Raw genomic sequence first — 255,039 nt, 5'->3', positions numbered from 1 at the left:
ATTAAGATACGGTTGGACACGGCAAACACGCGTGTCGGACGAGTGTCGATGAGTGTCGTGCTAAAATGTGTCTGACACGCGGACACGACAACTTAACGAAGTGTCTGTGCTTCATAGGGAAGTATAAGTTATTTGTATTTGTATTTTAGACAACTGAAAATTACATTGTGTATTTTAAAATTATCAATTAAATTAAATCCTTAGCTGAAATTTTTTCTCTTCCGAATTTACATTTTTGCTAAAATTAGTGCATAATATTAATATTAATATACCAACTCGGTAATAGTTTAACCCTAAACTATCATCGTGTCCTTAAATTAGTAAAGCATTAAAAATATTAATTGGATCACTATTGCAATACTCTGCCATCCAACTTATTTTCGTCCCCCGTACACATTAAGATGCTAGTTAGAGATTTACTAAAAATAGAGGTGTTTTTGGAGACGAAATAATGGACCAATAATAAACTGTGTATTCTTGAAATTAAAAATAATGTGGGTGTATTTATTTGTCTAAGTAGTCCACAAATCCTTTGTGAGCTGCGAAGAGTGGCAAAGGACCAGCTCCTTAGGCTGTGGACAGTAATGCCGACAGTAGAGTTGGAAATTTGAAAACCTTTATGAGAGTGTGGTGTTGATGTAGAGATATACCTTTGTGTTTGCTAAAATAGTGTTTGTATTTGTTGGATATACCTTGTTTTAATTTTTTGGTTTCATCACTTTGTTAGTTCTATAGTTCCACTAAATTTATAATTAAGTTTTTATATATTTTTTTAGTTAGGTTCATATTTTTAGTTAAGTATTTTTTATTATAAAAAATATTAGAGTTAACTGAATGTTTATTTGTAAATTAAAAGTATTAATAATTAAAAATCTAATTAGATATTTGATCATATATTTTTTGAAAAAAATATTTTATTAATTTTAATATTTTTAACATAAAAAAGACCTAAACTAAAAGCTGTTTAAGGATCAAATTAAAAAAAAAAAGTATAAGGACCTAATTAAAAATTTAATAAAATTATAAAAACTAACAAAATAAGTAAACCTATTTTTTTTTTTTTTGTTTGAACTATAATCCACATATTTGTGTTGACCTTCTTCCTTAAAAGAGAAAAAGAAAAAAACTAAAGAGCAACAAATATTGAACTGCTTTGGTTTCATGTATGGAAGTAAAGTTAATTTTAATCCACACTTTTTAAATTTAATCTACGTCAAAGACTTGTTTTAATAATTTGAAGCACCGGATTAACTTCGGCTAAAAATCAAATAATAGAATATAAAATGAGAAGACATTAAATTAATGAGTTTCTTAATTTAGGTTGCATTTGTTTATAAAATCGTATTTTTTAAATGAGACATAGATAGAGAGATATTATATTTTGTAATATTAAATTAGAGTATTTTAAAATACAGAAACATTAAACAGAAATACAATTTATATTTTTTTTATTATTGTCATCAATTTTTCATAATTATATATTTTATCATTTATTTTTCTTTTTGAATTTAGGCTGTATTTATTTATAAAATCATATTTTTCATACAAGACATAGATAGAGATATCATATCCTACGATACTAAATTAGTGTATTTTAAAACACAAAGACATTGAACGAAAACATAACTTATATTTTTTTGTTATCGTTATCAATTTTTCATAATTATATTTTTTTATTATTTTGTTTTTCTTTTTAAATTTTGAATGAAAAAAAAAGATAAAGTAAACTTTTTTTATTATTTATTCTATTTTATATTCAATTATTATTAAATAAAATACAAAAATGCTAATTTTTGTCTCTACTCTCTATTCTCTGTGCTCTTTACTTCTCTTTGTTTTCTTCAATATTCGACTAATTCATTATACTACTTATTACTAATTCTTTGATATTTACAAATTTGGCGTTTATTTTTATTCACTCCAAACACTTTTATGTATGCTTTTGTTTGTTTATTTAATATATATATATAAAGAATTAACTAGAGCTATGGAGCCGACAACATAGTCTTCTCGATGACTGGGAGAAGCACGGGATCGGCGAAAGCATGAGAATCATGACAATTTCTCTAAGCATACATCATCTAGAAAAACCAATCATAGAGTGAAGATCAAACTATGGGATTTAGATATTTTAAAGTTTAAATTTTACTTTAGAGAGTAAAGTGTGATCTCTCACTATTGATTTCATAAGTTAGACCAAAAATAAATATAAAAGAAAAATTATTTAAAGATAAAAGATCACACTTTACTCTCTAAAATGAAATTCAAACTTTAGAGGATTCAAATCCCAATATATGAGCACCTTGTTGAAACTGAATCCCTAAGACTTCATATCAACAACATAAAAAAGAGTGTATATGTTTACCTAAGTTAGACCTTTAAACTGCATACTTTCATTCTATTTACACAATAAACAAAGGCATTTAAACACCTAAATGCCATGCATGGCGATTCTTAAATAAAGGACAGCATGGTGCAAATCAATTGTGGAACAATGGAGCGTGCCCCTGCGGGCGCAAGTTAACCAAGATCGATATCAACCCGTTCCGGTTTTCCTCTTTCAGTTTCGTCGCCAACAAGCTCAGCTCCGAGCTGTCCTTTGTCTCCAGCCCCAAAAGCATACAGCTTTCCTGATTCTGTTAGCGCAAATGTATGAGCATTCCAGTATATGGAATTCGTCATGCTAATGTGTACCACCCGTTCGTTGACCTCTTTCAGGGAAGCCACAAGCTCTGGACTCGACACGTTCCCTTGCCTGTTGCCCTGCAAGCAAGAAACATGCCATGGTTGATTAGCTTCCTTAGAATTAATTAAGCCATTAGAAAGATTTAATAAATATTAATTGAATACACCACAAACATCTCATATATAGGCTTGTGCTACTTTTTCCTTGGCTCTGGCCTCTTTGAGGGAATTTGCAATAAAATTTTGTTCACTTTCATTGCAGACTTCATACATGAATCCAAGAATACTCAGATCATAGTGCTAGCAAGTCCTTTGTTCCTTAAGTAAGTCCCAATTATGGGAGAGCACTAACCAGTTCATGATGTCATCAAGGTACAAAAATATCACAGAAATCAAGAAGAGGTGGTGCAACACACACTTCGTTTGAAACAACCAAGCATACAACTTGCAAAATCAAGCAAGGGAAAAAGACTAGAAGCAAAGCAGACCTGATCATCATTTCCAGGGTTATGGCCGAGACTAGAAGATTCCCCACAACCAAATGAATAGACATCACCGTTATCACACACGACAAAGGTTGCGTAATCTCCTGTAGCAACATGGACTGCCTTGACATTGCTCAATGCTTCCACCACCTTAGGTGTTGATTCACATTCTTCGTTTCCATGACCTAAGCAACCATAACGGCCCCACCCCCATGTGCAAACTCGGCCATCCTGCCCCACCACAGCAGCATGCCAAGCACCAGCAGCAACCGCCACCGGCTGAAGGTGTAACTTCTGGAACTGTTCGATCAAACGAGGATACTTCTCATCAGTTCTTGAGCCATGTCCAAGCTTCCCACCCAAGCCACACCCAACAGAGTACACTGACCTGTCAAATTTTCAAAGAACGATTGCATAATCAATAAAAATCCAAATACTCATTACAATAAGAATGAAAATGACCTGCACATTCTAGTTTACTAAAGAGAAAAAAGGTTGAAAATGCTTGAACACCTGTCCAAGAACGAAGTAATTGACTTTTAATGCAAGTACATAGCCAGCTAGAATAACAGAATGTGAGATATAAGAGTTGCCAATCAACGAATAAGTCAGAATACTAATAAATTATCCTGAAAAAATGTGGAGGATTAAAGACTGCCTAATATGTATATTACTTAAAAGGGATACAGTCGGAGCTCACATTCCACTGGGCTGACATGCCAGACAAAGTAGGTAGCAGTATCCGGCAGCGATTTGGACAACTGGTATATGTTCAAGAGCGCCTAATAAAGGATGAGGTTCTACATCACTTGGATCAGTATGGTGACAGAGTTTGCCATCATTACCCCAAGAAAACGTATACACCCTGCCTTCTCTTGACAATACAGCTGTGAAGAAGTTTCCAATAGCAGCTTGAACAACAAATATACTTTTCAAAGACTCGACTAACTGTGGAGTTGTAACCATCTTAGATCCTTGAGTCCCAAACTCAGCTTCACCGAATGAATCTTTGCCAAATGCATAAACCTGGCCAGCATCACCGATCAACATTGTCCTCCCAGCCCCAGCCGCAGCTTGTATAATTCGAATGCCTTGCAGAGCTCTGCAATGTAATGGTGTTTCTATTAGTTCACTTTCCATATTTGATTACAACTACATGATAAGCAATAAGAACTGTGGAATCTTCAACTGTTCCAACCTGATCGGTTGAGGTTGCCACATGTCTTCAGTGGTGCCATTCCCAAGTTGTCCTGAACCATTGGACCCAAATGAATAAACAATCCCTTTTGAGTTCACAGCAACGCTGTGACCAGGACCTGCTATTGCCTGTGATTTCTCCCTCCTGCAACATGTTTCTCCAGCTATCAAAAACCTCAGCACCAATTTCCAAGAACCCCCACATCTCTGCTTCAAATACTGCCTCTGCTCTATTGACATTGGCTTAAAGATCACTCTCTTCTGGCACATGTCCAATGCAGCTAGCTCAGACAAGGACAATTCGAAATCCGGGGCAAAGTTTGCTGGCTTCCTGAAGAATGAGCATGTTGCCTGCAAAAAATCTGTTAGCATCAGTAGCATTCAAGCATAAACTTGAGAGCGGAAATGCAAAAAAGTACATTGCTTGCCTCCAATTTAGCAAGGTCCTGAGGATCCAAATTACATGTTGTGAGGACATGAAGGACAATTGAGGGATTAGCAGACAAGGGAAACTCTCCAGGACAGGAGCCCCCGAAGCAATGACGTTGCTGCCTTTGAAATATTGGTAATGGTGTGGCAACAACAATGGCAGTGATTTGCTGGTCATTGATGTTATGGTATTGGATAGTTGGGGTTCCACTTGTAGTAGCATCCATGGGCACTGCCAAACCTTATGCAGTGCCCGAACTTCGCGAAATAAAATGCCTAACACTTCTGGTAATTACAAAAAAAATGTTCAAATACATTACTTACATTACTACATTAAAATAATTACTATGTTTCTCTAATCAAAGCATCTGAAAGAGTGAAGAAATTATACATAATGTTGTAACTTGCAAATGCATGTACCTCAATGATACAATTGACTAGCAAATCTCAGGTCTCAAACCTATAAAGAAAAATAAATTGCTCATAAGAACTCAATATGTGACACACAGTTGAAAATAATATGGCTGAATTACATAATTAACTATGGCATTGCAAATCAAAAGCATCATAAGGCATGCATTTACACCTACAGAATGACGTGACCGATTACAGTCAAAAGGACAAAACACTGGCTTTCACAAATACCAAACCCAAAATTCAGGACCGATCGTTCTACAAAACGCTTGATTAAGGGTGATGATCCGGATGAAAAAGATTAAGGGTAAAATATAGGGTGAGGAGTCCAAAGGAGGAAACTTTGAGAAGTATACTGTTCCAAAATGATGGAAATGTTCTACAGCTCAGCCAAAACAAACACCAGAAAAGAAAAGAATTCTCTGATCAAAGCTGAAATCTCCGTTCATATGGACTCATCGTAGCTCAACAAAGCTCGATCATCCCAATCAAAAAGAATTAACGAAAAAAAAACACATATGTACAATCTTCCAACATGACTCAAAACCCAGAAGACCAGAAACCAAAAATCGCTCCTTTATTTCATTTTTTGACTTTCCAGATCAGGGAAACAATAGTCACCTCAAAAGAACAAGGACACTTGTTGAATACGCTACCATTAAAAAAATGGGGCAAAGCAGAAAACAAAGAATAGAAGGCAAGCAGAACAGAAACCATACGTTTAAAAACGAGTTTTTTTTTTTTTTTATGTGAATGGCATTTATGATCGTCATAGATCAAAGCAGAGAAACATGGAAAGATGATTACGTATGATGAAGAAGGATTTCTGGAAGTGAGTCCTCATCGGTGGAGAATTTGCATAAAAAGTTGCATAATTTAGATGAAACAAAGCAAAAGGGAAGTGGGAATTTAGATGAAATTGGAATAGAGGGGAAGAGAGAGAGAGAGAGGTGGAATTTTTGTTGTGTTTAGACTTTTAGTAGTTTAATGAGTCAGTGGATGGATCAATACTCAATAATTTTCTTTCATTCTCATCAAATAGAAGACGGTGGCCCTCTCTCCTTATCTGTGTATGTGTAGTATGTACTCTATATTTTAAAGAAAAATATTTTTCTGTATTTTTTTAATAGATTCTAGAATTTATCTGAAGATAAATTTCACATTTAAAAAATAAAAATAATATAGTGCGAATGATATAAATATAATACAATTTTTTTATTTATTAATCTAGGGTTTTGAATTTGAGTTTCACTTCTAATTTTAAAAAAAGTCTAAGAATTATAAGTGATAAAACAGACTGAACCAAATGGATTAAATCAGCAAAAACAAAAAAATGAGCTGGACGAAATTTTAAATTCACCAATCTTTAAAAATTTGTCAAAACTGCACCGTCAAAATTGTGTGCGAAGATAAAGAACAATCATTTTTTTGGTTATTTTAGTAATTTTAAACATAATATCAATACAAAATGTCAAAAATCACTACTAATAGAGTAGGATTTTGTACAAATAGAGTCTCTCTAATTCTGAACTTCCTCTTCCGGTCTTTTCTAACCCTGAACTCCTTCTTCACTCTCGTCTCTCAAGCTCTCTCGCATTCTCAGAGTACTAGTGGCAGCATCGGTGCTTCTCTCACACAGTCGCACCGGTGAAGGTGTCTCCCTCTCTCACAACTTTCCCTTTCATCCCCGACCCTCTCTGCAACTGCATCACGTCTCTGTATCCTTCACATCCGCGGTGGCGCGTTCGTCTCTCTTCTCTCATAGCTATATCTCTCGTCCCTGACTCTCTCTGCGACTGCATCACCTTTGTCTTCCTCATATTCGCGGTGACGCGCTCGTCCCTCCCCTTTCATAGCTCGTCTTTGGCTCTCTCAGCAACGGCAAATTCTTCCTCTAATAACTGGTAAGCTATTTATTTATTTTTTTTCTTTTATTTTTTGTTTGTGGAAGATATATTGATGCTTGAAGATTTTGTTTAATTATTGATTACTGATTCTGTTTGATTACTATATATATTTAGGTATTCATCTAATTGTAGATGAAGGTGAAGATGTGATTTATCAAAGTGTTAGAAGAGGTGGTATTTCAATTTTTGAAGTAAATTCAAATTTTATTGATTTTGAAGTTGACAATTGATTTATGTTTTGATTTATATGGATTATATTGTGTATTTAGTTTAAGTGTAGTTTGATTGTTTGATATAAATTTATGTGTGAATTATGTGTTTAAATTTTATTGTTGTTATGTTTGAGACTTATTAAATTATTATGGTTAATATTGCAATTTAAATGTGTTTGAGATCTAGAATGATATTATTTTAGTTTTTTTCTTTAAAAAAAGATTACCTCACCAACCTATCAGTATACTCTTTGACAGTACGAAGTAGCAAGTCAAACCAATACCAAAGGATAGATCAGTCCGTCCCATATTTGAGCGGACTTTGACGGAGCACGACTTTTTCGTCTCCAAATTCCAAAATCTTTCGATCTCCATCTTAATTTCCGTTATAAAGGATAACGGAGTTTCCTTTTCCTTTTTATATTTTTTCATAATTTTTAAGAAAAAAATTTTTTTTTATTTCTATATATTCTTATATAAATTTTTAATTTTTTTAAAAAATTAAAAAATATAAAACATAAAAATAATATATAAATATATATTATCTAAATTTTAAAATAACAAATTAATTAAAATTTTAATATTTAAGTCTAATTAAAAAAATAAAATAACAGAACATAATATAAAAAAATAAATCTTAACACAAAATATATATAATAAATAAAATTACTAAAATATTTATAAAAATATCTTAAATAATATTAAAAATAATTAATTAAATTCGTATTATTTGAAAATTATGGAAGACGGCCAGGTCTCTATAATTATCTCAAAAAATTTTGAACTTTTTTTTAAATATTGGGTCAAAGGTGGTGTTATCCACCAGAACGATCGAAGTAGAGTTTAACGGCACTATAGGAACTGTCAGATGCTACAAGAAAGACGTCGACGCTGTTTTATGAAAAACGTCACTGATGTGTTGATGAAAACGTCACTGATGTTTATTTGTTGTGCATGATCAACACGTGACAGATTCCTCTCTCATCCCACAGGTTGATAAAAACACCAACTTTCTTCTTTCTTCATTCTTTCTTCTTCAGTCCATAGTCTCCATTATTCATTCTATTTGAAGAAGTTAGAAGTTGCCATTTTCTTACCCCCACATTTTCACAACAAAGAAAATGACAGCCCCATATTTCCGCAACAAGCCGTCAAAGATAGAAAAAGGTTAGTATTTTAAATGTTTTATTAGTAGTTAGTTAAGGTTAATTCTATTGTTTTGAACTAAAAATAAAAAAAACAGTATATAATATTTTTAAAATAATTTTTTGATTACGTAGATAAATAAATAAATTATTAGTTGATTAGGAGTAGTTAAAAAATATATTTTCTTTGTTATAGTTATAGTAATAATATTAATTGTTAGTGTTGATAAATTATCGTTAGTGTGTATTATTCGTTAAATGTTAGTATATATTTTTTTAATTTTAATTTTGTTTAATTAATTTTTTTAAAAAAAATAGAATTTTTATTAATTTTAGTTTGATTTTATATAATTTATGTGAAAAACAGGCTGCTTTAGAATTTTAGTTTTGTTTTAATTTTTACTTTTTTGAAAAATAGACGTTTCTAGTAATTTAGTTATATTTTAAATAATTTATTAGAAAAAAATTAATGATTTTAGTTTTATTTAAAAGAATTGATTTCAAAACAAAATTATTTATTTAATTTGGATATAATTTTTTAGTGATTTAGGTGTTTAGGTTAAAATTTAACAAAAATATATAGCCTTGATTATTATTTAATGAGTATGGGTTATTTTTAAAATTTTTTTATATAAAATATTAGATGTTTCAGTTTTTATTAGTTTAAATTTTTAGTTAATTTATATGTGTAGTGCGTGAAGTTTTTAATAATAAAATTGAATTATTATATATATATATATATATATATATATATACCGTTACGTTTTTTATTTTAATTAATTATTGAAAAATAAAATAATTGTTATTAAATTTTAGTATGTTTAGTAATTTTAGGCATTTTTGCAATATATATTGAAAAATAATGGAAACATATTTAGATCACATAATTAGTAATTTTTAAAATTTGTGTTTAGTAAATAGGTTACGAGTTATATTATTATTGTTTTCAGTAAAAAAAAATATATATAAGTAATTTTTTTCTATACTATTTTAGCGTAGCGTTAAAGACAAAAATGAGAAAGCGTGACATCACATGTGTTGACGAGCATATATTAAAATATCTTTAACATCCTGTATATGTAAGTAATTTTTGTGTTTACTGTTATGCTTAATAATTAATAATTCAATTAGTAATAATAAATTATTTGGATTTTTAGTAATTATTAGTTATATTTGTTACTAAACCGAGTATTAATTTAGTAATATTGACTAGTTCTGGTTATTGACGATTAGTTGTTATTTTTGTTTTCAGGGTTCAAGAAATTTGCACACTAGACACTTACACCAAATAGAGCGTATTCTATCATGTATCTCAAATTGGAAGGATCATGTCTCACGGTCCAACTATAGACGCACTAGTTGAAAGGTGGCGACCTGAGACGCACACGTTTCATCTTCTACACAACGAGTGCACGATTATGTTGGAGGACGTCGCCATGATTTTTGGACTCCGAACTCACGGCTTGCTAGTTACTGGATCAACTGACCACAGCACAAGTGGGTTAGAGAACGAGTGCATGACCCAAGTTGGTATTGCTCCTGTCCCGAACAACCATAAAGGAAGCGGAGTCAAGCTAGCATGGTTTCGCACCCTAAAGCGGCACCAACATTTGACTAACGCAGTAAGTAGGAAAATTTATGTAAAATGTCACATAATGTGTCTATTTGGAACAACGTTATTTAGTGACAAGTCTGAAATCAGTGTGCACTGGAAGTATTTGCCGTTGCTTCGTGACTTTTCTAAGATTCACAAGTTTAGTTGGGGTTCAACTTGCCTTGCACACATGTATCGATCCTTATGTCAGGCATTTAGGTATGATTACAAGGACATTGATGGTCCTATGCCCTTGCTCCTTGTATGGTCATGGTTACGAATGCCGTCAATAGGACCACTGCCGATGAATAGTAGCTTTTCACTTGCTCGCAGGTAAAATTTAGCTAAAATGTGGATTTAGTGATTTTTACTGTAGTAACTAATATTACGAATCACTTATAATTTAATTTGATGACATTGTGGTTGATGGTTGAAATGATTTATGAATTGAGGGAACCTTCAGGGTGGTTAAGTCCACTTTTAGGAGAGGTTATGTCTAAATTTTTATAAAAATATGAGTTGTTGCAATATGCCAGCTGGAATGATTATCAATCAGCTATAGAGCAGTATAAAAATTGGACAACTGCTGACGTTAGGAGAATGTTGGACGATCTTTCTCCGGATAGGGTATGTGTTTCATAATTTAGATTTGATGTTATGCTATATTAAATTCATGATTGCTCATTTATAACTTTGAGATTTGATGTGTTTTTACAGTTTGTGTGGGATGCATACAGTCCCAACCGGATTGCGCCACATCTTATTCCATTTGAGATCAACAATGGTGCAGATCTCTGGAGTGCGACTGTGCCTTTAATATGCTTTGAGACTGTGAAGTGGCATCCCACTGATAGGGTCAGAAGACAATTTGACTTTCATCAAGACCCGCCAGTTGAACCTATGAAGCTCGGCGTGTCCCATAACATAGTGCTGACGGGACCCAAAAACAAGAACTGGGGCGTAGAACACGAAAAATGGATCTTACGGTGGTTAAATAGTGCTGCATCCGTATTGACCGGTGCACATGGCGACCATTATCAACCTTCTAAGCAGTACATGGACCATTATCACAACTTATTCCGTAATGTACGCATTTAGCATAAAATGTCGTCAGTTCAGATTCATACACCCTATAATCGACGCTCCTCTGAGTGGTATACTCTTTAACTTCTACAATCACAGCTTTTCTGGAGTTAAACTCCATTTCAACGACGAATTCACCGTCTACGACAATAGCAGAAACTGCACAAATAATAATAATAATAATAATTTCTATAACCTCCATTTCATAAAAAGACTAACAACAACAACAACAACAACAACAACAACAACAACAACAATAATAATAATAAAATAAATAAATAAAGTTACCCCCATTGACATATTCAGAAAATTCTAGAACATGCATGACATCAAGATTCAAAGTATGCATAAACGATGGCTCTCCCGATGAATGTTGATCCACTAGTGCATTAGCAACATCTGCTACATCTCCCTCAACTGATATATCATTTTCTTCCACATCTTCAGTTGGACCAACAACTTCATAATTACCTTCAAACTATTCATCACTTTCGGTATTATAACCCATCCAGTCTATATTGGGTTCTAGAAAATCAATATCTTCAATTTCTTCGAACTCAACATATAACTCGATAAGTGAGGCTCGTGCTCTAGTTTGATGGTAGGTCGAAAGCATTCCTTGTATACTAGCCTCATCAACCACGTGCATTATTTGAAATTGAACGAAACCACCAAATACTAACACAGGTTGCCTATATAAAATATTGGTCACTCTCTTTAGGCCTTGCTGACCTACACTTTGACAGAGTATACTCTTAAATCCTTCATATGTTATTGAAAGAGAAACAACAATAACACATGGATTCTCACACACAAAACTCACACTCTCATATGTATCATACAAAATCTGACCATTGAAATATATTCTTAGACTAACATAACTCTCCATTTTATACACTTATTACATTTACCCACAACTTATTTCACTCAACAAATGCAGAACAACTTCAACTGCTAAAGAATGAAGAACAACTTCAGCAACTAAAGAAGTAAGAACAACTTCAACTGCTAAAGAAGAAAGAGCTCTAAACTATCTGGAAATTTGAAGGTAAATAACTTTGTGTTGTTCACTTTCTATTCTACTCAACATGTTTCTCGCATAACACTAGCATACCTTATATAGTTAGTTTTATATCTTTTTATTCATATTTGTACTAAATGTCACCACCATTTTGATCATTCTCAACGGTAAAATTTGTTTCAGCATAAAACGGCACCGCTGTTTTCTATTTTTAAATTTAAAAAAATTTCCCTAGACAAAATGGCGGCGCCATTTTCAGCTTTGCTCATTTTTTAAATTATTTATTTCTAAAAAAATGGTGCTGCCGTTTTGATTTTATTCATTTAAAAAATTTAAATCACGTACAAAAATTTAAATCACGTATAAAATGTCTTTATTATTTTGTATCTTCTGACAAAAAATTTTGTTTCTCCCATAACAATGTTAAACTCACCTAAAAAAAATTAAAGAAAAACACATTTTCACAATATTTAAAAAACTCAGCCGAAAATTTCTCCTAAATCTTCATTCCCGTAAAAAACAATTTTCGTCTTCGAATTACTATTTAGAACAACACCCTTTTTTGGGTTTGGGAGAGTTTTGCAATTCCTACAAATATGTGGCTTTATAATTGTAGTGTTGCTGATGTTAAGCGTATGTAATACGTACGGGTTGTAACTTAGTAACTGACTCACCACACTTAGACACTAGTCTTTGGGAGGACATGCCTCCTACTTAGTGTTCTGTTCTCACTTCTCAACAAACTTTTGAGTCTTTCAGTTAACTTAAATCTCAGAATTTGTTTCCTTCTTATTTTCTATATCATATGATCATAAAATCAGACACCACCAAAATATATATATATATATATATATGATCATAAACTCTAAGTATAAAGTAAAAACCCTATAATTAATTAGTTTTAGGATAATTCACTCATATAATATCTTTATAATATATAATATTATTTAAATATAATTTTTAATAATATAATAATAATACACTAAAAAAGAATTATACTACAATAATAAATTAATAATACATACTTTTATTCTTTAATTCTTTTAATAGAAAAAATAAAAAAAATTTAATCTAAATTCATGTTCTTCATATACTTTACTCGAATTATATATCATACATGAATTTTTATTTATAGAAAAAATATAAATATATATTTAATTATTAAGAAAATATTATCGGGCCAAACTTTTACTACTTGCTTAGTCCAAGTTGGTAATAATTGATGATGTTTTTAGCAACCTTTAGAGAGTAACTTAGTAGATAATGCTCATCTAATTATGACTAGTCAAAGCTTCATAAAAAACTGAGTCGTCATTGTCTTGGATTAAACTTATCTAACATAAATAAACATAAGTGTTAGTTTGGGTTAATTTATTTGAGTAAAAATAAGTATTTTTCATTAAAACTAAAATATTTTTATTAAATTTTAAATACATTTAGATATATTTAAAAAAAAATCAACCATATGTCATTTTAAAGGAAAAAAACGAATAAAAGATGTTTTTAGCTATTTAAATATAAAATAATTTTGTTTATAAAAAAATATATTTAAAAAAAAATAAATAATTTTTTAAAAGTTAATCTAACCTGAACCTAAATATTATAAGGGATTGTTTAGGTAATCTTTTACGATTTTTTTCAAGTAATTTTTAAAAAAAATTAAAAATAAAAATAATTTTATGTTTAAATATCTTATTATTTAACAATTATATTTAGATAAAATAATATAAAAATATTTATTTATTTATTATATTAAAAAGATCTCTTTTTAAGTAAAAAATATATTTAAAAAATTTAAATTATAATTTTTAAAAAAGATATTTTTTATTTTTTAGTACTTTTACTTTTACTATTAAATATTTTCAAATACACTAAACAAAAAATATTTTTTATAAAAAAAAAATTAGAGTAAAATATATTTTTTGTTCTTGAATTTTATCAAAAATTTTAATTTTAAAATATTTCTAAGTTTTATTTTATTTTAATTTTGTCCCTAAAATTTTTTATTTGCATCAAATATATTGAGTTTGAAAAACTGAAATGATGATCAAACACTATTAAATTATAAATTAGGAAATTATTAAAATTATTATTAAGTACTTTATTTAATAATTTTCAATAGGTTGTTTGATGATTTTTGTTCAAGTGTGCAGACAAGCAATTTAATTTTATATTGGGCCAAAAGTTAAACAAACACAATTTGATCATAGAACAAATTCAAACTTTGGGCAAAATTAATCAAATCAGGTGGTTGAATGATAAAAAGGAAAGAAATCCAAAATAAGCCCAAATCCATCAAAGCCTATATGATGAATTAAAGAAAGAAACCAAAGCTTCCTAAAGTCCATAAGTCTCTCATTGGAAAGTCTTCATGATATGGTTATTGAACCAAATCTCAATTCAATTAAATTCATTCATTGTTAATCAAAAAGCCTAACACGTTACACGTGACTCCATGTATTGGTAACAAGAAGTGAAAATTAAACTTAATTTAATTCCTTGGCCACGGGAAGTGAGAATTCAATTCACTTTAATATAATTAAAAACTTTCACCAAAAACTTTTTTCTTTTTCTCTTCTCTCTCCTTCGGTCAAATCACATCATCTTCCAAAAATTAGATAAAGAAAATAGAATACACAGAAAGTGAGTTATGACTAAAGGCCACAAGCTCCATAGGAAAGTTATTCTCTCTTCTCTCTCCCCTCTCTCTTATTTTAGTTAAATCACTCTTTTATAGAAAAAGAAAAAATAGAAGTCACAGAAGGAAGAAGAGTTTTTTCACATAAAGAAAGATTTGGAAAAAGACTTTAAGATTTTGTTGTCATGAGAGGAAAGAAAGGTCTCGGTTCATAAAGCAAATTTATCTTGAAGGCATAGCAAAGATTTATTTCCATTTTTGTGAAGAAGATAGCGTCTGAGTCTCAAGCTTAAAGAAGCAAAAATGAAAAGTTTGAAGCTAGCATGGGTCAGACGCTCAATCGCTCATCAACGATCAGAATCAAGACTTTGAGCCAAAGTAGAGTTCAACGGCTCAGATTCAAGATACATGAAGAAAAAGGTTGAAAGAGAAGATTGAAGGTAGGGTTGCATGTTTGATTTAGTCACTGCTTCTACCCTTTCTCTCCTCTGTCACGCCGCTACTGCATGTGTATTGGGAGAAGAGAACCAATATGTGTTGAAGAAGTTTTCAATCTTGGAAACTTCCCCTTCTATAATAAGGGTGAACCGTCAAGGGTTGAAATCAAGGAGTAAGAGCATACATTTGGGTTTCCATAGGTAGTGTTTGTTTAGTGTTCCTATCCATCAAAGACATGGACACGGGAGTACATGTGTGTTGTTTGTTTTGTGAGACATAAAAAAGAGAGAGACACGATTACACACAAGAGTATATAAAATACGTGTATTTTGTGTCTCTCCCAAATCATAAGACACGAATTTTTATCCTGAGACACAAATTAAACTAAAATTTTGGACAAATTTATCCTTATAGTATTTTTTGAAAATTCCAAATTTATCCAAACCATTTGGCCCTTCTCTTCTCCTCCGTCAGTGCCTCTCTTCTTTCCAGATCTTCTTCCTTCTTTCTTTCTTTGTTTCTTTTTCTTTTTTTTTCTTCTTCTCTCTTTTAGAAGTCAGACCATTGTCTCGCCTCCGGCCTTCCTCAATCTCCTTGCCGCGATTGCTAGCCGTATCCCTCACTTGAAAATCTGCTGACTCAACCTCTCCTCTCACTATTGTGTTGTTTCTCTTCTGCCTCTTGTCCCTGCGCTTCTACTTCTCGCCATGCCTCCTTCCCTCCTTATCACGGGTCTCACCGCATTGCCCCTCCCTCACCGTTTCGAACTCGTCGTCAATGTGGGTGCTGCAAGTGCCCATTGTTCTATCTATTTCAACTTTACCTCAAGGATTTTTTCTTTTTTAGATAATAATATTTGAACACATATTTGGTTATTTAAGTTTAGTTTGACTGTTAAATTTTGATACTAAATTTGTTGCAATTTGATTAATGTTAATGTGAGTATCATTATACTATCATTGTTTTGTTTCTATCTTCTTGTGCTTTTTTATTTTTATTTTTAATTTTTTTTAGAATATATATTGTAAATCTTGTTTTGTTATGGGATTATGTAGATGAATGTTCTAATTTTGCAATTAATTTTATTATGTAGATGAATGTTCTGCATTTATTTTTTGCCGTCGATTGCCATTGCTCCTCCATCAAGAACCGCTGCTTCTGCTCCTCCTTCTCTCTCGAAGGGTTCGGGCGACAGGAGTCCAAATCCATCGTCATCCAGATTTGCCGACGGCTTCAAGCTTGGACGGCGCTTCTCTCCATATCCTCTCTCTATCAATGTCGTTCATTCTTTTCAGAAAGAATCTCTCTGATCTTTTCCTCTTTTATTATTCATTTATTAAAAAAAATTATCTGTGTATTTTATTTTAAAGATATGCAATAAATTAAAATTTTTGTTGATTTTATTAAATTTAATTTAGATTGGTACATTGTTGCTTTTGTATTTGGTTGAAGATTATAGTGGTATTGATGTTGATGATAATTCTGAAAGAAGGGATTGGACAAAAATAGTGATAGAGAAGAGTGATGGGGATAAAATTAACATTTTAGTAAAATTTTGAGTTGTATATCTTGTTGTGTCTAAGTTACCAAACACTCATGTGTATTTGTGTCTATGTCTTTATTATTTCAAGACATCAACCAAACGCAGCCATAGCTCTTTGAGCTATTTATTATTCTCATTTGTGACTTTCATTGAATATTTTTTTTTCTCAGTTAGTCTGTCTGTGTTTCATTGGTAAAAGACAAAATGTGAGATTTTGTAAGAAAACGCCAATGAGTAGAAAAAAGGCAGAGAGTTAAAGAAAAAATATAGTTAATTCAGAAATTCATTGTATGTATTTCTGTTTTGTTGTCATGATCCTGAGGGAATTTCCTTACAAGTTGGGTTAGTACTTTGCGATTGAAAGCTTGGTAGGAGTCCAAGTCAAGTTCAGATTTGGGGATAGAATCTGGATTTGTCCCAGATAGGATTGGGTAGATCTTAGAAAATAATTGGTGTTTGTAATCTGATTATTATAGTTAAATTCCATCACTGTTGTGATGGAGAATGGATGTAGGCTGCATTGCACTTAGCAGCTGAACCAGGATACATCTGGGTGTGATTCTCTCTTTCTCTTCTACTCATATTCTGTTTCTGTTGCGTTGGAGACAAAAATAAAAAATATCTCCTAACCCGTTACGAGATGAAAAGAAAATGTCTCTTGACTTGTTATGAGACAAAAGCAGAAATATCTCCTGAAGTTCCTTTGAAAAATAAGAGATTGAGATTCAGCGAGAAAGGGAGCTAAGATTCAATCCTCCTTCTCTTAGCCACTGATTACCATAAAAATATATCCCTGACAGCTAAATTTTTAGAAAGTTTAGGACTAATCCAGTAATAATACATGATAATTATATTTGGTTTACTTCTGTTAAAGATTGTTCTTGTGAAATGTTCCTAAATTTTTTTAAAAAATTAGCCGTCAAAGATATATTTGATGCAATTCGAAATTTTTTTGGACAAAATTAAAATAAAATAAAATTTAAGAGTATTTTAAAATTTTTAACAAATTTCAAAAACAAAAAATATTTTATCAAAAAAAATTTTCTAATAACTAATGAAAAATAATTTTTTTCTTACGATTTAATAGTATCCAACCAAATTTTAAATAGGTGAAATTATTGATATAAATACAACTTTTATAGATATTTATAGAAGAAAATGTTTAATATTGGATATGTTCCGGATTTTACTTAAAAAGAAAATGAGAAGTATGTTAGCATAGTATTACTTAAGGCTGGAACATAATGCTTTCGTTTTTATATTAAGTCCTCACTCTTAGATATCTTCTGAAATTTTATTATTTGCATCAGTTTTCGCCATTAAAATGAAAATTAAAGAGTGGGGCTGCAACTTTTGCTTTTCGAATTGTATTAAGTAGTTATGAGTACTATTTTTAGCAAGAGAAGGTTAAAAATCGTAGTGAAATGCAAAATGAATTGGAAAATAGGTGATAAAAATTTGCGGTGCATGCATGAATTCTTGAAGAGAGACATCCAAATAGAGTTAAGTAGGATTTTGGTTTTTAACATAGAGGCTGGAAATTTATTTTATCTTCAACCTTTTTTTCACTATTAAATGGTCCAAAAAATTTGACTTAATTTTAAAATCGTCATTCGGACCAAAATGTCCCTTCCCTTTCTTTTCCAAAATCAAGCACAAGTACAAACAGAAACAGAACCAAAAATAACAACAACAATAAATCAATAATATAATCAAGCAGAAGTAGGAGTAGGACAACAACAACAACAACAATAAATCAACAATGAAATCAAACAGAAATAGGAGCAGGAGTAGAACAACAACAACAACAATGAAATAATATAATCAATCAGAAGCAGAAACAAACAGAAACAACAACAATAAAAAATCAACAACATAATAGAAGCAAAAGCATAATGGAAGCAGAAGCAGAAGAAGAATGGAAGCAGAAGCAGAAGCCGGCGAGCCACCCGAAACCGGCATCACAGCCATCACAGCGCCGATTCGCCATCACAGTGTCGCAACCCTTTTCTTCTTCTCTCTTCGCGTTACCTTAGTGCCACCGTCACATCGCGACTTCTTCTCCTCCTTCGACTCACCACGGAAGCCTTCCCCTGTTCTTGCCTCGAACTAGAATCCACTGCCATTGAGCACTTCCGCCGAGCCTAGAGGAGCAGCGACGAGATCCAGCCACCGAACGACGACGAGCAACGGCAGCCCTATTCTTGTCTCGAACCAGAACCCACCGCTATCGAGCACCTCTACCGAGCCCAGAAGAGCAACGGCGAGATCTAGCTACCAAACGACGACGAGCAGCGATGGTGGATTGGAGCAGCGGCGGCGAATTAGAGCAGCGAGATCCTTCCCCATTTCTCCTCTTTTCAGTTTCCCCTTATTCAATGTTTTTGTTTATTTTTTTTTATAGTTAGGAATATTTTTGGAATAAAAATTAAAAATTTGAAAAAAATGATGATATTAAAACCAAGTTAAACATTCGAGATTATTTTGTAACAAAAAAAAAATCGAAAACGAAATAAAATTTTTAGCTTTTACAGTAGGGATCAGCATCATACTTAACCTATCCACATATTATTTATTGATTTTGATAAACATGTTCTCATGGCTGAAGATAATTCATCATCATATGTGTTGTCACTGAAAAAAAATTGCAATTGATAAAAAATTAAAAATTGTTAATAGAGTTTGAAAAATTTGAAAAATATCATATTTTTTAAAGATTAATTTGACTATTAATTTAAATATATTTTTTGGGTCATTAATCATGTAAATATTTTGATTTCTTAATCGATAAAGAATTAGTAATTTAAACTCCATTGAAGGGTTTGTCCATTGAAGGGTTTGTCGATAAATTATTTTATAAACTAAATTTGAATATGCAATAACAATAATCTAGATGGACTCAAAATTCAACTAAAATTATTATAAAAAGCCAGACAAAATAAACAATTTCAAAATAGCTCCCAACAAACCCAAAATTACAGGAGGCCCACAAGCTCTATCTATAACAGTCCAATTTCACAGATTTTTGCGACACGCCTATTAAGAATCACTGGTTTTTGTTTTGTTTTCTCATATTAATCCAAATAAATTTCACTGGTGTCTCTCCATGGTTATCTGGCATATACATTGAAGCTCCAAAAATAGAAAGGTAGTGCACATGAAAAAAAAAATAGTGCAAATTACAGAAATAAAAAAGGAAGATATAGAAGTACCAAAAAAAAAAAAAAAGAAGATATAGAACTAATTTGGACTAGTCGAGAGTTCGAATCCCGCAGCAACCCATATGGACAGATGAATAAATCTTTTTTAACGTGTCTTTTGGTGTTTAGCCGTGTTTCAAAAAATAAAAAATAAAATCCTTTTTAAAGTGTAAAACTTTTTCATGATGAAGAAAAAGTGAAAAGAGAATTGTTGGCTCTGACCAAAAAAAATAAAATAAAAGCCTTTGAAAGAACATAACTATAATTTATAGAAAGAAATTAAAGTTTAAGGGGGTGATTGCCCCTTGCCATGAATGAGGCTCCGCCCCCTTGCTTGACCTTAGTTATGTATGTCTTTTTTAACATAAGCTATTGTAAATAGGAGTGATAATATACACCTTACTTACAGGTATCTAATTCGATTTTATTTGATCTGGTAGAATTGCTAATTCGATCCGCAGCGAATAGGGTATGATGTGGGTAAAGTTTTTGTGCAGATTAGATATGGTGTGAATTGAGCTTCTATCTTACTCGACGAACGCGCATCTTATATATGTATATGTTATATACTTATATAAAATTATGTTTCAAGTGAATATTAAATCAAAGACTTTTTACTAAATGCAAAAGATCCTTAGTCACCGAAAAAAGATCATTTAATATTTTTACATAAAAATTAGTTCTATTTTAAATTATCATTAACTTTTATAATAATATTGCATCTTTTTTATAACTCGCAGATAGAATTAGATACCTACAAGTTAAAAACGGATAGAATTAGAGTTGAAATATTCTCAACCCGCAAATATATTAGAATTGAATTTATATAAAAATCTAAACCCACAGATAAGATTAGAGTTGACTCTAAATCCTACTATATTCTATCTATTGCCACCCCTACTTGTCAACATACATTTTTAACTATCCATTTAAAAGGTGTGACCTAGCTAAGTAAGAAATGTGACATAACAAGATCATGCGAAAGTTCAACACGAAAGCGAGACCATTTCCATCTTATTCTGCTTTTGGTAATAATAAAAATACAAAAATTTAGCTCCGGATGTGTGTATGAATTCATTATGAATTTGGCTTTCGCTTTGGCCTTTGGCTATGGTGACTGCGCTGCAACTCATTGGACATGTAACTATCACTGTTCTTGCCCGCTCAACTAAATTCTGTTAATTGGTAGATACAAGTGAGTCTAGCTAATAAACTCACGTGATCAGTCAGTCCTATCAAGAATAAGGCTTGTATACCTTAATTATGTTAACCTCTATATATGTATATATACTTATGGCATTATGATTTCTTTAATTTGAATGGACGAAGAAGAATGAGTGCATGCATGTATATTTTTGACTTGATCCTCACTTCTCCTAACTCCCTACAATCATGGCTTTGTCCAGCTTGCTTGTCACATAATTAATTTGCCGCCTCAGCACTGGACCCATTAATAATACTTTATTAAATTCCCTTTTCCTTTTCTATACTATCAGGTGTAAGCTAGGACACTTTGTCATTAACTCTAAAATCCATCCATGGTCCAGCATTCTCTTTTCGCTTCTTTCTTTTTTTCTTAAAAAAAAAAAGGTCAAAATAAGCTGGTTAGTTGATATTAACAAAACTTGCAAAAAGCAACAGTAAAAGCGAAGAAACAACGCCACCGTGATTCACTGCATGCGCACTACGCCTCACGCACGCATTTCTTCGTCATAATGAACGGCGGATTTATCATATTTATATTTTCACATCTAGAAACAGCCAGCCAATATGAGTGATAGAATACAAACACAATGTATTAATAGGATTAAAAGAGTAAATTAATTTTAAATTTAATTAATAATATTAAATTAGGATATAATATATTTTTATTTTATCAGTGATTGTTCATATTGTTTAAAATGATCATCTCCAAATTAATATTATGGATCGAATTTCACTCTTTTACTAATTAAAAGATAAATAAATAAATAGTCTTTTAAATCAAAGAAAAAATAATTTTGAAAAATATGTGGATAATTGAGAGAATAAAAAAGAATAGAATCTTAATAAAGAAACAATAATGCATGAGTCGTTTACAATATCCATAGTTAGTTCCGTTGGTTTGGCTTTATTTCTTGTTTCTTTCTTTGGTTCTTACCTATAACATCTCTCTCTGGTTTTCAAAATTCAGTGCCCCTCCAATCCCATGTCAAACACCAAAAATAGAAGAAACATAAAATACCAACCAAAGACATGAAAATCGCATCCGCCAATTCATTCATCCTCAGGTGCTTCCTCGTCTCCCTCTTCCTCTCCCTCCCCTTCCTCCTCCTCCTCCACCTCTTCTCCCAACCACAACCCCGCCACCCTCCTCCCTCCTCCACCTCCATCACCACCATCACCACCGCCGGCCTCAAAATCAGACCCGGTTACACCTCCTACGACGCCTACATACAACACCAGCTCAACAAGACCCTCAACCCTAAGCTCCGGAAAGTATGGACCACGCGCGATTGGAACCGCAAGATCCCCGTCTTCGCGCGCTTCTTCCAAGAACTGAAGGACAAACACCTTCTCCACAACGCCTCCAAGGCTCTCTGCATCGGCGCGCGCGTCGGCCAGGAGGTCGAGGCCTTGCGGCGCGTGGGAGTCACCGACTCCATCGGGATAGATCTTGTTCCCTTCCCTCCCCTCGTTGTAAAAGGCGATTTCCATAACCAACCCTTTGATAACGACACCTTCGATTTTGAATTCTCCAACGTCTTCGACCACGCTCTCTACCCTCACAAATTCGTTGCAGAGATTGAGCGCACGCTCAAGCCCAACGGTATCTGCGTCCTCCACGTGGCACTCTCTCGCCGCGCCGATAAGTATTCCGCCAACGACCTCTTCAGCGTGCAGCCTCTCGTGGAGTTGTTCAAGAACTCACGCCTCCTTCAAGTTCGCAACGTCGATGGCTTCGGCTTGGACACTGAGGTCGTCTTTCGCAAGAAAATCAAACAATAACAAATTCTCATCCATAACCAACACTTTGTAATACCTTCTTCGTCTCTATATCTTTCTTTTCCTTTTTTTTTTCTCATTTACACGTGAATTTTGTAATTTTTTTTGTTTAATAAGCTTAAAATTACTTTTGTTCTTTGGAGGAGAGTGTTAGTGGTGGCGGTGGTGGTGATGATGAAGAATGTGGAATTTGAGGCTAATGGCATGGGTTATTATTGCAACGTAGTAACTGTGCATTTGGTTAGGTGACGACATAGATTGATAGATAGATAAGATGGCACTTTGCTTAAACTACACATTTAGTTGCGCTCTGTGTACAACATTTTGAGCACTTTTGGGAATCTCATCTTTCCGTGTAGTATTATAATTGGATTGGATATTTCGATTCAATAACTTATAACTGTTTATACCCTTCAGTTGTTTTCAGTTTGTTTTTTTTTTTTTTTTTATTAAGTTGAGCACGTTAGAATTTATAAATTAAAGGACGACTAGTGGTGTCATTCAGTTTCATAGTACTATTGGATATAGTAGATTATTATCTTACACAAATATTAGTTGTATATTAAAATTAATTATTATATATATATAATTTTTAATTTTAATGCAATAATAGTGTAAAGTATTTTATATGGTCGTACAATTATATTCGTTCTTTTGGATGATCATTCACATAATTCATGTGAAAGATAGTTATTTTTATTGATGTAATATTAAATTTTATACTGACAGTATATTAAAATTAAATTTTTTATTTTTAATATATATTTTATATTAATAATTAATTTTAGTGATTAATTTTTATTTTTGTACTAATAAGCGTACAGCTAATATTATGATTAACTTAGGAAAAATATAAGTAACTAATAACATTTTTAAACAATATATGAATTAATAAAATTAAAAAAATAAATTTATTGAATAGTATTAAATTAAAATATAATATACTTCTATTCAATTAGTATTTATTTATATTGTTTAAAATAATTATTATTTACCTATAACACTCCCCTTAGCTTATTATTGCAGAGACCTAGGAGGAACAACACTTAAATTAAACTAGATTATATTGTTGAGTAAGATTGAGTCAGTCTTATATGGAATATCCCCTCCATCACCAGCAAGTCAACCAATGCAAGACATTCACGGTTCGTGATACACGTTCTCTTTTCATGTACGAGACAATGAGCCATGATGGTATAAATTCAGAAATGTTAGTTGCTTTTTTGTTTTTATTCTTTAGTCAGTTTTTTTAAAAATTTATTATTATTTAATTAATTTAAATATCTACTTTTATATATTAATTATTTAAAAAATTAAAAAAATTATTTATTTTTTATTTTCTTTCTCCTGTAAAAAACTGAATAAAAGATAATATTTAAAGAATGTTTAATTGCATCGAAATTTGATAATTTAAAATGAAGATAAATTGAACATCTAAAATATGAACAAAATATAATAATGATAAATATTTTTTAATTATAATACATTTATATATGACACAAATGGTAAAATTTTTCTTTTTTATATATAGTGTTTATTTTGTTGTAATGAAAATGTAAAATCGTCAAATTAAATTTAAAGATTTAAATAATTTTTACGTATTATGTTTAAAATTAGTTATATTTGTTAATGCAGTAATATTATATAAATATAATTGAAAGAAAATGTTAGGGAATATATATTTTTTATTAATATTAATCAATCTTATGGTTAACATTTCATTTATATTTATATACTGTTATATATTATTAGGATGTGGTTTAAACATTATTTCAACATTAGTATCTGAAAAATATTCTTTAGACATCAAGTTGTACTCTTCAGCTATCCATAGTTCCATACAGTTAATGAGAGAGAGGGGTATGCAAATATGCAACAAGAATAATTAGGATAATTCTGTCCATACTTTATGAGGCACAATTTGAATTTGCTGCTGAATGACATCGTTTAACTTCCCCTTTCTTTATTGTAAATTGAAATTACATCGACAATCTTCTGGTCTAATATAGGAGTTTCTATTTTTCTTTTCCCTGTCTTTTACTTACTAAACATGAAGAGGGAAAAAAAAAACAGCCTATAAGACGGTACAGGCTCACCTGCTTGATTACATCTGCAAGCTCTATATTCTCTGCACATTATTATACAGCTTCACTCTGTATTCTATGCACATTATTAATATTTATGTGAGTGTTACCTAGATTATTATTTTTTTTGTTATTTTGTTTTAAATTTAAAAAAAAATCTCATATCTTAAGCTGTTCAAGTTGTGATGTTAATGGTTTAATAAAATAGAAGGAATTGAGAGAGAAAAAAATAAGTTATTCTTATTATTGAAGAGAATGAGAAATTTTCTTAGAAAATATTTATTCAGTTATTACATCTTATATACTATGTTTTTTTTATGTACACTCATTAAAAAATAATTACAATGATAAATTTATTATTGATAAAAAAAATAATTTAAGTAACAGTGAGTATTGTCCTTCTTCTTAATCAGTATTGAGAGCTTCTAAGCTATTAATCTTACAGAGAATTTCACGTTATTCACATTCCCAAACAAAAATAAGACCCTCTCCAAATAGCAAACACTTCATACCTCAGGACACTAGCAGCAGAGGGTATAATTTGTCATTTGGTTTTTTTATTTTTGTCAAATGGGCTAGCTATTAGTTATGGGTTGTTCTTTCTTATCAACAATGCATAAATGTTGTAATTTGTCTAAATTCCAAGTCCCAACTAACCATGCATATGCATGTGATGATGAATGATTTATTTTATTTACAGGCATTTTGGATCAATTATTCCACCCAATTCGATATGCAATTTGTTTTTTTGTGTCATTGGCTGACCCACTTCATATCAGATGGGCCAAGAGTGGCAAAGCAGGGCGAGGCGTGTTCAAAAATGGATGTAAAATATATAGGTCTAAAATATCAGTTCGTTATGTTTTATGTTATAGTGTTTAACTTAAACTAATTCATTATTTAACCTTTTCTAAATAGTAAAACTAATTAAAATTAATTAAATAAAAAGATAAGTGAAATTTTAATTATTACTTAAATTCAAATAAAAATAATCAAATTATAATATAATTTTTTAAAATTCTCCACGTTAATAAAGCGTCAATCACAATATCCAGTATTCTTAATTAAATTGCTGTTAAAAAAGTATGAAAATAATATTTATAAATTATTTTTTAATTAACGAAAAATTTGGAATAAAAAATTTAAAACACAAATAAAAAAACAGAATTTCATGATTAAAAAAAAAAGAACTATATGTGTTTTAAAAGAAGTTAAGTCAAACAGACTAGAACATATATATAGTAGAGCAAAATAAAACAAAAATAGAAAAATAAAATAAACATAAAATTTGGAAAAAAAAAAATCAAGTTGATCTATCAGGTGAGTTTGCCATACCCTATCAAAACATCCGTTTTACTGCCGTAAACATTAAGACATTTGTCAATTGAGGAAAGCTTATTTATAATCCCCAAACAGTCAAAAACACTTTCACCCACACTTAATTTGAATAGGAGAAACTAATGGCTGATTAGGCCGCACATCGATCACATGTGAATCATTCTTTAATTTTTTGTTTTGGTTCATAATACTATGATCACTTTTAGTCAGTTGTGATGAGTATCTCTTTCATAGAGCCCCACACAAATAGGTATTATGCGCCATATAAGTAAGATGTAGAATACCCTTAACATTTGTCAAATAATTTTCCTAATATATAGGATTAGTATTGGATTCCTTTCCAGCGGCGCATTGCGATCGAAAAGCGCCAAGCATCGAGAAGTGGGTCCGGGGCTAAGCCTGCAAAGAACCACTGAATAGAGTGAGCCCAATACGGAGTGCACCTTGGCCCATGCCCAATTTTACGAACGGCCGCTTTTGCATAAGCCTCTGGTGTTGGAATGAAAAGTGAATCTTTCTCTATACATGCTATCTCTGATGCCATCTTCGTCGCTACATACAGTGGTACCTTCATTCATCAACACCATCATTTATTTAATTTCTATAAAGAAACCATTTCTTTAAGAAGAATACTCCATGCTTATTTAGATGTTATTAAATTTATAGAAAACATATTAATAAAAAATGATCTTTTTAATTTTTTAATATATTTAACAAATTTTTAATAATAAAAACAAAAATACTATAAAAATTATTGTTTTTAGAAATTATAATTTACATATTTTTTATATATTTTTTTAAAATAATACTTTTTATATAATAAATAAACAAAAATATTTTTATATTATTATATCAAACATAATTAATAGATAAAAAAATTATATGAGATATTTAAATATAAAATTATCTTTATTTTTTATAAAAATATTTTTAAAAAATTATTTTTTAAAAATTCACTCAAATAAATACTCTGCCTTTGCCAAAGCATTCTAGAAAATTTTTATCATGATATGGAAAAACTAAAACTAAGGAGAGAAAATAGTGGCTATTTTTCTTTTTGTGTTGGAATGTTATTGATGATTTTTATTAATATTATGATCTTTAGGTGTAATACAGTGATACAAAAGATATGCAGGATAAAAAGAAATTGTGAATCACGATTTTAAATAAACAAAAAAATAAAAAATAAAAAATTGTGAATCACGATTTTAAATAAAATAAAATAATAAAAAATATCGTGAGTATTATTTTAAATTTTTTAATTTAAAAATGATAATTTTTAAAATCGTGAATTACAATTTTTTTATTATAAAAATCGATACACACAATTTATATTATATATCACACTTGTAAAATATACTAATTTAAACTTATATTATTATTTAATATATTACACAATTTCATTTATTGTATGAAAAATAATTGGCTCAAAGAAAGAGGAGTAAAATATTATTTTTGTCTTCAATATTTTGGGTAAGTATTAAAATTGTTTCTAACATTTAAATCGTCATATTTAAGTCCCTAACGTTTTAAAAATTGATTCAATATTATCCTATAATTAGGAATCCGTTAACAGAATTGACTGTGGCACAAAATTGAGGCGATTTTAAAACATTAGGGACTTAAATATGACAAAAACGTTAGGACAAAAATAATACATAGAAATAAATTTTAATTTTATCGTTCAATAATATCAATTTTTTACGGTACATAATTATTCAATTATTTTTTAATCACATCTAAGTAAATTATAGTTAATCACATTACTTTTATTCTAAATAAATTTATTTTTTTATAATTTTACTCTTAAAAATTTTTACTCATTATAAAATGACTATAGAATAACTAGTACATAAATTTGTGGGGAAAAATGATATATATACAATAAAGTAATATAATTATAATCATTTTACAAACATTTTATGATGAGTAAAAATATTTAAGAGTAAAATTATAAAAAAATTAATTAGAATTAAAATAATGTAATTATGTATAATTTACATAGATGTGATTAAAAAAATAATTGAATAATTATGTACCGTAAAAGATTGATATTAGTGAAGGATAAAATTAAAATTTATTTCTATGTATTATTTTTATCTCTAACGTTTTCGTCTTATTTAAGTTTCTAATATTTTAAAATTATCTCAATTTTGTCCTATCATTAATTCCGTTAATAAATTCCTAACGACAAGATAATATTGAATCAATTTTAAAATATTAAAAATTTAAATAAGATAATTTAAATATTAAAAATAATTTTAAAATTTATCGTAAATGTTAGAGACAAAAACGATACTTTCTTAACTAAAAAAAATGAAGTGTGGCGCGGGTAGGTACCTGAGACTGGACGTGAATCCCATACTGTTTATACTCAACGTACAGAGATCTTGATAGCTGATCCACGTAACTGCATGTTTTGGTAGTCAATTTATATTTTTTTTTTGGTAGTGAAGTTATATATAATCATGAATTTGACGATTGATTTTTAACGTATATAATTCTTTTTAAAAAAATAGATATGAATGTTTTCCCTAATAATTATTTTAAAAGAAATCTACAAAAAATATTTAAAAAATAATATATATCTTTTTCTAAAAGATGCATGATGATCAAATTTATAAAAAATAGATATCGTAAAAAATATGTTCAAAAATCATAATGTATAACATTAATTAAAATGAATATAAACATACAGTAGTGGAACAAAAATTTCACTTAAAATAAGTCTGAAAGGTGAATTTAAAAATGAACTATCACCTTATAACATTTATCTTTTGGTGAATTTCCACATATATTGAGTAATTGTTTTATGATTTGACATTTTAATCAATATTTGAATTAAATTTGACTAATTTAAAATGACATACCTTATTACATATATATATATATATATATATATATATATATATTATTTTGTACATTTGTAGTATAATAAGACTACTTTATTATTCACGTCATTATCTTTTGCAGTTAACATTTATTTCTATTTCCTCGTGTCTGAATAAAAAGACTCTCATCCGTGCATATGCAATAAAAGTGATAGTTATGTCTAACTAAAATTTAAAAACTGAAGCAAATTGTTGCATAAACTAAAGTAGTTTAGCATATACTAATATATTAAATATTTGAGTAAGTGCATATAGAATTAATTTTTTATAATTAATTTTAATCAATTTTTTCTTTGTCTTTTTAAAATATTTTTCTTTAATAATAATTTTCTCCTTTATTTACACTATCAACATTTCACTTTAATTTCAACCATATATTTTCATTTAATTTTTCATCATAGTTGTCAGAATCGAACCGGTAATTGAATCGGTCAAATTATTGAGTCACTGGATTACTGATTCAACCGGTAGATCACTGGTTGAACCGATAGAACTGGTCGTACATAAATAAAAAATAAAAAATAGTACAAATTTAAATAAAGTGACAATTAAGTCCTTAAAATTTTCGACTTCAGGTTAACTAGCCCTTGAAAAAAAATAAATTACCAATTTGGTCATTCAAGATATAGTAAACAATGAACACGCTATATCCCTCCATTAATTTATTATGTGAAATTTAGTGGTGATGCTTATATAGTCGCTACTAATTAGTCCTAAGTCAAAATTTTCGAAGACCTACTAACTCAATACTCTAAAAAATTTAAAATAAATATCTTTACTAACATTTTAATATGTAAATATAAATATTAAAATATTTGATACTTATTTTAATAATTTTATAAATTCTAAAGAATTAAAAAAGATTGAGTATAAAACTAAAATTAAATTAAATAAATATAAAATAATTTAGTTGTGTATGTATATAATATTTAAAATAATTAGCATATAAATTTACAAATGAACACACTAGTTTGGTGGTGCTCTTTATTGGTGTCAAGCAAGGAGACATGGGTTCAATACTCCTTGGGAGGACCATAGGACCAGTCGGATCGATTTTATCCAATTTGTAACGAACCGTCCAATTTTAAGCAGTTTAAATTTTTTTTCGATCCAATTTTCAATTAAACCAGCCGGTCCGATTCTGTTCTTATAACACTGTTTTTCATGGTCTATTTTCAACAAAACCATAATTGACTTTAAATAGTTTTTTAAATTTTTTTAAATGTGATTTTAAATATTTTTTGATATGTAATTTTGTATGATTGTTTGAGTAATGATAATGTAAATTAGAAATAAAATTGTTTAAAAAAATTAATTAATATTAGTTGATAAATAGTTGATCTGCCAGCTTGATTCTAAATATTAATAGACAAATTAAAAACAAAAAAAATATAAAAATCAACTTTAAGCAGTTAATATTAATATTTTTTTATTATAAAATAATCTTTTTTAGAATTTGATATTACATGTATAAATATTTTTATAATCAAGTCCAATTCAATTAGAGCGATGCCAATAAAAAAGAACACAGGTATATGTCAAACATAGTACCAGTTCTCTTCTTTATTTTTTGTAATTTATAAATTTTGTACATAACACAAACTTATTAATATAATATACACATATTTGTATATAATATATAAAATATATAAATTTTTTACGCATAGCACACAAATTTTGTTATCAGTATATTTTGTTTATTAGGTGAGTTAATGTTATAAATATATACTTCTCTAAGAATTTGTATACTGTACATCAAAATTTATGTGTTATGTATCAAGATTTTTGTGTTATACACAAAAATCTACGTATTGTGTATATTTCATTGGTTAGATATTAATATTTTGAACATATAATTTTTCAAAAATTTGTGTGATGTACATCAATTTATGTATTTTGTATCAAAATTTTTATGCTCGAATTTTCTTAATATTTAATTTACAGGAGAAAAAGAAGAATAAGATGAAGAAGAAAAAGACAAAGAAGCACAAAAAAAAAAGAAGTTGACGATAATGATAACGAAGAAGGAGAAGAAGAAAAAGTGCTAACTTGGTTAAAAATTTAATTAATTCAAAAAATGCTTGGATGCCTAGTATTAGATAAAATATTTAATATTTAGAGTTTAAAATTTAAAATTTGAAATAAAAAAATTGGTTAACATTAGTTAAAAATAAAAGCTTTGAACTCTTAGAAATAAAAAAGTATTAGGAGTCAATATTTTTTATAGTTGTCAGATTTAAATTGGTCAAACTATTAATTTACTAATTTATTGGTTCACTCGATGAGTTACAAGTTGAACCGATAAAATCAGTCTCATATAAATAAAAAATAAAAAATAATCTTAAATCTAAAATTATATATATATATATATATATATATATATATATATATATATATATATATATATATCTTCATTAATATTTTAAAAATAATCAAATTTCACAAATTATAATCAACAAGTTATAATCTACTTATTATTAAATAAGTATATAAAATTCAAATATTTTTTTATAATAAAATTTTTTAATTTTATTTTTATATTAAAATAAATATTTTTTATTTTAATAACTAACTAATTAGCTTATATTTATTATATTGTTATAAATAAAATATTTGATATTTTTTATTTATACATATTTAATTATATTTATATTAATAATTATAAATAATAAAAAATATAAGTGAGTATAAAATTAAAATAATATATAAAAAATTATTGTATATTTTTATTATATAATTAATAATTAACATTTAAAATAATACGAAACAATATAATTTAGTGGCAAAAAGAGTATGTACGCACGAAGAAGAACGAGCGAGATTCTACTAATTTTCATCGTTTTAGACGATTTTCACAAGTTCTTACCAACTTTGATCGGTTCTGTTTATTAGGCGGTTTGAAAATTGAACTAAATCGGTTATAAATTTGGTTCACTAATTTTTTAGTCAAATTAATTAGTTTGATTCAATTCTGACAACTATAATATTTTTTATCAATCAACAATTAAATATTAAAAAAATATCCAAGACTAAAAATAATAAGAACATTGAAAATTCAAGTTAAAAAATATTTAAAATTTAAATGAAATTAAACTAATCTAGGTCATAAAATTTAGGATTTAGAGTTAAAAATTTAGAATGATTAATAGTTAGAAGGGTGGTCGATGATGGTGGCCGGTAGCAGTGGTGGTCGGTGGTTGCTGATGAGTGGATGGAATTATGATGTTAGAAGAAAAGGAGAAAAACTGAAAATAGAGGTTAATTTAAAAAAAATAAAATATATTTTTTATTTTTAAAATTTGATAAAAAATTTAAAATTATTTTTAAATTTTATTTTGTTTTAATTTTATTCAACAAGTTTTTGACTTGCATCAAATATATCTCTGATGACTTATTTTTTAAAATTTAAAATTAATTCAACAACAATTTCATAAAAATAATTCTCAACACAACCAAATCAAGCATAATTTTTATGCATTACTATTAGATTGGTTTTAAATTTTTTAAAATTTTAGCCATCGAAAAAATATTTGATTCAAATCAAAAAATTTTTGGATAAAATTAAAATAAAATAAAACTTATAAGTATTTTTAAAAATTTTACTAAATTTTAAAAATAAAAAATATATTTTACCCTTAAAAAAAATGTAATGTCTATTTTGTTTACTTTTTGTTTTATTTAGTTTGATTGGCCAGTCCCAATAGTTATACACTTATACTACAACGTTGATTCTCTAGAATTGTTTTCTTGAAATTTGAAGTTGAGTACCGTTATATAGTTAGTTTTTTTAATTAATATTACGCAATTTTTAAAATTATTTTTTATTTTAAATTATAAATTTTTTGTCTTAAAATATAAATATTAAATAATAATTTTTTTAAACTGGAAAAAAAATTATAATTAATAAAGTTAACTGAATAAAAATTGATTATTGTTTATTGCCATAAAGATAAAGAGAAGCTTACGCCTTTGAAGCAGCATAGATGGAATAGAGAGGATGCGAAGGAATGACGACGGAAGCACCAGATCCAATGTTAACAATTGCACCCCTTCTCCGCTCCATCATTCCGGGCACCACCGCTCTCGTCACCCTCGTGGTTCCTTCCACATTCACCTTTAAGATCTTCCTCCACACCTTCTCTTCCACTTGGTCAAAGAACATAGCCCCAGGGTACGTGATCCCCACGTTGTTGATCAGTATCCCGAGGTCCAATTCGCGTGTGGCCGCCGCTATTTGCCGGAGACCCTCCGCTATGTCGCCGGAGAAGTCCATCTGGATGGCCTTGACGAGGATGTGAGGGTGGTGTGCTTGGAGTTCAGTTGCGACGGTTTGGAGCCTCTTGGAGGATCTGCTGACGAGGATGATGTTGAGTCCTCGGTGTGCTAAGCGGTGAGCCATGGCTTTTCCGATTCCGTCGGTGGCTCCGGTGACCATGGCCCAGGAACCGTAGGTTCTGATTAGGTCTATTTCGGATCTGAGAAAGGTGGCGAAGATCCATTTGGAAAGGGAGATCAAGTGCTTCAGCGTCACCACCAAGCCGATTAGGAAGCACCAGCTTGAAATTATATTAACACCTGCAAACTCACTGCTGCATGCTATGTGTTCTTCCATTTCTCTCTCTCTCTTTTCACTACTACTTACTGTCCAATAACAATTTATTCATGGTAGGAACCATTCAAATAAAAATGTCTCAAACTTCCTGGAAATGAAACACGTGCAAAATCTCAACTAATTAAAGTAGTCAATTCATACTACTTATATTCTTTTGGTTTCTCACTCTCTTGTCAAATCAAACTTAAATGATTATGCGATATCTTGGTTAAATAGATTTTTTTAAGTTATGCCGACTAGATTAGTAGGATCGGAGACAATAAAAATAAGTTTAAATTAATTTAAAATTGTTTTATTTTATATTTATTAATTATTCTTAAAATAAATGTATTATATTAGATTTAAAAAAATAATTTTAGATATTATAGACATAAAATTATAAATATTAAATTAAATAAAATACTTTTAAATTGTTATTTCTCTAACATTATTAAGCAGAATAATTATGGCTGTCGCAAATTGTTTTTTGTTTTATATATTCATAGATTAGTGGAATATATGTTGCTTGCAAAGAGTAATGCTAGGCTTGTGAATTAGGTGTGCATTCATTAATATTTCTGACCTATCTATGTAACAATCACATATTTAAGCTGGCTAAGCTAGCGGGAGGTTCACAACTTTAAAGACTATCGTTTATTACTTCCCTTATATATTCAAGTGGGTACGCACTATGTTTATATAAGATTTTGTTAATTGATAATATTTAAAAAATAAAGCTAAAATTAATATTATATGAATAAATTAAAAAGTGTAGCTGAAATTATTAAGATAGATAAATAGTTATATATTTATTAATTAAGAAATATTATAATAAAATAATGGAAAAGTATATGTAAATAATAAAAATATCGGATGTTCATTTCACTAAGTGTGCGGATGGTTATTCTAATATTAAGATTTAGGTAAAAAATTTAAAGGTGTAATATATTTTTATTTAATTATTAGTTGTTTATGTTGTTCAAAAAAGTCATTGATTACTTAGTATAACCCTAAAATAATAAACCCTTATTTGACGAGCGACATGGTAGGGGAATGGTACCCATCAATTATCAAAGATAGGGATTGATCTAGATGGAATCAAATAGTTAGTATTATACGCACTACAAGAAAAATGTCCAATCAAGTATACTGGAAAAGTGTAGCCACAACTGAAAAAAATGATGTTTTAGGTTACGGCTAAGTTTTCTGGGCTACGACTACGCTTTTTGGGGTGATTCCTATTCGACTGTTGTCTATTTTCAAAGACTACGGTTTTCTACACCAAGGGCTACGCTTTTGGCATTTGAGAATAGAATGCGCTTTTCAAGTGATGCTATCCAAGACCAAAGGCTATGCTTTTCAGCTTCCATTTTTGCCAAAATAGGCGCTTTTCAACGCTAGTGCATTACCTGTAAAGCGTAGTCACATTATATACCATGGCTACTTTTTATAAGTATAGCCTTAGGTTCCTCATTTTTTTTATATACTATAACTACTGTATATAAGTGTAACCTTAGGTCTCGTTTTATATATATATATATATATATATATATATATATATATATAATTCTCTAATAATTATTAATACAACATAATAGTTAATAATATGATTACATGTATAATAATTTTGTATTTTTATTTAAATGAGTTGAATATTATAAAATAAAAATAAATACATAATTATACTAAATAATTTCTTTAAATAATAAAAATTATCTCTAACTAAAATATATTTATAATAATTATCCAAAAATACTAGAATGAAGTTAATTGTAAAAATTCATACATCTCACACTAAAGTAAGCATAGCCATATCAAAATAACCATAATATCACTTACAATTTACTACTAATACTCTACAAAAAAACATATCCTACATACATAAGTATCTTCTAATAAAAGTCATTAATCAACCATATATGTAAAAATTCTAAACAGTACTCTATCTTAACCAATATAAACCACAATAATAATCAGCTTAATTTTCATTGCTTAATTTTCATTGTTACCCTGCATAATTATATAGAAAACTAGCTAGAAAAATATTTATGATGACATTCGTAATTGTAAAAATTAAATGGAATTTTTGTTATATCTAGATTTTAGTATACAAAAGTTATAATTTTTTTTTGGATTTTACATGTATAAGCCTATTGCGCATTTCATCATCAAACAGCTCAAGTACAAAATCACCCAAAGGAGCACACAATCAATAAGCTCATAAATCAAACCAACAATATTGTTATAACAAACGCGTAGACTTCCTATCTTTATCTCGGCATGCATATTTCTTATCATAACAAAACAGATCAGCCAACATTCAAAAACAAAAAAATTCACACAATAAAATAAAACAAATAAAAAAGCTACTAGAAACAGTTAAATTTAGGGACAAATTTAAGTGATTAAAAAAATTTATACTCCTACTCTGGATGCCAGAAACAAAATATGATTAAAAGTTTGATTTTGTGAAATACTTATTAGGGAGACGAAGAACTTCGATCGACACAACTTAAAACAGAAGAGCAATAGCAATTGCCAATGCGCCAACATGTACTTGTAGTAAATTATTAAGTCATAAAAGAACCATACACATACAACATCAGTATTTCAGTGTAGCAAGAACATTTGAGAAACAAAAGGTAAGGATTTAAAGTTTCTGACTAGCATGCATGGTGAGATTAGAAAACAGTAATATTATTTTGTTCAAATCAAAAGCAACATTTGACAAGATTTTTCCACTTGAGCTTGCAATGAAGGGAACACATAGACATAGTAAATCAAGAAAGCATATACAAAAAAAAAATAACATGGTTACGGCAAAAGAGATGAATTCAAGGAATTATGTGTTATCTTATTTCATTCAAACCATGAAAATTTACAGGTGTTTATTTCTTCCATTTCCTTTAACACAATCCTATATGACCCTATAGCACTGTTTATGCACTAATTAACCAGACTTTTACACTTAAATTAGATATAGGGACAAATTCATATGTACCAAGTTCACAAAATCAGAAATACAACAACCAGAATTGGACAAACAAATTTCAGCCATAGCAATACAATTTTGGTGTTGATAAAGCCAACAACATATAAATTTTAGCCATAGCAATTAATGTAAATGCAAGCAAAAAACTATGGAACAAGGAACAGATAAGGACATACCACATCTAAGTTCAGAAAATGAGTTGATCCATGACCGTTATTTGCATCAATCGGAGACTGTTGGGTGTCTTGTAATAAAGCTTCTAGTTCTTCTGGCCTCATTCCAAGTTCCGATCGCTACAGTATTAACTTGACCATATTTTGCAACCCATGAATCTCTTCCTCTTGTTTTTGCTGTTTGGCCTATATGTCTCCAAGTTTATCCTTCAGACTAGACACTTCCTTTTTGTGTTGATTCTTTATTTCATTAATTTCAGCATATTTTTTTAAATCACTTTTTGTCATAGATCTTTCATACAACCTTACCCGACATGGTTGTTCTTTCCCGAATAAGACCTCAAATGCTTTCTCTTCTGTTTCACTAGTAGTTTGGCGGTGTTAGAAGTCTTACTGTATAGAAGAAACATTTAAAATTGAATTAGTTACCATATCCTAAATTTGAAATGTAATTATGAATGATTCAATGAACTCTTACAATAGCAGTCTGTGTTTCCTCATCAACTTCTTTCCTCTTCCGACTTGTTCGGGTAGCAATGAACATCTCAAACCTTTTTGGTTCCTCGTTTGTTTTCTTTGTCGCTCGCTGCAAAATAAGATCTTACTTCGGTTTTTTCCTTCAATTTATGCAAATATAAATCTGCTCTTTCATATTAAAGAATTTTACCGGAACCACTCGTACTCTTCCGAAATTGATTGGCCCTATGCGATGTGGAAACTTCTGTTTTTCCTTGTGTTGCTTGTTTCTTTGACTTATTGATTGGAAGTGAATAAAAAGTTAGCATACAATTACTAACATGTGCAGCATAATGAGTTAGACAAATCTACTAGCATGGCTCCATTATTAAGCTAAAAGCACTGAAAAATATGTCACATTCACTCGTTAAATAATCATGGGTTTTGGTCCAAATGCAGGTTCAAATCAAGTATCACAAATACAGGTTCATTGCGCCTGAAGTCAAGCCCAAAGGAAGATTGCTGTATGCAACTAAAGAGATTTTTATTTTCCAATATAATTATTTTGCTAGGTCTATTCAATATACTAGGTCTATTTTCATTCCAATTTTTATTTTTCAATATACTAGGTTTATTTAATATAATTATTTTGCTATTGCATTAAAGCACTATTTAAATTTTATTTGTACTATCACATGTTAGAAATAAAGCATACCCATAAAAATTCAACATATATAGTCTTTTACCTGAATTAGAGGATGACTCCAATAATAGATCAATTTTATGAATTGACTTTTTGGTACTTGTGGGGGTCGACTCTTCACCATATCTTCAATAGTATCATAGGGAACGAAGTGCTTCTGCTTAATCTTTCCTTTGAACCACTTCCAAGCATCTCGAATCGCTTGCATTACCCACTTTTATCCACTGTTTGGGAGGATAAACTTGGTCTGCATGATTATAAGTAATTGTTATATACTCTTGTGCTGAATAAAAAAATCGAAGTCAATAATTACCGAGTGTCTTATGTTAACATAGTTCCACATGACCTTCTGAGCTTTAGAAAAAACAGCATGTCAACTAGTGTACAAAAGACTAACGAATCTTTTATTTCTACCAATCGTGCCAACAAAACTAGTTAAATTAGAAACACTTTAGTCGGTTGGTCCTACGGGCTATCCAATATCAAAAGTGACTTCTTCTCGCTGTTCCTTAGTCCTTGCATAAATCAACTAGCAAGTTGTTTTTCCCACGAATTTTCTTCTTCTTTGGCTCTCCTAGTTTCATTCATTAGGAAAGAGATTAAGGACAAATTAGTGATGCCAATTGAAAAAAGAAGAATTACAATTTACAAGAGAAGATAGAAAAATAGTAAAACAGTACCTTCTTCATCATCAATGTCCTCCATCACATGTTGATAATAGTCTTCATCAAGTGCCATGCTTTCTTCCCCGTCCTCACTTAGTTCAGTGCTTGGTCCTTCAATTTCCATGTCTATCCCATTTTCCTTTAAGAATTCATCAATTGTTGTAGCCTTTACTCTTGGCATCCTCTTATCCTTTGTTGATATTCCTTGCTCTAACATTGCACTTTCATTTTATGGGGTAGTTTCAGGAGTAGGCAAAGTTGTGTCATCTTGCCTGTTTCAATCTCTTTATCTATTGAGTTGAATATTCTGCTGCTGCCCTTGATTGATTGTGAGTTGAGTAGAACTTGGACAACTCCGCTCTTGGCTTACACTTGTTGGCACGTTGCTATTCCTTTTATGAATTGCTTCGAGCTTCCTTGTAAGTTCATCTGCCTCCATGTTTGTAGGCTTAGACTTCTTCAAGCCTTGTGTTAATTTTCTACCCTACACTCCATTCTTAACTTTCTCAGCAGTAGGCACAGTTAATAGCTCATTTCTTTTTTTATTTTCTGGCTGTTGCGAAGGAATGTTTGACTGTACTTCCAAGGTGGTAGGCGTGAAATTAGTCCTTTTGTTAATAGAATCGAATGTGCTTTGCAAATGACTAAAATCCAGCTTCTTTGACATGGATTTCTTCTGCCCTTTGGTTGCACGCATCTCTATTTGACTTTCTAGTTCATCCACCCTTTGTTCAGATTTCTCCTTGTCATTAGCAGCTGTAGCTTTCATTTCATATTTCTTGCGTTCAATTACAATCCATTGTCTCTTAGCCTCAAATTGTCTAAGCAAATTCTTACTTGATGTAGCTTTAAGATTAATAAATTCCTTATTCCTACACAAATAAATTAGTTAAGTAGAGTCAATATACCCATAAAAATTAATATAAAAAAATGTAAGAGACTGACAAATTAACAACAAAATAAGTATTACTTACAAATAAAAAGGTAAAGAAGAAAACTTAAGTATACATATGTACATATTAAGCAATAAATTGCTTAGGATGGCCCATCAGAATCAGAATCTCCAATGAAGTCTGCCTAATATTCTTGGGCAGAAGTCACTTGGAAAACCGTTTCAATAACCGTGGGTCGTAAATTAGTCCTCTCCAGAATAAGTTCACCATCATCAGCTGGTATGGCAGGGCTCGTTATACGCTCGTATTGTTCACTATAGTGTGTTTGACGGGTCTCAAACTCAAATTCGTCACTTGTTTTAAATAAGTCTCTTGGGACAGTTTTCATAACATAATGTTTGTTATGTTCATATGGATCTTGCACATAAAAACATTGATGCTTGAGATGCTAGTATGAAAGGTTCATTTTGGAATCATTTCTTATGGAAGCATTTCTACTATCTCAAACATCCTGCCATAATAAGCTACAGTGTCTTGGATTGGACTTTTATCTTTAGCACTTGCAAAGCTTGAAGTTATAGCAGTTAATGTGACACCACTATTTTGTGTTTTTCTCATTGCCTCACGCTCCACAGTGTGAAACCTGTATCCATTAATTACATATCCAGAAAATCTTCTTGCAACAGAGCTTGGACCTCGAGATAATTCTTTTAGCCAAAAAGGCACATTTGAATCCCTTTCACGAGTTTCAAACCACTGCGCGAATGTTTTGTTGTGAACTTTTGCTTTTCTCTATTTTCGTTCCCCGCTGATTGTTAACCTCTTCCTCATGCTCTCTATAATTAATAATAGCTAGGTTTGATCTAAAAAATATGAGTGAACTTGATCGGAATAAAAATTAGTTTGATTAAGTTACCCAACATAATCTGCGACTTCTTCACAATTGTGTAATACATACACATGGGTTGAGCACTTGATATGTCATCTGGATTAATTGGTTCTCCATTTTCCACAACTAACGAACAACCTTTGTTAGAAAACAACTTTGATGGCACAATTTCGTCTTCGTTAGGATCATCATCATTCCGAGGCCGCTTGTTAAGTCTTGTTTGTACACCCCCATGCAAGTATCTTGAGCAGAAAGTTAAGCACTCTTCAGTCAGATATGCCTCTGCAATAGAACCTTCGGGGCAACTTTTGTTGCGAACATATGACTTTAATGTACACATATACCTTTTTAGAGGATACATCCAACGAAACTGCACTGGACCACCCAATCTCACCTCATTTGCTAAATGAATGGGAAGATGAACCATTATGTTTCCACAATCTCTAACTCCAGTAGATCTATCTCTTCCAGTGTGATGAACTTTTTGCATAAACGACAAAAAAAGAACTTAGTCGAATCAACGGAATGGCCACATGATCAGGGAGGATGCTTTTAATCAGTATTTGTAGTAAATAGTGAAGCATAAAGTGAGCATCATGGGTCTTATACCCATAAACTTTTCTTTCTCCTAGATGTACACAGCATGATATATTCGAAGTATTATCATCAGGTAGCTTTGTTGTCTTCAAAACACCACAAAAAATTGACTTCTCTGCAGCAGTCATAGAAAAGCGTGCCTTTGCCAACTTTGTTCTCTTGCCATTATTCACTTCCTTTGGTTGAATATTTTTCTAGAGACCCAAAACTTTTAAGTCATATCAAACATTCAAATGGTCCTTTGTCTTGCCTGGGATATCCAAGAGAGTTTCAATTACACTGTCAAGTATGTTCTTCTTTATGTTCATGACATCTAAGTTGTGACGCAGTGGGTTCTTGTGCCAGTAAGGCAATTCAAAGAAAATTGATCTTTTTTTCCAATTCCATGGGAAACTATTTGATGTACTTTGCTTCTTCCCAAAAACATTCTCAAAATTTTATAGCATCTCAAAGATTTCAGTTCCTTCTATAAAAAGTGGAGGGGGTCTTAATTCCTGCTTCCCATTAAAAGACCTTGTATTGGTTCTCCATGGATGATCCATGGGTAAAAGACACGATAGTCCATATAAACTATCTTCCGACTATATTTTAGTTGTAAGCTATAGGTATTTTTATTGCAACAAGGGCAAGCCAATTTTTTCTTTGTATTCCACCCAGACAACATAGCATAAGCAGGAAAATAATTGCTACCCGCATGTGAAAGGTCTCATTCTTTAACGCATCATAAGTTTCAACCCCTATTTCCCACAACAACTTCAAATCTTCTATCAATGGTTGTAGATACACATCAATGTCTTTATCAGATGATTGTGGCCCAGAAATAAGCAAAGAAAGCATACAATATTCGGGTTTCATGCACATCCACGGAGGCAAGTTGTATACCATCAACATCACGGGCCACGTGCTCCATGAAATGTTCATGCTACGAAATGGGTTGAACCCATCACTTGACAAGCCTAGTCTATCCATGAAATGCTATTGTGTGATTCTTTTGCAAATTCTTCATCCATTTCATCAAGGTTCTTCCATGCCAAGCCATCAGCATGATTCTTTAACGTCCCATCTTTTACGCACTCCTCATCATGCCACCTCAGACTAGCTGCCGTCTTTGAGCACATAAATAATTTCTGAAGTCTTGGAATTATAGGAAAGTATCTTAGAGTCTTTGCAAGAATAGGACGACCTTTTTTGCCAGGTTGGTTCTCGCTATTATCACTAGAATTTTCAGTATATCGAGAAGTTCCACACACATGACATTGTTTTTCATCCTTTAGTTCTTTTCTATATAGGAGGCAATCATTAGGACAAGCATACATTTTTTTTATAATCCAAACCTAAATCTCTTATCATAGCCTTCGTCTTATGAAAAGATGAAGGTATGTTAATGTCAGGCATTGCCTCTTTTAATAGCTCAAAAAGTGAAGTGAAGGAGGCATTGCACCAACTGTTCAAACACTTTAACAAGTACAGACGGATAGTAAAAGATAATGTAAAAAATTTCTTGCAACCCGGGTATAACTCTTGACTTGTCCCATCTATTAAATTGTAAAATTTTTTAGTCTCTTCATTTTGACCTACAATAACACCCTCAGCATGAGGTACATCTCCAAATACATCATTAAGCATTCCTTCGATGTCATCGCGTGCACCTTCTTCATCATCCGTGTCATCGTCAACCACCATCGGGATTGTCCATTTCCCATGATTAATCCATGTTCTATATCCCTTAACAAATCCGTCGGCTACTAAATGGTCAAATACCACATCTCTTATATACCAATTAATGTTACAACACCTCTTACAAGAACATTGAATTTGTCGTCTGTCCGGTTCTCCCTCAAAGTAAGTAAAGTCTAAAAAACTAATAACACCATTGATATACTCTTCACTATACCTCGGTAGATCCATCCAATCCTTTGGCATATCACAAAACTTAATCAGTAATTATTAAATTTTTTAGTAGAAACATTTACAAGGGGTCGCAAAGTGAATATAACAAGAATTGAGGAGGAAAGGTGTTATTCGCTATAAAGAGAATGGGCAATGAAAAGGACTTTCAAAGTCTTGTAATTAGGTTGAGAAATAGTTCCTAGTCTTAGAAGTAATTTTCTAGACATCCATTGAGGTAAAACAAATAAAGAGAAACATAGAATTTATAGTACAAATATAATAAGTTAAATTTCAATTTCAAAACTAACAAAACAAAAGAATTAAAGTGTGCAATGTACTTTGCCATGACACGATCAATGTTTTGACAAAATCTGCTTGAAAGACCTTAGCCAAAAACTTCTGCCTTTAATTTTGGTCAATGCAAACAAAAAATAAAGTCAACTTTCTAATAATATTTTTGCAACCATTTATAATAAACTCAAACACAAATTATAATAATATTTTTGCAATTCTGCCGTTGCTATATAAAATTTTAGGAGGAAATTTTTTAAAATAAAAGATATAAATATTTAATCAACAAATTTTATTATCAGATTTAAGTAAAAGCATTTTGCAAGTGAATAGTGAGTTAAAAATTAAAATTATTACTAGAAGCATGAAGAGCAATAGGTGGAATCGAAGAAGGCAAAAGCTTGTTCCTTGAATAGAAACAGTGATAGATCCAAAAAATTTTAGAAGTGGGGCAAAATAATATAATAAAATAATAAAAAATAGATATTAATATTAATATATTTAGATATTTAAATTTTAGAGTATATTAACTAATCAAATTTTTAATAAATAAATATAATTAATACATCTAAAAGTATAGAAATTTAATTTAAAAATATTTTTTATTTTAATATTTTGGTAATATTGCATGAGTAATATATTTATTATTAATACTTGCACTTAGTCAAGCATCTAATATCCGTCAAATTACATTTATATTGATTAGTTTTTATATGATACAAAAAAATTATAACTCAATAGTTAAAAAATCTATAAAGAATATTACTCGAATGAACTAATTTAGAATTTTGACTATTTTTTATTTTGGTGTCTGACTTTTTTTTTTAAATTATGCGAAAGAGACAACAAAATTATGAAAAGAAATAAAAATTCAAATTAAACAATCACAATTATCTTTATATGTAGGTATAGACAAAATAATATATTTTTTTCTATTAAACAAATAACAAATAATTTTTTGATATTTGCTACAAAGTTGATATTTTATAATATTATAATAATTTTTTTAACGAAAACAATATTATATGTATGTATAAACAAAATTAAATTAAACAAAACAATAAAAAGTAAACAAAAGTAGTTATATATTATAAAAAAATATTAAATACTAATAATCTCATTTATATTTAAAAAGTTAAACTTTAACTTTAGGCAATTAAATAATTAGATTTATTATTGTTATTATTAATATTTATTTTGAATTTATATAATACAATAATTTTTATTGTTGTATTAATATCTATTAATATAAATGTTTCTTACACATAATTTTTTTTGAAGTATGGGGACAAATAAATTATTATAATAAGGGTAATTTTTCACACACACACACACCACACACACTGTTATTAGTTTTTTAAAAGTTTAATGGGACAATTACTCCCACATCCCTACATATAAATTTGTCCCTGGATAGAAACAGGACAGATCAATTAAATAAATGCAGTATCTAAAATAAACAAATACAGGTCAATTATTTTACTTATTTATTTGTTGTTAACTTTAAAATCAAGGCTGCTAAATTTCCTTACCCATATTGTAGAACAATATATGTTGGTTTGAATGAGGTTGGAAACAAAGGCTATTTATACAAAATCATAAACTCACCCAGATTTATGAACTTGAAATCAATAGCAAGTTTAAAATTTAAGCATCTACACAACATAAACCACTCATTCACAAATGTGGTATAAGGATATTAGATAAACAAGTTAATGTTATGGAATATTGACTGTATAAGCATAAGGCCATGGCAAAAAAAGAACTAATAATTATGCAAGTGAGCAATTCTAAAAAAGGAACAAAACAATGCATTCAGCCATCATGATTAGATAAGAGTAAAGAAAAATAAGAGTCATAAGAGTAATGCATAATTTTCTGATAATCTGTTCTCATGAAGGCTCTTTAAAGGAAAATGATTTTGCACCCAGTTTATTTTCGGGTGGTGGGGGAGGTGAGATAAAAATCGAACACAATCCTCGGATTTCATGGCCAAAAGCAAATTCATATACAGGTTTTGTAGCAAGCTTTATGTACATTTTTTGTGCACCATTTACAACCAGCAGTAAAGATTATCAAACGATAATTCTAGATATAGATGGAAGATAGATTTAGAATTCAATTATGTAATCTACGAACCAAATAAATTGAAGTTTGCCAAAGATCCTCCAACAAAATTTATATAATTAAATTTTTTAAAAAATTCTATTTCACTCTATATTAGAATTTAGATTTGAAATAATAAAAGTAGCATGCATAGCAATCATCAATTAAAAATTTTTTAGCCAAGACTACAGAAATTTGTTGCTGAAACAGCTAAGCTAAGACAAAATTTTGCCCATCAATTGTATGTTAAATTAGTTCAAAATTCTGTTTCAATTCCATGCTAAAGTTTTGCAAAAAATATCCTAAAAAAGAACTAAAGTACTATCTCTAATTTCAGATAAAGTACTAGTAAGGAATGGAAGTATTAATCTTAACAAAATACATTAACTTTCTGGTTCAAATATACAACATATAATTTTAACCAAGCCTAACCATAACACTATCTCACATCTCCTACCCAACTTTTCAAGAAAACAAGACAAAACATAATGATTTCATTTGTTTTATGCCCAAAATTCAAAAACAAAATGTAAAATCAACAAACCCTAACAAAGCAAGATGCAAAAACATAAAGCAAAATGCAAAATAAAAAAGAAAACTCTAACATAGTAAGAAGAAAAAATTACAAAAGATTGTAGAACTCCAAAAATCAGAACAACAAACCCTAAAAAAAATCGAAAAATCAAAAAATTCATACACACCATTGTCTCGGTTCATCGTTACTAGCATCTTAGTTCTCTATCGCGGTGAATGGAGATGAATAAGTTACAAACGAAGAGTTGGGGAAGAGGCATACCAACAGTCTCGTCGCTGCTTGATACACAAAATCGCAAGAAAAGACAATAGACGAACGAACCTAGGGCTTGTGGTGAACGAACCTAGAAGAATGAGTTCTCCTACGCTGCAACACAAAATTACAAAATCAATTCATGAGTTCACAGATTATCGTACCAAACTCCCAAATTGAAACCCTAAAATCAGAACCCTACATTCTCAAATTTCAGAAACCAAATGAAGGTGGATGCATACCTTCTCGACGATGGTGAGCAAATCAAGAAAGGCTTTCAGTTGAGCGCAGCATCTTCCTGATGTAAGCGCACAGCGAAGAGAAGCGACGGTGCGGTAAAGATGAGTGACGACGTGGTGAGTGGTGAAGATGAGTGAGTGCAGAGTCTTCATGGAGGTGAGTAGTTACGCCGTGAGTGGTGTGGTGATGGCGGACCCTTTCTCTGATTTGGGGTGATGAGTGGCGCGAAGAAGAAGGGAAAAGCTAACAAGGGTGATGAGTGTTATGTTTCATTCGCGATTTGGCTAAGTATCTTCGCGATGGTGAGAGTTTTCGATCTTCTCTAAAAGGGTTTTCTTCGTGCTTTGGAGGGTTTTCTTCTCTGCAAAGGTGATGACGAGCTTTAGAGGGAATGGGTCAAAATTTCACTAAGTTAAGAGGGAAAAAATGTGAGCTGAGTGTGCATGCTTACGGGAAAAAGTTAAGAGGAAAAAAATTCACCAAATGTCAAGTTTTTTGTTCTAGATACATTAGGCATCACTTTTAAAACGCACTCAAAACTTAATAAATAGGCTACCCTCTAAAAGCGTCCTCATTGATTCGAAAAGTGAACCTATAGATATCAATTTATGACTATATTTTATAAATGATTTCTATAATATATAAGATTACACTTTTATGATATCACAATTGTGTATCTTTTTCTCTTATAAAAAATAATACAAAAAAAAGTATAATCTATTTATAAAATAAGCTATTTATATTTAAAAAAAGTGGCTAAATAAATATTTTTCTTATAGTGACATGTGTGCTGCGGCTATATCCTAACTAATAGGTTCGAACGAATAATGCATAAATCAAAAGGAGAAAAATATGTACATGTTTTCCGAAGACGTAAACGTCACCACTCACCGCACCTTCCAATTATTTCACCCAAAAGAATTGCAAACTTCATTTGTTTCCGTTCTCGTAAAAAATGGTCGATTGCTTAATCAATAATATGGTTCACTCTAATCAATAATACGCGTGTCTTTTTCAGTGTTTAATAGTTAAGCATATAAATTAAAACAAGGATTAAGAATATATATACATTTTTATTTTAATACACTAATAATATAAAATAATTTTATAGATATATTTAATAGTATAATACTACTCAACAAAAATAGTTATTTTAAATATTAATTATGTAAATAATTATTAACAAAAATATATAATTAAATAATTATATAAAATATTTTATAACAAAATCACACTAAAATTAAATATATATATATATATATATATATATATATATATATATATATGTGTGTGTGTGTGCGCGCGCGTGCGCATGCACTGTTATTAGAATCAGAATATATCCACTATTTATGATGTTCACAAGACACAAGAGCTTGACGGAAACGGATAGGACGAAAGATTGAAATTTAGAAACAATTTCGATAGTTAATTAATTAGAGTGCAACTAACTATAATCAATTAATAAAAAAATCTACTAATGGAAAACCAAAAATTGGACTTTTTTATATAAATTTAAATTATCATAAAAAATATTTAAAATTAAATAAAAAAATCAAAATCTAAAAAAAATCTAAAAGTAAATAAAAATAAAAATTAAAAATGATTATAAAATAAATATCCAAAACCTAATAAAAAGAAAACATACGAAACGTAACAAAAAAAATATTTAAAATCATTTAAAAAAATTAAAAACCTAACAAAACGACACATAAAAAACTAAAAAAAGTAACATCTAAAATTATTAAAAAAAATTCATTCAAAACCTAAAAAGAAAAATCTAATAACATACAAATATATCTGAAACTTAAGAAAAATAAATATTCAGAACTAGTTAAAAGAATCGCCAAAACCTATAGATAACGATGAACGCTGTATACGGAGGTTACTGAATTTGCGATGGGCATGCATACGGCAGAAAAAAATTGTGGTGTGGCCTTGTGTGCGTGCATCAGTGTTGCGTTCGCGAAGGGAGGACACTGCGTGCGTGTGGAGGCGCTGCATTCACGAAGGAGGTTTGCATGCGGCGGTAGTCGACGACATTAAGGGAAAGTGGAAGGTTGGTGTCGCTTGCAATTAGGGTTGGATGATAAGCGACCAGCACCGTCGAGAGATTTGGTAGAGGTGGTGGATGCAAGGGAGGTCACGGCGGAGAGAGTAATTAGAGTGGGAGGTCACAGTAGTAGTTAATTTTGGGTGGTTTGTATTTTTGAACTTAATTCTAGTTTTTAGAATTTTAAAATTATATTTTTTTAAAAGACTTTGTTAGGTAGATAATGACTTTTGTGAACAATGTGAACAATAGACTTTAAAATTGACCCAATAAAATAAAAATACACTACACCTCTAAATTACCCACCTAAATTTTATATCAGGATAATCATCCGCACAGCTAGTGAAATTATTCAAGTTGGCTGTAAATAACCAACTTAAATTGATCGAGTGGTCAACTCACTCGTATACTTAAGTAAGTGTAAAAAAAAAAAACAAGTTGGCTACTGTAAGTAAAGTTAGTTACTTGCTTACATTTTTTTATTTAAAAAAATGCAAAATTTAACAAAAAATATTCAAAATCTAATATAAACTCCATCCAAAACTATTTAAAAAAATCTAAAAAATTATTAAAAAACACATTCAAAATAATCATAAATACCTTAAAAACATGTTCAACATGAAGAAGATTCAGAGGCTGATAATTTTCTTCAGAAGAAGAATAATTCACAAACACAGCGTAAAACACTAAAATTAGAAAGGCAAACAGTGCAGAATTATTCGATTAGTGGCAGATAATTTTTTCTGCAAAATTGACGAATAATAGCGCACAAAACATTACAGATATGATGACGATAGAAAGCCACAGTGCTGAAAAATTGATGATTAAAAGAAGAATACAAAGCGAAGGAAGAAAGCTGCATAATGAGTAAATAAACATTAAATCAGTTTGTTAATTTAAAATAAGGATTAAATAAAAAGTTGATTGAGTTATTATATTAATGAGTTATAGCTTAAATAGTATAGTTTTTTCATACTCATCTAAGAATTCGCAAGTTTGAGTCTCTTTATCTTTAGTAAAAAAAAAAAACAGAATATGAAGTTGGTTATCAATATCTTTTTTGTTTTTTGGAAAAATAATACTATCTTGTATATATAAAGAATTTGAGAGACAATTAAAATAAATTTAAAGTTGTTTAAAATTTTTTATTTTATATTTTTTAATTATTATTAAAATAATTAAATACTTTTAAATATAAAAAATATATAATTATAAATATTATATACATAAAATTATAAATATTAAATTAAATAATTTCATTTTAGAATATTATTTTTTAGCATTAACTATATATATATATATATAGTCACCAGAAAAAAAACTATATATTCGAATAAAAAATGATACAAAATGTTGGTATCCATAACATGACTTGAGCCACACAGATCTATCACATGACCCTTGACGCTACTTTATTTGAGCTAGGCTAGCTAATAGGGACCAATAAGAAAGTATAGGGATTAATAGATTTTGTGATTTTTAGCTATTAATTAGTCATTAATAATATTTTTAATAGTATAAAATTGTATCTAATAATATAAAATTATTCAATATTCTTTTGTGATAGTTAAGTGTTCCAAAGACAAGCAGTGGCAGAAAGCCATTGGAGTCTTGCAGATTAATCACAAAACTGATTACTTTTAGTTAGCTATGTTATTTAGTTGGCATTTAGGAAAAGGGACAAAACATTTTATTTCTCTTACTAGACAATTAGATAGATGCCTTTCCTATCTTCACCTTTTCTATAGTCTTTATTTATTATGTAATTTCGGTCTGCTCACAGAGGGAAACTCAATTTTAATGATGATTTTGTTGTATTAGCCTGAATATAAATGTTTGTAGATTTGCTACACTTCTTTGGCAATTAAAGCAAGTGTTTCAGGTGAATTTTCTTTTCAAATTTTTACTTTCAGTTAAAAAAAATCACATAATTAATCTTAAACCTTCCAAGTGTTTACCTAGATGTATTTATCCTGTGTTTAAACTGTGCTAGTTTGGAAAACTATATGGTTCTTCTTTTGTCAGCTATATATATTTTGATTTCTTGACCAAACGTATTTGTATATATATATATATATGTATGCCTATCCCATGATAGTTACCTTGGGACATAATTTGCCAGTTTCTCGTGCATTAGGGATTGACTTCTCAATCAACCACCAGGCCAGGCCACCATTCTCTGTTTTTAATAGGTACATAATTAATATTAATTTGTCACATTATATTATTTATATATCGCAACGACAATGATAATGGAGATCTTGTTTTGCCAATGTCCATTCTTATTAGCTGTGTGAATGCACAATGGGGCTTGGTCTGACTTTTGTGATCGAGTCTCAGCCTTATCTGAGTGCTGTTTTGATGCCACTTGGGCCTAAAGTGATGTGCTCCAAGGCCTGCACTCACTACCCAACTCTCTTTGATCATTTCCAGAGGGAGCTTCGGGAGGTTCTCCAGGACCTTCAGAATAAGTCCTTGCTCCAAGACTGGTGCCAACCGCAGTCTTGGAAGCAACTTAAAACTCTCGCCAATTCAGGTAGTTTTTACATTGTAGAGATTAACCTGTATACAACTTTCATTTGGTAACTAACTTTGTCAATTTGATAATAAAATATGTGCCATTATGGTTAGAGTCATACCTTGCCTTGAGATAAGGCCTGGACAGTTTTTGTAAGAGTTTGGACTTATTGCAAAGGTTTGTTCTTGTAATGCCTGCAAAGAGATATTAGTTGGCTTGTAAAAGTTGTTAACTTGGTTATCAAATTTCTATATTTGTGTTTCACTTGCTATTTCATGCCATGAATAATTTTTGCCCTCTTTTGCTGCAAAGTATTGCAACAGAAATGCAGAGTGAGTCTAAATGGAAGCAGATGGGAGAATTAGCTATGTCTAATGGAAGGGTACTTTTCTATGTTATTTGAAACTTAAATTGTATTTCTCCAACACCTAAGCTGAATTTCATTTCTAACTATCCATGTCAAAATATTCTGAAGTGAGTGCCTTGTTGTCTTGCAGTTAGATATGGCTGAGGATTGTTTGAATCATGTGATGAATTTGAGCGAGTTATTACCGTTGTATGCTTCTTTAGGAGAAGCTGAAGAAGCTAAAGGAATATCAAAGTTTGTTTTTTTGGCTAGTTGTAAAAAAATTAGGTAGCTTTGTGGAGAAATTATTTTTTTACTATAACAGTGAAGATTGTGGGGGTTATAAACATCTGCTGTTTTTTTTAAAAAAAAATGCATGCTGAATTGCGACGGTTCCTGACCGCCACAATTTTTTTTTAAAACCTGTTTTTCAAATAGCGGCGGTTTAAAACTGCCGCAAATAACTCATTCCATTTAGCGGTGATTATACCATCGGTTGCTGAAAACACTACAAGAAAAAAGAGCTATTTTAACATCTTTTTTTTGACAATCATAATTAAATATAAAAATTAATATATATATTTAACAAATATTACAAATGTCAAATTATCATATTTGTTTTGATACATAATTTGACCGTGAAGAATTATTCTTTATTTTTGACGGTCTTTATTTTCAGCTTACCACTATTCCTCTTCTTCTCTTATCAACGACCCTGTTTCTCTTTTTTCCTTCCGTCAAATTTGGGATCACCTGCTCCTCTTCTTTCCTTGGCTCCGGCTCTCAGTTTTGGATTCCACTACTCATTTTTCATATTCAAAATCTCAGTTTACTCTTCAATTTCAAGATTCATCTCATTCTTCAGCTCCAAAATCAACTTAGTCTTGTTAGGTATTTCTTTTTCCTCTCTCAAAATATTTTATTCTTTCATAAATCTGATTTAATTTTTGTTTTGATGCTTCAGATTTCAAAATTTTTTTATTCAAGCTTCTTATACTATACGTATTAAGGTAAGTTCAGATTCTCAGATCTATTCCCTAATTTATATTTTCTGATTTGGCTTCTTATTGAGCTGTTCTATGATTTGTACTTTTTATTTGTTCCTCATAGCTGATTTGTGAAAATTGATCTGTAATTTTGGTAAAGTTTTTGCTCTTTCTCATTTAATTTTTCTATTTTTTTATTCATAATAAAAAAATGAGAGAAAGATAACTGTGACTTGGTGATGCAATGCTATTGTTTGTTCTGTTTCAGAGTTGTATTCATTTTATGCTTTATCTAATTTGACTTCTAATCTTTCATTTTTATTCTTTCTAATTTTTGCACACCATGTATTTGTTCTTTTTCCTAAACCACAGGTTCATATCAAATAGGAGTATCTAACTTTATTTTGAGAGTTTGGATTTCTATATATATATGTATAGAGTTTGAATTTCTATAATATATTAGTTTGTATTAGTGATATTGCTTATTTGCATAGTTGCTTAATGTAGGTCAAACAATTTTATCAATGGCTTCCAAATTGCTATTAAAGAAACAAAGTCAACCAACTGAGGCAAGTATTTTTTTATTATTGCTTATTTATGTGAATTGTAATTGTTAAGGTCATTTATTGTCTTCTAGAATGCATTTTTCTTGTTTATTATTGTTTGGTAATGCTGAATATTCTATAATTTGCTATGTTTTCTATGTATGACTCTGTATTAAGTGACATATTCATGCTTACTTTGGAGGAGTCAATGTTAATTCTCACTTCTCTCTTTGCCTGTCAAGTAATTTTTTACGGCTGAATCCACATCTAACTATAATTATTCTGAAGTATACACTTTCGTCGCTCTCAATATTTAGGATTAGAATATCTTTCATGACTTGTTTAAGTAGTGTTCTATAACAAATAGGCTTCTACTTGTGCTTCTGCTATGCATTCTCTCTTTTCTGCTCTGCCTCTTTGCCTCTGCTATTTTTGTGATAAAATTTGTGATCAAAAACAAAAAGGTAATCAAGATATATATAAACACACACATCACTGTATGTAATAACAAACTTAGAAGTACCTTGGTGTGCGTTTGGCAAATACGACGCACTGTTACATTACAAAGGCATATCATTTTGTCCATGGGATATATCACTTCCTCAGTAGTATAAGTGTTAGCATGCTCAATTGTTCCCTTTAGCTTTGTTAAAAATTTATCAAATTTCTAATTAAGGTCACAGTCACAAGTAGCTAAATTCAGATAAAATTTGATACATCAAATTAAAGTACACTTTTACCAAATAATAAAAAATAATTTCCATTCACGAATAGGAAAGAATAAAAATTCTGATCTTTGTAACTCTCCTTGATTAGGAAATATACCTCTTGCACTAAAGCTGGATTGGTTTCGTATAGCTGCAGCAGATCCTTCATATACACTCCTTTTTATTAACAAACACACGTTACTCTTTTCAGTAATAACTAGATCATACATTAGTTACCAAATTTTAATGCTAACAATTTCTTATGTACATTTGGGATATTAATTACTTGTCTATTTATTTATGGTCATATATTTTGGTCCTTTAGAAAAAATAAAAAACAAAAGAAATTAAAGACAGTGACTATAATGTTGTTTAATTAAGCCTTAGAAATTAACCGACTATATCCCCCTAAAACCAGCAAAAACCAAGGACTAAATTCATGTTACATCCGACCACTCACCATTTGATCATTTTTTTTTCTGAATTAAGAGTTGTGGCTTAATTTCATTGAAATGTTTAGAAACTCATTAGTAATTTTTAATTTTGCCAAATTTTTTTCACCATTAAGCCGTTCACTTGTATAATAGAATAGCTTTTATTTTAATATTATTTAATCCTTCATTTAATTTATAGGAGAGATCTTGATCTATTAATTTTTCTCACTGTCAAATCAATCTCTCTTTCTTTTCCTGTTAACTAGTAATATTCTATTAGCATTTTCTTTTAAAAAAAATTAGATGACTAATATATTCTCTTTTTCTCTGTTAACTAACCCTTTACTTTCTCTTTATCTATTTTCTTTTTTATATTTTTGTTCATTATATGTGCTCCTTAATTTTTTGTTTTGTATATAGTGAGCAGTGGTTGCGTTATATGTTTGCTATGGACTATGTGTCATGCATTCTTTGGATTTTATTATAGTTACATTTGTGTTTTAACTTTTTTTTTTCTATTGAGGCTTGTGATTTCTGGTGCTTATTTTTAATATTTTTTTTAGGTATGTTAAGCTTGTCATATATTCAATGGACAAGGATTGGATGCAAATTAAGAATAGAGCCCTTTTACAATATAGGAGAGGTGTCAAGGAGTTCTTAGATTTTGTCTCTAGTCATACAAAGGATGATAAGATATATTGTCCGTGTTTTAAATGCAATAATTGCCTTAGAAAATCTCGTGAGCAAGTAGAATTTGATCTTCTAAGTTATGGGATAGTGAGAAATTATACAATTTGGTACCACCATGGAGAATCGCTACAAGATGAGTCACCCCGTTCAAGTTCATTTGATAATGAGGATGATTATATGGATAAAGATGACATGGAAAACATGTTAAGGGATCATTTTGGAGTTTGGGATATAGAAGAGGATATTGAAGAACCTAATGAAGAGCATATAGAAGAGGATATAGGAGAACCTTATGAAGAGCATGTAGAAGAACCTAATGAAGATGCAGCAAAGTTTTACAAACTTTTGGATGATTCTGAGAAAGAACTATATCCAGGATGTACGTACTTTTCAAAGCTCTCGTTTTTTATGAGATTATTCCATATTAAATGTCTTGGTGGATGGAGTAATAAATCATTTTCTATGTTACTTGAGTTATTGAATGATTCTTTTCCAAAATGGGTACAACTACCGGCGTCTTACTATGAAGTTAGGAAGATTATTCGAGATCTTGGCTTGGATTATGAGAAAATAGATGCTTGTATTAATGATTGTATGCTATTCTGGAAAGATCATGATAAGAAAGAAACTTGTGATCATTGTGGTGCTTCAAGGTGGAAGTTTGAGGAGAAAGATGGAAAGAGAAAAAATTCCTATAAAAGTTCTCCGTTACTTTCGAATAACTCCAAGGCTTAAAAGATTATATATGTCAACGAAGACAGCATTTGATATGAGATGACATGATGCAAAGCGAATTGATGATGGGTATTTACGTCATCCAGCTGACTCAGAAGCATGGAAATCATTTGATGAGTTACATAAGTCTTTTTTGATGAACCTAAAAATGTAAGGCTTGGATTAGCAAGTGATGGGTTTAACCCCTTTGGAAATATGAGTACAAAATACAGTGTTTGGCCTGTGGTACTTATACCATATAACTTGCCACCTTGGAAATGCATGAAGGATCCTTATCTAATGTTATCATTGCTTATACCGGGTTCAAAATCTCCAGAAAAGGCAATAGATACATATCTAAGGCCTTTAATTGAAGAATTAAAAGAATTATGGAATGTAGGAGTTGATACCTTTGATGCATATGAAAAAAAAAAAATTTATGTATAATTCATATAGCACTATACAAAAAAGAACATTAATATGATATTATGATATTGAGTATTAATTTTGATACTTGGTGTTAATTGTTGTTGATATACTTATCAAATGCTAAATAAAGAATGCTATTTGCACTAGTTTTGAATCATGATCAATGATCAAAATTACAAAGTTTTTGTTTGATTTTATACAATGATTATGTATGATAAAGTGAAAGCATATTCATGTCACAGTGGTAGAATTTTATTTTATCTATTATTATAGTCATTTTTATTTAAAAAATAAATAATAGGTGAAACCTTAACTTTTATAATAATGAATGTCAAAAAAAAATATGATTGAGTTTTTTTTTTATGGTAAAAAATTGTCAAAAAATATCCATGATATAGTATATTTCACGGTTAATAATTGTAAAAAATTATTGTTGAGAATTTTTTATGGTCAATAAGTGTCAAAATAAATAGTATTTTTGACGGTTAATAAGTATCACAAAAAATATATTCTCAAATTTTTTAACATTATTTTTGACGGCCAATAATTATCAAAATAAGATTAAGCTTTTTTCACAATTACTTATATGTTAAAAATACTATTTTTGACACAACTTTTATTAACATATTTTCATAGTTAAAATAGTGTCAAAAATTATTTTTTTGACGAATTTTAATTCTTTTTTGACACATATAACCCTCAAAAATAATCTATATTATTGTAGTGAAATCGCTGCTAAAACAATTGCCCGTGCCACTATCCAGGGCGGTTTACTTAACCGGCAGTCTTTGATTTTGCGGCGGTTTAAAACCGCCGCTAATAATAAAAAAACCGCCGCAATGTCTGTACTCTCTTGTAGTGTACCACTAGTAAAAGAACCATAAAAATCATTTGACACACAAATTATATAGATTATTAAAACATTAAAGTGGACATGATGATGAAAATTTGTATATTTACATAATTTTCTTTTTAGGTTAATTGGTGCAATAGATATGTGGCTTTGCTTTGTTATTATGTTTACGTTGATTTTTTTTTTACATTTGTGAGATTATTACTTTATTCTTCTTTTATACCTTTGGGACAAATTAAAAATTTAAAACTAACTACTATATAAAAATAATGAATATTATTATTTAAAAAATATTTTATTAAATTAATGATCTAATAATATTGTAATAATTAGCTAGTTATGAGTAAAATCGGAATAAAAATTTAATAATAAGAAGAGAGAAGCAAACATTAATAAATTGGCTAAAATTTTGACAAATGTTAATTTTATAGAATTAAGAGAATATGTAAACTTATTATTTAGTCCTTCCAATCATTTCTTATTATTTTGACAAATTATTTTTTTTAATCCATCATATATAAAACAAACCTAAGAATAATTAAATTTAAGATTTGTTAGTTTGAGTTTAAAGTATATATCATCTAAACTAATCTCAACACATATTATTATTATTATTATTATTATTATTATTATTATTATTATTATTATTATTATTATTATTATATACACATCTAATAAATAGACGACGTACATTGTTCTAATAATAAGTTGAGCACAATAACATTTATGGTGCAGCTTCAATTCACTTCCACATTTGATCTCTCGTCAAGGCAAATTAAAGGCTCATCTATATATAGTAAAATCTAGAAATGTAACTTAATGAACAACAATAATATTTATGTTAATCTGACAGGAGGCAAGTGCAGTATCTAAAGTTTAAACACACACTAATTAGTGTTAAGAGGTTATCACACTTATCAGTCATGTTTTCTGTCCTCTGTTAGGAACTACTATACTTAAGTTCACTCTTTTATTTCATCAATTATATTCATCTCATTTAATGCATTATGGATGAGAAGTAAAGTGTAAGAAAATACAAATCCTTTATAAAAATGAACTACATATGTTGTGGGTTCTACTTTTTAAAAATATTTAAATAAATAAAGTATAATGATAGTAGCAGGAGAGAGTATAATTTGTCATTTGGTAGTTTTTTTATTTTTTCAAATCGACTAGCTATCCTATTAGTTATGGATTGGTCTTTTTTATTATCAACAATGCATAAATGTCAGTCCCAACTCCCAACTAATTAACTATGCCTGTGACGATGAATGATTTAATTTAGAGAAAATGATAAATTAATCTCCGTCTTCTTGATTTTTGTGAATATTTAAATTTTTTAAAAATTTAAAAATATATTTAAATTTTTTATTTTTTTTAAAATTTAAATACATTAATTTTTGTGTCTAATTTATTATGTTTTAAAAATTCTCTTATATAAATATTTTTATCGACCAAATCAGTATAATAGAAGTTACGTTTAATTTTTTCGTTGAATTTAACAAACTCAAATAAATAATAAAAATCAATGTGTCTAGATTTTAAAAGGATAAAAAATTTAAATATATTTTTAAATTTTTTAAAAATTTAAATGTCTATAAACTAAAATATCAAAAATTTATTTATCATTTTCTTTTTAATTTATTTACAGGTCATTTTCGATCAATTATTCCACCCAATCCAATATGCAATTGGCTGACCCACTTCATATAGAAGGGCCAATCAAATTTAAATCAGGGCGAGGCGTGTTTAAAAAATGGATGAGTCGGTAAAATAGGTCTAAAAAATATTAGTTCCTCATGTTTTATGTTAGTGTCCTAAACTTAAACTAATTCATTTAACCTTTTCTAAATAGTAAAACTAATTAAAATTAATTAGAAAAAGATAAGTGAAATTTTAATTATTATTGAAATTCAAATAAAAATAATCAGATTATAATATATTTTTTTTAAATTCTCCATATTAATAGGGCATCTATCACAATATCTATTCTTAAATTGATGTTAAGAAATATAAAAAATAATAGTTTTAACTTAATTTTTAAGATTTAATTATTTTTTAATTAAATCTATATACTACTTTTAATTTTATAATTAAATCATTTTTAGTATAAAAATAGAGACCTATTATATATACAAGTCTTTTTGCCATACAAGTTAGCCTAAACTCAACAAAAAACAACCCTCAGTTTAGATTGCATGTAAACACGCGCTTCCCAAACTCTTGAATAGTGCAAAAACCATCATGACAAACAGTTCTTCTCCTTTAATCAAAATCGTAACACTCAAAATTCAAATAATTAAGGATAAAAATTTCTAAAAAATCTCTCAAAATCGTCGCAAAAAAGTGAAGGAAGTTTCAAAGTTGAATTCAAAAATAATTATGAGAAAATGAAATAAGAAGATGAAGATGAAGAAGAAGCAGTAGAAGATGAGAAAAGATGAGAAGGAGAAAGAATAAGAGTTTTGAATTATGCAGAATTTATCAGTACAAAAACATCGAAAATTCTTAAACAATACACATAAATATATTCGTTTTACATCAAAATTTGCTGCAAATATACAAAAATATTTTCTTTAATTGTGTATTTTTTTCTTCTTCTTTTTTTTCTTATTTCTTTCTTTTTTTGTTGAATAAATGTAAGTTCATCCTCTTTCAAGTAATTTTGCAGCATTATGTGTTTGTTTTCTTCTTCTTTGTTTAATTTTTTGTTTTTATTTTTGTTTAGAGAGTAAAATAAGAAGAAACTTGAGAAGGTAAAACAAAAAGAAATGATAAATAAGAAAAGAAGAAGAAGAAGATGGTGACGATGATGAAAAAAAGAAGAAGAAACAACACAAGATGAGAAGGAGGAAGATGAATAGTTTTGAATTTTGCAAAACTTATCAGTACGAAAATATCGAAAATTCTTAAACAATACACATAAATATATCTTCGTTTTACACCGAAATTTACTGCAAATACACAAAAAATATTTCCTTTGATGCTGCATTTTTTTCTTTATTTCTTTATTTCTTTCTTTCTTTTAGTTGAATGAATATAAGTTTATTCTCTTCCAAGTAATTTTGCAATATTATGTGTTTCTTTTTTTTCTTTGTTTGTTTGTTTTTTTATTCTTGTTAAGAGAGTAAAACAAGAAAAAACTTGAGAAGGAAAAACAAGAAGAAAAAAATGAATAAGAAAAAGAAGAAGAAGAAGATGATGATGATTATGGGAAAAAAGAAGAAGAAGCAGCAGAAGATATATACGAGGAGGAGGAAGAGGAAGAGTTTTGAATTATGCATAATATATCAGTACAAAAACACCGAAAATTCTTAAACAATACACATAAATATCTTAGTTTTACACCTTAATTTGTTGCAAATACACAAAAATATTTGCTTTAATAATGCTGCATTTTCTTCTTCTTTTTTCTTCTTATTTCTTTCTTTCTTTTAGTTGAATGAATGTAGGTTTAAATATCCTCTTTCAAATAATTTTGTAGCATTATGTGTTTCTTTTTCTTCTTTGTTTGATTTTTTTGTTTTTATTTTTGTTAAGAGGGTAAAATAAGAAGAAACTTGAGAAGGTAAAACAAGAAGAAAATGATAAATAAGAAAAAAAGAAGATGATGATGATGCTGATGATGAAAAAGAAGAAGAAGAAGAAGCAGCAGAAGATGATGAGGAGGGAGAAGAAAAGTTTTGAATTATGCAAAACTTATTAGTACACATACACCAAAAATTCTTAAATAATACACAAAAATATTTTTGTTTACATCGAAATTTGCTACAAATACACAAAAATATGTTATTTAATGCAGAATTCCTACATTACATTCACTTCAAACTATCAACCATGAACAACAAATTTCACAAACAAAAATAGCATTATTCACCTACAGAATCATAAACTACTAACGAAAACATTAACTAGAATCGAACCACACCTCAGCCACTTGATTGGATTTAAAATAATAATCCACTTCGCTTTGATTTAATTGACAATCTGAATTTGAATAATTTATTATTTTCAACAATGAGATAACTGTTCAAAACTGATTTCAAAGTTTGATTTAAAAAACGTAGAGAACGAAAGAAATCGCAAAAAATGAATAAATATAGCGTAGAGAACGAATGAAGAAAAACACAGAGAATGCAGAAACAGAAGGGAACGTAGATCGAAAACGTTGAGAAAATTTAAAAACAGAAACAAAATCCTTTCAAAAAAGGCAATTATATATTTGTGCGTTAATTGAAAAGTTGGTTAGATAGTGGCGCGTGAAGTGAATTAGGTTAAAGAGACATGTATGGACTTGTATCGAAAAATGACTTGGTAGGTGAAAAATATTTGTAAAAAATATTTGAGTTAACTGGATATTTTTTTCATAAATTGAAGGTATTCGTAATTAAAAACCTAATTAGATCTTTAACTACATGTATTTTAGAAAAATATTCCATTAATTTTAATATTTTTTACATGAAAATGACTTAATTACAAAATTAAAAGTAATGTAGAAGTCTAATTGAAAATAAAAAATATAGAGACCTAATTAAAAATTTGGTAAAACTAAAAAAACCAACAAAATAATTAAACTATTTTTAATTTACAAAAAATTTGAAATAAAATATTTAAAACACAAAAATAAAAAACAGAATTTCGTGATTTAAAAAAATAACTATATTTGTTTTAAAAGACAAGTTAAGTCAAACAGACTAGAACATAGGAGAGCAAAATAAAACAAAAATAGAAAAATAAAATAAGTATAAAAATTGGAAAACAAATCAAGTTGATCTAACAGCTTAGTTTGCCATACCCTATCAAAACATCCATTTTACTGCCTAAGACATTTGTCGATTGAGGAATACTTATTTATGATCACTAAACAGTCAAACACACTTTCACCCACACTTAATTTGAATAGAAAAAACGGATGGCTGATTAGGCCTTACATCGATCACATGTGAATCATTCTTTTATTTTATTTGGTTCTATTTTGTCAATTTTTAGTAAATTAATGATGGTTTGATTCTAATGGTTTGAGAGTGAAATTTATTCTTCTTTTGTAGGTATCAATTTTTTATAAATACATCAAAATATCTTTAATTAAACGAATATCGAGATGAAAGACAAATTAAAATTGTAAAATAATTAAAGAAATAAAAAGTAAAGTTTTCAAAAAGAAAAATATACTAAAATAAAAAAAAAAGTTGCGTTGAAATTTAAAGAAAGCAGTAAGGTGTCTTCGACTGGATCAAATAGCTTTGACATGGAACTTAAAGGTGCTGAAATGTAAATTGGAAATGAAAATTAAAAAATGCTTGAAAAATAAAGTTTACAAAAAATGTAAATGGAGAATAAAGACTTGTGGATGGAAATCTATAGAAAATTGACTCGTAACAGACTAAAAAGTCCCTGAGATGTGTGTGTGCGTGAGTAATTTCTGAAATAAAGTTCCAACCATTATTCCTTAAGACTTTCTAATATTTATAGCATACTTATGTAACTGACAATTAATTACACAGTGCAGTTTTGTATGCGCACTCCCTAATAACCGTTCTCACTTTTTGGCTAATCAACATTTACTCATTAATTCTTCACGTGGTAAAAATCTCAACTTCTCAACTTATGTAACCGTTCGATTCACTTACCCCGAATGTCCATTCAATTTCTTTTTCGAATATTCAATCGACTAGGTCCACTCGATTTAACAATGTGTCCAAAATTAAACTTGTGCCGAACAACTTTCAACCTATACCTATACATACACTTTTAAACATTCCAATCTAATTCGATTCTAATCGAAATTTTTTTCGACCAACAGTTTCATAATACTACGATCACTTTTAGTCACTTGTGATGAGTCTCCCTTTCATAGAGCCCTATACAAATAGGTATTATGCGCCATATGAGTAAGATGTAGAATACACTTTGAAGTTCGTAATATTTATCAAATAATTTTCCTAATATATAGAATTAGCTGAGGTACGATTATTGGATTCCTTTCCAGCGGCGCATTGCGATCGAAAAGCGCCAAGCATCGAGAAGTGGGTCCGGGGCTAAGCCTGCAAAGAACCACTGAACAGAGTGAGCCCAATAAGGAGTGCACCTTGGCCCATGCCCAATTTTACGAACGGCCGCTTTTGCATAAGCCTCTGGTGTTGGAATGAAAAGTGAATCTTTCTCTATGCATGCTACCTTTGATACCATCTTCGTTGCTACATACAGTGGTACCTTCATTCATCACCATCATTTATTTAATTTCTATTAAGAAGAGTAACTTTTGTCAAAGCATTCTAGAAAATTGTTATCATCATGATATGGAAAAACCAAAAATAAGCAGAGAAAATAGTTTATCAAAGAAAGAACATGAAGTGTGATGTAGGTACCTGACACTGGACGTGAATCCCATATTGTTTGTACTCGACGTGCAGAGATCTTGATAGCTGATCCACGTAACTGCATGTTTAGGTCGTGATTTCATATCATAATAAATATTTCAAAAATAGCATTTATTTTAAAGATGCATGCATGGTGAGAAAAATTTTCAAAAAAAAAAAATCAAAATAAATATTTTCAAAAATCATAATTTATAACAATAAATTATAATTAAATTCACTGGCTTGTCATCCCAATATATATGTCCAAGTTCATTGTCACTTCTTTATGGTCAAGTTGTTAATTGATTTAGTACAGAGAGTTGTAATAAAATAATAATTATTTTTGTTGAAAATTAGGACCTAGTATTATGAAAATAGATCAAATAAAGAAAGATTATGATGAGAAATTAAGCATACGTAAATTTATGAGAAAAATATTTTTATTAATAATAAATAAAGAACAAAATTAAAATTAGAGATGAGAAATAATAATAGAGGATAAGTGTTGTGATATATTTACTAATATCACAAGAACATAAATAAATTTTTTTATTATAGATAAGAGTTAATTAAAATTTGTTGTCAGATATAATAGAATGCTAATTTTATGAATTCTCTCTTTGAATTTGATGAATATGCAAAATAAAGAATAATGACACACAAATTAGAGGAGAATAAAAAATAGAGATGATATCTCAAGTTTTAGAAAAAAAATTTTTTTGAGAGAAATAGATTGAAGTTTTTTTTTTATAATCTCAAATCATTTTAAAGGGAGAGTATATTGTCCAATGACTACAAGGAATAGTCTAGGGGTCAGTAAATTTATTAAATTTTGGCTAGTATGTAACCAGCAAAACAAAAATGAGTAATTCATACCATTAGACGAAATTTCATACAATTAAAAATATCATTGATGGTTACTTAATGGCTATAAATCACAAAAGTTACTGGTCCCTAGCACTCCTCTGAATACAATATCATATTAGCCAACTTCTTTTTATCCAAAAACTTGTTATTAAATAGAGTAGTTGAGAGAAGGTATTTTTTGGTGTTCCTATTATTTTAAGTCTTTTTAACTAAAAATGAGTACAAAAATAAAAGTTAATCTCCACAAGTTAAAATAACAATTCTACTCCAGGTGTTTAAAATAAAGAGGTGTCTAGACAAAAAGATGCATATGATATATAACATTAATGAAATGACATCTAGTTTAGTTCATTTCCAACTAAATGACACTCTCTACATTTTAAATTCAACTAGTCCGCTCTCACTAATTTAATTCCCAAAAAAAAATTCAGTTCCTTCAAATATTCTTTTTGAATTTTATCCTTTTAATTAGTTCAACACTATAAAAAAATTTACTCTTTTTTAGCTATATTTTAGGCCATCTTAACATTATTCATACATAATAAAATTATATTTTTAATATACAATCAATTAACGTAGAGTATAATAAAATAAAAATAATAAAAATGAATACTTTTTAGATTTAAAATTTAACATGTAAAGTTTAGTATTCATCCATACCATTTCTCAATAAAAGTTTCACTTAAAATAAGACTCAAATTAAAAGTGAGTTTGAAAATAAAATGTCACCTTATAACATTTATCTTTGGGTGAATTTCCATAGAGATAGAGTAATTGTTTTCTGACTTTACATGTTAAACAATATTTGAATTATTAAATTTTACCAGTTTAAAATATAAGACCATACCTATGTCGCAAATAATTTTTTATTAATAATTTATGTATTATTTTGTTTTGAAGTATAAAAAATTATTCGAAAAATATTAAAAGACTAACACCTTTAGTAAAAAAAATTAACTAAAAATTCGTTCATGTAAAATAATTATTATATAAAATTAAAAAGGTAAAACAATTATCGTATAAACTAAAATAGTTTAACATATATTAATATATTAAATATTAGATAATTATTGATATAAAAATATTTTTGTATTTAAATAATAATTAATTAAAAAATAAGTAGAGAGAAAAGCTTACGCCTTTGAAGCAGCATAGATGGAATAGAGAGGATGCGAAGGAATGACGACGGAAGCACCAGATCCAATGTTAACAATTGCACCCCTTCTCCGCTCCATCATTCCGGGCACCACCGCTCTCGTCACCCTCGTGGTTCCTTCCACATTCACCTTTAAGATCTTCCTCCACACCTTCTCTTCCACTTGGTCAAAGAACATAGCCCCAGGGTACGTGATCCCCACGTTGTTGATCAGTATCCCGAGGTCCAATTCGCGTGTGGCCGCCGCTATTTGCCGGAGACCCTCCGCTATGTCGCCGGAGAAGTCCATCTGGATGGCCTTGACGAGGATGTGAGGGTGGTGTGCTTGGAGTTCAGTTGCGACGGTTTGGAGCCTCTTGGAGGATCTGCTGACGAGGATGATGTTGAGTCCTCGGTGTGCTAAGCGGTGAGCCATGGCTTTTCCGATTCCGTCGGTGGCTCCGGTGACCATGGCCCAGGAACCGTAGGTTCTGATTAGGTCTATTTCGGATCTGAGAAAGGTGGCGAAGATCCATTTGGAAAGGGAGATTAAGTGCTTCAGCGTCACCAACAAGCCGATTAGGAAGCATGAGGTTGAAATTATATTAACACCTGCAAACTCACTGCTGCATGCTATGTGTTCTTCCATCTTTCTCTCTCTCTCTCTTCAGTCTTCACTACTACTTACTGTTTCATATGAATTCGGTGGCCGTTAATATTTCTGACATGCTTAACTAATATTTCTTCCATCTCACCAAAATTCCTTCGTTTATTTTATGCTCACCGGCCGACAGCACAGCACCATATTAGTTAGTTATGAAACTCCAACTAAACAAGTTTTATATATGGAAAAATCTAGAGACCAACTTTTTTAACAATTTGGTAACAATTAAAAGAAAAGTGAGTAATCTCTTATTATTAACAATTCTGTTACGTTACCAACATTATTTCTGCCAACATCTGCCAACTCTTATTTATAATTATATTTAATGGAAGTGTCTTTGTGGATGTGTCTGATAAAAATGTCTTTTTTTATAGCTGTGTTTTAATAGAAGTGTCTTTATAAATATATTTTTGGATGTGTCTCTTTATATATGTGTTTAAAATATAATAACTAATCATTGTTGGCAATAAGTTGGCAGATAATATGTTGGTACCCTATACTTTTCTTATTATTAAATGTGATCTCATATCATTTAAAATATTATTAATTGTTAATTGATAATTACAAAATACAAAATTTGCTGGCCCATAGCACTTCTCTTTATATATTTATGGGAAAACATTGAAATATATAAAGGTGAAAATTTACCAACTTCACGTGAAGTTGATATGTGAGAGCCGTTAGATAAAAATTTAGTCAAATAAGTCAAATCATCTAACGACTAGGTATCAACTTCACGTGAAATCGTTGTACTTGAGTTTTCATTATATTTATTAATTATTATAATAATTAATAAATATTAAATAATTTTTTTTGTTTTTCTAACATGCATTACCGATACGTTAAATGCTACGTTAATTATGGTTAGAGTAATTCTAAAATTTTGAAAATACTTAAAAAATAATAAAAAATGATTCTTACGGTATTTATTACTTAATCTTTAATTTTTATTTAATTTATTTTTATAATAAAGTTTAAATATTTAAAAATTATTTATTTTTATATTTTTAAGTAAAAATGAATTTTTGGCAGAGCATCTTACCATCATAAAAATTAACATGATATTTTTTTTTACTATTTCGCAATCATCGTAATACTGTTTGACGAGGTGAGGGATCGGAATCTATGTTCACCTACCAGAATGAGATATCCATGAATGATAGAAAAATTTATAAATGTTACTGAAAGGATGAGACTTAGAAGGATGGGATAGAAGTTGTTTCTTGTTTTGCGTTTTGGCAACAAGATTCATGTTAGCTTAATGGCACCGCTTTCCACCACGACGACATATGTCCATGATTGCTTGGTGTCATGCATCTCTTAAGCTACGCAGATCCATCACATGACACTAGACACTACTTTTGTGCTACTTGGGGACCAGAGCTAGGTCCTTGGGGGAAAAAACAAAATATAAAAATAGGTAGAGGATGGAACTAAACCCTAAACACCAAATCAGAACCAACAATCACGAAGGATTCGCATTATTATTTAGGAAAAGTATAGGTGAACAATAAAAATATTAAACAATGTAAACAATAGATATATCGGATGTTCATTTTACTATTGTACGGATGGCTATTTTAATATTAAAATTTAGAGGATTAATTTAAAAGTATAGTGTGTTTTTATTTGATTAGTGGTTGTTCATATTGTTCAACAAAGTCATTGTCCCCTAACATTCTCCATTTATTTATACAACATTTAATAAACAATATATAATGACAAAAATCTCTGTGTTCGATATAGTATCATCACTTAAATTTTATTACTGTTGATCGACACAATATTCAGTGCGCTTTGAATGCTTGACCTAACAACTTACTTCCATAGGAAACTTTTCTGGCATCAAACCGAAAGCTATATTAATGAATCGTAGGTTATAGATATATAGGAAGACGTGCATTGTTCTACTAAGTTGGGCACAATAACATATATATTGTAGCCTCATTTCACTTTCACACGATGATCGATCTCTCCTCAAGGCAAAGACTCAAACCTAGTAAAAACATGAATGTAACTTAATGAACAACAATAATGTTTCAAAGATTTTCTGAAATTAGGTTGTATTTAGATTTAGACGCGAGATTTAGACTCTTTCCTGTAACAATAATGTCCGATTTATATTAGAGCCAATGTGTCGTCTGTTCGAGTTTTTCGTGGGAAGGTGGAGGTGTACCTACATGGAACTTTGATGTTTAAGTTAGTAAAAATTTAAAATATGTTTTTAGTAAATTAGGCTCTGAATATACATGAGTATGTGAGTGTATTTATAGTAGAAATTAAAATATAAATCACTTTTTAGAGTAGTTCTACATTAAATGGTAGATGGCCGTTTTCCTTTTTTAGGAAAGTTGTTTAAATCTCCATTCTAGATGGGTAAAAAATATTTTAGGAGTTAGTTATTTATTCAAATAAGTAAGATTGAACTGCCGCCATCGTACCCGACCTCTACAAGATCAGGTAGGAATAGATGAGACCACCTTCATTGAATGGATTTTTATTTCTTTTGGACTTGACTTTATTTTGGGCCTGGGTATGAATATTACCTTTGTTTGAGCTCGGACTTTTATAATGTCGAGCTCGAATATTTATAGATTTAGCTTTCTACGTCGGGTATACCGCCTTCGATAGGTCAGATACTCAACGTATGTTTGAAAATTTTCGAAAAATTGCATCCCTTTATAGTACGGCACACGTTATTTTTGCGGTTACTTTGGGAACTGTGCCCGTCATTAATGAGGGCATGTGATATACTCTTTTACCCCTTGTGTCTTATAAATAGCTAATTTTTTTCTTTTTTTTTCTTTTTTTTGTTTGCTTTCTCTTCTAAAACGTTTGCCTATTTTATTTCTTTCAAAAATTTCTTCAATTTTATTTCCACATTCGTTTTTTAATTCAAGATTTTCTTCATCTTGAGGAGAAAGGATTTTGTCTGTACTTCTGGGGTGAAACATTCGTATCTTTGCTGTTTGAGCACTCAGTTCTGATTCACGTTCCTTTAAAATTAGTGTTTCTTATCTTGTTAAATTTCTGTTTCTATTTTCTTGTACTATGAGTGGTGTTGTTGCTTTATTTTTTTGAGAAGTTCTGAAAAAATTTTGTTTCTTTTCTTTATTGAATATGAACTTTTGATTGTTACCGTTAGTCTTGAGTCTGAGATTTTTATGCAGTATTGCCCCCAAATGGTGTCACCTTAATTATTGAAGATGGCGCCATTTCTGTTTTTGGTAATATGAATGTAGTTGTTATGTGTATGAAATTCTATAAGTGTTTGTTGGTGTTTGTTGACGATGACTCGACTTCTTATGATTGTTGTAGTTGTTTTAATATACCTGACTTGTTGTGACGATTTTTTGTGTTTGTTGTGTTGTAGGTATAGCCTTTATGTTTCGTTCAATAATACACAACATATCTTCTAAAATTTTGTCCGACCTGACTTAGGTAGATACGTACTTATTTCTGTCTCTATTATTGATAAAGAGTATGCCGAGACTTTTCGAATTTTCGTAAACATCATAGGCTATGCTTTAAGTCAAGAGAAAGAGAGAAACTATAAAATTGTAGTGGTTGATCCTAAAGAGAGAGTTTGTTTTTCTCGATTAGATAAGTCAAAACGTCACTTTATCTACGTATATGATTGTTTTTTCACGAAGCTGGGAGTTAGCATTTTTTTTCTGATTTTGAGTCTGAAGTCCTCAAGTTTTGTAATGTCGCCTCTTCCCAACTTCATTCCAACTCTTTGAATTTCTTGAAAATTTATCAACTTTTGTGCCATGCACTTGATGTCCTTCTCTATGTTAAAATTTTATCATATCTTTTTATTCTTACGAAATTTTTTAACTCCAAAAAATAAGGTTGGATCTTTTTTTAAACTATTCAAGTAAGAAAGATCTTTGTCATATTTGATGATTTCTTTCATTACTTCAAAAATGACTTTTTTGAACTCCACTTTGTTGAGGATTTCTAGCCTTTCTTCCTTGATGAGAAGGATGAGCCCTTTTTTTCTGTATACTTGGAGGAGGTCCTTGTAGTTGTTAGGTATAAATTGGACGACTTGGATGAAGTTGAGAAGAGTGTAGTTGTTCTTTTTTAGGAGTACTAGGGCTGAGCTCCTCATTTGGACACCAAAATTTTTTTGAAAAATTCTATCCAAATTCAATCCGGGCTAGGTAGTCTTTTTTTTTTTTGTAAATATGTCTTCATCAAATTGCCTTAGTGTAACTCGACTTTGATGTCGTGCAGAAAAAATGACTCCTAAGTCGGCTGCTATGAAAATACTTCGGACGGCCAGAAATAATATTGTTGCATAAAGCATACAACTGAAGGTGGCTGGTGAATCTGTTGATCTCTCCTTCCCATGTAAGTCGGACTCGGGAGCATCTGCCTCGGTAAAAATAATAGCTGATCCGACTTTTGAGAATAAGGAGTATGACCACAATCTAATCAATCATGTATCAAATAATTTGTTATTATTATTATATTAAAATGTTAATATAATAACGTTCTTGATTAAATTTAGAGATTTATCATTGTGATAGTGATCATAATATTGAGAGATAAATCTTTTATAATTTAATCTAAATTGTTCTTCATCATAGGATTATTAAAAAGGACATTAATAATTCGAAAAGATCAATATATATAATGGTCTTCATTGGATGAAGATTAATAGATCTCATTTATTAAATTATATATATAGATGGTGCATATAGAGATATGGTCATTGAACTGACTCACATTGAGAATTCTTAATGGTTATAATTACCGCATATTTGTCAATAGGATATTCTCAAGATGAATATAGTAATAGAGTTTACTTTGACCTGTGACTATCATAGTAATTAACAATGTATTTATTATACTTTGATTCCGGACACCTAATACCCTAGGGTGCTAGTTGAATGGATATTGGGTATGATTTAAATACTTGTAGAATTAATGATTAGTCAATAAAGAATCCGTCAACTCTCGGTAAAGAGTTTGAACTCTATGATTATAATGACTGAGATGAATAAAACCTTGGCCAAGGAGATTGAATGAATGAAGAAATAAATTTTTTAGGTCATTCACAGTTCATTATAATAATGATAACAAGTTATAATTTGACAATTAAACCATACTCTAAGGGTTAACTAAGAGTTAGAAAGATGGAAGGAATTATACTTTGTTCTTCTAAGGTTCTTAGTAAAAATATTTACTTCATACTATCGGGTCATTGAGGAGTGTTGCTAGACGCCAACCTTGATTAGTAAATTTAGTATGACTAATTTACTACTCACTTAGTATTGAACCTATGGGGTCACACACTAACGAGTGTTCTAATTGTTGCTATAGAATTATTTAATTATTATTTTGATTTGATCAAATAAATAATTATATTAATTCAAAATAGAATATTATTATATTCTTTGCTAGCACCAAGAATATAATAATAGTATGATAATTGAGAATATTAAATGAGATTTGAGAATAATTAGTTATTCTATTTTCAAATTTGGATGAGATCCTAACTGATTCTGTTTCCAATTGAGTTATGATATGATTCATAAATTTGAAGGATTCAGATTTAGAATGTTAAGATATGATTTAAAATTGAATTGAGATTCAAATTTAAAATTAGTAACAAATCTCATACTATATATATGTATGCCAATAGTACAGGAAATATGAGAGAATAAGACACAAGAGTTTTATTCATTTATCTCTACACACATAAACGTATGTGAGCCTGATTCTTGGAGAAGAATTTTATGACATGCAAAGAGTTGTAAGAAATTTCTCAATTTAGATCAGATATCCATTGGTCAAGGAGTTGACAGCAAAGATTGGTCTCGGTGTGGATACACATAGCGCCTTCGTATCATCGAAGGAGAAAAAAGATTTATACTAGCGTACTCAGATATTTAGATCTGATCTATTATATATTTATTATTGGAATAAAGTTTAAGCACAAAATAGATATTTAGAATTACTTTCTTTTCTTCCGCTGCGTGTTATGAACACATGGTAATCCTTCACCGACTTCTTAACCAACTCCTCCTCCCTCTAGCTCGATAAAACAAACAGCTCTTTTTCCACCCTCCAATCCTGAGCCGAAGTTTAAGAAATGAAAGACCATCGAATCAGGAGGTGCCTATGAGCAGGGATTTGATGCGATAGCTTGGCCAAAAAACACATCTTTTCTCATAGTTTTATTAGTAGGGATGATATTTTTGTGAAGAACCACCTCCAAGTACTTATCTGAGGTTGAATTCATGCAGCCGGAGTGTGTGCTTCATTGTCGAAGGAGTTGAAAAATACTACTCTTGACACCACTCAGTATGCTTTGTCTAACCTTTAAGCTAAAGTGTCGTATTTAAGGGAGTCAAAAAGGAAATTGAAGGGTAAGGGTAAGAATGAGTCACTTTTGTTCGACCTTGAAAAATCTCGAAAAAGAGTAAAATAGGCAGAAGATGGCTTAGCCATGGCGGAGGGCCTAAAAAAAGAAGTCTAAGAAGAGTTATACCAGAGTCTTCTGCGAGAATCTTGACTTAGTAGATGAGGTGGTGATTCTATAGGCTCAGTTCCAAGTTGTTACTCTCGAGGCGGACATCTCCCTTATTAGCCCTAATAACATTGTGGTTGATGAAAAGATTGTCCCTACCCCTGAAGACGATGAAGACATTCCCATGCCTGACCCGAAAACCTCAAAAGTACGAGTTGAAGGAGCCTCTCCGAGTTTTCCAATTCGGAAGGAAGATGAGCCCATCTCTTTTCAGCTTGAGACTCTTGTGACGTATTCCGTGCAACCTGAAAACACTTCTAACATGACTTCGATTGAGGAGATTCTTCCTCCTTAGTCTTTATTTTATAAGTATTTGAATGGTCCACCTTGTGAGTTTTTAAATGAGCAATTATTTTGTAATAATTATAGTTTGAAAAATTTTTATTTTATTGTTTTAAAAATCTTTGTTCATTATTCTGATAGTGGCTTTTTGCATGAATGATTGTGTTATTTAATCATCTTTCATTAGTTGGAACAACTATTAACTTAGTGGAAATTTTATTAATCACTACAAAAAAAAAACTCTATAGTTACGGTAAAAAATTGTAACCATAACTAGTGAAAAGAGTGACTATAGGTCTATGCTCATGGTTTTTGACTTATGATTACAATCAAATTCTGATACTTTAGGCCATGTTTTTTTACCGTGACTATAGACTACTCTATGGTCACGCGTAAAAACTGTGACCATAGTCTAATCTATGGTCACGGTTTTAGCATGATCATATCACCATTTATTAAAATCGTAACCATAATTTACTCTATGGTCACCACTGTTTTATACCGTGACCATAATCTAATTTATGGTCACAGTTTTAATGTGACCATAGGTATCCATGATCACCCTAATTGTTCCTCTCCTTTTTACACTATTAATTTTCTAAAAGGAATTTGAGGGAGAATAAAAATGGAGTAGAAAAATAGAATTTAGACTTGTTGAGAGGGTAATGGTAGGAGAGGGGAGTTGAACAAACGTAGTTTTAACAAAAGTATTATTAATAGTACATCAATTTCATTAAGTATTAATACAGAATTTGACTGTGAAATAACATTGATGCCATTTTAAAAATTTTAGAATAAAAATAGGACTATTAAAATATTAGGGATCAAAATAGGATTCACCTTAAATATTGAGGACCAAAATAGTATTTTATCCTTTAGAATTATAAAGACTTAAAGGCTGCGTTTGTTTCTGAGAACAGAATAGGACATGACACTGAGAACATGATAGGACAAGACACTGATGGCCAGAGATACAAAATGTTGTGTTCTTGTATTCTGTTTGGTGATAAATTAGAACAAATTATGAAAATCTAATTTATTCTATATTTTCCATTCAAAAAATTTGAGATGAAAAGTATAATAATAAAAAATATAATTATAAAAAATTAACAAAAATAATGAAAAATAAGTTGTGTCCCTTGTTAGTGTCTCTGTGTCCTTCCTGTCATGATAGACACAAAATACACTAATTCAGTGTCTCTGGACACATTGTCTTGTCCATATCTCTTCTGCCAAACATGATTTTGTGTCTTTGTATCCATGTGTCAATGTCCTGTCTATATAAACAAACGCAGTCTAATGTCTATAAATTTAGAAATTATAAATTTTTTATATTTTTTTTAAAATTATAAATTTATTAAAATAATTATAAAATTATATATATTATTTAATATTTAATAATTTATTAATTAAAAAAATTACAGACTTAGCTCGTTAATCCGCCATTAAATAAAACAAAAAAAATTTTTAAAATCGTTTCATTAGATATGAGATAGGATGGATCAATCTACCAATAACAGACTTTTAACGAAATGGAACGGGACGAGACGAAACAGATTAGTCCGTTTGCCATCCCAATTCCATACTTATAAGTTCACTCTTTTCATCAATTATATTCATCTCATTTAATGCATTATGGATGAAGGATTTGCTAGAGTGCGACACTGGAAGCTGTCAAAATTGATTGCCTTTAGTATTTTTCCTTTGAAATTTAGACTCGGTTAATAAAAAATCAAATTAAAACAATTTAAAATATTAAGACTAGAAACAAATAAATTAGGATTTAGTTATTGTGTTTTAAGAATACATATTAAAATTGTAAAAATAAAATATTTTTATTAAAAATATAAAAAATTTAAATTTTTAATGTATTTAATTTATTTTGCAGTTATTAAATAAAAATATTTAAAATTTTTTATTAATAATAAATGTTCGGTTGGTCGATTACCGGACGGTTCGGGTGGAGATTTGAGGTGGCGGGAACGTTTCGTCCGGATCGATTGTGCTGGGATCGGATCTGTCGGATAGTCGAGCTCTCGTTGTGAAAGGAGGGGGTGTCACCTGCAAAGACACTCCGACGCTCTAATCAGTTAGTGTGCAGGTGAGAAATATGTTAGGTAGAATGTGTGACGTACCTTGGGGGAGGGGTAGGACCCTCCCCTTATATACTATGTCAGATGTGGGTCCCACGAGGGTAGAATCCACATTCTTTAAAGTTTCCCTGTACAGCTGTGGCGGCCAGCTGTCCCGAACGCGTGTTCGGGCCGGATATGAGTGCGTCACCCGACCATTCAAGTCGGGTGATTAGTGGGTCGGGTCGGCCCAAATTCTCTTTAGGCCAGGCCGTACCAATAAATTTATCACATGCACTAAGAATATATGTTAATTAAACTCGTAAATTAATAGTAGAATGAGGCATTAAGAGAGATGCATTGAAATTATTTATTGCTCACGCAAGAATGCAAAGATAACAATAAACTTGGTATCAGAGTTTTCATCCTATGATTAAATTATTAGTTCTTTAATATAAGTTTTAAAACTTATCAAATTAGTTTTCATCATATTGTATGAACACTAAAAATTAGCCATCATATAAAAATATATTGTTTATGATCATGAAAGTTTTGATGGTATTATTATAAAAATATTTGATTATTGTGTCATGACATATTTGCCAGCATTACCATCAGAAATTTTTACATGTTCTTGGAGTATTTATAAAAAGAAAAATATTAACAAATGTATAAAATTTGTATACTTACTACTATTTAACATTATTTATTTTCAATGAGATAAATATTGAATCTTAAAATTTCTCGATATTATATTAATCTACTTTTGTTGTGCAATCAGTAAATAGCTTAATTAAGTTCTTTTAAAAAAAATTAAACAATAAATATTTATATTAAAAATAATTTATAAATAAATTAATTTAAAGAAAATGATAAAAAAATATTATACAAAAATATATATTTTTTTTATTTTTATATAAACACTTAAAATAATTTTTTAAAAAAGTTATAATTTAATTTTAAAAATTATACTAAATATTAATGCTATAATTTTTTATAAGTTAAAACAAAATTATTTATAGACCTATTTAAACCGGGCCCTAAATAAATTGGTGACAATTCATGAGGGTTAGAAGTTCCTACTAATGCCTATGAGTAGATTGGGTGAGACGATACATTGATACATTTAATTCGCATCAAAATTTTAATATGTGGAGATGCGGATAGAGAGGGTAGATAGCACTACTTGGTGAAGGAATTGATTTCTATGCTACTGGCAATGAAACTATATATATGTGGCTCAATTACCTTTAGAAATATGGTCAACTCGCGGATATTGTTGTTAAGTAGAGATGAACTAGGATCAGTATATTGTGTTTACAAGTCAGCTTGCTCTTTTTTTTGTATATGTTTTTTTTCTTTAAGAAACACAACAAAAAACTTCAAAGAGTTGACATGAAGATAGGATAGCGAATCAAACACACCCAAAAAAAAAAAAAAGCCAAACCACAAAACACGTTGATTAGAAATGTACTTTTTGCTTATTTCACCCTCCTATTTATATTTTTAACTTTAATTCTGAAGCTACCACATTATATAGCTCTATAGATCGTTATGGTAAATATAAAATATGAACTCAATGCCTTCACATAAAGATGCCTTATGGACCTTAGCTAACTGACGAAGATAACGAAGAAAATTAAACATATGATATGCGATTTCTGTAACTTCAAAATGACCGTCATTGTCATTATTTATATATATTCACCTATTGGCTATTTACATTTGGCTGCTGGTCCGTATAACTGTATAATTAAGTAGCTAGATATATTCATGAAATGTGTATGGGTGGCAAAAGGGAAAAAGGAATACCAATAGCTGCATGGATGATTCAAGCACAGGCTAGCAGCAACTACTTTTTTATTTTTATTATTATTATTGTTATTATTTACTTGTTCTCTATTCTGTTTCTGTGATCCTCAGGAAAATTTCACGATCATCATCATCATCATCACCATCCATTTCTAAGTTTTAAAGCAAAACCACCTCCGCTGCACCCAAAGATATATATTTCAATAAAAGAAGAATAACAAAGTGATGATGATGGATATGTATGTATGTATACCTTAGGTTTATCTCTATCCTTATTGCGGGAATCGGATCTACTTCGATGCGATCCGCCATGCCCGGATCCTCCCGAAGTAACCTGTTTGTTGTTGCTTTTCTTCTCATCTCTGGCCTTGTTGAATATTACAGTGAATCCTTCAGCTGATGCAGGGTCATTCACGTCCCATTCCCCGAACTTAGGCAGTGGCCTTCCTTCTTGTTCATCCTGCCACATAATTATTATATACACTTGTGCATCAGAAACATTATCATTATGCCTCTTGCCTATAAAATGTTTTCATGGCAGAAAAGAACAATGGAGGATCTTACCGAAGCCATAAGATGGAAGACTCCTGCTATTTGGGGAAGAAGAATACACAACAAAGAAGAAGGGAGGGGGGAGGGGGGGAAGAAAACCAAAAGCAAAGAAGAAGAATGGGAATGAAAAAGAGATTAATAATGGGTTTGAAAGGATAAGAAGGTTGATTTGGAAAGCAATAATTTATAAAGAGGTTTGTGGAATAGGAAACGAAGCGCAATGCAAGCTCTCTGTTAGGCCATGTAGTTTTGCGCGTGGCTTCCTCGTCCAAAGCGCGGGTGGTTTGGTTTAGTTCCTGTTTCTATAAAATTGTAATGTTCATAAAATAGTTTTGCGCGTGGCTTCCTCATCCAAACCCTTTTTTGTTGTAATTTTAGGGGAATATTAGAACATATGCTGTCAAAGGGTAGCATAATATGTGGCCATATGCTAAATATGGATGCTAATATTTCAAGATTAAGTGATGCTGTTTCAGTTACAAATTACACTTGCCTATTTATGGTAAACTGGTTCCTTCACATACTTCTTTACGGTCTATATAATAATCATAACAATAACAATAACAAATATTCACAACCAATTTAGATACAAACAGTTTCGGCTCCAAGTGAAGATGATGAATCGCGAGTTTCATTTCTGTGACGATGCATTTGATGTGTACCGCCATAATAGCCCTCCAATCAGGTTGTTGAGTGCATGAGAGGCCATGGGAACTACAAGGCTAGAGGATAAAATTGTAGCGTATCCATAAGCAAGACCAACAAAGGTTGCCCTGAAACACCAATAACATAACAAGCATGTCCTTAAATTTGTGATTCCAATTCATGATTCTATCTCAGCAATACAATTTTTAACTAGTACAGATAGAGAAGAAAGAGAATGGCACCAGATGGCAAAGGACGACTTTCGACCGTTGCCTAGGTGCAAAACACCAAAGATCAAGGCAGCTACCCCAACACCGTTCAAGTTCATTCCGAAAAGCGGCAGAATGGCACCTCGGAAAAGTAGTTCCTGAAATTGTGGCAACAAGTCAAGTAAACCAAAAAGTGTGAAATAATAAGGCAAGAAGAGTAAGTTAATTTTAACCTCACTAATCCCGGGAAGGAATGCAACAAACATGTAATCCAGGGGTTGAAGAGAGCTAAGGACCTGCAGAATAATTCCAAGATTATGAAATGTTAATTCTGAAATTACATTTTGATTAAGCATGGCTTGGCAGTTACCTGCAGATTAGCTGCCTGGCTTGAATCGGCAAAATCTGTCCATGTGTTCAACAGCAAATAGCGAGATGAAGATATGAACACTACAAGTCCTGTAATCAACTCAAGATGCCACATCTCAAAACCAACTGCAGGCAAAACAGAACAGAAAACAAAGAAATGAACACATCCTATTCATGATTATATCTATTGAAACTCCAGTAATGTATTATTGTTACATGATACTTGTGAGGAACAATCCAAAATTGGCAACCCTTCAGCTGATGCAACATGAGACACCTGCCGTATGGCCACTCCCAATGCAGCAATCAGAGCAGAGGTTATTGTGCAAGCTTGAAGCACACTACTCCTTGATGCTATAAACTTGGAGTTCTTCTCGCCTCCTTCATTTCCAGCCTCATCTCTAACTGCCTCTCCTCCATTTCTTTTGGAATTCTTTGCAAAGGAGCATCTGCTATATCTTCTCCCTGTGGAATCAAATCGTGTAGTGAAATTTTAAAAGTAAAACCCTAATTGGACATTGCAAAGTGCCGTAACCTCGTTAAACCCACTTAACTAAGACAAATTTGAGTGGAATTTCTTCTGCATTCATTCCATGTACTATTTAGGTTAACGGAAAACCGTTCCAAATTTTAAATTAAAAAAAAAAAGTAAAAGCGGTTAAGGATGTTAGACTAACTGGAAGTAAGACAAGTGATGAAGGTGGAAGAGTAGTATGTGGTGCGGGTGTGAAGAAAATCCACGCTATTCAACAAACAGCCACAGTTGCGAGGTAGCGAAACTGTAGCCATACATGTATAGCTAAGCTACACAGCTTCTACATCATCCTTTCAACTTTCAACGAGAAAATCGAATCTGTTGCAGTGTCAGACTGTCAGTTAATGGTTGCTGTTTCTTGATTTTTAATTTTTTTCTCCCTTCTGGTTTGGACGGAGTGGGGTTTCGTTTTTGCATAAGGTAGTTCTCTTTCTCTTGGGCCTCCCATGACCCAACATCTCAAAAATAAAAAAAATCTACATCGGGACCGAAACTCTTCGTCCTTTGCATTATATACCCTTTTTGTAATGAATGCTAAATAAGGTAATTTATGACTGTTTTTAGCTGATTTTTTTTAGTAATTAAACATTAAAAAATTATAATTTCATAAAATATATATTCTATTATATTAATTTAAGAATCACTCTATCATTTTATCAACTACTTCACTTTAAAAGATCTTAATCCAATATGATCATTATTCTTAAATTTACAATAATAACAGGATTTGCCGTAAAAATTAAAAAGAAGTATGTAGTTGTTATTGTGTTCTGTTAGAACAGTTGACAGCTGCTCACTATACAAAAAAACATAGTGTAGCAACGTGCACCACCCCGGAAATTAAAGCAACCAATAATAAAGTTGCAACATCACATATGAATGTTTGCATTACTTAACTTCTAATTAATAAATGGAAAGAAAGAATAAGTTCTATGTTTTGTTCGTATATTTGGAAATTTTCATGTGAAGAGAGGCTAGCAATTGCTCTAAAGCCAAAATTTGGTCTTTGATAGCTTTTCTTTCTTTATCATTTTTTGCAATCATTTCTGCAATCTTCTTCAAGCCTTGTAATCTCTGAATCCCAGCTTGAACTTGCACCTCCATCTCTTTCATATCAGCATGAATATCCCGATTCTCCTCTTGCGTCTCCATGTATTTTATCTTGAGACTTCTATATCCATCAAGTGATATTTGCAGTTGATGAGTCAGTGTTCTGTTCATCTCATGCAACACTACGTTGTTACGGTTACCACCTTCATCTATTTTGATATTTGAGTTCAACTTCTTCATGAGCATCTCGTTTTGTTCTTTGAGATCAGCCACCAGCTCCTCCATCTCCGCCAGCTCCTGCGCCTTTCGCGCCAGCTCGCAGGCCATGATCTGCTTCTCTTTCCCGAGACTCGAACACAGGGCTTGAAGGCTCTGCCTTACCACGAAGCTTGATTGGAGCTCTCTCCTCATCCTTTCTTTCTCGTCTGTGATGGTTTTCTCTCTTGCAATCACAACGCTACTGGACTTGATATCCGAGTTGCTCCTTCTCAATTCGCGCTTTATTTGGTTCGTTTTCATATTGTTCATTTGAAATCTTTGAACCCTTCCCCTTGTCTCATCTAAGATAGACATGATTCCATTCACCCTTTGAATCTTGTGTTGATCGCTCTCTTTACTTCCATTGTAATCTTCAATTAACTTAAGCAATAGCTTCATATTCGTAGCCACGCCTATAATCAAATGACAAGAGTGATTAATAATTAAAATGGGGTAATTAAGGCGAGAAGCTAGCTAGCCATGAAATGAATTTACCTTCCAAACCTCGTTCATCTCCTGGTTGTCCAGTGTAATGATCTACACGAGAACTTTTCATGTTAATGTGAGGAAGAGATCAATGGGGCATGGCCAAATCAATTATTAGATTATGGATTTTGAAATAACAATGTAAGGAAGAGAGATTGCTTCTTCTGCAGCACTCTCTCTTCTCTTTCTTCTGTATCTGTGAAATTCTGTTTTGTTATTATCATCTAATTTAGTATTTCACCTTCTTAAGTTGGTGATGGTGGGTGGGGTTGTTTTGTTGGTTGATGCGTAATTGTTGCTGAGGGTTTGACTTCTTCATTGGTGTTTCGTTGCTTTGTCTTTCTCTAATAACGACCAAAACCAAAGGGGGATTAATGCTTATTAGTACTCACAAGATTGATTCTCTATGAGGGAATTTAGGAACATAAAATAATCTAACTAAATTACACGCCAAACAAGGTAGGTCATTTTACATGGGATAAAAAGTTTGGAATCAGCCTAATTAACATCTAAGTGAATTTTATCCTTTTTCTTGTTGACTAAGAAAAATCGCTAGTTCCTTAATTGGATTTTTAGAATTTCCATGTTTATTTAAAGCAAAAGCAATAACGGTGAAAATAATTCTTAAAGTGAATTGTATATTATATTTAGTTTTTATTGCTGTAGCAATAATGATTTTGATTTATATATATATAGAAGTAGCAGGAAGTAGTAGTTTAAAGAGGAGATGTGATCAACTGTTTAAGCCCCACTTTTATGAGTATGTAGACTTAATTTTTGGATGAGTATCAATCTTACTACCAACCTTTTTTATTATTTCTTGGCCACTTTCTTCTTCATTGAATTCTAGCCTCTCCTCCATGGCTCCATGATCTCTCTCATATACAAGATTCTTAAGGCATCTACATCACTGCCCCAATGAAAATAATGGACTCATAAACATGTTCACGAATAATTTGGCATTTTTTATTTTTGATATTGAGTTAACGATGGTATGTTTTTTTTAGTGACTAAACAAAAAGAAAAGGGATTATCCTAAATCAACAAGTATAAGATGCTAAAACTCATCACAAAGTTCCGACTAAATAACATGAGTTGGATTGGTCTTGACCGCATATCTCGCCAGCCAATCTGCCACAGCGTTAGCATCACGGGTAATCCATTCAAAATCCACAACCCAAGGTCTTGATAGAAGCTCCTGTATCTTCTGAATAATATCAACCACATCACAATTTAACCCATTTGCCGGATTTTTTAAAATGTGCAAAATGTCAAGAGAATCTGTTTCGCACACAATATCTCTCAAGCCATAATCCCAAGCTAAAATCAAACCCCTCCAAACAGCAAAAAGCTCACATCTGACGATAGGCCATGGAGGATAGCTACTAGAACAACCCGAAATCCAACGCCCATTAGAATCTCTAATAACACAACCAATTCCTGCTAGGTTCCAATCAGAAAACAGACTCGCATCACAATTAACTTTAAAAGTGTCACCTGTTGGAGGTTTCCACCTCCTTCGATCCTTGAAAGTTATACACTTGGTACTGGCAGACTTTCTTAAATCATTAGCAGTAATCCGAGCCATAGCAACAATCTTATAGTTTGACCACTGATCTCCATTATTGAAAATATCATTGCAACGATGCCTCCACACCCACCAAAGACCCGCCCCTACAATTGCCTCATTGCCCGGCATGACCTTCCGAATCCAAAATTCCAAAGAAGTACCTTCAAATGAATCAATAAGCAAAGGATCCAACATTTGCCAAATGCATCTTGATTTCTCACAATCCCTAAGACAATGCTCCATTGTTTCTAGATCTGCATTGCATCTCGAACATCTGTCCGAATCAGTTAAATGACGCTTGAACCGGAAGGCATTTGTCGGAAGCGCATTTTGTAGACCCAACCACATCATCATCTTTATCTTCTCTGGCAAATTAAGGCGCCAAATCCACCCACAGTTGCTATTTTCGATCGAATTCACTTTCTTTGTCAGGAGCCAACGATAACCTTCTCGAGAGCTATAGGCTTTTAGTGATGCGGGCCACCAAATTCATCCGGGCTCCGATTCTGACATTAAAGGAGGCCCAAGACTGTGAAGAAACTGTTTGACCTCATGAGAAATTGGCGTTACAAGCTTATCCCCCTCCCAAGTACCATTGCTCCACAAATCAGCAAGAGAAAAATTTGTTTCAGATATGTGAATATAAGACGTAAGCTCACAAAGTTTGCCAAGAGGACTCCACTCATCATACCAAATCGATTGTTGCATATTTCCCACATTCCATCGAAATTCTTCTTTTAAGATATCATAAGCCTTTAGAATATTCCTCCAAGTAGTTGAGGCATTGAGACAATGAATGCTGCCCAAGTCCTTGGAGTTCTGGAGGTATTTGTGAGTTAGAACCTGCACCCACAACTTGTTCTTATTATTCAGACAATCCCAAACCAACTTGCCAAGTAGAGCCATGTTCGCACAGAGAGTATCTCTAACACCCAAGCCACCTGCCTTCTTAGAAGTTATAGCAATGTCCCACTTGACCAACGGCAACCCTCTCCCATTCGCTTGACCTTTCCATAAGAACTGACGCATCAAAGAATCAATCTTGTCGCACGCATACTTCGGAAGAAGGGAAACTTGCAGATTGTAAACCGGAATAGAAGCCATCACCGCATTCACAAGACAAAGTCTGCCTGCCCTGTTAAGCAAGCACCCTTTCCAACTAGCAAGTTTTCTCTGTATCTTGTCAATGACCTCCTGCGCCATCTTCCTAGAAGCCCTATCATGACCAATATTAACTCCCAAATATCTTCCCAGATCTTGACAAAATTGGATACTAGAGATCCCTGGAAGCACCTCTTTTCTTCTCGCTGAAACATTCTTGGAACATTGAGCCTTAGATTTATGGATATTCACCTTCAGTCCCGACGCTTGAGTAAACATATCCAGTGTCTTCATAACTTCTGTCATCTGAGTTTTTGTTGCTTTACAGAATAGTAAGAGATCATCAGCAAACATCAAGTGAGAGATTTTTGAGCCATGTCTAGAAACAGATTAACGATTGTATGTTTTTTAATTGTGAATAGTTAACGATTAATCTCAAATGTGTAATAGTTTAATTTAGGGTGCGGAGATCAAAATTTAGTACCTTCTACAATTTTACAAAATATAAAAAATTACAATATTAAAGTATATTATCTATCTCACTTCTATAAAAAAAATAACCATAATTTGATATATATAATTGAGAATTGAGAAATAAGATGATCTTTGAAAACAAAAGATCATAAATATTCAATTTTCAATTATATCAGATGCACATTAAAATTAGTTATTAATTAATATAAAATATATATTAAAATATAAAATACACACTAAAAATAAATTAAATAATATAAATATTTATATATAAATACATAATAAATAATTTTAATAATTAATTTTAATATATATAATATTTTTATAAAATTTCGTACACAACATATTATTATTGATTAAAAATTTAAAATAGTTACCTCGAATTTTTCGGACATTTAAAAATTCACGAAAAGAAAACAATTTTTTCTATGCGAAAAATTTCAAAAAAAAAACTAAGTATACCATACATAAAGAAAATTAAAATGTAGTTGATATGTGTCCTTAAAATTATATATCAAAATTACCATTAATAATTTTTAATTAATACAAAATAAATATATTAACATTTTATTTTTTAAATTTTATTTTATAATTAACAATAGGAGTAAAAACTCAAACTTAATCATTATCCATTTTTACGAAAGACAAGTATTTTTTGTTTTAAAAAAGAATACTTCGGACCTCAATATTTTTAATTTAGAATAATACGATCTTTCTATTAAAAATGTTAAATAATAACAAAAATTAACATGAGTTTTAAATTCTTACAAACTATTAATAAATTTATTTTTAAATTTTTTATTAATGATAATTAAGTGAAGAAATATTATTATTGCTAAAAATGATACCGTAAACAAAAAAAAAATAATAATTGCAGTATAAAGAATTTAAAAAAAAGATAATATCGAACAAAAAATAAAATAAAATAAAATAATATTAATATATGATATTTGTATTAGTAATTATGACAATAGAAGTGATAACGATAGTAATAAAATAAAGGTAGTAGTGAGAATAAAGAAAATAAAGAAGATAATAATAATAATAATCATAATTTATTATATTGTTAAAATTTTTTTATAGAAATTTAAAATTTTCATAAATTATAAATAAAAATCTCATAAAATAAATTTTTGTTATTATTTAATAAATTTAAAAAAATTTGTATTACTCTAAAATAAAAAAAATTGAGATTAAAATATTGTTTTTAAATAAAAAACACCTTATTTCTCGTAAAAATAGATAAAGCCAAGAATGGGTCTCTACCCTTAACAATAGGTCACCTTTCCTTGGAACCAAACGGTAGATTTACATTGGCAACCAGCTGGCTAAGTCATAGTCTCTCACTCTCCTGTATCTGTGACTGTTGACTGCGACTGCCAATACGAATGGGAAGACGAAGGAAACTAAAGGAGCGTGAAGAAGAAGAAGAAGAAGACAACCATCACATTGTGCTCACCGATTCCTCTCCTCACAGCTACTCTCCCTCTCATTCACCTATCATTCTCAACCCCAACCCGGTAACACATGCTATTCCACCTTTTATTTTATTCGTGAAAAAATAAAAAGGATACCAAATAAAAAACTTAAGTTGCTGTGTGCAAACCTGTTCTGTATCTCAGCCATAATATTAATATGAATAATAATGAAGAATCCTTAGGATCAAAAGAAATCCAGAAACGGTAAATGAGGAAGTCCTTGCTTAATTGGAAACTTGGAATATTCAGTCTTCTTTATTTAAGGGTTTGCCTAACATGTTACCAGTTAAGAAATCTGTTATTAAATAAAATGTTTAAAAAATTCTACTAATATTCCTATTCCTAGAGCACGTATTAACTAAATCCTTTATTTAATTACTGAAGTTGTGAGATTTTTTTGTTCTGTTTGTCACACGATGATTAGGCTGATTATTGGTCTCCCATGTCAACCGAAAAGCATGCAAATGCAGATGCAGATGCAGATGCAGATGCAGATGCAGATGCAGATGCTAACATGGTTTCTTCTCGTCGCGCATCACTGAGATCTGCTACTAAGCGGACCATTCAGGTGCACGCTGTTTCACCATGCAACTTAACAATGCCACTCACGATGCTGTTGCTGATCCACGTCACACTTCAACATCAATTTGTTATTTGCAATAGTTTATTTCGTTGTTGATTAGCTCTAGTTTATGTTTAATTACCTGATTGTAGGCATGTCAGGCTCCACCTTGTGCTCAAGAATCACCTTCAAGACATCAAAGCGAGGATGAATATATTCAAAACGGATACAAAGTGAAGCAGGAATCAATGCCAATATTGAGAAAAATTCTTGCCAAATATGGAGACATTGCTAAGGATTGTACACTAACAGGGAAAACGTCTCGTTCGATGTACCTGGGGATGATAATAGACATAATCCAAGAGTTGCAGGAGAAGGATTTAGGTAGAATCGAACAAGATTACCTGCAAGATATGATTGGCCTTGTCAAAGAATTTAAGAATATAAGATTGGAGGTTGGCTGGCTTCTTCAGAGACTCCAAGATGTTCTCGAAGCGAGCAGGATTATGACAGAATGTTGCGTGTTGAAAGAGAAGCGAGAAAGCATCCGGAGAGCCGTTGAAGCAAGAGAGGAAGAGCTGGAAGAATGTGAAACAGAGAAAATGGCACTTGAAGCAAGGATTCGAGCGATTTGTGAACAAGAGGCTGCATGCAAGGAGGCATTTGCTAGTGATCTGAATGAGATTTCAAGGATAACAGAAACCATCTCATCCTTCAAACCAAAAGTGGGACGGTTTCATCACTCACTTGCAAGTGATTTGCTCTAGTTTAGACATTCGATGAACAGAGATAGAAAATGACTGTGTTTTGGTACTAATCTTAGAATGTTCACACTGAGCTGATATCTTACTTTTGAACTGCTTTATGTCCACCTTATTTGACTATGCTTGCTGAGACTTCCAGCTTCCAACTAATCTAGAGCAGGACTCTGGCTGAATTTGTAGTTTTACTAACAGCATGTCATGATCATGTGTTTCAGTTGTTCAAATGTCTGTTACTCTAATATATGCTTTTCTGTTGTCATATTGGTTTTGAGCTGGTGCACCTAGAGTATTATTTCCCATAGTGGTTCTAATACTATGCATTTTATGAAAGTTGAAGAAATGGCCCATTTAACTATACAAGACATAATGCTTTATTCATGAGAATGGGATATAATGAATTATGGATGTAATGCTAAGTCTTGGATTTCTATACAAGAAATTTCATGCATGATACAGGCTATGTCAAGTTGCTTTTATGGTGCTTTGCAATTCTGTTGGTGTTATTATGTGATACAAATTAACTCATGATTCACAGAAGTGTTAATTCACTTGATTGTACAGAAGGTGGTTTAGAGCATCCATGGTTAAATTATATTGGTTTTGTTGGTACTTAATGATGCTGTGTTAAATATTTGTTGTTTTAGTATAGTAGTTGTATGAAATGATATTTTTTCTCACTGTAGAGTTGCAGCCAGAGCCTAAACTCTCTATATGGACCCTATTTTCTAGTGCAAATTTAACTTCTTAAGTGATATCCATGTCAATTTTTTCCATGTAATCTTATTATGTGTGATCTCCTATCTATGTGTTAAAACATGATTTTGTCCTTCACCATTATTTGTTCTCTTATATCGTGTTATAAAGATTCAATCTTATTATGCATACACTCTTTTATGGTAGACATTATTTTGACATTAGTATTTTATTAAGATGAATGCTAGAGGGCATAAAATTTATTATTTTTGGCCATCAATTAGTCATGAATATTTAAAAATATGGAATAAAATATATTTGTTAGATTATTAGACTAAAAGAATTAAATTGATGGCTAAGTAATAGTCAAAAATAATAAATTTTGATGGTCTCCTAACATTTCTCTTTTATTAATAAGAAACATGTATTCTCTTTATTTTATTAATTTAAAAATAATCTAAATAACAGTAGTTAACTAACAAGAACCATATTTTTATACAGGTATTAAGAACGTTTGCATATAAATAGTGTTGTTATTGATTCAAATCTCACCTTTAATTGATATACGCTAGTTGATAAACTATATCTTACTAAGATGGATAAGCTAAACCAGACTACTAGTATTAGTTGAAGTTAAGAAAATGAAGACCAAGCAAAAGAAAAATGATTATTTAACTCAAATGATAATTAAAGCAGTGAAAAACAGGTTTACATATTCCAAAGGGTTGTTAAAAAAACAGGGAATTAAAGCTTGTAGGTGAGATGAGATATGATGGTATATTTGATGAGAATGAGCATACCTGTAAAGCCTCAGTATAGCATTTTAAGGCAAACAAGACATAATTATAATGAGCAGAGGATTGATTCTCAATAGGGTTACCATGCTGATAATTAATTATTTTGAGGAACATATCATGCACAAGTTGTAAAGTGCATGTGCTATACAAATATTATATTCATATATACTGCATGTTGCAGACATGTTTAGACATATCCAATTAAAGTGCTGCAATTCTTTACGTGAATAGCACATTGTGCTCTCAACATTCTTACTAATACTTGTTTAGATAATTACATAGATAGATAGATAGACAGAACGTATATCGCCATTGAAGAAAAACAGAAATCTGTTGTGTGTGGCACTTAAATCTGTTTACCTCACGGTATATTATGTGAAGACCATATCCAAACCCAGAGGTTAAAAAAGGTTATTACTTGATTAATGCGACGCACTGCAGATTAGTTAAAAGACACTTTGCCAATGATATGAGAAGCACAGACTTCTGTGCTTATTTCTTATGCTGTTTTTGCTTTGTTCCCTATGTTGAGGCAGAAACAAGTAAAAAACTACACTCTAGTCAGATACTCTTTAATTGGGTCAATGATGAGTTGTAACCAAAACCCGCTCCTCACGAACTGCGGCTTTCTTCATACGGTAGAAATAATAACGCTAATTATCGTCTACTTTTATGACTTTTGTAGCATTTTTCTATATGTTAAAAAATAAAAAGTAATAATAAGGAAGCTAATAGAAAAAATAAAAATAAAATAACAACATGGCATGCATGACTGCAAATAAATTAAATAAAGATAAATATGTATCATTCTACGTTTTTGTAAGTTGACGAATATCGATTCGCACACAATTGACTTTAGACAAATTATGAGACACCTTCATCTTTGTAAAACATTTTCTTTTTTTTTTTTCCTTTCTTATGTGTGTTGGGGAATGAGCTCGAGATCGAAAAAAAAGAACGCAATTAAGCAAAGGAATCTTCCCCAATTAGTATTATCTCACCCTAAAGCATTCTCTAAGAGGAAACAGAGAACCATATTCAGCCCTTTTATTTTTGTCATTCCATAGTAATTAAGAAAGAAAAAAGAACCGCGGTAATATACCAAGATGCTACTCTTCAAAAGAAATAGTCAAACGACGCCTTAGAATACTGTTTGTTACTGTTGCTGATAAGATTATTACTATCGTCCTTTGTCAGCCACGACGTCGTTTTGTGTCTTTTCAAGCCGGGGACTTGTGGTGGCGTCAACATACGAATCAGCGCCATGTTGAGCCCTTTGAAAAACGGATGCTTCTTGACGTCAGCAGCGCCGCGCTTCGAACCCAGCCTCTGACCAGGGTCCTTGTGAAGCAAGCCGCAGATGAGGTCCCGCGCGTGACGCTCAAGCGCGCTAGAGGGCGTGGCCGTAGGGAACCTCAGGGGATTCTTTATGATGTTTCGCAGTGTAGCTTCGTTCGATTGAGCCACATACGGCGTACGACCGTATATTAGCTCGTAGATGAATACCCCGAATGACCACCAGTCTACGGCATTGCCGTGTGATCCACCGGCTGCTACCTCCGGCGAGACATACTCGTGCGTCCCAACGAAAGAGCATGATCGAGCGGAGACCGGTTCGGCCACGAAGAGCCGGTCTGGTTGAACGGTTTGGACTTTACGTGATCGGAACATCCGATTGGGGAAGCACGAAAACGGGGTAGTGTGTGTGGCAGAGTATTGCAATGCGGACGGGAAGGAAGTATCGTGGAAGCAATCAGAGGATTGAACGGCTGGGATTGCATCTGAGCAGAGAGAAAGATCGAAATCGGAGAGCATGATGTGACCGTCTGATCTGACTAACACGTTCTCGGGTTTGAGATCCCTGTAAATGATTCCCAGCATGTGAAGGTACTCTAATGCCACCAACACTTCAGCAGCATAAAACCTGATGATACAAGAGTGCAAAAGATTTTAATGTCACTAACAACTAACAAGTACCAGTCTAGAAGAGATTAAAAACGACGTAGTTTTGTTTCGTTTAATTAATTACCTTGCAGAAGTTAAGGGAAAACGATTGTGAGGAAACTTGTGGCGGAGGGAGTGCAAGTCTCCACCGGAGCAAAATTCCATGACGATGCAAGAGAAGTGCGAGGCTTCGAACTCGGCGTAGAGGGTAGGGAGAAAAGGATGGTCCAGCATCTTCAGGATCCTTCTCTCCATTTCGGCTCTCTGTGATTTTTTCTTTAGTGCCACAGCGTTTTTATCCACTACCTTCATAGCATACAGGCAGTTCGGATTAAGTTTTTCTTCTTGTTCGTCTTCATTGTCACTGTTGCGGAGGCGGCAGAGGTAGACTGTGCCGATGTCTCCGGCGCCGATGCGGCGGATGAGGCAAAAGTCGTGAAAGGTGAGGGCCGTCTTGCGGCGGAGGATGGCGGAATAGGCAAAGTCGGAGGAGCGGTGAGGCTTGAGGGAAAGATTTTCCGGCGAAGAGGTGGGGAGGAGGTCGAAGGAAAGACGGCTGAAGCTGGTGCTGCAGTTGCTTTGGGTGCTGTTAGAGCTTCGTTGCGTGCAATTTGCAGTGTCCAAAGTGAGCTCAGAATCAGGTGCAGCAGCACCACCAGTCTCTAGCATGTTTTGTAGTTAGGGTTTATGTTGAGAGGAACAGTTTGGGTCGAGAGAGAGAGAGAGAGAGAGAGTGTATGTTTGCGTTGGGGAAGAAAGGGAAGGTGGGTTGGTGTTGAATTTATGGTAAGAGTATGGGGAACTGGAGAAGTAGTAAAAATGTGTTTCCGGAATTACTGACTCAGTTATGGTCGTGTGTGATTATTTCTGCTGATTTTGCATGCAATGACGGAAATGCCCCTTGTTTTAAAGGGTTCACACTTCACACTTCACACCCAAGCACAAAATGATTGTACCCTTCACCCCAAGTTTGATTATTATTTTAGCCAACTATACTAGGCTTATATTAAAATTAATTATTAAATATTAAAATATAAATATATTAAAAATAAATTAATTATATATATAAATATAAAAAAAAGTATAAGTAAACAATGCATAATTGCATATAGTGAACAACCTTAACAACCATTAAAAAAAGATAAAATTAAAATAAATTTTGGTAAGTAGACAATGATTTCTATTAATAACGAATTCTAAAATTAGTCCAATAAAATAAAAACACACTATATCTTTAAATTAATTACTTAAATTTTAATATTATGATAACTATCCACACACCTAATAAATTAAACATTCAATCTATCTATTGTTCAATGTTCATATTGTTTAGTATTTTCATTATTTACTTATATTTTTCTAATTAAAATCAAAATTCAGATTTTTAATTAATTAAATAATTATTAATAGATTTTGAAATTTAAAAAATTAGAATTAACACCTAAATAAATTCGACGGTTACTCCTAATCCCACCATAACCACGCTTCCAACGTCCACGCCAGTCCCTCTCACGTCCACGACCATTACTCACCGTCGTTGCCGGAGACAGCCGGTGAAATAGAAGAACACCAGCTTCTTCCCCAACCTCTTTCAGTATCGCTGTTGTTCACCTTACTAGACCCTCCTCCAGCGTCGACCTCTCTCTCCCTGAACACTATCGTCGCCTCCAAGCTCTTGTTGCCATCGCACTTTCGACCACTAGTCCCGCTTATTCCCGTCGTTATTTTACTGGACATCCTCATTAACGTGTTTGACGTTGTATACGTGGTGTCGCTATACTACTTAATTTTAATATATAAATAATATTTTTTATTTTAATTTATTATGCTTCTAAGCTACATACACTTACTCACCATAGCCAAAAATAATTAAAAAATATTAGATAATTAATATTTTTTATTTTTCTTTATATTTGAATTAACATTAATTAATTTTCTATTTTTAATCATTAAAATTATTGGCCTTCATTCTGGTGTTTTCCATAATCAGGACGAACAAAAAAAGCTAAGATGATATATTGACTAATTATTAAAAAATTAGTTCCAACCTTTTTCCTATAATGATTATGATCTTATAATCTTATTAATATGACCACAAATAAAGTCATATGAAAATGAAAAGAATCCAAAGATAGAGGAGGCGCCGAGGCAATGAATGACACAGTGTAATGCCTGTAGATGACAATGCCGGCCCAAACATGCCCAACTACATGCATATGCATATGATTAGATTCTGATTCATGTTCTTGTTCCTGAGCCAGCTTAGCTAGCTAATGAAAAGCTAAGTGCGTTACATTGTTTCTTATTTCTGTTTCTGTATTGTATCAGTGATGATTTTTGGAAGCACATTACCAATCATACACACACCTTCCACAAGAAAGTAGAGCCAAATTCATTTCTGTGGTTTCTGGTCTGTGAGGTGGCCCTTAAGTGAGTCTTGACCTGACCTTTCTTGACTTCAACGTGGTTGGGAATCTTCTTGTGCCATAATTTATATAAGAATTATAATTCATTTGTGAAATAAATAGATAAAAGTACACACAAAACATTTTTGGATGAACAAAAATACATTTTAATCATTCAAAATACTCAATGTACATATGAAAGATTGGCAACGATGAACAAAAATGACATGTCATTAGTAGAGCTCTATTTCCATTAAATTTAGGACCTACGTAGAAAAGTAACGTGGCCAATAGTAGAATCTATAGTGAGGCTTAGGTGGAAATTAACAAATTTAAAAATAAATACAATAACAACAACAACAACAAAGTCTTGTTCCACTAGGTGGGGTCGGCTACATGAATCAAACGACGTCATTGTGCCCTGTCATGTATCATGTCTGCAGAGAGACCGTTTATATGTAGATCTCGTTTGACCACCTCATGGATGGTCTTTTTAGGTCTTCCTCTGCATTTCACCCCTTGTCAATCTTCCATCTCATCCACCCTCCTAACTGGGTGTTCTGTCGGTCTTCTTCTCATATGTCCAAACCACTTGAGACGTGATTCAACCATCTTTTCCACAATGGGTGCTACTCCAACTCTCTCCCTTATATCTTCGTTCCTTATTTTATCCAATCGCATATGACCACTCATCCATCTCAACATCTTCATCTCTGCCACACTCAGCTTATGTTCGTGCTCCCCTTTGGCCGCCCAACACTCCGTACCATAAAGCATAGCCGGTCTTATAGCAGTGCGATAGAATTTACCTTTAAGTTTTAAAGACACTTTTTTGTCGCATATAAAACCAGATGCACTCCGCCATTTTGACCAACCTGCCTGGATCCTATGATTTACATCCTGTTGAATCTCTCCATTATCCTGTATGATGCACCCAAGATACTTAAAACTTTTAACTTTTGGTAGGATGTTTTCTCCAATCTTCACCTCTATATTAAGGTTTTCCATTCTCAGACTGAACTTACATTCCATATATTCTGTCTTGCTACGGCTTATGCACAGACTATACACTTCTAGAGCTTCCCTCCATAAGTCCAACTTCTTATTTAGGTCTTCTCTTGACTCTCCCATAAGGATGATATCGTCGGCAAAAAGCATGCACCATGGCACAGACTTTTGGATGTGCTCTGTGAGTACTTCCAAGACTAATGTGAAAAGATATGGGCTTAAGGATGATCCCTGGTGTAATCCTATACCAATAGGGAATTCCTCTGTCACACCACCTTGAGTCTTCACACTAGTTGTGGCCTCATCATACATGTCTTTAATTGCGCAGATATATGCGATCCTTACTCTCCTCTTTCTAAAACCATCCATAAGACCTCCATTGGCACCCTATCGTACGCTTTTTTCAAATCAATAAATACCATATGTAGATCTCTTTTATTACTACAATATCTCTCCATCATCCTTCTTAACAGGTATATCGCTTCGGTTGTGGATTTGCCTGGTATAAATCCAAACTGGTTCTCTGTTACTTGTGACTCTTTTCTCAACCTTCGTTCTATCACCCTTTCCAATAACTTCATGGTATGACTCATGAGCTTGATCCCTCTATAATTTTCGCAACTTTGTATATCTCCTTTATTCTTGTAGATAGGTACCAATGTGCTTTTTCTCCACTCATCAGGCATATTCTTTGACCTTAAAATCTCATTAAAAAGCTTGGTTAACCAGTTGATGCTTTTTCCTCCAAGGCCTTTCCAAACCTCAATCGGGATATTATCAGGTCCTACTGCCCTGGCATTTTTCATCTGCTTTAGAGCCTCTTTTACCTCGAAGTCTCGAATCCTTCGATAGTAGTCAAAGTTTTGATCTTCTTCCCTCGTGCATAACCGACCAAGGTTCGGAAGAGTCTTCTGTCCTTCATTAAATAACTCGTAGAAGTAGCTCTTCCACCTTTCATTAATCTTCTCCTCTTGAGCCAGTACCTCTCCATCCTTATTTTTTATGCACTTAACCTGATCCGAATCTCTCATTCTTCTTTCAAGGCTCTTTGCGATTCTAAAAATACATTTTTCTTCTTCTTTCGTACCCAAAGACTGGTAGAGACCCTCATATGCTCTTGTTCTTGCCTCACTTACAGCCACTTTTGTCTCTTTCTTAGCCGCCTTATACTTTTCCCAATTATCTGCATTGTGACATAAAGACCACTCTTTAAAGCACTCCCTTTTTTATCTTTATCTTTTCTTGTACACTCGCATGCCACTACCAAGACTCCTTGTCTCTTGGTCCTATTCCTTTAGATTCACTAAAGCTTTATTTTGCTATTCTTCTAATAACTTCTGCCATCTCCCTCCACATCTCTTCCGTGCTTCCATTTCCATCCCATTTTACCTCTTCTTCTACCCATCTTAGGAAGCTTCTTTGTTCCTTACCTTTCATCCACCACCACCTCGTCCTTGGGTTCTTCCTATGATATCTTTTCCTCAACTTTTGCTCAACGCAAAAATCTATGACGAGCACCCTATGTTGTGTTGTCAAACTCTCTCCCGAGATAATTTTACAATTAATGCAAAATTTTTGGTCGATTCTCCTCAACAAGAAGAAGTCAATTTGAAAGCTTGTCATGCCGCTCTTAGAAAAAATATTAGATACTCTAATTTTAGAGAAAATGCGATTTGTTACCCAATTGCAGTGGCTACCTTAGTTTCAGCAGCTTGCAAAATCGAAGGATGAGAAGTGCAGTTCAATCTAAGTTTGAGGATAAATCAAAACTACCATACTGAAAGAATAGCTTTAGTAATACCGATAGATTTTCTGTTGGAAGTGTGACGAAGAGAATAAAAAAAATACCCTTTTAATGGTGGTAAATGCTACCATGGCATGGATATTATATTGTTAAAGTCAGGAACGGTGGAGAATCTAGATAGATAATTCTTACGGTGCCCGCATTATGAAGTATGCATGTGTACACTAACTGTTGTGTTTCCAACGTTAATAGAAATCTTGGTTGATGCTGATTCGTTCTTTCTTCCTCCAGTCTTGTGTGGAGCAAAAATCAGAGATGAGATGTGACTATTTTATTTGGTTGATGAATTTGAAGATGAATGTAAGCATAAGGCCTTTTTTTATAGGAGTTTATTATACCAGTCACAACCATGGAGAGACCATGCAAATATCAATGAAGAGAAGGACAAAAATGACTCCAATGCAAAAGCAATGTTAAAATTGATTGTTAGAATAAATTCAGAATTTAATGGTTAAGACATTGATATTTGGTTTGTACATTGGTGTGAAAATATTAGTATTGATGAGCTTGTATAACTTGTTAAAGTAATATATTATCATTGAAGTTATATGTGCTGTTTCTGAATCTATTATAATGCAAAAATTAAAGTTATATTTCTGAACCTGTTTTATAAAAAAAATGTTTTATTTGTGGCTCTTAAGAAAATTGTATATAAGATTCAGTAGCACTCTGTAAAAAGTAAATTAAACCAACTAAATACCGATCCTTAAAATATGAAATATTCACACTTTGATGTCAACATGACCAATACTAGATCAAGTATTTGTATCAACCTGAGCACAAGTATAATGCCTTCATGTCAACAAAAGCAACAATGAAGAAAGACAAGCACAACATTAAATTAAAAACAAATTGTAACCTGGGTTTAGAAATTGTTTTCCACAAAATAAATTTATCTTAAACATCAAAAAATAACAAAAGGCTATATCAAACATTCAACACTCTACTGAGGCTTCCTAATTGAGAGTTTTGCAGCAACATTCTCATTCTCTTAGTATTCTTTGATGTCACACTACTCTTGGTTGTAGTAGAAGCTCTTGTCCCATTATTTTTGGATTTTTTTTTTGCAGCTTATGACCTTGGGCTAGCACTTGAGGGTGTTGATTTGGACAATTTTAGATTATTGACAGTTGGCTTTATCAGACCTGGTGTAGGTATAAAGTTCAATCCTAAGAGAAAGTGTGAATTTATCTGTGATACTACTGCAGGTGCAGCCTCTGCTGCAGCTACAACCTCTTCCTCAGCCAAAGCATCCATTGTCTCCTCCCAATAATTTTCTTGATGTTGGACATCATCAGCATCTAAATCCACTTCAGCAGTTGCTTGTGAACTTCCAACAATGGCATGATTGTCATTCTTGTAAGGAGACCTTCTACTATTATGTCTAGTATACATCAAACAATTTTGTATTATCAGGAATTAATTAGGCACTAATATTGTAACGACCCAACTTCTAGCCCGTCATGACCAAAGCTAACAGTCAAGCATTACTATTTAGTTGACTGTAGATACTTTCGACCATATATTAAGTATATACAGATGAGCCTGTAGCGCTAGTCGAGAATCGTGTATCTAGTCGCGTATATTGGAATAATTATAAATTAAACAATTAATACAAAAGAACAGAAAAGCATAGCATAGCAAAATCATATCATACATGAAACGTCCGGAAGCTTAATTCATCACAAAATCTAAGTTCATACTTAATTACTTACTATAATATGTACATACTCCATTTTAATGCTATAGGCCCTGGCTCACATGAGTCACTCTAGTCTGGGATCCGATCTACTTATTAAACAAATAAATACTACTACTGTTGCTGCTGCTGATACGAGATATCCGAAAACTACTGTCACAATATGCTTAATGCTTAAACAAGGGAATAACTCTGACGCGCCTGTTATGTTGCTGCTACTTGCATCCTCTGAGGAGTCCTCTTTTCCGGTCTCAAAAGAGCTAGAGTACAAATCTGCCATTATCCGGTCAATCCACGCCTCTGAGATAAACTCGGTTGAAGGTGAAGAACCAGAGCTTTCAGAAACTCCTAGCCCATCGAATCCTGGCTCGGCTACAGAAGATAGTGGTGGAGCGTCAGGCATATGCACATCAGAAACCATTTGATCTTCTTCAGGGTTGAACCATGGTGGATACTCGGGTATGTCAATGATCAGAGACACCGGTACTGGCTCTGCCATGTTCATAGGGTAAGGCAGAAAAGGATACTAACCTCTGCTGGGTGAAGCTCATATAGTAGTGTATCATAAGGCATGTCAGGGTCAAACTCCTGGCTGAGCAGAGGGTGAGAGAAAGGACAGTCAGAAAGATAGTAGGTGCGTGTATGCAGACTACCCCAAAAACACCGCGCTCCCCGTCGCGGGGTCCACTTAATTAGCTGCCGTACGCTAGGTACTCAAAGAAGATCATGCTGGTCCCCATCTGTGGACATGAAAAGGACGGGTCAGAATCTAAGGTTCCTAGTAGGGTACTATACAAAACATCTAAGGGGTCCACAGCCTAAGTCTAATCATTTATAAGGTCATAATAATAATTAATCATACAAATAGATGCAATCACAAGTATATAACAGTATAACAGTCACATATACAAGTAAACAGATACAAGCAAGGAAATACAGCAACCAAGTATGATGCATGTATGGTCCTACGCAGGTCAAGAGCTCATGCGTCGGTTGGCTACCCGTAGCCCGACGTTACTCAACCCAAGTCCGGATATGGCTACTCCACTAAGTCGGTCCCGCACCGGTGCCCGAAATACAATCGCGGCACTAATAAAGAATGACCCAAAAATACAAGATGCTTCTTGTGAGTAACAGTCCATACGGAGGGCATCCCCACATTCATATAGTCTCTGGCCAGGCGGAATGGAAGTCCGCTCAACTAGGTACTTCTTAGCACCTTGGGGTTTACAGTTTCTTCTTTCGCGGCACATCTCAATAGAATTTATTTCTAAGGGACTTCTCCTCCCTTCTTTTATAAAAGCTTATGCCCAGCTCTTTCTTAAAACATCTCAGCCTTGTCACAACTTACCATTTTGTCCATTTTATTTAACTTTTCTTTTTACTATTTTCATTAAGTTTTTAATGACGCTTTCACCTTTAATGTTATTATTTTACCATTGTATCTTCATATTTTTTCTAATAGACCTTTTTCTCCTTCATTAAGTTAATTATTCATTTTTAATTTGACTTTATGCCTGAAATTACTAATATGCCTCTAAGTACTCTAGTTTTACCGTTTAACCTTATTTAGCGTCAAAATTTCACCGGATTAGTCCTAATAGTTGCCTATGATTAAAATTATTCCTAATATTTTTATAAATGTCAATTCTTACCATAAGGGACCTAAAATCAATTTACCCTTTATTAATTTATTCACTTATGCTAGTTACTGCTTTTTTTTTACCGTTTTACTTCTAATTTTTACTAAAGACTTTATTTAGGTCCAAAATTTTTTTGTAATTATAATCTTGACCCAAATAATTTATATAATTACTATTTTATCCCTAATAACACTAAATTCATATTTTTTATTTTTATTTAAATTATATTTTTAACTCTCTTTTACCCAAAATGACCATAACACCCTTTTTACCCTTTCACCTTTGTTCCATAGGATTAAAACTATTTTTCTAACTTTTTTAACTCTTTCTATCATAATTTTTTGTGCTCTTAGTGTCTGAAAATTTTAGAGGTGCAGTTTTTATATTTTTCTTCACTTTTGTGACGTTTAAAACTTGAAACTTAAACTCCAAGCGCTTCTATATTTTTGGCTGTTTTCACACAAAATCCAGAGGTAATATAGCAGTATATTACATATATTTAGCAAGCTCAAAACAGTGATAACTCACAAAATTTTTAGAAATTTAAAACAAGCACAAATTTCGCACAAAGTGGCTCATATAAGCACTGAAAACAAGCACAACCATACTCTAACTAATCATAACCCTTACCTCTTATGTAATTCAGTTAGTAAACATTTATCACACTAAAAATGTGCATACAAGGAAAGAAGCACAGCTGGTGGTGGTGAGTTTCATTTTTTGGGCCCAAAGTGTCGCAAAACGTCAAAATTCAACCACTGTGAGCTCGAAACTCCTTAGCTCCTTAGGTATGCTCCATGGGTGCTTCAAGAGGAGTTTTTTATACATGGAGAAGAGTAAGAATTCATCATGGATACTATTTTTTAAAAGAAAAAGAAAAGGAGAAAGAACAAGAGTTTACCTAGCCAAAATTCGGTATAAACGCAAAGATTGGCGAAAACGGGCAAGAGTTTGTGCTTGTATGGTTGAGTTCTTGAAGAAAACTTGAAGAATAGTGTATGAAAGGTGAGATAAGCGGATGAAAATGCAGGTAGTATGTGCAGAATTTTCTTTGTTTCTCCTCTTTCACTCACGGTTCTTATCTATCTCTTTATGATAAAATGTTATTGAATTTTTGCTTGGTAATTGTCTTAAATAAATTTTGAAGTCTAACCTAATTAAATTTGGTAAAAGAGGACTGAAAAAATTAGAGAAAAATGGGCTAATAACAAGAGAGAAAGGGCTTGATTTCGAGAAAACACAGTCAGCATCATAATGACGTGTTTATCTGTAGTTAACTGTGGTTAATTACTCGTGGTTAAAAATACAGCAGAGAGGGGTGAGAGGCTGAGATAATCTCGGTCCAGAGGCTAAGAGAGGGGGCAAGTTACTTGGGTAGCAAGCAAGAGGATTCGGGGCTTCTAGGAGTCATTTGCAAAATACTAGGCAGAAATTGAGGTCGGATAACTTTTACCGAGCAATAAAACAATTAATGGCTAATAACTATTCTTAAAGAATTAAATCATGAAGAGATAGCTAATATAAATTTAGAGACACATTTACTTGAATAAAAAATACTTTTACCATTAGTTCTAAGGTTTTCGGTTACTATGATTTTTCTTTGTATATGCACAATATTCACTAAAAGCGTTGTATTTGATCTATAACAATATTTTGGGACTTGAGGCAATATTTTTAAAGACCTTATGTAGCGTATCAGCGTATGGTAAGGGGTATTGGGACTGATATTGAGAAATTCAGACTCAGTATAATATTTAGTGGTCATAGACTGCAACTAAAATTTTAGTGTCTTGTTTTTAAAATTTCAATTCCTTCAATATTTCTAAAAAATAGGAACACAAGAGGCTGAAATTTTAGGAATGAAAACTGAAACTTTAACAAATAATTTCTTTCCAAAATATCCTTATCCCAAATTAATAATTCCAAATTTATTCTCGTCCAGTTCTTCAGCCACCACCTCTGTCCTATCACCGCTGCTAAGACCACCACCTCTCACCTCCTAACTCCATACCATCTCTCATCTCTACCACTACACTTCTGCCATCATCTATGCTTTCAATCCATCACTATCAACAAGAATAATAATAAGAACAATATCAAAATTAGAATAATAATACCAACAACAACAATAACATCAAATATTTCTAAAATTCAGAACAGAAGGAAAAGAGAAAAGAAGAGAAGAAATGAGAAGAAAAAAGGAGGAGACAACGGCGCAGAAAGAAGAGCTGTCGACGGGTGCTGGATCGAAGTGGACCGTGAGTGTTGGGCGATATGGACGGATAGAGGGCGAACAGAGGAGACACGCGGACCCGTACAAAGGTGGCACGGCACGGCACTAGAGAGAGCGTGCGCACGGCGGCACAAAGGCAACACGTGGACTCAAACAGAGGCGGCGCGAGAAAGAGAAAGCAAGAGAGAGTGCAACAGTGAGAGCACGCGATACAGTGGCACGGTGCAGACTAGAGAGAGAGAGATGGAAGGAAAAAGAGTAGGTTTTATTAGTAAGGATATTTTGGTAGTCTCATTTATTTAAGTCTTTATTTTTATTTTAAACTAAACAAGATATTGAGATTTGAGACATAATTCAGTTTTATACACTTTACACTAAATATAATACAAAAATTTAATTTAATTTTTATCTTTAAATCTCTGTCTCTTAATTAGTCTCTCTTCTAAATGCTATCTTATAGATGTGGCAACGTTTTTTTACTTTTTTTCTTTTATTTTAAAAGTAACACTTAAAAACAATCTCTTGAAAGCGTTGTCTTTTTTTAAAAACAAACAACACTTATAGCTGTGTTTCGAGTAACGCTTTATATACGTGTTCTTCTCTAAGATAAAACAAAATGGAAAATTGGGTTATATATGAATTGTGATTTTTAATTGAATATAAGGGTACGTATTTCAGTTTTAAAATATGAACAACATGATGTTGATGGTTCAGTGCTTCTGTGCGTGATGTATGTGTGGCATGGTAGGATTGGACGATATATAAAATGGATTTGAGGCTGATCATGATGTGTATTATTAATATTCCTATGTGTCAATATAATATTATTGATCCATTTAAAAATGATATCAATGCCCTCTAAATATTTAATAATTATAGATATGAGAGCAATGGCTTATCCAAATGAGAAATAAGATTTGTATGTTACAATTGCCTATATTTTGATTGAAAAAAATTAAGACATATAAATCGTGCGTGTTGGCTAAAATCATAAAAAATTAATTGAGTGAATACCCATTCTGTCTCCAAATAATTTTTTTAAGGATAACAAAACTTTTAATAAAATAAAATATTTATTTTAATTTTTGATATTTAATTTTGTAAAAATAATTAATTTTTTTATCAATTATTTTTTTTAAGAATATACTTATATGATACGTTAATTATTAATATATTTTTTATAAATAAAAATAATTTAAAAATTATTAATTTCTCTTAATTTTACACAATAAATTTAACTAATGTATTTAAAAAAAATAACAAAAAAAAAACTAAACGGCTCTAACAATTATTTTTAATAGATGAGACTCTCAATAAAAAAAATTATCCATTCTAATTGACTCTTAAGTGTTAACAAATAAAATAATAGTTTAACATATTATATTGACTTATACTGTTAATAAAAAAAATATTAACAAAAAAATTAATCATTCTCATAAAAATAAAGATGAAAAATAAAAAATGATATTTTCTAAAGACCTTATTATCTTTTAAGATAATTATAAAAAATTATTTAGAATTTTTTTCAAAATAGAGTAACTAAAATCAGCTCGTTTACAAACTCAAGAAAAAAAAAAAAATCACACCCACGCTAGATGCCACCATTGATAAGAAGCAAGAGAAGGAAAATATTGCGATATAGAGTTAAAAACTAGCTTAAAGCTAGCATAATGCATGTATGTATAGGTCGGCGTTTTGTAGTTGATGATTTCATTTACGTGAACATACATACAAATTTTCCATGAATAATGTCACAAATTGTCATGGTCATCAATGTGTACAAAATAATTTGATTTGATCCTTTGTTCTTTGGTGTACCTTTTTTTTTTTAGTTTTGCTATATATTTAAATATTTTTGATAATTAAATTTAATTAAATTGATTTAAATCCAACAAAATTCATTTACATAAAAAATAATTTAAATTATATAGAAATTATAAAAAAAATAATACCAAAATTTTTTAACAATAACACATAAATTTTTTAATTTTAACATCAAAATTTTATTATAAAAATATAAAAATATCATTTTTAATATAGTATTTTTTGTTTTTATTTTTTTTAAATTATTATTTTTTATATTAGATTTGAATAAGTATATTTGTATTATATTGTAATTTTATTTAGTTAAATAAATACACATTTTTTTACTGATTTTGTGTTATTATGTATTTTTTTTGTTTAATTTTTTTGTTAAAAAAATAAAATAAAAAGAATTATAAAATAATAATAATAATAAAAAAATAAATTATTATTAAATAATTTAATATATTTTAAATTTAATTTTAATATATTTTTAAAAGTTGTTAAGAATGAATTTGAATATTTATTCTAGAAAGCACAGGAAAACAATTGCGTTATGTGCATATAATAGGTAGGCTTGCCTCCTGAAGTGTTGAAAGTATTATGTCACGTATATATTAAAATTAATTATTAAAATTAGTTATTATTATTAAAATATAAATATATATTAAAAATAAATTAAAATATATATATATTTATATATAAATATATTAATGATTGATTTTAATAATTAATTTTAAATAATATTTTTTATTATTATATTATGCCATTAGTAATTTATCATGCATATATTTCACAAATTATGGTCATCATCATTGTCACTATTATTACTATTTATAGATATTTAATTTTATATACACTATTTCTGTATATATCTTTCTTACATATATTTTTTTAATATTAAAAATAATTAACAAAAACGAGAAAAGATAAAAATCTTATCTTTTATTTCATAAAAAGCCTGAACAAATGAGATATATACAAAAAATTCTATAAAATTTTTTCTCTATTAGTTATTTACTTTTTTTTTTTTTCCCTTTAAAGCAACACCTACATCAGATTCACTTTTTTCGCTTTGTGAGCTAGGAACTGTATTTTGTTGGCTAAAGCGAAAAAGTTGCATAAAATAATTATTTGATTATATATATTTTCCTCTTTTTCATCTGGTCATTTTTTGTATATATATGGTAAAAAAAAAATTTAAATGGAAATATTCTAATCTATATAAAATTTGTAGCCAAAACAACAGAGTGAATATATATGCATGGTGGAACAAAATTAATAGTAGTGGTGTGCATGCATGACATGTATGAATATATTGAATGAATTTTAGATGGGGTTGGAATTCATGTTTTCCAGAAAAGGAGAAACGGAAGCCCTCACTATTCATTGGGATAATTTGATTTTTTTGGCAAGGTTTTGTATAGTTTTATCAATAAAATGTGCAATTTAATATATCTTATTGAACCTTACTCTATTTTTGGGCAGACACATGATCTACTCATGGACACAGATCTGGTGTTGTTTTAGCGGAAGAAAGATAATTAATCAGCATTCAATTAACCATGAGTTTTACGAGTTTGAGAAATAATAATGATTATTAATTAGCCTCCCAAATTTGAAACTCAGGTTTTGTCTTTTACTTGTTACAGTAATTGTCAATTTTTTTTTCTAATTATTACCAGGACCTACAAGCTAGAGTGTTTTCTACAATAATAATATGGAGATCTCAAAATCTTAACCCCTAATGTATGATTTGTATTTTTCCTACATGCTATATAAAGTTGGCTTTGCTCGAGTCTGTACCTCTTTTTATTAATCACCTAATTAGCATATTATATTGATTAGGAACTGAGAGAGATCTCTGTTAATATTTTCGGGGGTGCTGTTAAATTTAAATAAACAATTCAAAAATAAAAAATGAGTAATAATACTCGAAAATAGAAACTCATATACAATTAATTTTATAGGAAAATTTTTTATAAAAACTAAAAAATACAGAGAAGGAACTTTGACAGAAAAACAACAATAATACAGTGGCGGAGTTTGAAACAAAATTTTGAGACCAAAATTTTAACATAAAAATTTAAGTTCAAACTCATATGAATGTAACTCTTTGAATTTTTGAAGGTTGTATCTCACTTTTTTCGTGATTCATTAAAGTGGAAAAACTATTTACAGGTGTTGATATTGTAGAAGTTATATGTTCTTTTTCTTTAATATTAGTCTTCCTCTTAAAAAATGCATCAATTTTTTTATTATTCATCATTATTTTGTATAAAAATTTGAATACATATCCTGTAAAATATGTAAAAAAAAATTTAAAAAGATAAATATTAAAATTTATAATATTTATTTTTTTATTAATTTATATAAATACAATAATTTAATACTTATTGAATATTTTAATATTTTTTATCATATAAAAATTAAATTAAATAAATAATAATATATAAAATAATATTAAATTAAATAAATAAAAATACCTACTTTTATAATGAAAAGCAAAGCAACATAAAATATTTGAACCAACTAAACTACTCTTTATTTTTTAAAGAATTACTGTTAATTTTTTTTATAAAAAATTTGAGAGCACCATAATTCTCATTGTCTTAGTTAAGCTTTGCCATAATCAAATTCACTAACACTGGTCACTTTTTTTTTATCAGCACTCTTATTAATAATATCTTCAATAAATTTAATATATTTGACTAAATATATTTAATAATTTTTAATGATCAATTTTATATATGTGAGACGTAACCATACTTAGCTTGAACATAAAAGATTAAAACTTATTACTGTATTATCACTAACCGTAGGATCTATATTTAGTAGTTTGTTTTCCACTTGTTTTCCTTAGTTACTGTTTTATAAAAGCACCCAACAATTGCCTATCCTAGCTATACATTTGATCTTTTTTTACTTAAAATACAAGTATCATGTTCAAAACTAAAATAAATCTATCTAATTACTCTCATATATAATAATTAAAATTATATTAAAAATTAAAATATTTTTACACTATAACAAAAATGATTTTTAGTGATAAATTGGTAGCGGTAATAACATAATAATCATTATATATATCTTGTTTAACTTATATTTTTATACAATTATATTAATTATTATATATTTATTATTATTATTATATATTATAATGATAATTAAATACATTTTACAACAATTAAAAATATTTTTATTGGTAATTATATAATTATCACTAAAATTTATTAGCGATAAAATATAAGACGATTAATATCTAATTATCTGTAAATATATTAGTGGTTATTTTTATTATGAGCAATGCTAGTGGGCAGCAACTTTTGTGATTGTTAGTCATCAATTAGCCATCAATGATAATTTGATAGTGTGAGATTGGTGTGAGATTTTATCCAATGGCTCACCTTTCTCTACTGGTTACATGCTGGCCAAAATTCATTAAAATTGCTGCCCCTAGATTTTTCGTTTTATTATTACTAAAAACAAAATAAATAATCATTAAAACTAATTTTTCTAACAGTATTATTAGAGTAGACTTTTTTCCTTTAAAAAGAAAAGAAGAGGGATGAAAAGAAAAAAGATAAGAAAAAAGAAAGGCAAACTTAGGATATAAGATTGGGTTGTAATTAAGCAAATAGTTGAATAGTTTATTATATATTATTATTGTGCAAGAATCAAAAGGAAAATTCGAATGAAGCAGCGTTTGAGAGAGAAAAGAAAAACACCCAGCAATATTCCCGCTATTTTGATAGGCCGACAATCGGACAAAATATGTCACATTAGTCAGGAACTCATCCTTAGTTATTGTAAAATAAACTATAATTAGTTGAAAACCATTACATCATGCATGCCACCATCAACTTAAAATAATTCCACACACTTTTTTAAAACTCTAAAAGAAGAAAAACTAGCATCTTTCATGCCTTTTCCCCCATACATATTATTTAAGTGTAATGAGATTTGAATAATAAAACCATATCATCATAGTTAAGATAAGTTAAATATTGTCTAATATAAATCAAGTTAGTATATATATTAACTAAATCCTAATCAAAATTAATTAAGTTGACTCAAATCAAAATTAATCCTTACACTATCATAGTTGCTTTAGTAAAATTAAAGACAATCATAAAAGTAATTACTAATAGCAAATAGAGTATGTAAAATAATTTAATTTTTAATTAGTTAATAATAGTCAAACTTTTTATTATAAAGTTATTTTTTAATCCTCATTTTTTTAAGAATTTAAGATTTAAAACTAGAATTTAAAATTTAAAATTTATGATATAAAATTTAGAATAAAAATAATTTAAAAATATTAATTGATGTTAATTGAAAAAAGTCGACTCTCTACCTAATTAAATTCTAGAAATTATATATTAGGTGTTATTGAACTGAGTATTTTTTTATTTTATTTTAGTTTAGTTTTATATGATAAAATTTATTAAATTTGGAATAAAAAATAATCCACGAATGACTGCATCTAGACTAATCAGAAATAGAAAAAATGGTCTAGAATCTCAGTTCGTTCTCCTCGGTACCATAATAATATATAACGTCCACGCCATATGTTCCCACATTGTTCTACATCGTTTTTATGTTTTCTTTATTTCCTTTAATATAATATAAAATTTGGTTTTATCAGAAGTTGTTCATCTAACTACAAACTTTGTCTCACTCTACGATATACAATACTAAGTATAAATAATCAAATTTTAATCATGTGGTTAGCAAGTTGATACTACGTTGTGATTTTCCCCAACAGACGCTTTCAATTTAATTAGTCAACCGGTTTTTATGGCTTTAGTCTTCTTTATAGCATAGATTTTTGCGATGATGTTAGCTAGATAGACCTTAATTATTTCTTCCCTATTATTAATACAACGTATTTGTTTATTACTAGCTAGGACTCTAGGAGATTACCTTACTTTTATAGGTGTTGGAAACTCATTTGTTATGACTTTTTGTTTCACGTACTACGTACTGTGTTACTATTCTAGATCTGTTCCAATGTTTGATTAGTTAATTAGTAGCATTTAATAGCATCTTTTAGACTAAAGTTAGAGATAGATTATAAGCAATCAATATGAGAAAATGTTTTAGGATTCTATTGCATCCCAAAGGATAAAAGAATTTGTTTAAGATAATATAGAGACAAAAAAAAAATCATGCTTAGCGTACACCAAAAGTTAATTATCAAATTAATCTCTCATTATATATTTAAATATAAAACATATATTATAATACATATATTTATACTAAAATATATGATAATTAAATTTTTATGTGTACATGGTATTTCTAAAAAATTAAATATACATCAAAAGATAACACTTAGGTAAGTTTGAAAAAGATATTAAGACTAAAAAACATAAATTAAAATGAGTCTTTGTGTCGTGTTTAATTTAAAGTATATAGAATTGAGTTATGTCTCGGTTTCATATTTGATGGTAATAGGTGCGATAATAAGGTGAGAGATTAAGAGTAAAATAGAAGTGAGGTTAGAGATATGAGAATGGTGGGAGAGGTAAAATAGAATTTTGAAAAGTTAGATAAAGATATTCTTAAAAATAATTATTATTAAAATTTCAGTTTTTGTCCTATTAAAAAGTTTTAGTCTTATCTACTTTCATTTTCTAAAAGTACTGAATAAATTGAATTTTAATTTCAGTCTCTAGTTATTAAACAATACCAAATTTTAGTTTTAGTTTATGAACATAAATACTACCTTAAATCCTTAATAACCAAATATATAGATTATTGGATCAAATAATACTTTTTTCTTTAAGAAGAGAACAGATTAAAAGGTTCTAACTTTAGCATTACAATATCACAATAATCTCTCACACCACCATTTACAAGCCAACTTTTGAGAGTTTACTATTAATCTCTAAAAAATTTCAAATTTGATAATTACCTAGACTAAGACTTTGCTTGCAAATAATACTTGAACAAAAGAATAATGTCTAAAGGATTAAGGCCTTCGTGTTTATGCATTTAAAGGAAGGATTATCAGTCAATTTCATATTTTCATCGTCATGATTGTATCTTCTTTAATTTTTTTTTTTGTCCAATAAAATATTTTTATTTAGATAGCATATATAGCATCATTACTTAAAAAGTTTTTGTTAGGATTTCACGTATAAACTCCCAGTTTGATTGGTAATGGATTCAGTCGATGGATTTTTTTTTTCGGTAAGCATACAGGGCCTAGGCCCAGAGAACTACAATAAAAGACAAGCTACGGGCTATAGTTCCCCCTTTACAATCATCTGAGTCCGAAATATTTCTGCAAGTAAAGATAAAGTAACATGTCAATGGCATGGGCAACTACAAGGATTTTTTTTGGACTTTAAGTAGAAGGATTGTGTTATGTTGCTTCCCCTCTTTCTGATTTTTTGGGCATAAATTTACAATCTTGTATAAGTATATAGTGTAGTGTTTCGATTCACCTTAAAAGCTGAAAAGGCTGAAATAAATACTGCTTGTGCAGTGTAGCAGAGATAGTACTACTCTATATATCATCACTGTTCTGTTCTCCATTCTATACTTAAATTAAAATTCTAAAATAAACAAAATTTTCTCTTTAATTAACTAGCCATTCCGTTAATAGTTTACTAATACTACTCATCGCATTCATTCTTGCTTTCCTTCTCTCTAGATTTATTAGTTGAAGGTATTACTGTACTAGAACAACAATGAAAAAGAATGCGTGGCTTCTCTTATGCCTGCTTTTTATGGAATGTTATCTCGGTAGGTCTCATTCTCATGAAATTTTGTTCATCTCCTTTATTTCTTTTTAACTTGAACCGTTTGATGAATTTCTTCTTGCTTAGATAAAGCCATGGGAAGGGGAATAGCAACGCAAGAGAAGGAAGATGCAGCAATGCCAGTGGCAACAATGTCGCCGCCGGAAGGCAACACGACATTCATCGACGGCACGACATGGTGTGTAGCGTTAGGCGGTGTTTCTCAAGTTGATTTGCAGAATGCTCTGGACTGGGCTTGTGGCCTTGGAATGGCGGATTGCGCCGCCATTCAACAAGGCGGAGCGTGTTATGAACCGGACACACTGCTGTCTCATGCATCCTTTGCCTTCAACAGCTATTATCAATCTAATGGCAACTCTGATATTGCTTGTAATTTTGGAGGAACTGCTACTATCACCAAACATAATCCCAGTGAGTCTGCATTTTCGTCTAAAAGCTCAAGTGCAGTTAATTTAATGTGAAGTTAATAGTTTGATATTTGAGAGTTGTTAAATGATTTGACACCTAACAGTTTTTAACTATCAACTTCATCTAAACTCTAAAGTTAACTGCATCTGAATTATCAATATGTGCAATTTCTATAACTTTTAGGACATTAGTTTCTCTTCTTTATTGTTGGAGAAGGATCATTCATGAGGGTGTGGATGGTTGAATTGAAGCTGCTACAAAAAGCAGTTGCTTAAGCAATTTCACTTTTCAATAAAGCAATTATTTGGAATTCGTTTACATCAGAAATCTTCTGAGTTGGATCCATTTTTCGGAATGGAATTAATACATCTCTTTTTCAGAAAAAAAAGGAAGGAGCATCACTACTATAGATGCACAGAGTGTATATTCGTTGCATTATTAGTTGAACTATGTTACACGTATATAAAAAAATTTATTATTTATATAAAATATATATTAAAATATGTAACAAAAATCATATAAATATAGGATAATTAATTTAGTGATTAATTTTTTGTTTGCGTAGTAATTTTCATATAACAATACGAAATGGTTGGTGTATTCATGCTTGGCTTTTAAGATCACATGATTCGTACTAAACTTCAGTGTTTAATTTCTTCTGATTGCAGGTTATGGAAAATGTGTCTTTCGTACTTCTGGGTATGTATGATGTACATATTATTGCAGTCATAACGCAAATATAGTTAACATATTATTTCAAGAAAATGAGTATAAAAATAATTAGTTACCCTTACTAATACAGCATTAAAAACCTAGTTAAAAATTAGTGCAAAACTATTTAGAACTGTGCATGCACAACATAATAAGCATCTTGTTAATTAATTTATTTTACTTATAATCTTAATTTCATGTTACATATATTCAGATCTTTAGATTCTTCTACAGCTTCTATGGGAAAACACAGGCAAAGCTTGATTTGGTGGGAAAAAATTGGTACCATTCTATGGCTTTCATACATTTGGATGTGAGTTATGGTCGGTGAAGCTGTGTGTGCAAAAATGGAACGTGGGAAATTAAATAGTGGAATGGTTACTGATTGTATCTTTGTTAGTATAATAGAATTTCACTACTCTTTTCGTAATTTGCCAAAATATTCTTAGCTTTCATTTTGCGTCAAGACAAGAATCTATTTAGTTGTGCATATCTCTGTTCTTTTCTTAGTTTTAGTTTTAGCAAATTATTCGTTTTCCCTTATGCTCAATATTCTTTTTGTCTGCTTGTTTCATGTATCTTTGGTATTCAGGTTTCTTATTAGTTGTTATTTAGCCTTATGGAACTTTTTTTTTTTGCGAAAGTACTATACTTAATTGAGAGACACTTAAATAAATAAAGACACTTAAAACATTTTTTTAAATATTTTTTAATAATTAAAATTTGACTAGATTGCTGGACCAAAATAATAAGATACTAGACTGCATTGAAGAAACTTCAGTATTTGGTGTAAAGGTTTAGATTTTTATTTTAATTATTTATTAAAAAATGTTAAGAGCTTAATAATTGTAGTAAAACAAATAATTAATGTTAGTTTAAATATAAACTAAATATGAAAAGTTATGTTAGTCATTTAATATTCGAGTTCAATTAAGAAATTAATTTTTTAGTCAATATTAGCTAATTTAAAAATTACTTTTTATTTTTAATTATAAATTTTAAATTTTCACCAGAAATTCTATATTTTAAATTCAAAACTAAAAACTATGTAAAAAAGTTTTAAAAATAATTTTATCATAAAATATAACTAGTATTAACTAATGAAAAATTAATTTTTTTATAATTGTTTAGGAGTTGGGTAAGCCCAATTCTAAAAGTGTATGATTAGCTCAGTGAAACTTACTAGACTCATGTATGGTTCAATAGTACAAGAACTAACAATGTTATTTGATTAGTAAATATTATAATTTGTTATTAAAATTTAATTAATAATAATTTACATATATATTTATAAAAATTGACACACAAAAATTATATAATTTATATTTATATTTAGTAGAATTATATATATATATATATATATATATATATATATATATATATAAATTAACAAAATTTATTTGTTAAAAATAATTTAATATTTAGAATTAATTAAACAATGATAAAAATATTAAAAATTGCTGCTCAAAGAGTTTTAATTTTCACAATGCAATATTCAGTTTACAGGCATTCTAATAGACAATGTGAGTTTATGACATATGAACAACATTTGTTGAAAGTATGTAGAAGAGTCAGTGAAAATTATTAGGAGGGGCAAGAAACGACGTAATAATATGAAACTAATTTTTTGTCCTTTTTGATAAATTCGTGAGAATATAAACGAGTAATTTTAAAATAAGAATAATATACAATTATTTTATTTAATTTGATATTTATAGTTTTATATATATAATATTAATAATTACATATTTATTATATTTAAAATTATTATTTATTTTAATAATAATTTAGAAACATAAAAAAAACAAATATATTAAGAAAAAAAATATAAATTATGACTATAATTTTGTTCTTAAAACATTTTTGGACAAGAATATGCTGTGAATTTTTTTTTCACTCGAGTCTACGTGGCCAGAATCTGAACTTCCAGATTCCGGATTCCAATCTAATTATGTGGTCTTCATTATTTGCCTTACTTATCGATCCATTTAATAATTAATACCACATGACCTTTGACTTTTATTATAAGAAAGTATTTTATGCAAATTGTTGCCCAGCCCACTCTCTCTTTTTTCAAATTAATGCCAATTGCTTCTCCTTGCCAGCTCTTGACTCTTCCCTCACTATAATATTCTTTTCTAATTACATTAATCAATTTCGTTATTCCATATATATATTTTATCGGATCTTCAAATCCATTCTAATAACTGAACTAAAACAGCCAAAAGAAAATTATAAAAAATGCAAAATATCAAATCATATATACTTTATTCGTAGAATACTAGTTTAAGAGCTTAATTTCATAAAAATTATTTTCAATTTAAAAAAATATTAAAAATATCAAAATTACCATTATTTAATTATTATTTATTAATTTAATTTTTTTAATCTAATAATTCAACAACATATTTTATTTTATATTTTTAAATATTAATAACTAACTAATAATAAAAAATAATAAATTCTAATTACATTCTTGCATTCCTTCTCAGTTTATACAAAAACATAAACAAACTTACAAAGAAAGAAACAGTTTAATTAAATTAAATTGAAATATGAATTTATGGATTGAAATGAAAAAAAAAACACACCTTTGACTTGTGTAAAAGGTCTGAAAAGTAGTCAAAATAAACAAGGCCAACCCACAACTACAAATTATAGTACAGTTGATGAGAAACAAAAGGGTAGTTAGTATTTGGCCCTCAAACATAGAGAATAAGGTAACTGCAAGCTCGACTAATGAGAACACATTACATACTAATATTCTTAATTAATAATATAAGACGATTCAGCTTGCGTGCATTGTATCTCAACAATTAATTAGCATTGGTATACAGTTCATACACACTATTCCAATTTCCAAATTTGAATTCACACTAGCCTATAACTATTCTAGCTGTACATAGATACATATCTTATGTTACCTTATATATATATCCATATCCATCCACACCGTATTCTTGACTAGTTTTCAGTGCATAGAGACACCAGCACTTCTTGTTTTCTCTATTCTTTTACGGTAAACACTTCTTGCCTTCTATTATTATATTCTTCATTTTTTACAACAAACAATAATGATGATATTTATTTAGATCTAAAAACGCAGCGCTACACTCTGTCGTTTATTAACTCCAATTCTTCTTCTTCGGTGATGAGTAGGATGGGAATCGACGGAGGAGCACGCCGGAGAGGATGCGCGCCACGGAGGGAAGATTTCTTCCCGGAGGAGTCGTTTAGAAGCTTCGGGAGCTACAGCAAGGCGTTCAAGGAGACGCCGTGGAGGTTGAAGGATCGGGTTCTGACCCGATCCAATGACAATACGGAGCTTGTGGAAGTGAAGGCTCGGAGCAGCCACGAGATGAAGAAGACGCTCAATTGGTGGGACCTAATCTGGTTCGGGATCGGCGCCGTCATCGGCTCCGGAATTTTCGTTCTCACTGGTCTTGAAGCCCGTGACGACGCTGGACCCGCCGTTGTGCTGTCTTACGTCGTCTCCGGCATCTCTGCCTTGCTCTCTGTTTTCTGTTACACCGAGTTCGCCGTCGAAATACCCGTCGCAGGTACTCTTCACGTGAAAAAACCGATATACTTTCTACTTTATTTTCGTTTGACTTCGACTTTGCTATATTTTGATAAAAATAATTCGAAAAAATATAAAATTTAAAATTTGATAAAAATAAAAATATGTATAATTTCTTTTCATAACTGGACAAACTATTTAAATTTGTACCACGATCCAAGTTTTTATCTAAACATTTAGATAATTATTTAGAATATTTAGAATATAAAGACAAAAATTAGGAATAATATTAGATCATTTTATAACTTTTTTAAATTAGAGATTTATTTTTTTAATGTCATTTCAATAGTTATCATTTAAATATAATTATGGAAATCCATTAATACCAATAGTCCAATATTAATAATATTGAATACCTTAACAAAAATATCTAGCAACTCATAAAACCATATGATCTATAATAATTGAAAAATGCTGTAAAATCTAAACAAACAAATAAATAAATAAATAAATATACATACGCTATTTTTTTAAAAAAAAAGAAAGAAAAAGAAAAATGATAAACAGCTAAGATTTTATTGCCATAAAAATGTGACTTTTCCCTAATTGCGACGATGCGAAGGCAATTTTCACTTGTTTAATAATATTTTTACGTTCTAATTATTCCTATCACTGTTAGCTATCAACATATATAGAACTTGACTATACTAGATATCAAAGAATTATTGTAAGTCATCAAGGAATTATATAGGGTATAATTATGATAATAACATATACGTCTGAATGTGTTTTAGCAAGATTAACGCAGATAATTAACATAATAAATTGCCGAAGTAAGAGTGATTTCGCAAAAACTCCTAGTGGATCATGCGTTCCGCGTTGACTCATATTTCGTGCTGTGATTGACTTAATTAAGCTAGCTTGGCTGGCTAGTACTGCAGCTGTATTTTGTAATAATTAGTATTTAAAAAATTTAATGAATTTAGATACATTAAAATTTTAATGATGTACTAATTTGATCTGATTGAAATATATTTTGAATTATTATAATATATATAACTCTATATTTATATTTTGTTTAAATAATTTTTACTATTTAATCATGATAGGCTGACTACGATAGGTTTTTCTATATTATTCGTCCATAGGAAACAGTTATGTTGATTTTTGAGAGTGATCGGTCGTATACAACCTGAATCTCCTTATCCAAATTAAATTCTTTATTTGTATGTTACCTGAGCTTGACTACGATACACTGAAAAAGATTATTATATTCTTACAAGTTGAAATTTTATTCTTATAGTTAAGAAATATTAAGTTTTCATAAAAGAATTTCACTTATTTAATTTTTAAATCTAAAATTATATCTATTTTGGCTCCTTCATATATCAAGTTTACAAATTGATTTTGTTGTTTTATTTGGCAAATGAACTAAAATATGCGAAAATATTAAAAAAATCATATTTTGATCAAATTATTAGTCTACAAAATATTTGATAGGTGTAGAATGGCTGAGTAGAATTTCAGCCCACAGCGCCGTCCCACACAACTTGTGTAAAAGTCAACACGACCTTTTTGACTATTTCATTTTGAAAAAATATTAAAAAACCTGTTAGAATTATTATTTTTAATTATTATTTAATTATTAATTTAATTTTTTTAATTTAATAATTTAATAATATATTTTATCTCATATTTTTAAATATTAATAACTAATGGATAATCAAAGACAATAATCTAATGAACTTTTAACATTTCTCTTTTATTTATCTTTTTTCACTAAAATTCAAAGTTACGTTATTTGCACATTTTCTTTTAGTGTTACGACTCTTCTTTTGAATAGAGTCAAGTGTTTCGGCCACCAATAAACTCCAAGGGTAAATTAAAAGGTGTTTTGCTAAGTAAATAATAATTTTTATAAATAATGTATATTTTAGAATTGACCTAATAAAATAAAAAAATATTTTATTTTAAATTATATTTTAAATCTTAACACTAAAATAATTATTTGCACATTTAGTAAATTGAACATTCAACATATCTATTGTTCATAGAAAATAGATTCTTTCTAGTTTTTTTAACACTTGAAAAAATAAAATGTAATCTCTCACCAGTAATTTTATTAATGAAATCAAAATTAAATATAAAAAAGAAAATAATGAAAAGTAAAAAATCACAATTGATACTATCTAATTTTTTTTCACCGAAAAAAATCTACTCACTTATTCACATTTTTTAATATTTTCATTGTCTATCAATACTTCTTTTTAAAAGAACTCCAAACTCTAACCAGAAAAGAAAGATGAGGTTTGGACAATAAAAACGAGATGAGGTCAACCAAAACCAACGAAATGATTTTATATGGTTTCTATATTTGACGGGTATATGGTTTCTTCTCTTAAATCAAATGTTTTCGTACACCCTTTTTAACGAACCATACTTCATATGAGGTCTATATGAGGCGTCTCACATTCATGTTTAGTTAAAATTTTCTCATCATACCAAAAATCTCAGAACAAACCCCACACAATAAAGAGTCAACTTGCGTATGAAATTACTTTTTTTTTTTTTCAAAATTAAAAGTGAGATTCAAATCTGAAATTTTTAAGTGAGGAGCTCATTGGCTTGTGTATGAAGTTACTTATTTTAGCCAAAGAAAATAATAACATAATGGAAATGCAACTGACAGATAATCAAGACTTCAATAGTCAACTTACGTTGCGTATCCTTGTGGCCTCTTCAGTTGCTAGCGTTGATTGTTCCTACATATATTAGCGTACCCCCTTGGTGTTGACTACATAACATAAAACAAAATAAAGCGTACAATAATTCTTGGCTGAAATGAATAATTTTCATAAACTATTTCGAGTGATGCGTTTACTAATCGTAATACATGTGAAATGTAATATAAAAATATCTCAAGGATAAGTGAGAACATATATATTTTATTAGAAATTTGAATTTTTTTTATGCATGAGAAATTCAACTCTGATGTAAGCATAAAGTGGATACAATATAATAAGTAGTATCTGTTTTGTGTTTTACATTCGAGAAATATTATATACTATTATTTGTGTATAAATATAAGTGTAGTTTAATTTATTTTTAATGTGTATTTATATTTTAATATGTATTTTATATTGGTGACTGATTTTGGTGACTAATTTTAATGTACACGTAGCATAATTTAATTTTTACTTTTTTATATATTTTTATTTACAGTTGCACGTGCAATCTAAATAGCAAGAATGAGTAATGTAACAAGTTTTTTTCTTTCTTTTTTAGGTGGATCATTTGCCTACTTAAGAGTAGAGCTAGGAGACTTTGTGGCCTTTATAGGAGCCGGAAACATCCTCCTTGAGTATGTAATAGGCGGCGCCGCCGTAGCGCGGTCATGGACATCATATTTTGCCACCCTGTGTAACAAAAAACCTGATGACTTCCGTATAATAGTCCACAAAATGAACCCTGATTATGGCCATCTTGACCCTATAGCGGTTGGAATCCTCATAATCATCACCATCCTTGCAGTGTACAGCACCAAAGGCTCTTCCATCTTCAACTACATCGCCTCACTCTTCCACATGGTCGTCATTGTCTTCATCATAATCGCCGGCCTCATCAATGCCAAAACTGAAAACTACACTGACTTTGTTCCTTATGGTGTCCGTGGTGTGTTCAAAGCTTCAGCAGTTCTTTTCTTTGCATATGTAGGATTTGATGCAGTGTCAACCATGGCTGAAGAAACTAAGAACCCTGCCAAGGACATTCCCATTGGCCTTGTAGGCTCAATGGTGCTTACCACAACACTTTATTGCTTATTAGCAGTTACACTATGCCTTATGCAACCTTACAAGACCATTGACCCAGATGCACCGTTTTCGGTTGCTTTTTCTGCTGTTGGATGGGATTGGGCTAAGTATATTGTTGCATTGGGTGCATTGAAGGGAATGACGACAGTGTTATTGGTAAGTGCAGTTGGTCAAGCTCGTTACCTTACTCACATTGCACGTACCCACATGATGCCTCCTTGGTTTGCTCATGTTCATGAGAAAACAGGGACACCAGTGAATGCCACAGTAACAATGCTTGCAGCTACAGCTATTATTGCTTTCTTCACAAACCTTGGAATCCTCGCCAACCTTCTATCAATTTCTACCCTCTTTATATTCATGCTTGTGGCACTAGGGATTCTTGTGAGGAGATACTATTCAAGTGGGGTTACCACAAAACAGAACCAGATCAAGCTCATCGTGTGTCTTGTTATCATTCTTGGTTCTTCATGTGGAATTGCAGCTTACTGGGCCAGCAGTGATGGTTGGATCGGGTATGTCATAGCTGGACCATTGTGGCTTATAGGGACCGGAGGACTTTGGCTTGGTGTTCCACAGGCAAAGCAGCCAAAACTCTGGGGAGTGCCTTTGGTTCCATGGCTACCTTCTCTGTCCATTGCCATTAACATATTCCTTCTTGGCTCTATTGATAAGCAATCGTTTATAAGGTTTTTGGCTTGGACAGGGTTTCTCTTGGTATACTATGTTTTTGTGGGGTTGCATGCTTCTTATGACACTGCAAAACAATTTGAAACCCAAAAGGGAACCAAGGAGGCTGAGGCACATTGGAACAAGGTTGAAGAGGGAGTGGATGGAAAAGTGTCTCATACACCATCCACTTCCTAGTTGAATGATTCTCAATGTGTTTATGAATTTGTAAGCTAAATTCTCTGTATATGTCGCATAAAGATTAGGTAGTCATCTTCTACTGCGCTCTGGCTTAAACCATAGCTTTTCCCTCTCAATAAAGGGGAAATAACTTCACCATGTGTAGTACCTTTTTATATTAATTATGTTTGGATTTTATAAATTTCCATTCTATATTTACCCTTTAATCAAAGATTTTGGTAGATCAATTTTGAACTTTTTACTATGACAAACTAAATATAAATTATTATGAATTAATATGGATTTTTTTAAAAAAATTAATTATAATTTAATTTGATACACTGTAAGTATAAATTTTACACATATATCTAATTATATAATATTATATTTTATATTAAGTACATGAATAATTATTTAAAATAACTTATTTTATTAAATAATTATATAAAATATTTTATATTATTAGTATATTATAATTCAACTCAAATAATTATTATGAAAATACTATTTGGATTTTGGACAGAATTTCAATAAAACAAAACATTGGGCCTAAGTGCGGTTTAATTGGGCTTCGATTAAACCCAAAACAAGTATTTGGTTAAATTGCATATCAATGGGCTTAGAATAGGCTAATTGGGCTTTCACTACCATTACATTCTTCGCTTTTATTTTTTTTTCCGGCTATTGCACGGTCGCGATGCCGTACCTACCGTGGCGGGGGAGGAAACCGCCGCCTACAGCCGGCGCCGAAGAAGCCTCCGAACGCCGCCGTCGCATTCCAAAACCCTAACGTGTCCCTTTGTACGGTTCCGACGTTCCTGCACGGTCGTTACAGAACGCGCTTGGCTTCCTTCCCCGGCATTTGCTCCAATCCAAGACCTCTGGAGCTGGGGGAAGCCATCGGTTTTTCTTACTTAATATCTTCACTACTTCCCGTTAAATGGTTTTGGAAAATCGATAATGCATTACAAGTTAATTTGTCTAACTTTTTCTCCATCATGCTTTCTTTCAGGCAGGAACTGATATAACAGAGTTAATAGCTCTTGAGATGTCGAAGCAGGTGAATTAGCTAATTATTGTTTTTCATTTTTTGTGACAATTGGCAATGTTCTTCCATTTTCATGTACTGATGTTTGTGAATTTATGATTTAAATTTATATATCAACTTTGGATTTGGATTTAGATTTAGATTTAGGCGAAAGCTAGTGCATTATGTGAGTGCATCGAACACACACATTCTTTTCCACTAATGAGCCAATTATCTTTTTATCTTTGGAACGATTTCATTCATTTAACCCCAAATATACATAAATTATTATCCACGGATGTCAGTACTGGTCCCCTCCATTAAATGACCTAATCCTGTGCTTTTTCCTAATCCCAAGACAGAATTGCTATTATAATAATTTCAACGATCATCCTAATTTTATTATCTTTGCCCCCATATGGCCTGGTTGGTAAAGCTAACCCACTAGCTAGGCTGTTACAAAGAACCTGACACCAGCATTAAACTGAAATTCTCCTTAATAAATACAAAACGGTTCTTGTATATAATTTTTTAAGTTTAATTGAGTTAGTGCTTGATTTACAGATTCTAAGTTCGAGGAATGCAATGAGTGTCTTTGAAGCCAAAGGACCCCACAGATGCTTCGTTAATCAAATAAAAAATTACCCTATATCACATCCAAAGAAAGTGCAGTTTTGCCAGAGACAATTACTTAAATGCATCTTTCTTAAACGGGTATAAGTAATCATGGCTCCCTGATTCCCTGGGTTATTACTTAATTCTGTTTATGCTTTTTCTTTTTACATAAACAATCATGATTTCTTTCTCGTAACAGAGATATCTGGTACTAATTTATTTCCTTTGCAGAAGACTTATTCTTTATGTGCAGTAGGTAGCTGTTTGATAAGGTGGTTTTGGGGATTTAGTATTTGTATTTTTGACAAGCTGGTAAGAGCACCATTGTAGGATTTTCATCTATCCGCTGGTGGTTTTGAGTCTGTTGGGTTGCAGAGAACTGACATGAATGTTTTGCTACTCTACTTTTGAGGTTGTGGGAGACAAAGTTTCACAGACCTTCTGGTGTCAGATATCTTGCTTCGATGCTTGTCATATAATTGAACAATAGGCCTTTATTTGGCGCTGCTTAATAAAAAGATTTAAGTATAAGGTGTGATTTATTTTGGACACTGGTTATTGAGTTCTTCTTTTGTAGCTTTGAGCCTTTGAGCGAATACTCAATGGCTTGCATGAAGTTGGGTTCCAGGGCTGATGTATTCCAACGTCAAGGCCAGGCCTGGTATTTAATCTCTTTCCTTATGCATCATAAAATTCTAACGTTGATATTGTTTTCACTTCATCGATAATAAGGCGCTTGTATAATGTCTAACCTCTCGTTGATATGTTATAAACACAGGTTCTGCAGAACGGGGCTACCAAGTGATATCATTGTTGAAGTTGGTGACATATCCTTCCATCTTCACAAGGTATCTCATATTTATTTTACTAATTTAGTTATAACTTTGTTGATGATATTCATGGGGATAGTGTATTGTTCTAGTTTCTTGAATGTATAATAAAATTTTTCTAAAGTCTGGCTTTTCTTGAAGACTCACTAAAGCTTACGTGAGTACAGACAAACAAAAATAGATTTTATGCAACTAAATTTGAAGTCCTTGTCTGTTTAGAATAAGTACAAAATAGTAAATACTTGATGCTGCTACAACTGGAATCTTGTTCTACATATAATATGCCAAGTCCTAACTCAGTTTTCCTTTTAATTATCATCAATGCAGTTCCCTTTACTCTCTAGAAGTGGTGTTTTGGCAAGATTGATAGCTGAAGCTCCGAAAGAAAGGGAAGAATGTGTCATAGAACTTCCTGACATTCCAGGTGGATCCAAAACATTTGAACTGGTAGCGAAATTCTGCTACAATGTGAAACTCGAGCTTACTGCCTCAAACATTGTACACCTCCGGTGTGCTGCTGAGCATCTTCAAATGACTGAGGAATATGGTGATGCCAATCTTATTTCACAAACGGAAACCTTTCTTAACCAAGTAGTCCTCAGAAGTTGGAAAGATACACTTAAGGCACTTCAAACCTGTGATGGTGACGTTTTACCATATGCTGAAGAGCTTCACATTGTGAAAAGTTGCATTGAGTCACTCTCAGGAAAAGCGTCATCTTCTGGTCCAAACCTCTTTGGGTGGCCAATAGTGGAGCAGGGTTTGTGGTCAATGCAGAGCCCTGGCGGTAGTGTTTTGTGGAATGGAATAAGTATTGGTGCAAAACCAAACATCTCAAGTTCAGATTGGTGGTATGGAGATTTAACAACTCTGAGTTTACCTCTTTATATGAGGCTTATAGCAGTAATGGAATCTCACGGCATTAGCCACAAGATCATTGCTGGTTCTCTTGTTGTCTATGCAGAAAAGTTTCTGCCAGGTTTTAATCGTCACAAGGTATCTGACGAGTCTAGTAACCATTTGACACCATTATCTGAAGAAGAGCAGAAGATTTTGCTGGAAGATATTGATAAGTTACTTCCATTGCAAAGAGGTCTTGTTCCAACCAAATTCTTGCTTGGTCTACTTCGCCTTGCCATGATACTCCAGCTTAGCCCCTCTTGCATCTCAAGTTTGGAGAAGAGGATCGGGATGCAGCTTGATGAGGCTACTGCAGAAGATCTCTTGATCCCCAATTTCACATGTTCAGATGAGACACTTTACAATGTTGACTGTGTGCAAAGAGTACTTGAACACTTCCTTGCCATGGATCAGGTGGCAGGTGGTGCTTCTCCATGTTCAACTGACAGCAGCCATTTGATTGGCTCACCATCACAAACACCAATCACCATGGTAGCCAAGCTGATTGATGGTTACCTCATAGAGATTGCCCCGGACGTCAACCTGAAACTTCCCAAGTTCCAAGCCCTTGCTGCAGCAGTTCCAGAGTTTGCCAGGCCTTTGGATGATGATCTATACCGCGCTATAGACATGTATTTGAAGGTAATAACTTAATTGTATATATACCATGAATAATAACGTAAATTTGCATACTCCTAAAGAGTATTTAACTTGTACTATAGGAACACTTATAGCCGCTCGTTCTCATACTTTATATAATTTTTAATCATTATATATGAGTATGAGTAGCTATGAATCTTCCTAGAACATGCAAAATGGTGCTGTTTTGAATCCAACTGGTAAAACACCTGTATACTGGACTGACTTAATGTTGATACCATTAAAAAAATGCAGAATCACCCATGGTTGACAGAATCTGAGAGAGAGCAATTATGCAGGGTGATGGATTGTCAGAAGCTGTCGTTAGAAGCATGCACACATGCTGCACAGAATGAAAGGCTACCCTTGAGAGTTATAGTTCAAGTCCTGTTCTTTGAGCAACTCCAACTTAGGACTTCAGTTGCTGGTTGCTTCATGGTTTCAGATAATCTTGAAGGGTCCAGATACTTACTAAGAAGTGGGGCAACAGCTGCAAGGGAAAATCAGATTCTAAAAGTGGGAATGGACAGCATGAGGATGAGGGTGTGTGAGCTTGAGAAGGAATGTTCAAACATGAGGAAGGAGATTGAGAAATTGAGTGGTGTAAAGAATTCTACTTCTAGCACTAGCTCTTGGGGAAATATGCCAATGTTGCTTGGGTTTAAGATGTGTAGTGCCAATGAAGGATCGGTTAGAAAACAAAAAATTGGAGAGAGTAAAGTTAAGACATTGAAGAACAGATACGGTAAACATAAGAATTCTTCTCATGGTGATAAGGCATCCATCTCTTCAGCTCTTTCATAGTGTAACCTTTCCATTTGCTAAAAAGTGGAATCTCCATTTGTATATATGGTATCCTGTGTAATGTGATTTCCACTGCCTGTGCAGATATAATGTTTATACGCATCTTGCTAGCAAGTATGAACCGAACACATTCCGCCCCCTAAAAAGAAAATTTTCCTTTTGAATCTTTGCCCAAGTTTTGACATAATTGTTGGTTCACTTAATTTCTTCGGTCATACAAGCATGTTTGTAACCAAGTCTAAAAAAAAAAAAAAAAAAAAAAGTGTGCATGCATTACCGCCTTTCTTCTCTATACTTTTTCATCACATAAATTTTTGTTGAAGAGTACAAAAACTTTTGACATAATACAAAAATGTTTGCATATAGCACAAATTTATTGATATAGCATAAAATTTTTGCACATAGTACATAATTTTTTTATGCGAATATATTTTTAGTTGGATAAATCAATTGTTGTCTTTCAAAAATTTATGTGCATAAAAAGATTCTGTCTTGTGCACCAAAATTTCTACGCTATATATATTTTGTTGGCTGGGTGTCAATGTTTTGGACATTTAGCTCTTCAAAAATTTGTACCGCGCACCAAAATGTGGTGTGCACCAAATTTTGTGTTGTGCGTATTTTGTTGGTTGAGTGTCAAAATTCTAAGCATGTGGTCTTTTAAAAATTTGTGTTGTACATCAAAATTTTTGTGTTATGGTTCCGTGAACATATATAAGAAAAGAAGATGACGACAATGATAATAATAAAAGAGGATGGAAGGAAAAATAAAGAGAAGAAATCAAAGAGAAGAAGACAACGTTGTTGAAGAAATGCACAGAAGAAGTTCGAAGTAGTTGTTGAAGACGACGACAACGACCACATTTAAAAAAGAAATGCAGGTATCTGACTTGGTTGGGACTTAATCGGTAAAATTACTTGGCTGTGTAACTTTATTGTAATTTTTTACCCCATGTTTTAATCAAACCCGGGTTTACAGATTAGATTCTTGTTTCAAAGCAAAATTGGAATATTCACGTTCCGATTGCTTGATATGTACAAATTTTTAACCCAAGGCAACCAGATTGCTAACAGAGAAAGTGACTATCAATATTAGAAAAAGTGCATCTTTGTTACTTCAATATGCTTAAGAGAAAATTTATATCCTTTCTGGGATACGTTTTTGCTACTTTTTCCCTTTAACCTTTTCATTTAAGATACTTTTTAGTTCTGGAGTAGCATTAATGCATGATATTCAGTGCAGCACCATTATTGGTATTATCCCAGACATTTCAAATGATTGGTAAAAATCTATTTCACATAAGCCACCTCATCATCAGTGTGGACATCATATTCATATCAAATAAATCTCAACAAATTGTTCTTAACATGTCATGATGAAAAGCACAAGCTTCACAATCCATGAAATAAATATAAGATAAAAGACCAAAATGAGCATATGCTAGTCCAGGACTTGTAAGTCAAGAGATAGAATCTGAATGAACCAATAGATTTGGCAATCACACACATATTAATGCCCCTTTACACGACTTGTTCTCCTCAATTCATATACATGCATATATGATATGATACCCTCCAACTCTGGCATTGGACAAAAGATTCATTTCAATTGAAATCATTGCAGGCTGCAACATCATTATACACAAGAAAAAGAAGAAAAAACATCTTCCTATGACAGCACTGTGATAATTTGTTGTACACTATGCTTCTAAATCTGATTCCATTATTTTTTATCTGTTGTAACCCCAACAACAACATTGCTAACCTGCAACATGTCAAATTTCATGTCAGTCAGTCTTGCTGGCTTTAGTTACCAAACAAACATATATGCAAACGAACAAAAAAAGAAACTGAAAATAGACGACAATTACCAATTTTCCATTTGAATCAACAGTCATGGGATTCTCTATCACAACGGTTTGGGTCTGAGATTGGGGCATCGACTGCAGGAAGTGAAATAGAATCTTATACATATTCATGATACCACAATAGAGAATCATCAATTCACCATAACGTTTCATAATCACTATATTTCTATATATTTAAATTTAAAAACATACTGTTGAAGTAGAGGGTACTGTCCCATAGTTGGTTGTTCCATTAGGTCTATGGACTGGGATTGGAAGCCTTCCATTGTTCATCTATAAAAAGATAGGGATGTTACACAACATTGTAGTTGCCCTACTCCGTATGAGTGGGTTTTAAAATTCCATTTTGAAATCCAATCAATTACTCTGAGAAAAAATTAGTGGCATGCATATCAAAGAAACCAATTATTTAAAAGAAGAAAATTAAAATGATTTCAGGAATTTATCAAAATTTACATTTAAATGAAGCAACAATAATGGAAAATGAACTTGAATTTTATTTTTTTGGCATATTTAAGCATTTATGAGAATATATAATCAATCCACATATTAACTAACACTTTAAATGTATACTTACATTGACATTGGTAACATATTGGCAAAGTGCACATTTGACAGAAGGAGCTCCGTAAGGATACATGAGTGTTGTCCGGCAGTTCCCACAATGCACGTGGGCGACTTGACTGGGTGCTTTTTAATGCAAACAACAAGATCAAAAGCAGTCAGTCAGTAAACAACAAATAACCTTCAACCAGATAAAAAGCATAGGTTATTACATAAGGTGAGCGAAACACAACCAAATGAACCAACACCTCAAAAACAGCCATCATCTTGTAGCATAAGCATTAAGCATGGCTTTGTGCACATAAGGCCCTCATCACTGATCTCTAGATATAGAATGAATATAGTTCCAGATTGTTGGCTACAAACTGATCATGAAAGTGTACTTTTTTAACAAAGAAATGTCAACACCAAGTGGTTGGATATAAACGACATTACAATTGCCTAAGAATTGTCGTAACATAGTCATGATCTATATCTTCATGATTTAATATTATTGTTCTCCATATTGTAAACAAAAGATGTGAAGCAAGGATAAACATAAGGATCAAAATAGTCATTTATCCAGTATGATATTTGATTGTGTTTCAAAAATCAAAAGCAATGGCTTCTGCTGGGATGGGAGGGATTTTCTCTCATATCATCACATTTTTATGATTTGCTAGGGGGAAAGCTTCACAAAATGAAGTATCATCAACATACTGCAGGTGAGAAACATCCATACCCTCAGGTCCAAGAACTAAGCTTTAGGTTTTAACTTTTAATCAACCCCTTTTTACTATCTCTTACGGACATACACTCATTTCATTTTCTTAGACCAATTGAAGCACTTAATAGTCAGCACCGCTTCACACAACCGAAAACAAACAAGTATACAGTACCTGGTGGTGCAAGGTTTACAGTTTGACAGCAGGAACATCTCACGCTTGTAGCTCCACGTGTGTACATTAGCAGTGTCCTACATCCCCCGCAAACAAGTTGAGACATCTCCATTCCTGCAGAGGCATAAGAGAAAGGTCCTCAATAAAAGCATCAATTCAGACTCTGGCTACATTTAAGTATTTAATCCAGCAGGCCAAAGTTATCAAACTCGAGAATTCACCTAACTCGCAAAGCCTAGGTAGACTTTAAAATGTAAAATTCAACCCATAAAACCGAAACTAGTAAGTATTTTTGAGTTAATTCAGGAGTTTGATAACCTTGCCGCAGGCTGCATAATCCATTTCTAGTTTAATCTTGTTTATACAGAGAATAATATTGCATATAATGAACGAAGATCGCAGGATAATACACAAATTATCAAGCCCACAAAATTTTCCAATCAAGAAATTTGAAGGACACAGCTTACCAGGTGGAGGAACAGAGGTAATTGTGTTGCACAATGCACAACACACATTGGTTGCCCCTCTAGGATAAAGCAAAATGCTCCTACACCCATTACACACAAGTTGGCTCTGCATAGCTGCCAAACAAAAAAGAGGAAAAGATCAATTCACCAAGATGCTCAAACAAAATAAATCTATGCAGTGCCACATACAATCGTGATTAATAATCTAATCTCAATTAAAAGTTCACTTCTGTACAAAACATTTAATCCTTTATGAATTTGAAATGGCAACCACACCCAGAAACCCCAAAATTAACACAACGAAAAACACAAAACGGTAAAATAAATGATCTGACAATAATACCTGCGAATGACCCTGCTTCAATAATCCCGAAACCAAGTCAACGGAAAAAAAAAAAAAAAAACTTTCTTAGAAACAAAGATGGAAGAAAGGGGAAAACCGATGGGGGCAACACGAAGATGCGAAATTGAAGAAAGAATCTAGGGAAGAATCGAAACGGTGGCTCGATGAATGAAAAGGGGCCACGAAGGCGGTGGTTTGGCGATAAACTTGATTTTATTTTGGTTAATTGAGGGATTGGAATTGGGATTAGATTGGATTGAAGGAAGGAGGAGAAGAGGAAGAAAAAAGGGGGAAAAGTAAACCCAACCAAACACGCCCTTTTTCTCTCTCTTTCTCTTTCTCTCTCTCTCAGCCTAAGCTTCCTGTGTGTTTCTGTGTTGTTTGTATTGTTGTGTGCTACTTGGCATATTTTCCCATGAAATTCAACTTCTTCATCGCTTCCGAAACACAGATTTTGAAATTTCGATGACCTTTACTTTTGGTCCACTTTTTGAGGTTTTATTATCGTTTTATTATTTACTTGGTCAAAATTTCGATGACCTTTACTTTTGGATAGTTTAAGTTTTATTTTTTTTATTGGTAAAAACTCAGATTATTAGTAAGAAACTTAATTGTTGAGAGTACGGTTGGCAACATGCATTCTACATACGGATAGCCGGGTATCCAATTTGATTTCACCTAATCGAATAGGATTACTAATTTGATTTGCAGCGGGTAGAATCAGGTGCGGATAGAATTTTTGTACGAATTGGGTAGATGTAGATTGAGCCTCAACTCTATCTAACCATCTCGCACCCTATATATTATATACTTATATAAAAATATGTTTTAAATGAATGTTAAACCAAAGATTCGAGTAAATTCCCATAATGGTCCCTAAGATTCAGGTCGTTACCCAATGTGGTTCCTGATATCCCAATTGCACCATTGTAATCTTTCAAATACGGCTCCGGACACTATAATAGTCTTTGGACATATTTTCGGTTATGAGTCATCACTGACACTATGATGTCACGAAATTGTCACGTTGGAGAGAGCCAAAATGCTGCGTTTTGGTTTGGCGCCCCATTTTGTTAAAAACGTCGTCGTTTGACTCAAAATAAAAATGTTAAACGAGTTTGGTCAAACACATACCCTCCCTTCACTTGTCTTCTCCACTTCTACCCTTTATCTTCTTATTTTCTTCTTCTTCTTCCTCTTCTCTTCATCAATGTCGCTATCTTAGGGTTCCGTTAGTGAGGTTGAAATTCTTGCATTCAGAAGTCATCAAAATCAGGTCTCTTTTCGTTGTTCGTCTCCTCCTGCATCATAAACAAGAGGGTCTGCTGTGAGTAAAGGTAATTTTTTTTATTCTTTTTTTGCAATGCATGATGGTTTTTCTTATGTTTATGTTGTGAGTGCAGTTGGTGTTATATGCCTTTTTTTGTTACTATAGTTCTAGGGTTTGATTAGGTTGGGATTTCATGAGATGCTCTGTTTAATTATGGTGTTGTGTTATTGTCTCTTCTTTGGGTGAATAGCATTTGTCGTTAACAAAGGTTTAGCAAGTTTACATTTGATTGATTTTGGTTTAGGATAACAATGAATGTTAACTAGTGGAAGGTTTACTTACTGAAAAAAGTTGAAAAGCATGCTCTGTTTCATGGTCATGAGTGTTCTGTTTGATAAAATTTTTATCTGTTGATGTTTGTTATATGAGTGAGTACTGTAATGACTTGTAATGTAGGCAATACTATAAATACTTATGCTAATTTATAATTTCTCTAATTCAGTTCTTATGTATAATAATGAGAATATTTAGAAGATTTATTTTACTTAAGCCGCTCTAATTTTATTAGAAGATTGGAAATAAACAACAACATATTATCACAAAAGTATACTCTTTATTAATTTTGTAGAATATGTTATGTTATGGAACTTGAAACATACATATATTATTGTTCAATTAAAAATCCTCTATCCACGAGCTAATATTCTTTTAGAATTAAATTTATTTTTTGTGTCTTTAAAATTTTGCCACTTGAAATTTATCCTGTAAATAGTTATGTAAATAGGATAGAAAAATCTGTTTGTGTATATATATTATGCTTTTAATCTTTTTTTTTATTAAATAGTTAGTGTAAATAGGACAGAAAAATCTATTTGTGTTTATGGTGATTGTCAAGTAATGGCTTTTGATTTTTTTTTTTTCAGATGGAAGAGATGTTGGATATTATATTTTATCACGCGATGATTTCAAAGAAAATCAAGAAAGAACAATGGTATATTATCTGGATAATAATGCTTGTTTAGGTAATCTAGATGTGGATACGTTAGATGTCTTCTACTTGAGGAACTACCATAAGAAGCTTGGTTATGATGAGATAAAGCAATGCTAGTAGCATGTTCCTGGGAAAGGCTTGGAGAACGGGTAAAGAAGCTTGAATAATGATAAGGAGATAAGAGAGATGGTGAAGTGTGCTAACAAAAATAACGGAGTTATCGATATACATTTGGAGCATGGAGCATCACTGCCAAAAGTTTTGGAGGGCAATGTACAACAGAAAAAGAATTCTCCAAGATTAACACAACCATTATCCTCAAACACCAAAGTTGCCTCAAACACCAAAGGTACATAACCACCATCAACAATTTCAAAAACTCAAAATCAGACAAAAAAAAAACCACTAACAAAGTCAGTGAAGCCAAGTCAAACAAACTCACTAGTAGCATCCAGCCCACCAAACCCATCAAGACCACCAAAAATACCAAAATAGATAAGACTAACAAGTCCAAACAGCCCAACAAAAGCAGTATTTCTAGGAGACCTTGTGCAAGGTCTGCTATCAGGGGATTCCAAAGCAAAATTTTTAATAATGAGATTTCATTTGAAGTGTCTTCTGACTCTTATGAGAGCGCAAAAGATAGCCTTTTTAAGCCAAATATTGATGAAGATAGCTCTTCTAATTTAGATATTGGGGTGAAAAATGTCAACAATGGGAATAAGAGTAGGGTGAATAAGAACCAGAAGGAGAAGATATTAACAAATGTTGGTCCTCTAGCTAAAGGAAAGGAGAAGATTCTGATCGAGGATGATGCATTTGTGCAAGAAGTTAGTGATGAAGAAGTGGATCTTGGATTTATTGGTAGTTTTGTTGAAGGTGTAGAATATGGTCTAGATCTTGGAGCTGACTCAGATGGTGCCAATTCATAGTATTCAGAGGAGATAAAGACTCCTCCAAATCCAGAAGATGAACTAGAAGAAGACAACGATTCTGATAACGCATGTCTATTGTTTAGGGAGGGTGCAATATTTGGTGAGTTACATCTTAAGATGGGTATGAAATTTGGCACAAAGTAGGACTTTAGAGAAACTGTTAGAGAATATACAATTCAAGAGGGTAGGTGCAACGCCTTGCGAAGAACTTTAGGGAGGGTGCAAGATTTGATGAGTTACATCTTAAGATGGGTATGAAATTTGGCACAAAGTGAGACTTTAAAGAAGCTGTTAGGGAGTATACAATTCAAGAGGGTAGGTGCAACGCCTTGCGAAGAACAATAGCATAAGGTGCAGGGCAGTTTGTAAGGTTAAGGAGTGTCCTTGGGTGGTTTATGCATCAAGGAACCATGAGGACACTTGTTGGCAGATCAAAACTTTTAATGACGACTACACATGTCCCAAGGAAGACAGAAATAGGGCTGCCAATAGGAATTGGGTTTGTAGCAAGCTTGTGAAGAAGGTCAGAAAATATCCTAACTTCAGACACTGTGAACCTATGACCTATTGCAGAACACATTTTGACTTGACACTAAACAAAAATTCAATCTCAAGGACTTTGATGGATGCTAAAAATGTAGTGTATGGTGATGAAAAGGAACAATATAAGATGATGAGGGATAACCATTGTTCATACCATTGTTCATAGGTTCTGTTTAGGGTTTACTATGGGCTATTGACTTAAACGTCATGGACTATTATGTGTACTCATGTTAAATGTTAAGGTCTTTTATGAGGAGGGTGAGTTTATGTTAGGGACTATTATGGTGATTGACTATAATTGGCAGGGACTAATACACTATGACTAAACTGTTATGTAATGTTTCTAATTGACAGGGACTAATATCAGTAGTGCAAGAGGTGATGTCCAATGTGCACCATCATTTTTACGTCTGGCATTTGCGAAAAAATTTCAACAAGAGTTGGAAGAATTTACAACTAAGGAGGCTTTTGTGGGAATGTGAAAATGTGCAAGGGCAACGACTCATCAAGGGTTCAGGGATGGAATGGACAAGATAAAAAGACTGAATGAAGATGCATGGGCATATTTAGATAAATGACAAAGAGATGCATGGACTAGAAGCGCATTCAGCCATAAGTCGAAGTTGGATAGCATTTGTAACAATGCATGCGAGGTGTTCAATGCAAAGATTAAGGATGCGAGAGCCAAGCCCATCATAACATTGTTGGAGGAGGTTCAAATATTCGTTATGCGGACCATAGCCAAGAACAAAGTGAAACTAAACAATTACATTGGAGTGCTCACACCAGTTATAAAGAGTCGGTTGGAGAAAGTTAGAAAATAATCTAAGAATTGGAAGCCTATTTGGACAGGGGACGACGGATACGAAAAGTTTGAGGTGCATGAACACCCAACTAATCATGTGGTGGACTTAGGAAAAATATTATGTACTTGCCAATTTTGGATACTTACAAAATATTTGAATTGTTATAATAAAAGTTTTTGTGCTATATTAATAATTTGATTAATGGTATATGACTAAAACCCATGGTTGCTGTGACGGTTGTTCATATGCAGGTATTCCTTGTGTGCATACATGTGCTGCACTGTCTCGAGTTAACAAGCTACTAAACGACTTTTGTCACTGCTTGCTAACGATGGAGTCATACAGAAAAATATATAATCATCATATTAATCCAATTCCTGGACAACCATTATGGGAGCATGTAGAAGAATGTAACAGACTACATGTACCAAAAATAAAGAGAAAACCTAAAAAACTACAGATGAAGAGAAGGATGGATGCTGATGAGAAAGGTGGTAGAGGATCTAAAAACTCTAAAGCTGATCCCAAGCCTCAGAATAACAATAGAGATAATGTTCATCTAAAGAGGCAGTTAGCCCCTTTACTTTCAGTTTCTGTGGTGATAAAAAACATAGAAAGAGAGGTTGCAAGAAGAAGATAGCTTGTGATGTTGCTGCGGCTGCTGCAGCTGCTGCTGAGGCTGATAAGAAGAAGAAAAATGAAGGAGGTGCTTCTGCATCTAAGCAGCAACTTCAGCAGCCTCAAGATGATGGTGACCAATGCGTGATGGAGAAAACAATCCTCTTGTGCAGTTTACTGGGATTGCACCAGCCACTTTTGATGCACAATCTGTAGAGATAGATATATCTCAACCAACTGTATCTGATGTAGAAGATTCTCAAAAGGTAGCTTAATATTTACATTTCTTAAATTTTGTGTGATTCAAGTGAATCATCATTTATGTATAATGTACATTTTTTTCATCTATGATCATAGAATGAAAAAGTCTTCAAAATTATAACCAAGGAGAATATCCTCTCCACTAATAACTTCTACCCAGTGAATTCCATATAGAGTGCTAGTTCAGGAACTGCAACAAGACCTGCCAATTACATGAAGTTCATCCCAACTCCAAGATTTAAGACTCCAAGAAAGAAGAATTAAAGACTTTAGCTTAATATGTATAGGCCTTTCTGTTTTGAATTTAAAACTTTTCACTAGACAAAGACTACACAAGGAAAAAACAATCCTTTATGTTTTGTTGTAAAGCCCTCTCTTTTGATGCAACTATGTTTAACATGCTCATGTTAGTTGGCTATGCTTTGTGTTCTGTGACTGTGACTGACTGTGTTAAGTTGAGCTATTATCTTAATACACTTATCTTTTAAGTTTGAACCATTATCTTAATACAGTGCTTGCTGGTTTTCAATTACTTATGCTACTTTCTTTAGCATATTACTGTTTTCATTAATTGAGTTACCCAAGTTTACATTCCATCAACAAACACCATTCATCAGATTCTAATACCATAATTATGTTATCATTTTTTCATATATTGTTCATTTAATGAATACAAAGTATACGCCACCAACTCTTTTAACTCATGCTTTACAATACAGGATAGCCATTAACACTATCAATATAGACACAGCTAATACCAACAACTAGTTAACCAATTTTTAATTATGGACATCTTCTTCTAACCTCCCAAGCCTCCAATCAAAGTTCATCTTTACTTCATGATTGTCTCCATAAGATTCTGATTTCTCAACTGGTTCATCCTGCCCAGTATCTGTCCACACAAAAAATTCACACCATCTATTTTCACTTCTTTATAATCAAACAAACATATAACATGCTCAAGTTTCAGGGAAGAAGAACAAGAGAAGAACAGTAAGGTAGGAGCAATCATAACAACACAAGTAATACTGATAACTCACATTATAATTGGGACAACAAAAAAATAGTTTATTTGGGTTTGAATCTGTCCCAAACCACTTAAGAACTGGCCGGCAGCCGCAATCGCACCATTCCGGCACCCCAGATCTTCTGCTCCTATTTTGCATTCTCGTCTGATGGCCACTGGATGATGAACTAATAGAGCTTCCAACTCCAGTGCTCCCACCACCCATCATGCATATTCACTTCCAACTCCACGAACAACCACAACAAGAAGAATGAGAAGAAAATGAAGAAGAAGAAGAAGAAATTAATTTATGGGAATTTAGGTTAAATATAGAGGGAGGGACCACATTGAGTATAAATTGAAATTGTGCTAGCTCAACTAGCCGTTGGCACCATTTAGCGTGGCAAAATGAGACCACGTCAGCATCTTAATGATGACTCATCACCGAAAATATGTCCAGGGATTATTATGGTGCTTGGAGCCGTATCTGGAGGATTACAATAATGCAATTGGGATCTCAGGGACTACATTAGGTAATGGCCTGAATCTCAGGGACCATTATGGAGATTTATTCTAAAGATTTCTCACTAAATGTAAAAGATCCTTAGTCACTAAAAGAAGATCATTAATTGATAGTTTAAATTTTTTTTCTACATAAAAGTTAGTTCTATTTTAAATTATCATCAAGTTATATAATAATATTGCATCTTTTTTGTAACCTGCTAGTAGGGTCGGGTAACCGCGAGTTAAGAATGGTAGGATTAAGGTTGTGATATTCTCAACCCGCAAATAAAGTAGAGTTGAGTTCATATAAAAATCTCAACCTGCGGATAGGGTTAGGGTTGGCTCTAAATCCTACCCTACCCTACTGATTGCCAACTTAGTTGAGAATTCGTGTCAATGATGATTTAACGTATTTATTTAAATAAAATAATAAAACATTAAATATTTTTAAATTAAGCTAACCAAATTAAATTTACATGCATTTTTTGTTTTATTTTCTTTTTCTTTTTCTTCTTTTGCCTTTTTTTTATTATATCCATTATTACTATATTTTTTTTCTTCTCCTTCTCTTTTTTCTTCTTTTTATTCATCTGTTTTTTATTTGATTTATTTTTCTTTTATTCTTTATCGTTATCGTCATCATCTTCTTATTATTAATATTATCGTTATAATCTTCTTCTTATTAATATTATCACTCAATTAATTTAACGATAACAAAAATAATACAAAAAATTTTAATTAAAGACAGAAAAACTTTATTAAAAATAATATCAAATTTTTTTATAAATAACATAAGAAATATTTAAAGCACCATAAATTCAAACTCATAATTAATTATTCACTCAACTAATAAAATATATTTAAATATATTTTAGAATAAAAAAATATCATTTTATTATAAATAACATGAAAATGACTCAACTTTTTTATATATAAGTTTACTATCATTCAATTAGCTCAATAATAAAAAAATATATCATTTAATTAAAAATAACATATAAATTTTTAGTGAATAACACAAAAAAAAAAAATTAAAACACCACAAGTTAAAATTTTTTTAATAATTTCTAATTAGTTAAACAATTACTTTTGTCACAGTTAAAAATTTTGGATGTCAAAATTAAGAATAGTGCCACAACTAAAAATTTTAGAGGTTATTTTTTTAATAAATTCTACATACTTTAAAATCTCCCCTCTTCATCCTCATCATCATCATCATCATGGTTTAAATAATTTGGTGTTATTTTTTTAATAAGTTTTACACAATTTAAAATTTTTTCTTTTTAATTTCACCTTCTCATAATTTTTTTATTTTATTTTTTTAATAAGAATAAATACATCTAAAAAAATCAAATAAAAAAATAAAAATTAATGCAATAATCTCCCATGGGAGGAGGAGAAAGAGAAGAAGAAATAAAAAATAATGTAATAACATCAGCAATAAAAAACCGACGATAAATAAAAAATACGCGAAGAAAAAAAAACAAAAAAATGTGATTCACATACATATTATGTGAGTAATTTTTGTTAAGTTTGAGTCAATTTTATTAGTTTTGGTTGACAAAAATATTTAAATGTGTAATAAGAACATTATTTAAATTACTATTTAATAATTTTTAACTAACTATTAATTTTATATAAAAATAACTGTATTTAAATATTTTTTATGAATAAAATAATTTTAAATTTTTTTTATGAAAATTAATTTATTTTTTAATACTAAAGGAAATTTATTAGTTACAGTAATTTGGATTATCTAGAAGCGATATTTCTAAAGAGATATAAATAAAATAAGAAAAGGAATATCCTGCTCCTGTAGTCCTATTGCTTTTGTCAAACACGGAAGCTAAAATCTGGAAGGAAATTTTTTCTGATGATTATTCTTCTACCGAAAATAATAGTCAAGAATTATTACATCTATTAACATATTTGACTAAATAATTTAATATAATATTTAATTTATATTTTAAATATTTTATTTTTATATAATATATTTTATGTGAATAATTAATTTTTTTTATTTTTAATCTAAAGGCAAATGCTATTGTTATGATGTTTTTTTGAAAAAATATTAACATTAATTATCTAAGTATTACCATAATTAAAACTTAAAAGAATTATTTTTAATAAGATAAAATACTAAAAACTCATATAATTTTTACTCGTGTGAAAAGACTGTATGCGAATTTTTATCTTTTAACAATTGTATAACTTATTTTCTTCTTTGAAAAATCAACTCCTAGGAAAAAGCTAAAATCTATCCTTTGTTGTAAACATGATTCATCAAATTGAATGCATTCAATCTCCATAGAGCACAGAGGGATGGCATGAAACTTTATTCCAATTTTCAAATTTTCATGGGTGGTCTAAGCTATCGTTGTCTTTAATTCTATTTTTCCTCTGACTCTCTCCTTCCCGTTATAATATCCAAAAAGTATTTAATTTGATTTTTGTTTATCTCAATGACCAATAGTCTTAGCTTTTAGGTGCCTGATAGTTCATTATTGTTAAATATTGACAGACAAAAATCTAATAGGCATGCCAATACGTAACGTTTGATGCTAATGTTAAATATTTTAGAGAAAGTCTAGGGCCAATACTTTTGTTAAAATTTGGGTAGTATTTAACCATCAAAAGAAAAATGATTAATTTTACACTATTAGATATCATCTCACACCAATTAAAATATTGATGATGGCTAATTGATGGCTAAATTTCACAAATTTTGTTAGTCCCCTAACACTCCTCAATATTTTATTTTGAAAAATAATTTTTTTTGTATTTTTTATACTCAATCTTAATTTGTAACTTTTCACTAGAACTCGTGAGTCTCACTTTAATTCCTTCTTATTTTTAGTGCCTTTAAAACTTACAGTGTCTTGAAAAACAGTTTATCAGAAATGATTTTCTTTTGCCATATAAAAATAAGACAACTACTCAAATGAAGATGGCAAAAATATCTTTTCATAAAGATGTTTTGTTTAAAAGTGTGGCTTATTTATTTAGCCATACTTTAAACAAAGACAACACTTTTATAAATATAAAAATTTAACCATACAATCTATCATCCAAAGATCAAAAGAGAATACTTTTACGTAAAGACAATTATAAAGTTTTCATTATAGTATCCACCAATTAAACTATCAAACATACATAAATTTTTTACATACAACTTAAACTTGTTTCTAAAAGATTTTAAAATCCCAAAAAAAAAAAAAAAAACTATCAAACGTGCCGAATATATAAGTTTCTCCTTTCTATATTTTTTAAACATAAGAACTTTGTTACATTAATCTAATTAGCACACTATCACATGTTTCTTACCAATTAACAACCACCAAAAAGTTTAGTTGGTAAGACAACCTAATAAGGAATTTACAGACATAACCAAAATATGTCTTCTTAGACTTACCAAATGATATGGTTCATCAATTTTTCTATAATAAGGCACCCCTCTCTTCTCATTTTTCACACTTAATTAGCTTAGCTTGCACAAAAATGGCCTCCGGAAATGTTGAAAAGTTAGAGCTTAGTTTCAGTGCTGTTCCTGACAAACCAAAGAAAGATTGGGTCCTCTTGTCTCTAAGGGTTCTTGCATTTTTGGCCACAGCTTCAGCTACACTTGTTATGGCACTCAACAAACAAACCAAAAACTTTGTTGTTGCCACCATTGGTACCACCCCTATAACAGTGTCTATTACTGCAAAGTTTCACCACACCCCTGCTTTTATGTTAGTTCTAATCAATTATCATTTCATTATTCATGATTAATTATTTTTATATATATATAGTGCCATATATACTACCATGTTAGAGAATATTTTTCATCTATGTAAATGTTATTTATGGTGTGACAGATTCTTTGTGATAGCCAATGGAGTTGCAAGTCTTCATAACTTGGTCATGATAGGAGTGGACATATTAGGACCCCGATTTGATTATAAAGGACTCCGATTTGTATTAATTGCAATATTGGACATGGTATTTTATAATTTTTTTTATTTGTCGCTATAAACTTTTAGTATTCACATGCATAAACCAATATATATATTTGTATACTAAAAAAAAGTTTAATTATTCTATTAGTCTCTATCGTTTTACCAAATTTTTAATTAGGTCTTTATGCTTTTTTTTCTTTTTAATTGAATCCATACATTACTTTTAGTTTTATAATTAAGTCATTTTCATGTCAAAAATATTAAAATTAACATAATATTTCTCCTAAATAAATGTGGTAAAAAATTTAATTAGGTTTTTAATTATAAATACTTTTAATTTGCAAAAAAATATTTAATTAACTCTAACATTTTTACACTAGGAAGCACCTAATTATAAAACTAAAAGCAAAGTAGAGACCCAATTGAAAGAAAATAGTATATAACTAGAGACCTAGTTGCAAATTTGATAAAATTATAAGAACTAACAAAATAATTGAATCTAAAAAAAATTCTATTATAATCTTTAATTATATCTAACTTTTTTTTTGGGTGGTGAAGATGAATTTGGTTCTAGCATCAGCTGGAGATGGAGCAGCAACATTCATGTCAGAATTGGGAAGGAATGGGAACACACATGCAAGGTGGGATAAAATATGTGATAAGTTTGAATCATATTGCAACAGAGGTGGTGCTGCACTCATTGCTTCTTTCATTGCCATCATTCTTCTCCTCATTACCACAGTTATGTCCATCTCCAAGCTAAAGCCTAAGAACTAATGTTACTTCTTCATATATGCTCTGGCCTAAGAATACTTCATCATACACAAAATGTTCTTCTGTATTATTTTTCTTTTCTTCTTTTTTTTTTTCTCTCTTATCTTCCTACTTTGTTTGAGTGTCACAAGGTTTGATATATGTGATTTAGTTAATTCAAGACCACAAATAAATATGTAGATTGAATGGAACTTGAATTTGTGTTTGTATAGTAGTTTGTACTTTGTATTACTAGCTTATGTCTCATTTCAAGTATATGCATGTAATATGTGGGTGTATTTATATAAATACTTCTACTTAGCTTATAGTGGTTTATATCCCTTGATTGACCTTTTCATTTCATTTTTGGTCATTTGGATTGGAAAGTTTAAAAGAAGAACCATTAACGACATCTCAAAATGATGATAAAAACTTAATGTCATCTTTCTATAGCTTTAATCAGTGATGATATGAAGAATTCAAGATTGTGAAAATACATAAAAATTACGGTAAAACATATAGTTAAGCCAAACTATTTCTAATATTTTATGATGTCCTAAAACAAAAATCATTACATCAAAATTTCATGTACGTAACTATATAACTTGAATTGATCTAATTTTTTTTTTTTTGGTGACTGAATTGATCTAATTTAAATTAGTCTTTTCAGTACTAAAATTCAATTTAGTACTGATAGTTTGATACAGATTATTGATATTTATTACTTTTAAATTAATATTAATTTTAAAACATAAATGTCAATAAAAAAATATTTTTCATTTGGATTCAAATAAAATATAAAAAAAAATCAAAATGAATAAGAATAGATATCCAATTTTTGTGTATTAGTTCAAATTCCAGAAAATCTACCTTTTTATAAGCTTATGAATTTAAAATGGAATAATAAATGATTTCTAAAAATTTATTAAAAATCATCTTTTAACTCATTAGCATGTAAAGAATCATTACCGAGACTTTTGATATTGAAAAAATTAATATAAAATATAGCCCTCCAAAATAGCATAGAGGTTAAAACTTGAATTTTTCTAAAGTGAGAAGTAAAAAATAGTTATACATTATAAAACGACTAACTATATATATTTATACTATGTAAATTGAGAAATTAATATATTTAAAATTTTAATTATTGAATATATATATTAAAATGACCAACTATATTTATTTGAGAAATAATATATTTCAATAATTAAAATTTTAAATATATTATTTCTCAAATTACATATTATATATATAGATAGTTAGTCGTATTATAATATATAATTATTTATTACTTCTGGTTTTGAAAAAATTCAAGTTTTAAGTCTCATGTCATCTTGAAGTGTTATACTTTATATTAATTTTTTGGTTAAATTACACAGTTAGTCTCTACACTTTTAGTGAAATTACAAATTAGTCCCTATAGTTTAAAAGTTTGTAATTGGGTTCCTAAAAAAAATTAAAATTTGTAATTGGGTCCCTACTGTTCAAACACCGTTTGATTTAACGGAATATTCCTTAACATATTCGCTATTTTAAGCATGTGAGTTGCATGTGTTTAACAGTAAGAACTAATTTGCAAGTTTAGTAAAAATATAGGACCAACACTATAATTTAACTATTTAAAAATGACAAAAAAATTCCTAACCCACCCACCCCCTCCTCGGCCTTCTCACTGTCACTTCTCCACTTTCCAAAACAAAGAAAAAATCCCTAACCCATCCCACCCCTTCCCAGCGTCATGAATTGAAGGAACACGTTGCTCCTTAACACTCTCCTCTTCCTCTTCATTCTCAACTCCATTTCCCTCTTCCTCTACTTCCTCACATACTCTTCCAATTCTTTACACTCCAATATCAACCTTCACAATCAAGTTCCTCTCTTAAGATCACAGCAACAACAACAATTGCACCATCACTCTTCAAAGCCATGGTCAATTTTTTCTTCTTACCCGCTCCTGTGAAGGCTACTTCGGGAACAGCTTCGGTGCGGACTCATTGGCGGTGAACACACGACAAATAACGTTGCTGCGGGGAGCGGCACCACCGTGGTAGGGGAACTCCTCCCAGCCGAAGGCTTCTACGACGTTGTTGAAGTCAGAGGGGTTTTGGATCGGGAATCCCCTGAACACCACGACCTCTTTCCCAAATTAGAGAATCCAGATACTCTCTATTGCCCTTGATAGACTCCGTAAGTGACACCATCATTGCTGCAGGAGGAGCCACCACCGCTGAAGATCTAACTCCATCGTAAACCTTCTGCTGTGAAATCTGGATCTCCATAAATGCCTTTGATGCCACCATCCTCGATTGATCTCACTGTTAACTCTGAAATGGTTACTGTTGAAGAGAAAATGATAAACTATATAATATATATTTTATTAAGTAACGAATTTGAATAATAATACAAGAGAGAAGGATTTTGCTTGTGATGAGGTGAAGTCCTTGATTATTGTTGATTTAAATATAATTGGGTTGAGTTGAATTGAGTTTAGAAATGATTCATGATTCATGATTCAACAATTTTGGGATTGTTGTTGTTGAAGCCCTATTGCTGTTGTTAAAAAAGAAGAACAGAAAAATTATGAAGAGAAAATGAGAAAAAAAAGGAGAAAAGATGAAGAAAAGGACATTATGGTAAATGTGCATTTTTTTTATGGTAAACGTTATTGAGGATCTAATTATAAAATTTAATTTTGTTTAGGGACTCAATTACAAACTTTTAAAGTATAGGGACCAATTTGCAATTTCAGTGAAAGTATATGGACTAATTGTGTAATTTAACCTAACTTTTTCAACATAAAAAGTCCTTATAATGATTTTTTACATGATAATGAGTCAAATGATTATTTTTAATGAATTTTTAGAAATTGTTTATTATTCCGTTTTAAACTCATAAATTTATAAAAATATAGATTTTCTGAAATTTGAACTAAAATACAAAAATTGAATATCTGCTTTTATTCGTTTTTATATCTTTTATATTTTATTTGAATCCAAATGAGTGGTACTTTTTTATTGACATTTATATTTTAAAGTTAATATAGAATAAATAAATAATTAATTCAAAACTAATATATGTCAATATTTTGTATCAGTATTAAATCGAATTAATCGAATACGATTTACTATATATATAGTCATTCGATTTTCTAGCATTTACTCAGTTTCCTTATAAATCGAATAAGATCAATTCGATTTATTAATATTTATTATGTTTCATGGAAATCGAATTAGGTTAATTCGAATTATTATTGATATATATATACACAAACGTGCGCGAGACTTTGATGTAATGATTTTTGTTTTGAGATATTTATAAAATATTGGAGATGATTTAATTTAATTATGTGTTTTATTCTAAAAATTAAATTCATTTATTGGTATTTACTAATAAACAATTATGGTATGTATTATAATGGAATCAATAACGGAAAATGAATAATAATTGTGAGTTGACTTGGTGTGTTTATTTGGAACAACAAATCGAAAAAATAAAAGAAGAGAAAGTTAAAGAGAGGAACTATTAATGACGTTTCCTTGATGTGTTTCTACTCATAAAGTGATGAAGGCATGAAGATAGCGATAATACATAAAAAGGAGCTGCTTGTTGTAAAATAAAAGATATATTAAATATAAAATAAAAATGTATAAATAGAAGACTTTAATATTAATATAATTAGTTCAATAATAATTTATATATATATTTACTAATATTATATGAAGTAATATATATATATATATATATATATATATATATAAATGAGATATATATATATATATATATATTATAATAAGAAAGAGATATTGCTCAAAGAAAGAGAAAATTGTTATTGTGTGTTTATTGCTGTGTGTTATTTATAAACATATAGAAAAATAATTTTTTAAACTACATTAAATCCTTGTGAAAAAATGAGCATCCACTAAGGTTATCTTATCACAACACTGCTAAGATAATAAAGATGTTTAAAAGTGTTTTTTAATATTTTAAATTAAAATTTAATACATATAATTGATTAAATTGTATTATTTTTGTTAAAATTAAATTAGATAAATTAATTTGGTCAAAAAATTAATAAATCAAATTTTAAATCAATTTAAATTAATATTTTTATAAAAAATAACTAAAATAATCTTATTATAAAAAATAACCTTATATATAAAAAAATATTAATTTAGATCGTTTAAGACTTGCCTCATTAATTTTTTGACTAAATTAATTTATCCGATTTAATTATGATAAAATAATATGATTTAATTAATTACATATGTTAAATTTTAGTTATTAAAAATATTTAAAAAAATATATTTTAAATATCTTTATTTAAGTTACTTCCTACATAAAAATTAAACTCATTTCCTTCATTTACTTTTGAAGACTATATTATATTCTCAAGCCTAACATTTAAACTCAAAAGGAAAAATAACGTAAAAAAAATTATTCACCATGAATAATGTGCTGTAGATTTACTATTTCCTACTTCTATAAGATAAAATTAATAATCACAGTAAATTAAATCAAGAATAAATAGTTATTTTTAGTCATAAAAGATTCAAACGCTTATAAATCTAACTATAAAAAAAATAAAACTAAAGTTATATTTATATAAAATATATTTTGTTCGACAAAAATGACTAATTTTTAAAGTTTTATTGATAATTCTAGGGATAAATATTATTTTGGTCCATAAGATTGATAGTCAGAATCGAAACTGTCCTCAACGTAATTTTCGATTTAAAATCATCTTTAATGATTTTTTTGTATTAAAATTGTCTTTTTAATTTTTTCGGACAAAAAATACCCTCACCACTACTAGCATAATTACCTCTTCTACCACTATCAACACCAACACCAACACCAATATCAACACCAACACCACCACAACCAGCACCAGCACCACGAACACCAAACCAAGAAACAGAAAACAAGGAAGTAGAAGCAAGAAAGCAGGAAAGCAAGAAAGCAGGAGCAGAAAACGATGGCAGCGGCAGTGGCTCGCGTCTCCTCTTTCTCTCGCGATCCCCAACGGCGACGGCCACGACGATGGCAACGGCGGCTCCAAGCTTCGCCGCCAACGTCCCCCTCCCCCTCCCCCTCCCCCTTCCTTTCCCCTTCCCTACACACACGCATTGTTTTATTTTTTTTTTTTAAATTTATAATTTTTTATTAAAGTAGGGATAGTTTATAAATAAAATTAAAAATTTTATTAAAAAAAAATGATTTTAATACAAAAAAAAACGTTAAAGATAATTCTAAATCGAAAATCATGTTGGGGACGGTTTCGATTCTAACCTTCAACGTTAGCACCAAAATAATACTTATCCCATAATTCTACAAATATCCCTCACCTTTCATCTTCTTTCATCTTCAAACCCAATCCCTAATCCTAATAATATAATCGTTGCTCCCTTTTCTTCTGCCGCTATCTTCTACCCTTCTCCGTTTTTCCAACCACCATAATTTGAAAACGATTATCTAGTACTAATTGTAATGCTGAAAATTAAACGAATTGAATGAACAATTAATTGAAATGAGAGAAAATTAAAAGAATTGAAAGCACATAAGATGAGAAAGAAGAATACTTTAACATAGGCATGGTCATTAAACTCGAAAAGAATCTCGTCTACTGTAGCTTAACAATAATGACACTTAACCTTCAAAATGTTCCTGTTTTCAATATTTTCATGGCAACATTATATCCACTCAAAAATTGACAACCCAAATAAAATAATTACTAAATAAAAAAGAAAAAAAAATGGAGAATAAATGGTTTCGTTATCGCTCCTTTGTAGCGCAGGCCATTTGGCCCAGGCCTCGTTTGTGGCATGTGATTTGCCCATCTCGTTTGTGGGTTTGAGTTGGGGTGTTTTTTTCTTACCCATCTTAGACAAAGAAGACAAAAAAAGAATAAGCGAGTGAGTAGGTGGTGGAGGAGTTAGTTGGAAGAGAGGAGTAGGGAAGAAAATGTGGTGTTGGAGTTGGTGATAGTCGATGGAAAAGGAAGGATGAGGGGGATGGAAGGGATGGTGGTAATAGAAGGAGGTTGTGGCGGCGGAGAAGGGTGGAGGGTAGAGACAGAGGACGAGGGAGTCGCGATTATATTGTTAGGGTTAAGGATTGGATTTGGAGACGAAGGGAGACGAAAGGTGAATGGATATTTACGAAATTATCAATAAAAATTTAAAAATTGGTCTTTTTTGTCGAATAAAATATATCTTATATGGGTATAATTTTAATTTCAATTTTTCATCGTTAGTTTTATCGGCGTCTAAATCTTTCATGGTTAGAAATGATTATTTACTCATTAAATTAACTTAATTTAATTTACATGTAAATGGCATAAATCGATTTATATAGAAGTATTCGCGTGAAACAATTTTAATTTTGAATATCTATGTAATTTTAAGTTGGAATAATTTTATTTATGTAATTTATCCATTTTAACTTTTCACAAAATTATTAAAAATTACTATAAGAATATGTTTAATAACATTTAAAAATATTAAATACAAAATTAAAATAATTTAAACATTAAATACAATATATTGGTATCTATAATTTCGTAAAATTTTTAATTATGTCTCTATATTTTTTTTAATTGAGTCTTTGAACTAAATCTTTTTTTTAATTAGGTTCCTATACCTTTTTTCTTTTATTTGAGTCTCTGCACTAATTTTTTTTAATTGAGTTCCTATATAATTAAGCTAATTACTGTTAAGAGGAATCTAATTGAAAAAAAAATTAATGCAGAGATCCAATTAAAAAAAAATATATAGAGACCTAAATTAAAGTTTCGCAAAACTATAAAAATTAACGGAATAATTAAACCTATATAAAATTACAAAATTTGGAGAAAAAAATATTTTACCAAAAAATTTAAAACATACTATACCAAAAAATTTTACTCACACTCAACACATCTCGTATTATTTACTCGAGTTATATTTCAACTCTCTCGTTAAAATTAACCACCATCTAAACATGTGCATGATTTATTCAGTGGATAAATTCATCCTTCTCCAGGGTTATAAAAGTTATAGTAGTTGAGAAAATTAAACATGGAAAACAAACACCGTTGAAATTTCAGAAAATATTCATTCGAGGTCTGTACAATTTTTTTTGTCACCCGGTCTCTAACTCCTTTTGTCATTTGACATTACATCACCCAATTTTGTTATTTTTCTCTGATATTCGTATGTGAGTTCACAAAGTCTTCAATATTTTAATTTCAGCCTATATTATTTTCTGCTTGCAGTGAATTAGCAAGATCTTCAAGTCAAGAGATTATTATTAATAACAAGAGCTGCATATCAAGGGTATAGTACTCTTTTACCGTATTTACAACAACAATTGATTTTTTTTTCTTTTCCGAAAACTAATATTCTATTGAAAGTATTTTTTTTATTGAATAGATTCGATTTTTGAATGTAGAAATGGTGCAAAAAAATCCTTTTCATAATATTAATTTTGATTTTGCATTTATTGATATGATTATCAAAAGATAAATTTATGGAATATTGAGTTAGGTTAGACATCATTTGTTTTGCTATACATGTTCATTAAGACATGAATTCAGTGATACATGTGGATCATTTGGTTGTTGAGACACTAAATTTTGATTGATAGATATGAAAATATATAAAGGCGCATAAAATACATATCTTTAGTGTATCTCTTTAAAATTGTAATTCTGAGACATAAATATTAAAATATAATTTTTTTTTCACTTTTATCCCTTATTATTTTTTAAAATTCCAATCTTATCCTCAACATAAACCTAATCCGCATACCCCTCCTCTCTTTCTCTACCCACTCTATTTTCACCCCATACCCGTTGTTGCTTTCTCTCTCAGCAGTTGTCTCTCCCTTTCGACCTTTTTTCCGTTGCTATCGCTGTTGCTGCAGGTGACTCCCTCTTTGTTCACCTTGTCATCCTCTCTTTCACCTCTCATTCACTTTCTGTCTTTGTTGTGTGTGTCTCTCTCTCTCACCATCGTCATCGTCGTTGATTTGCTCACTTCTGCCTCTCCTTCATCTGCCTTACTTTCTTCTCCATGTCTACCTCTGATTCATCTGTCTTTCTTTCTTCTTCATGTCTACCTTGCTTCAGATATGAGTTGTCTGCATTCCATCTCCATTACGTCTCATATATTTGCACCGCTTTCACTTTATCATATCTACCTTTGTCAATCCCTCCCTCGTCTTTAGGGATAGAAATAGGCTAGGCTTTGTTCTTAACAGCCCTGGCCTGCAACCTGTTATGGGCTCTAAGCTCTTTATAAAGTACTAGACTTGGCCTGTTATTCAGCCTGGCGTGACTTAAAACTTGTTAAAATATTTGATAATTTTTTTTATAAAAATAAAAATATTATTAAAAAAATTATTTTTTAATAAAAATATTTATATGTAATATGTTATATTTAATATTTACAAAAATTTTTAATTTTTTAAAGTACTTAAAATATATAAAAATATTTATAATAAAATATAATAAACTAAAAATATCTCATAATTTTATTAATAATAAAAAATTATTTATATATTTAATTATGTTTTAACAGGTTCTGACAGACTTGATAGACTAATAAAACTAATTAATGCTTGGACCTAACCTATTAACATATTAAAGCTTTTAAAAGAGTCGGAGTCTATGCCTTTTTTATAACAGGCTAGGCCAAACACAGGCCAAACTGTAATTCCCTAACAGGTCGTCTGACCTTTTTCTACTCCTACTCGCTGGCTCCCACTCTTTCAATTTTTGTATTAGGTTTTTTCTTTTTTTTTTTCTAAAAAACAATTGTTTAATTGATTGTTGAATATAACCTTTTTTTTAGATAATTGTTGAATTGATTATTGAATTAGAGTTGTTTATTTGACTTTTGAATGCAAACATTTCTTGTGAGAAATTCCTTTTCATAATATTAATTTTGATTATGCATTTATCGTTATATTTATCAAAGGAAAAATTTAACTGTTTTTTAGTTTCTCACGGTATTTTTAAATTCGGCAAAATAAAAATTAATTTGTTACCGTACTGAATTATATTTAAGAGTTTGTTGTTGGCTAATAAATTACTGCATGTACAAAACAAAATTCGAATTTCTAATAATTATTTAAGTAAATTAGTAAACTAATCACTAAACTAACCTAATTTGGTTAAAGAAAAAAAATCTAACTAGCCAGGTTGAGTTGCAGCCTTCCAGTAACACACTTTTTAGTAATACATTTTCTGCGTATTATATGCATTAATTATCTAGAGCTTTTTTATTTTTTCCACATATTACACTAGATTTATTGGAGGCTAAATATTCATTTTTTTTTCTGCCACATAAATGATTCTTTTAATTATTTATATTTCTTTTAAATAAATAAAACGAGCAAATGTCATTCTCTATCTTTAACTATTTATTTCAAAGACAAAATACTTTTGGTCTCTAATCATCCAAATAACTAGCTTAAGTGATCTCATGTTATTAGTTTAAGCGGTGTCTAATACATCATTCTATCAAATATTTGTAAATACCGCTTAGACCAATTACTTAAAGAATTAAGGATTGATTAAAAATTTTCTAATTATGAAAAGACATTTTGTCCTTCACACAAATAGCCAAAGATTAAAAAAAAGGTATTTACTTTAAATTAAAAACAACTTCCATTACATCAGTCAAGGATGATTCTACTTATTAAAACTGACCTGTTTGAGTTGGACTAAATATGCGCTGGGTCATTGCTGCAAATATTTTTTATTGGATTTATGGCTAATTATTGACTTTTTTTTAAAAGTTTTTTATTAAGTAAAAAGTATTATATTTTTTATTAATTAAATAAATATTAGATCTTCAATAATTATTATATGTTATATAATAATTCAGAATTTAAAATTTAAGATTTAGCATTTAAAATTTAGAATTTATGATTTAAAATTTAATAGTTAAAGTTTAAAATTTAAACTTTATAATATAAAAATGCTACACTCTTACCTTTTTCAAAATACATTAGTATTCGCTCTAGTTATTAGTCTAATCTTATTATATTTGTGATTTGTGTGAGAAGAAAGAGAAATTTAAATCTTTTAAAATTAAGAAATTAATAAAATATTAATTAAAAGGTTAATATTAATCACCATTAAATTTATAATTTTTCATGGTATATGAACTTCACTATTTTAACTTAAAAGTTATTAAGTTTTTATTTTATCACTTTATTAATTTCCTCTATTTAGAGGATCTTAATGATGAGAAAAGATGTTGCAAGCAAATTTTAAGAGTGTGAGGAGTTTTAAAAAAAAGAAAGAAATTTAAAAATTAAATATTGTTTACAAAAGATAAGAATTTTATAAGATTTATATTTAATTTATTTCTTTTTTAATTAATTATATCTTTTTATTATAAAAATAAATTTGTCAAAAAATATTAAGTTTTTAAAAATTTCTTTATTTATTTTAAATTAATAACAAAATAAATTTAACAAGCTTGAATATTCTTGTCACTCCCTCTTTCTCTGTCTCCAAAATTTTTGGTGTCCTTTTTGTGAAAAGAAAGGGTTAGTACTTAGTAGGGTGGGGAAGGCGAACGTGTAAAACAAGTGAGACATTAACATTAACATTCTGTAGTTAGTTACTTCCACCACTTTCTGTTAATGCTGCTTGCTTTCTACATCTTGAGGAATCAAATTCACACTTAAATTATTTATTTTTTCAGGGCCACATAAACATTAATATTAGGTGAGTTAATACTACATATTATACTTGCCTATAGTAAGACATCATTTTTATGCGATGTTAATGTTTCTTCGTGTATTTCGTACCAAAACTGAAAAGAAAAAAATTGTTTGATGAATGAGAAACCGTGGTTGCTTCCTACGGATTATATAAAAAGGTGAAAATACACATGCATATAATATGTTTCTGTTTTATGTATTTGGATAAAGGTTTTATCAACTTTATTTATTTGGGTAAATTGCCGTATTATTATTATTATTATTAGAAAAAATGAATGATAAATTGATAAGAAAAATAGTTTCGAAATTTTAACTTATATTTCTATTTTTAAATTTTTAAATAAAATTTTTGTTTAAATTGTTCTTTTTTTGTAATTTTAAAAAATAATATTTATATTGGAATTTTTATTTATTTAAATATTTAGATAATTAAAAGATAAATTAGGATTCTGATTGATAATAGAAGTGTTCAAGTACATTGCGTCTTGGAGCGTAGAATCGTAGAGGTTCAGTTACTTTTGAGTTGAGTTTTTTCTTTCTCAGAAAACATAATAAGATCTTGTTTTTCTTTTTTCGGGAAAATAATTATCATAATTAAAAATCATTTACATTTTCCATAATTAAAAACACTACTGTTGGGTTCTCTCACCTGAAGTAGCACCTCGTACGTATCCTTCACCATTATTTCCAATTAATTATTAATTATATTATTCCTCCAATTCCACCTGTCAAAAGCATCATAAAAATCATTGTTCTGTTTTTTTTTCTTCTTTCTAATTTTACTATATATATAATAATATAATATATGCGTATTCAAGAAACAATTTGATATTGGGCACAAGAATATAAGGATTCTACACTCTCACAATTCTGTACGGAAATTCTGGGGTTTGATAAATATTAATTGGTGTATATATATTTTTTAATATATACATACATACATGCATACACATACATAGATAAATATTAGATATATATAATTATATACACACATGCAATTGAATTGCATTTTGGGTTTTCTGTGTCTCTGTTAATTTTTTATTGGAATTTTCTTGGTTAATTCATTTATACGCAACTGCTCCGTATTCATTCACAACATGGAAACAGAACTTTCTTCGAAGAGCTTTGCTGCATTGAGTACGTTTTGTGTTCTGCATTTGTTGGAATTCTTTTTTCAATTTTATTGTTGTTTTAGCAGTTATTGAGGTTTCTTTCGAGGTCAGTAACTGTTTGTGGATTGTGTTGATGGTGAATTGGGATGTCTTTGATGATAGGTTGAGTTACAATGGTGCTCTGTTATTTTTGTTGCAGGCACAATAATTACTATTCAATTTGGTTTCTTCAACATTTTGAATTGAATGAAACAGTTCAAATTGGGTGCCAAAGAGGTTAGTTTCTTTTTCTTTTCTTTTGGTTTCTTCTGTTTGATTTGATCCTTTTAATGAACCTTGGCAATGTGTTTTGTGTCTCTGTTGCTGCTCCTCTGTTTCCTTTTCTGGATCATAACCAATTCCAGATCTTATTTTTGTAGTGTTTCTCATTGGAATTCGACAATTTTTGCCTTTTCTTTTTTTGTGATTTTTTCATTCTGCTTAACACATTGTCCTTGCGTTTTCATTTATAAGAGCTATTTATGTATCTATAATCAAAATTCATGTTTAGTTGCTGTGCCATCATTTCAAAAGAATGATATAAACTTACCTAGAAACCCTTATTTTAGTTTATCACTGTAGTGTGGCCTAAGAGGTATGATTTTCCCCTCTTTTTCTTTTTGACTGTAAAAGTGTGATAAACTTAAGTTTAGTGCATTTTGTTCGTGTAAGTTTCCAATTGCACAGTTCTGTATGCAATGTATCAATGAACATAGCCAAATTTTCTTTTTTGCTTACATGTAATATTTTGCAGGATAATTCTCTTAGGCACAAACCAAAAATGGAAAGTGCTGTTGAACCTCCTAGCAGTCCGCGACACAGAAATGTATGTAGTATTAATCTACTGTGTTAAGAATATCTGTTGATGGATCATGAACAATACACTTAGAAGTGTTTCTACTTTTCTTCTGACTAAACATGAATTAAGTTTTAAAATTAAACGTAATTTTATTTTCATTGTATTGTTAATTTTTAATCCCCTGCGTTGAATTAGAGAAAGTTGTTTAAAGCGTCTTAATTTAAACAACCTGAATAATTTGAAAATTATGATGAGTAAATGAAATGTTGTGATGCTGTAGGTATCAGCCAGGTGGAATCCACTTGAAGCATGTAGGCCTAGAATTGATGAAGCTCCTGTGTTTTATCCTACTATTGAGGTACCTCTAATTACTTTTCTTAGTGTTTCTTTGATGTTAATTATATGTTATTCTGAATTATGAATTAATTTCTATTATACTGTTATCAGGAATTTGAAGATACTATTGGCTTCATAGCTAAGATCCGCCCCCAGGCTGAACCCTACGGCATATGTAGGATTATACCCCCAACTTCCTGGGTTCCACCGTGTCCGCTCAAAGAGAAGCATGTGTGGGAAAATGCTAGATTCCCTACCCGTATTCAACAAATTGACTTGCTTCAGAATAGAGAGCCAATGAGAAAGAAAAGTAAGGGAAGGAAGCGAAAGCGTAGAAAGCAATCAAAAATGGGCTCATGTAGGAGAAATGAAAAGTCTAGTTCGGAAGCTGATGTTACTTCCGAGCCTGAAGAGAAATTTGGATTCCAATCAGGTTCAGATTTCACACTCAAGGATTTTGAGCATTATGATAGACTTTTTAAGGATTCCTACTTTGGCCTGAATGATCCCGCCAGAGATCAAAAGATTGGTGATAATGATCAGCAGAAGAGATGGGAGCCCTCTGTGGAGGCAATTGAGGGCGAATATTGGCGGATAGTAGAGCAACCTACAGATGAAGTTGAGGTATCATTTATGGTTTATTGACAACATTGTCGTTCTTTACTTTTAGATAATTGGACAAACACATTATAATTTTCTCTCTGATTTGTTAGGTCTATTATGGAGCTGACTTGGAAACTGGAGCACTTGGAAGTGGTTTCCCAAAGTCATCATCCTTTACTAAGAGCGCAGATCAATATATCATGTCTGGTTGGAATCTGAATAACTTCCCAAAATTGCCAGGCTCTGCATTATGTTACGAGGGAAGTGATATCTCGGGTGTTCTAGTTCCATGGTTGTACGTTGGAATGTGCTTTTCAACATTTTGCTGGGTAAGTATTGAGAAACACACATTTCTAAGTCAAAATCTATGAATGAGACTGAAGTTAAGGCATATTGAGTAATTTTACCAATCTTTTTTAACCTCTCTTGGCATAATTGGTGGGGTTACATAGTATAAGTTCTATCCATGAACACTCGGTTGAAAATCCCAACAACGGTTTATTTTATTATACAAAAATTAAAAAGAACTATGTCAGTGTGTTAGTACTCAGAAAATTATGTTGATATATTTGAAATGTTAAGCAATAACTTGCTACACTTTGCATTTCATTTGTTTTAAATCTGAATACCTTCCTTCTCCTTGGAGCAGCATGTTGAGGACCATCACCTCTATTCACTTAATTATCTGCATTGGGGCGAGCCAAAAATATGGTACGGTGTACCTGGAAGCCATGCCACAGCTTTGGAGGATGCAATGAGAAAGCACTTGCCTGATTTATTTGAAGAGCAACCAAATCTACTCAATGAATTGGTAGGACAGTTGAAGCCATGCTTTTATTTTAGTTGCTTTTGTGCTACTCAATTTACAAATGGAAGTTGAGAAAAGCTAATTACAATGACATTTCAAAAGCGGGGGTTATTAGGAATAAATTTATTTGTATGATTATGAGATATTTTCTATTTTCTCCCTGTTGCAGATATAAATAATACTAGGCTTCCCATGTAACAATATAATCTTTTAATCCTCACAACTGTAATCTATCTTTGTGTTCTATGTGCTTTTCATGATGTTTGGTGACTTTATTATGACTATTGGTTATGACTTCATCTTTGAACAGGTGACTCTCTTATCTCCTTCAATTCTTAAATCTGAAGGTGTCCCCGTCTATCGCGCTGTCCAGCATTCTGGAGAATTTGTTGTTACTTTTCCAAGGGCATACCACTCTGGCTTCAACTGTGGCTTCAACTGTGCAGAGGCTGTGAATGCGGCTCCTGTCGATTGGTTTTTGCATGGCCAGAATGCTGTTGAGCTTTACAGTATGCAGCGTCGTAAGACATCATTATCGCATGACAAATTGTTATTTGGATCAGCTCAGGAAGCTGTAAGAGCCCTTTCAGATCTAACGCTTCACGGAAAAGAAAATGTCAAAAATTTTAAATGGAAAAGTTTCTGTGGGAAAGATGGAGTTCTGACCAAGGCACTTAAGGTAATGATTTCTTGCACTCTCTCTCTCATTACCCTTCCGCACATTAGAAAGATCCATTACAATTGAGAAGGCTTTCATTATTTATTAATTTACTATGCAATTACCTGTTTAAGTTTTTCTGCATTATTGTTATTTTGACAGATGAGGATAAAGATGGAAAAGGAGAGGCTTGACTTTCTGGCTTGTTTAAAGAGGTTTCGGATGGATGATGACTTTGATTTGCACAAGGAAAGAGAGTGCTTTTCTTGTTTCTATGATTTGCATCTATCTGCTGTTGGATGCAAGTGTTCTCCTGACCGTTATTTTTGTCTTAGACACTCAAATGTGCGTTGCTCGTGTACAATGGATGAAAGATTTGTTCTGTTTCGTTATACTACAGAAGAGCTAACTACATTGGTTGAAGCACTAGAAGGAGACTTGCATGCTATTGAAGTGTGGGAAAATCGAAGTTCTGGGATGGCTTCTGCTAATGCTGAAGAAGCTTGCAAAAAATTGGTCATGGACGGTGAAGCTATGGTGGAGCAGGAGCTACCTATGGATTTGAACACTGATCTTTTGTCTGGTGAGCATGATTTGCTGCATATTTCTGATAGCCATGACAATAAAGGTGACGTCTGCTATTCAGTGGCGAAAAAGGAACGAGACAATATGGAACTTGGAGCTGGTGATATCCTATCAGACTCAGAGAATAAAGGTTTTTCACCATGTTCAAGAGATGTTGAAAATTTCTTTTCACTTGATGGCTATAAATTATTCGGGGTTGATCTGCAAATGCATTCAGATTCAGGTGAGCAGCTCAACAGTGCATTTAAAGAGGGAGATATAGACACCTTTGATAAAACTATATCACTGACAAACCAAAGCTTCTTGATCCAAGAGTTTGGTAATTCTGTTGAGCTTGTAAGTTTGGGCTCAATTTTGCATGGGAAGAGGTGGTGCAATGAACGTGCAATATATCCAAAAGGTATCATGCTTTATGAAATATTTTTAAGATCATACCATTAATTTTTTTGAAGAGCAACTTTTTTATTGTTTTGGTAAACTTATCCAGGATTCAAGAGCCGCGTTAAGTTCTTTAGTATTCTTGATCCAACAAGACCCTGTTATTATGTTTCTGAAATCTCTGATGCTGGATTTCTTGGGCCTCTTTTCAAGGTATTATTTCTGATCTTGTATCTTTCTTTGGTTTTACACCTATGATTGACGAGTTCTTGATCGAAGTTTATTACACATTTTATAAAATATATTCCAGGTTACCATGGAAGAACATCCAACTGAAGCTTTCACAAACACATCAGCGGATAAGTGTTGGGAAACAATTCTTGACAGACTAAACGGTGAGATCGAGAGGTGTAAGAGTCTAGGTGAACAAGAACTCCCTCCTTTGGAGGTTTTGCAAAGCATTAATGGTCATAAAATGTTCGGATTCCTTAAGCCATCCATTATTCAGGTAATGCAATCTCAAATATTGAAGATCTTTTCAGCCACTGAAGTTATGATCTAACTTCTGAAGTTTTAATCAATTCTGGCGAACAATTTCAGGCCATTGAAGCTCAAGATCCCAGTCATCAATGTGTAGAGTACTGGCTTCACAAAGAACTTGCCTCTGAATCTTCAGGCAGTGGAAATGATGCCTCTAAGTGCTCAAATGGTTCAAACAACTCTCTGGGTGATGTCAAGACCAAACTTTTCGGCTTCGATTTGATAAAGCAGGAGCAAGAAGATAACATAGAGGGACATTTTCATTCATTTGAAGAGATGAAGTCATTGCTACAAGGATTCCTAAAAAAGGCCAGTCCTGCTGAGTTGAGTGCAATGCTCAAGTTATTTAGCTCTGATTCACATGTTACTCAATGGAGAGCGGCCTTCGTAGCGTTGATCGAAGAGATCCAGAAAGGGTGTAGATAAAAGAAGAATAAGATCTCTCTAGTCATTTTTCAATTTATTCAGTAGTTAGGTCCATTCATAAATTAAACTGAAGAAAATTCTGGGTAAAGCCAAGATATAGTTTTCTTTTGTACCTAGTAATAGAGTGAACTGGTTAGTTAGAGATGGCTAATGCTATTAAACACCCATTGTAGTTGCTAGTGCCTTTGTCCCATTTATACTTTTCTTTTTTATATTTATATTTTTCTTTTTAAGCTAGCTTTTGGTGTCAATTAGGCTTTATTTATTTCATCCTTACTGATCTCCATTTATCTCTAAATTTCTGTATATAAACAGAAAAAGAAATGCTGCTGATATATATAACTGATGATTGATATCAATAGAAACAATACATGGAGAACTTTGCTCCTCAAATAATGTGTTTCACTTTCAACCCTTGGCTACTCTCTTTTAAGTTCATATTTCAGTATTGTTCTCCTACAGGGCCTAGTATACCAAGACATGTTTATAAAGCATAGCATTCACAATTTTTGTCACCTTTACATTGTTTAATACTATAGTCAGAGACTCAAGAGTGTCTATCAAAGTGAAAATTCTTTTCCTGCTAAAGTTTTAATAAGATTGAACACTTGGTACACCAAGCCTCTTTTGAAGTTTCATTGTTCTTAAGATCAAAATATTCTTATGGTACGTCAGAAACGAAAAATTAATAAAAGAAATGTGGCCCGGAAAATTGTTAAGTGAGGTCATTTTCATCCAGAGGCTGGTCTTCCTGTCTGGCAGTGTTACCCTTCAATGCACTCACATCTCCTGTTGGCAATTTCCTTGCTAGCCTAATGATCTGTAGAATTCAAAACTCACATACTAAGTTTTATACAAAGGCTAGTTCACATCACAAGAATTGTGCCACAAGTTCTTACTTCTTACCACTCAGTATGCTTACATTAGAAATCAATGTAATTAGGGACACGGTAACAAAATATATAGTGAAAAATAAGTAATATCCCAAATTAATTTCTAAGAAAATTTGTAGTCAAATATTTTGTTCTTCAAATATTTTAATCAGTCTTTACATCATTGTTCATTTATATAGAAGAACAAATACGAGGATTTTAAAAATTTTTAGCAATTGTTGTGTCTTTGTTACATAATAACAGGGATCGATTTGTTTAACATTTTACCAAAATTTGACGTCTAATAAAATAAAAGGTTAAAGCCTGATTCGGGATTAAAATTTGTTGAGGATTAAAAATCTTTTAGAAACTGATTTCGGTAGTACACTCTAAAAAATTGATTCTCTGATGTATGAATTTTCTGACTGAACAGTTATTAGAACTTCTTCTAAAACCACCTTGTATGAAATCTGAATATTCATACACAGGAAATGTAATATATACAAACTTAGGTTACCGAGTGGTCAAGATTTGAAATGCTGCTTGATTGGGCGATACGTTTGATTTCTTCAATGTCTCCATCTGAGTATGCAGCAAGGAGATTGCTAGCACAGCGATTCTGGTCACTTTTGCAAAAAGCATCAATCCTAGACACACCACACAACCATATTATCCATAGATATTAATAATTGATTGCATGAAACATAGGATAAAATTAAAGTGACATTCAATCTTTTGTAGTAAAGGAAACTAACAAGAGAGGAGGCAGAAACTCACTGAGAGCAGTCATTATAACACATCTCTGCTTGCTTGTAGTCATTAGTATAAAGGTAGATAATAATTGCACTAAGATATGCCTGCATTTATGAGCATCTCTGTTAGAAGAATTTCTCCCTAAAAATAACAAGCAAATCCCATCAAAGCAACATACAATATATATACAGTTACAGATACAGATATAGAGTTATAGTTCAAATGCAGAATGCAAAACTAAATCAATCCTAACCTTGCACTGGCTATTGGTAGCATTACACTTGGAAGCTGCTAAGCCCAACTTCAATTGGAGAGGCGCAGCGTCAGAATACCTTTGTGTTACAGAAACATACCCCAGAAAATGTTGCAAAATCAGCATTCAAGGAAAATTGGTAGAAAAATTTGAATGTAACTTCATACTTTACTACAAAGACTTACTTCTCAAGTTTTATATAAACAGCAGTAGCAGAACGATACAGATCAAAGGTCATTTGTGCTCCTCCATCTTCCTCAAGAATTGTAATGGCATCAGTATATAGCTGAATAGCTTCTTCAGGCATGGTTTCTTCCAAAGCACTGCATAGTGAGAAAATAAAGAAAGCTACATATCATTTACATAATTCAGCATCTCCAAGCTATTAAGTCCATTTTTTTTTTCGATTATTGTTAGGAATCTCGACCCAAAGGGGAGGATTGTTTAGACAAATTACAAGCGACTTATAATCTCAAAAAGACTATCTCCTAAACACCTATTATACTTAATCACCTAAAGAGACATTTTCCTCAAACAATCCACATAACCATTTCATTAATCTCCATAGTGTCTCTTCGGCATTGCCATCAAGACACTAGAAGACTAATTATATATGTAACATTATAACTGCTAAATCATATACAACACACATTACTAGTTATACCAGATCACACAGAATTCATCACTATCTTTTGCTATTTGTCTCCAATTCTCAATCAAAGAAAATTCCTTGGACTTTGTCAATATAAACTCAATGTTTCTGACTTCTTGCAGCAAATTTGTTAGCCTGTTTCTTTCAAAGTTTTGTGTCCAGCAACTCCTAGTATCCTCCCTTTGCCATTTGATGATACTTTCTTCTCCAAGCTATAAAGTCCATTTTGTTTGTTTTCACTTGTTCTTTAACAAAATCCTTAAAGCATAGAACACTGAAAATGAAAACAGAAACCAAACAATACCGGGCACCCTTTGCAAGAGCATCTGATGCAGGCTGTGGCCTCCCACACTCAATGTACAATTCCGACGCCCTTCGAGAGAAGCTCACAACTTCTCTCCAGTTTCTGAGTTCCTTTGCCATATTAGCAGCTGATTCCATGTGCTTAGCTGCATCCCAAGGGCTGGTTTACTTGTCAAGGACACAGAAACACAGAATCATTTCACAGTGATTATAGAACAAGCAGTTATAAATAAGGATACGAAGCAAGCATCTCTTGTCCCTTGGAAGCTTTCTCATATGCTTCTTTTGATCTCTCATAGTCCTTGGCAACTCTAAATCGATTAGCTACAGAAAATAAAGAGTTACATGCTTTAATTTTCATACATCTCTATCTATATTATAAGAATTTAAGGTATGAATAAACAATGTTGTTTTACCAGCCTGTTCATAAAGGGAAGTAGCACTACTCCAATCTGCAGTCCACCTTGTGATACTGAGGGTTGTTCTGAATGAAACAAGAAGAAAAAAATTATTCACAATTTGATCAGAAGCAAAATAGAAATGTTGCGTGATAATGATTGATGATGATTATATATAAATCGGAGATCAGTGATACGCACAAGTTATCAGCTTGGGCTATCATTTTGTGGGGATCAGAGCCAGCCATTGTACGAGGTTAATATTGAAAACGTTAATCAATTGTACGAGGTTGGTTTTGTTTTGATGAACATTGGTGTTTAATTTGTTCTCCTCAATTCTCTCAAGAATGAAAAATGTACAATTTATTTAGAGAAATTAACTTTGCCTATTTTCGTATTCTGTTTTAAAGAGTGGAATATAAAATAAAAATTTAATTTTTATGTATTATCAATTAAAATTTTATACAAATAATTAATTATATAACGTGATATTAATAAAAATAATAATTATTTTGAGGCCAATGCTATTGTGTAGATGGCAAAAAATATCTATATGTATAGATTTGAGGTGTTGAAATGAGATTGGACTTTGCCTATAATAATGAGACCCGCATTGATGAACAAATTATTATTAATGGGTCTACCATCTGAATTGTTGCAGCGAAGAACAGGATGCATGTAAAAAATCTGAAAATGTTAACCATTTTACTACTTTTGCATCTCTTAAATTAGATAAATTGGATTTAATTAGTATTAATAATATTTTTGGTGTTCGACCATAGCATTAGTTGAATTCTGGACTTGAACTTGATGTCATACTTTCTATGTCAATATAAAACTTTTTTTTGCTTAAAAATTATTATTTATATTGATTTTGTTAAATAAAATTTATTATATAATATTTTTGCTATTTTTATTTTATATTGTAATTATGAATATTTACAAAATACCATTACTTTTAAAAAAGAAATTTGAACAAAATTTTTTAAATATATATATAGTAAAATTAGATTGATTTATTAAAGACAATTTTTTTATAATTTCAAATAATATAAATTTAATTTATCCTGAGTGACAAAAAATAAAATGAGAAGCATTTTACATTATTCTTTTAAAAAAATAATGGTACAAATATATTATGTCTTTAAAATATTTTGTTACGTAAATTTAATGTGATAGTAAGAAAAAAATTTAAAAGATGGTAAAAATAGTCATAAAATAATGTATATTCCCTCTTTTATATGACTTTTTTTTAAGAAAAAAACTCAACACAACAAGGAGCATATAAAATAATGAAAAACAACCATAGGGTTCACCAACACTCCACTCATCGGAGAGCAAGAAGGATCTATTAATAATATCCACCACACGTGAACTTTGATTCCTAAAGATTCTATCATTCCATTCTAGCCAAACTGTCCAGATAACAGCAAAGAAACCAATCACCCACCTCATCCTCTCATCTCTTTTTGCTGCAGTATTCATCCAACTTTTAAAGTGTTGTTTGAGTGTACCAAATATGGTCCATTTTCTTCCAAGAGTGAATAGCCAAGACACCATACCTGCTAGGAAATCTCACAACCAGTAAACAAATGAAAAGCAGACTCCACAAACTTACCACATAAGACACATGTACGATCATTTGGGTTAATTACACCTAGTCTACACAGTCTGTCCTTAGTATTTACCCTCCCTACCAACACAAACCAATAGAATAACTCGATCCTTGGTGGAACGAAACCCTTCCAAATTGCACTGCAACACCTACACAAAAGAGTTAGTCGAATAAATACCAGATCTATCAAATTTCCAGACCACTCTGTCCTCCCTCTCAGATGTTAGCTGAACAGACTGTAAAACCTGATGGAGTTGGTTTACTAGTGCCAACTCCTACTGAAAAAGCTATCTCATCCATTGAAAATTTCATATCCACTCTAGCCCATCCCAAAATCCGCAATTCCCAATAACAGAACATTTAAGGTTTGAGACCGAGAAAAATCTTGGAAACAACTCTTTAAGAACACCGTGAGGTAACCAGATATCCTCCAAAAACCGTACTGTTCTGCCATTCCCTACATCCATATACAAATCCCTGATCATTTTTTCTCTCACATGTGACTCACTAATTTGTAACTGGCAAATATCCTTCCAAAGGCCCCTTTGTAGGTACAGGCTGACCACAGGAGACAATCCTCTTTCGAGAACCTCCACCACCACTTAAAGAGCAAAGCTGTATTTCAAATTACTGCGTCTCTAATTTCCAGACCACCTGCTTTTTTTGGAGCCATCACCACTTCCCATTTTACCAGTGGTATTCTATTTCTCCCATTCTCTTTACTCCACAAAAAGCGTCTTTGGAGTGAGATCAACTTCTCCGCTACCGCTTTTGACATTTTGTATAGGCTAAGATAATAGATAGGTAAACTATTTAAAATAGATTTAATAAGAACCAGCTTACCTGCTTTGTTTACTATCATTTTATAATTTTTTTCTCCACTATTACATCAAATTTATGCACGAAAAAAAATTATTAAAAAATTTTACCAAATAAAATTTTAAAGCCATAGTATTTTTTGTTACACAAGATAAATTAAATTTAAACCCAAAATTTGTTAGCATGGCAACAAAACATTGAACTAACGTAAAAGGTTAGTCCCCAAGTTCAATCCAAAAATTTCAGTAACGGGCCTAATACAAAATTTTTTTATTAAATATTAATTAGAACTATTAACTAATTTAAATGATATTTTTTAATTTAGATATGAAAGAGAAATAGTGTAGGACGTAGTTATAAAGTGTATATATATTTTACGCAGTTATGATATTAAGAGTAAATTGGATTTTTGGATTTGTGTTTAAAAAATTAAAAAAATTTGCAGTACACCAATCAGACCGTCCAATTTGTGTTTTAGACGATTAAAAAAATTTTAATATTAAAATCGGATCATCCGATTTTTGTTTTCAAAATAAAAAAATTTAAAAGTACAAATCGCACCCTCCGATTTTTTCTTCTGGACAGTCCTATTTGTGTTCTTACTTTTCTTTAATAAAGAAATCGGGACAGTTCATTTTCTTCATTTCATAATTCAAAAAAACTGCCTCTACATTCATGTCTAGCATCACCTACTTCTATAACTATGCACCACACAAAATTTACATATATAAAAAAATGGAGAGTGGATCTTTTCTAATAAAAAAAATTGTCCAATGTTTAATTTTATCTTTTATTATTCTCTTTTCTATTTATTTTTTTATCTTACTTATAAAATTAAAAATAAAAAATCACACTTTATTCTCTCAAGTGTTAAAAAAAAAAGAGCCTTTGAATGAGACACAAGCTTTTTTTTTATTTAGGGTAAATACTCTTTCCGGCCCCTAAGCATTTTAAATTGGGACATGTTGCACCTTTATCATCCAGAAACTTCAACCAGGTCCTCAACCATCAACATTAGTGGACGTATCGACCCCTGTGACCGGTTGCCAACAGGTTGCCTGGATGACGTGTCAGGTGGAGGCTGAGTTGTCAAATGTATGTGCCACGTGTCACTAGAAATTGTTGCAGGGACTAAAAACCCCCTCCCTACCCAAACTTTTCTCAGCCCCACCGGCAACACCCTCCACCCACCACCCCTCCCCAGCACTTCTCCACTACCGCCACCGCCGCTACCACTACAACCGCCTCACAACCTTCGCAACTCATGCAAATCCTCCACCTCTTCTTCTTCCTCCACAACCTCCCAAAGCTTCACCCAATGGAGGTTCTCTCTCCCGACAACACCTTTCACCACCACCACCACTACTCCTCCGCCACAACAACCACCACCAACGCCACCACCGCTTCTACTTCTCAACAATAAAGCCAACTTCTTCAGCCATTAGAGGGATCACATCAATAAAGTCAACTTCTTCAGCCATTAGAGCCAACCTTGCTGCTCTTGCAATGACTCTCCATGGCCTCTTCTGCTGTGCAGCCACCATAACAGATTGCTCAATGAGTTCCCTTCATCATAAAAAATTGTCAATTCCCTAGTCTTCTTCAATGCACCTTCATTATCATAAATTCCTTCCATTGTATAAACCAACCACTTCAATTTTTCTAAAACACCATCTTTATTCAAACAAGGCATAGTTCACTCTACAACCTCTTTCACAAAACCAACGCCACAACCTCTTTCACAAAACCAACATTGAAAAACAAGAACTCAGTAATAGGCAACAATGGAAGAACATGAAAGGCAAGTGTATTCCATTTAACTCTACTTTCCCTATTGTTAGAATATAGAACCTCCATTAACATATTCTCCTTTGTAAACTCCTCAAATTTTTCATCATCCCTCTTTAAATGGCCCCACATTTGAGCAGCATGAATTTCCAATGCTGCAAGAGTTGAACCAATATTACTCTAACAAAAAAATATTGTTGGGAAGGTTGTGAGGCGGTAGTAGTGAGTTGAAGTTCGGAGATGTGAAAGAGTTCTTCCAGATTGTTGGGAAGTAGAAGCGGTGGTGGTGTTAGTGGTGGTTGTTGTGGCGGAAGAATAGTAGTGGTGGTGGTGGTGGAAGGTGTTGTCGGGAGAGAGAACCTCCATTGGGTGAAGCTTTGGGAGGTTGTGGAGGAAGAAGAAGAGGTGGAGGATTCGCATGAGTTGCAAAGGTTGTGAGGCAGTTGTAGTGATGACGACGGTGGCGATGGTGGAGGAGTGCTGGGGAGGGGTGGTGAGTGGAGGGTGTTGCCGATGGGACTGAGAACAGTTTGGGCAGGAAGGGGGTTTTTAGTCCCTGTAACAATTTCTAGTGACACGTGGCACCTACATTTGATAACTCAGCCTCCACCTGACACGTCATCCAGGCAACCTGTTGGCAACCGGTCACAGGGGTCGATACGTCCACTAATGTTGATGGTTGAGGACTTGGTTGAAGTTTTTGGATGATAAAAGTGCCACATATCTCAATTTAAAATGCTCAGGAGGCAAAAAGAGTATTTACCCTTTTATTTATTTGCAATGAGACACAAACTTTAAAACTTTCTGCTGGCCTCAGTGTTTTTTCTTCAACAATTTAAATGGTGGGTCCATCAATACGAGTCTCATTATTATAGACAAAATCCAATCTTATTTTAACACTTCAAATCTATACATGTAGAAATTTTTGGCCAATCTACATAGTAAGCATTGGCCTTATTTTGATATACGATTATGATTCCAGACTTTTCTTTGATTTCATTAGTTCTACGATTCTTCAAATACTCATAAGCATGCAGCAGCTTCAACCATTTTAATTTCCAGTGAAAGCCTCATCACATTAGGGTTTATTCTCTTATTTCATAGTTGCACACTTCGTTCCCTCTAATTTACGTTCTTACTACTTCATTATGCATTGCATGTCAAGTTTTTTTTCCTTTTTGCTCCAATCATTTTTCGCACTAGGGTTTAGCTACGCAATTTCATCATTTTCAGCTTTATAAATTCCAAGATGTATTTCTTAATTTGCTCTGCTGCTACTTCATCTATGCATTGCATGTTAAGCTCCTCTTTTATTTTATTTATTTATTTTTTTTTTTCACTCAATTTTCGTACTAGGGTTTATCTACGCAATTGCAAGATTTTCATTTTTCAGTTTCATTGTTTGCATCTTATTTTCTTAGTAGAATAATTACGTTTGAGCCTTTCTAAATATATCTATAAACTTTAGAATGTTTTCTTTTTCTAGGTTTTTCAGAAAGAAAGAAAGAATAGAAACTTGAAGGTCCAAAAAGACGGAAAAGACAAAAGTAGAATCACGAAATATGATAATGTATATCGTAGAGTTGGTGAGACAGAATCTCACACCGTACATTTTTCTTTTTGAATTGAAACGCATGCAGGAGGTGAGGATCGATCACCAATTGTTCCTAAAAGAGAACAGGGCAACGCTGAAACTGGTCATGATTGAAGAAGATGGTGCTTTTGCGACATGAGAGCATGGCCTACCATCACTTTCAAGAAACAATGTTATCATCAGCACGGGTATGCACATGAATTTTCCACTCATCATATCTTTTTAATTATCAGATTACATGCTATATTGTTTTTAACTAGAACCTTCTTCATATTAAAATATTGTTCTGGTTCAGAATTTTTTTTCCATTTAAGAAAAAAACTTATCTGAGGCATGCGTGGATCGCATAATTATAACTAATCAACTAGGCTAAAAAAGATTCTGAAACATGCAGTTTTAGAATGCTATATTGGACTGGTGATGCACTATCACTAAGTATCACTATGACATGTGCACAAAGGTAGTAGCACTTATGTGCCACCGAACCCCAGCCACAATGTGTCCACTTTCTTTGAGGCATAGGCAAAATTAAAAGGATTGCTTTAAATATTTGAAAGTTGGTCTAGGAGACAATATTTGGACAAACCGTCCATCAAATTCCCTTACACGCCCCACCAAAACTTTTCTAACTGATTTTTTTTTTTAATTTTCTTTCAAAAATTGCTTAGAATTGGTACGTGTGATGTCACAAATCTGATATGTACATTGGTAATTGAGCGTGATGGCCGTCTTTTCTTTTAGCAAATATGCTTCTTTATTTACAATTTAGTTCCACCTATATACTATAATAAGGAATGTTAATTTTTTTTTTCTGTGTAGTATCTTAGCCAATAAACAAAGCATTTAAAGTTACAACTTTCTCAGTATCCAAGGTAGGTTCTAGATTTTCCATACTTAAGCTATTATGAATACTGATAGAAGTCACAGACTCTCCCATCTCCAAAAGTGTCTTCGGCTGGTTCTTATCTCACAGAATAGAGTTCACTTCTTTTTATCTTTTTCTGTGTTGAGTTGACACTTGGATTCATTTTCTCCACTTCTGCTTCATGGGCTAGACTCTAGGAGAAACTATAAAACAATGCATTATTTTGACTCTTCCACTGAATAAATAATATCTAATTATATAAATGTTAAAGGGAAATCTTGCCAGGATGAGCTATATGTGCTACTGAAGAATTGTTCTCAGTTTCTTGTTCATACTTGTACCAAAACACAAATGGGGAACATTTATTGGGTACATGTGGGGATGTTGTGTTTATATGGAATGCTTATACTACCTTCCTTTTGTCAAGTTGATTCAGGTGATGCAGCTAGTGCTGTCTACATTGTTACTCTGAGACAAGCTCCTGCTTCTCATTATCAGGATGAGTTGGCAAGAAGGAGTCACAGCTTCAGACATGGTACTTCTTTGAGAAGAAATAGACTCCATAGAACAAGGTAACCCATCACTTTCACAGTTAAAAAAGAAAAATGTTTGAAGGATTATTTTTATGTTTTTGGTAATTGTACTGTTAGATTCTTTTCTAGTTACATATTTTTTCCTTTTTTGGCTCTCTTGTTCTTCTTCATTTTATTTTCCCAGTTTCTTAGGACTTATGATGTCGGAGTGAGTTAGTATTCTGTGTCCACCGGTGCGCGCGCTCCGGTTGGTTAAAAGTTAAAATCAGAAGTGGAAGTTATATATTTGTGGAGTGATGATATGCAATTATTAAGTGATTGCTTAATACAATGTATATTGTTCATGAATAGTTTGCCTGAAAAACTTATCATTATATTTTTATTCCATGTTCTGAATTCTAGGTACTTTGTATCATCCTTCCTTATCTTTCGTTTTGCCAATTTCTAGAATTTTTGAGGTTATTTGTGAAATGAATGCATTTATTTGAGGGATATGGTATTTTGCTGTTTTTAGACATCGAAATGTTACGAAGCCAGTTAGGAGCCACAGTTATTACATTGCCCAAGCTCATGATTCACTTTTGAAGAAAGTGTTAGGAGGAGAGAAATATCTGAAGCTCTATAGCTATCATTACCTGATTAATGGATTCGCTGTGTTGGTTACCCCACAGCAGGTATGACACTAATTTTCACCATCTTGATTATCTCATTTTGTGTTTGGTGCATTTATGCTTATTGCTTATCTTATTGGTTCTGTATGTGATATGACTAACTGAAACATGTTCATTTTTTGAATTACTTAATGGTAAAGGCAGAGAAGCTATCAAAGAGAAGAGAAGTGTCAAATGTGGTTTTGGATTTCTCTGTCAGAACTGCAACCACCCATACGCCACAATTTTTGGGTCTGCCAAAGGGAGCTTGGGTTGAAGCAGGTGGGTTTGAAACTGCTGGAGAAGGAATCACCATTGGTTTTATTGACACTGGCATTGATCCTACACACCCCAGTTTCCAAGATGATAAATCTGAACATCCATACCCTGTTCCTGCAAATTTCTCCGGCATCTGTGAGGTTACACAGGATTTTCCATCTGGTTCTTGCAATAGGAAGCTCGTTGCGGCCCGTCATTTCGCAGCGTCTGCTATAACCAGAGGAATATTTAATTCAAGTGAGGACTATGCTTCTCCATTTGATGGCGATGGCCATGGCACGTGAGTTTTTGGCATTTCCAAATGGATCTTATGTCTCATTGTTTTTTCAATCACACGTTCTCAGCATAATAGTTACGTTAAGTGGTTGCACCGGTAAACTTTGACTTGTCAATCTTTCTTCTACTAATTATCCATTCTGATGTATCTACAATTACAGGCACACAGCTTCTATTTCATCAGGAAACTATGGGATTCCAGTGGTCGTTGCTGGGCATCATTTTGGAAATGCTAGTGGGATGGCTCCCCGTTCGCAGTAACTAATTTCAAACTATCTGATTTAAAAAAGTTGTGTCATGATTAGTAATGCATTTCATGTATGATAATTCAGTATCTGGAGTTTTGCATTGTTCTGCTTCATCCTATAGTTGCACTCTATCAGGGATGTAAACTTATTGCGTACCTTCACCAACAACTTAAGAATTTATTTTAATTGGTCCTTAATCAAGTGCTCTACAACTTGATCAGTGCCAACCCATTCTTATCTACATTGTTGCTTATTTTCTCTAAGCCTTGTGTTTTTTTATTACTTCTATTTTAGTTGACATAAGATTGTTATGCTTATTTTTGTCTCCACATAGTTTTCTGGCAACAAAAAACAATTTATCCCTTTAATAAGTTATTCTGCATTTTCAGTATTATAGAGACAATTTCATTATTTATTTATTTTTTTAATCTGAAAACAGACATTTTATTTATCTAGCCTGGATTTCTAATATTTTCAGATGAGCATAATCAATTCTTTTGTTTTAATCTTGTTTATGTGATTTATGAATGTGAAAGGGAGCCTTGGAGCAACATTTTATCTATTCTAGCCTTGGACCATGCGTTAACGGGGGATGCTTGTGCACTGGCTAGCTGACTGCTTTTTTTCTTTGTGTGATTTATGAATGTGTTTAATTTCAATCTTTTACAGCATTGCTGTCTACAAGGCATTATACAAGAGGTTTGGTGGATTTGCTGCAGATGTTGTTGCAGCTATTGACCAGGTACATGTATTGATAAATGATGCATTGCCAACATAATATGTTTTTGTCTGCAATATATGATAATTCTATTTGTTAAAAGGTCAGTTGTTGGCATATTCTACTCTATTGTATAATTATTGTTGATTTATGCTCTTTTGCCTTGTACCTTTTAATGAGAAATATGTGATGAATGACTTGTTAACTATATAGCTATTGTTATCCATTTAACAAGGGCCTTTTTACTAGCTTCATACTACTTTTGCAGAAGTTCATTTTTTCAATAGACTGTATTGGAATTTGCAATGTCATTCATTGACTTTTACAACGCTACTTCTTGGTCTTGAATATAATAGTTTAAAGATAATTTTCTTTTGCCTTAAAAATATTATTCACGTCAAGTGCATCTTCAATTCTATATCTGGTAAGGCTTACAAGTATGGTTCATCATTTACAGGCAGCTCAGGACATGGTTGACATAATATGCTTGTCAATCACTCCAAATAGGCGCCCTCCTGGTATTGCAACTTTCTTCAATCCAATAGACATGTCATTACTATCAGCTGTAAAAGCTGGTATATTTGTAGTGCAAGCTGCTGGCAATACTGGACCCTCACCTATGAGCATGTCCTCCTTCAGTCCATGGATCTTTACTGTTGGAGCAGCCTCTCATGATCGACTTTATAGCAATTCCATCATTCTTGGAAATAATATGACCATACCTGGAGTTGGACTCGCATGTAGGTTTTTTTTTTACTCTAATCCTGGTTAGCTATTCCTTATTTTCCAGAGAAATGCCAAGTATTTTAGTTGATTTCTTACCTTATAATCAAGAGCTTCAAGGTGAAACTTACATGTTTAATATAGAAAAGCATAGAGCAAACCATTTCTTTTTATTTTATTTTCTTTTTCGCTGTGTTCTATCATTAGTTTTGGAATCATGATAGATTAGGAAATATTTTCTGTTCAAAACAGGATTTCTGCATGAATCAAGGTTCCAAACTTTCTAGGAGTGTTCTTGGCTTATATGTGTGTTGGTAGGAGTTGGTAGGCTGGCTTAGTTATGTAATGTTTTTGTAAAAATCACAAAAACGGAGTTGTTCTTTGTTTTGAAGTTTCAGTTGTGGAAAAGCTTAACTTTTCTTTGAACATTCTCAGCTGGTTGAGGAATTTGTAGTATCTAACTTAGCGATATTTTAAAAAGAATCCCATTTCGCCAAATTTCCTTACCATATTTACATCATATATAGGATGCTTTTCAGTGCTTGTACTTATTGCACTGCATGAGATATAAGCATAGTGCATCTCTGCATTCTTATTCCGTTGATATTGCTGATTTAAAATGTACTAAGTTGCTATCTTTCACTGGTTGATGAACAGCTAGGAAGAACAATACAGATATCTGAGATCTTCACTCATTCATTCACTATATTGTTGAGAACCAGTTCTTGTTGTCTTTAAAGATTTCTTAGTAACCATGTTTCATTGATGAAATTCCCTCACAATTTGTCACACATTCCATTTGTAAATAATATAATTGAATTGCTAATATGTGCATTATAATTTACTTTATCAATACGGATATTGGTATTTGTTTACTACCCAATTTTTACATATTTCTTCTGTGACTTTCCACAGCTGGAACACCTAAAAACATAATGTATAAACTGGTTCATGCGCATCATGCTTTGAACAATGACACAACAGTTAAAGATGATATGTATGTGGGTGAGTGTCAAGATGCAAGTAAATTCAATCAGGATTTGGTACAGGGAAACATCCTGATCTGTAGCTATACGATCCGATTTGTGGTTGGGCTATCCACCATCAAGAGTGCCTTAGAAATGGCCAAGAATCTTAGTGCAATTGGTCTTGTTTTCTGCATGGACCCTCTTGTGACTAGTTTTCAGCTTAACCCAGTTCCAATGAAAATGGCTGGCATAATAATTGCATCTGCAAATGATTCCAAGGTGAAGTTATTCATTTCTTCCTTTTATATGCAGGATTAAATATACATGTGTATTTTATATTCTGTGCATACCATATTTGATGCACTCATTGAGTTCTTAATCTCATAAATACTAAAATGATCCCCTCTCCCACAAATTTCAATTGGACAGATATTACTGCAATACTACAATTCTTCACTTGAAATAGATGAGACTTCAAAGAAAGTTGTTAAACTAGGGGCTGTTGCTAGCATCTGCGGTGGACTAAAAGCAAACTATAGCAATGATGCTCCAAAGGTTATGTATTACTCTGCTAGAGGACCAGATCCTCAGGACAGTCTTCCTCATGAAGCTGATATTTTGAAACCCAATTTGATTGCTCCTGGAAACTTTATATGGGCAGCTTGGAGTTCTCTTTCCACTGATTCAGCTGAATTCCTAGGTTTATAAATAAGTATAGCTAGCTTTTAGTAGAAAAACAAAACACAAATGATTTTTAGGTTTCTTTCAAGTTAAAACATGACACCCTTTTCTATTACAAATTTATAATCTGTTACTATTTTTATTGTTATGGTGAATTTTTTACTATCTGATCTCCAATTGGTTTGGTGAATTTTTAGGTGAGAATTTTGCTTTAATGTCTGGCACAAGCATGGCTGCACCTCATGTTGCCGGTCTTGCTGCACTCATTAAGCAAAAGTTCCCCCATTTCAGTCCTGCAGCCATTGCGTCTGCTCTTTCCACCACAGCTTCTCTGTATGACAGCATTGGTAAGCCAATAATGGCTCAGCGGTCATATGCCTCTCCAGACTTAAGCCAATCTCCTGCAACTCCCTTCGACATGGGAAGCGGTTTTGTGAATGCTACTTCAGCATTAGATCCGGGATTGCTTTTTGATTCCAGTAAGTCACTCAAAAGGTGCACTGGGATCTTCAAACAAAACTTCGTGAAACAATAGATTGGTGTCTTTACATGTTTATATATGTCTTTGGCTTTGTAGGTTATGAGGATTATATGTCATTTCTATGTGCTATCAATGGCTCAGCTCCGACAGTGCTAAACTACACCAATCAAAACTGTTTGCTTTATAACTCTACTTTATATGGCCCTGATCTGAACATTCCCTCAATCACAATAGCAAAGTTAAACCAAACTAGAGTTGTCCAGAGAACATTCCAAAACATTGCTGGGAATGAAACTTACGGTGTTGGTTGGAGTAATCCATATGGTGTTTCAGTGAATGTGTCGCCAACTCGCTTCTCTCTTGCCAATGGGGAGAGACAAGTCTTAACTGTGATCTTCAATGCAACCAGCAACAGCACTGCTGCAAGCTTTGGAAGGATTGGGCTATTTGGTAATCAAGGTCATGTTGTAAATATTCCTGTGTCAGTCATCACTAAAATCTCATATAAATATAACATCACTACAAGCTAACAGGATTAGTGTCTTTACTTCTTTAGCAAGTCATTTCAATTTTTGATTTTTCATCTGTCTTTTCTTAGCTTACAAGGTTTGATAAGGATGTTCTTTTTTTAAATTCCTGTGCAGTTATGTAGATGTTACAAATAATGCTACACAACACAGGTTATATAGCATGGATGTGTACCGGATACAAAAACCAGAGATTGATTCCATTTATATACTGGTCTGGTACACACCCGGGCTAGCCTACATTGTGTTGGAAGTGGCACTAGATGTAATAACCCTTGAGTTTAGAATACCTGTGTTGCTCTATGTTTATGACTGAGCATGCAAAGAAGCATATCTTATGCGGTGCCCATAACAGAATTTTTCCCCCCTTATGCTTTCACTCTTCAAAATTATATGATTGGTATTTGTGTGGACTACGACAAAATACAAATTTTAAGAAAGAAACAATAATTTCTCCAGATGACAATTTGAGTGTCAAAAATTATCAAAAGTTGCTATAAGTAGAGTATAGCAGCAGCAGGCAGCCGTGTTATTCATATATACATTAATATAGTAGTCACCTTATTCATTTATAGTTATATCGTATGTAAAATCCATAAACCTGCTGTTAACACGTGCTTTTCTTATGTCTATATGTTGGGAAAATTTTGCCGAAATGTGACATTATTTTCCATTAAGAATAAACCTTAACAACAGAGAAACAAATATGGCGACATTTATATATATAAGAGATGCTTACATACTAAGTGTTTCATTCTCTTTTCTATGGAGAATTATTACGTTCTGTCATTTATATTCTACGAAAGTACCATGCTATATATGTTCTATGGCAAGATTTCAATATCAAGTTACAACTTGACCATTATTTGTGAAGTGTAGCTGCAAAAGAGATAAACTGGTGCCAACCATGAGTCATACGAGTACTCTCCGTGAATTCATTTTGTTGAAACTTGGTAGTAACGTTTGCTAGTAGCTGCAGCATTCTTACTGTTATTGTTCTTCAAAAAAGAGTCTCTAACTGCTTTTAGTTGGCGAAGAGCTTCTCGAATGCCAATTCTCGCATCTGGGGTGTCTGCAGCACAGGACAGACCAACTCCGAGAATTCCATCCAGACAATAGAGTTGTGGATTTGGACCTTCAGCAGGATCATGATCATCATCAGAAATGAGGGAGATCAGCCGAGGATCAATGACCTCCAATTTCTTTACTTTGTATGCTGATTGCACCCATCTTGTTAGGCTTAGGCCACCGGCGAAGCACTCATCTGTCGGGCTCTTCCCGGAGAACAGCTCAAGTAACACTATCCCAAAACTGTACACATCTCCAGCTGAAGATGGTTTCTCTCCCCATCCATATTCTGCATTTCAAGTACCCTTTTGGTTAAACAAAGCATTCAAAAGAATCTTTCATGATCTGTTATTCAATTAAAGATGTTCTTAGGCTACTAACCTGGTGGAATGTAACCAATTGAACCCTTAAGGACATGAGTGGAGCTAATGGAGACTTGATTATTTGTTGATCTTTCAATCAGCAACCTAGCCAATCCAAAGTCTCCAACCTTGGCAGTCATGTCATCATCCAAGAGAATGTTGCTAGGCTTCAAATCACAATGCACAATTGGAATTTCACTATCATTGTGCAGGTAATCCAATGCACAAGCTGTGTCAATAGCTATATTCAGTCTCTCCATAAGCTTCAAACCATTTCCATTTGTATGCTTTCTCCTCCCTTTAATCCAGTCATCTAAGCTCCCATTGCTCATGTACTCATAAACCAAAGCCAGAAACTCATTGTTCTTGAAGTCAACACTAGAGCAAGATGTGATCACCTTAACCAGATTTCTGTGCCTTGAGTTCTTCATAGCCTCACACTCAGCAAAGAAACTCTTCAGAGAACCAGTTCTTAGAATGTTAAGCACTTTCACAGCAACAATACTTCCCTCGCGTAGAAGGCCTTGATATACTGAGCCAAAGCTCCCAGATCCTATTAAATTTTCCTGGCTGAACTCGTCAGTTGCCTGACGAAGTTCATCATAAGAGATCATCGGAGCATGAGGCTTTAACAGCTCAGATGCTGCCGCCGATGTTACCTTGACTCTTCTGTTCTTTATGTATAGTATCAAGCCAATTGTGAGACATAGTATCAATGTCACCACCAAGGCTACGATGATGTAGACGGTCCTTCTTTCATGGCCATGAGGCACACATGAGAAATGCAAGCAGAGTTTTGTATTACCTTCTAAATGGACAGCAGAGAGATTCTGGAATACTCCACCACTAGGAATGGCTCCCTCTAAATCATTATAAGAGAGGTTTAAAAGCTGAAGGGCATGTAGATTTTGAAGTTCACCAGGAATGGATCCTGAGAGTTGGTTGCAGGACAGGTCCAAAGTTCCCAAACCTTTCACATCTCCAAGAGTACTTGGAATGGGACCTGAAAGCATATTCTTTGACAGAGACAATTTTTCCAAGCTCAGGCAATTGCTAAATGAGCTGGGAATCTCACCATACAATTTGTTGATGGAAAAGTCTATGGTGGCAACACTGATCAAATTCCCAACTTGAGGTATTGGTCCACTCAAGAGGTTCATTGACAAATTTAAAACCTTGCTCAAAGTTTGGAGATTGAGTATCTCCCCAGGTATGCTTCCACTGAGTTTGTTGCTGGATAAGTCCATATAGAGCAGGCTTTGAAAGTTCCCAAAATTACTTGGTATTGTATCCACAAGTTCATTTCTTGAAAGATCAATCTGGTTTAAGTTAAGGAGATTACCAAGAGACTTTGGAATGGTACCAGATAGCTGATTTCCAGCTAGAATCAGCTCTTGTAGATCCTCTAATTGGCCTAACTCTTGTGGGATTTCTCCGGTGATCAAATTGTAGCTCAAGTTCAACAATCTCATGCCACTAAGATGGCCAATGGAAGAGGGTATGCTTCCATTGATTCTATTCCCTCCCATGTATAATATTGAGAGATTCTTGGAGAGGTTACCAATGGCTTCAGGAATCACACCTTCCAACCTGTTACCATCCATCGCAAGGAAGTTGAGTTTGGTGCTGTTTGTCAAAGAATGAATAATGTAATCCAAACCTCTTCCTTGAGAGCTAACTATCTTGTTGTATCCAATGTTATACATGCGCAGGAATGGCAAATTTCCTAGACCAGGTGGCACTGTCCCTTCCAAGAGGTTGTGAGCCATTCGGATGACCCTAATGTTAGTGAGGTTGTGCAGAGAAGCCGGAATCCCACCGGTGAATCTGTTGAAGCAGAAGTTGAACACCAAGAGATTTGGAAGTGTATGACCAACATCTTGAGGAAGCTCACCCCAGAAGGAGTTTGCAGCCAAGGCCAAGTTAACAAGGGAAGTTATGTTATATATAACTGGTGGAACAGTCCCTGTGAGATTGTTGATAGTGAGATCAAGCTCTATCAGATTCTTGAGCCTTCCCAAGTCACTTGGAATCCAGCCACTGAGATAATTGGTGCCAAGACTGATATTCCTGAGGGAAGAAATGTTTCCCAGAGAAGCTGGAATTGCACCATGCAGATTATTCTTTCCCAACTTCAAGACTTGAAGATTCCTCAAGCTTCCAATGTCTGTGGGAATTCTGCTCACAATCTTGTTCGATGATAAATCAAGAATCTGGAGCTGAGTCAAGAGGGTGATGTTAGAAGGAATCACTCCTTCAATATTGTTAGAGCTCATGTTGAGAACTCTTAAACGGATGAGGTTGCCAATGGAAGAGCTCAATTGACCCGAGAGTCCTAACCCTGAAAGATCAAGGCTAGTTACTCTTTGGCTTATTTTGTTACACTTGACACCAGTCCAGTTGCTGCATGGGGAAGTGTTCTGGTTCCAAGAAGAGAGTTTGTTGGAAGTGTCATCACTGAGCTGAGACTTGAGTGTGATCAAGGTTTCTTTATCTGTGGTGGATGATACACCAACCACATGGTTGTGAAGGAGGAGGGTGATTAATAAGGGAAAATGAAGTACAAGTGCTTCAGAAAACAAACCCATGCTTTATTGTTTATTTGGTTTGGATTTCATGCAATGCAAGCTTAAGATATTATCTATTTATAGTGATGGAGATTCTCTTTTTTTCAAATGGTGATGTATGTATGTATGTATGTATGTATGTATGTATGTATGTATGTATGTATATGAGTATGTGTACTCAATTTCAACATCCACCGTCTCTGTTATAAGTTATAACGTAGAAGCAGCCAAGTTCTCAAATAATAAACTTTAGCCAAAAAGGGAAGTCAAACTTGAATTGTGTTAGCTAGACAACCTGTGTGAATGACCAACTTTGTCTTTGAGATGTTTATAATATAATACAATAAAGATTAATTAATTTATTACTTTTCTTAATTAGAATCTTTTAAATTATTTTTCTTACCATTATTTTTCAAATTGAAGAGTTTTATTAATTGTGATTTAATTGGGGTTTTAGATTTTTAAGAATAATTTTGCAGAATACTGTTGTGATTCTTTATTTTTCTTCCTTTTTTTGTTATTAGGCATAAATTTTTTAGTATCCATCAACCGGGAGCCAACATTAATTTTTAGAGTAAAGGATAAATAAGTTCTTAACTTTTTTTTTCTGCAGACATTTTTGTTTTTGACCATTGAAAAATATTTTAAGTCCCTGATGTCCTTAAAAGTTGGACGCATCAGTCCCTCCATTCAAATACCTCCATCAGACTCAACAGAAAAATCTGACATGGTTTCCATAATGCTTGTTACGCGTACGCATTGCCTAGCAGACTTCCCTCACACACGCGTACGCGTCACCATTAATTCAGCAAATATTCATTTTTTCATGAATTTTTTACTTTGCATGTTTTTTTCCCATTTCTTTCAAACCATTCTTGCCTTCAAAACTTTAAATCACTCAAACAAACATATTATCGTAGGCATGATAAGAATTATGGGAGCCACGTCAGACTTTTCTGTTGGATTTGACGGAAGCATTTGGACGGAGAGACTGATTCGTCTAACTTCTAAGAACGTCACTTAAAAGTATTTTTCAATAATCAAAAACAAAAATATCTAAAAAAAAAAGTAAGGAACCTATTTCTCCTTTATTCTAATGTTTAACTCTACATGCACGTCGATCTTAAGCTATGAAATCGAATTCGGGACGTGACACATAAGCAACTCAAACAACTATCACTTATATTGGGCATTACAATTTTGTGATTCTCTGTTTATTGAGCGTTTTGGAGAGTCTAAAAGTGTTTTTTTTTATATATATTAGAGTCTAAAAATTTTTAAATAAGCCATAACACTACACTATTATATTAAGCCTTAATTTCGACATTTTTCTTATATTGACATCCAATAATAAAATTGACAAAGATAAATAAATGTTCTCACTATACACTTAACTGGATACTTTTTTTTTACCGAACTTATTTGGTTGCTAATGTAAAAAACAATAAATAAATAAATAAATAAATAAATAATTTAGATAAAGGTAATGTTAATGGTCAGAAAGACAATAATTTAAAATTATTTTATTTAATTTAATATTTATAATTTTATATTTGTAACATCTCTAATTATATATTTATTTTATTTAATATTATATAATTATTCTAATAGTAATTAAAGAATGCAAAATAATACAAGCAACAATTACAATGCATAATAAGGTCATTTTGAATTATTTTAGACTAATTTTTTATTGTTTTTTAGATATTTTTGTTAATTAAAATGTGTCTTAAAAACATATATTAAGATGATTATTATTATTAGTAGTAAAAATTTTAAAATATTTTACTTAATAAATACATAACAAATATATTAAAAACTTAATTTTTTTTCAATTATTAGCTAAAATAATAATAATAATAATAATAATAATAATAATCTTTCTGGCTAACAGGATTATATTTTTTATATTTTAGAATAAATTACTATTTGTGGTGACATAAAAGATGCAAATCTTGACAAAATTGTCTATACAAAAATTAAAATCATCTTATATCCAAATATTAAGACTGTACGAAATGTTAAATTTTCAAATTAACATCTTCCTCCTCATTATGTGGAACCTCAGATTCTCAACCTTTTTTTTTTTCTACAGAAAATTCTCACCTTATCTTTGAATTGATTTAACCTCTTCTAATAGCAAATCAACTCAAACCCTTCCAAATTTCAAACTCTTCTTATCTCCCTTTACTTTTTTTCTCTACAGTGATTGGTTTTTTGGATAGTGTTATTTAAACTATTTTTAAATAAAGTCTAGAGTTAATATTTAGGTACTTTCCTTAAAAAAAAAAATCATTTTTCTATAAATACAATATGAATGGAAATCATACATAGAGAATTTTAATTATCAACATAAAAATATGTTAATTTATTCTATATTCAGCATTTTGAGAGTCAAATGTTATACCCTAATATGAAATTCTAAAAATGCAATGAACAAGGACATGGTCGGGAGTGGGTCAAGGAACATGTATGACTATAAGTCTTTCGATGTAAAATGGCACTCACAATTGAAGTGACAAAGTCATCTTACAAAAATGTAGACGGAGTCAACACTCAAATAAGAACTGGATTACCACTTGGCCCAACTGAATCAAAGAACCCAAACGGGTTAAAGAAAACTTCCCATATCAATGTTAATTGATTGACCGACTTGAATTGATCGAGTAGTTAGCTCATTCGTTCGTTTAAACAAGTGTCGAGAATTTATATCTTGTCTTGTACACAGCAATTTATTTGTGAGCGACAAGCCGCTAAATGAAATTTCAATTCATAATGAATTAGTTTTTAATTTGTTAGATTAAGAAACACCGCGAAAAAAACCAAAAATAAGAAATGCCTATTGGTTCGTAAGGTGGCTATTTTTTCTAGCGTAGATGTGAATACGATTTATGGTTCCTGCAACCACAATTTCATGTGAATAGTTCGTGCTAATTAATAATGACTGTAAATTACTTCAACGAGCAAATTCTAAGCTGAATAAGTCTTGTACATGAAAATTCTAAGCCCCAGTTAGAAGTTCACATATGAAGTCCTTTAATTAGGAGGGTTGGTAAAGTAGTTAGTAGGTGTTTACTTTCCTTTCCTTAACCAGATTACACGAATTTAAACATTATCTTTCCGAATATCCATAAACTCCTGTACTAATTAGTCAAGCAAGTCTTAGAAGTCCAAAACCCTGGCCCCAATGGCATGATGGCATGTTTTGCTTCTTTGAGTGTTGCCCCGTTTTTGGATGGATACCAAGTGGAAAAAAAGAAGGAACGAAGTATCTTCTTTGCAATTGTGTTGTTTGGTCCTTATGGTTTAACATAAATGATATTATATTATATTATAGGAAACGCTTCACGTGCGCCACGGTACGGTAGTGGAGTTTCAAAACTCCAACATCTGGAAGCGTTTAGATTTAATATAAAAAATTTGATTGACTAAGATTAGGTGAAGTTTTGATATTGTGGGATTAGGTTAGGTGGGATCCAGCGTGGAGATGCGACAGGCTGTAAAAGTGACATGTTAACCGAATGTTAAAGGTCAGAATTGGGCAAAATATAGTTGAGTGAAATGACGGAACTTGTAGTCAGCTACGCTAACAACTGCATGGCTTAGGCTTCCGCATGGCCTAGGCTTCCTAGCATGGACATTGATGTCCGATTAATGATGGGCCCGTTAATGACATATTGTGGTAAAACCCAAAGATTTAAAAGCAAAGAAATTGAGGTGGGCTTGTGGGACAGGGTTTACTATTTAGAAATGGAGTATTTTGATGCCTAGTAAGTCGCGGTGTTAAAGGAGAGTGCTCCTTTCATATGGCTAAGATGGTCAAAAAAAAAAGAAATTAAATTCCAAAAATCAGAATGAAGATGAAAAAAGCATTGTGAAAAATAATAAAAAAAATAAGACAATGACATATGTGAACAAAAAAGATTAAAAACAATGTTACTTGGTTTTTGTTACATATCGAAACTAATATTTCCGAAAAATTAGTAGCGTTTCTTAAAGGTTCAGGGATATTATGAATTTGTTGGAATGTATTAAATTATTTTTGCTAAATAATTCAGTTTTGATAAATAACAAGAATAGAATTAATGTACTTAATTGCTAATTCAGTTTTCACATAACAAGCGGTAAATAGAAAGGATTGTTTTTAATGTAATAAGTTAATTAAAATATTTTATTGTGATGTTTGTAAATTATATTGCAAGCTTTGTCGCGTTTAACTTATTTTTCGTTGTATAAATTTAATGGAAGTAGAAGTTAAATTAAGGTGGATATGTTGTTATCATTTATCTTCGGAATGCTAGCAAAATTAAACAACATCTCATATAGAAAAGGTTATATGTTAAAACAGAAATAGAGTAAATAAGTTCATTGTTGAACATAGTAAGAAATAAATGATGAGATTGAAACAAGGACAAACACAGGAGAAATCGAATCCAAAAAGCATGGAGAAGAGTCATAACAGGATTGTAACTGTAACAAAATGCAGTATTTGATAATTATCGTTGAAAGCGACGTGTTGTCTGGCGTCGGATTCAACCATGGAGTACCTTTGCTATCCTTAGGGAGAAGCTGTTGCTGGGATGGATTCCCGGGCAGAACAACGACATAGTCGCGGTACCAAATGCCGTCGGGTCTGAATGGGTAGCTATAAAATTTTGGGTTGAAAGCATGGGAAATGGGCTAATGAATTATGTGGATGAGCATGTGGAAAAAAACTGTATCTGTATAAATGAATACGAGAAGCCAAAGGTACCTCCATGAATGAAATTAAGTTTATCCAAGTTTTGGCTTAAGTGTTGCCCTTTTTTTTAAATGGTTCAGTTTGGGTAAGGCGGTTAAAATTTTTTTTTGTCGGAGTTGATGGACGTGAACTGAGAATCTATTTAGAATGCCAATTAAAAGAAGAGTAAGTAGATATAAAGAAACGCAAAATTTTGCTGTAAAGTTTGTGGGTGTATGTATTTAAGTACAGTTTGAAGTATGACTAAAAAAAAATTTCTAAAGGACAGCTTAAAAAATTTAATTGTTAAAAAGGATGTGTAGTTAATATCAAAATTATTAATAAAGACAAAATTGTTTTATAATATTTTAAAAGATAGGGAAATTTTTTATAGAAAAAAAATATATCGTTCAGTATCCTATGTTTATGTTTTATAATTTTGATGCTGATAATTTAAATTTTTCCTAAAATTTTAGTAGGGTATTTATTATTTATTTAATTTAATTAATTTAATTTGTTTCTGTGATGTTTTGTGTTGGCCAAAAAAGAACAAAACATAATAGAAATTAAAATAAGTAACAAATAGATTATTAATTTAAACTAATAAAAATTGAGAAGCAATAAAGAAAATAGAAAATGTTGGTGTCGGTCAATATCGGCATATCTTGCGTGGTCACAGTTGTGATAACATAATTTTGAGTGTTGAGCAAATGAGTTTTTGGATGATAATGAAATTCATTCATAAGACAGTGGAATAGATAAGTTGGATTGATCATGCAAGATTAGCACAACAATTATCGACATGAGCATGGAGTAGAGAAATATATTTCCGGCAACGTTACTATTTTAAAGTCTTCCTAATGATGTGATGATTGATCTGTAGAATGCAGGACAATCGGATATAGAGGGGGTGGGGAAGAGTACTATGGCGATACGTTCTCCAAGCTGCTGTCGTAGCCGTGGAGACGAGCCTTCTCCTGAAGGCGTTCAACCTCTTCAGATAGTTCATTGTTGGCCATCTGTAACATCTTTGCTTTTAAGTAGTTGAAGTCCCTTATTTCCTGACCCGTGGTGTGGAGGACCTTTTGAAGCATGTTGTAAGCAGCATCTTCCTTAGCATCCATCTCGAGAGGGCTGAACCTACCCTTGGCGTGGACGTCGGCTCCCAAGGGGTTCCAAGGGAGAACGACCGAGAAAGCATAGACGACTCCTGTGTCACGGAGACCCAGCTCAGTACGGAAGTAGGATGGAGGTGGCAAGGAGGCGTTGTAGCAAACCTTGTGTAGCAAATCTTCCATGCTGAGGTTGACGGCATAGGGAGCGGAGGCAACCTCGGTAGGTGGGATGCAATTAACCCCTGTGTGAAATTTGAAAAGCTCGGCGTTAGGCATGTCTGGTAAAAAGGTGTAAATTTAGCAGATTGATGTATGTGTTTAGGTGATGAAAGACTTACACCGAGTAAGAGGGGCTCGCCGGCCGTTTTCGGTGACGACGGTCGCAGGGCTTTTCGGTGGTGACTCATCCGGTAGCCCCATTTGCAGCGTCATCTCATCTAGGGCCTCTTTCTCTTTTTCGAGCGCCTTTAATCGTGCCGTGTAGGAACCAAGTGCTAGGGCCTGACAGTTGAATGCCTGGTATTCGGCGTTTGGATAGTCCGCAACCTGAGCACTGGCCTCGTCGAAGGAAGTGAAGACTCCCGGGTTCCTTCCTTTGGTGACGACGAAGTAGGTGAATTTCCTCAATTCGGCCTCCATTGTTGTTGGCGGTTCTGCAAGGTGGTTCCGGTCACAGGTTCTAAGGTGGTTGGTTGTTGTGATGTTTTGTAGGTGGTGAGTGTTCTAAATCTACAAGGGCATGTAGTGGTTTGTTGTTGTTGGGGTGGGTGAATGAGAGATGCAATGATGGTTGTGGACGAGAGGTTTATTCAGGCGGAATGCATGATGTGAAGAGACTTTCTGAGGAAGATTCTTGCTTTGAGTGAGTTTAGAAATTTATTTAATTTAAAGTTAGCTTTTAGGTTTTAAGATAGATTAGTTGATTCGTGAGTAAATGTGTTTGGAAAAAGTCTAGTACGGACGGTTTCGACTATAAAAAGCAGAATTAAAATCTTTAAATCCCGTATTTTTTTGGGTCCACTTGAGTAAATTTTTTCAAAAGCGGATAGGAAGTTGGGATTTAAATTCGCATTCACCGTAAATAACCAAATAGCAATTTTTTTTTGTAAGGAAATTTCAGTCAAGTATAATGCTGTGCTTTTAGGATAGAATTGTTAATATGGCCGATATATCAGAAATTTTTTAAGATTTTATACTCAAACTTAGGTCTGTATAGGAAGTTAATTTTTTAAAGTTAAAATTAAGTCTTAAAAAAAATTTTAAATTAATGAAGAGTACTAAAGAAGAGTACTAAAAATTTAGGTTATGGTATAGTAAATAGTTCAAAAAAAAAGAACTCTTTGGCTCCACAATGTTACAGATGAAATCATTGATGTTATAAAAAATAATATAAATTTCGATGTACAGATATTCAGGAGTTTGAAAGTGTAAAAGAAGTGATTAACATGAGATTAACAAAATTAGGCATATATCCCGCAAGTTTCACATCGTAATTAACGGTGGCCCTTTGAGAGTTATTAAAATCCATGTTTCTGAGATCATCACGAATTTAGAATGGAACTGAAGTGTGTGTTCTAGTTCGGCCAAGGACGACGCGTATAGTGTATGCTTTGTAGCCTCGAAGATTAGCGCGACCATCATATCGTAGCCAGTCTAACCTGTCAGCTGAGTGCCTCCCGTGACAGAAGCAATGATGCATTCTTGACAGTTGATATTTCCCAAAGCAAAATGATCACGCCTTTGGGAAACCTCCATTTCGGGAAGGAATGACATTCACGGAGGCTGTCTTGATGGGGCAAATCATAGCATTTAATGCGATCGAAGTCTGCAACACTTAGTGGGAGTGGGTTTGCTCGAAAAATGCTCCAGCTGATGCACAGAAAGAGACTTGAAGGACACATGTCCAAATTTTGTTTCCATAGTGCGGTAATGGGCCTGAGGAGTTTTGGGTTGGTCAAAAATTTGTGTAAATACAGTGCACCCCGAAAACTGTTGGCGTAGAATAATGGAGAGTTAACTTATTTAGATTTTGGTAATTAATTGTAAATATCGAAGTTATGTATGTTAAGCATTAAATATTAAATAAAAACAATTGTAATTAATTTTTTAGCACGGATATAACAACGAAGGAGTCAACTTTTCGTTAATATAGGAGTTTCAAGCAAGCCATGCAATATTTCGAAATTTTAGATTCGAAGTTGTTCGGATGAACCGTTCGCGAAGGAGTTTAATCGGTATTGATAGCAGTGGCGGAGCTTGAAACGAAAGTTTGGGGGGCCAGATAGAAGATAATTGTCAAGATGTGTTTGATATGAATTTCATTTAAGATAAGCTCGTCTAACTTCATCTCTCAAATTTGGGTAATATTGCCAAATTTGAAGTCATTTTCAGGGTATCGTTCTAAAGAATTAAGGTCAAACTCATCAGATGTAACTCTTTAAACTTTTGAAAGTTGTATCTTACTTTCTTTGTGATTCATTAAAGTAGAAGAACTATCTACAAGTGTTGATATTGTAAAAGTTATATGTTTTCCTTCTTGAATATTAGCCTTCTTCTTAAAAAATGCATCATCAACTCTTTGATTTTTTATGACTATTTTATATAAAAATTTGAATATATATCCAGTAAAATATGTAAAAAAGAAATTAGAAAGACAAATATTAAAATTTATAATATTTATTGAATTTTTTATCAATTTATACACATACAATAATATCAATATTTATTGAATATTCTAATATTTTTTATCATATAAAAAATTAAATTAAATAAACGGTAAAATATAAAATAATATTAAATTACATAAATAAAAAATACCTAATTTTTTATATTTAAACTCAAAGGTAAAGGGAGTGTTGCTTATTGAATAAGAGAGCTGCGAAATGCGAATACACTCAATTCAGTCTAAATCTAATATGTTTTGAATGTTTAAAACTAAAAATTATTGTGCAATAAAAGCAAGAGATGAAGATTAAACTTTGGTATTTTAAGTTATAATAAAATATTTGAGCCAACTGAACTATTTTTTATGTTTTGAAAAAGTATTACTAATTTTTTTAACAAAAGTTTGGGGGGCCATGGGCACCCCTTGTCTGAACTAAGCTCCGCCACTGATTGAGAGGTTAACTTTGTGTTTGAGCAGTTGGGGATCGGTTCTTTTGTTCGTACAAATCAAGTAGCAAACCGGAGTAATAGTGGGTTCAATTCCTCGTTTTTTTTTTTTATTCACTAAGTTTGGTCCGACATCAATCCATATCGTTCTAAGTAACCCCTTACAAATAGCATGTCTTTAAACGAAGATTGTTGAGTTAAGAAATTAATAAAATTAATTAACGATAAGATATTATTATTCTTACTGTTCATTCCCTGGCCCAATAGTAAAGGCCCTGGTCCAAGCAAAAGGCCTAAACCCATGGATTGAGCCTCACTCGGCACGGACCTTCATACTACGAAGTCGGCACTCACCATGACTTGCTCCAAAGAAGTCGGGACGAAGGTTAGCTGGCAGATAAGCACTCATTCAAATGAGTAACTGCCCCTAAAATCTCTCTACCCACTTCCAGGAGTCATATCTCAACCTCCCTAAGATAAAGGGACGGTTATCCACCTAAAAAGGTGGCACTACTTCAACGGTGGTTATTGGTTCACCACTATAAATACGCTGGCACCCCTCAGGTATCACTAAGTCCCAATGCTTACACTATTGCTGACTTAGGCATCGGAGTGTCTTTGCAGGTACCACCCCATTCTTTCACGCACACAAGTCCGACGGAGGCCCCCAGGTGCAGATCCACTCGAAGGCCTCCTCTTTCAAACGATTGGGCCAACGAACGCCATCCAATCCATTAATCTCCGATTACCCACTGTAACACCTACAATTTAGGATTTTTCTTTCGACGTTCGAGTAATTTGGGGGTGTTCTTGGTGGTTAACCCGCTACTTAATTAAGATATTGGATTGTTATTATTATGGGTGTTCAAATCCAGACGGATCCAACTTAAACCGCTCATCGAATTAAATCCATTTCCAAATCGATTAAAACCGCAGTAACTCGGATGTGATTGGTTTTAATTTTCTGCAAACCGGTGGATCAAGTTGGACCTCGTATGGTATTTTCAAAACCGATCGAATCCAATCGAAACCGCACAACGTGCTGTAATATTATTATTCGATTACTATATTTACAGTAAAACTTGTAACATATTCAACTTGTTTGGCATGTTAATGTTATTAACGTGGTACTAAAATTTTATAAATTTGTTAAATTGAGAATATTATTTAATTTTTTTATGTTAAGTTACATATAATTTTATTTCTGTTGTAATCCTATCATTGTGCTTTTTCAGGTATTCTTCGAACTTGTTACGTTATTGTTAAGCATTTAGAATCTGGGCAAAGGATTCGATGGTATCATAAAGTTTGAACCATTAAGTGATCCTGTAACACAACATGTTTTTTAACTTTTTTAATAGCTGGTAAATAGTCCGTTTCTAATTTTAAATATAAATCAACCCCATATATTTTATTTAATTATAAAAATTATTTTTTTATTTTGTCAATGATTATTTTATCATTCGTTTAGTATGTTTGTTAATAATAAAAGACAAAAAACAATAACGAATAAGATCCTTAATCGATAATACTCATTTTTTGGACAATTCCAATCAATTAAAAGTTTATCTTTGATCCTGTACATCCGTCGTGGATCTTGATATCGTCTTTTTTAGAATTTCAGGTTTTCCATAACTCAATTGATTTATAAACCGTTAGTCACGGCGCGATTCAAAATTTATAAGAACGATATGAAAATTGAGAATGGGGCGATTCAAAATTTGATCGATTGGATTATCCTACCAATTGATTGAATGCAGAAAAAAACTTAATTATGTCACATTTCAATCGATTGAATGATCATACCAATGTATTGAATTGGAATAAACCATTAGTCACGTACAAAATTTAATTTCCAATTCAATCGATTTGTATGATCATTCAATCGTTTAAACCTTCATATATAATTTTAATAGCAGTCTTCAATCAATTGGGTAATTTAAACAATCAATTGAGTTATAATAAAACCCAGATTCTAGTAATCGTTTGATCGGTTGGATAATATGACCAACCGATTGATATTTGCGAAAACCATACTGCCTTGCAACTTTCAATCGATTGTTTTGTGGTAACCTGCAGTCCAATCGATTGAGTTATGAGAAACATGAAATTCAATCGATTGTTTTGTTAATCCAATGGATTAAATTTTTAAGAAACACAATTTCAAAATCTTCGACTGAAGTAACGGACCACCAAAGATAAACTTTTAATCGATTGGGATGGATAGAAAGTTATTGCGATCAATGGAAGATCTAATTTGTTCCTGTTTTTGTTTTTGAGTATTAATAAACATAATAGGTGAATGACAAGCTAATATTTTATAAAACAAACAAAACTTTTTATGAAAAAATAAAATATATGGGAATAATTTGTTATTAAAATTAGAAAAAAACCATTTAGCAGTTATCGAGAAACTTAAAACATATGTTATGTAATTCGACCGTTTAATGCTCCAAGCGTTCTGGGACCATTGAATCCTATGCCTAGAATCTCATATGGTGACTTGTTGTATATGGTAATTTATTTAATTTACGAATCGCCAGTCCAATCAAATCCGAACCGCATTAAAATAGATCCGACCGGATCCGATTTTTTTGAAAGCATCTTTCACCGCTAATAAGTTAGTGTTCGAACCGAAAGAGGTTTTTTTTTTACTCAAGACCTATTCAAACCGCACAGCGAACACCCATAGTTACTATTTTCAAATTGACGATCTTGATTTCTTATAAAGTTAAAGAATCCAATGTTGAGGATAAATAACAAATGCTCTTAAAACCCGTTAGAGCTGGTCGGTTGAAGCAGTCTAATACAAAATTAACAAAAAAGGTAGAAAAATATAATTTCCGAAAAAAGTAAGAAATATAAATGATATATGTAAGAGTATTTAATGAAATATGTAACATGTTTTTAAATTTTAAATATTAATGTGAAATAGTTAATTTAGTATTTATTTAGTACGGATAGATTTTTACCAATAATATTATTTATAGATCTTTTTTTTTTAAATTACTTTACATAAAGGAGTCAATAAATCATATTATGCCAAGGTAATAATAAATACAATATACTAAGATGGGTATGTCAAAAATGAGGTCAATAAAATGCAAGCCCGTTTGGTTGCTATTTTTTTTAAGAATAAAATAGACTATAAAATTATAATTAAAAACTTTAATATAGATGAAGAATAGTAAAATTCCGTATATCCTTTATTTAATATATTTTGGAAAAATTTTAACTTGTTTTCATTGTTCAACATAATATTTGTGAACATGACCATGTTTGTTTTAAAAAATGAATTAGACAGTTTGAACATAAAAACGAAGTTGTAAAATAAAGTAAATAACCTCACGTAACTGGGACACATATACTTAAGTAACCACATTTTTCTAATTTGATAGGTTATAAATCCTAGCCGGACCCACCTGATTTAAAGGGTTCAGCGTCTCGCCTCGATGGATTCGATCCGTTTTACCATTTCGTACATACATGTGTTAATAAGAAGATTATCACGTATTTTACTATACAAATTTTAAATGTAGAAATTTTTGGTTCTAAAATATATTAAAATAAAAAAATACAGAGAATATCAAATTTTTGATTCGTTAAGATTTGCTATGATACAAATTTTTTTGCCGATATAAAAAAAATATTTTAAATTACAACATGAGCATATAGGAAAATTAAAATATAAGTTAAATGACTTAATAAATAATTAAGTTATTATATTTAAAATTTATGAACGAATGACTTTCTTAAACATATTATTCTCTAATAGAATTATTTATGTAAATATTTCTCACAGTAAAAATTATTTTACTTAAAAATATTACCTTTTTGGTTTAGGTCTGTACTCTTTAAAGAAATTATGTACTCTCGATTTTTAATCCCAAAATAATTAAAAATTAATATTTTCTTGACATCTATAAGGTGATATAAATAAGTTATGTTTTAAAAATATGTTGATGTTATATGAATTATGTAATGATAGAAATCAATTTTATTTGAAAATATTTGTTTGCAAAATTATATTACATAATTAATTCATTGATAAAAGTAATTACTCAATAAATTTTGAATATATTAATCGAATTATTTACCAACTCATATAAAATAAAATTTAACTGATTTTATATTTATATTTTACAGTTTAAAATTTTATTTGAATATATTCTTTGTAAAGTTAAGATACAATCTGGCATAATATGTAAATTTAATAATTGAAAAATACGGGTTTTGAAATTTTGCCGAAACGCGGGGTGTTGCATCATGAGCGGCCAAAGGGAACCCTAGTCATTCTTCACGGATGCCCACAGACGTCCCCCGGCTCCTCTCTGTAGCCTCCACCCTCACCTCTGACGCTTCAGGTGTCTACTCGGTTTATCTCTGTCGAGGTAGAGACGCCGTGACTTCCGCCCAGCGACCGGCGCCCGGCCAACATGCGTGGACCCAATTTTAGGCATATCTATTGGCGCAGCCACGACGTGTGGCGAAGCAATCGTCCGATGCTTGCAATCACCGCCGGACCCGTCTTCGTACCCGCAGTCTCCTACCGACGGCGTCATTTCTTCTTGGCCCATTCTGTCCCGCCGGCGTCCCAACCACGTCTAGAGAGTTTTGGCAGGTTTCAACCTTGTAACCGTTGCATTAAAGTCTGTTGATTGTCTAATATTATTGTTGAGGCACGATTACCTCATAGGAGATGCTTCTACTGACCCGTGCTTCTGATTGCTTGAACCATGCTTAATTGTTCGAACTCATTGGTTGAAGGGTGAAGCGTGACTCATTCTGCATAGACATGGTATTTTTCTTTGTGTATATGTGTCCACGAAATCGTTCAGGTATGCTCTTTTTCTCAACCTGATGGCCTAGTGAGTGTAACTGTCTTGTTTAAGTCGTCATTCTTATTCCCGGAGTATGAATAGGTTTCTATTCCTGCATAACAACCTGCATTTGTATGTTTCCTGTAAACCCTGCTGCTGCTGTCCTTTTAATTTATGACTATGGGTGCTTTGAACTTGTGTATATAGATTTCTTGATTGCAGAGTTTCGCGTGATGCATGAAATTGAGAACTTGGTTGTTGGTACTTATCAATATGTATACTTGTTATGTGTGTTAGACCTGAGTCCCACAAATATTCTCTAGTTTTTACTGCTATGGTTGCTTTGTTCAGTGGGAGTTTAAAATTTACCAGATAAATCTTATTCGAAGAGGTTTGTGGATTCTTTATTGCAAGTACGGATTGTAATGCTCAAGATGATAATGGTTGGAGTCATACGAAAGTTTTTTTTACAGTTTTTACAAAAATCTTTTGGGGGGTTTCAGATGACAAGATCAAACAGTATTCGTGAGGTTATGTATACCTTAGTTTTTTTTTTTACTATGAATTTAGTTGGCCCATCCATGTACGGATCAACCGGTTGAAATTGAAAACCGGCGCCCCGGTAGTTAGAGAGGTTCAGAAATTCGATTACTGATTTGCCATTCAAAACATTGGATATAACTGAGTCACAGATTATGAATTTGTCATTTCTCCATATTCAGCTACATACGTAGTCCAATAAGTACATGACATTATGGCTAATGTTGCATGAAGAGGTAAAATAAAATTTTTGAGGCTCCGGAGAGTGACTTGCTATATGAATCAGTTATTGGAACAGATGAGAATTTTCAACTTTACAGTAACATTGTCCTCGAAGGGGATTTTTTTAAAATAGTTTTAAAACTTCAAATCAAATACTTGAATGATGTGAGTGATGCTTTATGTAGTGTAACAGTGGTGTGACTTTTGTTTTTTGCGAAAGTAATAGTGGTGATTCTTAATGAGTTGTTATGCTAACAGATTTGTCAATAAAAATCCTAATTGTTTAGGGAGAAAACATATAATGTTGCCACTGTTTCTTGTTATATACTAACCATCAACGAAACGTGATCTAACCGGGTTTCACTGCCATTAGGGGCCATAAGGGGGCATGCCGTAAAGATGGTTTCTTATATAGTTTGGCAATGCAAGGGTGTGCTCAAACTTTTTTCTAATTTAGTTTCAAACCCTTTGGCACATTGAGCCGGAAGCATTAAATGCTGATTCAGTGGATTACCAACGCAGCAAATCATCATCATTACCCAAGGTATCAGTCACATCACATTGGCCTTAGGGCTCTATAAAAGGAAGGAAACGAGGAGAAAATGTCATCCATATTGTAGCGAAGAGGCCTCCTTTGAAAATATCCTTATCCCTAGGTCACATCCTCCTCTGTTGTAGAACGTGCAGCGGCACAAATGGAAGCGTCACAAAGTGCGGGAGTCGATCCGGAGCAACCCTCCCTAACGTCAGAGTAAGACCCCTCTGTCACAATGATAACACAGCATTAAAATTCTAATGGTGGCGGGAAATTCCGCCGCTGCTAGTGTCACAACCTTTTTTTATTTGCATACTTCGGCGATGGAACTGATGTTTTCATTTGTGTTTGGATCCAGGCTTCAACCTCCTGGCAACATCGACGAACCAAACTGGAAAAATGATGCTGATAAAACGAAGGCCTTGAATCTTGACCTAACGATGGAGGTGGTAAGTTTGTATTTTCAGTAACTTGTATCCATGCCAACTCCTTTTCTGAGCATCATTAATGGATTCCACTGCTCATGCGTGTCCTTTGTTTATGTAGCCCCTCCTTAATGCGGCGTCCCCGGCCGGCATTTTTGTTGAAGAGTTCATTCCGCCTTCTGCGTATAAGTCACCTCCCCAAGCTCCGCTCGAGGTCGGTTGTATATCCCAAAGCTTTCTCTCCCGAATAAGAACGGTTTCACTTTCATGTAACTTAATAACATGGATTCCCGAACTCTCCAGCTTTTACTATTGCAGAGCATAGAGGCACGCTTGATGTCCATTGAGCAGTCGGTTGGAATGCTTGAAGTTAGGGCCGCCCGATCGGAGGCTCTCATTGTGTATATCAAGACGATGATATCCACGTTATGTATGAAGGAGGAGATTTTGCAGATGATACCTACTCCAAAGGCACAACTCCATAATGAAGCCACGGAGAAGAAAACACCGCAGGCGCCTAACACTCCTGTAGGTGTTGGCAGCGCTGCTGCGGATGTCTTGAATAACAGCAAAAACGAAGCATCTGCTCAGATGTTCACGCATCAGCTAAGCAGTTCTGAAAAGGGTAAGGGAATCTTGGGTGACCCCATCACGAACTTGACCCTCGACCTTGTTGCCCCGGATTCTTCAGGTTCGGAGGATGATCTCGTTCTGCTTGACCACCTTTCTTCAACAGTCGTACTCTCCACTGGTGCAACACTAATCCCGACCGAAGCACCAGCCAGCCTTCACTGGTCGCGAGGGGTTCCAAAAATGTTGAACGACTCCAAGGATGAGCCATTTACAGCATGCAATGCCACTGTGCAGGTGAAGTTTTCGAATTATGTTGTCCTAAGCGTAGCTATAACTATATCTAATCCTACATAACATAATTTTTACATTATGCTGTTTCTCATGGATAACAATCTCACTGCCGAGTGAAACATGATCCCCTGATCATGTATACGCAGTATTGTGTGGTAAGTTAATAAACCGGCGCCCATGAGCAGCAGGAGGCTATTGTGCGCCAGGGGTGCAAACCTGATGCTCATGATAACCTTTAAACTTCGTGTGAACTTTTTTAAACTGCAGTAAATTTTACGAGCCTCTGGTCATTCTAAACACGCAAGGCCAAGGCATTGTATATGAAAGCAAGGCCCTATTTCAAAATTAAAAGTCCGCAGTTAAGCATATATTCGTCACACCGCGTTATTTTTATGCTCATGATTTAAATTTTTAATGGGCCTTAATTACATGACCATTCCCTACATGGCTCACCCTAAATAACAACCATTGGGCTACATGTGCGTTGGCCCACTTTCGAAATACCCCTCAACCATATGTTTTATGTAATTGATCAGAATGTTTTTGGGAATTTCTTTGGGAAGGGAATAAATATGGCTAATTTTTTTTTTGGTTAGCTAACTCTAGGCTTATTTTATTGTGTGTATATGTAAGTAGCCATAAAGTCGAAGCCACAAAAAATGGAATACTGTGGGTAACTTTCTGTTAGGCCTTTATTATTCAGTCCAATGCTAAAAACATAATATTAGTTTTTAATATCTGTCATTCTTCGGAACTTATGTTTATCTGCTGACCTAGGTTTTCTTTTTGCAGAGAACAACGGTCGGAGGGGATCTCGACAGCACGACTCGGCTGACTGATCTCTATGCATCTTCCGAGCCAGGTCCTAGGCGGCAGAAGACGCCGCGGTTGTCGACGTCGGACTTGGCTGCAACGGCCCTTCACGATGCCTGCATGGGCTCCCCTCCGAAGACCCATTCCAACTCCGTGCCACAGACACGACCTCTGTTTCGGCGTGGTGGAAGGGGGGGTCGGGGACGCATTCCGCCACCGAACTTGGACAACCCGGTTTACCAAATCCCTAAGGCAAGTCACATTACCTTACTCCTGTCGTTAACGATGTGGATGATTACATCTAACTTTTGGGTTCAAGCACTCTATTATTCCTGAATTGTGTAGCATCCCTCCTAACCACTACAAATATTTTCAATGCAGAATTTTCCCATGTGGTTCAGGCCCACTGCCGATATGAGTCTGACCAGGGACGAGTGCCGCCTTGGGACGTATATATTTGCCAAGAATGAAGAAATGGGGTAACATTCTCCTAACACTTGGACACAGTCAACAGTTGTTTCGGGGTTTTATACATAGCTCCAGCACCCAACCTTAAACCCTATTCGTGTTTCTCCTATTTACAGGGAATCAGAGATCTTATTTAAGCATTACGAACTAACCCTGCCCCGGGGAAAGTTCTTATCCCTTAGACCGGAATGCATGCCCCACTTTGATGTAATAACGTTTCAGCTTGCGTCGATACTTTTCCCAAATTAACTGCAGTATTTGATTTCATTATTTCAATGTTGAAAGCTAATAAGGGTGAAATACGTAGGTGATCAACACTGTTGCAATGCTTTCGTCTCTACAAGCCAAGGCAAACCCTATTCCGCGTTGCTGGTTCTTCCCGTCAACATTTGCCGCAGAGATCTTGTTCCAAGCTCCGGCGGAACATTTACATGAGAGCTATGCGAGACGATGGATGCCACCAACCCAAGAACTTGAGCATGTAAGAAATATTTGACGTAGCGTCTCACCTTTCGTGCTCCATATTTATCTATAACATGTAGATTTGGCATTCAAACACCGTATCGATATATGTTAACTGATGCTGTATGCTGCTGCTCGCCTGAACAGGTGTTTGTTCCCATTTGTGAGCCACCTGAGAGTTGGTACATGCTATTGTTGGATGTAAAGAGAACCGCTATTTATGCGCTTGATGTTTGCACAAGCATGGAGTCCGTTCCCAGGCGTGAGCGGAATATGCGCCTTATAGTAAGTAACCCGCAAGGCATATAGCACACACTAAACTCATGTATGGTGCAACTGTTGAGAATTTCATATGTTTTCCATGCTCATTTGAACTGCAGATGGCTGTCCTCGGCAAGATTTTCAAATATGAGCAGAATCTGCCTAACTTTAAACACGTGTCGCCGGACCCCAACACGTGGGGACGCATTGAATACCCTATGAGCATTCCGAGCAGGCTTGGCGCGTAAGTCATTCTATGATGTCTCCATAATTTTCGTCACATAATTACTTTCTACAGAATTTCTTAGATTTTATTGGAATAAAAAACCACATCCCTCGAACCATGTTGTTGGGGATCGAATTTTAATTATTGTGGCCGACTGTTTGCCCTATACGTCACTCGTTTAATGATGTCACAATTCACTTTGCATAGGGATGAATCCGGAATATGGTGCATTTGGTGGATGTCTCACAATGGGCGATTCTCCCCAGCTATCCTAGGCAACCTTGTAAGAACCCCTTAATTCTCGTACGTTGTTGGAAATTGACTTGTCATTATTCATATCACGGCTTCACTGTTTATATACATACTTCACAGGGTGATGAGGCCACATTGAGGATGAAAACAGCAATCAGGATTGCCGGATCCGACTACAGCGAGCTTAAGGCGCTTGTGGACCTCAAGGCGGAGACGGTGTGGCGGAGTCTTCCGTTTCTTCCCTAATTACTAGGATAGTTACATGGTTTTATGTGAATGAAGTTGGGATCCATTTACAAGGCCCAATTATTTTGAAAGTACTTGTTGATGTTATATATTTCTAAATCCAGACTTTAGTATTTGTACTCTACTTGTATTATTCCGGTGGTCGAGTTTGGTTATGAACCCTGCCGGGTAGCAAATGCTCTTACTATGTACCCAGTTGTTATTGTTAATTAGCATGATGACTTATGTAACAATGTAAGTGGGAACCGTTAAGCAGGTCCATACATTTTTAATTTAATTGTTGCTGCTATGTATTGCTATATCAAGGCTTTAATGTGTAAGGGTTGAACTCTAGTTCCAGATGGTTTCTATATCTATGAATATGTATTAGTAAGGTGGCTTCATCAGGTGTTTGCTTCTTATAACCTTTTTTTTTTCAAACTTGCCCCAGAGTGATTGTGCATTCCTCAGCATATGTTGACACTCCGACTACTGGTCAACATATCTTGCCAAATCTCCATCCTTCCTTGCGAGGAAACCCTTCCTTGCGAGGAAACGTCCTGCACTAAAGCAGCAACCTTTGCATGCCCCATCAAGAGAACATATTACTTATTACAAAAGCTCCTGTTAGAATATAATAAGCTTTTTTATTACCGCGAAATGATATACGCTGCTAAGAAGCCACTGTTACAACACAAATTTGTTACCACATTAGGATATTTCATAACAACCCAACAAACTCAATCAAGTTGATATTCCCACACTGTCAATAACACAACATGGTTGGGGGCTAGCCTCTCAGTGCGTGATCCGTAAAAATAATGTTCTACACTTAGAGGAATAATGAAAGCAACTACAAGTCTATTTGTCTACGATAGCCTCCTATGACATGAATTGCGGGAATGTATTTGGAAGCTCAACCCTTAGTTTCCTCTTCCTCGTGCCCGCCCCCATCTGGAGCTCCTGCTGCAATTTACATTTATGTTTTCAACAGTTAGGGTTCTTGCCCACTGATAGCAAAGCTAGAGATGGAAACGTAAACAAAATGCGTGGCATAACTGAATCAGTTGTAACGGGACAATATTGGCACTTACCTGACCCGTTGCAACTTCAGAGGTAAAACAGTTCAAGTGATCTGGTCTAGTCGTCTGTGACGATGTCGCCTGCACAGCAAAAAGAGGCAAGTCGGGTATTAAATACAATATTTCCAACATGAATTCTAATGGAATTGAAATGTTAACGTACATCAAATCTTTGTGGATCTGCATATGACAAAAAAAAAACCCTCCTAATATTAATGAACCCTCCCAACATGATTAATTGATTTTAAATAACACATGTGCCTCAAACCCTAATACCTACAATTTGCTATATTGACGTTTATAGATTTAACCGTTCATGTTTCTCCTACTTTGTGAATTGCTGATGTTCTACTTATACTTTCATGCTGATTCTACCATGTATGAAATGTTCTATGCTCATGAAATGTTGATGCTTTTTGTTTTATGAACAACTCTCAAAACCTACGCAAACTCAACAATGTTCAAAACTTAGAGTCCCTGTTATCATCTACTCCTTTCGGGATATACTCACATTTGGCATGTCCTAATCATTGATCCTTCAAAGATTGAAAAATTTCATGACCACCCTAGAAATCCCATGAATTCTAACTCACACACAGCATATCGTGCTAACCTGAGCTTCAGCTTGCCGACCCTTGGGAACCCGTTGCGATCCACGACATCCCGGGCGCAGGTCAGCCCCATTGGGGCAGCGAGTTCGGCGATGACCCAGTTTTCCGCAGGCGCTGCATTTTCTCTTCTTCGGTCCCTTTGTTTGCTGAGAAACGTTTCCTCTACCGGTGCCTTTTGTTCGGACGCGGACCGGATCATTTATCCCACCACCGCCCTCACCGTTAGGCTGTGTATTAACATCTTCGGCGACACGCAATCCATTCTTGACCTCCAACATGACAACATTCCGTGCCATTTTCTCGCTATATACCTTGTAGTCCTCCTCCCTTAGACAAGCCACCTTGGCCAAACGCTTACATTGGTCTACAAATGCACCAAGTCTGCTGCGGTACCGGGATGCAGCATCACCCGTTTCAGTAACTTGTCTAACGAAAGTCACATTGTTCTTGGCATTTCTGCACCACCTCTTGAGGACCAGAGTCTCGGGCAGATAACCGATATCAATACCTACCAGAACAACAATTATGTGAACACAAGGGATCCCATATGACTCCATCCTGCGGCAATTACATTCAAAGGTTCCTTTCTGCGGCTGGTGCAACACTTGCCAAGTTGACTCCGGTCGGCGATACTTTTGTATCACGTAGCAGCATCCGTTTTCACAATCCTCCCGGTCGATAATGTTAAATCTCACAGCCCGCTTTAAGGTCTCTCGAAATCTATAAAATACTTCACGGGTATACAGGGTCGCCGCTGACCTCTCAATCTCTTGAAAGTGCGTTTGAAGCACCGGGGTACCGTAAAAGGAACGAAAGTCAAGCTCCTCCTCTTTGTCTCTTAGGAAATCAACACATCTCTGAAAATTTGTAATAAAGTCCAATATCCCATATCTACTCTCCACAAACCCACCCAACTTAGCATGCAACGACTCGCACCGAGAGGTTGTCCTTAAACCTGCAAAGAATCTGCCCCGTATGTACGCGGTTGCCCAGGACAACTTCTTACTATAGAGGTCCATCACCCATTCAACCTCTCGAACACCACACTCCCCAACCATCGCCTCCCACTGCCTCTCAAATTCATGAACCTCTATGTCAGCGAGCATGCACTGTTTGAATAACTGTGTGAAACGTGGTTGCGAGACATGAGCAGTGGCATTCCTTAGTAGGTGCCACGCGCATAGTCTGTGATGAGCATCTGGAAATACATGCATAATAGCTAGCCTCATAGAAGGATCCCCATCAGTTATAACTGCCTTCGGGGCCTTTCCCCGCATGCATTCTAGAAACCGTCTCAGCACCCATTTGTACGAATCCTGTGACTCACATGAAACCATTGCTGCTGCAAACACGCATGTCTGATTATGGTGATTAACACCGGACAAAACAATAACCGGCAAGTTATACTTGTTCCTCCCATAGGTCGCATCAAAGGCGAGGACATCACCGAACGCCTCATAATCTTCCTGGCTTCGACCATCACTCCATATAATGTCACACATGCGAGAACCAGCCGCCACCTGATACCTCCAAAACAGCCTCTCATCGTTTCTGGCAGCATGTTCGAAGAAACGCAGCGCGGCATTCACATCTCCGCTCTGCAGAGCACGTTGCTTTCGCACCTCGTTGTGCATATCTTGCTTAGTAAATCTTACTAAGTTAAAGCCCCCAACCTGCATCGCAAATGACTGGTATATCTTCGGAATGCTTATCCCAACTTGCCGCATGCTATTCATTTGAGCAATTTCTGCATCAGACATATTCCTGTGTGAAGGCAGATATCCAACAAACCTTTCAGGGAGTAGGGTGTGGTTATGATCATCCACAAACTGTGAAACATACCATTTTCCATTACCATGATTCTTCTTTATCCTCATCTCTGCTACACACCCACATCGCGTTATAGGCTTGTGCTCTCTTTTCCTATCGAGCTTATCTAACCACTTCTTCTGCCTAAATCCTTCTCTGTTGCAAACAAAATTGTATCTAACGATATCTCCTTTGGCATTTTTTACCGTCTTACTGTTCCTTATTGCAAAACCTTTTAGCCTACTATAACTCGTGTAGAATTCCCTTGCTTCCCCAGGGGTAAAGAACTCCATCTTCAGCACATCTTCAATGCTGACATGACTTGGTACCTGAGCAGATTCAGGCTCCACCTCTGTCTGCGTCATATTCAGAAACCCTTCTTCGTCCCCTAACATGCTCATGTCAAAAAGTGTTTCCTGCACAACAATTAACAACGCTACGATCACCCAATCGGTACATTAACTTATACTATTCATCTTCAGATTGAAAAGGAAAATAACACATTCCATATCTGCAACTTCCCCCTATCGTATACCTCATTCAAAACCCCGTCCTCCGGCTCTGGCACCACCGATTCATGATTGGCTGACGTCGATATCGCCTCTTGGTTCATGTTGTTCATCTATTTCCTAATTGGCTGCACTTGCTTCTTCTAGAGGATCCCCTCACTTGTGGTTCCTAACAACTTCAACAATTGCATAGGCAACAAAAAAAAACCACTCTCGCTGTCACAATCTGCCCAATTTATAAAAACCCCTTTAACAAAGCAACTTAATCTAACATGTTAACATCGGAAACGCATAGCATCTACACCAATTTCAATGCTTCCAGCGAAACTATACACTCACTTGATCATCGTAGTAAAATCCCCCCTATACAAACAACTACCCCACCTTGATCATTCATATCAACAAATAAAAAACCACACCTACTATTACTTAATCAAATGAAGCTGACAAAATAAATGTCATAACTACAACTACGTTTGCGACTAGGGGGAACATGAATTTCCTACATAGTTCGTTGCTTATTAGTCCTTTATGAACAACCAAATTGCTTATGCATTTAAATGGCTCAAAAATTGCTTCAACTCCCCTCATAGTGATTGTGAAACCAGATTTTATTGAAAACTTTAATAACCTAAACTGGCATGACGGATTGAGAAATACATATGTAGCCAATTCAACACCTAATATAGAACAAGACACCTCTATTTTCCAATAACATATGCACCAGAAGACCAGCAAAGCACATTAACTAACCAATTAGAATTGAAATTGGGAGATGAAAAAACTTACACCTTTCCTATTAAACCGGTGACCGGATGCATATTAAATTACTTGATGCCATTAACATCACATGCAGCTAATCCTAATCTATTCAACCAACCAATTTAAAAAAACAGTGGTGTCCTGAACAAATAAATAAACAAACGCTTTAATTAGGTTTATAGAAATTCAACAATTCTACATTTTAATAATTCTTGTATTAATCTACCCAAAATTCAAAAACTTATGCCTTTGCTTCTGTACAGAAAATGATTCTAACTAAACGCCAAACTCCATTTTCCACTGCATACCAGTTTAATCCTTTAGCGTGAGTCAATTAATTTATCTAAAAAGCTCATAAACAACTTCTCCAGGTACACGCCATGTCAACAACCCAAAATTACAGTGCCAACACATGTAATCTCCCTCGGTCAGTTCCGATACCTTAAATCTGGCCCCAAATTAATTCTCCTGCTACAAAAAATAATGCCAGAAATTACAAACATACCTTTCGATTGTTCCTTCAACGGCGCAAGCTTCTGCAGCCCGCACAATACCGACTGATGTATCGCCCTTTCCTCCTTCTCTTGCAACAGCACCGAAAACAACTCCACTGCAGAACATCGAATCAGCTACTTAGGGGAAGGTCGAGAATGCCAACAACCCAACACAGTTGTATCAAGACATCAACACATTCTTAAGGGCCAACTGCGGCATACACGCGACCATATCCACCTCTCACTAATATGCTTTACCATCACATTCTTCCAGCTCACCCACCATTATAAGCCACTTAACTTTTTTAGCATCTTCCTATTTAAGCTGCAAAGATTTCAATTCCAGCGGCAAGCTATGACAAATTTTTAGCTGCCCAATTAGGTAATTTTAAATTTAATTCAGAGGTTAACATAGTCTTTTAACACTTTACTATAAAACAAATACAAAACTGAAAACCTAAACGTACATGGCACATCAGTACTCCAATAAAGTACACTGGAGTACCTGAAACGTATCCTATATTATATATATTTGAAGAGTTTGATAGGTTTCTTTTAGAAAGAAAGGTTAAGTTTTATGTAATTTTAAAGCATATAAATTATTATGACTGGTGTTTGCAAGTGTCAGAAAAATATTAGTTTTTGGTTTGGCTTTGTTTTTACTATTAAGTTCTGATTTTATCGTAGTTTTACAACATTTGATATTTGTCATAAATGTCAACAAATTCCTAAACCTCTTTGTTATTACTGTCTCAGTGACAATATCAAAACTAGAAAAATTTAAACTTTTTTGGATATGTATTCTGCATGTCCTAACTTGAAAAACTAGTTGAAGAGAATCCTAACTAGAGGGATACTTTTTTATTCTATTTAGAGTAAAGTATTATTTTTGTCTCTAAAGTTTGGGGTAAGTTTTAAAATTATCTCTAATATTTCAATCGTCATATTTAAGTTCCTAACGTGGCAAAATTGGCTCAATATTGTCCTGTCGTTAGGGATCCATTAACAGAATTGACGGCGGGACAAAATTGAAATGATTTTGAAACATTAGGGATTTAAATAGAACGAAAACGTTGGGGACAAAAACGATACATAAAAATAAATTTTAATTTTATCCTTCAATAATATCAATTTTTTACTGTATATAATATTCAATTTCTTTTAATCACATCTAAGTAAATTATACTTAATCACACTACTTTCATTCTAAATAAATTTTTAAGAAAATTCCATTCCCCTCCCTGCGACATGCTAAAATGACACTCTCTCTCTATTTTATAAATGTACATTTTCCTCCCTTCTAACTTTTAAAAAACTTTCTCTTTAATCCATTTTAAAATTTGTGTTAACTAATGTTAACTTTATCCATTTTTTAAGAAAAAATAGATTATTTTTAAAAAAAAAATACCCATTAAAAAATTTTATTTTTTATCATTAAATTTTGCTTACCAAAATATCCTTTAATAAATTATTCTTTTATTGATTAAATTATATTTTTAAAAAAATTTAATAATTATATATTTTTTTCTAAAATATCCTTCAATAATTTTTTAATTACTAAATTATAATTTTACCAAAATTTTTGTTAACAATTTTTTATATTTTACTATTAATTTTTTGATATCTATATATATTATTTTAACATTAAATAAAAAATTTTAGTAAGATTATTTTTCAATATCAATATATATTAATTGTTATACATATTAACAGGAGTAAGATTTTTTTTATTTAATGTTAAAATAATATATATTGATATAAAAAAATTAATAATAAAATATAAAAATAATTATTAACAAAAATTTTGATAAAATCATAATTTATTAATTAAAAAATTATTAAAGAGTAGATATATATCTTAAAAAAAATAATTTAATTGTTAATTTTTTTTAAAAGTATTTTGATAAAAATATAATTTAATTATTAATTTTTTTAAAAGTATTTTGATAAAATATAATTTAATTAATAAAAAAATAATTTATTAAAAGATATTTTGGTAAGCAAAATTTAATAATAAAAAATTTTTTGCCAAAGGTATATTTTTAAAAAATAATTTATTTTTTCTTAAAAAATAGATAAAGTTAATATTAGTTAACACAAAAATTTAAAATAGATTAAAGATGAGGTTTTTTAAAAGTTAGAAAGGAAGGAATGTACATTTATAAAATAGAGGGGAGGGGAGTGTCATTTTAGCATCTCGCATGGGAGGGAAGTGAAAATTTTTTTTAAATTTTTTTATATTTTTATATTAACTTATAACTTTAAGTGTAAAATTATAAAAAAATAAATTTATTTAGAATGAAAGTAATGTAATTAAGTATAATTTACTTAGATGTGATTAAAAAATAATTGAATACTATGTACAGTAAAAAATTGATATTATTGAAGGATAAAACTAAAATTTATTTTTATGTATCGTTTTTGTCCCCAATGTTTTCGTCCTATTTAAGTCTCTAACCTTTTAAAATCGTCTCATTTTTGTCCCGCCGTTAACGAATTCCTAACGGCAAGACAACATTGAGTCAATCTTAAAATGTTAGAGACTTAAATAGAACGATTGAAATATTAAGAACAATTTTAGAATTTACCTCAAACATTGAGGACAAAAACAATACTTTTGCTCTTTTATTTAACTCTCTGGTGGATTTATAGAGGGATAAAAACAATTATCTTTTTAACTCTGATGAGTGATGATAGATGAAGTGCCAACAGAGCGGTCAGTATGACTTAGAACTCAATCAGAGAGCTGCATGTCATTTTTAATATGCATATTTCTTTACCTTCTTCTTTGTTATGTTTTTATATACTCGGTTAAAATAAATTGTGATGCTAATAGAGCCTTCTTAGTAAGTAAACAGATTTTGATTGCCTTATTTGTAACTTAGATGAGTGTTGAGTGAAAAGTTATTTCGAAAAGTTAAAAAATGCTAGTGTTCTTTAGGTTGAGCTTTTTGGAGAGGCTTAATCTTTATTTGAAAATGTGATTTTAAACATTTTTTTTATGATGCAAAGAAGGAAATTTGATGATATTATTCTGAAAAAAAACCTAATAAAGAATATTAAAAAGATTCTGGATTATAATTGAAAGACTTGTAAATTGAAAAGACTTTGGATTAGAATTAAAAGACTTGTATCACTTAAATTCAAAGAACAATCAATCATGTTAAATTATCGCTAAAAATACTAAAAAATATGTGAAATGACTTTATCATTTTATATACTTAAATAAAAACCAAGCCTATTAACTAGGTGTTTTTTTTTCTTTCTCTTTTTCTTTTATTTCTTTTCTTTTTCTCTCATATGTAGACACCAAAAAGAATAATTTTAATCACAAAAAATATAAATTTATTACAATAAAATTGTCTAAAATAGATTATTTAATGAATGACTCTGTTGAACGTTCCAAGTAGTCTTGGCAGATGACTCTAATTACTTAGAGTTATAGATATCGAATTAGCTTATATATTTAAATTTTTGGTCGTAAAAAGTAATAATATATTATTTTAAAAATACATTTAATATGTGCTTTAAAAGTTACCATAATCATACCTTCTTGATTTTTAATATAAGTTTTAATTAATATAATTGACGAAGCAAAACACAGCCATGACAGTTACAATTGAGAAACTATGGGGATAAATACAGATAATACATGTCACGATATTGCTACTGTAGTTAGGTTATTCGCATAAGATGTTAGTAACGACATAATATTCCTGGACCATACATGTATATATACTGGACCACCACGACAACATCATCTAAATTATAAAATTACAATATACATATACAATAAACAATTAAAAGGACCATATAATTTCAATTTCAATGATATCATACAACCACGAACTGATTATGATTCCGAAATTTTTTAAAATAATAATGATAATAAATACTAACGTAACAAAAACAATTTTTTTCAATGCAATCATAGAACTTAAAATTACAGTTTTCTTTTTTCGTTGTTTACTTAGCGGGATTGTTTTTTTAATTATGATCTTAAATTCAATATAGCTCCCGCGATTCTATAATTTATTTATGCTATAACTTGCGTCAGTAAGTTATAGCTCAAAGGTATAAGCTTTTTATACTCACCTAAGAGGTTGTGGGTTTGAGTCTCCCTGTATATGATAACATGTCTAAAGTGCTTGGTTGTATATATTGTCGACAAAGAAAACAGGTAAAAAAAAAACAATAAAAAGGTCCATGCTCTCAGCATGTTTATAGGAATGAGTAGATATTATATTAAATCTTGATCAACTTATAGCATAGCAGAAGTTAAAAAAAAATGAAAATATAGAAATTTTATGATGTCAGCTAGAGATGAAGTCTTGTTTGGAGATCAATTTAAATGAAATTGGAACACAAAATTGGCTAGAGTTTGAAAATGGATTTTTTCATGCAATCTATATTTCTAATTATGATCACCTTAGTTATATCCATCTTTGTTCTGAACAGAAAAAATCTTGATGGCACCAAAACCCTGCCCCAAGGTAGTTTTGGATGGCCTATAGTGAATGAAACCTACCAATTTCTGTTCAAAAAAATTGATCATTTCCTTCAAGAGAAACAGAAAAAGCACTCCTCAGATATCTTCAAGACCAAGTTACTAGGAGAACCAACAGTGGTTCTTTATGGTCCTAGTGCAAACAAATTTGTCTCCACCAGTGAACCAAAACATGTCAAAGTTTGGTACTTGAGAACACAAAGAATGCTCTTCAATCTTCCTGATCATGATCAGCCGCGTGCGAAAAACTCGGCCGTTGTAGCTGCGGCTCCAGTGAAGATCTTAGGGTTCTTGAAACCAGAAGGTCTATTTAGGTACATGGGGTGCAACATTGAATCCATCATGCACCAACACTTCATGAGAAATTGGGAAGGAAAAACAGAACTAAAGGTTTATCCTTTGGTGAAAAGTTTTGCTCTTTCACTAGCCTATCAGTTCTACTTAGGAATTGATGATCCACTCCATGTGGCAAAATTTGTCAGCAAGTTTGATGATCTGTATTCTGGAATTTACGCCGTTCCGGCGAATTTTCCGGGGACTACATTTCACAGGGCAATGAAGGCTGCAAGTAAAATCAGAGAAGAGATTCAATTATTGATCAATAAGAAGATTGATTGTTTGTCAAAGGGAATTGTTATGAATGATTTACTAGCACATTTAGTTGGTGCTGTTGAGGATGGAAAATATGTGCCAAAAATTGAAATAAGTAACATCATAATGGGATTGATGAATTCTAGCTACACATCAATAGCAATCACACTTGCTTTCATGATCAAACACATTGGATTGGATCCTCATATCTACCAAAAAATTGTATCAGGTAATGTAACATAGCAACTATATTAATATAGTGTAGCTGCTTCAATAGTTTAGGACAGTAATTGTGTAACATTTTCTAACACAATGACAGAGATACTAATATTTTGTGGTTTCTTTCTAAATTGAATCAGAGCATGCTGATATTACAAAATCAAAAGGAGCAGGTGCAGCACTAGATTGGGACAGCATACAAAAAATGAAATACACATGGTGTGTTACACAAGAAACCATGAGACTGTACCCAACTGCACCAGGAGCATTCAGAGAGGCAGTAACAGATATCACCTTTGAAGGTTTTACTATTCCAAAGGGATGGAAGGTACCCTTTTCTTTACATTAACAAACTTGATACACAAAAAAAAAAGATTAATACTACATTTATTTAGTAGATGAAGAGAAAACATTTAGTAACTTGTTGGTCAACCTTTTCTTTTTTTAACAGATATTTTGGGCAATGATGGGAACAAATAAGAACTCAAAATACTTTGATGAGGCTGAAAGTTTTGATCCATCAAGATTTGAAGAGAATGGCCCTGTTTCATACAGTTATATACCATTTGGTGCTGGAGCAAGGTCTTGCCCTGGAAAGGATTACACAAGGTTTGTGATTCTCACTTTCATTCACAATCTCGTTACCAAATTCAGTTGGCAAGTTATGCATCCTCATGAGCAAGTCTTAGGTTCTTTGGTGCCTCTTCCGGCGAATGGAATTCCCATCCGAATTCGCCACCTCTAAGGCCTAGTTTGGTTAAAAGGTAAGAATAAGGTAAAAATTGTTAAGGTGAAAATTCACGTATAGTTGTCTTTATATGAAGTTGATAATTAAAAATTATTAGATGATAATTTAAACAAACATATTAAATCATCTAACAATTCTCAACCATCAACTTCATGTATGTAAGTCTCTACCAATTGTAAAATCTATGGGGTCTATAATTAATGCATCACCTTCGGTGTACATTGTATGAACATGTGAATATTATCATGTCCTAAATTTGTGACTGCCGTAATATTTGTACCATTTAACTCACAGTACATCCCCATAAATCTCATAAATCCAAGAATACAAACTATAAAGCATAATAATGGTTGTGTCAATCAATGCTTCGATTAATTGTGCTCCTATAAGGACTTTTGTGGCAACATATGGATTTGATTATGATTAAAGTCAACCAATAATTGCCAACAAGATACTGGACCACAAATTCATGGGTCCCAAAAGCGACAATCTGCAATAATAGTTGGTACATCTAGGTTCTAGATACTGGACCAGGACCACCTTTTATTCTTGTCGTTTTATTTTTTAAAGAAAAAAAAAATTATTTGTGAGTTCAAATTAGTAATGTCACCAAGGCTGCGTTTGTTTTTTAGAACATAACAGGATAAAACATTTAAAAATATAATTATGAAAAATTAATAAAAATAATGAAAAATAAAAAATAAGTTGTATTCCTTGTTAGTGTTCCCGTGTCCTTCCTGTCAGGATAGACACAAAATACACTAATTCTGTGTCTTTGGACATATTTGTCTCTGGACATATCTTCTCTGCCAAACACAATTTTGTGTTTCTATATCCCTGTCTCAGTGTCCTGTCCCTGTAAATAAACGCAGACCTAATGAACAATCATATAATTTACTAGCAGCAATGTATTATTAATTTATTATTGTTATTATACAACTGAGAAGGTAAGAATCAAAAGCTAAGAGAGTGAAAAAAAACTATACCATTGGCTGGGCATTTATATTATTGAATCATATTATGTGGTTAATACATATAACGAATGGACTAATAATTCCCTAACAACCACCTACTGAATACCAAATCACTGTAGAGTGAAAGAAAGAAAGAAGAAAAAATTAGTAATAATAATAATAAGTATGTAGTAACGATAACCCCTCTTCTAAGATAGCAATAGTAACTAGTAAGTGCAGCTGACATATGAGGCTGCTGGGGTTTCTTCTCTAGTTTTCTGCTATGTTAGATCTCTAAATGATTCAAACCACTGCATTTGAAACACCATAACCGTTATGATGAGATTTCTGCCATCTCCATGCAACCTTCAAACTCTCTAGAAGATCCGCGTGCTGAGCAGTCCAATTCAACTCATTTCTAATCTTTGTCGGATCGCTGTATACCTCAGCGTAATCACCAGGGCGACGAGGGAGGTATTCGACTTTAATGTCCACCCCTGTAGCCTTCTTACACGCGTCCACAAACTCCTTCACTGATCTACCTGATAAACATAACCACCACAGGGGAACGAACATTTGAGGCAACTAAAAAATATACCAAGCAAATTGAAGCATTGTATTCTGAGTTGTTAACATACCCTTTCCAGTGCCAACATTGAAGATCCCAACTTTACCAGATTCTGCCTTTTGAAGAGCCTTGACATGAGCATCGACAAGGTCAGTTACGTCAATGTAATCTCGCACACAAGTTCCATCGGCTGTCTTATAGTCCGTGCCTCTAACCTGCAGGGTGGCAAAACATGCAATGAGAAAACTTTCAAGTACTATATGCATTCAACAATTACAAGTTTATGAGACTAAACAATAAGATGTTTTCCTTTTATATGTGAACTCAGAAATTTAAGCGAGATATACCTTTAAGCCAGGTATAATACCACGAGCTGCATCAAAGCAGGCACCTGAAATTCGGCCTTGCTCTCGTAGTTCAGGTCTTGGAGCTTCACCTAGTCTTCCCTCAGGGTCTGATCCAATCACATTAAAGTATCTGGCGGTTTCCCATATGAAAACATATTATTAATGATCAGCATACATAATTCCTAAGTATCCAGTGACCGCCTATATTTCACTTAGAGACACCTCAAACTGTCACCAATAGTCCAAATAACATGCAGTAGTCAGTTTTGTTATGCCAATAAATCCAAAAAGTATTATTTTTAATTGTTTTCTGATTGATACATGCTAATTAGAAAGGTCCACAAGCTCCCTACAATCTTCCCAAACACGCACAGATAAACCTAAAATCTAGGGCGTGAAAATAAGAAAAAAGCAGAAAGCCAAAGATAAAAAAAGTCTGCATTAGTTATATGGACCCATAACCCAACCATTGCGCATTTGTTCGCAACCCACATTTCAAGGCATCCATACATTTCAGAATCATTTCTAGCTAGCCTAAGCAAGGAAGACCACGCTGAATGAAGTATGAGCAAGTTATTTAAAAGGAAAGATCAGGGAGGATTTATGTAGAATACAAACCTCAGAATCATTACTGCCATGTCTGAAGTTTTAGAAAAATCAAGGATGATATCTTCGGCCATCTTTTTGGCTTTCCCATACGGATTGATTGGGACCTGACATTAGAACATTAATTTTATCACAAAAGCATTAAAGCCAAATACAGATACAATGAGAAACGTAAAATATTCTCAAGCAACCTCCATAGTTTAGAGGAATGTTATATGCACTCCTCTATATATACCTTGCACTTCTGGTATTAAAGTGATTGATTAGAAATGAGAGAAATGAAAAATGTCTTTTATACCATAAAAGAAAGGTATACACTTAGTGGTGTATCAAAGAGTAGTGCAAATATAATCTTTCATAATTTAATCACCTGCTGTGTTTCTTCCGTAATGGGCATCTTTTCAGGTTCACCATACGTTGCACATGTACTAGAATATATCAATGTCTTCACATCATGTTTAGCCATAGCTTCTAATACCAACAATGTATTTGATGTAATGTTGTGATAGTACCTGACAATATGAAAAAAAGAAACGATTAAATATATACTCAATAAAACTGAAGTAGATGAATCATAACCATCAATTAGCATTATCGCAAGTATTACAATTTGATACTGCTCAAATTTGATACAACTCGAGAATTAAATCTAAATTAGAACCAACATCAACAGCAAAACAGCTCTAAATAAAAATGTTGTTATAGTGACTATGTTATCAGGAACACATTTACAAGGCCGGCACAATGATAAATCTCATACCATATTTAATATGCCACTAAACAAGTCAATCGGTATCTAAATAGACATTTTACTTGTGCAACTTGGAAGGAGGAGTAAATTACAAGCAGAACGCAAACATTCAACTGAGATTGAAGTGCTTGAATAAACTCCAGAAGTACTTACTTGAGAGGATCCGCAGTGCTTTCCCCAACATATGCAACAGCAGCAAAGTGCATCACAGCATCAAACTTATTCTCCAAAAATATTTTATTAACCTGGTAACCAGTTAAGTAGAAAATCTTTCTTGGGTATTCTCCACATACGTTTCAATCAAAGTTAAAAATATGACAACAAAATATTTCTAGTGATGAGGAAAGTGGGTAAGGATACAGATGTCTGATCTCCCAAGTCAGCATATATAAATTGAAGCCTTCCTGGTTCTGGAAATAAATTTTGAAGAACTCTGACGGCACCCATATTTCCTCGTGACAGATTGTCCTGCCAAAAAGGAAAAAACAATGTTATGCCTGTCGCAACCACACTGATAAGTGCATTTGATTTTGTCAGAGAAATATTTCATTTTTATTAATAGACATACTACTATAGTGACACGATAATTTTCCTTCAGAAGCCGAAGCGTAGCATGTGAACCAATGTAGCCTGCACCGCCTGTTACTAAAACATGAGTTACCCCAGGTTCACGAATGGCAAACTGGAAAAGGGGGAAAACAGAAACGAAAATGATAAATTAGCTTAAATAAATAAAGAAAATTAGCTTTAGAGAAGGCAAACTCTTATATCAGGATAGTTCAAAGAAAGAAGAAAACTATAACTGAAAAATATGTAGCTTGTCTTTCTAATTTTTCCCTTACAAACTATCCCCTTTTCTCCTTCTTTCAACTATCTGGCTGACAAAAGTTGTGAACGGTAATTAAACATAACCAAGCTTCACTCTTTATGGATAAAAAATTAAAATAGTTCATATCATTCATCAATTCATCTCTATCAACAATCTACCACTTTTAAGATATCTTTCAAAGGGTAATAATCAAACAGCTATGAAACTATAATGAATATGTACATCTCTGGTGTGGAGGGGACAAAAAAAAGGGAAAGAAGCAAAGACATAAAAAGCTCTCAAGAAAACGTGTAAGATGACTAGCGATTACCGGACTAGTGGAACTCAAAGATGGAGATTGCTTGATCATGATAATGCATAATGCTGTTAATCCAGCAGCAAGAAAAACTTTTCCAAGAAAATTGCCTTTCCTTTTTGGGTCAGCATAATCCAAGCCTAAAAGACAGAAAAACATAAACAGGAGAAATTAAATTGAAGAGGCCACATCTATGATAAGCTAAACAAATCCAATGGCATGAAATAAACTGCAGAACTTTTAGAACTAATGAATCTGCAAACACCTTATGACTGTGCAGTCATATACCAGCATTCATTCTATCCTGGATTAAGGCGTTGAAAAAGGCAAAGCCTTCGCTCCAATTTTCAAATTGATTAATGATTTGAGCGACCAAGCATGAAGCATCATTCAAGAAAAAGGAAAGTTAACACCATTCATGCTCAAATTTGGAGGACATATTCTTACCTCCCATTGGTAAAGGTCTAGCTCCTGCCCTTGGCTGACTTCTGGACCGGACAAAATTTAGCATTTGCAAAATCCTTATTATTTATTGCAGAGAATAAGGTCTTTTCACTTGATATGAATGATTAAATCAAGCTTCACTTCCTTGATAGATCTTCAGAGACACGCTGCATTAAAAAAAAGGCCATGTAAGGAAAAAATTTCATTGTCAACGTACAATGAAAACAACCCGAAAAGAAGTTGAAAATGAAAAGTCACCCAAGCAAATTAACAAACAGATGGAAGACAAAGACACAAAGAAAACGAATAAAGGTCAACATTGAAAGCAAAAGAAACAACATAAAAAATGAGATGATTAAAAGCTTCTCGTGGCTGCAATTCCCAGCAATAAATTGAAGATCCAAATAAAGCAGCAGAGGAAGAAATCAGTGAAACGATTGATTGAAAAAACAGAGAGAAGGCAGATGGCAAGTTCTGCATAATTCACATGCAAATCAATCTTGTGCCAGAGCTTTAATTGGGAGAAAACAACAAAGAAGGTAAGTAAAATGGTTACAAAATGTTTGAGTTGCAAGATCCAAGACATGACGAAAACAAACAAAAGCACACAATCACATGTTTTCAGTACAACTAAAATTCAAAATCAAAATTTGAAAAACAAGAAACAAAATCCTTTGTGTTTTGGCGAAGCATGATTAATCAGAAAACGAAAAAGAAGTAGCTAGAGATAGTTGGAGTAGCAGCAACAGTTTACATTAAGAAGGCAAAAGCAATAGGAAGATGGAAACGGGAGCTTTCAAAGTTAGCGATAATAATATCTCAGAAAAAGTTATGAGAAGAAGAAGAAGGTAGAAAAGGTGTGAGAAAGAGAAAGAGAGAAAACGCATACGAAAATGGAAGGTGAAAGGAGGGTCCCAAAAATGTTGGGGTTGAGAGAGAGAGAGAGAGAAAGAGAGAAAACGAAGGGAGGAGAGAGAAGCGAGGGAGTATTGCAATGGCTCTGTGTCGACCGACTCCATTTTGTGAAGCCATTGCCCTCTTCCTGCCCGACATCCATTTGCTAATTGCTAAGGAACACCCCCTTTTTTTTTAATTAAATTATTATTATAATTATTAATTTTATATAAAGATAACTGTATATAAATTTTTAAATTTTAAATCAATTATATTAAATTTTAATTATTTTTAAATTATATCATACAAAACATTGGAATAGTAAATACATTAGTGCATATTAATAAATTAGTAAAAATAAAAATATATAATATTTTAATAAATTTTACTAAATAATTTTACTAAAGGACATAAGTTTTTAAAATTAGGGGTGGAAAACTTTTATGTTTAATCTTGTAAGCAATGTCCATACCACCAAATCTTACTTCAAAATGGGAAAGCAACCTAACTACTTGTAAATCATAATGGCGGCCGAAAATAATTCCTAGGTTGATACACCACCTTGCTCTTTGTAGTTGTATCTATTTTGTAAGTGGGAGCAAATGAAAAAAAAAGTAGCACGAAAACTTGAAAACTAATTCTATGGTATTTATTATTTAGTATTTAATTTTTGTTTAATTTTTTATAATAAATTTTAAATATTTAAAATCTATTAAATTTTATGCTTTTAAATTAACTGTTAATTATTTAATTTTTTTAACAATCAATTACTAAATTTTTAAGTGCCATAGAGTCAAACATCAAATTTAAAAGAGTGAATACTCCACCCGATTCTTGACAATTATTTTAAAAGGATAACAAAATTTTTTAGAAAAATATTCAACCCAATTTTTGATATTTCTTTTAGAAATAATATTGACTTTTTTTAATACAGAAACTAATTAATTTTATAAAAATAAAACTCAGAAATTAAATTAAATATTTTTTTATTAAAAATCTCATTATCTTAAGAGGTAATTGTTAAAAACTATTTTAAATTTTTCTCAACTTGAAATAGAGAAGCATCCAATCACGTGTGTAATCTCTGTAATGCACTTGCTCCTTTCTTTCTCACAATTTGCAATTTTGCATGCAGCCCCCCACCCCCACCCTTATTCCACTTTTGGGCCCAGCTTTTCCTCCCTTCAATCCCTTCTCTGCAATCTCTTTTTGTTTAACAAAAAATCTCTAATTTCTTAATTTTTTTTAAAAAATAAATTAAGACATGTTTAAGGCTATTTTTTTAGTAAGGGAGGCCTTTGACCTGTTATGCAGTGTTGTAGAATGGTAAGTGTGTTTTCTTTTAATATGAAAAAAAATTAATTGAAAGTTTTGATTTGACTTCTTTAAATTTTTATAAAAATCTAAAAGTCAAATTTGTTAAGAAAAAAAATTGATGTCCCAAGTTCCGATTTAAATGAGGTATGCAAATTTAAATGTTATTAAAAAATTTTAAAAATTAAAATATACAAATCTAAAAGTCAGATTTGTTAAGATAAGTATGTGGATGACCACGTTGGTTTATCTTCTCCATATTGAAGGAACTTCTCTCCAAGACAATTAAAATAAATGAAGGTTGAAATCAAAACTTTCTCATGTGTATAAATAGTAGAAGCAACGTTTGAAACATAGCAATAAAAAAAAAGAAAAGCTTATATACTCTCTCTCTCTCTTCTTACGAATACTTCTCTCTTTTATGTTGCAATCAAATACCCTTCTTCTTATATTACTATTACAATTCTTTCTCTTCTTTTATTTTATAAGTATTTTAAATTCTATTTTCTATTACTCTTTACATATAATATTAATAGCAATATTAACCATCTTTATTATATTGAGATAGTATCAAATGCAAATCTCTCTCTCTTTATTTTTAATACTTTTTCTTATCTTTGTATATATATACACAATACAACATATAATATTATTATATATATATAATAATTATTGAGCTATTTATATTAATAATAAAGTCTTCTATTTATACATCTCTATTTTATATCTCTTATTTATTTTACAACACGTTATCAGCACGAGACTCTAATCAAATTTTTAGGAAGACTCAGGTAATATTTTCATTATGTCGAAACTCTCTCATCTTGAATTCAATGCTCTTGATATATCTGGAAACAATTATTTATCATGGATATTAGATGCTGAAATCCATCTTGACTCAATGGATCTTGGAGATACCATTAAAGCTGAGAATAATGCATCCCAGAAGGATAAAGCTAAAGCCATGATTTTTCTCCGTCGTCATCTTGACGAAGGATTGAAAAATGAATATCTCACATTAAAAGATCCTGCAGATCTTTGGAAAGACCTTGAAGAAAGGTACAATCATCAGAAAACGGTGATACTTCCTCAAGCCCGGTATGAATGGACGCATTTGCGTTTACAAGATTTTAAATCTATAAATGAATATAATTCTGCAATGTTTCGAATCACCTCACGAATGAAATTGTGTGGGGAAAAAATAACTGATCATGATATGTTGGAGAAAACTTTCTCAACCTTCCATGCCTCGAATGTGCTCCTGCAGCAGCAGTATCGAGAAAAAGGGTTTAAAAAATATTCTGAGTTAATTTCTTGCCTTCTTGTTGCCGAACGCAACAATGAGTTGTTATTGAAAAATCATGAAGCGCGCCCAGCTGGCGCCGCCCCATTTCCTGAAGTAAATGCGGCAAATCATTACCCCAGAAGAGGTAAATGGCAAGCTTTTAATAACAAGAAAAATTATGGAAGGAAAAAGAATTATGTTCAAAAGAGAGGATCTCACCAGAAGTGGGACAAAGAAAGGAATATCGGGCAGAATAAATCAACCGAGGAGAAGTGTTTCCGCTGTGGTGGAAAGGGCCATTGGTCACGTACCTGTCGTACCCCAAGGCACCTAGTCGATCTTTACCAGGCATCTTTGAAAAAGAACGACAAAGGAAAGGAAACAAATTTTGTTTCAAATGATGCTGAGAACTCCACCACTCATTATGATGTATCTGATTTCTTTGAGGACCCTGAAGGAAATATTGGTCATTTGATCAATGATGGAATAGTTTAATATGTGGGATTGTGAAGTATATATGTAAAGAACTTATTGTTAAGTTTTATTTTCTATGTATTTAAGTTTCAAATGTGATGTACATAAATAATGAAATATTAATATGAATTTTGAAATTATTAAATGTGTCAAATTTTAAAATAAAATTTTAGTATATGACATTATTTTATGTACAGTGTTTCTTAGAAAAATAATTCTGATCAAGTATTCAATTTAACTGTGCATATTACTCATTTTATTATTTGTTTTTGAAGAATGGCAAGGATATGTAATGAAGATGTATGCCTTGCGGATAGTGCAAGTTCGCACACTATTCTCAAAAGTGATATATATTTTACCCATCTTGTGCCAAAAGAGGAATATGTTAATACTATTATTGGCTCAGGCAATGTGATAGAAGGCTCCGGAAGAGCTATAATTTTGTTTCCTGGAGGAACAAAATTTATAATAAATAATGCACTATTATCTACCAAGTCTCTGAGAAACTTGTTGAGTTTCAAAGATATTCGCCGAAATGGATATCATGTTGAAACGATGAATGAGGGAAATCATGAGTATTTATGTATCACGACTCATGATTCAAATAAGAAAGTTATATTAGAAAAATTACCCTCACTTTCATCTGGGTTGTATTATACCAAGATTAGTGCAATTGAATCACATGCCACTGTAAACCAGAAGTTTACTAGCTCAAATGAGTTCATAACTTGGCACGACCGATTGGGTCATCCGGGAACAACCATGATGAGGAGAATTATTGAAAACTCTCATGGACATTCACTAAAGAACCAGAAGATTCTTAAAACTAGTGAATTTTGTTGTGCTGCATGTTCTCAAGGGAAGTTAATTTTAAGGCCATCACCAGTAAAGATTGGATTTGAGTCTCCTGAATTCCTAGAAAGGATTCAAGGTGATATATGTGGACCTATTCATCCACCATGTGGATCTTTTAGATATTTTATGGTCCTCATAGACGCATCTTCGAGATGGTCACATGTGTGCTTATTATCTTCTCGCAACCTGGCGTTTGCGAGATTACTGGCTCAAATTATTCGATTAAAAGCACAATTTCCAGAAAATCCAATTAAAGCAATTCGTCTTGATAATGCTGGTGAATTTACTTCCCAAGCTTTTGATGCTTATTGTATGGCTAATGGAATAAGTGTTGAACATCCAGTAGCTTATGTTCACACACAAAATGGGTTAGCAGAATCACTTATTAAGCGCCTCCAATTAATCGCTAGACCCTTGCTTATGAGAACAAATCTCCCAACCTCGGTTTGGGGGCATGCTATTTTACATGCCGCAGCACTTATTCGTTTGAGGCCAACAAGTTATCATCAATTCTCTCCTATGCAATTAGCTTTTGGCCAGCAGCCAAATGTTTCCCATTTAAGAATATTTGGGTGTGCAATATATGTTCCCATTGCACCACCTAATCGCACCAAAATGGGACCCCAAAGAAAATTGGGGATATATGTTGGATATGATTCTCCCTCTATAGTGAGGTATCTTGAGATACAAACTGGTGATGTGTTTAAAGCCCGGTTTGCGGATTGTCATTTTGATGAATCAAAATTTCCAACATTAGGGGGAGAGAATAAGCTTCCTGAAAAGGAACTTAATTGGAATGCATCATCGTTGATGCATTTAGATCCTCGATCAGGGCAATGTGAACTAGAAGTTCAAAAGATTATACATTTGCAAAGAATAGCAAATGAATTGCCTGATGCATTTTCCGATACAAAGAGGATAACCAAATCTTATATACCAGCGGAAAATGCCCCAATTCGAATTGATGTCCCAGTAGGACAAATAGCCACGGAAGCAAATACACGCCAGAAGCGTGGCAGGCCTGTCGGTTCCAAAGATAAAAATCCTCGAAAGAGAAAAGAGGTAAATACGATTCCTGTTGAAAAAGACATAGTAAAGACACCGGCAGTTGTCCAAAATTCTGATATAACGCCAGAAGACGTTCAGGTACCTGAAAATTGTGAAAATGACGAGATCTCGATAAATTATGTCTTTACAGGAGAGAAATGGGACCGAAATAAGACAATTGTCAATGAAATATTTGCATATAATGTGGCATTAGATATCATGCATGAAAGTAAGGATCTTGAGCCAAGATCAGTTGAAGAATGTCGACAAAGAAATGATTGGCCAAAATGGGAAGCAGCCATGAAGGCTGAATTAGACTCACTTGCAAAACGTGAAGTCTTTGGACCTGTAGTCCGTACACCTGAAGATGTAAAACCTGTTGGATATAAGTGGGTATTTGTGAGAAAACGAAATGAGAAAAATGAAGTCGTGCGCTACAAAGCCCGACTTGTGGCACAAGGTTTTTCACAAAGGCCCGGTATAGATTATGAAGAAACGTATTCCCCTGTAGTGGATGCGATAACTTTGCGTTATTTGGTCAGCTTATCTGCATATCATAAACTGCATATGCATTTAATGGATGTGGTAACAGCCTATTTATACGGCTCATTAGATCGGGATATCTATATGAAAGTCCCTGAAGGATTAAAGATATCTAAACCATCCAATGAATATTCACAAGGGTTATACTCAGTCAAATTGCAAAGATCTTTATATGGTCTAAAGCAATCTGGACGAATGTGGTATAATCGTCTTACTGAGTATCTGGCCAAAAACGGATTCAAGAATGATGATATCTGCCCATGTGTTTTCATAAAGAAATCTGTATCTGGATTCGTTATAATTGCTGTGTACGTTGATGATTTAAATATCATTGGGACTCCTGAAGAGATTCCAACAATTATAAAAGCTCTAAAAGAAGAGTTTGAGATGAAAGATCTTGGAAAGACTAAATTTTGTCTCGGCCTGCAGATCGAGCATATAAAAGACGGGATCTTTATTCATCAAACAACATACACAGAAAAGATCTTGAAAAGATTTTATATGGATAAGTCACATCCATTAAGTACACCAATGATCGTAAGATCTTTGGATGTGAAAAAGGATCAATTCCGTCCTAAAGAAGAAAATGAAGATATCCTTGGTCCTGAAGTACCATATCTTAGTGCCATTGGAGCACTAATGTATCTTGCTAATAATACGCGACCTGACATATCATTCGCGGTGAATTTACTAGCAAGGTATAGTTCCTCTCCAACCAAAAGACATTGGAGTGGAATCAAACAAATTTTTCGATATCTTCATGGAACGGTTGATATGGGATTGTTTTACCCCTATGGATCCAAGTCACAACTAGTTGGCTATGCAGATGCTGGCTACTTGTCTGATCCACATAAAGGGAGATCTCAAACAGGATATCTGTTTACATATGGTGGTACAGCTATATCTTGGAGGTCCACGAAACAGACGATTGCTGCAACATCCTCTAATCATGCTGAAATACTGGCGATTCATGAAGCTAGTCGCGAGTGTTTTTGGCTGAGGAGTCTGATTCAATATATTCTGTCATCATGTGGACTGATTGATCATAAGATAGCTCCAACCGTCCTGTTTGAAGATAATACAGCATGCATTGCTCAACTTAAGGGTGGATACATCAAAGGTGATAGAACAAAGCATATTTCTCCCAAATTCTTCTTCACTCATGATCTTCAAAATCAAGGGACGATTGATGTCCAACAGATCCGCTCAAGCGACAATCTGGCAGATTTATTTACAAAGTCACTCCCAAAATCCTCCTTTGAAAGATTGGCACATGAGATTGGGATGCGCCGATTTCGAGACATTAAATGATGTCGGCAAGAGGGGGAGACTGTACTCTTTTTCCTTGGTCAGGTTTTTTTCCATTGGGTTTTTCTTGACAAGGTTTTTAATGAGGCAGTCTCCATCACAAAGGATATTGTACTCTTTTTCCTTCACTAAGGTTTTTCCCACAGGGTTTTCCTTTAGTAAGGTTTTAATGAGGCAATAATCCTAAATGGTCATCCAAGGGGGAGTGTTAAGATAAGTATGTGGATGACCACGTTGGTTTATCTTCTCCATATTGAAGGAACCTCTCTCCAAGACAATTAAAATAAATGAAGGTTGAAATCAAAACCTTCTCATGTGTATAAATAGTAGAAGCAACGTTTGAAACATAGCAATAAAAAAAAAGAAAAGCTTATATACTCTCTCTCTCTCTTCTTACGAATACTTCTCTCTTTTATGTTGCAATCAAATACCCTTCTTCTTATATTACTATTACAATTCTTTCTCTTCTTTTATTTTATAAGTATTTTAAATTCTATTTTCTATTACTCTTTACATATAATATTAATAGCAATATTAACCATCTTTATTATATTGAGATAGTATCAAATGCAAATCTCTCTCTCTTTATTTTTAATACTTTTTCTTATCTTTGTATATATATACACAATACAACATATAATATTATTATATATATATAATAATTATTGAGCTATTTATATTAATAATAAAGTCTTCTATTTATACATCTCTATTTTATATCTCTTATTTATTTTACAACAAGATTTATATTTTAAGTGATAAATCTGATGATCCAATTTATATTTTTCACATTCTAGTTAAACACATTATATTCCAACAATATTGCAAGACATTATCTCCTCTTTAATATAAAAAATAAAAAATGCATGTTTGACAATGGGTGTAAATACAATTTAAAAAGCAAATTTCTAGAATTTTAAACACGAACACTGGCTTGTAGGTGGGTGGCATGAAAACTATGCTGCTTGTTATTATAAATTAATCAAGGCTAATACTTTGAAAGATCAGGTCTTGCTTTACAGGAATATTTCATACACATAAAAAAAATAATCAGCTCATATTTTTAATATTTATATATATTTATTTTATATATTTTTAATATATATTTTATATTGAGTGATTTTTATAGTGTACATATAACAGATTAATTTATTTCATTATATTCTAAAAGGCATACGCATGTCCAACATTATATATGAGGCTACGATCATGTGGTTTGCCTTTTTACAAGAGGGAATATTCTTACAATTATTGTTGGAAATATATACTATTTTTTATCTTGATCTTATTATTTCATGATGTTTGCATGATCACTCTTTTTCTATTCTCAATTTTTTTCTATTTTCTTTTTTTTTTTAATTCTCATTGTTAATTAATGTGAGTGGCGGTGGTGCCAAATGAAATGAATCCGAGTCGGGCTTCTTTGGCGCTCTCATTTTCATATATCGTTTTATGACCACGAACTACTTTTGCATGTTTAATTAATTTAATTTATTTGAGTTATCTCATGAATCTATTTTTCATTCGATACATATATGATAAACAATATTATATTATCAGAATGCTTCCTCAGAAATTAATTAATCTTATCACAAATGCAAGAAGAACAAACACACATGGAGTACAATTTTATTTACAACAATCCCCTGTAACAACAATTATGTATTTATTGAATATATCACACTTATATAAATTATTAGATTTTATTAGATAAAAATTAAAGATTAATATAAAAAAATATTGATAAAATCTAATAAATAAAGAATATCTTAATATTTAAATAAATATTTTAAATAATAATAAACTTTTTTATTCTTAAATAATGAAATAAAAAATATATAAATACAAAAATATGAGTATTTTTTATTTAATAAAATTATTTATTATGTAAATTTTTTTTATAATAACAAAAAATTATATTAAAATAAAATTTTAAACTATAACATAAAAATATAAAATAATTAAAACTTTATTTTATATTAATTGACAAATAATTATATTATTATATTCAAAATTTATTAATTAACTAATTTTATTAAAGATGTTATTATATAATATAATTTTTTATCAAAATATTAAACGAATGTGAATAAAAATATTAAATATCACGTTAGCAAAAATATTAGCATTCTCATCTTAAATGTTTTGTTTTAATATTTTTATTTTTTTCTGAAAACCGAAACTGTGATACCTAGGTATACCTTTTTCGAAACCGACGCAAAACACATGGCCCTATTAGCTGACCCAGTTGTTTAATTATTACAGGAAAAATAACGCAAACTTGCTTACATTTTTTTAGTATCATTAATTATTTTAAGTATATAGATATAGTGAATAAAATTGTCTTTACTAGAAAAAAAAAAAAGAATACATAAAAATACTTATAATAGCGACACAGCACACAAATAGTTTAAAAAAAATAAAAAAAGAAATGAGAATATTTGTGTGTATGGCCCCCCTCCTTGCTCTCTCGTTTCATATTGTCGGTTACAATTTATGCTCCCTATTTTTAAGCCTACATTTTCTCAATCCTCTCCTTAAATTAAGTATGCCTAAAGTCTCCAAAGTCAAACAAGAATTGCCTCATTATCAATCATTGTGAAGCACATGAACCCCCAACACTTTCTAGATTCATACCATACCCAAAAATAAAATAATATTCACACATATGGAATTCTTTAATTTGGATACATATATGATTTGTTTTTCCTTAAAAACATTATTGTATATGTTCACAAAAAGAGGGTGGCAGTATAACTATAAGTAAAAAGAAAGGTGGCAGTTTCTTTTTCCTTGGTACCTAGAAGAGTGCCCATTTTATATATCATGGTGAAATGAGTCAATTACCATTATCGAGAGGAATCATTAAATGAAAGAAGGTTACTTAATTGTCTTGATTGTGAAATTAGGCAGACCTTGAAATTTTGATGTGTATTTATTATTTGCATAGCTTCTAGTCTTCCACCAAACATTTGAACTTTGAAATAAAATTCTTACATAATTCAATAACTCATCACATTTAGAAAAGAGCAATGCTAGGGGGCAGCAACTTTTGTGAATGTTAGCCATCAACTAGCCATCAATGATGATTTGATGATGTGAGATTAGTGTGAGATTTCATCCAATGACTTATCTTTCTGTGCTGGTTACATGCTGACCAAAATTTAATAAAATTGCTGCCCCCTAGACTTTTCCTTTAAAAAAAGTTAACAATAATAGGAATAAGTTCAATTAAATTTCTTTAACATATATTTAATTTTTATGAATATTAAAATCTTTTAAACTGTGAATGTATCAATGTAAATTATTAGACTTATATTATTAATTTTCCTCCTTTTCTTATTAAAAAAAATATGATTTATACACCAAAATCAATTATTATTCATTAAATCAGTAATTATATATTTGTGTATAAATATATGTATTGTTATTCTTAGATTTTTTTTGAGCTATAAGAAGTTAGTGGTGTAATATTAATTTATTAGGTTGTTAATGGCAATGTCAGATACGACAATAAATTGACTGCTCTTTAGTTATTTTTGTTTTTTGTTGTTTTTGTTTTGCTCTACATTATTGTGTTGAGCTTTTGTTTAAAAAAATACATATATTTTTTAATTTATTTTTAATATATATTTTATATAAATAATGAATTTAATGGTTGGTTTTTAATGTATGCATGAATGTTTATTATTTATAACATTTGGTACCGCTCAACAAATTTGAGAGAGACAAATTGATAATTAACTAACACGGTAACACACCATATGCATTTTTTCTAATTTAGTTTGGGATCCAAGCTATTTAAGTTTAATCTCAACTAAGCTTTTGTGAAACTCATTTCAAAGTTCAAACAAAGCACTGGTGAAAGGAAGTTATGACTGCACTACATACCAAACATTTTTTTTAATTAATATTTGTTTCCCCCAAATTTTATTCCTACAATAATGAAATGTTGAAAGAGACAAGTACTAGATTCCTCTATTAGTGGAGAATGATTTGCATATATACATACTCGTCAAAAGTCATAAGTTATTGAACCCTAAAAATAGTGTTTTAGATCACATGGTCAACGACTTGAGTACTTGGAACAGTGAAGTTCAGTTCTAGAAAAGTTATTTGACCATTCCACTTCGATATCGATACATATATAATTTGGCACACCATAGGTATAGAGGAAAACATAGTTTGGTAAGAAATTTTGTTTCACATTTTCTAATTTTGGATTATGCAGAGGTTCAGATGTTTTCATATGAAGTTATTAGTTAAGAAATATTAAATGATTTGACATGTTTGATTAAATTATTATCTAATGATTATTAATTAATAATTTCACTGAAAGACAAACTGCATGTGAATTTTGACCGTGGATTATAGAAGCGTTGGTTAATATTGCTATGTTTATTTTATTTATATAAAATTATGTATGAGCAAAATTTAATATACAAGGATTTGCAAGCACACTCATTAAAAAGTGGTTATATAGCACGTTAACAATCATGAAATTTACTTAAACACGAGTTTTTCATATAGAACATACTCTTTTCAAAATCTAAAGAGTCTCACTTTAGTAAAAGTGAATTGAGTTTTAGGCAAGTTTTACTCACAAAGTTGGATATTTAAATTCTGACAAGTTCTCTCAATACAATAGAAGAAATGGTGGAGTAACGAACAGAATTCAATTATTTATTTAAAAAATATGAGCGAATTGACAAAGAGCCATAAATAAATAAATGGTGGAAACTTAGGTACAGTCAGTGGGAAGTTGATAATTGAGAGCCGTTAGATAATTTGACCAAATTTTTATCTAACAACTCTTAGTTATCAACTTCACGTGAATTCGACTGTACTTGAGTTTTCACATAAATAAATAACAAAAATTTTTTATTGTGTTTTTTTTCCTTGGTGGGAATAGGATAAATGTTTTTTTTTTTTGTGGAATTTGAGATTGATGTAGGAAGGTCACGTTTGACTTAAATGGGCTTACTGGTCTGGGCTAGGCCCATAAGCCTCTATTCTTCTTTCAGGGCTTCCCTGATACCGTGCCCTTCTCATAATGATAACCACTATCTTAGACAAAAAAAAAATCTGAACCAAAAATATCTTAGACAAAAAAAAAACTGTTACTTGTACACCAAAGTCAATTACTAAATTCAACCACTAGTATAAATTATATATTAAAATATAAATATATATTAAAATTAAATTATACATATATTTATACATAAATATATTAGTAACTGATTCTAGTGATTAATTTTAGTGTACGAATAATATTTAAAAAAAAAATGCATTGCAATGTATGAATTTGTTCATCATCAAATTATGATGCAACAAGATCTCTTTTTGTGGTTCATCATCTACTGGTTCCTCATGAAACCTCCAAAAATTATAAATCTCATTCTGAAACTTCTCCATTGCTGTTATCTTCTTCTTTCAAGGGGAGGTTTGGTTTTATTGGCCTTGAGTTTTTGAATGTCCTTAAAGAAGGGTTGAGTGAAAATGCTCAGGGAATAAGCATCAAGGTTTCCATAACCCAAAAAAATAAAACATCAAAAATTTTACCATAATGTTAAGATTATAAAACAAGAAAGATTTCGTTAAAAATATAAAAAATCTAAAGGTCCATTTGGTTTGTATTTTCATTTTCTATTTTTATTTTTAATATTTTTTGTTTTTTAAATTTTATAAAAAAATAGTAAAAATAATAACATTTTTGTTCATACCCTGGCCCAATGATAAGGGCCCAGGTCCAACCGAAAGGCCTAATCCAATAGGATAAACCTTACGAAATACCGACTTTCACATAAGAAGTCGGTGTCAACCACGACTTGGTATGAAGAGGTCGGATGTGAGACTAGCTGGCAGATAAATACTCATTCAAATGAGTAACCGCCCCTAAAATCTCTCTAACCGCCTCATAAAGCCATATCTTAACCTCCCCAAGATAATAGGGACGGTTATCACCCTAAAGATACGGCACTACGAAGTACACTGACACCAATCAGGTATTCCTAAGTCCAATACTCTCTAAGACCTGCTTACACCCTTGCTAACTTAGGCATCGGAGTGTCTTTGCAGGTACCACCCCCCATTCCCACGCGAGCACAAGTCGGACGGAGCCTCCCGAGTTGCGAACCTACCTGGAGTCCTCCTCTATTATACGCTTGGGCCGCCGAACGCCATCCATTGGACTAATCTCCGGTTACCTACCGTAACATTGGCGCCGTTGCCGGGGACCCGAGAGATCATCCCTCGATGGCAGAAAGATCTCATGAAGAAGGCCATGTCGAAACAGATTCTGAGCAAGAGAATCTAGACATGGGCAATGACAATGAAGACACAGCCCAACATCAAGACAATGATCAACACAGAGAGGGTACCTCCGGAGTAAAGAATCCGAAGGTAAATTCCTCAGATGGGCGTGAATCAGAAAAAGGCGGACCAGCTCACGTAGCTGAACTAATAGGATTGGTTCATAGCCGCCTGGAGCAATTGGAACAAGAGCGGGAGAGGCAAAAGGAAACCGAAAGGTACCTTAAAGAAGAGATGGAACGGCGAAAAGAGTTAGAAAGAAAACTCTTGCAGCTAGAATCCTCTCTCAAGAACTCCCGCGACGAAGGAGAAGATCAACTCACAGGCGGAGAAGATCCTTTCAGCGAGGACATAATGAGGGCAAAAGTTCCAATGAACTTCAAAAGCCCTGATATGGACCTCTATGATGGAACTACGGATCCAAAGCATCATCTTAGCAACTTCAAAAGTCGGATGTATTTAGCTGACGCCTCCGACGCTACGAGATGCAAGGCTTTCCCGACCACTTTGTCGAAAGCAGCGATGAAGTGGTTCGATAGCCTTCCCCCAAGATCCATCACCAGTTTTGAAGACCTCTCAAGAAAATTCTTGATGAGGTTCTCGATCCAAAAAGATAAGGTAAAACATGCACCGAGCCTCCTGGGGATAAAACAGGAGGTCGGAGAGTCTCTACGAGCCTATATGGAAAGGTTCAATAAAGCATGTTTAGAAATCCAAGACCTGCCCACGGAGGCAGTAATAATGGGGTTAGTCAATGGACTTAGAGAAGGTCCCTTCTCACAGTCCATATCCAAAAGACACCCCGTTTCTCTAAGTGATGTACAAGAAAGGGCCGAGAAGTACATCAACATGGAAGAGAATGTCAGATTAAGAGACCTGAGTTCACGACCTGGACCTACTTCCTCCTCTAGGGAGAGGGAAAGGGAAGTCAGGAAGAAGGAAGAACCCGGTCTCGAAAGGCCCAGAAAGTATCACTCTTATACTCCTCTAAAGACTTCTATAGTAGATGTATACAGAGAGATATGCAACACTGAAAGGCTGCCACCCCCAAGACCTATTAAAAACAAAAAAGGGGGAAGTCGCAGCGAGTATTGTGAGTACCATAAAATATATGGTCACTCCACCAACGACTGTTACGACCTCAAAAATGTGATAGAAAAGCTGGCTAGAGAAGGCCGGCTTGACAGATATCTCATGGAGAGGTCGGACATCCATGGAAAGAGAAAGCGGGATGATATGGACAGGAGAGATCCGCCACCACAAACCCCAGAGAGACATATCCATATGATCTCGGGAGGATTTGCGGGAGGCGGGATCACCAAATCTTCTCGCAAAAGACATCTCAAAAGAGTCTACCAAGTCGAGGAAGAGACACCCGACTTCCCCACCATCTCATTCACGAAAGAAGATGGGCAAGGGATAATCCCCGGGCATGATGATCCCGTGGTGATAACTATGATCCTGGCCAACGCCCATCTCCACAGAACCCTAGTGGACCAAGGAAGCTCGGCGGACATCCTTTTCAAGCCCGCCTTCGACAAGCTGGGGTTAGATGAAAAAGAGTTGAGAGCTTACCCCGACACCCTATATGGGTTAGGGGATACGCCAATAAAACCACTGAGATTTTTGCCCCTTCACACAACTTTCGGAAAAGGGGAAAAATCGAGGACTTTGAACATAGATTTCATAGTCATCGATGAAGGGTCAGCCTACAATGCCTTAATTGGCAGGACTACCCTTAATCGACTCGGAGCAGTGGTATCAACTCCGCACCTCTGCATGAAATTCCCGACTCCAGGAGGAATAGCAACGGTGAGAGGAGATCAAAAATTGGCAAGGAAGTGCTATAACGAAAGCCTAAATCTGAGAGGAAAGGGCAAAGAAGTCCACACCATAGAGCTGGGCGGCACAAGGACAAGAGAAGAGCTACGACCCCAGCCGGGTGGAAAAACCGCGGAGATACAAGTCGGTAAAGAGGAAGGAAAAACGACTTACATAGGAGCCAACCTAGGGGAAACCCTGAAACAAAGGTTGGGTGAACTCCTAAGAGCTAATTCCGACCTCTTCGCCTGGAAGGCTTCCGACATGCCCGGGATTGATCCCGAGCTCATGTCTCACAGGCTCTCGGTTTACCCAGGGTCCCGACCTGTACAGCAAAGAAGACGCAAGCTCGGCCCAGAGAGGGCCTCCATAGTAGAAGAGCAAGTACAGGCGCTCCTGGAAGCCGGCTTCATCAGAGAGGTCAAATACCCAACATGGCTAGCCAATGTAGTGCTAGTCAAAAAACAAAATGGTAAATGGAGGATGTGCGTCGACTATACCGACCTGAATAAAGCCTGTCCTAAGGACCCTTATCCCTTACCAAGTATTGATACCCTGGTAGACTCCAGCTCAGGGTACCAATACCTATCATTCATGGACGCCTACTCGGGATATAACCAAATCCCGATGCATGAACCCGACCAAGAGAAAACATCGTTCATCACACCAAAAGCCAACTACTGCTACGTGGTCATGCCATTCGGATTAAAGAATGCAGGAGCTACGTACCAAAGGCTGATGAACAAAGTGTTTTCCCCCCATCTAGGGAGCCTAATGGAGGTATACGTTGACGACATGTTAGTAAAAACCAAGCAAGAAGTCGACCTCTTAACCGACCTCTCACAAGTCTTCGACACTATAAGGTTGCATGGGATGAGATTAAATCCCGCAAAATGCGCCTTCGCAGTAGAAGCAGGGAAATTTCTAGGCTTCATGCTAACACAAAGAGGGATTGAGGCCAATCCCGACAAGTGCAGAGCCATCCTAGAAATGAGGAGCCCGACTTGTTTAAGAGAGGTTCAACAGCTCAATGGCCGACTTGCAGCCCTCTCCAGATTTATGGCAGGATCGGCACTAAAATCCCTTCCATTATTCTCCCTGTTAAGGAAGGGATGCCAGTTTGAATGGACTCCGGAATGTGAGGAGGCGTTCCAAGAATTCAAAAAATTCTTAAGCCAACCTCCTATCTATACCTATCCGTCGCAAACAGGGCTGTCTCATCAGCCCTGATCACAGAAGACGAGGTCGGTCAACACCCGGTCTACTTTACCAGTAAGGTTCTACAAGGCCCTGAGCTAAGGTACCACAAACTAGAGAAGTTTGCTTACTCCTTAGTGATAGCCTCACGAAGGCTACGACCTTACTTTCAGGCTCATACAATAAGAGTCCGTACAAACCAACCCATGAAGCAAATCCTCCAAAAGACGGATGTTGCAGGGAGAATGGTTCAATGGGCGATAGAACTCTCCGAGTTCGATTTGAGATACGAAACTCGGACTGCAATTAAAGCCCAATGCCTCGCCGACTTCATCGCGGAATACGCAGGTGAACAAGAGGAAAAACCGACCACATGGGAACTCTATGTAGACGGATCCTCCAACAAGACAGGGAGCGGCGCAGGCATAATATTGGTAGATGGAAAAGGGACCCAGATAGAGGTCTCCTTAAAATTTGAATTTCCGGCTTCAAACAATCAGGCAGAATATGAAGCCTTGATTGCCGGATTAAAGTTAGCAGAAGAAGTTGGCGCTACAAAGGTGATGATCTACAGCGACTCACAAGTGGTGACTTCCCAAATAAGTGGAGAGTATCAGGCAAAGGACCCCAATATGAAGAAATACTTGGAAAAAACCTTGGAACACCTCGGGTGCTTTGCGGAAACCGAAGTTAAGCACATAACTCGGGATCTAAATAGCAGAGCTGACGCCCTATCCAAGTTAGCAAGTACCAAACCCGGAGGGAACAATAGAAGCCTGATCCAGGAAACCCTCCAAGAGCCCTCGGTATCAAAAACAGAGGATCAACAAAAGGTACTTGAGGTAGTCGGCCTAAATCTCGGATGGATGAATCCCTTAGTCGAATACCTAAAATTCGACATCCTCCCCAAAGAGGAGGAAGAGGCTAAAAAGATCCGAAGGGAAGCACAACATTATACATTGGTGAGAAATGTCCTTTACAGAAGAGGGATATCAACACCATTGCTGAAGTGTGTACCGACCTCAAGAACCACCGAGGTGTTGGAGGAAGTACATAGTGGAATCTGCGGAAATCACCTCGGAGCAAGGTCGCTGGCCAGAAAAGTGGTCCGAGCAGGATTCTATTGGCCGACCTTGCAGAAAGATGCAACCGACTTTGTGAAAAAATGCCAACCATGTCAGATGCATGCAAATTTCCACGTGGCTCCCCCAGAAGAGCTTATCAGTATAACTTCCCCTTGGCCTTTCGCAAAATGGGGAATGGATTTGTTAGGTCCTTTTCCCCAAGCACCAGGGCAAGTCAAATACTTGATCGTGGGAATAGATTACTTCACAAAGTGGATAGAAGCAGAACCACTAGCTACTATCACCGCTCAAAGAAGTCGCAGGTTCCTCTACAAAAACATTATCACAAGGTATGGAATACCTTATTCCATCACCACAGATAATGGGACCCAGTTCACCGACGCCTTCTTCAGAAGTTTTGTAGCCAGTATGAAAATCAAACATCAATTCACCTCGGTAGAACACCCACAAGCCAACGGGCAAGCCGAGGCAGCCAACAAAGTCATACTGGCAGGACTGAAGAAGAGATTACAGGAAGCAAAGGGAGCTTGGGCTGACGAGCTCCCCCAAGTGCTATGGGCTTATAGGACGACCCCCCAATCCGCCACAGGAGAAACACCCTTCCGACTAGTCTACGGCGTAGAAGCCATGATTCCTATAGAAATCAGTGAGCAAAGCCCAAGGGTAATCCTCCATGATGAGGTCGGAAATGTACAGGGGCACAAAGAGGAGCTCGACTTGCTCCCCGAAGTCCGAGAGAACGCCCAGATAAGAGAAGCGGCATTAAAGCAAAGGATGACTACCAGATACAACAAGAAAGTCATTCGAAGAACATTCGCCGTTGATGACCTGGTCCTAATTAGAAACGACATTGGGATCAACAAATCGGGAGATGGAAAGCTCGCCGCAAATTGGAAAGGGCCATACAAAATCAAGGAAGTGTTAGGGAAAGGTTATTATAAAGTAACCGACCTGGATGGCACTGAGTTACCAAGGTCGTGGCATGCTTGTAATATGAAAAGGTACTACAGTTAGAAGCGAACTCTACTCCCTGATGTACTCTTTTCCCAGCTTCATGATTTTTTCCCAAAAAAGGGTTTTTTCTGGAGAGGGGTTTTTAACGAGGCATCATAGTAGAGGCTAAGGGAAACATGCTGTCAAAAACCCTTAGTAGCAAAAAGGTACCTTCCCAATTAATAAAGATCTTCTTTCATTACTATGTCTCTATTAAATATCCTCCTTTATTTTTTAAGTCTTTCTACGAAACGCGCCGACTTAAGCTCGACAAAGCGTAAAAATCCCATGAACCGACCTAGATGGTCGTCAGGATAAAACGACGAGGTACAAGTCGGTGTAAAGAGGTTATATAAGTCGGTCGTAAAAAACTCGGGAACCAACCCGACTCATAAGTCGGAAAGAGATCCCGAGTAGGGAAACTTGGAAAACTTTGATCCACAGATCGGAGTATAACACCGAGTAGAAGAAAAACGCATCGCAAAAATAACCTAAGTCATAAAAACTCACTAAAGCGAAGTCGAGTATAAAGGATAACAAAAGAGATATGACAGCCTGAAAAGTTTAAAGCTTGCATACAAGCCTTTCCACGAAAAAGGCTCGAAAAAATAATGCAAGCTAGCAGAAGGTTTTTCGAAAAGATCAAACATATTTCAAAATAGAAAAGCATGTGCACGCACAAAGTAACTTAAACCCTTATCCAAAAAAGGGCACCTACTTCGATCAACCCTTATCCAAAAAGGGCATTTATTTTGTTTAAAACCCTTATCCAAAAAAGGGCAACAAACAGAATATTTTGTTTACGGCCTTAAAAAGCCAAAAAAGCAATTGTTCACAGCAACCAAACAAAGGAATAAAGTTTAAAAAAGAGGGGACCCACAGGCCGGGCCCCCATATAGCCACAAAAATAATGAAGTTATTTCTTTAAGGGAGCAGAGGAATCACCACCGCCAGACTCAGGAGGAGCGCCACCAGGACCAGGTTGAGGAGTTGAGGAGGAAGTCGGAGGAACAGAGGAAGAACCCGAGGCATCCGTAGGACGAGGAGGAGACTCGATAATTCTCTGTCCCTGAGTCTTCAGGTCTGACTCGGAAATGACCTCGGGGACAGGAGGATCAACGATGGCGCCATCAATAACTACCTTATCAGGATGTAAAGGAGAAAGGTCCAAGTCGGGAGCGATAACTCTGACTTGTTCCAAGAAAATTCTCCAAGACTCCTCGGCACCATCGGCGATAGAGTCCTCCAACTCGGCGTATGCGTTCCAAGAGTTCAGCAAGTCCTTCCTCACGGCCACAATATCTTGAAATAAGCTGTGGTAGCTGTCTTGCGCCGTCTTCCTCAGATTAGCCTCCAAAGTACATTGGGCCCGCAGTTTCCCCTCCTCCTCCTTCAGGTGATCCCTCTCCTTCCTCAACTTATCTCTCTCCTCCTTCAGCTCCTTCTCATGTTTTTCAAAAATACGAAGTCTCCCTCCAACTCCTCAACCCTCGAGGTTGCACCCAAGGAGCTAAGGGGAGCCTTCTCAAAAATGTCCAAAAGCTTGCCGCAAACACCCGCCGTCCTAAAACTCTCCTCGGCCATGGTGGTAAGGTGGTTTCGAACAAAAACATCATCCATATGTATAAAAGGATAGATGTTCTTTCGGACGAATGCCATAGCATCCGCCTTAACCCCACCATCGAAGGAAGAAGAGCCAGACTCTGAAGTCTTGCGCTTCTTCTTCTCGGGTTCGGAGAGAATTTGGGCAGAGGGGGGTGGTCGAGGCAAACTCGAGGAAGAGATTACAATGGGTTGAGAAAGAGTGACAGTATTCTTAGGAGGAGGAGGTGGAGGAGGAGGAGAGGTGATCGCCCCGGCACCCCCGGACCTAGCCCGGGACTTCGCCTTGGCCTCCCGGACCCTTTGGTAGGCCTCCTGGGCGTTCTTTTTTGCCATATCTACAAAAGAAACAACCAAGTTACAAGTCGGTAAAATACAAGTCGGGCGGGAACAGCTCGGAAATAAAGAATGCATGCACTACCTATTTGAGATTGAACAAAGACCGACGTCCCCTGGAGGATTTTCCTCGTATCCAAGTATGGGGCCCTCCCCCATGCTTCTCGGAAAAACCCCACAATGGCCGCCTCCACCTCGTCTAGGTCATCTAGACCAATCTTTTCGCAAGGGGTGGCCGGCAGCCAATAAAGGGGAAAGCGAGGGGAGGAATGCTCGTCCAGAAAAAAGGGGTGGTGACCCTCTACGGCTTGAACCTTGAAGAAGAAATTTTTGAAGTCGTGGAAAGATTCGTCAAAAAGGGTGAAAATCCTCCGACCTTGAATGGCTCGGAAGGATACCCATTGTTGTTTGTTGTTTAGCCCACTAAAGGGCTTAGTCATATGGAAAAGATAAAAGAAGATTCTCAAGGAAGTCGGAAAGTCCAGAGCGTGGCTTATAAACTGGTAAATCTTCAAAAAACCCCATGAATTGGGGTGGAGTTGAGTAGGGGCAACCTTACAGTGGTGCAAAACGGATATCTCGAAATCAGAGAAAGGAAGAAAAACACCCAAACGGGTGATCATACATTCATACATGAAGAAAAAATGAGGGGCCGCCTCATTAGCTCTCCCAAAACAGACCCGATCTTCAAGACCCGGGATTATCAGTTCATATTTGGGCTCGTCCTCGTCCGAAGTACAGAGCCTATGATGAGTACGAAGGTGGGTGATGAACTCAGCGTCAACCAACGGTTCCTCCCCAAGGACCGTATCGTCAACCCACTGAGAAAGAATGTCTACAGAGGCTATTTTTTATAAAGAAGAAAGTGGCAGAAAACCTACAAAAAGGAAAAAGAAAAAGAAAATCAAAAAATACGGCCACTAAAGAAGAGAGATTCGAAACCAGAATCTACGGGTCAACCTACCTACTCGCAAAACATGCAAACATAAAGCATGGCATGAATACAACAAAACTAACCTTTATCCGAAAATGGAGGTTGGAGAAGAACAGAAGTCTTCAAATGCAAGGATGCAGTACGAACAAGATAAGGAGAAAGTTTGAAAGATTGTAGAAACGGAAAATGGACAGAGAGGGAAAGAATTTATAAAAAAGGCTAAGGGGCATAATGGTAAAAAGCGAGGCAGTCATTAATGAGACTGCACCGTTACTAAAGCCCTCGATCCCTAAATGATCCCTCAACGGACACGACGCTTGAATTGACGTAACTGTCAGAAATCAAAAGGTCGCGAAAATCACGTCGGTTCCCAAGATCCGTATTCTCTCAAACAATTCGACTACGAACCCGAGTTGAATACTTGAACCCAAACTTTAAAGAAAATTTGGGCTCAAGTAGGGGCACTGTTCATACCCTGGCCCAATGATAAGGGCCCAGGTCCAACCGAAAGGCCTAATCCAATAGGATAAACCTTACGAAATACCGACTTTCACATAAGAAGTCGGTGTCAACCACGACTTGGTATGAAGAGGTCGGATGTGAGACTAGCTGGCAGATAAATACTCATTCAAATGAGTAACCGCCCCTAAAATCTCTCTAACCGCCTCATAAAGCCATATCTTAACCTCCCCAAGATAATAGGGACGGTTATCACCCTAAAGATACGGCACTACACCAACGGTGGTTATTGGCTCACCACTATAAGTACACTGACACCAATCAGGTATTCCTAAGTCCAATACTCTCTAAGACCTGCTTACACCCTTGCTAACTTAGGCATCGGAGTGTCTTTGCAGGTACCACCCCCCATTCCCACGCGAGCACAAGTCAGACGGAGCCTCCCGAGTTGCGAACCTACCTGGAGTCCTCCTCTATTATACGCTTGGGCCGCCGAACGCCATCCATTGGACTAATCTCCGGTTACCTACCGTAACAATTTTGTTTTATGATTTTACTTTTATTTTCACAAAATCTAAAAAATAAAAAATAGTAAAAATAAAAATAAAAATAAAAAATAAAAATACAAACTAAACACATTCTAAATTTTTAATGCATTTGTTTTGCACCGGATTCGGATTCGGATAATGGGACCCGAGCCCTTACGTGGCCAATTTAGTCGATCCACTTGCCTTCAGGGGTACTTCTTTATAGTTTTGGGCTGACCAAGTCGGATCTGACCCATTAAGGATGATATGTCAATTTTGGACTTTAACTTTAGCCGTTTGGACTATGAGCATGTACGACCTTTGTTTGGTTTGTTTCAATATACTCTCCCTAGATATAAAGGCAAAGCTCTTCTCGAACTATTTAGCCTGATCTTGCAACTCGGTGATACTGCATCTGCTCATAATCCTTCTGATTGGGTTCCTATATTGTTTGACTAGTGACTGAGGACTAGATGATTGGAGTATTACTCAGATCTGGTCTGTTGTGGATTCTTCCGATTATCTCTTTCTCTCATTTCGGAAGAATTTGTCAACGGAAGCTTGCTGCAATGACGGATCTCTGCTCTGGGGTAACATGCAGTGGCTGTGGCCATTGATATTGTCGCGCATGATATTACAGTGGTAGGTAATAAGTTTGGTACCGGTTTGAAGCTTCAGCTGCAGAGTGGGGAAGGAAACCTCTTCCAACGCCGGGTCGGGTATATGTTTGAGGATCTGGATTGGGAATCTGGTTTGTTTTAGTTTGGGCCTGTCTATTGGACTGGACCTTGCCCAAAAAAAAAAACTATTTATTAATTATTAATTTCTATTTTATAGTAACATTTTATTGAATTTGAGGGGTAACTCTAATTATACCAATTGTCATGTTATTATCCTGAAATATTAAAAACAAATCAAATTTTTGTTTTAAATTAGAATGTTAATTAAAAGAGTAAATTTTATATTAGATAGTTCATTTTTTTATATTTTTTATTATTTAAAAAATTAGTCTCTCTAAATAGATTATAAATCCTTTTATAGTTTTTAATAAAATAATTTTAATATATATATTAAAAAAATAAGACTCTAATAATTTTGTTATATATAATATAATTAGATTAAAAATATTAGGGTATAGTTAACATGTGTCTTAAGACACATGATAAGTTTACCAATTACTACTAGTACAAAATTTTAAATGTTTTTATTTAATAAATATAAAATAAATATATTAAAAATTTAATTTTTTATATTTTTAATATTTTTTGTTTTGTAATATTAACATGTGTCTTAAAATATTATTATAAAATAGTTTTTTAAAATGACAAAGAAATTAATTTATGTGATAAAAGTAATTCTCCGAAATTTAAAAAATAAAACAAATTTATTGAAAAATAAAATATCTACTTTTTCTTTCCCTTTAGAATCAATCTAGATGTATGTTTACTCTAGTTAAAATATAATAGTTTGAAAAGACATGCATGTCATTACTTTTTAGTTTGAAAATATGGTAACAATTAAATAGATCGCATTAAATATTTAGATTTTTGGTCAAAGTGGGCATTTAATAATTATCACAATAAATGAAAAAGAAAGTATGAGTACCCAATGGAATATTTATATAATGTGTATAATAGATATTTATGGAGTATTAGAAATATAATTATTAGTGTTATATTTTTTTATTAGTTGAAACTTTTGGGATGAGTGGTATCATGACATGGTATTAAAGCGTTAGATCTAAAAGGTCAAGCTCGTTTACTGTAAATGAAATAAATGCATTCTTATTTCATTTATATTGTAAATGAGATAAGAAATACAAAAAATTTTCGTTAAAATACTATAAATTGTATATTTTAGTAAATAAAATAATTTTTTTATTTATTTTTTAAAAAAACCGTGCTTTTAAGGTTGCTAAAGAATTTTTTCATATAAAACATATAAAATTTAGGTTTTAAATGTATTTATTTTTTTATTCATTTATCAAAACAAAAATTTAAAAAATTTATATTAAAATAATTTTAATGCGAAACTATATAGAGAGAAAGGGTCAATAATTCTCCCTAATTTTAATTTTTTACATGTAAATTATATGTAAATTTTAGTTTAGCCTCCCTTAAAATTTTATTTTAATTTTATTTTATTGTGTAAATATTTTTAACCCTTCTCTAATATTTCATCTAACTCTGTCCCTACTCTTAATAACATATATTCTTATGAGATATATTAATTAAATCCTAAATATATTGAATTGTTAACTTGATTTGTGCTTCAGTACTAGTGTGTGTATTCGTTGTCTTCAACATCTACAACATATGATATTAATTTCGTGAAATATCCAAACTTGGTAGATATCCATACTTAAATTCAGCCGAGATTGTGGACTATAATCTATACATATTGATATTGGTGATGGTGATCCTTATTCAATGTATATGTAGGACTTCTCCAAGCAAAGAAAAATCAATAGTAATACTACTACTATTTATTTAAGAGAAATCAATTTAAATTTAAATTTAATGTTAAAAGTTTTTTTTTTTTTTGAGAAAAGGGGGGGAGGGGGGATTAAAGGGATGGGCCTGAAGAGAGGCCTGGTGGGTGGTTGGCACACAATTCTTAAAAAATAATAATTGGTATTTATATTTGTATGTCGGGAAATTAATGGGTTAGGCATTACTCAAAATTTCATGACATGCCACTAATTAAAGTTGTGTACTAAACAAACCAATTCATTAATCCACTACTATATATATACTATATAGTTATATACACACTAATAGTATGGTTTAGTAACTTTGACCACTATCATGGCATCTTATACCGCCGTATAGTAAAATTTTGTAGATCTCCAAAACGAAGACTTGGTATAAAGTAATTTTTTTTTTTTGTCAAGTATAAAGAATCTCAAACACTTACTTTGATATGATGCGAAAGTTGTTTGCAATGGAAGTAAAATGTGATGTCAAGCTCACAATAGCTCAGGGAATTGCCAACACATACAAAATAATATTGAATACTGAATGTGTATAATACCAAAAGAAGTGTTGCATTACAAGAATTCCAGATTTTCTGCCCCTTAATGAGGGCCTGCAATCTATGTTTATTTCTCTTCCTTTAATACTTTTAAGGGAAATTATATTATTATACGGTGTCTAACACATAATCAAAAGAGATAGAAGTGGATTTTCCCCTTTTATTTTTATATCATATAGTTGAAAAATTAAGCACCACACAACACAGTTTTTTGTAATGTAATGTTGATCCAAAGCATGCATCAGCGTTGACTCTGTTATCTGCCTAAATCATCATGTGTCTCTTGGTCAATGTCTAACTGTAGAAAGGGAGACAAGAAATAATGTTATTTCAAGTTTCAACCACCGTTTCTAGATTTCATGTATTTAATGTATCTAGCTCATTCTAAAATCTTTTTTCTCTTAAAAAAACAAAATTATTATTTAGTTCGTTAAAAATATATAAATAATACTTTCAAATATACTGATATTTTAATAAATTTTAACTGTTAATTTTAATTATATATATTTTTTATGGTAGAATTTCAGGTGAAATTGATACGTGAGAGTCATTAGATAATTTGATTAATTTGACTATAATTTTATAATTAAGATCAATAGTTAAAAATTACTAAAATATCAATGTATCAATTCATTTAAAAAAAATTATATTAAAAATTAGTCACTGAAATAACACATTCAAAATATATAATAAAAGTACAGAGAACATATATTAAACATAAATTAAACAATAGCCTTTTCAAAGATAAATTCTGATATTAATTAATAACAATAAAAAAATGAACGGATTTAGGGGGGCCTGCAATGGTATTTACCATCCTCTATCCAACCACCTACCCACCAAGCTAAAGACAGAGTCCTAAATCCTCACTTATAAAACCTTACATGATTCTTCATTCCAAAATGCACACTGAAACGCTTGTCATATATCTATCTATATCTATAGTATTCTCTAGAACTAAGTTTTCAAGTTACCTAGGTGTTATTAATTAATAACATGGGTGCAGTGGGAAGAGGCAGTGCAATAATGGTGGCACTTGTATTGTGCTTCATGGTGGTCGAGATGGCTGATGCTGCCACGTACACCGTTGGAGATGCAGCTGGTTGGACCTTCAATACCGTCGGCTGGCCCAGAGGAAAGCGCTTTAGAGCCGGCGACACTCTTGGTAAGAATTATAAGATAATTTCACATATTTAATTAAGAGTGTATATTGGAATAGATTCTTAATAAATTTTATGTTAAACGTTTTCATTTTTAAAATAAATTTAAAAAGACCTATAAAATTAAAAAATCTTAACGTAATAAAAATTTTTCAAAAACAAAACCGTTTGATACAAAATTTTTTAGAGATTTATTTAAATATATTTTTTTTAATGATGAATGCTATGGGCCAGTAATTTTTAGGATTTATAATCATCAACTAGCCATCAATAAAGCTTTTAATAGTGTGAGATTAGTGTGAGATTTCATCGAATAACTCACTCTTTTTTGCTGGCCAAAATTTGATAAAGTTGCTGCCCCTAAACTTTTCCTTTTTTAATTAATCTTAGTTATGATCTGTTGACACGAAGCTTGAATTAATTTTGTTGCGTGGTTGTGTAGTATTCAGTTACAACCCAAGAGCACACAATGTGGTGGCAGTGAACAGAGGAGGGTATGATAGCTGCAGGACACCGCGAGGAGCCAAAGTGTACAGATCGGGGAAAGATCAGATCAGGCTTGTTAGGGGACAGAACTACTTCATCTGCAACTTTCCCGGCCACTGCGAGTCCGGCATGAAAATCGCCGTCAACGCTGCCTAATCCTTCCATCCTCCTCATTCTGATCTTTGCACCTTCTTCTATCCTTTAATTTTACACTGCATCACTTATAATATATATGTAGCAACTCGGTTAAGTTGTAAGAAATAAAAGGGTGTAGGTTCCATATCGTATGTAATATGGTTCACTGATCTATACTATATATATGGATCTAGTAATATAATAAATGTTGCTATTATATATTTTTCTTTCTTTGTTTACCATCATCGGTTCCTTTCTATATACAGAGAGCAGCAGTTTCAAAATGAATAGTCATACATACAAACATAACCCAGCTTTTTTATATTTAATAAATACTAATTAAATTGTTAAAAAATATGAAAAACGTTAAACGTTAATTATGTTGGTTAGACTTGACGGTAAATTTATTTTTTCATAATGATCCCCAATTCAAGTTTTAAATTAAAAAATACTAAAAAAAATAGCTACAATTTTTTTAAGAGTAAATATTTAATTTACTGAATTTAGTCCTGTTTATTTTTACGAAAGACGATGTTATCTCTTATTAAAAAAAACGCTTCATCTCTAATATTATTCTTTTAAGATAATACGAACTTTTTGTTAAAAATTCAGTAAAATATTAATAAAATGATTATTTTGTGACAATTTTATTTATAATCTATAGAGTTTAAAACCATTATTTCCAACAAAAATGATAGTTTGCGAGGGTTTTAAATTTTCAGAAATTGTAAAATAAAGTATCACAAAATTAATTAATTTTTATTAACATTTGACGAATTTTTTTAATAGAAAATTTGTATTATCTCAAAATAATAATATTGAGAGTCAAATTGTCAAAATGTCCTTTTCTTTTAGAGAAAGGATCACATTGTTTTTCGACAAAATAAAAAGAATGCGGATTGAGTCTTTATTTTTTTAATTATGTTAATTAAATTCTCGATAATAAAATTTGTTTGACTTAAGATTAAAAGTCAAATTAATCTTTTAATATTTTATCTATTATCTCTATATAAAAATTGTCGAAAATTATATTGCTGATCTTGAAGCTGCAGAAAGACACAATAGCGTCCTTCATATTCACCGGATGATGGATCATTCATGTTTTGTACATTATTACACATTAATTAAGGTTTACTTTTCTCCCATATGGATAAAGCACTAGTGTCTGATCCGTTGGACCGCAATTTGTAGATGAAAAACAAAATTCCGGAGTTTAATGTTGGTCATCATTGGTTGAAAATAACATAAATTGGTTCTTCCCCAACCCAAACAATGGAAGAAGATCAACTATTAATTCTTTTTCATTAATTAATTAATGCGGTAATCATCATCATGCCTTCAAATTAAAGTTGGTAGTTGCACCTTTTTCTTTTTGACATTCATTTAAAAGAACTGTACGTCGTTTTCTTGTCTGCCATACTTTCAACACTGTATATTATATTGGAAAGCTTTTAAGTATATTAAGTGTTTAAATGAATTTTATTCGTTAATCATAATTATATATATTTTATAATTAAAATTAATAGGTAAAAATTATAAAAAAACACTAGTATATCAGTATATTTAAAAAAAATTTATATTATAAATTATTAAATGAGTTTAGTTAATATGTATTTTAAGAATATATGATAAATTTATTATTAATAAAAAATTTTAAATTTTTTATTTAACAAATACAAATAATTATATTAAAATTTAAAATTTTTTGTATTTTTAATAAAAAAATTTTAAATTTATAATCTTAATATATCTATTTGGAGCATAACATAATTAAATTCTTATTAAATTTATACTACTAGTTAGTAGTATTTTCAAAGGAAAAAAATTAAAACGAAAAGTAATGTTTTAAATATTATAATAAATAATTTAAACAACAAAATATATTTTTTATTCTTAAAATTTGTTAAAAATTTGTTAAAAATTTTTATGTTTTATTTTATTTTAATTTTTTTATATATTTTTTATTTGTATCAAATGTATTTTAATTTTTTAAAAAATTTAAGAATAATTCAGTGATAATTTTATAATAATAATTTTTAACACAAGTAAATTAAACATAAAATTTTGTCATTAATTTTAGTTGTTAAATATTATTATTGGATTAATCTTAAATTTTTTTAAAAATTTAATTGTTAGAAATATAATTAATATAAATAAAAAATATCTAATATATAATTAAAATAAAATAAAATTTAAAAATATTTTTTAATTTTTAACAAATTTTAAGAATAAAAGGTATATTACTATATTTTACCAAATTTAAACTGACGTCACTCGTCAATTTTTTTCGTCGTCCAACCCAATTAACTTTAACTTTGCTGTATAGTAGGAAACACCTTATATATTTAACGAATCAATTCTGTTAGGATTTAGAAACTAAGAGGAGGTTCAACTACCAATAAGCTAATAAGTATTTTTAAGGTTAAATTATATCGTTGGTCCTTATATTTTTGGTGAAATTGTAAATTGGTCTTTATATTTTAAAAATTTGTAATTGAGTCTCTAAAAATAATTAAAATTTATAATTTAATCCCTGCCGTTTAAAAGTGTTTGATTTAACAGAATATTCTCAGAATATTCTCTATTTTGAACATGTGACCTGCACATATTTGCAATAGGGACCAATTTGTAATTTTAGTGAAAGTATAGAGACCAACCGTGTAATTTAACCATTTGAAAATGACCAAAAACTCCCTAAACTATCTGAATCTACCCTACCCCTCGCCAGCTCTCTCACTCTCACTTTTCAAAATGGCACCCCAACCCCAACGCTCTCTATCTCTCACCTCGACTCACCATCGTCGTGCCTCTTGTCTCCGTCACCACGCCGAATTCACTAATAAATTGAGTTGCTATTTTTGTGTTAATTTGTTGCTATTTTTTTCTTAGACATTAAATTGTTCGCTTTGAGCATGCTTGGGATTGGAATTGTTCTCTTTCATTTATCGTCAGTGTTCAGTATTGGGATTGGAAGAGAAGAAAAAGTTGTCGGATGAGAGAGGTGAGATGGAAAAAGGAGGCGAGACCCGACTCGTGAGCACAAATGCGGTGGATCCAGCGTAGCGACGGTGAACCGAGGTGAGAGATAGAGAGCGGTGGGGTTCGGGTGTCGTTTTAGAAAGTGAGAAAGTGAGAGTGAGAGAGTTCGGGAGGGACGGGGTAGGTTCAAATAGCCTAGGGAGTTTTTAATCACTTCAAATGATTAAATTACACAGTTGATCCCCATACTTTTACTAAAATTGCAAATTGGTTCCTGTTGTCAAACATATGCAGGTCACATGTTTAAAATAGAGAATATTATGAGAATATTCTGTTAAATCAAACACTTTTTGAACGGCGGGGACTAAATTACAAATTTTAATTCTCTTTATGGACCCAATTATAAACTTTTAAAGTGTAGGGACTAATTTACAATTTCACTGAAAGTGTAGGGACTAACTGTGTAATTTAACATATTTTTAAACTATACTTTATACTATTTAATTGTTATTAATTAGTAATTATTTAAAATTTATTTTTTTAATTAATAATTATTAATTTTATATTTTTTAAAAAATAAAATTTAAATAATTACTAATTATCTCTTTTTATTCTAATCCACCGTTTATTATTTATTATGTAAATTCAACTTTTTCTTTTAAAAAAAAAAACTTTAAAATTCTTAAAAAAAACCAAAATATAAGCTAAAAAATCATTTAAATTCTAAGAAAAAAAACATACAAAACATATGGAAAAGAATTATCTAAATCCTAAAAAAGAAAAATACAAAAATATAGCAAAAAGAATCCTCCAAAACTAATAAAAAATTTATTCAAAATTAAAAAATATATATAAAAACTAATTAAAAAAATCATTCAAAACCAAATAGGAGGAGGAGAAGAAGAGCCGCAGAATGACCGGTGACGACATCTTGGACAGCATTGCGTGGACGGTGGAAGACTCACGGTGGCGCGTTGCGAGGAGGAAGCCATAGAAACTGCGCATCGCAAGTGAAAGTTATCATGGATCGTAGTAATTGATGGCATGTCGCGAATGAAGCCCCACGGTGACTGGGTCGCGACAGAAGAAGAGCTATGGGATGAAGAGGCCACAGCGCGATAAAAGACGCAACGGTGGTGGTCGGTGGGTAAAAACTCTATGGACAATATTTTTTGCGAAAGCCTTACACCAGCACTTACGGCGGCACGAATGGCGGAATTTCGAAAATGCGAGAAAAAAGTTGTTCGGGTGTTGAGTTATTCGACACAATTAATCAAGCACAAATATTGAATACATACGGAATGATGGAAGAGTAAAGAAATTTTTGTGAATAACATTTTTGTTGCGCGGTTAATATCAAATTTTAATTTTTTAAAATAATCATTAATGATAATTATTTAAATTATAATTTATTAAAATAAAATAAAATTATTATAATTAAGTAAGTTGTACAAATTGGTTGGTTAAAAAATTAGTTTCTTATACTTTTTCTTAATCAAATTGCTTTAAATTTTTTATATTGGATTGTGTAATTAACAATCATTTTGGGAGGATTATTGCAACACGGTGGATCGTTGAGATCACGTTGTATTTGTTTTATAGACTTACACTTTGTTTGGGGTGGAAAGAAATAGAAAGGAGAGAAATTGAGTAAAAAAAAATAGAAAGGAAAGAAATGAAAGTGAAATTTAATTTTTATGGGTGTGTTTGGATGGAAGAAAAATAAAATGGAAAGATATTGAAAGATAAATAATTTATATTGTTTGTTTAGAAAGAAAAATGGAAAGAAAAAATGAATTAAGTTATATAATGACAATATTATCCTCCATAATATTAATATTATTATGTATACAATTATGTAAATATTCATAAATGTGATTAAATAATAACAACAAAGTTTAATTATATTTATAATATAACAAGTTAGGAATACAAATTTGATATAATAATAATAATAATAATAATAATAATAATAATAATAATAATAATAAAGTTAGCGTGATATAAAGAAGGTGATAGGGTTTGGAAATGATGCAGTGGAACACGTTTTTTTTTTTTTTTATTTTCTCGCTTTAGGTGGAGAGAAAAGTTTTTGGTGGATCCCAATCACTTTTGTTATTGTTCTCTTTTTCCCTTTACATTTTCTTTCATTCCCAAACAAGTGAAATATCAGATTTCCTTTCTTTTTCTTTCCATTCATGTTCAATTCCTCCCAATTTTCATCTAAACAAACATAGCGTTAGTTTTTTTTTCTTTGTGGCTTTATAGATTTAGTTTTGATGCACGGGTATATAAATTTAATATTAAAATAATTTTATACAAATATCTAATAGTTGTTGTGTGTAGTAAAATTAAACTATATATATTTAGCTAACATGTGGATGAGTTAAAGTTTTTTAAAATTATCGGAAAAAAAAATAAAATTAAGTTTTTAATATATTTTTGTGTATTTATTAAAATTAAAAGTTTAATAATAATTTTCGATAGACAAGTAATACATATATACTGTTTATTTACTAAGACAAATTTTTTATAAATATGTTTATACATAAAGTTATGTTTAATTAGTGTGTACTAAGATACATAGATTAAAAAATGTATAATATAAAATATTATTGAGTTAAGAAATTAATTAAATTAACTGATAATGATAAATATTATTTTATTGGACTAATTATCTAATTAGGTTGATTATTTATGATTAAATTTTGCATGCCAAAATTCATTATTGTAACAGCCTAATATGGAATAAGCTGAATCTGTCTTTGTGGGTAATAATTTCAAACAAAGTCCAATTGTAAATAACAAAGAAATTAAACGGGATGAATCAGAAAAGAACCAACCCAAGCCTGAATTTATCTCTTAAGCCAATGCCTCCAAATTGATTTCACTAAAGCAACGTTCACCTTTTTCATTCGGTCAGAACTCAGAGAACAGAGAGTTTCGTCCCTAAACCAATCATTGAAGAAGAAAGAAAGAGAAAGCTCAATCTAGAAAGCAAAAATCTAATCACCAAAAATCAAACCATATCTAGCTAAGTCTGAAGCTAAAGGTGATTTATTTCCGTTTGCATGCATCCACTTTTCTTCTCTTCTTCTCAAACTCTCTGCTACTCCAAAGAAGAAAGTGATCTCTGTTCACCACTACTGTAAATCAATGGTCAAATTTATTTCTTGGGGGACAAAGTAGTATCTCAAGAGTTCAGATGTGGGATTGCCATTGAAATACTATTCTTGAATGCTTCCTTGAGGCTTTCGGTCAAGCAAGAGAAAGTCAAACTTAAATTTCTAATTTAGGGATTAACTGAAAAAGTGATGTGGTAAGTTGGTAGTACAGAACTCAAGGAGTTGACCTAGGAGAGAGCAACTCAACAACATGCAAGGAGATACAAAAGATAATTTGTTCATTATTCTGAAGAAAAAGAGAGAGAACCAGTATTTGAAGTTTATGTTTTGAGAATAGCTCTCTGAAGAAGTTCATCAACTTGGACAGTGTTTCCTAATCAAATGAGCATTCCACCAGAATGAGGAACTAAATCAGAGGCATGCAAATCTAGTTCATCACATAGCAAAGAGGCTGTTGAAGCATTAATCTCCTTCATGTTTTACAGATTGTAATTTTCCTTTCAATGTTTATCTTTCTGTAATTTCTTGAGGTAAAAGGCTGAATGAGAGAGTTCTTGAAAGAGCCTAAGAATGAAAAGAGGCAGAGAGAAACACTTGAGTGAAAAGCCTAGAGTGATTTCAGATTTCTTTAGATTGATTCTGTGTCTTGTATCTTGTACTAGTGAGATACCCATTTCTTAGTTGGGTGAGCACTAAGAGTAAATAGTTAAGTATTAGCATAGCTAAGTCAAGTTAGGTTAGAACTTGATAAGAAAAGGATTGTGTCAATCCTGTGGAATTGGTGTATATAATATTTTAATTATAGTAGAAATTCCACCACTATTGTGGTGAAGACTGGATGTAAGTTGCATTGCACAAGACAACTGAACCATGATACATGATAGTGTCAGCTTCTCTCTTTCCTTCTCTGTTCTGTTTTCTGATATTCATGAGACAAAAATTGTCTCATAAATTTTTAGCTACTAAGTTCGAACAGAATCCAAGTGAAAGTTTATAAGTTAAGCCATATTTCATTAAAGTAAAAGAAGGTCATAGATTCAACCTCCCATTCTCTAAGCTTTCTACAACTTTCAATTGGTATCTAGAGCCAAGGTCTCAAGAATCAAGCTTCACCGCTCGGAGCAAAGGTCCAATGGCGAACAATTTGGGCACAACCACAGTTGCCTATACTCTAACTGAAGGCCAGTCAAACAACATGCCTCCCTTCTTCAACGGAAAGAACTATGCCTACTGAAAAGAGAGGATGAGGATCTTCATTCAATCCATTGATTGCAATATATGGAAGATTGTTGTGAGCGATCCCAAGATTCCAACAAAAATAAGTGCTGATGGAGTGATGACTCCAAAAGAAGAAACTGAATGGAACAATAACGACAAGAAGAAAATGGAGTTGAATGCTAAAGCCATAAACCTTTTTCACTGTGCTATTAGTTTTGAAAAGTAATGAAAGGTATCTAGATACAAGACAGCCAAAAAAATCTGGGAGAAACTCCAGGTTACACACGAAGGCATTAAACAGGTCAAAGAAACGAGGATTGATATGCTGTGAAAAGAGTATGAGATGTTTAATATGAAGGATGGAGAAAGCATTGATGAAGTGTTTGAGAGATTATCAATCATAATCAACAACCTTGATGCTATGGGTACAACTTACTCAGAACAAACCCTAGTGAGAAAACTCCTTAGAAGCCTCACAAAGGAATGGGAAACAACTATCACTGTCCTAGCTGAGAGTAATAGCCTAAGCCCTATAACCTATGATGAGCTGAGAGGAAAACTCCTTGCCTATGAAGGCACACACACAAACCCGGACTCAAAGAAAAAGGGAATAGCCCTCAAGTCAAAAATAGAATCAAAAGATAGTGAGTTTAGTGATGGTTTTTCAGATGATGAACTTGTATCTTTTGTTAGGAAACTTAGAAGGATAATGAAGAACAAAGGCAAGTACAAGGGTTCAAACTCAAAGGAATAAAAGAAGGACTTTGAGCAAAGTGATTTTGTCATCATTGCAAGGAGGCGGATAGTAGTAAAGTGAAAGGAGGGCGGGACAGGATCGGGTAGGACAAAATCCCGCCCCTACTCGCCTCACTGCCACCCGTACAAACACAAATATGTCAATATATATGTGTATCTATTTTAGGGTTCATGTCTTTATATCTTTGTCTCAACTTTTGAGAAACATAAAATAAATATAATTTCAGAATGCATGATGAATGTCATTGATGGCCTAGAGAAGAAGAGTTGAATCTATGGCCTTCTTTTAAATTAATTAATTAATCTTTAAACCAAAAAATGAAACTTTGCTTCTATTCAGACTGCGAGATTGTTTATACAAGAAGAAACAATTTTATTTTATCTTATAACGAGTGCAAACTGAATCAGAGCAAGAAAAAGAAAATGATACAGCCATGTATCATGATTCAGCTGCCTTATGCAATACAGTTTATATCCAGTCTCCACCACAAATAATGGTGGAATTTTAACTATCTTTTTAAATATTACATACACCGATTCTCAAGGATTCAATCTAATCCTATTAGGGATAAATCAAACTTCTACCTAAGCTTGACTTGACTAGGTTCACTATCTAGACTCATAACACACTAAGTGCTCATTCAACTTAGCAAGGGATACATCTCAGATACAAGATACAAAACAGAAATACAATCAAAAGAGACATGACATAAATCTTGGTTTTTCTCTCCAAGTACCACTCTTTGTCTTTTCTTTCAATGGTTTTTTCTTAATACCTCACATATATGCCTTTTTCCACATTGAAACTAAAAAAGATAAAACATACAAATAAATATTCAATGATAAACCATGAAGGACATGATGTAGAACAACTTTGAAGCTATATGATGAACCGGATTCATCTCTCTCATATGTAAGTCTCCATTTTGGCAGAATATTCTTTTTATTTAGAAACATTGTCCAAAATATTGAGCAAAAATAGTAGAAAAGCTCTCAATGAAACTCATATTTTAGTCCACTCTCCTTACCCAAAACTGAAATTGATTTTTTCTTTTTGTATGGAGTATAGTTCCCAAGGCTAGGGTTTGTTAAACTAAGTCAACTCATTGGATCTTGAATCAGCTGAAGTCTTTCCTTTCTTTTCATCAATCAGACTATAAAATCAGAGATTGAGATCAGAGTTAAGCAATGCAGAAGAGAGATGAGTAGTAGCAGCTTCATTGATTTGGGTTCCTTAATGAGTTTACCAAATCCAAACCTTAATCTGGTGCTTTGGCTCCAAGTTTTAATATCAACCGTTGATTTACAGCAGAATAAAATAGTCTCTACTGTCTTCTTGTTAACTCGAAATACTTGTACAGAGGGAAGGTGAAATCAACAAGCAATTGACTTGCATGTTAATAGAAATCTTTTACCTATTTCTTTTGATTTTGCTTGCTTGAGCATATTAATTTTGACTCCATTTTGATTTGACATAGCCTCCAAGATTTGTTTTCCCTTTTTCTTCTTTGATGATAGATAGAAAAAGTGAACCCTTCTTTTTTTTCTCTGTGCCTTACGCAAAACCACAAAGCTCTACCTGCATCACATTGTTTTTCTTTTTCTCTTCATGAAGCAAGTGAACTAGGTTGTGAACTTGGTCCCAATCAGCAACCTTGGTTGCAAATAGTTCTTCTTATTGGCCTGCTGGTTCTCTTGGTTTGGGTTGCACAGTAAAACTTGGGCTTGAGATGGTGAGATTCTAACTTCAATAACTTATGAAATTCTTATTTTCTTTGGTCAAAGATCAGCAATTGTTTTTCAAAATTACCACTATCCAAATTGATTTGGACATAGTGCAGCATCAATAAGTCTCAATATATGTTTTTGTTGGATTAAAAAAGACAGCAACTTATGACTCCATTCAATGTTTAATTAATCCAAAATAGTTTAACTAATTTTATCAATTTCAACTAAATAAACTCTTAAACTTTCAATCCAACCAAATATATGTTTGTCATCACAAAAAATATAATTATTGTTTTCTAAACTCAATACCAAACTATATACTTATGTCGTGTTAAATTAAGAGGATGACGACTACAACTACGAGGTGACCCTCGTTGTCTTAGATTCATAATTGCTTTGGGCATACATTATTATTGTTCTATATTTTACCCACTCCATTAATTAATTTGACCACTATAAAAATCATGCTCTCTAGTAATATTATTGCAATTAACATCTTTCAAGTTAAGTTTTAAAATGATTCTTGAAATTGACTACTTCAAAAGAAATTTTTAAATTCTAATTGTGCCAAAAACGTTCTTGAGACTCTTTATACTATGAGTAACCTGACATATTTCTTTCATATTTCTAGACGAGACAACGTCACTTTAGTTTTGACGCTAAATACTTGATGAAACGACATCATTTAACCTTAATCGTTATACATTTTTTTATGGTTCATAAGATGTTTTTTGATACATTAAAGATTAGATGATATCGTTTCATCAAATATTTAACATCAAAACTAAAACAACATTATTTCATCTAGTCAAAAATAAGAGAATATGTATCAGATACTCACGATATAACAAATAATTCGACAAAAATAAAATGAAAACTAACATGGTGTAGTCTGTTTAATTTCAAAAACTTTTTATGATAAAATTAAAATCTTAAAAATTTTTTCCGTGCAAACAGCCGATCTCAGAACTACTCTAAAATTTCTTTCAATATCTTCCTAAATCGTTAATTCAAAAAAGATATGGGAGCGGAAAAAGACGGTGCAATAATGGTATTATTACTGTTATGTATTGATAATGAATCTGATGCATCAGTCACTACTACATACAACACAGTAACGGATGCAGATTTTTGGACCTTCAACGGTCAACACTTTACTGTTGGTTGGCCCAAGGGAAAACACTTCACTCTTCAGGGCCGGGAAAAGTGGACTTTAGCCCCCGTTTTAATACCAAAAATAAAAAATATATAAAACAAAAGTTGATATTATTGACCAACAAAATTTAGGACAAGTAATTGGCAATGAACATACATAATCATTCTAGCTAGCTACACTTGAACATAAGCAAACTCAGTCATTAATTTCTTTCAGGCTTGATGATGACACACATCATAGATATCAATAAACTACTAGCAAAATTATCAAAGTTAAACTTTGTCACATAAAAAATAAATTAAAGGAGGCAATATGAGAAATGATTTCATAGGAACAACTACTAGCCAGCTAGCTAGCTTAATTAATTAATTGAATTGAATTATTATATTATATTATTTTTAGCTAATTAAGCTATATATTCTGACAAATAAATTAATTACTACTGTTCATCAATTGTATGCTTTGAAAGCCTGTAAGAGACTAAGAATTATGCATGGATGAGATAAATAATGATGTATATATAGATAGAAATGTGTCAGCTGGAAATGAAAGAGCACTAAGAGATTCCCCTCCTATATTTGCATAGAATTGGTGCTAGTGGGTGTTGGCATGATGATGAGTTTTTTGTTAGGGCATGAAACTAATAAACACAACTACCACTCATGATGATTATAATTGGAATTGGTTTGGCCTCAAATACAGCATTGCTAATTAGGTCTAAATTGTACTCTAATGCTTCTAGGAATCCAATGCTGCTAATGTAGCAATGGGCCAATTGAATTTAAACATGTGGATCCTCCATCATCTATCATGCTTTTAATAGGAGTTTAAACATGTAAAAAGGTGTGACTTCGCTATCATACTTTGCAAACCCATCCAATGCAAGACAAATAACACACACACAAAAATACAAAAGAAACCTCTATGACAGTGCCAGTCATCAGTTTCATGTGTGGTGGCTGGTTGACTTTTAATTTATCAGACCAATAATATATAATCAACAAGTTACGTGTCAAAGTTAATAAGAATTATTGACTTTCAATTACCTTGTCCTAATTAAGATCGTTCTATAGTAGAAAATAGAAACAACATACTAAGCGCATGATTGGGGTTCGAATGAACAACGATAAATCTTTAAATGAAATTCAGATTTATAATGAATTAATCTTTGACTTATCGAGCTGAAAAATACAGTGACAAACCAAAAAATGCATTCCTTGGAGTAATTACCATATATTCTCTGATCTTCAAGCTTCAAATCAAGTAGTATTTTCTGCAAAAAAATGCTACATGAAAACTCATGTATATATGTTAGATGATAGAGAAGAAAACACTAACACTTATTCAAAGAGAAGAATAAGAAAGATGAAGGCCTTAAAGCTTGTCCTCTAAGATGGGGTTTGTCAAATACATATTCACAGAACCCGTTTGGCCTACTGGCCACCTCCTACAAATTAATGGATCAAATCGGATCGGATCGGAGGTGGACAGAATGCCAAAATGGCTATGGAACAATGCCTCTGACAAACCCTAGAGGGCACCAAACTCTTTAGAAGAAGAAGATTGGAGATCATAGGGTTTATTTGTGATGAATAATAATGGTAAAGGTAGAAGTGTTGAAGGCATAACTATAACAAGTATTTGGATCCAATGATGGGTTTTGACACAAAGAGCGGCTCTTGTTTTGTAGAAAGAAAGAAGGGAGTGGTAATTATTCAATGTGCTATATATGCTATATTATATAAGCCTAAGCGTGCATGCAATAGGGCTTCTTCTTCTTGTTGTTGCACCATCTTTACTTATTAGTTATTACTACTCTTCCTTTTCATGTTTCCACACAACTCACTAGTAGTGAGTGCCTCTTGCTTTATTATATTCTAGTGTGCACTTTTTTATAAATTAACTTTGAATAACAATGATAACAAATTCAGTTTTAGTCGAGATGGTATTAACTATTAAGTATTTTATACTAAAATTAAAAAGTCATGAGTTAATAATTTTATTTTTATAAATTATATAAAATGAAAGGTATTTAAAAAGAAAAATTTGTACACCGAATTTTTTTCAAATCTCCAAAAAATGAGCATTAGCTATATACTATATACTAATTAATGGGTTCATGTTAATTATTTCTATGGACACAGAGTTTATTATTTAATAACATTTAAAAAATACTACTAAAAATAAAGTCACGTTTTTATTATTTGAAACACTTTTTTAATTTAAAAATAAAATTTATCAAGTAGTAAAAATATAATTTTAATTTTAAAAACAGTATTAAATATTGCCAAATAAGTTGTATAATCACCAACCAGCATAATAATAATCATAGGAGACTCAATCTAAATATTATATATATTAAGTGTTCAAAAATAATCTGTCTAACAGAAGTATGTAATTTTTATGACAGAAATCCACTGTTCTTCTGTTCAACACACTGTGCAACTTATAATCTTGCCTCAATTGGTCACAGATACCATATACATAGTACTATAGTAGTAGCAGCAGCAGGAGGAGTAGTTGTGGTGGTGGTAGTGGTACTATGGCAATTATATATGTGGTTGAGGTTGTGATTTCATTGTCCTTTTTGACTTGCTTCAAAAGGAGGATGCAAAATGTGCTGGCCATGTTTCCCACTCAGTTTGTAGTTATTACTTTGTCAACTGATCACTGTTCAAGTGTTCATCACCACTTCAAACTTGGACATTTATTCTTCTAACAATCAATTTATCCTCTTAAGAGTCTTGACATACAAATTCATCTTTTAAGTAGAATAATTAATCATATTTTATGGCTTACATAATCATGACGCCTTTTATGGAGTGCAAAACATCCTCATTCACGTGAATCATAAGCCTTTTGGTTGTTTGATACTAATTAACGGAAAGCATAAACTAGTCTCATACATTTGTGTTGTGTGAAAAAAAAGTACCTTATTTTAAGAACTCCTTATGGACCGGAATAACATAACTTGCAATTATTTCATTAGCATTATTGTTTTCCATGGTGGCCAAATCAACATTTGTTTTAGCATTACAAGATTACTGGATAGTTATGGCCGGAAAACATTAGAATGCTCAAAATAACCGTAAATCAATTATACTATGAGTACACTAAAAATCAATTACCAAATTAACTAATTGTATAAAATACATGGCGCAATACAAAATATACATTAAAAACGTATAAAACAACATATGTATATAGACAAAAATATTTGGTAACTGATTTTTGGTGGCCCTGTAATATTTTTTGTTTAATCAATACAATGCTCTGCCTCTAATGCCAGCCAACTCTGCCTCAAAGCAATTTCCAGTGCCATTAACAGGTTTCACTTTCACTGCTATTGCTATAGGCAAATTGAATCCATCTACAAGGTTAGCATCATAGTAATGAGGTTCAACAAGAGTGAAGTCTGCAATTGTTGTCATGCTCTCACTCTGACCCTTAAAGGGTTTGTGCTGTGTTATTTCCCTTCTGTCTAACAGTTCTCATAAACCATATCATGTAACATAATCCAGTATAATTATATCATATTCATATAGCATAAAGCATTAATTTTGAAAATAAAAAAGGAACTTGTGTATAAGAAGATCTGGAAACGCTACATATGTTATCAAAATCTTTCCAGCTACAACTTGTGAGTATACTTGATGGAAACGCTTATATATTATTATACCTTTCTTTGTTTCACTAATGATATTAAGCTAACACTAGCACAGTTTAGATTAGCTTCTTCTTCTGGAAGAATCTCTTCAAATGCCACAATTGCAAACCCGAAACTCCGATGCAGATGCCCAAGGACATTATACTAAACCATGCCACCCTGGCATTCGTTCTTTCACTCACAGCCCTCATCTCTGCTTCCCTGAGTTAAAAATTCAAGAAAAAAATAAATCAAAACAAAAATTTTCGATATTTTGCGAAAAATAAAATAAAATATTTTTTTTGGGGGCAGGAGATGTTGTCATGTTGACATGATCAGGTTACCTGCCCTTCAAATAAAGCAAATTCTCATGGATGGCCTCTACTGCTCCTTCTAGCTTTCTCAGCTCAAGTTCAACTCCCTATGCAGTATCAATGTACGGGAAAAACAATCAGTAGAAAGGAGAAATCAAAAGAAACGATATATATATATATATATATATATGAATTTCAATTTGCGTATAACTACTAAAATATTTCCCGTTATAGTGAAAATCAATTCAATAAAACTAAGAAACCAAGGATGCAGCTAAAAAACATTTTCAACTCATGCTTAAACTCATTCCTTATGATGCCTTGAATAAATGCCAGCCTTGTGAAACTCACATACATGTTGTCGACAGTGTTCACAAGTAGATAAAAAGTTATAGATGTCACTTGGATATTTACCTCAATCTTCTCTTTTCTGGCAACCGACTCCCAATCCTTGGCTGCAATTCCAGTTTTCCAATCAAGACTCACACTGACCTCTTTAGCTCCCTGATAATGGGGATCAATCCAGAAACATGCGAGGTAGTTCCCAGTTTCTTGAGTTGTAAATGCAAAATTACCATGTGTTGTATTCTCCTTGTAATAAAGATTGTTTCCATATGGTGATGTCACCTAAAATATAACATATTACTATTAAAAACAAACAGACAAGTATAAAACTATTCAACAAGCTGATGTGAAAAGATAGTCATCCAAGCACCAACATAACAGTTATATCATGATGCCACTTCTCTTGTAACACTAACAGTTTGCTAGCTTTATGAACTTGAAGTATGTTCAGGGTTTGACAATTGACACGAAACTCCATCAATTGGAAATCCCAAAAGAAAAAAATGTTCTA

The 255,039-nt window shown here is 32.4% G+C and overlaps 23 protein-coding genes and 1 long non-coding RNA gene across 31 annotated transcripts in view; 11 read left to right on the top strand and 13 right to left on the bottom strand.

Moving 5' to 3' along the window:
• Positions 1 to 1,930: 1,930 nt before the first annotated feature.
• LOC130969786 (ultraviolet-B receptor UVR8-like) lies at positions 1,931 to 6,244 on the bottom strand. 3 transcript variants are annotated; one of them, XM_057895673.1, is made up of 7 exons: positions 6,018 to 6,244; positions 5,188 to 5,256; positions 4,796 to 5,081; positions 4,369 to 4,718; positions 3,871 to 4,272; positions 3,174 to 3,558; positions 1,931 to 2,763 (listed from the first exon to the last, which is right to left on the bottom strand). In XM_057895673.1, the coding sequence occupies exons 3-7, from the start codon at positions 5,021 to 5,023 to the stop codon at positions 2,521 to 2,523; spliced, it is 1,608 nt and encodes a 535-aa protein (XP_057751656.1). In that variant the 5' UTR covers positions 5,024 to 5,081; positions 5,188 to 5,256; positions 6,018 to 6,244; the 3' UTR covers positions 1,931 to 2,520. The 3 variants fall into 3 exon arrangements, with proteins under 3 accessions (XP_057751656.1, XP_057751657.1, XP_057751655.1); XM_057895672.1 differs by having other exon boundaries at positions 1,932 to 2,763; positions 5,217 to 5,256; XM_057895674.1 differs by lacking the exon at positions 5,188 to 5,256 and having other exon boundaries at positions 6,018 to 6,223.
• Positions 6,245 to 22,154: 15,910 nt separating this feature from the next.
• On the top strand, positions 22,155 to 23,382 carry LOC130970425 (uncharacterized). Its single transcript, XM_057896510.1, has one exon. It carries the CDS (start codon positions 22,227 to 22,229, stop codon positions 22,977 to 22,979), a length of 753 nt encoding a protein of 250 aa, XP_057752493.1. The 5' UTR covers positions 22,155 to 22,226; the 3' UTR covers positions 22,980 to 23,382.
• A 3,338-nt stretch (positions 23,383 to 26,720) lies between these two features.
• LOC130967226 (very-long-chain 3-oxoacyl-CoA reductase-like protein At1g24470) lies at positions 26,721 to 33,901 on the bottom strand. Its single transcript, XM_057892040.1, has 3 exons — positions 33,255 to 33,901; positions 28,739 to 28,808; positions 26,721 to 26,966 (listed from the first exon to the last, which is right to left on the bottom strand). Exons 1-3 carry the CDS (start codon positions 33,899 to 33,901, stop codon positions 26,721 to 26,723), a joined length of 963 nt encoding a protein of 320 aa, XP_057748023.1.
• Positions 33,902 to 51,025: 17,124 nt separating this feature from the next.
• LOC130967355 (uncharacterized) lies at positions 51,026 to 51,672 on the top strand. Its single transcript, XR_009081323.1, has 3 exons — positions 51,026 to 51,148; positions 51,443 to 51,512; positions 51,628 to 51,672. It is a non-coding gene; the product is annotated as an uncharacterized LOC130967355 (long non-coding RNA).
• An 11,132-nt stretch (positions 51,673 to 62,804) lies between these two features.
• LOC130967225 (very-long-chain 3-oxoacyl-CoA reductase-like protein At1g24470) lies at positions 62,805 to 70,504 on the bottom strand (the record flags this gene model as incomplete). The annotated part of the gene is made up of 4 exons (XM_057892039.1): positions 62,805 to 63,047; positions 63,203 to 63,272; positions 65,198 to 65,775; positions 70,481 to 70,504. Coding segments are annotated over 4 exons (915 nt in total), but the record flags the coding sequence as incomplete, so codon positions are not given.
• A 5,756-nt stretch (positions 70,505 to 76,260) lies between these two features.
• Positions 76,261 to 77,340, bottom strand: LOC130970805 (protein NOI4-like). The gene is made up of 3 exons (XM_057896998.1): positions 77,134 to 77,340; positions 76,823 to 77,029; positions 76,261 to 76,748 (listed from the first exon to the last, which is right to left on the bottom strand). The coding sequence occupies exons 1-3, from the start codon at positions 77,140 to 77,142 to the stop codon at positions 76,722 to 76,724; spliced, it is 243 nt and encodes an 80-aa protein (XP_057752981.1). The 5' UTR covers positions 77,143 to 77,340; the 3' UTR covers positions 76,261 to 76,721.
• A 220-nt stretch (positions 77,341 to 77,560) lies between these two features.
• Positions 77,561 to 79,254, bottom strand: LOC130970804 (uncharacterized). The gene is made up of 6 exons (XM_057896997.1): positions 79,022 to 79,254; positions 78,561 to 78,809; positions 78,346 to 78,470; positions 78,209 to 78,271; positions 78,009 to 78,133; positions 77,561 to 77,894 (listed from the first exon to the last, which is right to left on the bottom strand). The coding sequence occupies exons 1-6, from the start codon at positions 79,131 to 79,133 to the stop codon at positions 77,753 to 77,755; spliced, it is 816 nt and encodes a 271-aa protein (XP_057752980.1). The 5' UTR covers positions 79,134 to 79,254; the 3' UTR covers positions 77,561 to 77,752.
• A 442-nt stretch (positions 79,255 to 79,696) lies between these two features.
• LOC130965246 (uncharacterized) lies at positions 79,697 to 80,942 on the bottom strand. Its single transcript, XM_057889984.1, has 2 exons — positions 80,683 to 80,942; positions 79,697 to 80,600 (listed from the first exon to the last, which is right to left on the bottom strand). Exons 1-2 carry the CDS (start codon positions 80,741 to 80,743, stop codon positions 79,810 to 79,812), a joined length of 852 nt encoding a protein of 283 aa, XP_057745967.1. The 5' UTR covers positions 80,744 to 80,942; the 3' UTR covers positions 79,697 to 79,809.
• A 4,228-nt stretch (positions 80,943 to 85,170) lies between these two features.
• LOC130970825 (uncharacterized) lies at positions 85,171 to 86,812 on the top strand. Of its 2 annotated transcripts, none has more exons than XM_057897020.1 (3): positions 85,171 to 85,338; positions 85,721 to 85,864; positions 86,020 to 86,812. In XM_057897020.1, exons 1-3 carry the CDS (start codon positions 85,207 to 85,209, stop codon positions 86,623 to 86,625), a joined length of 882 nt encoding a protein of 293 aa, XP_057753003.1. In that variant the 5' UTR covers positions 85,171 to 85,206; the 3' UTR covers positions 86,626 to 86,812. The 2 variants fall into 2 exon arrangements, with proteins under 2 accessions (XP_057753003.1, XP_057753002.1); XM_057897019.1 differs by having other exon boundaries at positions 86,011 to 86,812.
• Positions 86,813 to 89,096: 2,284 nt separating this feature from the next.
• On the bottom strand, positions 89,097 to 90,725 carry LOC130970487 (protein kinase PINOID-like). The gene is made up of 2 exons (XM_057896586.1): positions 90,142 to 90,725; positions 89,097 to 90,036 (listed from the first exon to the last, which is right to left on the bottom strand). Exons 1-2 carry the CDS (start codon positions 90,723 to 90,725, stop codon positions 89,229 to 89,231), a joined length of 1,392 nt encoding a protein of 463 aa, XP_057752569.1. The 3' UTR covers positions 89,097 to 89,228.
• Positions 90,726 to 109,255: 18,530 nt separating this feature from the next.
• Positions 109,256 to 110,890, top strand: LOC130966331 (glucan endo-1,3-beta-glucosidase 13). The gene is made up of 4 exons (XM_057891119.1): positions 109,256 to 109,407; positions 109,491 to 109,835; positions 110,501 to 110,531; positions 110,758 to 110,890. Exons 1-4 carry the CDS (start codon positions 109,353 to 109,355, stop codon positions 110,858 to 110,860), a joined length of 534 nt encoding a protein of 177 aa, XP_057747102.1. The 5' UTR covers positions 109,256 to 109,352; the 3' UTR covers positions 110,861 to 110,890.
• Positions 110,891 to 113,334: 2,444 nt separating this feature from the next.
• Positions 113,335 to 118,926, top strand: LOC130968910 (cationic amino acid transporter 1). Of its 2 annotated transcripts, XM_057894408.1 has the most exons (3): positions 113,335 to 113,562; positions 113,703 to 114,103; positions 117,349 to 118,926. In XM_057894408.1, the coding sequence occupies exons 2-3, from the start codon at positions 113,704 to 113,706 to the stop codon at positions 118,740 to 118,742; spliced, it is 1,794 nt and encodes a 597-aa protein (XP_057750391.1). In that variant the 5' UTR covers positions 113,335 to 113,562; position 113,703; the 3' UTR covers positions 118,743 to 118,926. The 2 variants fall into 2 exon arrangements, with proteins under 2 accessions (XP_057750391.1, XP_057750392.1); XM_057894409.1 differs by lacking the exon at positions 113,335 to 113,562 and having other exon boundaries at positions 113,680 to 114,103.
• Positions 118,927 to 119,357: 431 nt separating this feature from the next.
• LOC130967680 (BTB/POZ domain-containing protein At1g30440-like) lies at positions 119,358 to 123,716 on the top strand. Of its 3 annotated transcripts, XM_057892649.1 has the most exons (6): positions 119,358 to 119,525; positions 119,737 to 119,784; positions 120,316 to 121,027; positions 121,145 to 121,214; positions 121,524 to 122,738; positions 122,991 to 123,716. In XM_057892649.1, the coding sequence occupies exons 3-6, from the start codon at positions 120,969 to 120,971 to the stop codon at positions 123,537 to 123,539; spliced, it is 1,893 nt and encodes a 630-aa protein (XP_057748632.1). In that variant the 5' UTR covers positions 119,358 to 119,525; positions 119,737 to 119,784; positions 120,316 to 120,968; the 3' UTR covers positions 123,540 to 123,716. The 3 variants fall into 3 exon arrangements, with proteins under 3 accessions (XP_057748632.1, XP_057748631.1, XP_057748633.1); XM_057892648.1 differs by having other exon boundaries at positions 119,358 to 119,784; XM_057892650.1 differs by lacking the exons at positions 119,358 to 119,525; positions 119,737 to 119,784 and having other exon boundaries at positions 120,175 to 121,027.
• Positions 123,717 to 124,832: 1,116 nt separating this feature from the next.
• LOC130969867 (protein LSD1) lies at positions 124,833 to 128,124 on the bottom strand. Its single transcript, XM_057895769.1, has 7 exons — positions 127,660 to 128,124; positions 127,317 to 127,430; positions 126,850 to 126,963; positions 125,985 to 126,097; positions 125,600 to 125,680; positions 125,411 to 125,482; positions 124,833 to 125,304 (listed from the first exon to the last, which is right to left on the bottom strand). Exons 2-7 carry the CDS (start codon positions 127,426 to 127,428, stop codon positions 125,263 to 125,265), a joined length of 534 nt encoding a protein of 177 aa, XP_057751752.1. The 5' UTR covers positions 127,429 to 127,430; positions 127,660 to 128,124; the 3' UTR covers positions 124,833 to 125,262.
• Positions 128,125 to 138,056: 9,932 nt separating this feature from the next.
• LOC130970214 (CASP-like protein 1B1) lies at positions 138,057 to 139,610 on the top strand. The gene is made up of 3 exons (XM_057896223.1): positions 138,057 to 138,324; positions 138,451 to 138,574; positions 139,090 to 139,610. The coding sequence occupies exons 1-3, from the start codon at positions 138,092 to 138,094 to the stop codon at positions 139,306 to 139,308; spliced, it is 576 nt and encodes a 191-aa protein (XP_057752206.1). The 5' UTR covers positions 138,057 to 138,091; the 3' UTR covers positions 139,309 to 139,610.
• Positions 139,611 to 150,994: 11,384 nt separating this feature from the next.
• LOC130970268 (lysine-specific demethylase JMJ15-like) lies at positions 150,995 to 156,538 on the top strand. Its single transcript, XM_057896294.1, has 12 exons — positions 150,995 to 151,137; positions 151,312 to 151,388; positions 151,906 to 151,977; positions 152,231 to 152,308; positions 152,398 to 152,910; positions 153,000 to 153,218; positions 153,539 to 153,700; positions 154,008 to 154,376; positions 154,518 to 155,340; positions 155,428 to 155,531; positions 155,629 to 155,826; positions 155,919 to 156,538. Exons 2-12 carry the CDS (start codon positions 151,359 to 151,361, stop codon positions 156,282 to 156,284), a joined length of 2,934 nt encoding a protein of 977 aa, XP_057752277.1. The 5' UTR covers positions 150,995 to 151,137; positions 151,312 to 151,358; the 3' UTR covers positions 156,285 to 156,538.
• A 54-nt stretch (positions 156,539 to 156,592) lies between these two features.
• Positions 156,593 to 159,869, bottom strand: LOC130970250 (gamma-soluble NSF attachment protein-like). The gene is made up of 9 exons (XM_057896263.1): positions 159,717 to 159,869; positions 159,534 to 159,601; positions 159,357 to 159,441; positions 159,119 to 159,277; positions 158,348 to 158,485; positions 158,163 to 158,241; positions 157,934 to 158,013; positions 157,674 to 157,803; positions 156,593 to 157,104 (listed from the first exon to the last, which is right to left on the bottom strand). The coding sequence occupies exons 1-9, from the start codon at positions 159,761 to 159,763 to the stop codon at positions 157,000 to 157,002; spliced, it is 891 nt and encodes a 296-aa protein (XP_057752246.1). The 5' UTR covers positions 159,764 to 159,869; the 3' UTR covers positions 156,593 to 156,999.
• A 6,375-nt stretch (positions 159,870 to 166,244) lies between these two features.
• Positions 166,245 to 172,709, top strand: LOC130968455 (subtilisin-like protease SBT2.2). The gene is made up of 10 exons (XM_057893736.1): positions 166,245 to 166,768; positions 167,244 to 167,403; positions 167,541 to 167,938; positions 168,096 to 168,191; positions 168,852 to 168,924; positions 169,358 to 169,640; positions 170,539 to 170,870; positions 171,021 to 171,291; positions 171,470 to 171,751; positions 171,850 to 172,709. Exons 1-10 carry the CDS (start codon positions 166,548 to 166,550, stop codon positions 172,281 to 172,283), a joined length of 2,550 nt encoding a protein of 849 aa, XP_057749719.1. The 5' UTR covers positions 166,245 to 166,547; the 3' UTR covers positions 172,284 to 172,709.
• Positions 172,710 to 172,795: 86 nt separating this feature from the next.
• On the bottom strand, positions 172,796 to 176,313 carry LOC130968454 (putative receptor-like protein kinase At3g47110). The gene is made up of 2 exons (XM_057893735.1): positions 173,730 to 176,313; positions 172,796 to 173,637 (listed from the first exon to the last, which is right to left on the bottom strand). The coding sequence occupies exons 1-2, from the start codon at positions 176,296 to 176,298 to the stop codon at positions 173,216 to 173,218; spliced, it is 2,991 nt and encodes a 996-aa protein (XP_057749718.1). The 5' UTR covers positions 176,299 to 176,313; the 3' UTR covers positions 172,796 to 173,215.
• A 19,544-nt stretch (positions 176,314 to 195,857) lies between these two features.
• On the bottom strand, positions 195,858 to 199,460 carry LOC130967224 (protein FAR1-RELATED SEQUENCE 5-like). The gene is made up of 4 exons (XM_057892037.1): positions 199,374 to 199,460; positions 197,032 to 199,254; positions 196,431 to 196,499; positions 195,858 to 196,302 (listed from the first exon to the last, which is right to left on the bottom strand). The coding sequence occupies exons 1-4, from the start codon at positions 199,458 to 199,460 to the stop codon at positions 196,219 to 196,221; spliced, it is 2,463 nt and encodes an 820-aa protein (XP_057748020.1). The 3' UTR covers positions 195,858 to 196,218.
• Positions 199,461 to 204,959: 5,499 nt separating this feature from the next.
• LOC130968954 (beta-amyrin 28-monooxygenase-like) lies at positions 204,960 to 206,950 on the top strand. Its single transcript, XM_057894474.1, has 3 exons — positions 204,960 to 205,930; positions 206,061 to 206,248; positions 206,372 to 206,950. The coding sequence occupies exons 1-3, from the start codon at positions 204,991 to 204,993 to the stop codon at positions 206,663 to 206,665; spliced, it is 1,422 nt and encodes a 473-aa protein (XP_057750457.1). The 5' UTR covers positions 204,960 to 204,990; the 3' UTR covers positions 206,666 to 206,950.
• A 605-nt stretch (positions 206,951 to 207,555) lies between these two features.
• LOC130968955 (UDP-arabinose 4-epimerase 1-like) lies at positions 207,556 to 212,488 on the bottom strand. 2 transcript variants are annotated; one of them, XM_057894475.1, is made up of 11 exons: positions 212,351 to 212,488; positions 211,465 to 211,628; positions 211,033 to 211,157; positions 210,462 to 210,575; positions 210,254 to 210,361; positions 210,047 to 210,138; positions 209,513 to 209,654; positions 209,155 to 209,249; positions 208,537 to 208,666; positions 208,260 to 208,404; positions 207,556 to 208,163 (listed from the first exon to the last, which is right to left on the bottom strand). In XM_057894475.1, exons 2-11 carry the CDS (start codon positions 211,526 to 211,528, stop codon positions 207,925 to 207,927), a joined length of 1,254 nt encoding a protein of 417 aa, XP_057750458.1. In that variant the 5' UTR covers positions 211,529 to 211,628; positions 212,351 to 212,488; the 3' UTR covers positions 207,556 to 207,924. The 2 variants fall into 2 exon arrangements, with proteins under 2 accessions (XP_057750458.1, XP_057750459.1); XM_057894476.1 differs by having other exon boundaries at positions 212,216 to 212,456.
• A 25,908-nt stretch (positions 212,489 to 238,396) lies between these two features.
• On the top strand, positions 238,397 to 239,480 carry LOC130969967 (basic blue protein). Its single transcript, XM_057895890.1, has 2 exons — positions 238,397 to 238,645; positions 239,083 to 239,480. Exons 1-2 carry the CDS (start codon positions 238,477 to 238,479, stop codon positions 239,280 to 239,282), a joined length of 369 nt encoding a protein of 122 aa, XP_057751873.1. The 5' UTR covers positions 238,397 to 238,476; the 3' UTR covers positions 239,283 to 239,480.
• A 13,885-nt stretch (positions 239,481 to 253,365) lies between these two features.
• Positions 253,366 to 255,039, bottom strand: part of LOC130969720 (transmembrane emp24 domain-containing protein p24delta4-like) — a 2,545-nt gene continuing 871 nt past the window's right edge. Inside the window, exons 2-4 of the mRNA XM_057895573.1 lie at positions 254,598 to 254,810; positions 254,214 to 254,290; positions 253,366 to 254,091 (exon numbers count right to left, since the gene is read on the bottom strand). Of these exons, the coding sequence (XP_057751556.1) occupies positions 253,947 to 254,091; positions 254,214 to 254,290; positions 254,598 to 254,810 (435 nt within the window). The 3' untranslated portion in view covers positions 253,366 to 253,946. The remainder of the gene's footprint in view (positions 254,092 to 254,213; positions 254,291 to 254,597; positions 254,811 to 255,039) is intronic.

This window comes from Arachis stenosperma, chromosome 3, assembly GCF_014773155.1.
Source record: "Arachis stenosperma cultivar V10309 chromosome 3, arast.V10309.gnm1.PFL2, whole genome shotgun sequence".
NCBI lineage: Eukaryota > Viridiplantae > Streptophyta > Magnoliopsida > Fabales > Fabaceae > Arachis > Arachis stenosperma.
Note: the sequence above shows the minus strand (reverse complement) of the source record. Positions and strands in the feature narration are given on the sequence as shown.

What these genes read in the sequence shown, in the direction of transcription:
- LOC130968955 (XM_057894475.1), bottom strand. Translation starts at nt 211,528, where the DNA reads ATGCTAAATTTTGTCCGGTCCAGAAGTCAGCCAAGGGCAGGAGCTAGA. An exon ending in AGCACTGCGGATCCTCTCAA is followed by an intron (nt 209,655 to 210,046) that starts GTAAGTACTTCT and finishes TCATATTGTCAG; the next exon opens with GTACTATCACAACATTACAT. An exon ending in CAATGTTGGCACTGGAAAGG is followed by an intron (nt 208,164 to 208,259) that starts GTATGTTAACAA and finishes TATGTTTATCAG; the next exon opens with GTAGATCAGTGAAGGAGTTT.
- LOC130970425 (XM_057896510.1), top strand. Translation starts at nt 22,227, where the DNA reads ATGAAAATCGCATCCGCCAATTCATTCATCCTCAGGTGCTTCCTCGTC.
- LOC130968954 (XM_057894474.1), top strand. Translation starts at nt 204,991, where the DNA reads ATGGATTTTTTCATGCAATCTATATTTCTAATTATGATCACCTTAGTT. An exon ending in CTACCAAAAAATTGTATCAG is followed by an intron (nt 205,931 to 206,060) that starts GTAATGTAACAT and finishes AAATTGAATCAG; the next exon opens with AGCATGCTGATATTACAAAA. An exon ending in CTATTCCAAAGGGATGGAAG is followed by an intron (nt 206,249 to 206,371) that starts GTACCCTTTTCT and finishes TTTTTTTAACAG; the next exon opens with ATATTTTGGGCAATGATGGG.
- LOC130970268 (XM_057896294.1), top strand. Translation starts at nt 151,359, where the DNA reads ATGAAACAGTTCAAATTGGGTGCCAAAGAG. An exon ending in TGTTTTATCCTACTATTGAG is followed by an intron (nt 152,309 to 152,397) that starts GTACCTCTAATT and finishes TACTGTTATCAG; the next exon opens with GAATTTGAAGATACTATTGG. An exon ending in ACGTGCAATATATCCAAAAG is followed by an intron (nt 155,341 to 155,427) that starts GTATCATGCTTT and finishes AAACTTATCCAG; the next exon opens with GATTCAAGAGCCGCGTTAAG.
- LOC130969786 (XM_057895673.1), bottom strand. Translation starts at nt 5,023, where the DNA reads ATGGATGCTACTACAAGTGGAACCCCAACTATCCAATACCATAACATC. An exon ending in GCATGTCAGCCCAGTGGAAT is followed by an intron (nt 3,559 to 3,870) that starts GTGAGCTCCGAC and finishes AAAATTTGACAG; the next exon opens with GTCAGTGTACTCTGTTGGGT. An exon ending in ACCCTGGAAATGATGATCAG is followed by an intron (nt 2,764 to 3,173) that starts GTCTGCTTTGCT and finishes TCTTGCTTGCAG; the next exon opens with GGCAACAGGCAAGGGAACGT.
- LOC130965246 (XM_057889984.1), bottom strand. Translation starts at nt 80,743, where the DNA reads ATGAAAAGTTCTCGTGTAGATCATTACACTGGACAACCAGGAGATGAA. An exon ending in AGATGAACGAGGTTTGGAAG is followed by an intron (nt 80,601 to 80,682) that starts GTAAATTCATTT and finishes ATTTGATTATAG; the next exon opens with GCGTGGCTACGAATATGAAG.
- LOC130967226 (XM_057892040.1), bottom strand. Translation starts at nt 33,901, where the DNA reads ATGGAAGAACACATAGCATGCAGCAGTGAGTTTGCAGGTGTTAATATA. An exon ending in ATCTATGCTGCTTCAAAGGC is followed by an intron (nt 28,809 to 33,254) that starts GTAAGCTTCTCT and finishes CAAAACATGCAG; the next exon opens with TTACGTGGATCAGCTATCAA. An exon ending in GGATTCACGTCCAGTCTCAG is followed by an intron (nt 26,967 to 28,738) that starts GTACCTACCCGC and finishes TGATGAATGAAG; the next exon opens with GTACCACTGTATGTAGCGAC.
- LOC130967680 (XM_057892649.1), top strand. Translation starts at nt 120,969, where the DNA reads ATGGCTTGCATGAAGTTGGGTTCCAGGGCTGATGTATTCCAACGTCAA. An exon ending in TATCCTTCCATCTTCACAAG is followed by an intron (nt 121,215 to 121,523) that starts GTATCTCATATT and finishes TCATCAATGCAG; the next exon opens with TTCCCTTTACTCTCTAGAAG. An exon ending in CTATAGACATGTATTTGAAG is followed by an intron (nt 122,739 to 122,990) that starts GTAATAACTTAA and finishes AAAAAAATGCAG; the next exon opens with AATCACCCATGGTTGACAGA.
- LOC130968454 (XM_057893735.1), bottom strand. Translation starts at nt 176,298, where the DNA reads ATGGGTTTGTTTTCTGAAGCACTTGTACTTCATTTTCCCTTATTAATC. An exon ending in AATTGGTTACATTCCACCAG is followed by an intron (nt 173,638 to 173,729) that starts GTTAGTAGCCTA and finishes CTTGAAATGCAG; the next exon opens with AATATGGATGGGGAGAGAAA.
- LOC130970214 (XM_057896223.1), top strand. Translation starts at nt 138,092, where the DNA reads ATGGCCTCCGGAAATGTTGAAAAGTTAGAGCTTAGTTTCAGTGCTGTT. An exon ending in CACCACACCCCTGCTTTTAT is followed by an intron (nt 138,325 to 138,450) that starts GTTAGTTCTAAT and finishes ATGGTGTGACAG; the next exon opens with ATTCTTTGTGATAGCCAATG. An exon ending in TAATTGCAATATTGGACATG is followed by an intron (nt 138,575 to 139,089) that starts GTATTTTATAAT and finishes TGGGTGGTGAAG; the next exon opens with ATGAATTTGGTTCTAGCATC.
- LOC130970487 (XM_057896586.1), bottom strand. Translation starts at nt 90,725, where the DNA reads ATGCTAGAGACTGGTGGTGCTGCTGCACCTGATTCTGAGCTCACTTTG. An exon ending in TTTCCCTTAACTTCTGCAAG is followed by an intron (nt 90,037 to 90,141) that starts GTAATTAATTAA and finishes TTGTATCATCAG; the next exon opens with GTTTTATGCTGCTGAAGTGT.
- LOC130968455 (XM_057893736.1), top strand. Translation starts at nt 166,548, where the DNA reads ATGGGGAACATTTATTGGGTACATGTGGGGATGTTGTGTTTATATGGA. An exon ending in GGGATGGCTCCCCGTTCGCA is followed by an intron (nt 168,192 to 168,851) that starts GTAACTAATTTC and finishes AATCTTTTACAG; the next exon opens with CATTGCTGTCTACAAGGCAT. An exon ending in TTGTTGCAGCTATTGACCAG is followed by an intron (nt 168,925 to 169,357) that starts GTACATGTATTG and finishes CATCATTTACAG; the next exon opens with GCAGCTCAGGACATGGTTGA.
- LOC130969967 (XM_057895890.1), top strand. Translation starts at nt 238,477, where the DNA reads ATGGGTGCAGTGGGAAGAGGCAGTGCAATAATGGTGGCACTTGTATTG. An exon ending in TAGAGCCGGCGACACTCTTG is followed by an intron (nt 238,646 to 239,082) that starts GTAAGAATTATA and finishes GTGGTTGTGTAG; the next exon opens with TATTCAGTTACAACCCAAGA.
- LOC130968910 (XM_057894409.1), top strand. Translation starts at nt 113,695, where the DNA reads ATGAGTAGGATGGGAATCGACGGAGGAGCACGCCGGAGAGGATGCGCG. An exon ending in CGTCGAAATACCCGTCGCAG is followed by an intron (nt 114,104 to 117,348) that starts GTACTCTTCACG and finishes TTTCTTTTTTAG; the next exon opens with GTGGATCATTTGCCTACTTA.
- LOC130967224 (XM_057892037.1), bottom strand. Translation starts at nt 199,460, where the DNA reads ATGAACAACATGAACCAAGAGGCGATATCGACGTCAGCCAATCATGAA. An exon ending in GTCGGCAAGCTGAAGCTCAG is followed by an intron (nt 196,500 to 197,031) that starts GTTAGCACGATA and finishes TTTGCTGTGCAG; the next exon opens with GCGACATCGTCACAGACGAC. An exon ending in CTGAAGTTGCAACGGGTCAG is followed by an intron (nt 196,303 to 196,430) that starts GTAAGTGCCAAT and finishes TGTAAATTGCAG; the next exon opens with CAGGAGCTCCAGATGGGGGC.
- LOC130966331 (XM_057891119.1), top strand. Translation starts at nt 109,353, where the DNA reads ATGAAAAAGAATGCGTGGCTTCTCTTATGCCTGCTTTTTATGGAATGT. An exon ending in TTTTATGGAATGTTATCTCG is followed by an intron (nt 109,408 to 109,490) that starts GTAGGTCTCATT and finishes CTTCTTGCTTAG; the next exon opens with ATAAAGCCATGGGAAGGGGA. An exon ending in TGTGTCTTTCGTACTTCTGG is followed by an intron (nt 110,532 to 110,757) that starts GTATGTATGATG and finishes ACATATATTCAG; the next exon opens with ATCTTTAGATTCTTCTACAG.
- LOC130970825 (XM_057897019.1), top strand. Translation starts at nt 85,207, where the DNA reads ATGGGAAGACGAAGGAAACTAAAGGAGCGTGAAGAAGAAGAAGAAGAA. An exon ending in TCATTCTCAACCCCAACCCG is followed by an intron (nt 85,339 to 85,720) that starts GTAACACATGCT and finishes CACGATGATTAG; the next exon opens with GCTGATTATTGGTCTCCCAT. An exon ending in CTACTAAGCGGACCATTCAG is followed by an intron (nt 85,865 to 86,010) that starts GTGCACGCTGTT and finishes ACCTGATTGTAG; the next exon opens with GCATGTCAGGCTCCACCTTG.
- LOC130969867 (XM_057895769.1), bottom strand. Translation starts at nt 127,428, where the DNA reads ATGCAGAGCCAACTTGTGTGTAATGGGTGTAGGAGCATTTTGCTTTAT. An exon ending in TACCTCTGTTCCTCCACCTG is followed by an intron (nt 126,964 to 127,316) that starts GTAAGCTGTGTC and finishes ATGCCTCTGCAG; the next exon opens with GAATGGAGATGTCTCAACTT. An exon ending in TTGATTCAAATGGAAAATTG is followed by an intron (nt 125,305 to 125,410) that starts GTAATTGTCGTC and finishes GACATGTTGCAG; the next exon opens with GTTAGCAATGTTGTTGTTGG.
- LOC130970805 (XM_057896998.1), bottom strand. An exon ending in AGGATAGAGATAAACCTAAG is followed by an intron (nt 76,749 to 76,822) that starts GTATACATACAT and finishes CTTTGGGTGCAG; the next exon opens with CGGAGGTGGTTTTGCTTTAA.
- LOC130970250 (XM_057896263.1), bottom strand. Translation starts at nt 159,763, where the DNA reads ATGGCTGGCTCTGATCCCCACAAAATGATAGCCCAAGCTGATAACTT. An exon ending in TGTTATAATGACTGCTCTCA is followed by an intron (nt 157,804 to 157,933) that starts GTGAGTTTCTGC and finishes TGGTGTGTCTAG; the next exon opens with GATTGATGCTTTTTGCAAAA. An exon ending in TTTCAAATCTTGACCACTCG is followed by an intron (nt 157,105 to 157,673) that starts GTAACCTAAGTT and finishes TGAATTCTACAG; the next exon opens with ATCATTAGGCTAGCAAGGAA.
- LOC130970804 (XM_057896997.1), bottom strand. Translation starts at nt 79,133, where the DNA reads ATGGCTACAGTTTCGCTACCTCGCAACTGTGGCTGTTTGTTGAATAGC. An exon ending in GCCAGGCAGCTAATCTGCAG is followed by an intron (nt 78,272 to 78,345) that starts GTAACTGCCAAG and finishes ATTATTCTGCAG; the next exon opens with GTCCTTAGCTCTCTTCAACC. An exon ending in TCCTTCCCGGGATTAGTGAG is followed by an intron (nt 78,134 to 78,208) that starts GTTAAAATTAAC and finishes CCACAATTTCAG; the next exon opens with GAACTACTTTTCCGAGGTGC.